Below are 287,300 nucleotides of genomic sequence, written 5' to 3' on the forward strand. Positions count from 1 at the left end.
GGGCTCACTGAACCACTAACTGAAAGTCTGGAGGCTAGAAAGCGCCCACCCCCCACCCCACCCCCGAGAAATGGCTCAGAAGAGAGGCCACCACCTTGAAACACTACCGAGCAGCTCCGCTCTGCACCCCCGAGGCCGCCCGAGTCAGAACCAGCTCATGCAACCAGCAACAACCTCTGGTCGTGCATGAGAGTCGGTTCCGGGTGGATTAAGAATTTAAAAACTCAAAAGGAAACTTTTGTTTTTAAGTATGCTGTTTTCTTTCGGCTCTTCTGATCATCAAAAACTGAAACCCAAACTCACTGCTATCAAGTTTGTACCAACTCACAGCAGCCCTACAGGACAGGAACTCGCTTTACCGGAGTAGAAAGCCCCGTCTTTCTCCCAGGATGGACAGAAATTGTCAAGTGTCAGTTTGACATTTGGACCCGATCTGGTGTGTAAACTTTCACCCAGAACACAAAATATTATTCGAAACCTTTGTTTAACAGCTCAGCCCCACACTACGTCTCTCCTGTGGAGGCACTCCCTAAGGCCAGCGTCCGTATAACTCTGCCAGCTGCCTTTTCAGGAAGCCCTGGGTGGAGGTTTGGGGAAGGTGAGGAGTAAAAGTTGGGGGAAGTTCTGCGTGGGTGCTCTAGAGCATGGGCGATGAGGGGTGCATGGCACAGTGTGATGGCCATCTGGAGTGGCCCCTAGGGGAGGCAGAGCCCCAGATCTCACAGAAAGTAGATCGTTACAGCTTAACTTTTGCCCCTTTAAAAGATATTAGGAATGGGGTCTTCACACATGTAATTAATTAAACTAGCATGAGGGCAAACCGAGTCTTCAGAGTGGCATCTGTGCTTTATAATAGTACAAAGTGATCTCTTCTGGTGACCTGGCTTATGCTGGGTTCTCGAGAAGCAAAATCAGGGAAGCTTACATATGTACAGAGAGAGGTAAATACACATCAAGAAAATGGCTCACACAATTATATACACAGGCATTCCTGGGGTCATAAACGGGATCCATTCTACTAGCTGCATCTGTAAGTCTTTAAGTGGGATTTGTAGGTGAGTTGAAACCAGCCCATATGTTTCTTGTTTAGCCTTACTTTACGACAAGGACAGGCTCACAGCCTTTTCAATGATGTAAACACTACATGTGCAGCCAGTGAAGGTGGTTTTGATGAAGACTTTGTTTCGGATACAGGTTGGTTCAATCCTTTCAAAGGCAGGGCAATGCACAATCTCTTAGAGGGCCAGTCGGCGTGTCTGTCAGTCAGCGGTCTCTGAGTTCACTGAGGAGTCGGAGACGATGCGCGTAGTTAGTTCGGCTGCTGAGAGGTTGCCTGTGCGAGTCCAGCCAGAGGCACCTCGGAAGAAAGACCTGGTGTTCTTCTTGCAAACATTCAGCCACTGAAAATTCTGTGGAGCTCAGTTCTGCTTGGATACACAGGAGCCGGCTCTGAACCATCGTCACTTGGACAACACCTGGCAGTGTTTTCCAAAGATGCAGTGTAGGATCGTACCAGGCTGCCACAACAAAGTACCGCAGACCGAATGATTTCAAGGAATAGAAATGTGCCACCACGTCAGGTCTGACTCAGGGAAACACTGCCCCGTTGGGCAGCAGCTTCACAATCATTGTTATGTTTGAGTCACTGGTGTAGCCACGGTGTCAATCCACTGACCCGTTACTTTGCCAGGTATGAGGACCTTCTCCAGGGACTGGTCTCTCCTGATAGCATGCCCACAGTGCATGAGACAAACTCTCCCCATCGTCACTTCTAAGGAGCATTCTGGTTGTACTTCTCCCGAGACAGATTTGTGGCAGGTATATGTAATACTCTTCACCAACGCCAAATTTCAAATACCGTATATACTCAAGTATAAATCGACCTGAATGTCAGCCAAGGCACCTAATTTTACCACAAAAACTGCATTTAAAATGTGCTGAAAAAACTCGGCTTATACACGAGTATGTACGTATATCCACTCTTCTTCCATCCAGCTTTTGCATGCCTAGGAAGCAACGGAAATCCTACAGCGTGGACCAGGCAACCCTAGTCTTCAAAGTGCCCTCTTTGCTTCTGAACACATTACAGAGATCTCGTCTGGCAGACTTTCCCAGTGCAGTAGGTCCTTTGATTTCCTGACTGCTCTCCTGTAGACCTGAGCGGTGGGTGGATCCAAGTGAACTGAAATCCTTGACAGTTTCTATCTTCCCTCCGTTTGTCCCGAGGTTTCCTGTTGTCCAGGGGTGAGGAAGTTTGTTCTCTTTACGTTGAGTTGTGATCCATCCTCAAGGCGATGGTCTTTGAGCTTCCTTGTCTTCTGGCACTAGATCAGACAATGTCCCGCGGCTTTTCAGGTTTCCCGTGGCTAAGTCCTCAGGAGTGGGCCGTCTCTTTCGGCTTCCTCACCTGTCTTCGCCCGGAGGCTCTGTTGAAACCTGTCCCACAGGGGTGACCCTCTTGGTCGATAAAGCACTGTGGCAGCAGCGCTTCCAGGGTCACAGCCACCATGCTGCCACAAATGAGTCTCCCAGTTAGTTCTGGGGCTAGACGTTCAAACCCAGCAAATCAGCAGGGCCCTGCTCTTGGGAGACTTAAAGGAAGTCCTTTCTGGTCCTTTCTAGTGTCTGGTTGCTCCAGGTGTTTTAAGGCTGGTAGCTGTTGCTTCACATGGTGCCTGCCCCCGAGGTGACCCCCTTGTATAAAACACTGTTCAGCAGAGATTAGGACCCACTTTATTCCAGAATGACCTCGTTAGCTGATAACAACTACCAAGCAGCCTTGGAGCAAGGTCCCACTCCCAGGTGCAGGGATTAAGATTTCAGCATATTTTGGGGGGAACAGGATTCCACTTAGAACAGGCCCACTTTCTGTTTGTTTTTGTTAACGGCCCTTTGCAGACCAAGCAAGGGTTTCATAAAAACTGATCAAATCATCTTGCTTGAAACAGAAAATTAAACATAGAGTCTTATAAAATATAAAGTCAGTATTTGAATTGCCTATATATACTCGAGTATAAGCCAGCCCGAAAATCAGCTGAGGCCCCTAATTTTAACCACAAAAACTGCATTAAAATGTGCTGGAAAAACTCGGCTTATACTCTAGTATATATGGTTTTCAATTAAGCAGACAAAAAATTAATCTATCAGATTTCTATAAAAATTCTAAAGGCTCCCTTTCGATCAGCACTTATCTCTTCCTGGCTCGGTCTCCACCACAGGAGATCAGTCTCCAACACTGGCCTTGGCTGCGAGGATTAAGTACACCCAAGTCCATCTGAACTCACTTCCACCCTGTGTACAACAGAGCAAGACGCCGCCTGGCCTACACCACCCTCACAGCCATTCCTCCGTTTGAGCCCTATAGTGGCAGCCACTGTCAGTCCATCTCGTGAAGGGCCTTCGTCTTTCTCACTGGCCCTCTGCTTTACCAGGCAGGATGTCCTTCTCCAGGAACTGATCCAGAGGAAATCTTTCTCAGACTCATCTCTGTCATATTCCAGGCTGGGAACCAAGGAGGGAGGACTGTCCCCCAGAAAGAAACTGCAGGTGGAGGACCAAGGCCATACGCATAAAGTTGGAATTGGTTTCTCCTGTTTCGCACGCCCTTCAGAAAGTCCTTGTTTTGAACTGAGCTGTGGCCCCACAAGGATACATGGACAGCATTTACGCCAGCCTTGTAGCTGTGGCCCTGTTTGTGCAAATAGGGTTTCTCTTTGCAGTGTTGTCAGTTAAGTTAATGACATCATAGCTAGGTCCTCTTCTGAAACCCTTCTGCGTGGTTTCTCATAAAAGAGGAACATAGTCACCGCAACAGAGACAGCTCATGACAACAGACCACTGGATCGTAAATAGCACAGGGACCTTGAGGATTGCAGCAACCTCTAGAACAGGGCTTCTCAACCCTCCTGAGGCCGCGACCCTTTCATACAGTTCCTCATGTTGTGGTGACCCCAACCATCACATTATTTTTGTTGCTACTTCATAGCCGTAATTTTGCTACTGTTAGGAATCATCATGTAAATATATGATACGCAGGATGTATGTTCACTGTTACAAATTGAACATAATTTAACATAACTAAAGCATAGTGATTAATCACAAAACAATATGTAATTATATACTGTGAAATATTTATGTGTTTTCCGATGGTCTTAGGTGACCCCTGTGAAAGGGTCGTTTGAGCCCCCAAAGGGGTCACGACCCACAGGTTGAGAACTGCTGCTCTGGAAGGTAACTCTAGGCACATTTCGTTATGATATTTTACTTTATCTTCTCAACCTGCTCTTGGAAATTTCCTGTTCAGCTCTTTGGCTGCCTCATTTCTCCCATGTGCCTTAGCTACTTTAGGATGAAGAGCAAATTTCAGCCTCTTCTGACATCCACTTTGATTTGGGGATCTACTTCACATATCATACCATGGAATCACTCAATTATAGTAGGAAGGTCTGGGCGATTATCACCACAACCAATTTCAGAGAGTTTTCTTCTTGTGTTCATTGTCATTGCTACCATTTCCATGCACATGCAACACACACACACACACACACACACACACACACACACCCTTCTGGCGTCCACTTGGATCTGTTCTTTCTTTCCTGTCTTGCTGATAACGTTCCGCTTTCTTCATGTATGGGGTTCTTGATGGCCTCTCACAGCTCATCAGGTCTCTGTCATGAGAGTTCCATGCATGAAATCTGTTCCTGAGATGGTCTCAACGTGCAGGGAAGTCCAGTCTGAACTTACAGAGGAACAGCTGATGGCCTGTTCCGCAGTCGGGCCCTGGCCTGGTTTTAGCTGCAGATATGGAGCTCCTCTGTGTTTTCTCCTCTCGGGTACAGGCCCTTGGAGTGCTGTGTATTCCATCTGGTGAAATACACCTGTGTCGTCTCCTTTTATACTGTTGAAAAAATGATATTTACCATGAAGAAGTCACTGTCGAGAAATCAAGTGATGTGTTTCTTTAGGCAAAGCCGCTCCACAAGATCTCTTTGAACTACGGAAAAGCAAGGATGTCACTTTGAAAACCAAGATGCACCTGACCCAGGCCAGGGATTTTCAGTCAGCTCACGTGCACGTGAAGGTTGCGCAGTGAAGGAAGAAGACGAGAGCTGAACCCACGCAGGTGAAGTCTGGGGCTGCTGAAGAATGTTGAAAGGACCGCGAGCTGACCGATGGGCAAGTAAACGTGTCTTAGAAGAAGGCAGCCAGAGTATTCCTTGGAAGTGCAGAGGATGGCGAGACCTCAGCTCACACACTTCGGACATGTGATCAAGAGAGGCCAGGCTCTGGGAAAAGGACATCATGCGGGGCAAACAAGAAGATCCTCAACAACATGAATCTGAATCGGCGCAGCGGCTGCACCAACGGCCTGGAGCAGTGAGGCTGGCTAGCGGTCAGGGCAGGGCTCTGTGCCGGTGGCACGTGGGGTCACGGTGCATCAGAACGGGCTCCATGGCACCTGACAACAACACGATTCACATGAAGGCGTGTGTTAAAAAGAAAGGGAAAACAGTCTCCATCATTTCCTAGAACTCTCTTGAGATTTTCCAGAAATGGACCGTTTCAACTTTAAGCCAATCTCATCCTTTGCGTTTTGGAGAAGGGGATGTCTCTCGGTCCTTCTGCAAAGTTAAATCCACCAGGAAATGACTAAGGTTTGCCGCACTGAGGTGAGGATTCTCAAACGGATGTGGCAAATCCACAGGAGGGGGTCCCAACTACCCTGGGCCTGAGATGCAAAAGCCAGTCACTGCCAAGCCCAGCCCATCGCTTGTTTTTACAAGACCTGCAAGCTAAGAATCGTTCTTACATTTTCAATTGGTTAGTAGAGAAAAAGAAAGGATCTCTGTGAGACATGACAGTGATATGAAGGTCAAATGTTAGTATGTGTAAATAAAGTTTTATTGGTGCATCACCATGCTGGTCCGTTGACATATGGTCTGTGCCTGCCCTCACATAAAATCAGCAGACCTGAGGAGATACAGTACTGATATGGCCATAGGGCTGCAAAGACCTGCTAACTGGCTTCACAGGAACAGGCATGGGGCTGCGTCAGAGCTGACAGCTTCATATGAAACGATCAAATCTGCTCCGTTGTTCAATGAGTCTCGCGTCGTGGTGCACACACTGGGTTGAGCACCTTCCCTAAGCAAAGTGCAGTGGTAGAGGAAGCTTGTCCCTGGTTGGCAGTTGCTTACCGCCTAGGTCAACCCTGTCAGGTGGGCTGAGATGCTCGTCTGAGCCTCAGAAGTGTAGTAATGACTTTGATGGATGTAGTCCAGTGGACACAGAGATCCACGTATGAAGCCTTCCTCACTCCTCTCAGATATCCTGGGAGGCGAGCTGTTCTGTCCTATTGTAGCCAATGCTGCTGCTGCTGTGAGCTGATCAACTGAGCACATCTGTGGGCGGATCCTGTATGCGCCCACAGCTCCCTGTGTCTCTGCCCCAACGTGTCCCCTGGACGAGGGGTACGCACAGCCTGAGCCCAGAGCAGGCCAGGAAGGACTAGGACTGGCCCTCCGTAAAGGAGCAAGTGGTGGTCGGCACCAGTTTCTCCACTTCTCCGGGAAAACAATTCTAAAATGGGCTACACTCTCCCTCTCAGAGGGTCCCCTTTGCCTTAGACCCTTGTTGTTGGTGTCCTCGGGTGTCCTCGACTCCGTTCCCACCGACAGCGACCCTACGCACAACAGAGGAAACACTGCCCGGTGGTCCTGTGCCCTCCTCACCAGTGTTCCTGTGCCTGAGTGCATTGTTGCAGCCACCGCGTCAGTTCATCTGGTCAGGGCTTCCCTCTTTTTCACCGCTCCTCTGCTTTATCAAGCACGATATCGTTCGCCAGGGGCTGGTCTTTCCTGACAACGTGTCCAAAGAGTGGAACTTTCTCACCATCCTTGCTTCTGAGGAGCGCTCTGGCCAAGAGTGACTGCTTGGTTCTTTTTTGTTGTTGTTGTTTTTTGTTTTTTTAACAATTTATTGGGGCTCATACAATTCTTATCACAGTTCATACATATACATACATCAATTGTATAAAGCACATCTGTACAGTCTTTGCCCTAATCATTTTTTCTCCTCTTTTCTTTTTTTACATTTTATTAGGGACTCATACAACTTTTATCACCATCCATACATATATATGCATCAATTGTATAAAGCACATCCATACATTCCCTGCCCCAATCATTCTCAAGGCATTTGCTCTCCACTTAAGCCCCTTGCATCAGGTCCTCTTTTTTTTTCCCCTCCCTCCCCTTTCCCCCCTCCCTCATGTGCCCTTGGTAATTTATACATCGTTATTTTGTCATATCTTGCCCTATCCGGAGTCTCCCTTCCCCCCTTCTCTGCTGTCCCTCTCCCAGGGACTGCTTGGTTCTTTGGGTAGTCCGTGGCCCTCTCCGTGTTCAGCACCAGCTCCACGATCCAAACACACTGATTCTTCTTTGTGCTTCTTTCTTCATTGTCCAACTTTCCCGTGGACATGTGGTGATTGAAAGTGCCCTGGCTGGGGTCAGGCCCACCTTGGTCTCAAAGTAATTCCCTTGTTTTTCAACACTCTAAATGCAATGTGTCTTTTGATTTCTTGACTGCTGCTTCCATGAGCATCGATTGTGGCTGTAAGGCAAAATTCTTGGAGACTCTGATCTTCTCGCCATTTATCATAATTGTCGCCTGTTGGTCCTGTTGTGCGGATGTGGGTCTTCTTTACATTGAGCTGTATCCACACGCATCTTCATCAGCAAGTGTTTCAAGTCCTTCTCACTTTCAAGCAAGGCCAATTGTGTCATCCTCATAGTCCTGGCAGGTTGTTCATAAGCCCATCAATCCTCCCGCTTCATTCTTCTCCGGGGAATCCAGCTTCCCTGGTGATTCGCTCAGCAGACAGCTTGGACAAGGATGGTGAGCTGACACGCACCTTTTCTCATTTTAAACCATGCGGTATCCTCTTGCTCTGTTTGCACACTTGTCTCTGGATTCGTGTACAAGTTGTGCCCGAGCACAAGGAAGTGTTCTGGAATTCCCATTCTTCTCAAGGCTATCCCACGCTCATTAGCTAACCCCTTACTGGCGTCCTTTCTCCCCATCTCCCCTCCCCACTCTGATCACATTTCTTGGGATACCCTCCTGAATAAATTACTCCCATCATGTCCTTGCTCAGGCTTGTTTTTGAGAGACCTCAGACTCAGTCACCGATTATATACATAAAATAACCAGGGGTCACAGAGCTTAACTCGTGACTGGTCCACAGCTAATAAGTAACACGGTCAGCTGTACTTGCCCTTTCCAGTATTCTTCTCACTGCTTCCCCATATGGGCCAAGGTCTCCGCCCCAGACGCTTACACTCAGGTAGGGTGGCGACTGCATGGGGTGAGAAAGGAAAGTGCTAGGAGGTCTGTACCTCTCTCCTTCCTTCAAGGTATATCCCTGGAGGGCTTATGGCAACGATGAGGCCTTCTTACAAAAAATCAAATCAAATCATGAATGGCCTTCATCAAATGGCTTCATGAAGGGTGTAGATGCCCAATCTGTCAGGACGACCTATGGAAGTAAACCTGAAACTCATAGATTCATGGGCACGGAAGAGTAGAGAAGGCGAGGGTAGTCCCTTAGCATTTATTAACAGAGGGCCCCCAAACTTAACTGGCTCCTTGGAGAACAGTGTGTTTGCATGCATTGCTCACAGCTCATTAGTCTGAAGCCAGTGCAAGTTCTCCTGCAAGTGAAGGAGGCGTGCTTGAAGGTTGCTTCTCCAACAGAGGTGGTTTCACTTGTGCCCTTGGCACTTGCCCGAGTCACCGGAATCATTAGTTCAATGTTGGGTTCGATCTATAATTTTCATCCAGTCTGCTCTGATAATTCACCCCCTTGTGTTTCCTGGGATTCATATATATTTATTATAGTAATTAATGCCGGAAACCTACTGCACGGAGTCAGTTCTGGCCCATAGCAACCCTCCGAGACAAGACCAGAACTGCCCTTAAGGTCTGTGAGGCTGTAGGGTTCCTGGGTGTGTAAATCAGGTTTTTTTCCCGAGGGACAGCTGGTGGGTTTGAATTGCTGACCTTGTCAGGAACAGCCTAATGAGTAGTCCATTACTCAAGGACTCCCTTCGTCAAGGACGACCGATTTTAGTACAATTTCGCTAGAAGGAAATCTCATTAAAATGAGGACCAAAATGTTACTGCAAATCCTTTTTAAAAAAAGAATGAAAGCTTAGGAAATTATCTTGAAAAGTGAAATTAAACTGAGAAACCAAGAGGTGATCTTTGGGGGCCTCTTGGAAAAGCTGCCTCTCACGAGGCTTTACATCAGAACACAGTCGCCAAGCAGTGAGAAGCCCGAGCCCCATGTCTAGGAACCTGGGCTGATGTCTCCAGCTGAGCCCCCAGCCAATGGCCCCCACCATCCATGTGAGCTCACCATCCTGGAAGCCCGGCCCAGTACAGCCTTCAAAGGCCTGTGGTCCCAGGTGACAGCTGCTGAGCTCAATCTAGCCTTGGAGTTTTGAGAAATGATAGCATACTGTTCTTTGAAGTCACACAAAAAAAGATAGTTGATATTTTGGCATAATTTCTTCTGTCAAAATTGTATACTTCCGTGACATGGGATCCTTCATTTCATGGCTGCCTTTATGAAGTAACCATCCAGAAGGGGATTTTTTTTTTTTTAATGCAGAAGGACTTCATCAGTTTTTCCAGGAACCCGCCTCCAACACCCTTCTTGTTGGAATCTCTCGCTCATCACCATCCTTGTTAATTTTGCTCGGACTCAATTGCTACCTCCTCAAGCTCTGCCCTGTGTTCCTTGGTCAGTAGTTAGGGGCAATGATTTCAGGGGTTCAGCACCTCTCTCACCAACTTCAGGGAATCAATCTTAGAGGCTGTGCGAGATCGACAGTTTAACTTTCCAGTCCGTTTGCACTGTGTCTGCACTGACTCTCAAATCTGTCCAGAGTGCCCCCCGCCCACCCCCAAGCACGCACAAATATTGAGGAGGCAGGAAAGAGAGCGCCGTGTTCTGAGCCGGGCACAGGCCATGTGGGCAATAGCTGCATAAAAACTGTCCTTGTTAACGAAGGTGTTCGGGTTGTAAAGATGGTTGTGCCGTGCTCAACCCCGTCATGTGAAAAAGTCAAACATTAAGTAAAAAGCAAAGAAGCCCCCTACACGTGGCATCGGATAGTCACAAATGTCCTCTCGGCTCTTCCTTTCTTCAGCAGGCCCCTTCTCCAGCCTCCCCCTTCCCTCTCCCCCCAGGATCAGCAACCTTAGCACCTGGGTGTCTAATTCTCCAAGAGAGAAAGCAGAAGGGAAGTTCATATATGACTTGATGTGCTCTCCCTTCCAGGAGTGATTTGTAATTTAGAACGGGTCAAGTGAGAGGACAAAACCTAACCTAAAGGAAGTGCTTTTCCCTCGGCGGGATTGGAGGCGTCCCATCAGGCCTCTGCCAGGTGCTCCTTGCCCTCCACCAGGAAGGCGTCCAGCTCCTCTGTCTCAGTGGACCAGCGGGACGAGGGAGGAGCGGAGTGACATGGAGCCGCTGGTGGCTTGCCAGTCACTCATCTCCGTATAGAAAATGTTCTCTACGGAGAACCCCCTGGTGGGCTAGCAGGCAAGTCCCGGCCAGCAATGCTGTTCACCAAGCCGCCCACATCCTGCTTCCTGAGGACGCCCCCTCCCTTGGCCTGGGCTAAAATTGATGAGACAGGAGAGAGATGGAGAATTGCTGGGAACATGTCCTTGGACAGGCCTTGAGGGGAGGGCGTTGGAGCTCAAGTGCAGGGGCTCTGCTCGGCCAGGAAAAGCGAGCTTCTCCAGAGGAAAGAGAGAGACGCAAATGTGCAGATTAATGTGCTGGCGAGAGTGGCGGGGGCCTCTTTCTGGCCGATTCTGTTCTCCTTGTGAAATAGAAAGCAGCTCAGAGAGGAAGGGAAGGCGGATGGAAGCTTGAGAAAGAGACGGTGGGAAACCCATGTCCAGGAACTCAGTTTCCAGGAAGTCACAGTCAGCAGCCATGGTGGGGAGAAAGTTCCAGAGAGAGAGAACGCGTTCGAGGAGAGAGAAGGATTAGGAAGAACTGCTCCGAGGAACGGGGAAGAAGCTTGACAGAGTGCCGTGGAACCGTCCTCAGAGACCTACTCTGGTCCTGTCTCTACACCACCCTAAACACTGAAGCCTGGTTTAAAGCCAAGACAACCAGGGCAGAAGGAAGGGGCTGAACAACAAGGGGCAAAAACAGCCTGGTGGGCCCGCAACTGGCTGAGAATAGAGACCTGACTGGAAGGAGAGAGCAGCCACAGCAGGGACCTCGTAGACTGTGGCCAGCTTGATGGCCAGGGATGACAGGCCTTCATGGTGCAGGGGCCCAGGGACAGTGGGAGCCGGACATGAATGATGTGGAGGGCACAGTCAGATCGCCGAACTGGGTCACATCCGCTTCCAGAAGTGGATCGATTTTAGGTTGCAACAAGGCCCAGAGTGCAGCCCTCTGGGCCAGACTCCAATGGAGGGGAGCTGAAGGTTTCTTGGGTTGAGGCAGAGATGAAGCTCAGGGAGATAAGAAGTTGGAATAGCCCTCGTTGGGCGACATGGAAAGATGGGACACTGGGTATAGAAAGGCCTGTGGGCCTATCTCCAAGAACCAACAGAATGCTGTGTGCCGTGACAGACAGCCAAACGATAACAGCAATAAGGAGAGGGGAGGGAGTGTGATTGAACAAGATACCTGGGCTCCAGGGACCACCTCATCAACCAGAGGACACAGCAGTGCATCATGAAGAGGGGCGGGCATACGGTGGGGGGGGGCGGGGGATAGAGACTACACAGAGTGACACTGAAAGTGTTTCTGCAGAAACTTATTAGCTTTATTAAGAATATCCATATAGATAGCTGTAGTAGCAAACACATTTTGGGTAAGCCCAGCTTACATCTACCAATATTTCTACAAGACTAAAACTCTATGCTAATTTACCTTTTAAGCCTTTTAATATACTCCAATCATAGCTATCATTATTACAAAGACAACTTAAATTACATTATTTCATCCACACTGGACACTGTTATTCTCATTGCTGCCAGTGGTTTTGTAGTTGCTGATCTTGTCAAATTTCTGGTGCTTTAATTACAATATTGTGGTAAGTAGCATTTGTGAACCTTTATCAATAATTTCTTTGAGAATTAAGGAAGGAAAAATTAAAATTATATAAAGGCTTATGCTTAGTTACTAAATACTATTACATTCAACATAGAAAGATCTTTCAAAATAATTTTGTTGTTAGTATTAATATAATCTAAGAAATATAGTAGATCAGCAATTTATAACTATATTGTAATAGGATATCACATATCACATTATTTTAATAGCAAAATTGATACTACACATCACTAAGGATTCTGGTGGGGGAAGAAGTACACAGTAGTGGGGGGGAGACCCCATGAATTACTGCATTGAGTGACACCCATCCTCATGGCACCACGGGGCTCCCCAGCTGGACTTGCTCTTCCCCGACACTGTGGCTTGGTCTTTCTCAATGCCCACCTTCTGCTGGAACCTCTTCCCTCACTCCATTAGAAAAAAACAACAAGAAAAATAACAACAATAAGAACCCTGCCATGGCGTCCATTTCTATTCACAGAGACCCAACAGAACAGGGTAGAACTTCCCCTTGGGCTGGTCGAGACTGTGAGTCTCCACGGGAGGAGCACCTTTCTCTTACGGAGCGAGCTAGGTGACCGGGCCTCCCTCCCAACTGCTGCACAGCTTTTGCACCATGGTCTGTGTACAGTTCACTGTTATCACATGGATGTTACAGACCCTTCCCCTTCATAAGGGAACAGGCATTACATCAGAAAAACCTCTTCTCGACCCCCAGGGGGTTCTCAGAAATGGTGTCCAGTAACCCTACGATGGCTTTGCCCCATTATCCAAATGACCAAATTGGTACAAGTTATCCAGTCTTCTCTGTGTGTTTACTTCAATCTTCTTGCTTTCATTGATGCTCACTTGTAGGAATGCATTTGAGGTGAATTTAGAGAGGAATTTGCCTTTACAACATTACTTAACTCTAAATCCAAGTTCTTGATAAGGCATCATTTTTTGAAAAGTTAGAAGGATTTTTATATTCCATATCACATTCTAATTCCCCACATTTTCTGCAGAAGGGCAACATTTGTTGCCCCTCCCATGAGCTTGGCATACTTTCCTCAGTGAGAATTTCTTGTATGTGATAGTCTTTAGATTCTTCTTCAAGGTCAAAAGCCCTTTCATCTTGGTCCCTTTATACTAACCTAGAGATTAGGATAGCTTTGAGCAAAACAATGGTAAACAGAAGAGAATCACTCTGGTCCCATTATTGATTCTGTTCTTTACCGGTGAGGATGCTCTGTTTTCCATCAGAAACAAGATCCTCGTAAATGTCATCACCCACACCCCATCTGGGCGAGGGAAGGCAAGCCGCCTTGGTTCTGAATCAGATGTCATCACCACTGATAGCCACTTGGCTCCCAGCTTGGCTGGCAGTGGGGTCCAGGCCTAGAGGGTAGACCTCATCCATTGCCGTAGTTGAGCTGCCCCAAGGATAAAGCCACTGGCTCATCTCTAGAAAGGAAGAGGATCGGAGAACTGACAAGTAGCCAAGTAGCAGTGAAGAACCACTTTATCACTGCTCCCCTGACCCTTTAATGAACCAAAAAAATCATAAATGAGCCAATGGGCTCATCTGTGGACTTGGACATTTCATTGTCAGTGGGGTCACAGGAGAGATTCCCATTATGATGGCTAGAGGGGCAGGAGGAAAAATAAACATGGTAACATAGTGTATAGACCAAGCTATGGTTCTTTGTCTAAGTTGTCTGAAAAAGCAAAACTAGTGAAGCTTATGCATGTGTGTACATAGAGAGAGGTTTACATGAAGGAAATAGCTCCCACAGTTGTAAAAAAAAGTAAGCAAGGTCCTAATACATGGGTCAGATATCAGCCTGGAGGTTTCTCCTGACTCATAGAGCTACAAGATTAACAGGTCAGAACATGAGCTTCTTTCTGGCTGCAGAGGTGAATGAGCCTAAGGTCGGCAGGTCAGGTGCCTAGCTTCAGAAGTGAGTGAATACAAAGTGGGAAGGTAAGACGGTTGGCTTCTGATGGCTTCCAGGACTGGCAGAGGTTATGGCGGGCCATTCACTGGCTCAAGTCCAAAGACTGGAGGCTACTGATTAGATCCAGAAGCCAGGTCTAGCAAAAAGGGGGCAAGCTTGTCCACAGTGTCCACATCAATTAGAACAGGTCACACCCTAGAGGAGATCTCATCATGAAGGAGTACTGGATTTTAACTGCCAAACCCTGAGAATCCTAGCCTAGTCAAGTTGATACAAAGCCTTAACTATTACAATCCATCCCTTGGCCACTTAGAACGTGTACACTTCTCCTGAAATCATATATAATCTCTACCTAAAGACAACCATAAAATCAGCAAATACCTCTGCTGGTCATGGTTCTTTGTTTAGTGGGAAGAACCAAACTTTCATTCCTGAAGGGTCTGGGTCATGTCAGAATTAGGTTTCTGTAGTTTACCATTAACTAGAAATAAGCACCAGGCATGGCAGTACTGAGAGATGTCCTAAGGAAACCCTTGGATTCTAGATATACTCTTCTCCATTATATAATATCAATCCAATTGTATACCATCAATCAAACTTCCTCTAGGCAATCAGATTCCATCAAATTACCCAATACAGTAATTCCTTTCTTTGCTGTTGATTCAAAGGGATGAGGTGCTGAAAGTGGTAGGGGAGTTTCTTAACCTCCCTTTGGAACTAAGACTGCCAAACCCAAAGAAGATAGGGGTCACAGGGACAAGAAGCAAAAATGTTTCAAGTGGGTCAGCAGGAGGATGAGTGAGTGGCGCCACTCCTATTTCCACCCCTTGCTTCCTGGAGCCATGGATCCTGGCTATTGGGGAAATAGCACCATATATTGAACACCAGCTTGGAGCGCATAGAGCCTTCTGGGGAACCAGAGCCTTCGTGGAATTGCCACCTAGCTGGCACCATAATTGTATCTTTAGAAGTCCATCCATTGTTCTATTAAGACAGCTACTCCAGGATGATGGGGTACATAATAAGATCAGTGAATCTCATGATCAGGGGTCCACTACATTGGGAATGCCACGAGTCCCTTGATCTGAGGCAATGCTGTGTGGGATACTTTGCCCTTGAAAAAGTCATTCAGGGATGGTAGTTTTGACCAAAACTTTGCCAACAGAGAAGGCAAATCCATAGCCAGAGTAAATGTCTATTCCAGTAGGAACAGAATGCTTCCTGTTCCATGATGGAAGTTATCCAAGGCAATCAACTTGCCACCTGGTTGCTGGTTGCTCTCCTTGAGAAATGGTCCCACTTCACAGATTCAGTGGTGGTGTCTGTAGCTAGCAGTTTGAGCAGACTGGGCACTCAGCTATGGCAGTAGTCAACTCAGTCTTGATAAGTGGCCATCCCAGTTGATAAACCCATGCGTAACCTTCATCCCTGCCACCATGGCCACTTTGTTCATGAGCCCATTGGCAGTGAGTTTGTTGTTGTTAGGTGCTGTTAAGTCGGTTGTGATGCATAGTGGCCCTCTATATAACAAAATGAACCACTGCCCAATCCTGCAACATCCTCACAATTCTTGTAATACTTGAGCCCACGGTTGCAGCCACTGTGACAACCCATCTCACCAAGGGCCTTCCTCTTTTTTGATGCCCTTCTACTTTACCAAGTATGATTTCCTTCTCCAGGGTCTGGTCTCACTGACAACATGTCCGAAGTATGTGAGACATAGTCTCAAGTGGCTGGGAAAAGAGGATTGTTGGTATGACTGCTTTCCACAGAACAATCCACTTGATTGTTAAAATCCTCCTCTGCTGAGGTAACTTTTTTGTGAGCATTCACATAAGAATCAAATATCTTCAGTTTTTTGGCCCATTCAGAGAGATCTATCCACATGCCTCTTTCCCACACCTCCTTGTCACAAATTTTCCAATCATGCTCTTTCCAAGTCGCTGAACATCCAGCCAAACCATTGGCCACAGCCCATAAATCAGTGTACAGTTGCACATCTGGCCATTTCTCCTTCCAAGTAAAATGAACAGCCAGGTGCACTGCTCGAAGTTCTGCCCATTGGGAGAATTTCCCTTCACCACTCTCCTTCAGGGAGGTCCCAGAAAGGGGCTGTAGTGCTGCTGCTATCCATTTTCGAGTGGTGCCTGTATATCAGGCAGAACCATCTGCAAGCCAAGCAAGAGTTTTCTCTTCCTCCGTCAACTGACTAGTCATAAGGAACTTCTCATGAGGCCGTAAGTGCAGAGTATGAGAAGAAAGGTCATATGAGGAGTAAATACCATGGGCATGTGGGCAAGTCCTCATGAAATTTACTTGTATCTTCAAGTCCTGCTCCAGCCTGGTCATCTATATGCCATTTCCATTTAATGATGGACTGCTGCTATGCATGTCCAACTTTATGTCTCTGTGGGTCAGACGACACCCAGTTCAAGTGTGCAGCCCAGGCTACATGGTGAGTTGGTGATCTATGGTGAGGTATTCAGTCTCTACTAAGGCTCAGTAACAAGCAAAAACTATTTTTCAAAGGGGGAGTAGTTGTCTTCAGAGATGACAGGGCTGTGTTCCAAAATCATGAGGGTCTGCACTGTGATTCACCAATAGGAGTCTGCCAAAGACTCCAAACAGAATCTCTATCTACCACTGACACTTCAAGCACCATTGGATCAGCTGAGTCATAGGGTCCAAGTGGCAGAACAGTTTGCACAGTAGCAAACTGTTCAGAGACTTTTTTTGTTCTAGGACCCACTCAAAACTAGGAGCTTTTCCAGTCACTTCAAAGATAGGCTGGAACAGCATCCTCCAAATGAGGGATGCGTTGCCTCCCAATTTCCAGAGAGGCCCACCAGGTATTGTGCCTCCTTCAAAGTTGTGGGAGGAGCCAGATGCAATAACTTATCCTTCCCTTTAGTAGGACATGCCCACACCACTGAACTGTTAGAAATTTCACTAAAGCGGTCGGCTCCTGAATTTTTGTCAGGTTGATGCCCTACCTTCTAGTACCCAGATGTTTTACCAATAAGTCTAGAGTTACTGATATTTCTTCCTTGCTAAGTCCAATCAAGGTCCCAAGTAACTAAAAGATGACATAGTGCTAGAAAGTTTATATACCTCTGAGGTAGGACGGTAAAGGTGTATTGTTGACCTTGCCAACTGAAGGCAAACTGTGTCTGATGATCCTTCAAAACCAGAATTGAGTAAAAGGCATTGGCCAGATCAATAGTTGCATAATTGGTACCAGGAGGTGTATTAATTTTCTCAAGCAAAGAAATCACATCAAGAACAGCAGCTACAATTGGAGTAATCACCTGGTTAAGTTTAAGACAATCTGCTGTTATTCTCCAGGATCCATCTGGTTTGGGTTTGTTTTGTTTTGTTTTGTTTTTGCACGGGCCACATAGGTTGAGGGAATCACCACCCCTGAGTCTTTGAAGTCCTTGAAGGTGGCACTAATCTCTGCAATCCCTTCAGTAATGTGGTATTGCTTTTGGTGGACTATTTTCCTAGATACAGTTCTAATGGCTTCCACTTGGTTTTCCCTACCATAATAGCCCTTCTTACACATTTTAGGAACCCAATATGGAGGTTCTGAAAGTTGTTGAATGTGTGTAACCCAATGATTAATTCTGGAGCTAGAGAAATCGCTACAGGTTGGGTTTGGGGACCCACTAGATCCACTATGAGCTGAGCCTGAGCTAAGACTCCATTAGTAACTTCCATACATCCCTACTCTGACTGGTGGGTCACAGTGATGTTTTGGAGTTTCCTAAAATTAGAGTCAATACAGAGGCAATGTCCAATAATCCCCCAAAGGTGATTATTTCCATGCCCCCAACATAAAGTCACTCTGGTATAATTTTTTTCTTTGGGGACACAACTGGAAATTTTGAAGATTTTGTGCAGTACTTGAACTGTGACTCTAAAACCCTCAGCTCATCTCTTTTCTTTACCTAGTAAGTCTTTCTGTACCTAGTTGGGCTTTATCTAGTAAGAACAATCAACCAGCTTCCCTAAAATTTTTATCTGGACAACATTTCAGAAATATATCCAACACACAGTTACCTAGAACCTTGCTTCTCACCAATATTTGATCTGTTGGTGGTAATATTTTGCATATTAATATTGCTAGCTTGGATTAGCAGTTCCTTTTTACTAACAGAGGCAGAGTTATCAGTTAATAGATCCAGAGTTATAAGTACCTTAAAAGTTAACGTTTAGAAAGCTTATCCTTGTGATTTTGTTTTTCTAGAACCACTCTTGAGGACCAAAAGCCATAGGCTGGGTTTCTAGAGAAGCAAAACCTTATTTGCGTGTGTGTGTGTGTGTGTGTGTGTGTGTGTGTGTGTGTGTGTGTAGAGAGAGAGAGAGAGAGAGATTTATATCAAAGCTCATATCAAGAAAATTGCTCACAGGGTTGTAGAGGTGAACAAGGTCCAAGTCCATGTAGAGATGGGAACAGTTCAGATGTCAGGCTGGAGGCTTCTGATTTTCATGGCTGTAAGGCTGATAAACTCAAGATTGGCAGGTTAGACCACAAGTTTCCAGCTGCAGAGGTGAATGAATGCAAGGATGGCAGAGCAGGCTTCTAGATTCACAGGGAAATTAATCCAAGGTCAGCAAGTAAGATGGCAGGCTGCTGGTGACTGGCAAGCAATAAGGCAGGCCACTAATTCGAGTTCAAGAACCAAAGCTGGTTAAGCCAGATACAGGATACAGACCCAGAAACCAGCAGGTAAGCTTTCCCACAATGCCCCCTTATATTGGAAGCAGGTCACACCATAGAGGAGATTTGATCTTGAAAGATTACTAGATTTTGACTGCTGAACCCAGAGAATCCTAGCCCAGTCAATTGACACAAGACACTATTATAATCCATCCCTTGTCAAGTTGACATCTGTACACATCTCCTGAAGTCATATATAATCTCTACATACAATTATAAAGCCGTACTTGTGCCTAACATGGAAAGCTTTCATGCCAAAAGCAAAAAGGAGAACTCTATGTATGCATTCACATTTAGCATTTAAGAATATCTAAGATTTATACACAATACAGGTGTAAGTTTGTGCATTATAAGACAAAAGTATGTATTTTGTTTTCCATTTAAAGGAATGGGGAGGAAGTAACATTTACTGAGCCCCGAAGAAGTGTCTAGTGCTCTATGTAGCTTATCTCCTCATTTAACCATCACAACCGCCCCGGGAGATAAGTACTATGATTATGATAATTTTCTAATGAGGCTTCCAGAGGTCAAATCACTTGCCTGAAGTTACACAGGTAGTAAATGACACAGCCAGCCTTATACCAAAACCCTTGCTTTTTCCACTATATCATTTGTGGCTTCCTCGAGTTCTGCCCCTGCTCCTGCCCCATCCCTACCAACCAACCCCCCCCCCCCGAAAAATAAAGGTTTTGGTCCTTTCCTGTACACATCTTCAAGTCTTCCTTCTAGAGTCATTTTTATAGCTCACCTAATATGCTTCCAGGATAACTGGGGAGGAATTGAGTTATCTGATAGGTGCAGAAATGACAGAAGTCTAACATGTATCTAGACATTTTTAAAATATGCAATGTAGGAATATAATCTCATCATTAATTAGATCCTCAGTTATATTATGAATATGAGTTAGATTGGAACCATGCACCATAGTGTTTTCAATAACTATTTTTGTTTGTTTGTTTAACTTGATTACCAGGCCTCTTCCCTAAGGCATCTCTGGGTGGACTTGAACCTCCAACCTTCTGGTTAGCAGTCAAGTACATTAGCTATTTTTAAGCCCCCACCCACCCCCAGGGAGTCTATTGCATATTTAGGAGAAGCTTAAGTTGTGTTCCAATTTCATAGTTAGGAGATGCTTAAATTGTATTCCAAGCATAAACTAAAGAATGTGTGCCTGGCCCTGTGCTCCGTGACGGTCCTCCAGACCCTCAGACGACAGTTTCAATGGTGGTGGCATTGCCGGCGTCATTCTGCGGCCTTGATTGTATTTCGTCCTTGAAAGCCCGTGTGAGAATCACGTTTAAGGACTCCTTGAACCGCTTCTTCTTACTGCTGCCCACAAAGAAGTAGATAAAGGGGTTGGCACTGCTATTAATGGTGGAGAAGAGAAGTGAAAATTGGTGCAGGCTCCCAAACTTTGACCAATACTCATAGTAGAGCAGGTAAAGCAGCCTCATCGGCATGGCAAAAATGAGGAATACGATGATGGTGACCAGGATGACCAGGTACAGCTTGGAGGAGTGGGAAGTCCAGGTGTTCTGTCGGATTTTAACAACCACGATGGTGCTGGACACCACCATGAGGGGAGTGAAGACCAAGAAGCTGAGGACGGCGATGAAGCTGAGCACCGCCCGGCATTTGCTTTGGCGATGGGCCTGTCCCTCACTGTCGATGCACAAGGCATATTCCATGGTGGTCACTAAGCATGACAGTGCCCACAGGAGGGCACAGACGAGTGCTGACTGGTGCTTAGGGCGCTGGCACCGATACCAGATGGGGTACAGGACTGACAGACACCTCTCCACACTAATGGCTGTCAGCAGGTAGAGGCCAGTGTTGTAGCCAAACAGAAAAGTCACTGAGAGAGTGACAATGGTGTAGTAATAGCCAGAAGAGAGTTCGTAGTCAAGAGCATAGTCTACAGACAGAATGAAAATACAAAAGAGCAATGAGATGTCTGCAATAGACAAGTGGGTGATGTACACCGTGAAGGGGTTTCTCTTCATGCGGAAGCAGAGGAACCAGAGGAGAAATCCGTTCTCCACAAACCCCAGGGGGGAAATGCTCAGGATGACCCAGTGCACCATGGGGATTTTCTGGAACAGAGGCCTCATGGAGGCGTTCCAGCCACTGGAGAGATTCAAAGACGTCTCGGCAGCAAACGAGGTCACGTTTGACGAATCCATGAGGCGCAGGTGGGGCTGGCTCTTCAGGTGATGTTCTGTAACCAAGGTGGGGAGAACACACAGAGATCATGAAAAGGGGTGACCCGGAATAAAGGGGGTGGATTTCTGTCATATATAACCTGCATGCTATAAAAATGGTTTAGGAAATTGTACAAACCTCTTTCTAACAATGGCAAGATTTGACATTTTGACAAAGTGAGAGAAATCATTTCATGACCTTGGGGGTCCCCCAAATGATCCCTGGGGTCACAGTGGGCTGCGTATTGGTCTGCTAACAGTAAAAGTCAGCAGTTCAAATCCTCTAGCTGCTTCTGTAAAGATTTACAGGCTGGGAAACCCAAGGAGCAGTTCGATTCTGCCCTTTGGGGTAGTCATGGGTCAGAATAGACTCGCTGGCGGTGGGTTTGGATTCCGTGTCTAAGGCAGTAATCTTTCTGGAAGCAGACTGCCCTATCATTCTCCCGTGACGCAGCTGATGCGTTTAAACCATCGGTCTTTTCGTTAGCACCCATCCTCTGAACCACTGCACTTCCTGAGCTGCTTGTGGTTCCTCAATAGGCTTAATTTCATAATGTTGTCTGCCCGTGACTCGGTGCCTCAAAGGGAGCGACAGGCTGAGAAGGTTCAAATTCCTGGTGTCCATTTCCAGATCTGCCCGAGCTTTCAGAATGGCTTTTTGAACAACCATTTTCATCTGCTGTGCCCCCATGTCCGTGCCAGGATGAACCGTTAACTGCATTGGAATGCAATGGGAAAGGACGTGCTGAGCAATGCTGCAGTTGTCGTTTGTTAAGACGTCAAGTGCCATATGCAATGGGTAAATGAGAAGACACGGCCAACAGAATTGTGTGGCGCTGTGCATCCCTATTTTTAAGGTGTGAACAATTAAAAGGTGGTGACTGTCCAGGGCCTCGGGATCCCCAGCGAAGCTGAGCACCTCCACAGACCCCGGGGTATGCCAGGCAAGGCAGCACTCTACTGGGAGGGGGTGGCCGTACTAGCCAGATGTACTTCCAGCGCCGCATACCAGAGAACAGGCCATCCAGGAAATCAGGATTGGCACAGATACTCAACCAGTACCAACCGGAAAGGGAGAAAAAGGCCAACTAGCTAAGCCACACATTTTGAAGCTTCGTTTTGAAGCTGAAATGTTCCCGCACTCTTTAGTCATTGCGAAACAAGTTTCTGCAGCGTCCCACCCTGCTGGCTTGACACAAAGTCCCATCACCCTCTCCCATCATGCCTGATAGGAAGAAGGGGGCCGCCAACAGACGCCAGCTATATAAGTCAAAGTGGTAATCCGTGGTTTTGTGAAGGCTGTCCCTGCAGACCACAAATAATTAACCCACAGGAAGTGGACTGAAGAGGTATACAGTTAGTTGATCTCTGCCTCCCTCTTGTAAGACGAAGCTACAATGCGGGCTCGTGTTTGCAGAGCTTGACTGTCTCTGATACGTCGATGCTTCCAGAACTGTGTCAGCAGATCGCCAGCATTCGCAGGGCCCCGAGTTTCTCTGCAGGACAGCTGTGGCTAGACTACAGAGGGTCTTCCTGGCAATGGTGGACTGGGGGGTGATCTCCCCAGTGGCGAAATCCCAGGAGTCCACACGCATCCTCCCTGGAGTCATTCTAATCCTGCTCGCGCTACAAGCGCTTTCCCCCCAAATGCCCTGGTGGGGTGCTGGAGTTGGCCTTCATTTAACCTTCAGCCAGAAGACGCAGACCACAGACACCCTCAGGCGCCCAACCCCAAGACCCCAGTTTCCAAGACAAAGATGTGGTTGTTACAGAGATCAGGCTTTCCTCCAAGCTGGTAGGTAAGACTACATGTTCCCAGGAAGGATACGCCCACAACCCAAAGTCCTACATCGAGTGCCTATTAGATTTGTGTGTATCTGCTAACCTCATGCTGCAGGCACCTGGGCTGCAGCAACGGACACAGGAGGCCAATCCCGCCCTACGGGTGCTATATTCTAGTGGGGAGGCAATCTGTCGACAATAAGAATAGCAGCAACGGCACATAAATATGCAAATAGTCCATGCCAGGGGATAAGTAAAGCACCCTGACTAGGCCGGTGGTGATCAGGTGAGACTCGGGGTGTGTGAGCAGGAATTGCGAGGCTAAGTGGGAAGCTCTTGCACTAGTCCAAAAAGTGAAATGCTGGCAGCGTGCCCCAGGGACAATGGCAGAGGGAGTCAGGTTGGGTTGGATTCTGGATGATGGTGTAAGTCGCTGACCAAGTGTTGTGTGAATGAGTAAGACACCATCTTCTGCATGGCTTTGCAAGAGGCAGACATGCGTGTGATCACCTGAATCTAACGGAAGACAAGTGGAAGACCAGAGTCCTTGATTTAAGACAGAACAAACACACAGCAAAGTGTCTCAAGAACTTGAGGAGGGTTTAGAGGACTGGGCCCTGAGTGTCGATAGAACTTTATCAGCTGAGGAAAGTTTAAAACAACAACAAAACAAAGCATTTTGAGAAAAGTGAAGAGCATGGACAAGGCCTGGGGAGGGAGAGTGCAAGGCACTCTGGGTGGAACTTGAGGAGTCTGGTCAACCTCTGGGCAGAGGTCTGAATTACAAGGAAATTAACCAGGAAAGACTAGTGCTGACTCAGCCTAAGTGCCAACCTAATTGCACCGGCTGTTGCTTATGCAACGATGGTGCTTACAAGTTACCTGGGGTTGCTCATGAAAAATGCAAATTCCAGGGCTTGCCTGTTCCAGGGCCCTCCACAATGCATGTCCAGAGTCCAGGAGATTCTGGAGTCAGTGGGCCGTGAGCGACGGTGTGAGAAAGGCGCCATCTGTAGCCAAGCCATTGGGAGTTCGCACCCAGGTTGGTGTATGGCCGGAACTGTGTTCTAGGAATGTCTCTCGGGGGCAACTTAAAGGCTGGGTGGGAGGAGACCAGGAACGGAGCAAAGCAACCAGCAGGGACTGTTGAAATCACCCTGGTGAGAAGCCATAATGAGGAGAGTGGAGAAAGGAGTGAGAGGGCACGGACGCCAGAGGCCCAGCTCAGGCCCGGGAGGCGGCCAGGTGGCCGGCTGGGAGGGGTCAGGGAGACGGGGACCTCCACCTCAAGAGGCTGCGGCATTAGGAGCAAGAGGAGCACCTGGCCTGCGGGTGGTGGTGCGGGGAGGTCGGGTGGGCGAGGGACTTAGAACAAGAGCTTCACCTGGGGTGGGGACCTTGTTTTATTGCACCACATAGACACTTCCGGGCGGGTTCGTTTTTCCCAAATTGACAGTTTATAGCAAGCCTGCCCGGAGCAAGCCCATTGGTTCCATCTTCTCAACAGTGTGCCCCATTCTGGTCATCTTCACCATCTCTCAGACACTCTCATAGTGCTGTTGCCCACTTGATAGACAACGTACAAATATAACTTTTGTGTGCACCAACCACCTGGGCTGACTCACTGGATTGTGACCGTCACGTTACTGCAGGTCTGGAACCAACTCCCAGACTTCTCCGAGCATCTGCCCGCATCTGAGAAACTCCCAGACTTCTCTGAGCATCCGCCTGCGTCTCTGAGCATCAGCCAGACCCCTTACAGGTGGGTTTGTCTTTGGAGTCCCTGCTCTCTGTGTCTGTTTGGTGTTTATGTCTTCGTTCACTTTGTCATTGTTGTTGATAAGAAGATACCAAGCAAAGCATACACCGACTTAACAGTTGCTACTTGTAAATTTCCGTGACACGGGCGGCATGCTTCGAGTTGGGTGTCCGTTCTCACCCAAGCTTCCTGAATCGTTCCTCCCTCACTAGCACAAGCCCACTGTTCCCTAAGATTCCTGTCGAATCCTTTCAGTTGACATGGTTGGTGTCGTTGTTAGGGGCCATCGAGTCAGTTCTGACTCAGATCGACCTGATACCCAACAGAAGGAAACACCTGCCAGTCCTGTGCCATCTGCACAATTGCTGTTACATTTGAGCCCATTCTTGGAGCCACTGGGAGCTTCCTCTTGTTCCCTGCCCCTCTCCGTTCCCTTTACCACCTATTCACCTCGTGGTGGCTTGCGTGTGACTGGGACGCTGGAAGCTAAGCCACTGGCATTGCAAATGCCAGCAGGGTCACTCACAGTGAACGGGTTTCAGCAGAGCTTCCAGACTAAGACAGACAACAAAGAAGGAATAGGCTGTCCACTCTAGAGGAACTAGCCGCTGAAAGCCTTGCGCAGAGCAGCAGGATATTGCCCAATGATGGTCCCAGCCAAGTGGTTCATAAAAGACCCTGATGCTCAAGACACACACACACACACACACACACACACACACACCCCACACACACACACCTCCACCCACCGCCCCGGCCAGGAGAAAGCTAGGGCAGTCTGTTTCTGTACGGATTTACCACCTTGGAAACCCTATACTCTAGGGTCCCACTCTGTGCTCTAGGGTACCCAGGAGTTAGAATCTACTCAAGGACACTGGGTTGGGCTGGGTTTCTATTGTCTGGTTTTAAAGTGATTCATAAGGATAGTTTTCGTTTTAAATATCATCTCAGGGTAATTGTTTCAGGCGTTCATCCAGCCACTTCGGCTCCAGAGAGTCTGGAGTCCATGCGAATTTGAAATTCTTTTCTGCATTTTCTCCCTTTTGATCGGGATTCTTCTAGAATATGTCTGATGAAAATGTTCAGTAGTGATAGACAAGCACCAGCTAGGCTGATCTCATGGCAAAGGAGGCAATTAGCCACACATTCCATACCCTGTCCTGTGCCGTCAAATGCTTAAGTGCTTTAATAAGCAAAACTTCACGAAACAAAGCATACTAGGGCAGCATATGTGATGTTCGTTATGGTGCATGCCTGATTGTAAGGCTCAAGTGCGGAAGTCATCTAAGACCAAACTTCTGGTCTCTCAGCCGTCTGTGGTCTGTTGTTGGAGCTCATCGAGTTGGCTCCGACTCCTGGGAACCGCACACAGCAGAATGAAATGGAATCGTTGGTATGTGAAGGCCGTTCGGTGGCAGTTGGGTTAAGCCCCCTCATGGAGGGCTGCTCTCCTTGTGACTGTCACTCTGCTTTACCAAGCACTCTACTTGTTCTAGTGCTTGCTCTTTCCTGGCGACACGTCCAAAGTGAGCCAGTCGAAGCCTTGCCACCCTCGCGCCTAAGGGCCATTCTGGCTATCCTTGCTCCAAACCCACTTTGCTCACACTGTACGCAATGCCCTTTGCCAGCACCGCAATTGGAACGCGCTGACTCTTCTTCCATCTTTCTTCGTGGTCCAGTTCTCACATGGATATGAGCCGATTGAAAAGACCGTGGCTTGGGTCAAGTGCACCTTAGTCATCGGAGTGACATCTTGGCTTTTTATTGCCTTTCCAGAGGCCTTTTACAGCCACCCAAAGCCTCTTACCTCGGTCCCCAGGTCTCTGGCCCAAACTCTCCAGATGACTCACCTGCTCTTGCTCCCCAGGCCTCGCCTGCACCCACCCATCCATCCTCCCCAGCTCCACACTCCACCATCCTTTCCTTTTCCGATAACTGCTTTCTTTCTCCCGTGCTGGTGCTCTCCATTGGTTGCCTGTGTCCCAACAGCAGCCTTCCCTTATAAAACAAAACAAAGCCTCCCTCCCATTGAGTGGATGCCCACTCACAAGACCCTCTCGGCCAGGTGGAGCCACTCCTGTGGGTTTGGTCCTGGAACTATTAACAGGAGTGAAATGGCCCCTTCTTTCTCCTGCGGAGCCACACTGGTGGTTTCAAACTGCTGACCTTGTGGATTAAAGCCCAATGCGTCTCCTCCTCGATCTTCCTCACTGAATGATGAGCTCCTGGAAGAACGGACTTTGCTTACTCACATGGGTCCCCAGCACTTGGCACCAGCAGGCACCCAACACACAGTTGCTCCGTGAAATACAACCCACAATTCAAGAGTCCTGAGACTGCAGCGACAATGGCGTCACCCAGTGCAGTCATGTCGAGTGTCACCCTCCACCCACGGACCATGCAGAATCCTTCGTAATGCTTCCTGTCCATTTTAGTCATAGGCTAATATCTGACAGACATATTCTTAATTGCTTTTATATAATATTTCTTAGTTTGTGTTCAAAAAATTATTTTGTAAAAGCTTTCTACATCGAAGGACATGATGTGCTACACTGTGATTAGTCACTGAGCTGAAGTCTCTCTTTTTATGTCTCTCCTTTTTCTTTAATACTACTTTGTTCCCCAAAGTTATCAGTCTAGGTTCACAAATACTACTTCCCACCATACTGTAGCTGACAAGCCAGAAGACCTAAGTCAGCGACTGAAAACACCAGCAGCAATGATGATAAGAGGGTGTGCTTGTGGCACATGCAGAAAAAACCACTGCCATCAAGTCAATTACAACTCAGAGTGACCCTGAAGGGCCGAGTAAAACTGTCTCCTTTGGCTTTCTGAGGCTGTAGATCTTGATAGGAACAGAAAGCCTCGTTTTCCTCCCAAGAGATGACTTGTGGGTTCGAACTGATGACGTGGGGATTAGCAACCCAAAACGTAAACCACTATGCCATCAGGGCTCCTTGAGCATCACAGTAATTGAGTGATAATGCCCTCTCTCACTGGGTGCATTAAAAGGTTCAAAAAGAAAATTAGCCCAGAATTTTAGCCTTGTTAGCTATATTAGTTTTTTGCAAGCTGTATTTATGCAAGATGTTTCTGTTGTTATTACTAACCTCAAGGATACCCTTATTTTAAAGATAAGAAATTTCTGCTGAAACACTGCATATTTTATTGACAGTGTGTCACCTCACCCTCTGACAGTGTCACCTGGTGTGGTCCGCACCCCCAGAACCTCCTTAGTGAAGCTACTTGGCCCAGGACTTGCCCATGAGAGCAAGCTGATCGCTTATGCAGTTGATGAGAACAGTGCTTCGATGGAGAGAGGAATAATTTGTGAGTTGGACACTTGGGCAGACTTCGATCATCAGGTGATTGGAATGCAAATGAAAATCCCATGAAAAATGAATCCTTGTGCGTTGTTTTGGCATGGTGGGGGGCCCTAAATGAAGTCACATTCCCCAGGCCAAACTGGATTTTGGTCTCCAGTGAACTGGCAGATGGGGAGAGGGGGTGAACGCAGCCAGCCCTTCCCTCCTCGGGGCTCCGGGGTCAGTGTGCATTACTCATCTCTGCCGGCCACCGGCCGGGGTGTTGGTGTTTGCGGGGAATAATTACAGCTAGCTGACCAAACAGTCTAGCGCAGAATAATTTCATCTTGGCTCCACACCGCTTCCCAAAGGCAAAGCAAATACCACAAGGTTGAGGTCGCGGGGAGCAGGGAGCAGAGGGTCCGCGTGCGGACAGCATGCCGGCTCTGTCCAGACACGGGAGTCCAGTTGTTACCCAACTGCGTCTGTGCACTGAGGTGTCAGGACCTGGCACAGGTGACCCTGGGTGGAAGGGAGGCTTACCCTCACAGCCTCCACCCCCAAATGAGGCCAGTGACCCAGTACTGAGGAGACAAAAGAGTACAAAAGAGTTGGGTCAGAAGCACTGCCCTACCCTCTCTGCCTCCTCCTCTTCTGGAAGTGCTGGGCCTGGGGGGGGGGGTGGCAGGATGGGGGGGGGGCTAGAAGGAGTCAAGGGCGCTGGACCCTTATCATCTGCACGGGAGGCTGACAAGGAAGGTGCCACATTCCCCATGTCATGAGATCTCACGAAGGCCTAACACCCAGGTGAGCACAAGGCCACTGCACATACCACACAGCTCAGAGGAGTCCCTCTGTCGGCTCACAGGGGACCAGGCTCCACAAGCTCCCATGGGCTGGGGCAGTGAGGCCCCTTCTTACACCAGCCTCACCCACAAAGCCAGCCAGCTCCTTCCAGCCTACCTCCCCCGGCAAATATCCGGAAACCACTGTGCTAATGGGGCCCCTTGTTTTGCAGATGAATAAACAGAACCCAAGGCCGGCTGGGAGCTCGCCGGCCTGGATTCCACATGGATTTGAGGACTTCTGGGGCTGGGGCGCAGGCACTGCCCAACATGGTCTGGGTCCTGGTGCTCTCTACAAGGCTGAGATCTGCACCCTGTTTGCCGGTGCAGCTGGGCCCCAATCCACCCTCCCTAGAGAATTCGCTGTGAGTGGGAACCAACGTGGTAGCAGTGGGTTTGGGGCTTGTGCCCTGGAGCCAGAGGGAATGTATGTCTCACTTCTGAGGGCTCTCTTCTCCCCAGCAGTAAGTTTCCAAACACAGGGTCACATTGTGATACCCTCTGCGTTTGAATCCACAATCCGCTCAGAGGTAAGCAGGCTGCGGGTACTGATTAACTATCTCCTCTGTACAAAAGGTCACATACGTTACTCTTCTCCCCCGAAACCAGGGGGATGTGCAGACCCGGAGGACGAAGTCTCGCCGTTACAGGGCTGACTGGACCCCAGTGGTTCCTGAGAAGCAAAGCCTGAAGTAGGCCCAACCACAAACCCAAACCCACCGCCGCCGAGTCGATCTGGACTCACAGCGTGCCCGAAGCTGTTCATCCTTCTTGGAGCAAATAGCCCCCCATTTCTCCCACAGGGGGGGCTAGCGGGTTAGAGCTGCAGTCCTCTGCTTATCAGCACTGCCAGGGCTCCTTGAAGGAGCATGGAGATGCTGCAAAAACAGTCGCCGATGAGCCAGTTGCAACCTAACGTGTGCCAGAGTAGGAAAATGCTCCACAGAGTTGTCATGGGTGTAGAGAGCCAGGCCTTTCTTCCAAGGCACCCACCACGAGGTTAGAAGCTGAGTGCTCAGCCCGGCTCTATTTCCAGGGAAAATGGGCCCCGACGGACCACAGACCCCATGTGTAATCAGAGCAGAGCCAGAACCCATTGCTCAGGGCCACCTCGGTGCCACTGTGATGCCTTCAGCTGACTCACTGCCCATGCTCACTCGCCCATGACCTTCTGTAACCCTTGAGCATGGCTAGTTGACCTTTAGGGACATTTTTTTATGGCCTTCATGTCACCATAAGCAACCACCACAGTCAACTGGACCTTCCATACTGGTCTTTCATAGACATCCAGAAGGCCCCGGCCCGAAGTGGAGAGGTGACCGGTTAAACACCATCTCCAAGGGCAGCCCATCGCCATGGTGGCAGCAACACCGACGTCAGACCTACTGACTCTTCTCCCAAATCACCCCCAGCTCTACAGCCTGCCTGCTGAGGGGGAGCACCCAGCCTCACCCTTCCCATAGCAGAGGGGGAAGGCAAATAGGCAAATGGTGTGCTTTCTTCAGGACAGCTAGAAGGGAGCCGGGTCCTCCTCAAGGGAACTCAGCTGCAGCCTTCCCGTTGGGCCTCTAACCGCAAGGTCTGAGCTTCAAACTCACCAGCCACCCTGCAGGGGCAAACGATGAGCCTTCTGCTCCCGCACCACTGCCTGACTCCGAAACCCACGGGCGCACTAGGGGTAGGCATCACCCTGAGGCCGTGGGTTTGGTTTTGAATGTGTCAGGAACAGGATGGTGTGCAGTATCCATCGTTCCTGGCGTGCAAATGATGGCGTGCTCGGCTACCAGCCCACAGGGTGGAGGTTCGAGGCCACCAGCGGTGCCTGCACAGAAAGGTCTGGCTACCTGCTGGCTCCTGTCTACATCTGAAATCATGTTACACTTTCTTTTCTCCATTCCCCCATCTGTCCGGCTCTTCCTTCTCCCCCCTCCTTGACCACGCCTTGGCCACTGCCCTTTGCCCTCGCCCCATCTTCCTCTTGAGACTCCCCTCATGATGGTGTCTCACCTCTGTGTCAAGCCTCTCCTGGTGCTGGTGATGACCGTCTCAGCCGCTCCAGCCCATTTTGCCCCAAGCATCTCCAGCTGGACCTCCTGCTGACAGCTCCAGCCTCCAAGGACCCAAAACCCACACCCACCCTCCCCGGCCCAGCCTTACAGCCCAGACTTCCAAGCAATGATCCCAGACCTTGCCAGAGGGCCCTCTCTCCCTCTCCATGGGTGATGTCACTTCCTGTCTCCTCACCATGACCTCTCTGTCCCCTCTGCTGTAGCATGTCCCCTCTGCTGTAGCATCTCTCCGCAGGATTGTCATAAATGCCTCCTGCCACATGCCCCTGCAACTGGTCATAGCCAACTCCCCCACAATACACCATGCTGCTGGCAGGATGACCTTTCTCAAGACCAGACTGGCTCCTGCCCTGCCCTGCCCTACACTCAGCCTCTCACCACCAGCCCCTGGCTACTCGATGCCTAGTAGATAAGGCATTCGAGGGCCCCTAGGGTCCCGGCCCACCAGTCTTTCATGGGACGGAAGCTGAGTCCCTATACCCACCCCAGCCCACCCCACATCTGCTCTGCACCCTGCTCAGTGGTACCTTTGATCACATTCCTTCCTCTGCCCCTGACCCCCCCCTCCACCCACCCCCCCGGTCTAGTTCATCTGCTAGACCCTTTTCCCTGGGGCTAAGCCCACGCCAGCCCCCCATTTCCCCCTCCCCTGACCCGGCCATGTTGCCCCTCACCCCTCCCTGAATACTCCGTGTGAGACACCATACTGGGTTACAATGCCCCAGGGCAGGGGCCACTGTGGCTCACTTCCCTAACTGACCACTGCCAGTTAGCGAGGGTGCAGCTCTTGGACAGAGCCCAAGCGCTCAGCCACTGATTCTCCCAGCACCCTCTGAGAGAGTTACTACTACTTGTTCCATGGGCTGACCTGAGATGTTGAGGTTGGGGGCACCCCCACAGTCACAGAGAGGTGACTCTGGGATCCCAGCATGTCCTTCTCAACCCAGGACTCAACACTCACTCACACCCCCAGAATAGTCCTTTCCCTCACAGTCCCTGGGTCACAGAAGATAGATGTTCACTGATTCAATGATTGAATTCGAAATCATCCCCGTTGGCTGTAACTAAAACCCAGACCCCATCCACTGGACTCTTGGATGCTTGCCCCACTTTTTCCTGCAGCTCCAGCTACACCACCACCACCACCTGGCACACAGGCTAAGCTCACCAAATTACGGAGAAGGCCGGACCCTCAGCTGCTTTCCATGGGAGGTGGGGGTCTTTGCAGAGAAAGCAGAGCTCGGTCTTCCTGGGTGTGCTTTGTACGTAACTTTTTGTTTTTCCTGACCTGCTCTCGGAGTTCTTTCCTTGTCTCTGGTTTGGGCATTTTTTACTGTGCAGCATCTTCAGGATTTTCTTTTCAGGCTGACCCTGTTCAGGTTCATCCAAGCTATTCCATGCTTACCTGTCATGGTCCGGGATGGGAGGGGCACTTCTCTGGACAAGGCCTCGGCAGTTCTCTCTTCTTTGGGTCTCTGCCTGCTCTGAAATTCCAGTTGCATGGAAGCTATTCCTCCTGATTGTGTCCCACATAATTCTTTGGGTTTCTTCAAATTTTTCTGCTCTATTTTGCTCTGATTGTTTCTCTAACAATTATTGTGAGATTTTCTTCAAGCACACTAGTTCCTCCTCCATCGAATCAGTTCCACCCCTTTGCCTTTCCCATTAAGTCTGTTTCTGAAATCTTAGTATTGTTCTTCTGGATTTCTAAATGCTGTTTTTGTATAGTTTCATTTTTTTAAAATTTATTTTGTCAAGTTGGTCTTGTAGCGTTTTCCTGAAATCTCCTGAAATGTTGCTGTTATTATTATTGGTGCTTTCCCTGATTTCATGATCATTTTTCTCAATACATTGAAGAAGCCTGAGCACCATTCTCTTGAACAACGTACCAGGTAGCGCTGATGCATTTCTTCCTAAGAAAGTGCTTCTGGCCTTGTGTTTTATGGTATTGTATTTGCATTTAGTTGATGCCCTGTCTCCTGGTGTGTATGGCAGAGCATGTGAGTGTGTGTACAGTCCCTGCTTGCTGCCCACATGGCACAGTCTAGGGTGGGTTTGGTAGGTGTTGGCTGCTACCTGTCAATGATCAGACGATGAAGGAGCAGGTAGAGGGCCTCAGCCAGTGCATGGAAATGCAGGGAATATCGGTGTGGCTGTGCTGTGTGGACACAGTTGTGCTCACCTGTTCAGTGAGACAGGAAAATGGAAGGGGAAAAACATAAAACCTAGCAAGTAATAAATAAAGGAAAAGCAAGCAGGAGAAAACAGCAAGAATAAAGAATTCGATAACTAACAAATGGAAAGGAAAATAAAAACAAGAAGAGTGAGAGAAAAGAGAAAGGAGATAGAATGAGCAAAAGCAGAGGAGGAAAAGAAAAGAGGAAAACTGGAAGGACAAAGAAAGACGGGAAGTGGGAAAGAAAAGGGAGAGAAGCAGAAAGCAGAAAAAGAAATGATTTTTTTTTTTTTTTAAGGAAAGAATCGGGAAACAAAAGCAGGAGAGAATTACGGAGGTGGGGCCCTTGGTGGAGGTGGGCACCCTCTGACAGCCAAGAGCTCACTGGAGTAGGGGGGTGGAAGGAAGGAGAAACCCGGGTCCTAGGTGGAGTTCCTTCTTGCCTAGGCACAGTCGGGGATGGGGCACCTATTCATTTGTGCCTCCTCAGATGGTGGCTGAGGTCAGGATCCTTGTTCCCAGTAGGAATTGGTTCAGGCCCAGAGGGCAGCTAGGGGGAAGAGAGGCTGGTTGTGGAAGGAGCTCCTGCCTGTTCAGGGGTGGCCAGGGACCCAGTGCTTCATGTTCTGCTGGTCTGCTAAGGGGAAGTCCATGTACTTCTAGACATGGACGCGATATCCAGTACCCAATTCCTGAGGGTCTGCCTCTAACCTCGGAGCTGTCTCCAGCTGCAGGGTGGGTGAGGCTGGAGACGGGTCACACTTCTTGTCAGCAGGATGGCATGGAGAATGAGGGGGGATCCTACCTTTCTGATCTCTGGTCGCCAGAATGTGTCCGTGACCATCAGGCTGCTGTCTTGAACGCTGCTCGCAGGAGTTCGCGCGGCAGCGCCACACCAAGCCAGCTGCCGTTCCACCATCTGTCTGCTCTCTGGCCTCGTCTGTTCACTTTTTTCACCTAATCAGCATTCAGTCCGCTTCTAATCAATATTCACTCCACTTCTTTATTTCCTGTGAAGCTCAACGTCCCAGAATCAGCCTCTCTAGCTACCACATTTGGTGTCTTATGCATTGTCATAGGGCAGCAGTTTTCAACCTGTGGTTCCTTCGACCCCTAAACGGGTCACTCGATTCATCACAGCAGCAAAATGACAGTGATGAAGTAGCAACGAAAATAATTTTATGGTTGGGGGGTCCCCAGGGTCATGGCATTAGGCAGGTTGAGAACCACTGTGTATGTAGCATGTCAGCCTAGATCAAGACCTTGCCTGAAGTCAGCTCTCTACTTAACTACTCAGGATGTCCTTCTCTAGGTCTGTCCTGGTGATGTGTGCAGTCAGTGAGCTGAAGTCTCTTAGTTCTCTCGTGTCCATCCTAAGGAATATTCTGGTTGTATTTCCTTTAAGACTAATTTGTCCATTCTTGTGGCAATCTATGACGTAGTCGGTATTCTTCACCAACACAGCAATGTGAGTGCCCCAGTGCTTGTCCTCCTTTCTCAGAGGTCTGACACGCACAAACTGCTCCAACCACACCACCTCCACTGCCATCGAGTCCGCTCTGACTCAGTGACCCTGTAGGACAGAGTCGAACTGCTCGTTTGGGTTTCTGAGAATGTAAGTCTTTACAAGATCAGAGAATCTCAGCTTTCTCCCCAAGCTGTGGGTTTGAACTGCTGGCCTTCTGGTTAGCAGCCCACCACATCCTTCCCCATAGCACCAGGGCTCCTTTGCGTGCACCGAAATGGCCATGACTTAGAAATGGCCGCCAGGACAAGGAAATTCACACAGACACAGCTCAACTCTCTTATCTTCAGACCCCATTTAAATGTGACCGGTTATTTCAGTAAAAGATGGATCGAAGATCTCATGGATCCCTTTATAGCAAAATAATTTAGTCCAGAATCATGCTTTATATCTAGTTTAGGCGCCTTTAATCTGGAACATTCCTTTGGTCGTTCGCATTTGTCTGCTACCCCCTTAAAATGGTGTTCAGAGTTAATTGCATGAGGACCTCTGCCTCATGTCCATGGAGACCCTGAAGTGTTGCTGTAGCCAGCTCCCCGCATTCCATCGGGCAGGGCATAATCTCAGTCTATCCTGTTGCTGACTGCTGGTCAGTCACACCTGATAAGGAGTGTCTGTCAGGTTCCTCCTCCCGCTGTGATTAGCAAGAATGCAGGGGGGAGATGCTTTGAGATTAGGTAGCTACCCAGCTACTCATCAGACTTTCGATTTATTCACCCGACAGCCTCCTGGTTTGCGAGTTTGTTCCCTGGACTATTTACTAGAATTATTTTCATGCCTGAAGTGTCCCAGTGTGGCCGGTGATAGCCTTTCTAAGCCATCGCCCCGTGTCTCTGTTACATTCCCAATCATTCTTTAAGCACATCCATACTTTCTAGAATAAAAACATGTCTGAGATATGTGTCCATTTTCTGATGGTCCCTAGACCCATCTATTTCTTGACACGGGTCTGGTGTGTAGAGAAAGGTGTTTGGAAGCCCAGATATGAGTACAAAGTATGCTCACTGCTAGTGGGATGTTACCCTGCCAGGGTGCCAGGGCCCTCTCAGTGGACAGAGCTAGGGGATGCAAATCTACAAACGCATACATGTATGCTCAGACATACTCATACTTATATTAACACCTTTTCTGTACGTATTCCACAAAGCCATGCTGATGTCTCCTATTCTAGTCTCACAGTGCTGAGTTCACTTGTTTTCTCCCATTCCTTGCTTATAACTTCCTCCTCCCCCCACACCTGCCCGTCCTTAAGCCCCTCTCCAACAGTGAGAAGCCTGCCCCCCACCCCCACCCCATTGTCCTCAGTATATTTACTTATTTGATCAACTCACTTGAATGTAGACCAAGCCCTGGGCCTCCCCTGCCCTACCCTGCCCCCTCTCCCCCCACTGCCCTCCTCTTCCCCCCTGCCCCCCTCCCCCCCACCGCACAGAGCACCTCCTCACTCTGCTTGAGCTCTGTCATGTCATGTCAGACCCCCCTCGCCCTGGGATAGACCCCCCTCAGGCGCTCCGGGCTCCTCCTGACCCTTTGCCTGAGTCCCCACTGATGCATCCTTGCCCTGGCAGGGCTGTGCCCCCATGTGGGTGCCTCCCCACCCTGCTCCATCATCTCCCACAAGCAACCACAAGAAAGACTGAGTGGAACCCCCCAACCACTGCCCTCCAACAAAGAGGACGGACAGGTGGGACCTGTGAAGGCGAAAGAGACGTTTCGGAAAAGGGCTTTGCGTTGGTCACCTGCCAGCTCTGTCTGTCCCTAAGGAGACTTCACCTCCGACCTCCCCTTTCACTCCAACTGGGCCCCCAAAAGCCAGCCCCAAAGCACAGTGGCTGGGCCCTCTGAACCTCCCTCCTCCATACACTTGCCCTCTCGTGTGTTTTGGGAAGGCCAGGCATCTGACTGAAAGCCTTGGCCAGTGGGAGCCTGCAGGGAAGGCCACATTGTGCTCAGGAGCCCACAGCAGGCGGGGAGTGTGGCCACTGTTGCCATCGATGTGGAAGGATGGAAGCTCGGTGCAGCCCGTGCTGGCAGATCTGCCAGGAACTAGTGAGTGCCTTCCCATCTCAATGGAAGTACAAGAACAGATGGGCAGCTGGGCTGATGGGAGAAGGGAAAAGAACCCAGCCCTAGGGGCCGAGAACTTGAAATGCTCCCCTTGGGGTGCTTCCCCAAGGGTTCCCAGCACCCAGAGCAGCGGGCATCCCTCCACCTACCCACCAATGGGCCACCTCCCCCTGGTTGCTACAGGAATCAGGAAGCGGGGAAGGAAGGAGTGGGGAGGGGGATGGGGAAAAGGGAGGGGGTGGAGGAGGAGGAAAGTTGGGAGAAGAAGGAAGGGGGAGGAGAAAAGGGAACATGGGGGAGGAAAGAAAAGGCAGGATGAAGGAAGAAAGCAAAGGAAGTGAGGTTAAAAGGAAGAGAGAAAGGAGAAGGGGGTCGGAGGGCAGGCCACTTAACATCTCTCTCGTTCCTAGGCAACCGCAAAGAGCAGCCTGGCCAAGCTGGACCTGTGGGGGCCCTGCAGCCCTGGAAGGAAAGGTGTGTGCGGGGACCTGGGTAAACAGAAGCCCCTGTGAGAAGGGATTTCCATGCAGGGAAGGGACTGGGACCAGTGGGGACACACAGGGCAGTGTACCTGGCCCGTGGCCCTCACCTGGCCCCATCTTCCTCACACCTGCTTGAGGAAGCCTGGAGCCCAGCTCCCCTTCCCAGGGGCCAGTTTCCCCTTCCCAGGGGGCAGTTTCATGCACCCCAGCACTGAACTCCCCAGGAGGGGACATTTGGCAATGCCTGCAGGGGGACAGTGCTATCTGAATCTGGTGAGTAGAAGTCAGGGGAGCGCCTAACCACTCACAGCACCTAGAACAGCTTCAACACCCCACCCCACCCCAGCCCGTCCCACCAAGAGTGCCCCTGTCCCAGGGGGCAGCAGTGCCCACACACCTTCTTACATCTGCATCCACCTCAGTGAAGGCCCACCCTAGTGGTCCAGTCACCCCCACCCACCTGCCTGGGACAATAGCTGGGACTTCACACCAAGAACCCAGCTGAGCAGGAGGAGCCCCTTCTCACAGAGGCTGGGCAAGCAACTGGAACTGACCCTCAGGCAGGTCTCACTCAGAAAGGGCACCAGAAATGTGCTCCGCTCCCCTCGCTCTCCTGGGGCCACACACAGCTGCTTCCCCCTGAGGAATCCAAGCTGGACCCACCCACCCTCCTTTCAAAGTCCCACTGCAGCCAGAATCTCCCCCACCCCCCAAGCTCACCAGCCTGCCCCAAGCACCTCCTCCCTGAGCCAGCACCAGGCTGAGGACACCCAAGTTTCCACGCAAGTTAACAGCCATGTCCGGGAAGAGTGCCGACCGCCCAGGCAAGGAGCATTTTCCACCAGGAAGCTGGAGACAGGGGTCTTTCCATCGCATGCGCACATGCGGGGACACACACACACACACACACACACACACACACGATGTCGAACCCGCTGGACAAACAGTGAACAAAAAGAGTTGCCCAGGCGCTAGCTTTCCAGGGACAGAGATTCTTACTCCGGTTGACGAGAACAGCAGAGCAGGGAACACAGGATGCAGACTCACTCGTGTCATTCCCCGAGGGACCGGCCAGGGCCAGCGGCGAGGACCCTGCCCCTCAGCGGCCTGCCGTGTCGCCCTGAGTGTCATGCCCCGCCAGCCTGCTGGGTCTGGTCCCCGAGTTGCCGCCACGGCTCAGCCTCCCTCCTCCAAGAAGCAGAGCGGTTCACCCACTGCTGACAGCGTTTTCGATGTGCCAAGCAGATGGTCCCACGCTCATCGGCAATGCTGTGCTTCAAATGGCAGCACTTGGTGACACATCCAAGGGAAGAGCTCGTCGCTGATCCAGCGTAGGGACAGGCTGGTGGCCCCAGGAGGTGGCTGACAGCCTTGGGGTCCCGCTCAGGTCAGCCAGTGTTCAGAAAGGGGGGGGAGGAACCCAGGGAAAGGTTGTAAGGTCATACGTGCCAGGGAAACACAGGACAATCGGGCTCAAATCCTCGGCTCAGCCTATAACTAGCCATCTGCCTCTGGCCAAGCTGCTAGCTAACCTTGTCAAGACTAGAACCAGTAATACCCACTTAGAGGTTCCCACCATAGTCAGTGCCACCCAGAGAGAGCCTGTCGGTGAAGGGTTCCGAGGGTGTACATCTTTACAGGGGCAGGCAGTCTCGCTGCTCTCTCGCTCAGAGCACCTGGTGGATTCGAACCTCTGACCTGGCTCAGTACTAATCCCACAGTCAATAATATTATCTTAAAAAGGTATAATGATTTAACAGGGCATCTGGACACACCTATGGGGTGAGGAGGTCCCTTCCCACCACCATCCTCAGACAGAGCAGGAGTTCCCCCCCCCAGTATGAGGGAACAGAGCCTCCCCCCCGCTGGGGTGGACGTGGAGGGGTGCCCCTGACCTTCCACAGTGCTACAGACACTTGCAGGGCAGCTGCTTCCATCAGAACCTGATCTCACCCACGCAGCAGCCAGAGACACAAGATCCAGTTACTTCCCCTTGTTCCCTGGCCGGGGCCCCCCAGTTACAAGGTTTTTTGCTTGGTGGAGGGGGTGTATTTTTGCTTTTTAAGGTCTGTTAAGATAAAACCACTTGTTGGTGTTGGCTTCCGATGCTTTATTTTGGTAAATAGATCTATAGCAAGATATGTCACCTCAGCCAATCTCGCAGGTGCCTCTGAGCGACCATCTCCACCCTCGCTCCACAAGCCATTCTTGCCCCACTCCAGAAGTCCAGGGCCCCCTAACTCAGACTGCCGCCTCCCACCTGTTGTGCTGTTTCTGGTGAATTGTCGTTTTGTTTTGTTTTCAACAGACCCAGTGTAAAGACCCCGAAGGCAATACAGGCTGTGCGGTTATGTGACCCCCAAACCCAGCTGAGACCCACACACCACCCAGCAGTGCCCCCTCATTCACAGGCCTCCCTTTGGAGCTGTCGTGGCAAGCCTCCGTGGGGAAGAAGCCGGTTTCTGGTCTGGGAAAGTGTACTCAGGGCGACTGGACTTCCCTCAGGCTGTTCCCATCAGCACCAAGCAAGCATCGGGCAGAGGCTCAGCTGCAGGAAGCCCACCCGTGACTGTCCTCCCAAGGGAGGCCAAAGGGAATGCTCTCCAAGACCCACAATTCCAACACAGCATAGGAGCCTCATGGGGCCAGCAAGCATCCCTGGTGAGCAAAGCAGCCCCGCCTCCTCCAAAAGGTGCTTCATTACCTGGCTTGGTTTCTTTCCCAAGGGATGAGATGGTCGGCTGCCCAGAGAAGTTGGTATTTCCGGAGAAGAGTCAAAACTGCAATGACAACAGGAACCGTCTGGAGCCAACGGCAAGGCAGAAAAGAACAGGGAGGAAGGGGGTCAGAGGATGCGGTGGGGACTAACAGGCCGGAGGAGAAGGACTCCCCATCACAGTGGGTAAGGGAGGGACCCCAAGAGAAATAAGGGGTGAGGGAGACTGAGAGGGCCAGGAGACCTGCCCTGCTCGCTGGCTGCTTCCGAGAGATCAGGGACCGTCCTGATGTTGTGACGTTTGACTCTGTCCCTTGGGTGCTGTGCAGCCCTCAGCTGAGTGACCAACTAGAGGCGGACCTTGACGTCATGGTTTAAGTCAATAGAGGGGAGGCCTGGCCAATGGCTGCTTCCCTGCCCGCTCCAGTGCAGGGGACAGCAAATGGACCAACCGAGCTGTACTGTCACCAGGTGTCCGGGAGCTGTGGAGTTGGGGGGCATGGAGCCCCCCAGGGGCTGGTTTGGGGCCCCTGGAAGCCATAGGGGTCCCTCTTCCCCCAGACAGAGTGGGCGCTGAGAGGTGCCACTTGTTTTTGTGACTAATGAGCACCCCCAGCAAAGCAGGAACCCTCGCAGATGGGACCGGAGTCTCGTTTGGGGTGGATAATGATTTATACTTAGAAAAAAAGAAATACAGCAACTTGCTGTAAAAATAAAACTGCTTGCATTGAAACCACAAATAGGTTGGCTATTTCTGTGCCTGCCTTGTCTTTGTGAGTAATTGTCCTTCTCTTGAGAGGTGGGAGAGTTTCAGGGGAGGGAGGTGAGAGGAGAGGGGAACAGAGAACGCTGGGGCCTTGGCTCCAGGGAGAAGTTCAAACTTTCACTTGGGGGAGGGGAGGTTTACTCTCCAAGGTCCCCTGGAGAAGCAGTACCCCCAACTCTCCAGCGAGACAAAGAAATGTAGTGGAGGGCCTGGTAGGAGCCGGAAAGGAAGACTTTTCAATCCCCTGTGAGTCCCTTCCAACTCACAGGGCCCCACAGGACGGAAGAGAACTGCCTGTGGGTTTCTGAAGCTGTAACTTTACTGGAGCAGAAAGCCTCATCTTTCTCCCTGAGAGAGGCTAATGGTTTTGAACTGCTCACCTTGGGTTAGCAGCCCAACACTGAGCCCACGGTGCCAGCACAGCACCTTCAGGAGGATTGCTTTAAAAAAAAAAGAAAGAAAACAGTGTCAACATGTCAAAATCATAGGTCTCCTCTCCTTTTCTCCGTCTCTCAACTCTCACTGTCATGGAGGTGATTCTGACTCACAGCCAGCATGTAGGACAGAACAGAACTGCCCCTGCCAGTTCCCCACATTGGAACTTTTTATGGGAGTGGAAAGCCTCATCTTTCGCACATGGGACTGCTGGTGGTTTTGAACTGCTGGCCTTGCAGCGAGAAACCCGCGGTGTAACCAGGCACCGCCTGAAGTGCTTCAGAACAACTTGGGTCACAAGTAAGCAGAACACCTTGAGATGTACTCAGTTTCCAATGACCTGATGGTACCCACAGGCTCATTTGTGCTTGCTTGCTTGCTTGCTTACTGGTCTGTAGTGAACAGTTTCGCCTGCTTGGGTTTTTCACCACATCAAAGATGTGCACCCCTGGAAAGTTGGCCTTGAGGCTCCTTGAGGAAAGGGGGTGGTGAGTGACTCTTGACCTGAGACTTGGATTGATGGCTTTAGAGGGGGGTAGCCCACCCCCACCCTCTGGGGCTGCACGTAGAAGTCAGGGCTCCATGGCAGATAAAAGACCGAGATAAACCCTGAGAACAGAGCTCTCCCGGCAGACTGGAGGCCCCAGAGCTCCGGGGGGCGTGCCTCTGGGATCCGGCCTCTGACTGCTGGCTCGCTCCCAAAGGGTGGAGGGCGAGGGTCCCAGGCAGCCCACCAGAGCAGAGCTCTTTGATGAACGCAATGGCCTCCTTGGGACCACACTGCAATCAGCCTCACTTCCAAAGATTCCAAATATGGGTGGGGGCCCTTCCCCAGGGTCTGTCTCAGAGGGCCACTTTCCTGCACCGCGCCGGCCTCCCCCCCACCCCCCAATCTAGTCGCTGCTCTTTGTAATGGACTCACTGTGAGGGGCCCAGGAGCCTGTCCCAGCCCGGGAAAAGGAACACAGGGGCGGGGGGGCGGCTGGGGGGCCGGCTCTGCCCTTATCACTAGATCTTTGAGAAATGGGCGCGCGGAAATGGGTTTATCAAGCAGACGCAGACAAACGATTGCCCCCTCGTTGGCTCCAAAGACTTCCAGAGCAAACAAATCACTGGCCGCGCGCTTGCCGCGACTCTGAGCGGCCAGGTGCTGCTTAACGTTTGCAGCGGGCGAAAGAACCAGAAACAAATTAATCAGGGCGCAGAGCAGCTGGGCGGGGGCGGGGGCCGGGGGCTCGGGGCCTCCTGCTCGCTGGCTCGCTGGGCCCGGCGCCCCAGCCCCGCACTGCAGCTGCGCTCCGTGTATACGTGTGTGTCTCCTTTCCGCCACGGCAACGCGCTCGCGAGGGCTCCAGCGCCCGCCGAAGTCCAAGATAAATTCCAGTTTCTTGCTCTTGGGAGTCACAAGAGCATTTATTACGTGTCTAATCTTTTATCCACATTTTGTTGTTGTTAGTTACCGTCAAGACAATCCCGACTCCTGGGACCCCGGGTGTGCAGGAGGTTCAGAACCACATCACCCGCCTGGCTTCTGAAACGCCCCGAGGTGGGGTGGGGGGGCTTCGAACCACCAACCATCTGGCTAGGAGTCAAGTGTTTAACCGTTTGCAACACGCAGGGATTCCTATCCCGGCTTTCCAGACAATAAAATTGACACACACACAGGGTTTAAGCAACTTGCTCAAGCTGGATCATTTACCCAATAAGCAAGGGCTTACTTGTGCCTCCCTGCTAATCTATAGTGAACAATTTCACATTGTTCCACCACATCAAAGATTGTGTTTCCAGTCTGGCTGGCATCTGTCTCCCTCCCAGGCCCACGGCATGTTCCTACTGAGTCACAGCCTCTTTTCACACTTACCATGTGAAGTTTACAATCCTCATCAGAGACAGAGTGCCCAGGAAGTAAGATAAGCGCGAGGGGGGCGGGGGGGGGGGAGTTCTCGTGCTAATCAGCGAATCTGTATTGAATTCTTTCACATGAGATATGCTGACACACATGTGAAACTGGTCACCGTAGATTCAGAAACAAGCACAAGTAAGCCCGCGCTTGCCTTGCGGATCGGGTCATCTGACCTGCCCTTGATAGAGAAAGAATGACTCTAGAGTCTGTATGTACATTATCGCTAGGTGCCTTCGAAGCAGTTCTGTGTACAGCAACCCAATGTCCAATAGAACAAAAGCCGGCCCGGGCCTGCTCCTGTTCCACTTGAGCCTCTTCTTGCAGCCAGGCCGTCAGTGCATCTCACGGAGTCTTCTTGTTTGCTGCTGCTGACCTACCAAGGATGATGTCCTCCTCCAGCTCACATGGAAAAACAATTATGAGAAAGAAAAACGAAGAAGAAGGGTCCCAGTGGGGTGGGGTGGAGGAGGGAGGAGACAAAGAGGAGCTGATGGCCAGGAGTTCCAGAAGAAAGGAAACATTTTCACACTGACTGTGGTAGCGCGTGTAAAATACCACTGGATGTGGCTGCACGGTGGAATGGCATGCTGTCTGTAAGAGCTCCCAATAAAACGTCGAGAGAGAAGCAAAATCAAGCCAATTAAAATTTAAAAGTACATGAAATGAAATCTTGCCGTCCTCACTTCTAAGGAGCCTGCTGAATGCACCTCTCCCAAAGCGGATTTGTTTGCCCTGCTGACAATCCAAGATGGATTCCACAGGCTTCGCCAGGGCCACAATTCAAGGGCAACAAAGCCCCCTCAGGCTGCCTGAGTCACTGGCCACTGAGGTCACTGGGAAGGCCATCAAATGCACTGGGCACACCTAAGTCATCAAAGTGGCATCTTTGTTTTTAATATTTCTACCTACATATCGTCTGTAAACATAGTAAGCTGCCACTTCCCACTTCCCTTTCTTTCATGAATCTTTCCTTCTAACTCCATAGTCACACAAAAGAGTGGATTTTTTTTTCTTCTTTTCTTAAACAAGTTTGGAAATCACTGTGAGGCGGAGAAGGGTCAAAAGTCGGTGTTAACATCTAGCAAAGTCGTGGCAGGGGTCTTCATGACGTTCCAGCATTAACAATTCAACGTGAGACTACATGGCAGGTAATGCCCACCTCTCGGTAGTTTATCAAATCTACGACATAGTACCTCCGCCCATCTGTTAGCCTGACCGCCTGCAAGGCACTTCACCCCACCAGCATTTCCAGTAGCAGGAGGTCACCGTAGCGGACAAAGACAGACAGAGAAGTCTGAGGACCTACTTCAGATCACCAGGCAGGGAAAAGGCCGAAGAAGCACCAACACCCTGGCTCCTGGCATGCTTCGGATACGTCGTCAGAAGAGCCGCGTCACTGCAGAGGGGCATCATATGTGGCAGAGAGGGCAAGCGAGGGAGAGGGAGCCCTCTGGTCAGATGGACTGGCCAGTAGCATCCATAATGGCCTGGACTTGAACAGGACAGTGAATATGAGGATGACACAGGGCGGGGAAACTTTTGTTCCATTTATGTAAGGTCGCCCTGCCTCGATGTCAAGTTAACAGCAACAAACAACCCCATGCCTGGAAAATAGTGTGCATGTCTGAACCCTTAGAACATCTAAAGAGGATTTCAAGAAAAATTATTGTACTCTAAGGGACACAGGTCCACAGCAGAGCTTGCTCCTGCCCCGCAGAGGGACTGAACCCGCTGGAACAGGGCAGAGACATAGCAGAAGGTGGATGGGAGCACCTGGCATTGTGGTCTGCTCTGGCCACTCTGTGAAGACGCCACCAGGCCCCCTCTCCCAGCCATCACTCAGATCCCTGGTTGTGGCTTCATGTGCATGCAAACCTCTCTCCAAAGGTGGAAAATCCCACTCGTACACCTTCATTCTTTGTGGCACCGGCATTGCATTTTTAGAAGTTGCCGAGGACGGTGCAACTTTCCTATCTGAGGGTAGATTCAATATTGGCAGGAGTGAAAGAATAAAATCATTGCATTTTTACTTAAATTCAAGATGTATTACAGTGTTACAGTAACCAAGGCTGTGTGGTCATGGCAAAGGACTGGACAAGCAGATGAATGGCACAGAAGACCAGGTCAATTAATAGACTCGTGCAAAAAACAAAATGATTTTCAAATAGAGTGACAAAGCAATTTGATGGGGAAAATGAATCTTTGCAAAACATTTGAATATTCACATAGAAAACAGAACACATAACAAGGACTTCAGCCCCCTACCTGATACCACACACAAACATTAATTTGAAATGAACCACCGGTAAATAAAGCTGGACATCACATGAGAGAATTTTGCCGAACTAACAACATCCTCACTGCAAATACCTTTTCAACAACATAACCCCCAGCTGTACACATGGACCTCACTAGACAGAAAACACAGGCATCAAATTGACGACATTTGTGGGAAGAGACAATGGAGATGCTCAATATTAGCAACCAAGATGAGGCCAGAGGTCGACTGTGGAACAGACCGTCAATTGCTATGTGTAAGTTCAGGTTCAAGGTAAAGAAAATTAAAACAAGCCCATCGGAACCAAAATACAACCTTGAGTATCTCCCACCTGAAATCGAGGGACATGTCAAAAACAGATCTGACACATTAAACCCTAATGGCAGACGACCTGACAAGCTGTGGGGTGACATCAACAACACCACATATTAAGAAAGTGAAAGGTCCCTAAAAAGACAAGAAACAATAAAAAGACCAAAGTGGATGTCAGAAGAGACTCTGAAGCTTGCTCTTGATCATAGAAAATTTCTAAGGGAAGCTTGAGAAGACAAAGTATTAGGACGAAATGTACAAAAACCTTGAGTTAGAAAGCCAAAAGGGAAGACAGGCTCAAGTATATCAAACGTGGCTGTACAGCACGCAGTGTACGAGCAATGACGCCGAGTTACACAAGTAGAAACTGGAGACTGTTCTGTTGTGCGTATTTTTGCCACAATCAGAAAAGAAAATTACATGCATAACAATGGCTATGCAGGAAGAAGAAAATGTTCCGGAATTGAAAATGAGGTCAATTGTGCAGCTCTTCTTGATGCGAATGAATTATTGAATTATATGACTATGTGGATAAAGTGCTAATCAAACTGTCAAATAAATAAATCATCTAGATAAAAAATTGTGGTAACGGCTGTACAACTCTTTTGATTTGATTGAGCTGTTGAATTATATGATGTGTGAGCTATATACCAATAAAACTGTTTTTAAAAATGTTGACAAGCAACAATGGCACTTTAAGGGTTAAGGTTCACCTGACCCAAGCCATGATGTCAATTGCCTCATCTGTAGGTTAAAGTTGGACAAATAAGGAAGATTGCAAGAAATTTGAAGTAATTTCTATTGTGGCCTTAGCCAAGAATATGGAAAATACTATGGCCCGCCAGAAGGACAAACAAATCTGTCTTGGGAGCAGTACAGCCAGAACTGTCCTTGGAAGTGAGGCTGGGCAAGCTTTCCTCTCACACACGTTGGTCAGAAGAGACAGGGCCCTGGAAAAGAACATCATCCTTGGTGTCAGAGGATCATCAAGAACAAAGAAGACCCTCAGCACCATGCATTACCCAGTGGCTACAGCAACGGGCTCAAACAGAGCGACTGGGCAGATGGTGCAGGCCCGAGCAATGTTTCACTCCACCGCGCAGGGGGCCTCGCGAGTTGGAACCAACTTGTTAGCATCTAACAATCCAGCATAAATGTTAAAGCCCAAATCGCAAAGGTCCCAGAGGATGCATTAGAGGAGATGCTCCTGACCCTAGAATAGGCTGGTGGTGCTTAGGCAGGACACAGAAAGCACTGATTATTCAAGAAAATTGCATACAACGGACTTCATCACAATTGTAAACATCTGTTTATCTAAGACACTACTTTAGAAATCTCTAGGAAGGCACAGTTGGAAAGAAAATTTTTGCAATGCGTATATCTGGCAAAGGATTTGTATTCTAGGTAAGTATTCAGATGTTTTACAACTCAATTTTTCAAAGGTAGCCCTTTTTTTTAAATGGCCAAAAGAACGGACCTTTCACCCAAGAAGATACATAAATGGCAAGTATACACATGAACAAGCTCAATCCCATTAACACCAGAGGAATAGAAACGAAAACACTAATGAGGTATTATCTCAGATCCATTAAAATGGCTAGAGATAAGATTTTCCACACCAAATGCTGATGTGGATGTCAAATCATCGCAACTCTCGCACATCCTGCTGATGAAAGTATAAACGGTGCAGCCATTTGGAAAACCATTTGGAAAGTTCTTAAGCATTAAACATTGATCTACCATATGAAGCAAAAAATCACTCCTAGTGTAAACGAAGCCAAAAGGTGCCTGCCAGGTGCACTCTGAGAGAGTAAGGAAGCATTATTACAGAGTGCTGAGCCAGGGGAACGGATAGATCTTCAGATCTGACCCCTGAATAGTTGGGGTGAGGGGTGGGAGAGTGTCTTCTTGTTTGTAGGTTATGTAAGGGGAGGCTATACATATTCACCGCATTTCATATACATATTCACAGGTTATGCACCTTGGTGGATTAAGGCACACAACAAGCAGCAGCAATCATGTGTTCCATATTCAGAATATGGTGTCCTTAGTGTGCTCTGGCAGATGGCCTCTGATGGGGCCTCTATAGGACATGACCAGGTCCTGCTGCACAGAGCCGGTGGGCGGGAACTGAGCAGAACCAGCTCAAACTGGTCCCAAGAGTCACTTACCCGCAAAACAACCTTGAAAGAAGGGAGTCAGCAAAATAACTTGAAAGGGGTGAGCCAACCTCTCCTGGGTGTGTGTGTGTGTGTGTGTGTGTGTGTGTGTGTGTGTGTGTGTTTACCTACCCAGGACAGGCTTCATTAGCTGTTTATCCATGAAAAATGAAAGCCCACATCCACAAAAAGCCTTATGCACGTTCACCATCCTCATAGTCACAGAACAAAGACCTGGAAACAGCCCGTACCTGTCAACAGGAGACGGGATGGACACAAGGAAATCGGTTTGTCCCCTGAGCTACTATTTGGCAATAAAAGAAGCGGCCTGCTGGCAGCAAGCAAGAACCTGATAAATCTCCGTGCTAAATGCTGAGGGGAAGGAACCCGCCACAGAAGACTAACCACTGGTTGTTTTTGTTTTTGTTGTTACTGCTATCAAACCAGCCCCAACTTCCCGAGGGAGACCGCCTGTGTCAGAGTCAAACACTGCCCAAACACTGTGCCTTTTTCGTCACCATTGGTTTGCCTGCATCCATTGTGTAAGTATTGGGTCAATCCATCCATCTAAAGCTCCAGACTAGAGGAAGCTGACCCATGGGAATAGGAAGCTGATCATTGCTTACGGGTGGTGATAGATGGAATGGGAAAGAACGGGAATTAACAATGTTCTATAAGTTGATGGACTTTGGGTTACATGAACCCATGGATTTGTCAAAATGGATAAAACCGAACAATGAAGATTTATGCATTCCAGGCCATGTAGATTTTGGTCTAAAAAAGTATAGCAGAGCTTAGTCATTGAAATCTTCACACATTTTCCCCTTAGTCGTTAAGGAAAGAGATTTGTTACTAAACTGCAATACACACACACACACACCCCTACACACACACACACGCAGAATCACACACATATGAGTATTATAGTATCAGAATGAAATGGCTTCTTTGCTCATTATGTAAAGAAATAAGTCTGGATTCATTTTTTTAAATGATTTATAATTATGTGCTAAAGTTACTATTTCTCAGACAACATTTTGTCTCCCCCAAGGCTCCATACCCCAAGTATCATTACAGCAATTTATGTTCCTGCCGCCCCTTGTCCACTGGTTTGTTGTGCAGTTGTAGCTCACGTGTTGCTGTGATGCTGGAAATCATACCCACAGGGTTGCCTTGGGTGAGCAAGCTTGCACGGAGTTTCCAGACTAAGAACAAAGTAGAAGGAAGGAATAGGCTGTTCGCTTCTAAGGCATTAGCCCCTGACAACCTTGTGATTAGTATTGGAATATTGTCAGATATAGTGCCAAAAGATAAACCCATCGAGTTAGAAAGAACTCAGAAATACGACTGGGGAAGAGCTAACACCTCTATGTAGAATCAGCTTTTATTTGCTCTCACTGGACGCAATATTGGAAGTGTCAAAAGAAGATGGAAGGCACACACACAGTCACCACACAAGAAAGAACCTGTTGGCATACAACCATTTCACACGGTAGCATATGAACCAGTATCCCTAGGACGGAAGAAAGAATTCCAAACTACACTGAAGGCATTAACAAGAAAACAAGGACTTGAAACAACACTGATTAAAGTGTTCCACCAGCCCTGGAAACACTCGCTCATCTATGCTGAGAAATTTTGAAGACAGCTACCTGCCCAGCAGACTAGAAGAGACCCATATTGGTACCTAAAGCAAAGGAGTAGATACCCCCCCACACACACACACACACAGGCCACCAAAACAAAACAAAAAAGCAAACAAAATTGAACAATATCATTAATAGAAACTCAAAACCAAGCTCACTGCCATCAAGTCAGGTCTAACTCATAGTGACCCTATAGGCCAGGGTAATGGCCCTTGTGGGCTTCCAAGACTCACGCTACGCAAGTAGAAAACCCCGTCTTTCTCCCATGGAACGCCTGGTGGTTTTGAACTGCGGACCTTTCAGATCGCAGTGCAATGCATAACTACTAGCCACCAGAGCTGGTTGAAGATAAAAGGTCTGTAGCACAGTGTATCCATGGTGCTAACCTCAAATGGACCATGACTGAAAGCAGCGAATACCAGAGAGATAGCTACTTGTGTTTCAATGACTACACAGACGTACTCCACTGTGTGGATGATAGCAAACAATGGACAACACTGAAAAGAATTCCAGAACACTTCCCTGTCCTCCTGTGGACCTGTACATAGACCAAGAGGCAGCAACAAATAACGCAAAGCAATACAACATGTTTTAAAATCAGAAAAGTCTAGCGTTGTATCTTTCACCATGTTTATCAAAGGCGTATTCTGAGCAAATAATCCAAGGAGCAGGACTAGGCATCAGGATTAGAGGAAGGCTTATGAACAACCGGAAATATATAGGGGACTCAACGTTGTCTGCGTAACGTGAGGAGGACTTGAAGCACGTGCTGAGAAAGATCAAGGACTCTGGCCTTCAGAATGGATTATAACTCAATGTGAAGAAAAATAAAATCCTCGGAACTAGACCAATAGACAGCACCACAGTCAAAGTCATCAGAGATTCCATTTCGCCTCGATCCACCATCCGTGCTCATGGAAGCGGCGGCCTGTAGCTCAAAGGATGCACTGCATGGAGCAGGTAAGCTGTCCAAGACCTCGTTAAAATGTCAACGAGCAAGGACGTACATCGCTTGGAAACTAAGGTGAGCCTGCCCTAAGTCGTGGTTCTTCCTGTCACCCCCATGTGCACTAAGGAATAAGGAAGACGGCTGAAAATTGAGGTCGTCGAACTAGGCTGCTGGTGGAGAATACTGAAAAGTGCCATGGGCGGCCGGAAGAACCAGCAAGTAGGTTTTGGAAGAAGTACAACCAGATGCTCCTTCGAAGCCAAGATGGAGAGACTTCAGCTCACATCCTCGGGATAAGTTATCAGGAGATTGCCCCGCCCCTGGAAAAGGGCATCCTGCTTGGGAAAGTAGATGATTGGCGACGCAGAAGAGGCCCCTTAATGAGATGGGTTTGACGCAGTGCCTGTAGCAATGGCCTCACACGGAGCAACATCTGAAGATGGTGTAGGACCAGGTTTTGTTGTAGACAGGGTTGCTGTCAGTCAGAGCCAACCACATGTGATCTGCTGCAAGTCTTTTTAGGGAAGAAGGAGCGGTTAAAATGACCCCTAAAGAGATTACATGTCAGCCGAAAGTACCAGAGCATGATGCATTTTGTTGCTGGTTGCCATCCAGCTAGCTTACATGGAACAGAAGGAAGGCCACCTGGTCCCGCACGGTCGTGGGGCTTCCCGTTTGGAGTCAGCGCTGTGACTGAGATGCGGCGCCCTCACCGGCTCATCCTCCAGCCCGATAGTGGACGACGTTATGCTTATGTGCCCCGTGCCCTTGCCAAAACTGGTCATGGATTTTGCTGTTCTGTCTATATGTCCACTGGGAGGGCTTGGGATAGGCAGGCTGCTAATGATTAATCTGCTGACTATATGAGACGCGATGCAAATTATTTAAGAAAAAGGCAAACACCACCGAGGACGCCCTCCCGCCACCACTAGGAACCCGAGCAAAGGACATGACAAACTCCAACTTCGTTATCCACCCAAGAAACGCAGGATTAAGAATATACGATAAAGAAAATGTCATACTTACCATTCTAACCCATTGGATTGGCAGACATTTGAAAATGAAAACACTCAGCACTGGTGAGGGCGTTCAGGAAATACGCATTCGCATGGGTTTCTACTACAAATATTAATTTACAGTACTTTCTGGTAAGCGATTTGGCAGAATTCCTGGGGCCTGCTCTGGACCAAAGGGTGATAGCTGTCACGTAGTCCCAAGTATTGAGCAGAGATTTTAATAAATGGATCTTATCCTTGTCCTCTTCCTGGCTAACTGTCTCAGCACGTGAATCTGCACTTAATCTTCTGCACAGACACGTTGGCCGCTAGATTCTTTACCTTGATTATAATCATGTGCTCTCTCTTGTCCAAACATCATGAACAAATCCAGTTGTGAGAAAGAATATTTTTGGAGCTCTGCCTTGGGACGTGAAGTCTGTCTGTTCCTCTAGATGTTCCAAATGCGACCCTGGGCTCAGCCTGCATCCTTGGCCAGCGCTGCTTTGGCCCTTCATAGACTGTAATTTCCAAATTATCCCCTGGAGATACTCATCAGTGAGCGTGCAGGGGCTCTCGAAGAACGAGCCATAAAAAGATCCAAATTGCGCTCATGGAAAGATTGACCAGCACCCTTTCTCACAAACCAACCTCAGGTCCTCCGGGCGGCCTCTGCAGCCTACAGGCCACCTCGCTGGTCCCAGTAGAAGACTTCACTCTGTGTCACTGAGTTGTGCTCCCCCCGCCTCTTCTTTTCCCGGGAAGAAGCCTGGAGTCACATAGTTGACCTGCCTTTTGCAAATGTACCATATGGCTACTGGCGGAAAAAAATGCTATGCTTGAAATCACACACTTGGAGGTCAAATCTGGAAACGATTAAACGTGTATTAACCGTCCCCTTCCAACCAATAACCATGGGTTTAGGCTGACGCTTGTGTGCGTGTGCAATATCCTTTGTTGTTGTTTGTTACCACTGAGACGGTCCTGACTCATGGCGACCTGAGGGACAGCAGAAGGAAACCATGCCCAGTCCTGTTCTTTGTGACCGTTGGCGTGTCGAAGTCTCACGGCTGTTGCTCTGAGAAGACTTCCAAGTGTTCATGGGACATTCCATTCTCTTCTCATCCTATGTTTCCATGAACCTCGGGAAGCCTCCTGGTAATGTGGCGATCCACCTCATTTTTGTTGGCTTTCCACTTTACCAAGCACGCCTTTCTGTTCCTAGTGATTAGTGTTCTCTGATCGGGGTCTAACCCAAGCAAGCCCAAGTCTTGCCATCCTCGCTTCCAAGGAGCGTTCATTCTATCAGGTTTCTTCTCGGCTGGATGGGTTCTCTCCCTCTCACAGGTCCACGAGTCATGTGTCATCTTGTCGTAATGTGAAGCTATACCCTGTCTTGTTTAGTACCGACTGAGTAAAAGAATAAATTTAAGAAATCATTTACACGCAGGCCTGGCAGTACACATTTTCAATCTCGGTTGTTCAGTAATTGCCTTTTGAATAAGAGCACCGTGCAAGTGATTGCTTTTACGGGGAATGGACAAATTGCTCACAGTGTAAATAAGGGCAGGGCACCTTTGTGGGGCAGGACCATGCAAATAAGGTGTATGGAATCCTAATGAAGGGATTGGTCAGTTTGACCATCACTGGGCCAATCCCAGAACAGAAAGAGAACCTCAGACCCCCCAAGGAAGAAGAAATGGGGTGGTGGAGGACATCCTTTGGACCAGAGGTCCTTGCACTGAGAACCTTCTAGACCCAGGAGACAGGCCAAGAGAGCTGTCACACTGGAGATGGCTCCGATGGAGAGAAGCCGTAGCGGAGAAATGGGGGTAGCAGATTGGATCAAGGTGGCACTGGGGTCTCCCTGGCCCACAGAGCAAGGAGGTGACAGCAGGCCTACTGACCCAGAAAGCAAGAGTGTTGAAAGCCTTCAGGCCAGAGGCTTCCTGGTGGAGTACGTGGAGCCAGGGGAGAGGCTTGCCTGCAAGCACGGCCAAACAGATATCCCGACCGAAGAACTGTCTCCCAAGCATTCCTGAATCTGAATTGTAACCTGTTACTTCCCTAGTAAGCCCCAGAAATGCGAGTCTGCTTTAATCGTCAGTTCCAGCCGATAGATTTATCCTGGTCTAGCATGCACATCAGGAGAGATTTCCCAGATCACAAAGGTGAAAGTATATCCAACCAACCTTGCCTGGAGACAACCTGGGCCATGGAAAGCGCAGGCTATCTGTGGGCTCCGCACTGCGAAGGTAACGTCCGCGCATCGTGCTGATGAGTTGGCAGGGCATCTGCAGCCCAGAAAAGGACAGCTAAGCCCGTCTGGCAACAGTAGCTTACCCGGCTACTCGATGTTTAGCTAAAAGCCAGAATTGTATTCGATTCAAACTGTGTCTGGCCCACAACAATGCAAATTAGGCAAAATAAACAAAGTCAACCTTCTTAATTTTGTCCCCACTTGACTCATTGTCATTCTGAGTAACCACAAAAAAAGGACAATCCAGCCAACACCCTGTGATTCATACTTGATGACTGAGTGAAGGCCATCCAAGCACTTGACCTGTTCTCTCTCTGTGTGCGTGAGCGCATCTTTCATTTCCCCAGGTCCGCCGCCATCCAAAGGAGCCCCCCTGGCACAACAGACTGTGTATTGAGCCGCTAAGTACAAGGCCAGTGGTTCAAACCCATCCACTGATCTGAGGACAAAAGAGGAGGCTGTCTGCTCCCATAAAGATTTCCATCCTCAGAAACCCCGGGGAGCAGCTCCGTCCCTCCTGTAGCACCACTGAGTGGCAATCAGCCACGTGGCCGTGGGGCTCTCCAGGCCAAGAGTGCCCGGATGCAGCAGACAGCTAAGGTGCTCGGCTACGAACTGAGAAGCTGGCCACTGGAGTCCCGCCTGAGGCACCTCTGAAGAATGACCTGGCAGTCTGTTTGTGGACGATCCTCCTGTGGGGAGCCTCTGGGGTGCAGCTCAACTCCAACACCACAAGACAGAATGGCTCGGAGGAAGTTGGCTTATCGCCACACAAAGGGGAATGCAACAGGGGCGGACCCCCAGCCCCACCTTCCTTTGATGAGAAAGAGGTTACAAAATGGGCCAGATTGAGCTTAGGGGAGATTTGTTTGGTTTGTTCTCCTTCCTTCCCCCCCTCCAGTCTTCTCTCCCAACAAGGAAAATGAACCGAGGACTTGGGCCTTGGGGTGGGTCACCCTCAGGTCCTGTGTTGATGTGTCCCCTGGGGCTGGGCTGGTTATAGGATGGGGTGTGAGTTGGCATATTGGGCCCCAGAGGAAGGGGGTGACTGCCCAGAAAATCACAGGGGTCCTGCATGGGACAAACACACGTGACCCAGGGACATGGAGAGAAGTCGGGGGAGAGGACACCGAGCTGTAGAGGTATGTTTAGTTCACCCCAACCAGGTTAAAAGTGAGCCAAGCATTGAGTTACTACCCCAAAGGTCGGTAGTTCAAACCCACCAGCTGCTCCATGGCAGAAAAATGAGGCTGTCTGCCTCTGTAAAGATTCCCTTGGCTTGTGGCAGCCTACCTCCAATCTTAGCCTCTGTCTTCGCATCCCTGCCTTCTCTGTGTCTTTCTCTGCCTTTCCTCGGGATGCAGTGCTTGGATTTCGGGCCCAATGTGCTCTTATCTTGGTCTCCAGAGTAACGACATCTGCAGAGGCCCTCCTCCCAACGATGGTCATACTCCATGTGCTGGGTGGACATGAACTTGGGGTATACGACTTACCTGAGATCAGCCACCGGGAGCCCAGGACAGTGGGGCTGGAGGTTGCAAGTGGCACAAGGCTGGAGAGCATCCCAGGTGGGCCTGTGATGGACAATTAACCGTGTGGCGGCCCCTCCCTCTGACTCAGACGCACGTCAACCTGCTCTCCCACGGCAAGACCCGCATTTGCTCGGGAAATATGCTCTTTGGCACCCCCGTGTTTTTCAGTGCCTTGCGGTTTAAATAGTTTCTTTAAGGTAAATAGGCAATTCAGGATTTTCCATACCCGGCCTGAGCTGCTCTCCGAGTTCTTTCCTCTCTGCTCTCCTTGCCAGAGAAGAGATGGCCGGTCAAGTTAGCTACAGGGTCTCCTGGAATTAGCGGGAGGGGTGGGGGGGTGGGTGTCTGTTAGAGTCTACTATGGGTTGACGTGTGTTCCCCAGAAAAGATGTACTCAACCCCTTAACTCCCCCAGTCTATGAATGTGACCTGGTTCAGAAACTGTGTCTTTACAGAAACCAGTTAACATGAAGTCTTCCTGGAGCAGGGTGGGTCCCCAGCCAAGCTGACCAGTGGCCTCTGGCTTCCTTGTGTTTGGACACCACCTAGTGGTAGTTTTGTTCTTAAATTTTAAAAAAAACACACTATCCAAGGAGCCCTGTGGTGTCCTCGCTCTATCCATGAGGCCAGCAGTTCAAAACCACCAGCCACGTTACAGAAGAAAGATGAGGCTTTCGACTTCCGTGAAGAGTCACAGCCTCAGAAGCCTACAAGGGCCGCCCAGGTGTGGCCTGTGGGGTCACTAAGAACCAGGGTTGACCTGACGGCAGGGAGGAGGAGTGGTTTTGTAGGGTGCTTAGAGAAAGAGTCACAAAGCCCAGGGACTCCTTGCAGGGTGGTTATGGGCCTGACTCGACTCCATGTCGGTGGGCTTGGTGTGTGGGTTTTTAGTTTGTAGTGAGTTGTTACAGCAACTCTAGGATAATAATACAATAAAATCTGCGGGCGCAGAAACCTGTCAGAGAAGGGAAACTCAGATGGATCTGTTCTGCCAACAGGGAGCAAGGAAACATGGGAAGGCCACCGCCCCTGTCTCAGGTGGGAAGCGGGAGGCCTGGAAAAACCAGGTGGGCCCATCACCAGGTGTTCCAACTCTAACAGGCTTCCCGAGCAGCATTCCACCCTGCAAGGAGTCACCGTCTCAGAATTCCCTAGGGGCAGCTCTACCCCATCCTATTGTGTCACCATGAGTCAGATTCGCCTGGGGCCAATGAGTTTGAGTTTATGCATCGGAATGGATTTGGTGGCCCTGGGTTTGGGTTGGATCTTCAAACAAGCATTCCGGTCCTGCCCTCCGGGAGAACACCAGCCTTGGGGAGTCAGCCCCGACTTGTAGTGGCCCCACGTGTGTCAGAGGGGCTTTCAGAAGTCGATGGCCAAGGCCTTTCCTTCGAGGTGCCTCGGGGGCCTTTCGCTTTGGGATCAGGAGCAGTAAAGTCACTCACGGACTTGCTCTGTCCTCCAGGCAAGACCTCCCCAGACAAAGCCAAACCCACTGCCATGGAGGCAATCCTGACTCACAGTGATCCTCTAGGATAGGCTAGACTGGCCCTGTGGGTTTCTGAGACTGTAACTCCCCCCACCCCCCAAATAAAGCCTTTTTATTTAGGTAGTCCAAGCCTCCTCTTTCTCCCTGGGACAGCTGGGGGTTTTGAACTGCTGAGCTTGTGGTTCCCACCATGCCACCAGGAAGCCCCAGGCAGGACCTAATCTACTGATGTTGAGATCCCAGCCTCCCAAGGGCCCTGGGAAACCTCTCCCTCAATAGCCTCTGCTGTTTGTGGTTCAAACTCCGTGTTAAGGCAAAGCCTGGACAACGGAAGCACCTGGCCCACCTCAGAGCCCGTTTCTCAAAGCACCGAGCCCCGGCCAGGAACAGCGATGGGAACAAGTCCTTTTTGGAGTAAAAGACAGACTATTTCCTGCCCCCACCCTGGGGAGAAGGTGGAATGTCAAATGGCCGCCCCAGGAGGCCCGGAGACGCCCTTTCTTCCACTTCCGTGGGTTTTGGCGCCATCAAGTGGTAGCTCGGTGTCTTACAGAACAGAAAGGTCGTTCTAAAGATTATTTTTATTTTTCAGACGCCCCCTTCTTTAGAAGGTTGGGTTTTTAGTTCCTTAATGGCTGTTTTAGGAACATTTCTCCCCAAAGAGCACGGGAGACATGTCCAGCGAAACGGGCCATTTTAAAACATGGGAGAAGGCCTAATAATCGGAAGCACGTCGAATGGGTGCCTGCAGGGCAGAGTAGGCTCCAGGTGGCCAGCGGCTGGAGGGAGAGGAAACATGCAGATGGTGCTGATGGGGTAGGTACCGAGTTCCTTTCCGGGGCGTGAAGTAGATGGGGGCACGAAAGGTTGTCAGGTGCCAAGTCTGTTCCATCCCATAGCGACCCCGTGCCCAACAGAAGGAAACACTGCCTGATCCAGCTCCGTCCTCAGTGGTCCCCACGTCCCAGCCCACAGGGGCAGCCCGTCTGTTGATGCCCTTGTTCTCCTTCCCTGCCCCTCTACTTGACCAAGCACGATGTCCTTCTCCAGGGACTGGTCCTCCGACAACATGGCCAACGTCCATGAGACATGGCTTGCTGTGCTGACCTCCGAGGAGCACTCTTCTTTGGCTGTACTTCTTTCCAAACAGATTTGTTTGTCCTTTTAGTAGTAAACTGAAAGAGGATTAAAACTGTGGGTTTGACAATAGATGGATAGATAGAGGATAGATAGATACAAAGATACATTGATAGATCTTACCACGCAAAGGAGGTTTTATAAGCCATTTAGAGATTCGGAGTTCTTAAGGCAGGTTTTCTAAAGAGGCTTTAAATAAAGTCCTTTCCTTTCCCACTTGAATAACATCATCAGCCATCCCACTCTCTCCCTTTGATGTTTTGCTTTGGATTGTTTCAACTATGGAGGCCTAAAAGCAGTTAGTTCACAGAGTCCTAGACATGCCCCGTTTCGGGTCCTCTGTCCTGAGGGAACTTATCTTCCTCCTCTGACCCCAAGGTGATTCACGGTGGTAACATCAGTTACAAAGGCATCCAAGTCCTACCTTCTCTCCGCAGACAGTCGACTACAGGAAAAAGGAAGTCATGGGATCCAGACACTGATTGTAAAGGCTTGCTACCATTTCTTTTTATATATTTGATCAAATTCACCAGTGAAACCTTCTTGACCTGGTGATTTGAAAGGTTATTCATTATTAATCCAATTGTTTAAATAGATAGAACCCTATTCAGATTGCCTTTTCCTCTTTGTATTTTGGTAAATTAAATCTTTCGAAGAATTACACAATTTCAGCTAAGGTTTGTGGACATAGAGTGATAATACTATTCCTCTATTATTCTTTTTAACTTTCACAGGATCAATAGTGATTTCCTTGCTTTTATTTATTTCATATATAAATTTATTTATTTCATATATAAATTTTATTTCTTCTCTCTCTTTCTCTCTGCTAGCCTGGCTAGAAGTTTACTAATTTTACTGAACCTTAAAAAAAACAACAACAGTGCTTGGTTTTGTTCCTTTGCTCTGTTGTTTTTCTGTTTTCAGTGTCGTTCGTTTCCACTCAGATTTTCACTGTTTCTTTTCTTTGAGTCTTTGGGTGTCATTTGCATTTTGTCTAGTTTCTTACATGAAGCTTTGATTACTTCTCTAATGTAAACATTCAATATTATAGATTTCCCTCCAACCACCACTTTTCTTCCATCTCATGAATTTTCACAAGTGGTATTTTCATTCACTTAGTTGAAGTTATTTTAAAATTCCTCTTGAGACATCTTGGTTGAAATATGTGTTATTTAACAGTGTGTTACCTAGAGAGGTCTGCAGGGCCAGCCCCAATCCCATCTACGTGGACACCTCACCCCTCCCCTCCCAGAATAATTCACTTCAGAGGACAGCACTGAAGCTCCAGCTCAGGGAGAGGGGCGTGTCTAATCAGAGAACACAGCGACAAATGAAGAGGGAAGGAGAGAGAATGGGGCACTCCTAGCCCACCAAGCCCCAGGACCATATTCCTGCTCAGAGCAGCCAATGCACAGAGAGGACCACAGAGTCGGCACAAGACGTCCCTTACTGACCCATATTACTACAAGGTTCAACACTGGAGACACAGTGTGGGAATTGTGCCCAATTTGATCCCAAGATACCAGGGCAAAATGTTAAGGGCATGCAACAGAGCAGCAAGGGGGGCAAAGCAATGAAGTCCCTGGGGAGTACCAAAAATAGGCTTTGGGGCCAGGCACCCCATTAGACTGGACTGGAAAACACTCCTAATGGTCAACAAATAGACCTTGAACTATTTATAGGCTTTTCTTTTTTGTGTGTCACTGATCTTTGTTGTTGGTGTTTGGTTTATGGGTTTTCTTTTGTTGTTTTGTTTTGCTCTGCCTGGTTTCTGTGCTTATTATTGTCTCTGCATGTCTGTCTATCTAGATAAGATAGGCAGGATAAATAATCTGGAGGAGAAAACAACTGGACCATGGTTCCAGTGGGACATGGGAGAGAAGGAGGCTGGGGAAGGAAGTGGGTGTTAACAAACTCAGGGACAAGGGCACAAGTGATCTAATGTTGATGGCGAGGAGGGCCTAGGATGCCTGGTAGGGCTTGGTCAAGGACAATGTAACCAACAGGAATTACTGAAACCTGAATGAAGGTCAAACATGATAGTGGGACGAGAGGAAAGGAAAAGGAAAAAGAGGAAAGAAGTAGGAGGCAAAGGCCATTTATAGAGGTCTCAACACAGGCACGTACATATATGTCTATATATAACAAGAGGGAAATAGATCTACGTACATACATTTATATGTTCAGTATCAAGGTAGCAGACGGACATTGGGCCTCGACTCAAGTCCTCCCTCAACACAAGAACACTTTGCTCCTAATAGCCCGGCTTTCTGTGATGCTCAGCTTCCCGACACGATCACTGAAGACAAAATGGATGCGTAGAAAATGTAGTAAAGAAAGGTGATGGTGTTCCGCTATCAAAAGATACAGCGTCTGGGGTCTTAAAGGCTTGAAGATAAGCAAGCAGCCATCTAGCTGAGAAGCAATGAAGTCCGCATAGGAGAAGCCCACCAGGCTGTGTGGTCATGAGGTGTCGATGGGATCAAGTATCAAGCATCAAAGACTCAGAACAAAAAGTTGTATTAACGTGAATGAGGGGAGTGCAGAGTGGAGAACCAGAGCCCGTCTGTAGACAGTTGGACATCCCCTTACAGAAGGCTCATAAGGAAGAGACAAGCAAGTCAGGGCGCGGTATAGCAATGATGAAACATACAACTTTCCTCTAGTCCATTAATACTAGCCCCCCCAACCCCAATCCCAATTCTACCTTACAAATCTGGCTAGACCACAGCATGTACATGGGTACAGATAAGAGCTGGAAACACAGGGAATCCAGAACAGATAAACCCCCCCAGGACCAATACTGAGAGTAGCCATACCAGGAGGAGCTGGGGAAGGTGGGGAGAGAAAGGAGGAACCGATCATAATGATCTGTATATAACCCCTCCCTGGGGGCTGGACAACAGAAAAGGGGGTGAAAGGAGACGTTGGTCAGTATAAGACATGGAAAATAATAGCAATGTATAAATTATCAAGGGTTCTTAAGGGAGGGAGGGTAGGGAAGGGAGGGGGAAATGAGGAGATACCAAGGGCTCAAGTAGAAAGAAAAATTTTTGAAAATGATGATGGCAACAAATGTACAAATGTGCTTGACACAATGGATAGATGTATGGATTGTGATAAGAGTTGTATGAACCCCCAATAAAATGATTTTTAAAATAATAAATAAATAAAAGTATGTTACCTAACCTCCAAGTATTTTGTGATAGTTCACATATCTTTCTATTATTCATTTTTAGTTTAATTCTCTTGTGGTCTGAAAGAATACTTCATAACGTATATGCTCATGTGTCAGCCAAGCTTTTCCGCACATTTTTAATGCCGTTTTTGTGGTAAAGTTAGGTGCCTCGGCGGATATTGGGGCGGCTTAGGCTTGCATATAGAGAGTAACACTCAGTCTCTGTGGATTAATGGTGCTGCTCTACTCAGTCCAACCGTATCGCCTCTGACGCTTTGCTCCTGGGCCTGCCCAGGACGATAGAAGGGTGCAGAAACCCCCAACTCTGCCAGTGTCCGTGCCTGTCTGCAGTCCTTCGACATTCTGCACACATTCAGGACCTAATGTCTTTTGGAGAGTTGACCCTACCGTCATGTCACCCCGTGATCATCTCTAGCAATTTTTGTTGCTGCTGTGAAGTCCGCTCAGTCAGAGGTTAATGTAAGGACTCCCGTTTTGCTTGGCACCAACGTGCTCTTTTTCCCTTTCCCGTTAATCAACCTCTGTCTTCATGGGTTTCATATAGACAACCTGTAGTTGGGTCTTGCTGGGTTGTTTTAATCCATTCTGACATTCTCTGTCTTTTAAGTAGTGTTTATGGCCATTCATGGTAAAGCAATTATTGATAACTTGTTAGGTGACACACGGCTTGAGTCAGGTGCGCCTCAGTCCAATGTTTCTAGATGCACACACCTCATACATTCCACGTTCCACTTATGCCTGGCTGCTTGCAGCCATGTCAGCTCATTTTGAGTCGTGCCACACAGCAAATGAAAGTCCTGCAAGATGTGCTCCATCCATGTCACTCAAGGTGAATCGACTTGAGGAGGCAGCTCCTTCCCAGTCGTGTAAGGTCCAGCCTTACAACTGAGGAGCAATTGTGCAATTATAGAGAAAGAATGAAGGGCGACAAAGTGTGCCCAGGCACCTCTGCCATGAAGCTGGCACGAGGGGAAAGCGGATGCATTCTTTAACAGGCTCCTATAGTCTTGGGACATGCAAGCCCATCAATCACATATGTGCCAAGGTGGGCAGTATCTTACCCTTGATGTTCCTGAGCTCATGGGGGGAGGGTGTCCCCAGTCCTGGGGGCAGGCAGGGGGAGCTGAACACTTCCTAGGCAGTGAGAACGACAGAAACATATCTGCTCCTATAGATAGGGGCCTCCGGCCGCATAGAGATCAGTCATGTGTCTGTAAGAGATATTTTGATAGTCGCATCATTACGGGGGATATTGTGGGGAATGATTTTTTTTAATTGTTTTATTGGGGGCTCATACAACTCTTATCACAATCCACACATACATCCATTGTGTCGAGCACATTTGTACATTTGTTGCCTTCATCACTCTCAAAACATTTTCTTTCTACTTGAGCCCTTGGTATCAGCATCTCATTTATCCCCTATCTCCTCGCCCCCTCCCTCATGAACCCTTGATAATTTATAAATTATTATTATTTTGTCGTGTCTTACACTGTCTGACGTCTCCCTTCACCCACTTTCCTGCTGTCCGTCCTCCAGGGAGGAGGTCACATGTAGATCCTTGTAAATCAGTTCCCCCTTTCTATCCTACCCTCCCTCCGCCTTCCCAGTATCACCACACTCACCACTGGTCCTAAAGGGATCATCCATCCTGTATTCCCTGTGTTTCCAGATCCTATCTGTACCAGTGTGCATCCTCTGGTCTAGCCAGATTTGTAAGGTAGAATTGGGATCATGATAGTGGGGGGTGGCGGGGCATTAAAGAACTAAATGAAAGGTGTATGCTTCATCGTTGCTGCACTGCCCCCTGACCGGCTGGTCTCCCATGGGGAATGGTCTTCAGTCAGGAGAATGTGACCTGGGTGAACCTCCAACTCACGGATGTGAAGGCCTCCCTCCACCTGTCCTGGCCTTCAGACGCTTTACTGTGAGCAAGGAGAATCTGGCCGCATCCACTCTCTTCCCGGTGCTGAGTTCCCCACACAGGTCGTATTTAGAGTGCTTTTCGACCCGAGGGGCTTATGTTTTGACGTCATTCATAGGCTCTCAGCGGCGAGTTTTTCCGTCGCAGACCACCTCGACCTATTTCCAGTCTGTTCTCAGTCCAGAAGCTCCTCTGAAACATATCCCGCGGCCCAGGTTCTGGCATGACAGCAACCCACACGCCACCACACTGCAACAGACTGAGATGAGGGCAGAGTTTTTAATTAAGATGCACTAATTTTCCATGGATTGTATTGCAAAAGTCGTGTGTGGTCCTCGGGCCAAAATGAAGGAAGGGGTGGGGACAGGGCCTGAGAACTCTGCGGGTCTGACAGTCTGTCCCCTGCCCTCTGTGCTGAATAAGGAAGCAAATCCATCCAGCCTGGTGCGTGTGGGGGGAGGGGGGAGGGGGGGCTGGGGCGTGAAGAACACCAGAGCCTGGGATGGGACTGGCACAAGCCCAGATGATCCCATGTCTTGGGTCTGTTGTCGGGGACAGGCCTGGGTGCTTTTCCTGTGCCCTGGGACTTGAGGAGAGCTGACTGGTGTCCTGAGTGGCTCTTGACCTTGTGCCTTTGATTGACAGTGTTTCAGAGCGGGGGCTGGCCCAGCCTCTGGCCCCTAGAGCTGCAAGGGGCATTTCAGAGCTCCCGAGCCAGATTGGAGGCCAGGCTAAAAGCCTGAGAACAGACTGCTAGCAGGCAGTTCCCGCTAAGGGCTGTGGGCTGTGGGCAATCTTCTCTGGACCCGGCTTACCTTCTGAGTTAAGGGATCGGGTGGCTCGGGAGAAACAAGCCCTCGTTGGGGAAGGATTCATGAGCACCCCGGGGTTCGCACACCCAGAAAGACTAACTGTGAGTGGGTGAGTATTTCTACTGGCTCCTTCTAGAAAAACCACTGGGTCTATGGGTGTGCAGGGAGCTCCCATCCTCCTCACTTGACACAGGGGCTTGTGTGGGGTGGGGAGTAAGAGGCCCTAAACCCCAGGGGCCGCCTGTCTGCTGTTTTTATCTCATCCAGCATGGGCTGGGGCCACAGACCCTTTCCCAGAAGCACCTGAAGGTGCCGGAGGGGCCTTTGGTGCTCTGTGTCCTGTCCCACCACCCCCAATCACAGGTGCCAGAGCAGGATGCTGGGCGGCTCACTCAGGGTGCCTGCTCAGTTTGGAGAAATTAAACATGAGTCAGATATATGGCATGACTTTCTTTCAAAGTTATCTCCCATAAAACCGGCACACGGCCAGAAACGCATTAACCACGGCTGCCTGCTGGGTTTGCATTAGGCTGCTCACCACAAGGTCAGCAGTTCAACCCCACCAGCTGCTCTGAGGGAGGAAGAAGAGGCCGTCTGCTCCTGTGAGAACATAGAGCCTCTGAAACCTTATATAAGGGCCCCCTGAGTCCGAATCAATTCCACACCAGTGGTTGTTTGGGGAGGTAGGAGCTCTCGGAGGAGCCCTGGTGAAACCCAGAATGGGTTTCATGTTGGGCTGTTGACAGCAAAGCCGTCAGTTCAATCCCACCAGCTGTTCCTCAGAGAAAGAAGAGGATTCCTGCTCCTGTATGGATTTTCCCGCCTCAGAAACCCTCAAGGGGGGGAGGGAAATGGGGGTTCTCCTGTGTTCTGTTTGGTCCCTATGAGTCAGAATCAATCAGACGGCAGTGAATTCTTGTTTTGCTTTGTTGGGCAGGGGGGATTCCTTGGATGGATGGATGGATGGATGGATGGATGGATGGATGGATGGATGGATGGATGGATGGATGGACAGACGGACGGATGGAGATGAGAGCCACAGGTGAGAGGCTGGGAAAAGCTGTTGTCAACATCCATGACTGACGTGTTTCAGACAAAGTGATCAAAAGCAGGTCTGGAGGTGGCGATGGTTGCCCAAGTCAGGGGGCATGCCAGCACCTCCATGGAGACCGTTGCCCTTGCTAGAAGCCTCTTCTCCTCCACAACCCTGCCTTTCCCACCCGACCCCCACCCCACCCCCACCCCGCCCACTGTGAGCCCCTCCACGTGCACTAAGAGCGCGTGGGTTGTGTGGAACCCTCCGGGGCAGAGCTGAGACTGGGAACCCGTGGCCTAAGGAGAGGGGGGAGCCCCACTGTAGGACCTGGAGCAAGAGCCCCGCATCAGAGGACCAGCCTGAAAGACCCTAAAGGGGCCAGCCCAGGAGCGACATAATTTTGCACTTAGCGGTTTATTTTCCTCTCAGACCTGCTTCTCCTTTTGAATCAGGCTGACTCCCACGGCCAGGAGTAAGAAGACATGAAATTCAAGCAAGGGCACCCCTGTTGACTGAAGCCCTTGACTGCAGGCAGAAAGGCTGGGTGGGGGGCGGCTGTGTCAACAGAGCGCAATTCCCTTATTTGTTCATATTCCTTGCTAATGGCAGGCATGACTAAGAGCCAGCTGCACGGCTCCAGGTCGCCCCCCCCTCCATGGGCAGTGGCCCCTCCTGTGCTCCCAGCCTTGCAAGGAAAGACACCCTGCAAACGTGCTCTCTCCCAGGCACCTGTCTGTCATCACAGCCCGGCACTAGAGAAGAGCAGGTGGCAGGAGGGGAGGAAGAAGACACGGAGGGCAAGTGAGCCCAAGACCCCCATCCACCTCCTTAGCAGGCAAGTCCTTGGGAAGCCAAACGCCTGCCCCTGCAGGGACCAGAGACAACCCTTGTGTGCAGAGAAACCCACTGTGCCCTTAGCCCTCTGTCCCAGCCTTGACGCTGGCTCAGAGACCTCCAAACCAACCCAAACTCTGCCCTCGAGCCGATGCCCCCTCAGAGCGACCCTGCAGGACAGGGTGGAGCTGCCCTGTGAGTTTCCGAGGCGGCAACTCTTTTGTCTGTTTGTTTTCCTTGTTATTTTTAGCTAATCATTTTATTGGGAGCGCTTACAGGTATCATAACGTCCCATAGTCCCATCACATCCAGCAGTAATGTACCATTGCTACCACAATCCGTTTCAAGCCATTTTCTTTCTTCTTGAACTCCTTGATATCAGCCTTTATCTCTTCCCTCCCCCCCTCACCCCCCAGGAACCCTTTTGTTTCCCCCCATCATAGGGTTGGGTTTTTTTTGCCATATCTCACACAATCCAATGCAGCCACTCACCTACAGTTCTGTTGTTGCACCCCATCGAGTGGGATTTCTCTTTACAGGAGTAGAAAGCCCCGTCTTCCTCTCGAGGAGCGGCTGGTGGTTTGGTTTCAGATAGAGCCCCAATTCATAACCACTCTGCCACGAAGGCTCCTGAGAGACCCATGGGGGGGTCAAACAGAACCTTTCTCCCATAGGGGTTTTAGGGGCTGGACTTTTGAAAGCAAGTGGCCAGGTCTTTCTTCTGAGGTGCCTCAGGGTGGACTTGAGCCAGCAGCCTGTCAGTTAACCACTGATATTATTCTCATTTGCCCCACTCAAGAATCACAACGTGAATGCCGCTTGGTGGCATGGAGTCCCGATTCTGACTCATAGCTCCCGGACCCAACAGAGTAGACTTGGCCCTAGAGAGTCTCCTGGGCTGTAAATCTTTGTAAGAGCAGATCAGCACATCTTTGGTCCCATGGAGGGGCTGGTTGGTACAAATCGCTAGCCTCTTAGCTATTAGCTGAGTGTGACAACCACTGTGCCTTCTCTCCGAGGCTCCTTCTAGCATGCACTTACGAGTCCGTGAAAACTGACTCCGTTCCTACTCCAGGTGGGTGCAGGTGTTACAAAGGAGAGCTGCTCCCCAAGTGTCTGTGGTCCTGTTTTCGGCCATCACCTTGAAGGACAAAGATCTCCAGGCATTTCTTCCTTCGTGCCACTGGTTGGGAGCGCAGGTGGCAGATTGGGCTGCTGACTACTTGAAGGTCAACAGTTTGAAACCACCAGTGGCCCCAGGGGAGAAAAACGGGGCTTTCTACTCCTGTGAAGAGCGACAGTCTCGGAAACTCACAGAGGCAGTCTACCCTGTCCTACAGGGCCGTTATGCGTCAGACAGTGAGCTGGAGAGTCACTGCTTGGGTTAGAACTGCCAACCTCTAGGTCAGTAGTCAAGTTCAAAGCATTTTCAAGAACATTAATTCCCACTCAATAAAATGGGCAGAGAACATGGAACCGTTTAAATGCTAATAGAACCCCAAACCCCACGGCCGTCAAATTGATGCCAACTCCTCAGATGCCTGTCGGACGGCACAGAATTGCTCCCTAGGGCTTCCAAGGCTACAGATCACGGGGCGGGGGTGGGCACCATATTTCTGCCAAGGCCCACTTGGATATTTATAGTGTCTTCCTCGGGCCACACTGGCCAAACATTTCATGACCTCGCTGACCACGTGCAGGCTGGAACTGCTTCTCTTTGGAGAGGGGTGTGACGCGAGCTGCTGTTGATTTTCTCAGGCTTTCTGTGGCCGTGGGCACTGCATTCTCCACCCCCGCTGGAAACCTCCCCCCCCATAATATCATTCATTTTTATTGTTTCATCAAAGTAATACATATTCTAATTTTTTTAAGTTAGTTAATATTTTAGACTTATAGTGCCCAATTTTTTATACAGATAAACAGCAAGACCAAGATTCTGAGGTCATGCAATCCTGCCGTCAGGCCTCCTACACACCGAAGCAGAATGACAGCTACTGCTTGTGGCCTGTTTCCCACCCACTTATTTGTCCGACATAAAGAACCCTTCTCTGGGACAGCATGCCCTCAGCAGGGGAGTGGAGAGGGCAGACGGAATAGTCCATGCTATGGGGCAATGCCTACAGTCACCCTAACTGGGTGGATACTCCTAGACTGAGGTTCAGTACATTCTGGAGGAGATTCATAACCAAGACACAGGGGGTGGGGGAGGTGTCTGTCCCTGGGGCCTGCTGTAAATCTTTACTGGACCAGACAGTCTCATCTTTCTCCCAGAATGCATATAAAAATATATATATTCAATGTCACTAGTCATCCAACATGTGAATTAAGTTGCAGATAGCATTTTTTTGGTCATACGAAATAGGCAATACTTGTCTTGTTTGGGGAGAATGTGAAATTCTAGCAAAGGCGAGTGACACATCTGCCCTCCTGCATGTCTTAGGATGACCAACCCGCCTTCAACGAGCCTACACAGTAGTCGGGCCCTGACAGCAAGCCCTTAAACCCAAACGGGGGGAGGTTTGGGTTTCGCAACCGCTACATCGATAACCGTTTTGATGTAAAACAGTAAATTGTACTACAGCAATGTTGAAATGGTAAATTAAATAGTATAAAGGTAAAATAATATTAAAATAGTCATTTTAAACACGATTTTACTGAGTATTTATTAAACTTATTAAACTCAGGACCCCTGGTGGTGGAGGGGTTTCCCAATGGCCTGCGATCTGCCAGGTCGGCACTCCACGGGAGAAAGACTGGGCTCTCTCCTCCCATAGGGAGTTACGATCTGGGAAACTCATGGGGCCAAGTCTACTCTGCCCTAGAGGGTCGATTGAGCTGGCATTGACTCAATGGCAGGGAGTTTGGTTTGTATATATTACACTGAGGCTTGAAGATTAACCACTTCCCCCAACCAACCCAGCTGCCATCAAATCACTTCTGGTTCATGAAAAGCCTATGTTTGTGCAGAACTGTGCCTCATACAGTTTGCAAGGCCCTGGAGACCTTTGGGTAGGTTGCCATGCCTTGCTTCCTGGTGCCTCTACAGTAGAACCCTGCTACTCGACCGCATCAGTAGTCAACATAATCAGATTCTGATGTGAAATGTTGAGAAAATTTATCATTGGAGCTTAAACAAAATACTGGAGTCCGACCTGATGCACCTGATTTTTGTTAACAAAAACAGTTCATGTTTTGGTCACTTGACGTTACTTGGCACTATTGATCCGCGTTGTTTAAACCTTTTTCAGCTGTGTTCTAAGAGTTTTGCTATAATTTTCTTAGGTTTTGTGGCTTTTTGTACTGTTTTTACATAAAAAAACATGGGTTCGAAGAAAAAGCTTTTTTTTAAAGCATCATCATGATAAGGTTAACTGTATTATTGATATTGTTGATGATAATTTAGCAAACCCTTTTAGAAAACAGTTAAGGAAACACCAACGACAGACCACATCAGACAGATTTCTTTTTTTAGAGAAAGCCGGCCAGGTCCTAGTGAAAAAAGGCAAGGGGTGGGGGTGGGGGAGCGGAACTCCTAAACTCGACTGCCTCCCATCTCGTCGCTCCTTCTAGAGCGGACTGGCATCGAGGTCCAGGGTTCTGCTGTAGTTGGGTTCGAACAACCAGCCTTCCTCTCGGGGGTCCGGTGCTTAACTATCTGCGCCACCCGGAGTCTCCCCCCTTCAAAGTCACCCATAGAGTTGAGACCACTCTACCAGTGGCCACCACGTGGACTGCGACTAGTGGCAGCCTGGTGCGTGCGAGGAGCGCGGCGCTCCCCGGGGTCTTCAGGGGCCGGTTTCTCAGGGCTGGGTCGCCTCGACTTTCTTCAGAGGTGCCTCCGGCATACTGGGGCCTCTGGACTCTCCGTGCATGGCTGTTGGCATCAGCCGTGGCATGCTCAATGCCTCCCCAAGGCTTCGTGCTTGAAGTGGTCTCCCCCAGAAAGCCATCAGAGGTCCCCGTGTAGGGAAAGCTGTGAACCCAAGCAGGTGCACCCCGCGGCTATTTACGGGGAAATGCTTCCTATCCGGAACGTTTTAAAATGAAAAATAGCCAAAAGATAAAGCAGCACATTAGCTCATTATCAGCCATCATATTTTTAAAAGAAGTTTTAATGGCAGTAAACTACTGATAGAAGGGGAAATAAAGCTTACGTTAAAAAGGCAGGAAGAAGAGCGCTTCCGTTGTAGCTGCTGGGAACTATTTCCACACAGCAGCCGCTCTCTCCTTTGGATGGTAGCCATGGGGAAGAGGCAGCAAGGAGCCGGAGACACACACAAAAACCCCATGGCCATTAAGTCGATTCTGATCCATAGCGACCCTATAAGACAGAGTAGAAGTACCCACTGTGAGTTTCTGAGACCATAAGTACTTACAGGAGTAGGAAGCCTCGTCTTTCTCCAGAGGAGTGCCTGGTGGTTTTGAACTGCTGACCTTTCAGTTAGCCACCCAAAGCATAAAGGTTAGATCGCTTTAAGCTGTTTGTGGAGTACTTTCATTGATTTCTTCTTTGTGAAGTTGTTCCGTGTTGTTGCCCAATCCCCCTGGTAGTTTCCATTTTTTCCTTCTGCATTGTCTGTGGTTTATGAAATTAATCTATATTACTTTTACAATCAAGAAATGTCATGCCCTTTGTGAAAACGACCTGGGAGCCGAAACTCCTGCCTGCTGGAGAGCGTGTGCTGTGTTGGGTGGAGAAGGAAGAGCTGCAAGCGTTAGCTAAATAGGTTCTTTCGTTGTTGACTCTGCTCTGGATTAAGCAAATACGCCCATGTCATATGTGAAGCATGGAAATTCTTAATTTTTGTTTTAGTTATTAGCTAGCACACTAAAACAAATCCTAATTCTCCATGTACTTTAGTCTCGGTGTCGTTTACCCAGTCAAAAAGGGGCTTTTATGTGATGAAGAGATTAATTTATTCTGAGAGAGGAAAAATACTTCTTCAATCTTAGACAGAGTTGATGGATCCGGTCCGCATCAATAAACTGAGAAATTAGCAGATTCAAAAAAGAGAGAGGAAGAAAGGCTGGAGCCAGTGACTGCGCGTGTGTAGACCAGACTCTCCCAGAAACTGTCGCCTTCCGATTTGCTCATGTGCCGCCATTAAACCAGACCCGGCGAACCCGTAGGAAGTGCTCAGTTTCCTGTGCCTGCGGGAGAACGCGGGAAGCCCAAGCACGCAAGCAGGCTGGTGTGGGTGAAGGGAGAGACTCACCGACCACTGTGCTTAGTTGCAGTGGGAAGGGAAAGGAGAGCGCTAACTCCCGGGTCGAGGAAGGAAAGAAAAGAAAAGAGGGGTCAGCCCAGTGGGAAGAGGCTCTGGCGGTGCAAGGAAAGACCCTGGGTGAGCCTTTCCCCGACTTTGACAGTCTCCCCAGTAGCAGTCCTTACAGAAAGGGTTCAGTTACAGACGCCAGGTATGATAAAGGTTCAGAGTTCACCCACTGCCCAAAACAACTGAGCAAATCTCTAGAAAGTAGGGGAACAAGTGACTCAAAAACAGTGCCCTTCCACCACCCGGGGACTGCCTGTCCCTTCTTATCAAGAGTTGACAAAGGACCAGCCCTCCTCATGTCACTGTAATATACCTCTTGCTCTATAAATCCTTCCCTGGCCTCTGCTTCCTCCCTATACCACAATTGAACGGGGTCAGGCCATCATCTGGGCAACACTTGAGTAATGAGAAATGGTGACAATCCAGAAGTCACAGTATCTAGTGACATCTGTGGACACAAGGCGTTGCTGACCTTGGCTACCACACACCTTCACGTCGATCCGTTCTAAGGAGCCTTTCCCTCCTGGGGCCCAGTTCCAACAGCACGTCTTTCTCTTCCCCTTCGTGCTGCTGCACAATGCTCCCGTGTATGACGGGCTTTTCCTGCTAGTTAAGTCCACGTGGACAATTCTCAATGGGTCAGAGAAGGTACCATGGCATCTCTTGGCCACATGTATTGTGTCTAATGGATGGACTTTCAGGGGGACGCTATAGACTTTACAAGCTGAGAGCCAGGGCACAGGGGAGAGAGAATGGGCCCAAGTAGGGAACGAATGGTGGCACAGAAACAATCAACCCATTTCTAAATACTCTGCAATGACGTTCTTTTACACGCTGGTGCATTTTAAAATAAGTGTCCAGTTCTAGACTCTGTTTTTGTTGTTGTTTTTATCATCCAGTTCTAGATTCTACCAGCTACCTCTGGTAAGAGCCTTTAGGAAATCTCTTTCACGCAGCTGGGGGAAAAACTGGACGCCAGTGGGTTTTCCCATCGGGCCAAGGAGTGAGTGGGATCCTGCTCTGAGACAATGACCGCTGGCTGCTCAGACAATCGGGAGACCTCCGTGGGTCCTGTCAGGGTGGAGAAACCATAGAAGGGAAGAAAGAGGAACAAAAGAGGAAGGCGAGACACAGCCCCTCGCCACTCTCTTTCTCCCTTCCGCCCCACTGTAGGGAGGGAGATAACAGGGCCCCATAGATGTGAAGCGAATGGCCCCATAAACGCTATCTACTATTTTTGACAACAGGTTCACAGAAGACCAGGCCTTTCCCAAGAATGGAGCTATTGACAATGACCTTGAGTCCTGTGGAACCCACACTCTGTACCAGAAACTCATCCTTGGATCAAGCAGCCGGGACCACAGAGCCCTCGAGAGAGACCCTTTCCGTGACCACATGCATCTACATTTCCCTGCTCATTTGTCTACTGGGAATATGTGGCAATGGACTGGTGATCATCTTTCTCACCTTCTACATCAAAAGGAAGCCTTTCACGGTCTACCTTCTGCACCTCGCGACGGCTGACTTCATGGTCCTCTTCTCTACAACTGTCTTGCTGCTGATAAACTTTTCTAGTGCAGATCTCCGGAAGTACATCATTTACATGGAAATTTTCGGCTACAACACGGGCCTCCACCTCCTCACGGCCATCAGCGTGGAACGGTGTCTTTCTGTGCTCTGCCCCATCTGGTATCAGTGCCAGCGCCCCAAGCACCAGTCCGCTGTGACCTGCACCGTGCTGTGGGCACACTCTTTCCTGGTGTCGGGCTTAGAGAATTTCTTTTGTTTCTTTGATCTGGAGTCTCAAATCTCAGAATGTCGACACGTGTACATCTTTTCATGCGCCTTGACCTTTGTCTTGGTTTCTCTCATGGTCTTCTCCAATCTGATTCTCTTTGTCAAAGTTGGCTGTAACCGGAAACCACGCCAACCAGCCAAACTCTATGTGATCGTCACCGCCACGGTGGTGCTGTTCCTGGTCTTTGCCATCCCTCTGGAGGCCCTGCTCATCATGGCTTACTCTGGCCGTGATGAGTCCGTGTGGAGCTTCTTTCCTTACTGGAATATGCTGTCTACTATCAATTGCAGCGTCAACCCCATTGTTTATTATGTGGTAGGTAGTATTAGGAGGAAAAATCACAGGAAGTCCTTAAAAGAAGTACTGCAAAGGGTCTTTGAGGAAAAACCCATGCTAACTTGAGTGGGAATTGCTCATCATCTTCTCCAATGACAATGGCCTTCAACTGTGACATCGCCTGAGAGAAGGACTGTTGTCTCAGTGGATGAGAACACCAGACAGTCGGGTATCACTGCTCTAATTGACAATCTGCTGGCTCATCTGTGATTAAAAAGGAATACCTGAGTCCCTCCTAGGAATTAATGATAGTCATGGCACCATCCATCACCAACAGGATGCACTTTACTGTCCTTGACTCCACTCTGGTCCTTGTCTGCATTCTGAGGACTTCCTGTGGTCCTGGCACCGTGTGCGCTACTTAGATTGCTTCCTTTCACCTGTTCTCACCTCTGGGGGATCATATTGTTATCCTACCTTTAAAGATGAAGCACTGAGGCTTTGAGAGGCTATGCAACTGTATAAGGTCACAGAGCACAGATGTGGGGGTGTGGGGGAAGCCAAAATGGCACTCAAGGAGTCTGGCCCCCAAACACAACCAAAAAAGAAGGATGGTCTTTCCAAGGTCACCTTTTGAACAATTTATAATGCCATCCTCAGCACCATTTCCCTGCCATCTTTCACCTCTCTCTCTCTCTCTCTCTTTCACATTTTGTATCTCCTATTAGAAATATTTTTCCTTTGAAGGAGATAGGAATTATTATTGTTTGGGACATGAGTGCACATTAATACTTTCTGGAAAGGATAAGACAGGTCTATAGAGATATCCTCAGCATCCACTGCATTGAGTTCACATCCCTGGGTGAATTGGAAAATCAATAAGATGCCCCATTGCCCTTTGGACTATAACCTATAAGAATGAAAGGGAAGCTTCAACCAGCTCGTCGCAGCTTTGCTTGGGCATGTAGATCTCCCGCTTTTGTTTTCTTGGTGGGCAGTGTGGGTGATGCATGCATGGTGTTCACTTCAGACTGCTTTCTTTTCACAATGTGGAAACCCTGACATATTCTTCCAGAGTATTTCAGCAAACAACTTAATTCAAACTCTCCAAGCCCACCATCCATCATTTTTCAATTCATTCCTAAGTAGTTAATGTTGACTGCTACCCATTCTTTTTGGAATGAGGTGTTTTCTTTTGCCACGGTCCCAAGACAGCAATGGTAGACTTCACTATCCTAAACCTAAGTCCAAGGACTAACGATGGATTCTGCTCATTGATGGATTCTGCTCATCCATCCATTGGATCATCCAGGGTCCAAGCTGATTGTCGTATGATAAATTCTTATAAAATTGAATTTTATCAAATATATTACAATCTGGTGGTGTTTTGGCAGATCTGAGAAAGAAGATGAACATGCTTGTGCCATAAACACAAATCAGAAATGCATTTTAAGTAAATATGATGCTTGAGCAATGTCTCACAGTATTAGGAGTACTCAATGAAACCAAGAAGGAAAACATTGAGAACAATGAATACATGGGTAAGGAACATGGTGAATAATTTACACATAGGATGCACAAACACATGCATCTCCAGATGTCCATGGTCCCTAAACATGCAAAATGTTCAAACTTGCCAGTAACCACAAGTACAAATTAAAATAACAGTTGCCTTCACAAAACTGCTCTTTATTATGTATTTGGCTTGGCCTCAGAAGCATTGTAATAAATGTCTATGTTAAACTTCTTACTGTGTTTGTTGACGCGAAACCGCTGAAAACATTGCCCTGACATCACACGATGTTCTTTTGCTGAAATCTCAGCAAGGGAAATAGTCCCATCTCTTGAATAGTGTTCTTTTTTTTTAATGGGTATTCTTTAGAAATCCATATGGACATGATGGATCGTATTACTAAGCATGCTCCTCTTTTGCTCTGAGTGCCAGGAACATCATGAGCGAATGCAGGAGCTACCTTCAATAATTACACAAAGACAGGAAGTAGGTGTGTGGTTGTGCTAACAGCGCCTTACTGTTCTCACTCTCGTTTCCGCCAAGTCTGCCGTCCTATCCTTTGATAGTCACTCTGTCTTGGTGAGCCAGCCACTTTAATGATGGAGGTGGCTAGAAATAAATCTTGGAGGTCCATACAGGGTTCTACTCAGAAAACCTCTGGATTTGTCCCAGCATGTAAACAAAACATAAGCAAGACCTCAAAGCTGTACAGCAGAGGGCACGCGTGAGAAGGTTTTGACCCTGAAGACTTTCAGAGCCCATTAGCAGTTGGCCACCACCACCATCATAGGAGCATCCTAACGCTGCCCCTGCCCCATGAAAAGCTATAATTTTGAGAAGGTACCGTTGAGCCGAGCCCATCAACAGGCTGCAACATGAACTTCAAGTCAACAAATGAGGTCACTTGCTGTCCGCTTACTTGCTAGGTTGTTAGGGGCCGTCAAGTTGGCTCCCATGGCCAACAGACTGGAGCACTGGCTGGTCCTGCCGCATCCTCTCAATCCTCTGAGTGTGCAGCCTACTGTTGCGGCCGCCATGTCAATCCACCTCAGTGAATGCCTTCCTCTGTTTTGCCGACCCTCTACTTTGCCGAGCACGATGTCCTTCTCCAAACTACTCCAGGCTTAAATAAATCTGGGCAAAATACTTGCCAAGATAAAATTGGGTTTATTTCCCTTAAGTAACTTTACATTAAAGTGTCCTTCCTTCCTGCAGATATAGTTAGTGTCGAATTTAACATCTTACCATTGGTTGTTCCTCTTCACCTATTTTCCACGTGTTCTAGTTTTTATCGCATGCTGTCTTTTAGAGGGAAAAGAAAAATTCTTTCTGACGGTAGTTAGATTGCAGAGTCAATGGTCTGTCAAACACACTGTTTGTTGTTGTCAGATGACACATACCACTTGTCCTCAACTCGCTGTGACCCCAAACACAGGAGCCACATGCTGCTCCGCCCCACCACCTCAGTTGCGGATGGAACTGTTGTAATGAAACGGTTGCGGATGGAACTATATTTGTCCACGGAGTTTTCATTGACTACTTTTTTTGAGCAGACATAATGTTAATGAACACAAAGGAGTCAATCCTTAGATGCTTACAAATATACCAAGTTGAAATACTCATTTCCAAACAAACATTTTATTAGAGTCCTAAAGCTTATACTGATTTCTTGTCCATTTTCATGTATCTTTCTGTTAACAGAAGATTTGGAGGTTCAAATTCATCTACCAGATTAAAAAATTAGTGCTCTGCTCCAATAAAGAACGCAGCATAGGAAGTCCTCTGGGTAGCTCCTCTCTGTCCTTCAAGACTGCAGCGAATCAGGATCTTTCAGGATGGTTTAAAAGACTCAGTCCCCCGCTTGGAGGTCCATGTGGGGATATGGAAGGTGGGAATGGCAGGGAAGAGGGAGCGGGAAAGGAGGACAGGAGGAGAGGGGACGGGGGAGCGTGACTGGGGGAGAGGGGCGAGGGCCAGAGGAAAGAGGAACGGGGGACCAGGGGAGAGAGCACTAATTTTCATCAATATATCATCAAGTCTTTCTTCCTAGTAGGTCTTAGTCTGGAAACTCCCTAGAAACCTGTTCAAGGAGCGTGTGATAGTTACATAATCTGTTGTCAATTTGAGACTATTCAGAGTGAAGGGGGGGGAGAGTGTAGCCTGTCAATCAGGTTACAGCTTGATGACCTCACTTGGAGCTCCTAAGGAGATAAATAACTCACTGGAGGCGGACACTTGCACACTCCCTGCAAGACATTCCTGTTGGGAAGACACATGGAGCTCCCTTAGAGCCCTGGACCTGGAGGAGCCATGTGGAGACCCATGCCAGTTCTGAGATATTTCCACTGCCACTGGATCCACAAGACTTTCCACCCACTGGCCTGTGATCTTCCTGCATTTGGCGTTATTGCGTGTGTTGCATGTGTCTGAAGAGGAATTTATAGATTGGTATTAGACATATGAGCTAATATCTAACTTATGGACTTGATCTGGGCTGGGCTGGGGTGTTTTCTTAATATTTAATTGCTCTTGTATATAAAGCTCTTTCTCATACACAGGTGTCTATGAATCTGTTTCTCTCGTCAACCAAGACTAACACAAAAAGAAACCTGTTCAGCCTTCAGCATCATGGGAGTGTACTCTTAGCAATGGGTTGTAGCTTTGTATGAGGTGCAAGGATTGGGCACCAAACGGGAGTCTTCCCTATGGGAGATGGGAACTCTACCACTGAATGGCACTGCCTTTCTGATAAAAACAATATGAAGAAGAGGGGATTTGGGTATTTATCCAATTTAGGTGGTCTTTTGCTTCTGTCCCAAGAGCCAAACACCTTTCTTGCCTCTTCTATCATAGAAGGTAATAAGGACTTGTGAAGGTTAGGTTTTGTGTCAATTTGGTTACACTGTAGGAAGGTATGGGTGAAGTCCAACTCTCTCCTTGGGGATGTGGCTTTTTTTAGAAGAGACACTGTGGGCAAGTGGTCCCTCTCTCACTGTTCTTCGTCCTGCTTGCTTGGATCCAGTGTCTGGCTTCTGGACCAGTGACCCATGCAGCCTGCTGATCCTGGGAGCTATTGGCTCCTTGCTACTTTCCTGCCGACCTTGGACCCACATGACTCTGTACCCACCAGCTTGTGATCTCCCAGCTTCCTGCTTTCTCAGTGTGTAGCTTTGTGAGTCTGGAGGGGCCTCTAACTAGCAGCTGCACACCATGAACTTCAATTGGAGTGGGCCAGGCCACTTTCTAGATATAAATTTATTTTGTGGAGGGAGGGTAGGGCGGAGAGGGGGAACCGATTACAAGGATCTACATGTGACCTCCTCCCTGGGGGATGGACAACAGAAAAGTGGTTGAAGGGAGACGTTGGACAGTGTAAGATATGACAAAATAATAATTTATAAATTATCAAGGGTTCATGAGGGAGGTGGGAGGGAGGATGGAGAGGGGGAAATGAGGAGTTGATGCCAGGGGCTTAAGTGGAGAGCAAATATTTTGAGAATGATGAGGGCAATGAATGTACAAGTTTGATTTACACCATTGATGTATGTATGGAATGTGATAAGTGTTATATGAGCCCCCAATAAAATGATTTTTTAAAAAGAAGAAAAGAAAAAAGGAAAATAAAGAAAGTACACTTCATTCCACTTAATAAATAAATAATTTTCTAGATATAAAGTTCTTTCATGTATGTGTGTGTGTGTGTGTGTGTGTGTGTGTATAAGTGTCATTGGTTTTGTTTCTCTAAAAAACTGAGCCTCACACAAGACCTGTATTCCCTCTCTCTGCCCTCAGCTCTTGAGAACCACAACTTGGGTGTGGAGAGAAGAGCCCCCTTCAGATATTCCCAACCAGAACTTTTATTCATCCATTTTAAAAAACACTTCCTGGATACCTGCATATGCAGGCATTATGCTGGGAACATGACACAACGGAGAACCAGATCAAGGCCCTGCAAGGAGCTTACATTCTCGTGGGAAGACACTTCATTCTAGCGCGCAAGGCACTACAAACCAGCACAAAGCAGATCAAGATGGACGGCTGCTGCTTTAGAGATGGCGGCTAAGGAAGGCCTCTCTGTAGAAGTGGCATTTGGGCAAAGACTCATGTGCAGTGAGAAAGAGCGCCATGTGACTTTAACCCTGAGTGAATAAAGCCAGGCTATTTAGAAAGTATTCGGGGCAGCTGTGGTGGCCTCAAAAGGGAAATGACACAGGAGCCAGCGTGGCGAGAGTCTCGGACCACGCAGGCATGAATAAGGATGACAGTGGTGGCCACCATGGGATGAGACTGTCAGGACCCGTGAAGGTGCCATCAGCAAATCAGGGCTGCTAAGGGAGGGGCTGGGCCTGGAAGTACGGCGTCGGTGGGTCTGAGCAACCACCGTAGTTGGAAGCACTGGTGCAGGCCGGCTTTAAGAGACGGTCCAGAAACTGTGGTTGTCTGTCCCCTGAGGTAGCAACACAGATAGGGAGCCCATGGATGGGCAGGAGGGGCCAGTGCTTCTGTGGGAACTGTGTTTGATGATTGGTTTGGGGCCATTGTTGGATGCCAGGAAGAGAACCTGATATCTGGGCCCTGAATGATCTTTGTGCCTGTTATTATCTTTGATCAGGAAACTTCTCAAAAGTAAGAGCCTTCTTCCCTTCCCTCTTCCAAATATCTCACAGGCTCCTCTTTCGCCCAACTTCAACTCAGGGAAATGGATTCTGGGAAATACGATTTCCAGACTTGAAAAGATCAGACCATTCCTCACAGTCAGCCCCTTTTTTCACCTTGCCATCCACACCCACCTATTCCAATCATGTTTAACTGGAAGCAGAAGGAATCAAGTCAAAAATCCATTCAATTAACCTCTCCGAGCCTCCTCTTTCTAGAAGAACACAGTGGCGTTTGGGGACCCTAGAAATTAGGGACCAGTGTCTGCACACATGCTCTCCCCAGAGACAATAGATGCTCTGCTTTCTCTCCCCAGAGACAATAGATGCTCTGCACACATCCTCTCCCCAGAGACAATAGATGCTCACTGGTCACATGTCACTGGCAGCAGCTCCCGCTCCCAAGTCACCACAAACCATGTCAAGGACCCCAGGCTCCTCTCACTGAAACATTTCTCTCAGGCCTGCTGCCATGCGTGCCTTCTGAGCCATCACATGAATGAGCAGGCCAGTCATCATGAATCCATTCCAATGTTCACTGTCCCTAAACCCTAGTCCCTTTCTTCGTATTACAGACGGGCTTCAAAATGTCTGGGAGCATGGAGGTCCATTATCTTTCCATCCCTTTTTCTTACAAACTTCTTGAAGGCTCCTGATATAGCACAGACGTTTGGGCCTCCTGATGCCTTTGGATTGGCTCCAGAGCTACATTGAGCACGGTGGGCTCCTGTGATCATGCGCACTCCACCCTTGCCCAGTCCCGGCAACTCAGAAACGGACTTACATCGAAGCCTGCCAATTCTCTTCCAACGTGTTTTTTCCTTCTTCAATTCTTGAGACATTTGGTGTTATGTGAGGTGGAAAATGAGTGTAGAGAAGGCACAATGGGGCAACCTTTCAAATGTTTGGCTTTCCTTTTAATTTAAAAGCCTCCATGTCTTCATTTGTCCAGATCAGTCACTGTTGACTACTTCCAAAACAATGACTGCCCTCCTGTCTCACTGCCCTTATTGGGTGGAGGGGACACAAAGTAGAGAGAGGACAAGGGAAAGAATAACTCCATGAATAAGTCACAAAATTCTGACACAAAAGAGTGGATAAGACCAGGTGGTCCCTGCTATACAACTTCACTGTCACTTGACCAAGAATTGTCATCAATTGCTATCTTTGTCAAACCAGGAACTGAAATAGAATTTGCTGAACCATAGAAGAAATAAATAAGATTGATGGTAATTTGACAATAATTAATTGGTAGCAGATGAGGAAAAAAAATCTCTCACGTCCTTCATCTGCAAAATAGCAGCATAAAGTGATGGTGGTGTGGTGGTGTGGTAGTGATGGAGGTTGTGGTGGTGGATTGGTGGTGGTGGGGTGGTAGTTAAATCATCTGTTGTCAACTTGAGACTTAAGAGTGAAGGGGTGGAGTTTAGCCTGTCAATCAGGTCACAGCTTGATTACCTCATTTGGAGCTGCTAAGGAGATAAATGGCTCTCTGGAGGCGGGACACTCACACACTCCCTGGGAGACATTCCTGTTGACAAGCCACATGGAGAGAGGTTGATGGAGCCAAAGCCCTGGAGCTAAGGAGACACCTAGAGACCCACGCCAGCACTGAGATGCTTCCACCACCACGGGACCCACAAAACTTTCCACCCACTGGTCTGTGATCTTCCTGCATTGTGTCATTAAACATGTTGCGTGCGTGTGAAGAGGAATTTATAGACTGATATCAGATATATGGGCTAATATTAGACTTAGGGACTCAGACTGGACTGGGCTGGGATGCTGTCTTGATATACAATTACTCTTTATATAAAGCTCTTTCCTACACACATATGAGTGTCTATGGATTTGTTTCTCTAGTCAATCCAGACTAACACAATTGGGGTGGTGGGGGTGCTGGTGATGGTGGTAGGGTAGGGGGGCGTGGAGGTGGTGAAGGTGGTGGTGTGGTGGTGATGATAGTGATGGTAGGGAGGTGGGGTGGTGATGGGGGTGTTAAGAGGGGATTGTGATGGGGGGATATTGGGGGGAAGGGGGAGTAGGGTGGTGATGGTGGTAGGGTGGTGGTAGTGGTGGGTGATGGTGATTCACCATCAAATTGACTCCAATTCATGAAGAGCTGACGTTTAGCAGAACAATAGAGGACACACTTCAGCATAATCTTCACAAGCATTGTTGTGTTTGAGCCCATTGTCGCAGGCACTCAGTCAATCCACGCATCGAAGGTTTCCCTCACCGTCACTGATCCTCTGCCTTACCAAGCATGATGTCCTTCTCAAGCTATGGCTCTTTCCTGATAATGGATCCAAACTGAGCAAGATGAATTACCTATCCTCACTTCTAAGATGCATCTGGCTATATTTACTCCAAGATTGATAGCCAAAAAAAGCAATAGAATACATTTTGGAGCTGTTTCAGCTCAGCTTGCCTGCTCCCTTCCACCACAGGCCCTTGAGCCATAGATTGTCCCAGGGGAAGATAGGACATAACTTCAACCAAAAGGTCAAATTCTTGGCTTCTGAGCTGAATTTGTGTAGAATTTTGGGAAAATAGAGCAGAGGAAACGCAATGAAACCAAAGTGCTTTGCTTTGCAAAGGCTGGTTCTCAGGAGAAAGCTTGTTTTGTGTCTAGTTTGCACACAGTTCTGAAGACTTGGCATGGCACATCAATGGCGGGCTTCTTGGATTCTACACAGAGGGGACTGGAGGAATCATGAGTCAAAAAAAGCACATTGGCACAGGAATGATCTTTCCATCTGAAAAGGATAAACACCCACTGACTGATATTGTAGGGAGCCGGACCTGTGAGGCAAGGGGTCTCTGGATCTCTTGATAATGCCAGTAAGAGAAGAAACCCCCAAAACAAACCCACTGCCATCCTGTTGATTCCAATTCACAGTGACCCTGTAAGACAGAGTAGAACTGATCATCAGGGTTACCAAGACTGTACTTATGGAAGCAGACAACCTCATCTTTCTCCCACTGAGCAGCTGATAGGTTTTGAACTACTGACCTTGTAGTAAGCAGCCCAGCAATTAGCCCCCAGTGCCCCCAGAGTTCCTGATGGGTGAGAAATATTACCCAAAATAAATAAATAAACCAAACCAGAATCTCAAGCAGCTACAAGGTGCCTTCCCTAGGAACACATGGGAACTTGCATGCAGCGCTTCATAGCAAATCCATGGCTCACCATGATAGAAAAGGCCTGGATAAGCCTAAGGCAGAAGCAATAGGCCCTGTCTCAGGCCTTGTCTAATTGCGAAAACAGAAGTCCCTTGAAGGAATTTGATGCAACAGGACCTTGTATGAGTTGATGGAAGAGCCCAAACTATATAGGGTGTTAGAAGTTGAAATATATGCCCCCATAAGACCTGCTATTAGGAGAGACTGGTCCCTGAAGAGGGATGCTACGCTTGGTAAAGTGGAGGAGCAGCATGAAAGAGAAAGTCCCTCAACAAGATGGACTGACACGTGGCTACAACAATGGACTCAAACATGAGAACATTTTGAGGATGGCACTGGGCGGGGCTGCGTCTTGATCTGTTTTACATACGGTCACTGTGAGTTGGAACCAACTTAACCGCAACTAACCACAACAGACAAGAATCAAGTTTAATCAATATAGGGATCAAATGGACTGCGTCTGTGGGAAAAAGTGATGATGGAGAAGTTCAACATCAGCAGCCAAAACAAGGCCAGGGGCTGACTGTGAAACAGACCATCAATTGTTCCTATGCAAGTTCAGGTTGAAGTTGAAGAAAATTAAAACAGGTTCACAAGAGCAAAAATAGAACCACGAGTACATCCCACTGAGTTTTTAGAACATCTCAAGAATACATTTGACTGAGTTAACACTAATGACAGAAGACCTAAGGGGGCTGTGGAGCAGCATCAAGAACCTAATACATGAAGACAGCCAAAGATCATTAAAAAGACAGGAGAGAAAGAAAAGATCAAAGTGGAGGTCAGAAGAGACTCTAAAGCTTGCTATTGAATGTACCAAACTAAACTCTCCCTGCCATCAAGTCTATTCCAACTTCTAATATACCTGTAGGACAGAGCAGAACTGTGGCTAGTGGCTTCAAACTTCTAACCTTGTACTTAGCAGCAGAACTCACAGTGCACTATGACACCAGGGCCCCTCTGGACACATGGTCACGGAAGCAAATGGAAGAAATGAAGTAAAAGAACTAAACGAAACATGCCGAAGGGTCTGTGTTACCCAGGGGGACTAGAGAAACAAACCCAGTGACACTCATCTAGGTGTAAGGAATAGCTTTTATCAAGAAGTAATTGTATACATTGCACACATGTCCCAGCCTAGTCCAACTCAAGTCCTTAAGTCTGATACTAGTTCATAAGTCCCTCTTCAGCCTCACACAGTCACAAGCAGTGATGCCGAGCGAAGGAATATCACCAGCCAGTAGGTGCAAGGTCTGTGGATCCACATCTCCAGAGCTCTGGCCGGTCTCAGCATGGCTCGCCAGCAGGAAGGTGAATGCAGAGAAAGGATGAGGTTCCCAGGACCATCATGAGGAGGCCATGCCCACTGGGAGGCACCATCAGACTGTGACCTGATTGACAGGTTAGACTCGCCCCCTGCATGTTTATAAATCTGCAAGTTGACGTGAAATGATATAATTACCACTGGGTAACTCTGGGAGACAAAGTAAATTACAATGAAATATATATTTTATTCTAATGATAAATTATAATGAAAATGCAAAGACCTGGAATTAGAAAGCTAAAAAAAGAAGCTTATCTCATTCTGAAAGAACCGAAGGGAAAATTTAAGCCTTGAGTTGTAATATTGAAGGATTCTATGGACAAAATATTGAACAACACAGGACGCATCAAGGTTATGGAAGGAATACATAGGTACTGTACTAAAAAGAAGTGGTCGACATTCAAACATGTCAGGAGGCAGTGTATGTGATCAAGACTCAGCGATGTGGGAGGGAGAAGTCCAAGACATACTGAAGGCAATAGTCAAGAAGAAGACTCCAGGGATTGATGGAATACCAAATGAAAGGCTTCAACAGGCTAATGGAGCCCTGGAGACACTCATCTATGCCAAGAAATTTGGAAGGCAGCTTCCTGGCCATTCTGCTGGAACATATATATACATATATGTGTGTGTGTGCTCGTTATATAGAAATGTGACCCAACGGAGTATGTAAACTATTGAACAATATCATTTATATCTCCTTCAAGTGAAATTTTGCTGAAGATCATTCAAAAACTGTTGAAGTGGTACATTGACTAGTAGCTGCCATAAATGCAAGCTTGACTCATAAGAAGACATGGACCAAAATGTACCACTGAGACAGCAGATGAATCTTAATTGTAAACAGAGGACCAGAAATATGTTGACTTGTGTTTTATTGGACTGTGCAAAGACACTGGCCTATGTGAAGCATAATGATCGAGGGTATGAAACCGCCTGCTGTGAAGGAAAATACTGGAAATATAACAATTTTTGTTAAAAACCCAAAATGTAACAGCTCCCTCTCTTGCAGTAAAAATTCCTTTTAAGTCTAACCAGTGGGGATGTCCTAACAGAGGAAGACGACTAGCAAGTAGCCAGGCAGGAAGCATCCCCTGTTCAGAGAACTCAGGGGTGATGGTCTGGTAAGACCAGGCACAGAAGCATCCCCCAATTTAGAGAAACAAGGGTGCATGATGCTTCTAGGATGATGGTGTAAGGAAGGGATGATGGAGAAATGCAGTGTAGACAATTTCCTACTGACCATGGCAAACCTGCCTTCTTAGAGTACCAGTTGTATCCTGGGACACTGTAAAAAGCAGGCAAGGCTACACACTTGCTGTGATTGTGGTAAAAAAAACCAACCTGCTCTGTCACATCGTAGAAGGTATATAACTTTCACTGGATCTTTAAGCAGGTTAGAGGCGCCAACCCCACTGTTTCTTTTAGTCTCTTACGTCCAGAAATCAATTTAGAGTTCCCCTGGAAGCCCCAAAATTGATTTGTAGGGTCCGCACATGGATTAAAGGTCTCATGAATCCCTCCGATCATCGTGGAAGATGTGACCAACCTTGTTATCAGAGAGCATGGTAAAGCCAGTTATGGGAGACAGGGGTAAACATGTAATATCTTATCATTTGATTTCCCTTTCGATTCATTTGGAAGTTGTTTCAGTTTGGGGGGGAAGTGAAAGGGAAATTCCGTGGATTAAGCCTTTGGTGAATTCCATCTGACCATAGACCGGGGTGTGAACAGCCTTGCTCCCAGAGTGCATCAGGAGATGGATTATTGCAGACGCAGCTAGGTTAAAATTCTACACCTGGCCATTTAAACTCCCCTAGGATCCATTTTAAATTTGTTGTAGTTTTTAATATTTCCTCCTTTCTTTTCTATTGAGGTTTTCATGTTTTACTTTGTTATTCTTGTTAGTTTTGTTTTTAATGTTTTCCTCTATATGAAATCCAGGATAGAAAAATCTATAGAGACAGTAACTGGATGAATGCTTCCTTGGGGGTATGGCAGTATAGATTGGAGGGAAACTGGGAACTAATAATGATTAATACAAGAATGAAGAAAATGTTCTAAAATTGATTGTGGTGATGATTGTACAACTCTTCATGATGTGACTAAACTATTGTATGCTATATGAATTATAAGCCAATAAAACTACTAAAAATAAAAATTTTTTAAATGAGTGATGGTAAACACATATATTTAGAGTTTCTCAAATTAACTTGGTCTCTGTCTTTGACTGAATCAGTGACAGGCATTTCCAGACCATTGCTTCCTGGTCTCGGTAACATTCCATGGAATACACTGAGAAGGGAATTCCAAAACACTTCATTGTGCTTGTGCAGAACCTGTACATGGAACAAGAGGTAGGACCTCAAACACTATGTGTTTTTAAGTCAGGAATTATTAAGAGTGGGTTGTATCCTTTCGCCATACTTATTTAATCTGCACGATGAGTAAATAATCGCAGAATCTATATGAAGAACATTACAACATTAGGTTTGGAGGAAGGCTTAACAACCTATAATACACAAATGGCATAATCTAACTTGCCGAAAGCCAAGAAGACGTAAAGCATTTACTGACGAAGGTCAAAGACTGCAGCCTTCAGTATCAGCTCAATATAAAGAAAAACAAAATCCTCACAACTGAGCCAACGGATAACCTCATGATAAAGGGAGAAAAGACTGGTGTTATCAAAGATTTCGTTTTGCTTGGATCCACAAGCAACCTTCGTGGCAGCAGTAATCAAGAAATCTGCAGGTGTGTTGCAGTGGTTCTCAACCTTCCTAATGCTGTGACCCTTTCATACAGTTCCTCATGTTGTGGTGCCTCCCCCACCATAAAATTATTTTCATTGCTACTTCATCAGTGTCATTTTGCTACTGTTATGAGTTGTTCACCCCCCATAAGGTGTCACGACCTACAGGTTGAGAACCACTGGTGTCTTGCAAAGAACAAACCTGTTGCCCAAGTGTTGAAGGGCAAGGATGTCCTTCTGAGGTGTGCCTGACCCAAGCCATGGTAAGTCCAACTGCCTCATACACCTGTGAACGCTGGATACGGCATCATGTGGGAAAGTACAAGGTCAGCGAAAAGAGGAAGATGCTCAGCAAGATGGATGGCACGGTGGCTGCAACAGGGGCTCAGGACCAGGCAGTGTTTGCCCGCAGGGCAGCTAGGATTCCGAACGGACTCAAGGGCACCGAGCAGCAAAAACAGCAGAAGACAGGCTATCAGTTCAACTCAACAAGGTCATAGTAGAGTGGTAGGGTCCTGACATAAATCCCTTTAATGGGATATCTTTTTCTATTCTACCAAGCACACTGTCCTTGTCTAGGGACTGGTTTCTTCTGATCTGGTAACATGTCCAATGTACCTGAGACCAAGTCGCTAAGGAGCATTCTGACTGTACTTCTTCCAAGACTGATTTGTTGGTTCTTTTGGCAGTTTGTGGAACTTTCAACATATTCTTGGCCACCACCATAATTCAAATGCATCAATTATTCTTTAGTCTTCCTTATTCAGTGTCCAACTTCTCGTGTATCCGAGGCAATTATAAATACCACGGCTTGATGGCATAGTGGGTTATGAGTTTGGTTACAAACCACAAGGTCAACGGTTCAAAACCACCACCTGCTCCTTAAGAGAAAGATGAGACTTTCTACTACCACAAAGAGTTACAGTCTCAAAAAAAAAAAAAAAGAGTTACAGTCTCTGAAACCCACAGGGGAAGTTCTAGTCTATCCTATAGGACCACTATGAGTCAGTTGTGACGAGAGAGAGCTGCCTTCTCAGAGTAAAGTTGGCTATAACGACTTGGAGAGAGTAAAGCCGGTGGGAATAAAGCCTTTGCTACAAACCTTTAATAATGAAGTGTTCTGGAATTCCCATTCTTCTCGAGATTATCCATAGTTTATTACAGCATGGAGTCTAATACCTTTGCATAGTCAATAAAAACACAAGGAAACATCTTTCTTATATTCTCTACTTTCTATGAGGGTCCATCTGTCCATGTGCTACTGAGAGAGAGGAGACAGAGAACCCAGAGGCAGAGTGAGAGAAAGTGATGGGAAACATTGAGGCAGGACTTCTCAAAGAGTGATCTCACAGCAATCTCATCTTAACTGGCAGGTGCCAGGCCCCTCGGCTGAGTCTCAACTCCAAGGGCCTCAAACCCAAGACTCTTAACTGACCTTTGCCTGTACTTCCTGTGCTTGCCCAGACCAGACCCAGGCACGGAGAGAGCATAAATGGGTTTACAGTTGGACCTGAGGAACAGGACCAGAACCAGGATCGGTCCGTTCATAACCTGAAGACGCAGGCAGGCCAATTCTCCACCCCTCATAAAACCCTCCAGACACAGTCCATTCAGCCCAGCGCACTCGAGTCCCACTTGCTGAGCCGGCTGTTCTGCTTTTCTCACCAGATAAGCTCGCTTTCTGCTGGCCGCTTTGTGGTCCGTGAGTCCATTCTTCACTTCGAGACCAAGAACCCCGGACCAAGCAGAGCAGTTGCAATTCTGCTGCAATTGTTGTTGGTCTTCATCAAAGTTTTGCCTGCATGTGATATCAATGATGTTGTTTGATAGTTCACATTTTGTTGGGTGAGCGTTCTTTGGAAGGCACAGGTGACTTGGTAATTATTTCTTAGATAGAATAAGCAGTGAGTGGATGCGCAGAGACCGGGGAGCAAAGGGAAACCTGCCTGAGTGGGCGAGGTGCTCCTGATGTCCTCTCAAGGATGCTTCCTGCTCCAGGCAGACAGGGACATTGAAGCAAGGAATTCACTTCAATTATAGAAAATAATGGGCGCCCCATTCCTGGTCGGGGTTGATCAATTGCAAAGTGAGAGGAATTATTGAGAGGTGAGTGATGGGTAAGTGGCATGAGCTGGGGAGTGCCAGTCCCCCACCACTAATCACGGGTTCAGTAAGCACAATTGTATGGTTGAGATATACAAATATTATATTAAAGTCATCGAGAGCATGAGAGATAAAAGAGATACTGAAATAATGGAGTCAGACACATTTCATAGTAGTATTCTCACCTCAGCCCTGCTTGGTGGTCCGCGTGGAGAGAGGGGGAAGGGAAGGAGGACAAGGGGAAAGGGAGCAGGGAGTGAGGACCAGAGAGGAGAGGGGGAACCAACGGGAAGCCAAGGGAGGAGCTGAGAGCAAGAGAGGCCTCTATTGCTAACCCAGGCCCATAGACCTTTGGGGCATGCAAGCCCACTAATTACAGGTAAAGACATACATCACAGGAAGGGGTTACACTATAGGTTATACAGCAATGAGAGGTGGACAATCTAGGGACATACTCACAATAGGAAGAGGAGGGATTGGGGGTATACATGTGACAAGATAGGCGGATCCTAGATTCAGGATGGCAGCTTAATTTTGACCTGTTCTCTGGATCTCCATAGGAACTTTTATCAGTAGGGTGTGAACCCCACCTACAGGAACCAAATGATGACTGCAGGCCTGTCCATTGTCCTTAACAGCAGGGAGCGGGGCCTACCTAATGTAGTCTGGTGACTAACTGCCTCCAGGAAGAATGTCTGTAAGCATCTGACCTCCCCCCACAGGTAAGTATGATAGTGGGGCAGGAGGAAAGAAAAAAGAAAAGGAAGAAAGAAGAAGAAAGGAAAAATTTAGATATAGGTATAAATATATGCATATGTGTATATGTAAATATATAATTATATAAATATAGGTGTATATGTCTATACATGTACATAAATGTAAGTACAATAAGGGCTTCTACTACAATATCACCTAAGTACAAGAACAATTTGTTCTAATAATGTAGCATTCTATCATACTCACCTTCCTCACACTATCATATATATAATATTGTCAGGCAGAAGCGGGAGTTAGCAGGGCAGGTGGACTAGGAGATAGAGCTAGTGAAAACATTCCAAGGACGCTAGGAGAGGCCAGACACCCCCCTTCTTAGCCCCCCCCTTCTCCTCCCCTTCAGTGGCCTTCAGGCCCAGGTGCAGAAGACTAATTGTTACAGATAACCTTGAATGTTGTTGCTTAGCTCCAGACCTTCAGACAACAAAGTTACAGTGGAAAATTCCCCAGCTACTCCCTGCCCCCAGACTTGAACTATAAAATTCCTCACCTCCGGCCTTGATTCAGGGGTCTGTGAATTAACTCCTCGCCTCCCGCCCTGACTTAGGGGTCTGTGAATTTCACCTGGGAGCTCTGAAATAAACCTCTGAAATTGTTTTCTCACTTTGCCTTCTTTCTTTCTTTCGGTCACCAAATAAACCTCACAAATATATGATATTTCATATGTCTATATAATAGAATAATATATAACAATAACAATAAGGGTTCCTGGGAGGGAGGGAGGGAGGGAGGGAATAAAGGGGAGTTACTATCAAAGAGATCAAGAAGAAAGAAAATATTTGAAACTGCTTGTAGTAGCAATTGTGAATTAAGCCCACCGCCCTCGATTGAGGCCCACCCAGGTGTACTGACTTCGTGGCTCCAAGGCCTGAATTCCTGCATGCCCTCTAGCCTTGATCGGCTTGTAACTTCCTGTAAAGCAGTGTTTCTCAACCTGTGGGTCTCGACCCCTTTGGGAGTCCAAAGATCCTTTCACAGGGGTCGCCCAATTCATAACAGTAGCAAAATGACAGTGATGAATTAGCAACGAAAATAATTTTATGATTGGGGAGGTCACCACAACATGAGGAACTGTTTGAAAGCCGTGGTTGTCAACCTTCCTAATGCCGCGACCCTTTAATACAGGTTGAGAGCCACTGATATCCAAGGGTCCCGGCATTAGGAAGGTTGAGAACTGCTGCAGTGAAGACAGAGGGAGGCCTTGGCATGTAGAGGGGCAACCCCTGGTTTTTGCCTCTGGCTCCCTCACAATCGACAAGCATGTTTGATCTATTTGAATTATGGAATGTTAGGACTTCTGTGAAGAGCTCCCAATAAAATAATGAATTCGTTTAAAAGAAAGGAAATGCAGCTACCCTTTAAAATCTGCAATGGAGGCCAATTGGGGGTGCAGCCCTGGCAGCACGACTTGGTGAGATTGTGCAAACATGGATTCCAATCAGTAACAGAGAACTCTGTGTTTCACTTCACGAGCCCCAGCTTCATACACTCCAATTAGCTCTTCATGTAGAACTGACTAAAAGCTTATATGAAATCAAGAGCATGTTGAATGAGTTTTCATTTAGCACACCTGAAATCTGCTTCATAAGCTACTTGAGCTATTACCTCACGCCTGCCTAGTGTAGAAGATGTCCTAACAAGTACTGAGCAAGCTGTACAATTCTAATGTGTTGGCTTTCCTTACTCCATCTTCATGATTGCTTCGTACGTTACCCCTATTCAACATAACCTCTACTGTACTGATTTGTTGAGTATTTTCCTCCGGGACATTGTAAAACAGAAGTTGAAGACCACCGTGGGAGAAAGGTATCTATTTTAAACACAAATCATTTGTAGTTTAGGGTGTGAATTAGAAAGTCCTTAAGTCTGTTTTAACTTTAACGATGAAATTTAACTTGGCAATATCTGCCCATTCTAGCGTAGTTCATTTGACTAGAATTTAAAGGCAGTTCCACAGTGTTAGATTCCGTTTCTGTGAGGAGATCAACCATAAGTAGCCAATCGAGTGAAAGGAAATTTCCCTGAGCCTATGGTCTGCTTCCTGTTGAAAAACGCACTTGATTTTTGCTGGGTCTGGATCCTAAAACCTGCCATATAGCCTCCTGATCCTGGGCATCTTCAATAGCCTGCCATCTTACCGGCTAACCTTGCGTTCATCCATTCACCTTTGCAACCAGAAGCCTGACATCTGACCTGCTGATTCGAGTGCGCCATGTACTCGATCTAAATCTCTCTAGGTCTGGTGGGCTGGTGATTACGAATTGAGCTACTAACCACAAAGTCAGCAATCTGAAACCACCAGCTGTTCCGAGGCAGAAAGGCAGAGGTTTCTACTCCTGTAATGAGTTACAGTCTTGAGGGGCAGGGGCGGGGGATCACAGGGCCAGTTCTCCCCTCTCCTGTCAAGTGGCTATGAGTTGGCACTGACTCAATGGCGGTGAGTTTGGTGTGGTTTTGTTTCCTACATATATTAGGCTTCGCTGGCTTTGCTTCTGTAGAGAACTGTTAGAATGGGACAAAAGGAAAGCGGACCCAGCGCATGAGTTTTAATTCTCGGGTTTTATTAGTTAATGACCTGCCCAGGTGTTTAGAATGGAATGAAAGTCAAGGGGGCAGGGTGAGGGGAGAGTGGAAGACAGAGTAAAGAGTCAGAAAGGGAGGGCTAGAGGGAGGAAGAAACAGAGGGATGGACGTGCAGCTACATGAGAAGGCGAAGAGTCAGAAAGAGAGAGCGAACAACAGAATCCCATGTTAATCGACTTTGGGGACAGAACGAAATTATCATGTCTGAAAGGAGCCCGCACTGCCCCACCCCACCACCACCCTGCCCCCATTGGCCGTGGCACCAGCAGAATGGTGAAGAGAGGGGGGAGAAGGCACTGGGTGGGGATGGAGAAGGGGTTAAGGATGCTGGCTATGGAGGACCGTTGGAGATCCCAGCCAAAGACAGTAAGGGAATCGAAGTGCCATTATCCTCACTGCTAAGGACCATTCTTCTAAGACGAATTTGTTCAGGCTTTTGGTAGATTTTATTTTTGTTTGGGGGTTGTTTTGTTATTTTTGACAGTGGCAGCATATACAGTATTCTTTGCCAACACCATAATTTAAATGGATCAAGTTTGCTTGTCTTCCTTTTTAACTGTCCGACTGATGTTCAGTGTTGTCATGTTGGTTCTGCCTCATAGCGACCCTATGTACAAAAATCCATCTTGTAGGGAGCCTTCCTCTTTTTCAATTCCCCTCCACTTTACCAAGCATGATACCCTTCTCCAGAGACTCTCCTCTCTTGAATACATGTCCAAAGTACAAGAGAAGAAATCTTGCCATCCTTGCCTCTAAGGAGCATTCTGGCTGTACGTCTTCCAAGACAGATTTGTTTGGTCTTTTGACAGCCCATGATATTATTTGCCAAATATTCTTCAAATGCAATGATTTTTCTTCAGTCTTTCTTATTCAATGTCCAACTCTCACATGCATAAGAAGAGGCAACTGAAAATACCATGGCTTGGGTCAAGCACATCTTAGACCTCAAATTAGCATCTTTACCCTTCAACGTTTTAACGAGGTTTTGCGCAATAGATTTACCCAAAGCAGTTCATCATTTGATCTCGTGACTGCTGCCTCCGTGAGCATTGATTGTGGTCCAAGCAAGATTAATTCCTTGACAACTTCAGTCTTTTCTCCATTTATCATGGTGTTACCTATGGGTCCAGTTGTGCTGATTTGGGTATTCTTTACATGGAGGTGTGATCCAGGTAGCTGCTGGCCATCTAGCGGTCTTCCAAATTTCCTGGTATCAACGAGTAAGTCCTTCTATGTTTCATCATCTTATTGGAAGATTTCATTGGCTATTCCATCAATTTCCAGACACTTGGTTTTAGCTAAAGCTTTAGGTGCAGCCTGAACTTCTTCCTTCAGTACCACTGGCTCTTCCCATGCCGCCTCCTGAAATAGTGGAATGTGGACTAGTGCTAGTCTTTGTGGTACAGTACTTCTGTGTATTTTTTCATTTTCTTTTTTTATTAATCATTTTATTGTTGGGGGGCTCTTACAAATCTTATAACAATCCACCATTCAATTGTATTAAGCACACTTGTACATATGTTGCCATCAACATTTCCAAAACATTTTCTTTATACTTGAACTCTTGGTATCAGGTCCTCTTTTCCCCCCTCCCTCCCCCATCCTCCTACCCTCGTGAATCTTTGATCAATTACATATTATTTCATCTTATTTTGATGCTTTCTGCCTAATTCAATATTTTGCCCATAGAATCTTTCAAGATTGCAACTTGAGGCTTGAATTTTCTTTCTTGAGTCCTTTCCATTTCAGATATGCTGAGTGTCTTCTTTTGGGGTGTAACTCTAGGTCTCTGCACATTTCATTGTAATATTTTGCTTTGTCTTCTCAAGCAGCCCTTTGAAATTTTCTGTTCAGCTCTGTTGTAGCTCATTTCTTCCATTTGCCTTAGCTGCTCTACAAGTGGGAGCAAGTTTCAGAGTCTCTTCTGAAAGCCACTTGGATCTTTTCTTTCTTTTTAAGGACGTTTTGCTTTTTATATGAATGATGTTCTTGATGTCCTCCCACAGCTCAGCAGATCTTCTGTCGTTAGTGTTCAGGGCAGTAAATCTGTTCCTGAGATATTCTATAAATTCATAGGGGATAGACTGAAGGTCATATTTTGACTCTGTGGACTTCTCAGTTTCTTCAGCTTCAACTTGAACTTACATATGAGCAATCTGTTCCACTGTCAGCCCCGGGCCTGGTTTTAATTGCAGACATTTGAGCTTCTCCGTCGTCTCTTATCGCAGGTAGTCACTTTGATTTCTGTGTATTCCCTCTGGAGACGTCACATGTATAGTCCCCTTCTTTGAAAAAGATGAACGGGTCACTGAAAAAAAGTATTTACTGTAAGCAAGTCATGGGTCTTGCAAAATTCTATCACTCAATATCCAGCTTTGATTCTATCACCAGCACCATACTTTCCAACTACTGTTCCTTCCTCTTTATTTCCAACTTTTGCATTTCAATTGCCAAAATTATCCATGTGTTTTGATTGCACATTTGATCAATTTCAGACTGAAGATGTGGGTAGAATTCTTCAATTTTTGCATCACTAGCTTTAGTGGTCGATGCAAAAAAATGGAATGTTTTGTTGATTAGATTTCCTCATATGCAGATAGACTTTATCCTATCACAGAGAACATTGTACTTTAAGATAGATCTTGAAACGTCCTTTCTGATAAGTGTACAGCCATTCCCCTTGATTATCATTCCTGGCATAGGAAACATGATTTTCTGATTCAAAATGATCGATATCAGTCCATTTCAGCTCCTAACATTTAAAATATCAATCTTTATCCATTCCATTTCATTTTTAATGACTTCCAATTTTCCTAGGTTCCAAAGTTTACATCCTAAGTTCCAATAATTAATTGGTGCTTGCAACTATTTCTTCTCGTTTTTGAGTCGTGTCCCATCAGCAAATGAAGGCTTTGCTCCTGCAGGCTTTACTCCATCCAGGTCATGACGGTAGATACTACTTTGAGAAGCAGTTCTTCCGCAGTCATATTTTCAGTGACTTCCGACCTGAGGGACTCATCTTCTGGCACCATCTCTCACAATGCTCTGTTTCTCTTCATTGGGTTTTCCATAAGTGACAATGTTTTTGAAGCTATCCCTGAGGTCAATGGTTAATTCCTCCAAAGTGGACAGCCTAGCGCTCCTTTGTCATCTGTTCTTAGTCTGGAAGCTCTGCTGAAACCTGTTCACTTTGGGTGGCCCTGCTGCCATTTGAAATTCCAGCAACATAGCTGTAGCATCACAGCAACACACAAGCCACCACCACCCCGCCCCTATGACAAATTGACAGACGCGTGAGAGAGGAAGTGTGAGAATCAGCCTGCTGTTGAGCAAAATACTAGAAATGGAAGATTAAGTTCCTTAAAAATCTAAACTGTAACAGCCCCCTCTCAGGCCGTAATCTGTAAGGATGGTCTAACTCATGAGGCAAGTCGGGCCAATGAGATAGGCAGTGGAGGGCTGACAGCCCCTGGCTACAGTTGGATAGCCAGTGATGTTCTGATCATCCCCTGGGGAAAACATAGATTGTTTCCTGTTGGCCTTGGTCAACAAACAGACTTTGAACTATTCACAGGCTCTTCTCTTTTTTGTCCTTGGTTTTTTTGTTGTTGCTGTTTTGTTTTATTTTGCTGCTTTGTTTGCTCTGTCTGGTTTTTTGTGCATATTATTATCTCTGCAGGTCTATCTAGATAAGATAGGCGGATAAACAATCTGGAGGAGAAAACAGAGACCAACGGTTGGAGGAGGAAGGGACATGGAAGAGGGGGAGGTGGGGGGAAGAAAGTGGTGCTAACAAACGTCCCAGGGACGAGGGAACAAGTAATCCAAAATCGATGGAGGTGAGGATGGTGTAGGAGGCCTGGTAGAGTTTGATCAAGGGCAATGTAACTGAGAGGAATTACTGAACTCAAAATGAAGGATGAACATGACAGTGGGACAAGAGGAAAGTAAAAGGAAATAAAGAAAGGAACTAGGAGGCAAAGGGCATTATAGAGGTCCACATATAGGCATGTACATATGTAAATATATTTATATATTACAATGGACAAATAGGTCTTTGTGCATATATTTATAGGTTTAGTATTAAGGTAGCAGATGGACAGTGGGCCTCTACTCAAGCACCCTCAATACAAGAACACTTTGTTAAAAAATGATGGGATCAGGTATCTGGCATTAAAGAACAAAAAATCATATCATTGTGAATAAGGGGGAGTGCAGAGTGGAGACCCAAAGCCCATTTGTAGACAACTGGACAGAAGGGTCACAAGAAAAAGATGAGTCAATCAGGCTGCAGTATAGCACCAATGAAGCATACAACTTTCTGCTAATTCTTTAATGTTTCCTTTCTCCCACTATCATGATCCCAATTCTACCTAACAAACCGGGCTAGACCAGAGGATGTATACTGGTACAGATCAGAGCTGGAAACACAGGGAATCAGGATGGATAGACCCTTCAGGACCAATAATGAGAGTAGAGATACCAGGAGGGGAAGGGGAAGGTTAGGAAGAAAGGGGGAACCGATCACAATGATCTAAATATAACTCCCTCCCTGGGTTTCGGACAACAGAAAAGTGGTTGAAGGGAGACATCAGATAGTGTAAGACATGAAAAAAAAAAATATATATATATATAAATTATCAAGGGTTCATGAGCAATGGAGGGTAGGGGAGGGAGGGAAAATGAGGAGCTGATATCAAGGGCTCAAGCGGAAATAAAATGTTTTGAGAATGATGATAGCAACAAATGTACAAATGCTCTTGACACAATGATCTGTGTATGGATTGTGATAAGAGTTGTATGATCCCTCAATAAAAATTATTTTTTAAAAATACACTTGAAAGGAAGCAGGCCAAGAAGAGAACTACCTCCCCCTGGAGTCAAAGCCAGTCTTCACTAGCATCTGCCGCAGGTCCAGGTGCAGTTAGTTCTGTGCCAGCATCCCAAGGCTGCTCTTATCGCTATGGAAACTCCTCAACACAGAAAGTAAGAGGATAGTCAGAGCGGTCTCCAGAATTCTTTAATCATGTACTCTTATCTCTAACAACAAAAAACCCAGGATGTGCATACTTGTTTATAAATTATGAACATATGGAGCATGTTCTAATTAATATATCACGTACATTATGAAACCTGAAAGTAGAAAGTTTAAAGAATAAGAAAGGGAAAGTTCTATTTTCTTAACAAACATCAATGTATGTCTTCGTTTTTAGCACAAGCGTGATCCATAAGTGAAGTAAATAGTCACTGACTTGGAATGCTTTTAGGGAGCACTCAGAGGGTGCTGCTTGTCCGCCACTCCCCAGCCAAATGCCAGAAATTCCATGAAAAATCATGTCAGGTACGATGAAAGGGTGAAATCATTATGGCATTGAGCCAAGGATATCAGAAAAACGCACAGCCTCCTTGTTCAATGATCCTTTCTTATAATTTTTCCATAGGCCAGACACACACACACACACACACACACAGTAGACAAAGCAGCTCAGTGCATAAGCTACTCAACTTTGGGAGATGGAGCTTTGATCCAAAGACCTGGGAGAACATGATCCTGAATGCTCCCCCCATTGCCAGAAGGCTGAGCAGCTCCTCTATGTGGTTTCAGAAACAGCCCTTCTTCCTCCAGATGGGTGTAGCCCCACACCAGAGGGGCAGGGTGTGGGAAACGCACAGCACAGGGAACAAAACATACAACTGTCCCCAGGGGGCACGGAATGGAAGCCTCAGGGGAGGGGAGGAGACAAACTCACTGCCATTGCATTGATGTCAACTCATAGGGAGACGTTACAGGGCAGGGTAGACCTGCCCTATGGGTTTCCCAGATTGAAACTCTTTATGGGAGTAGAAAGCCCTGTCTTTCTCAAGAGATTCAGCTGGTGGTTTTGAACTGGATACCTGTGGATCACAGCCCAACACGTCACCACACCACTAGTGCTCCTACCCTAGAACCAAAGCAGCCTGCCACTGACTTGATTTCTAGATCAAATGTAATGAGACATGTGATTGTTACCATCTGTGTTAAGCCAAGCTGTCTACAACAGGGGTTCACAAACTTGGGCTCTTGAGCCATATGCGGGCGGCTCTTTGGGTATGTACATGGGGCTTTGAAGTGAAAGTGAAAAAAAATTAAGGATATTATACAAATAATCCTGATTTCATCTGTTAAAAAATATGTGTATGACTTTTGAACAATTTAAAAATTGTTGAGGGACAGGATTGGCTCCTCCGTCTCAAGAGTTTGCTGGCCCCTGGTCTAGAAAAAGAGACCCATGGACCCGAGTTGGACCGGCTTCCTACTTCTCTAGCAGTCAGTCTCGGAAACCCACAGGGTCGCAATGAGCAGCATCAACTCAATGGCAATGAGTCCAATGTTTGGGTTTCATTCCATATACAGAAGAAAAATACGTGTGTGTGTGTGTGTGTGTGTACAAACACACACACATATGTACACAAAGAAATATAAAACAGAGGAAAACCTTAAGCAAAAAGAAAGTGGAAAATATTCAAAACTGAAACAAATTTTAAAAAGGGTCAAGCAGGAGAACAAATGATAATGTATTAAGTTTTCACGTAGTGACATCTACAGACTTCCACTGTCCACTGCACTCCGTCTGAGAGAAAGGCTATTTGTGTCCCTGGTCAATCGTCAGAGAGGCTTAATCCACACGGGGACCCTGCGGATGGCTTTCAGGCTTTCGCTGTCCCCCAGAGCCTTCTGCAAACCGGGTGCTCAGAATTTCAGCTCTGGAACTCCCTTGTCATCTGTAACAAGCACAATAGGGCTGATGAGGAACCACAGGAGCCCAGTTCAGAGGGAAACAAGGTCTCCCCTGGCAGGGCCTTATAGTAAGCAGGCCTGGTGCTCCTGCAAACATGAGCCAGAATGCTCAGAGGAGCTGGCTGCTCCCAGCATGATGAAAGGGGCCTTTCGACTTCACGAGCAAAAGCATCTGCTCCACTGAGGGAACTAAACTTAGAGCACTTTCCCTTGGCTCGAGGCACCCTGAGAATGCTTATTCTCATGTCTCCACTTTCTCAGGCTGAGCCGGGGGGTTGGCCGACTTGCAGTGAACGCTGGGGTGATTTCCCAAGAGAACTGGTGACTGAGGGAAACCAGGGACTTCCTTAAGTGGGCCGATGCTGTGCCACCCTCCAAGGTGGGGGCATTGGAGGGGGGAGACAGTGGGAAATCGTTATGTAACCCCACCCTGGTGGGCCACCCACAGAGCAGGTGGTCAAAGGGTGGAACGGGAATGACCCAGACCCCTGCCCCCTTGGTCTTGCCTTTGCATTCTTTCCCCCTGAAACAGGGTCACTAGCAGCCTGAACATGATGATCCCATGCTTCTCTTTAGGACAAAGGCAGGAAGGGCAGTGGCAGGAGAGTTCAAACTGGAATGGAAGGAGGAAGGGGGATCTGAGTCGGTGGGATCCCCAGTTAAGGCGAGTTACATTCAACTCAAGCTGAGCCGAGGCACACACCCTGGAAGAGCTTGAGGGTGCACTTGCCTGCAGCTGGTGCTGACATCATGGCTGAGGCATGAGCAATGGCTGTGGGGTGGTCATGTCCAGGTCCACATGCAGCCCAGACATCATCTGCCTCTGCGGCTTCGTTATATGAGGGGCAATGATAATCATACCTCATCCAGCAACCCCAGTCAAGTTGAAAAGAGAAAACAACAAATGTTGGCGAGGATGTGGGGAGGCTGGACCCCTCATACACTACAGAGGGAACTGTGAAATGGTGCAGCCACCGTGGCAAACGGTATGGCACTTCCTTTAAAAATGGAAAATAGATACATTCCTTGACCTCTATTGGTATATACCGTAGAGAGATGAGAGCCACGGCATGAATGGGTGTATGCGCACTGTGCTCCTCACAGTACTGCTCACAGTGGCGGAACGATGGGAACAGCCTAAATGGTAACTATGCTCTAATAGACACACAAACTATGATATACAACTCACAGTGGACTACTAGGCGGCATTAAAGACCAGTGATGAATCCACAACCAGCTCATCGCACAGGTGAATCTGGAGGATATTATGCTGAGTAAAATTAGTCAATCACAACAGGGGATAAAAAGTCAAGAATAGAGAGGGAGTAAAATGTGATACAAAACTCAACTTATAAAAGAAACAGTCTTACTGGTCCATGAGAAATGGGAGCTACCCACGATGCTGTGGTTCTTAGTCATCCTTTAGGTGTGAAGATGGCACAGGACCAGGTGGTATCTTGTTCTGTTGTACACAGGATCGCAATGAGCCTGAACCAATTCAACAGTGCCCAACAGCAACATAAAGGGAACAATAACCCTGGGGAGATATGCACCCCTTAAAATAACTAACCATGAGCTTAAAAGAGCAGCATTACCCAAGGACAGAACTCAGAAAGGAGGAATGGAGACAGGAAACCCAGGGAAGAAGTGGGGTAAGTGGTGTTCCATTGGGGAGATTGCAATCAGTCAGATGAAACAAAATGTGTATCATGCATTGGATGGGAAGCTGGTCTGCTCTGTAGACCTCCACCCAATTCACAATAGAACGTTAAAAAGCAATGCTCACCTGGTAGGATTGCATGGTGGCCAACATGGGAAGTACTTAAATATAAATGCAAACGGAATACTAGTAGAGCAGTGCTTAAGCCCTGAGCTACCAAAGAAACCACAGCCACTCCATGTAAAATAGACGAAGTTCTGCTCCCATAAAGGTAGACTAGAACCTCAGAAACGCTATGGGGAAGTTCTGCTCTGTTCTATAGGGCTGCTCTTGGTCAGAACTGACTCAATGGCAGAGAGCTTAGTAACTATAATTGTTCCTAGACGGTGTGGTGTACACAATAATAACCCCCCAAAGATACCCATATCCTAATGCCTGGAAGCCAAGAAGATGTTACCACCTGACAAGAGAAACTTTGCCCATGTGGATTGTGGTTGTTGAGATCAGTAATGAGCCTTGATCGACAAGGTGAGACCAATGTAACACCAAAAAAACAAACCAAACCCACTACCATAGCATCAACTCCGACGCTTCGTCAGCGACCTTGTAGGACAGAGCTGAAGGGTCCCCAGGGCTTTCCAAGGCTGTCAATCTTTACCGATTGGGTGGCCTCCTCATTCTTCTGAGAAGCAGCTGGTGTGTTCAAACTACCAGCCCTTCAGTTATCAGGCCAACTGAGAACATTTCCCAGCTATGGTCAGAAGGAAATGATTAAGGAGGAAAGACCAGCCACGATACTCAACACTCCTGGGTGTGAAGACAGTGCAGGCAAGCCCCCAAGGAATGTGGGGAGCCTCTAGAAGCACTACTAGCAGCCCCCCTCCCCACATTCTACAGATGACCCCTCCTCCCCCTCCTGGAGTTTGAGCATTACTGGTGGCCATTTCCTGGGTTCCTCAAGCCCCCTGGCAACTCCCTGTACCCACTAATCACTGGCTCCAGACCATGCCCTCCACCACAGCCACCAGAAATTTCCTGTGCCCACTGGCTGTTTCTCGGGATCCCTGCACCTACCAGCTCCTTCCTATACCTGTAGACTGCTCTTCGGAGATTTCCACACCTGCCAGCTGTTTCCCATGCCCACAGATCACTTCCCGGGCCCCTCATGTACACCGGCAGACTTCCACATCTGCAGGCCGCTTCCCTAGCTCCCCACGCCACCAGGTTACTTTCCTTGCCAATTGGCCTCTGTCCCCCCACCTCCCAAGTACACAGGCTGGCTTTCCATGACTGCTAGCCTCTTCTTGGGCTCCATGAACCCACAGACTGCATCCTGCTCCTGCAGACTGAGTTCAGGGCCCCCACACACCCACTAGCCATTCCCCATGCCTACAGGACATTTCCTGGGCACCCCAAGTCCACTGGATGCTTCCTGCATCTTCAAGATGCATCCCAAACTCCCCAGGCCTGTTGGCCACATCTTGCACCCGCTAGCTGCTTCCTGAGCCCTCTATAACCCCCAGCTGCTTCCTGCATCTGGACCACCTCCTGGCTCCCCACAACCACTGGTCACTTCCTGTGCCCATTAGCTGCTCCCTGGGCTCCCTACACCTGCTAACCCGATCTCCTAGAAAAATGATGCCAAACTCCAGCAAAATGACATGCAGACAACAACCCACATGAGCCACTATAAGAAAGCAAGAGAAACAAACCGCAGTGCTGGAGGAGGACCCGAACCTCGTGACATTCATGGAAGAAGCAGCCTTTGAAGCACCACAGAAGGAAATCTTTAGTATGCTACTCAGAGCCACACAGGATATGAGGGAATCAATACAGGAAAAGGATGAAATAATAGAGAAGATAGAGTCCACATACCAAAGGGTAATACAAGAGTTAAGAGACAATGCAGCAGAAACAAAGACAGTAAAAGATATCACCAACAAGATGGAAGAAGTGGAGAACCGTATCAATGAACTTGAAGATAACCAAGCAGAACTCAATAACATGCAAGGCAATCAAACAAGCTAAAGAAGCTGAAGAAAACCTGAGAACAGTATGAGTCCCCAATAAAATGATGTAAAAACAAAAGAAAGAAAGAAAACCTGAGAACAGTATGAGTCCCCAATAAAATGATGTAAAAACAAAAGAAAGAAAGAAAACCTGAGAACAGTATGAGTCCCCAATAAAATGATGTAAAAACAAAAGAAAGAAAGAAAACCTGAGAACAATAAAGAGAAACAATATCCAAATAACTGGGATATCAGAGTATAATGTCATAAAGAAATTAACAGCCGAGAGGGGAGGGAGGGGGGAAAAAAAGAGGACCTGATGCACAGAGCTTAAGTAGAGAGCAAATGCTTTGAGAATGATTGGGGCAGGGAATGTATGGATGTGCTTTATACAATTGATGTGTATATGTATGGATTGTGATAAGAGTTGTATAAGCCCCTAATAAAATGTAAAAAAAGAAAAGGGGAAAAAAAAGAAAATGATTAGGGCAAAGAATGTACAGATGTGCTTTATACAATTGATGTATGTATATGTATGGATTGTGATAAGAGTTGTATGGGCCCCTAATAAAATGTTTTTTTAAAAAAAAGAAATTAACAGCCAAAACAGTGAGGAAATCCTAGAGGAAAACTTCCCCAATATAATAAAAAAAGATCCAACAATCATCCAGAAAGCAGAGAGGACACCAATTAGACTGAATCCCAGAAATAAAAAACACCAAGGCATATAGTAGTCAAATTATCCAACTTCGAGAAAAAGGAGAAACTCATAAGGGCAGCTAGAGGGAAAAAATGAAGTCACCTATAAGGGTAATCAGATAAGAATATGCTCAGACTTATCTGCAGAAACCATGACGAAGAGGAGAGAATAGAGTAGCATCATCAGAGAGTTGAAGGAGAATAATTGTAGCCTGGGAATCCTCTACCCTGCCAAGCTCTCCATCAAAATAGAAGGGGGGGGGGTTAGAATTTTCACAGATAAGCAACACTTAAGAGAATATGTAAAAAGAAAACAAGCACTCCAAAGGTAACCTGTCAACTCACTTTGAACTGAAGACCAACATCCACAGAACACACACATGAGGCCACCACATAGTGCAACATTATCCAGAAGTCACGGCACTGAAAGCAGTGCCCAAGTCTCCTTTGACCCAACAGGGTAAAGAAGACAACATACACAACACACAGCTAAGGAGGGAGGCAGGACAATACTTAACACAAAAGGTATGAGATGGTGACAAAGAACCCACAGATGGATGCAATTACTGTGAATATCACTGGTCTGAACTCAGTCATTAAAAGAAAAATATTAGTAGACTGGAGTAGGAAAAAAAATCTGCTGTCTGCAAGAGACACATCTCAAGCTCACAGACAAACATGGGTTAGGGGTTAAAGGATGGCAAAATGTGTATCAAGCGAATGGAAAGCTAAAGAAAGCAGGAATTGCAATCCTAATCTGACAAAATCGATCTCAAGGCGCAGGACATAACATGAGATAAGTATGGGCACTATAAAAGCAGTAGACCAAGAGCCTGTGAAAATAATAAACATATACTTGCCCAATGAGAGACCCACGAAGTTCGTTAACCAAATCCTCCAAAAGATAAAAAAAGAAATCACAGGATGGACAATCATAGTAGGAAACCTCAATGCACCTCTCTCCAAAAAAGACAGATTAGTGGGAAAGAAGTTAAGCAAAGAGACTGCAGAACTAAATGCTACAACCAGGCAACTCAACCTGATATATTCAGACCTTTCAACCCAGATGCAAAAAAAAAAAATACACATTCTTTTCAAATGTAAATGGCGCATATTCGAAATAGACCACATGTGAGGCACAAGTCAAACTTGAGTAAAGCCATACATATATATCAAGGAGCTCAAGAAGAAAGAACCTGTATTGAAAATGATAATGGCAGCAATTGTACAACTATGCTCGATCTAATAGAACCATGGATTGTACTACTATCTGTAAGAGCTCTTAATAAAATGGTTTTTTTAAAGACTGATTATACAGTATTACAAAATACTATACTCCAATGAATTCAACAACTTGGAGGACTTGGACAAATATCCACAGCAAAAGAAGAAATAGATAAGGTCATTAAGGAACTCTCAATAAAAAGAGCCTAGCCCAGATGACCTCACAGGAGAATTCTACCAAGCATTCAGGGAAGGGCTGACATCAACTCTACACAAACTCTTCCAGAAGACAACTTCTATGAAGCTAGTATAACACTGAGACCACAGATGGGCAAGGATCCCACACGAATAGAGAATTACAGTCTGATATCGCTAATGAACACAGATGCAAAAATCCTCAACAAAATTTTAGCCAATGGAATACAAATTTTATCAAAAATTGATCCATCATGACCAACTGGGATTCAAACCAGTGATGCAGGGATGGGTCAACAGTTGCAAAAACCATCAACATTATTCATTAAATTAACCAGAAAAGGGACAAAAACTACATGATCATATCACTAGATGCATAAAAAGTGTTTGACAACATTCAACACCCATTCCTAACTAAGCTACTCAAGAAAAGATTAGAAGGAAATTAATACAGTGGTTCTCAACCTTTCTAATGCCACAACCCTTTAATACAGTTCCTCGTGTTGTGGTGACCCCCCCCAACCATATTATTTCCTTTGCTACATCATAACTGTAATTTTGCTAATGTTATGAATCAGAATGTAAATATATCTGATATGCAGGATGTATTTTCATTGTTACAAATTGAACATAATTAAAGCATGGTGATTAATCACAAGAACAATATGAATCATATATTGTGAAATATTTATTTCTAATTACAAATAAATGAAACTTTGTCTTGAAGCATGAGGTAACATGGCTAACGGTCTTAATGACAAGCATAAACTATAGTGCTAGATTTTGTGACTGTATGTGTAAAAAGCCAACGTCAGTGTGAAGGTTGAGATGGATGAGCAGTGTCTGGTTCATAAGACCATCGGAAAGATATGTTTTCCCATGGTCTTAGGTGACTCCTGTGAAAGGGTCGTTTGACCCCCAAAGGGGTTACGACCCCACAGGTTGAGAACCACTGCCTTAATATAATAAAAGCTACATATGAAAAACCAACAGCCAGCATTATAATTAATAGAGAAAGAAATTAAAATATTCCCACTGAATAAAGGGACCCAACCAGTATGCACCTTGTACCCACTTCTATTCTAAAAATATAAGGCAATGAAAGGATATCATGAGTATATGTTTGGGGAAAGAAGTGAAATTATCATTATTTTCAGATGACATGATTTTATTTATTGAGAACCCCAAAGACTCCACAATAGGATTGCTGGAAACAATAGAGGAATATGGTAGAGAGGCAGGATATAAGATTGACAATCAGAAGTTAATTGGATTGCTATATAACACTGATTAAATTATAGAAAAGGAGATCAAGAAGGTAGTACCCTTCACAATAGTCAAGCATAAATTGAACTATTGAGGGATATACCGAACCACAAATAAATAAAAGATCTCTATGAAAACTATAGAACATTATTACAAGAAACCAAGAGAGATTTTCACAACTGGAAGAATACCCCATGCTCATGAATCAGAAGACTCAATATTGTAAAGATGTAAATCCTGCCCAAGGCACTATGTACATTCAATGCAATCCCAATACAAATTCCAACATCATTTCAAAGAAATGGGAAAAATGACTATGAACTTCGTATGGAAAGGGAAGAAACCCAGTATTGGCAAAGAACTCCTCAAGAAGAACGAAGTGGGTGGCTGGCATGACCTGACTTCAAAACTAGTTCTATCGCCACAGTTGTCCTAACAGCACGGTCCAGCGACAGATACTCAGACCAACGTATAAGAACACAAGATCCAGGAATAAAAGCAGCAGCATATAGACAACTGCTCTTTGGCAAAGGCCCCAAAGAGATCAAATGGGAAGCTGATGCCCTTTCATTCAACAAATAGTGCTGGCAAAACTGGATATTAGTTTGCAGAAGGATGAAACAAGACCCTTACCTCCCTCCACGCACAAGAGCAAAATCAAGGTGGGTCACAGACCTTGAGGTAAAACAAAGCTAAGATTCTTGGCAAAGGGAACACACAATTCCCAGGCGGAGGACCTGTTATTCTGGCCAGAGTCAGACCAAACCCAAAGATTCATACATCACCAACGACAGACGCAGACAGCACCTGTGGAAAAAGGCATCTTCTCCCCAACCCTATCATGTCTTTAAGGCCCACAGAGGGGTAGAGGAAGGAAAACAAAGGCAATGGGGGCGGGGCGGGGCAGGTCAGGGCACTAACCAACCCAAGGGGAGGGTATTGTTGTGTCTCAGAGCAACGTTCCTGAGCGGAGCAGCCCCTTCCGGGGGCCAGCCTGGGCCTGGGGCACGACAGCCTCTCCTAGATGAGTGTGAGTCACAGAAGACAGCCCTGAACATGGAGTTCAACAAGAGCGACAGGTCTGACCTGCCCACATGGGAGCAGACTAGGGGGAGTGCAACCGGCCAGTGAGGGGACCAAAGACACAAAGTCCCAAGGAACTTGGAGTGTGGACTTCTGACTCAGGGGTGGGGGTGAGGGACAGCACCTGAACTGGTTGGAGGTTACTCACAAGGGGCCCACCCTGAAAGTCTAAAGTGGTGGTGGGGGGAGGGGGGCATGAGACCACTCCATCCTGGACTGCGGGAATAGCAACATGGACCTCTGGGAGACTTGCCTTTTGGACGTGAATGTGGCTCCATGTCACAATCCCCGTTAGTCTGGTGGCTGTCTGTGCTGCTGTTTGTCTTTTAGTTTTATTTTGGCTTTTGGCATTGATCTATACAAGAAATCCAAGATAAGCAATCTTACAGAGGCAGCAACCGTACTGCTGGTTTCTGGGGGACAGGGAGGGAAAAGGAGGGGGAGGTGAGCGGCAGCCAACAGTGCCGGGTACAGGGGAAAAGGAAGAGTTCTAAAACAGAACATGAGGAAGGTGTAGCTTTTCCGGATGGGCATGTTTGATCAACCGAGTTGTATCTGAGAGGGATTTCTGAGAGGTGAACGACAGGCAAACATAATAGTGGGGTAGGAGGAAAAAAGAAAAACCAATACATATGTATGTGTGCCTATATGTGCATAATTGTTTATGTATGTGTGTACATGAAAATGCAACAACTTAAGTAGATGGACTTTGGGTCTCTACTTAAATCTTACCTCTGTACAAGAATGATTTCTAATAATGGGGCACTGTATGATACCCACCGCCCTGACGCGATCACTGAAGACAAAATGGATGCATAAGCAAGGTGGTGAAGAAAGCTGGTGGTGCCCAGCTATCAAAAGCTATAGCATCTGATGTCTTAAAGGCTTGGAGTTAAACGAGTGGCCATCCATCAAGGCTGGGTGATCATGAGGTGTCGACGGTAAGGGGTATCATAAATTCAAGAAGTACTCATCCAAATTGATATGAAGGAGACTGTATGTAGTGGAGACCAAAGTCCACCAGCAAGACAATGGGACAGTCCCTCTTAGAAGGCCATCACAGAATAGAGGATAAACCCAGAGAGCGATGTGGCACTGATGAACCACATAATTATCCTCTAGTTCTTTCAAATTTCTTCCCCTTCCTATTAGGGTCCCTACATGATATACCTCATTGGTCGTGTTAGACTAGCATGTGTTCATTTGCTCCTTTAAGATGAGCAAATGACTCTGTACATGGCAGTCAGGACAGTCGGCCCCTCAGAGGCACTGACAGGAGTAAGGGGCCCCTGAGGGTACAGGAAGGGGGAGGGGAGTTGACAGCATTGATGACTGTATAGCCCCACCCAAAGGGATTGAACAACTGAACTGTATGGGAAGGGAAGGGCTATATTGGAATGAGTAAGAAAGGTCAATAAAAATATTATTCAAACGAGAGAGAAAGGGCAGTGGCAGGGGGTTGTTTTTGTCCCTGAGTTCACTCCAACTCAAAGACTGACCCCCCCACCCTCACGCCGTGTGTCAGCAGAGAACTATGCACCACAGGGTTTCCAACAAATGAGTTTTCAAGAGTAGATCACTGTGGAAAGCGGCACATTTGTGTTGTTTGAAGCCACACTGTGTGGTGATTCATTACAGCAGCAAGTGGGTGAGGCTGTGTGAAACTGAGCACTACAAAATAGCTCAGGTTCTCCCCCCCCCCCTTGCAGGAGAAGTCAAAGCAAGTTCACTCCCACTGCATCTATTCTGACCCCTAGCGACCCCATGGGACGGGGCAGAACTGCTCCTGTGGGTTTCTGAGACTGCAGCTCTTTACGGGAGTACAGAGCCTCATCTATCTTCCTTGGAGCAGCGGATGGTTTAGAACTGCCGACTTTTCAGTTAGTGGCCCAACACGTAGCCACCTACATCACCAGGGCTCTCCTTGTTGAAGGCATTAAATACACACACACACTCTCTCTCTCTCTCTCTCTCTCTCTCATAGTTAAATTAATAAAAATACACACACACACACGCAGACTGAGAAATACAGGAAAATGTGAGGAAACCTTTGAAATTTATTTTAAGCTTGTTTCATGCTTACAAAACCTTTCCTCATCTCAAGGGTAACTTTTTCATTTTCTTCTATTTACTGTCATTTTAAAAAAAATCTGTGAAATAGTTTCAATTTTATTTTAGTATGAAGGTCAAATTAAGGATTAATTCTATTTCTACTTTCCTACGTGGTCAGTTCCCCAAACATCTTCGTCTCAGATGGACTACGCCAGCTTTATCACAGCCCCGGTTCTCTATGCAGACAATTGCTGTACCTTCATCCGTGTCCGGGTCAGTCTCCCACAAGCGTCCGTTAGAGCTTTACCATGCCACGCTGTCATCCATGTAACATGCAGTTGCCAGATGCGCCGTTGTGGGCACATGACGAAAACACTGCTGTGTCGATGAAGGCACGCCATGGACTGAAAGTGGCAGCCTAATCTCAAAGACACTCAGGTGTGGAAATCAGGCACCTGAGGGCAATGCAGCGCAGGTATGACAGGTTGGCGGGATTGTTGGTTTTCTTTATCCATGTTTTCAGATGAATGAATGCCTGCTGACTTTTCCAAATGAACTTTACAGTTAGAAAGTCACCCCCCCACCCCCCACCCCCACCGCCAGCCTGAGGGTGAAGTTGGATGGCATTGGATTTCAGACAAACGAGGGATGTGACATCAAGGCTGCCGTGTGGTTGGAGAGGAGTGGGCTTTCGGCCCTGCTTTCTCCCTCGTCGGAAAGCCCTGTCGTGTTTCCCTTGCCCAAACATGAATGTGTAGCAGGTGACAGACAGACCGAGGAGAGCAATCTGGGCAACGGCCTCTCCTTCAGAGAAAAGGATCCACAGAGAAAGGTCAACTAATTTTAAGATGATTATTTTTAAGACTGTTATTTCGAGTCACGATCTTTCTCACGCAAGTCTCATGGAAATAGTTTAAACCGTGAAGTGTAGAATTTCTATGGAAAGGACCCCAAGGAGGAGGTGGGGAGGCTCCCCAGGGGAGACACAAGATCTCCATCCAGCCCCGTGCAGCCCGCCGGGCCCGCCCAGGACAGCCAGGTTTATCCACCAGAGCGCACCACCTGAAACCACTGAGAACCCCCCCCAACCCTCCCCCCTCCACCGACTGCCCGGGCCTGCCCAACCCAGAGGCCCACGTAGGGCCATGTCAGCGTGCAGTGACCAGCACTCCTGAGAATAAGACCACCTGGCCATGGCCAACCCCTATTTGGGGGTGCCCCAGCACCTGGACCAGGCTGGACACCACTGGCCCTCAGAGAATGCCAGGGGCCGGGGGAGGGGTGGGAGACCAGGAGGGTGCACATTCAAGGACCATGAGGTCAGCGAACTGAGCTGAGGAGCGGAGTGGGGGCAGGATGGGGGCGAGCATGAGTGAGGGGACTCCACAGCTAGATGTACGATGACAACCAACAGGGCAGAGGTGACAGGACCACCCCGATAGGGGGGGGGGGCTGGGCCCTCGACCTGTAGACTCTATTGTGTTGGAGAAAATAAAACACACCCTGAGGCCGGGAGGGGGGCTTCCAACGCAGTCCTCTATGGCAGAAGGCCACTGCCACGTCTTTCTCTGGTGCCACAGGCGCCGTTCAGTTAGCAGCAGTGCTTAAATACAGATGTTGTTACCAAGCAGTCGCTTCTGACCCATAGCGACGCTGGGCACAGCAAAGCACAGCACTGCCTGGTCCTGCACCATCCTCACAACTGCCCCCAGCCCAAGCCCGCACTGCAGCCACGGTGTCAACCCGTCTCCTTGAGGACATCACAGTGTGGTATAATGCAGTCTGACAGGGGGACCCAGGGACGGAGAGGAGGCAGAAGCTGCCAAGCCAGCAGAGGACAGTCAGGAACGTGGACAGGCCTCACTGGGCCATCCGGACTGGACACGGCCCCCCTTCAGGATGGGTCGGGAGACGTGTGCGTGGACCTGCTAGGAGGCCTGAGTGCCACGCCACACAAATGGGGGCCGTGTGTGCAGGAAAGCGTCCCACTGCCCAGGTGGCATGTGGTTTGGTGGGGACAAGGGGCGCTTTAAGCAACCTCAGCTCCAGAACAAGCCTGAGCAAGAGAAGGAGTCTGCGAGCAGAGGACTGCTGGCCGGGCACGTGGGGACGAGAAGGTGGTGTGGCTGCAGAGGGGCTCCAGGAATCAGCCTGAGGACAAGCACCGCAGATGGGGGTCTCAGAGGGGGGTAGGCTGCAGAGGTGGAGGGGTGGATGGATGGTGAGAAGACTTAGGGGCCTGGGGAGGGAGCCCATGGTGGTGAAGATGTAGAGGTGTGGGCGGTGATGGAGGCCCCAGGTGAGGCAGAGATGAGCACACCTGCTCACAGCCCAGGCTGGGGGTGGGGGTAGGCAGGACTGCGGGACCTCATGGGGAGGTGTTCAGGTGAGGAGGGGAGTAGTAGAGCCCCCGGGCTACCTGCTTTGGGTTCAATGGTGGGAGACGCCAGCATGTGGTCAGCCCTGGGGGGAGAGATGTGAAGAGCTGGAGGTGCAGAAGGCCCAGAAAGCTCTCACAGACAGAGGGGCGGCCTCCCTCCAGCTGGCTTGTCTTCCACGGGGCCAGGGTGGGCTGGTAAGGATGCAGGGGTGGGCCCTGGACTCCTACGCATTTCTGAATGCTCCTCTAAGGGGTGGATTTAAGCAAAACCAAACCTGCGGTGCTGGGCTCCCAGCTGTGCGCACCCCGGCTGGCCATCAGGGGGCAGTGCAGGCTGCGGGATCCGACAGCTGCCCGGGTTGAGTTGGTGCTGTGTGCCAGGCTGAGGGTGCACGCAGCAGGTACGCCATCCTGCACTGTGGTGCGAGTTAATCTGGGTCCGGCCTAAACGACCAGAGTCTGCGAAAGTTCCTAAAAAGCCCAAACCCAACGCCACAGGCTCCCAAGGACGTCACCTTTAACGAGGGCCACATTGCTCCCGGAGTGGTGGTGGATTCAAGCAGCCACGCTCTGGCACCACAGCAGAGCACTTGACCGCTGGGCCCCCTGGGCTTACTCTCCAATGTTCTAGAACGGGGCTCGGCACGCTTTTGAGGCAGAGAGCCAGTCCTGTCCCTCACAATTTAAAACTTAGATGCAAGAGTCCTAACTATATTTCTGCAAACAAAGGGAATCCCTCACTATTATCTGAGTCTCCTTGAAAAGACTCCAGAGCCACACGGAGGTGCTGAAATAGCCACTTTGTAGAAACGTGCCGGAACTACCTCGGCCAGACACACTGCTCAGTCGTGTTCCTGTCTGCTTAGTGTAAGACAAGGGGACCCCAAAAGGCCACAGAGTCGGGGAGATTCCAGACCAACAATTCAAATCCCCTCCCGACGCCCCCAAGGTTTGCCTCAGTATCACTCACTAGACAGTCACTCGACAGCCCTGAGCCTGCGCACGGCAGCCCGTGGGTCCTTGGACACACTCACGACCGAGCCAAGGCTCCAAGTTCTGGAAAATAACTCTGAAACTCCACCTGGGCAGCTGCCTCCACTGACAAACCCTTCCGCCCCGTGCCCCCCCCCCACCAACCTGGGCTGAACTTAAGAGTCTGACTGCACGTGTCAATCAAGTTCAAGGTTGATCGAACTGCCCGAGAACAAATACAGACAAAGCCAAGTGAAAAGTGGGACGTTGCACAAGAAGCAAAAATAAGTGTGCTGCACTCTGGTATAATTTCCCCCCCAAAATAAACAGCTTTGTTTCACAAAACATGCAGTCTCCAGGTGACAGAAGAGGTCTATTCCCAGCTCTCTTGGGCAGGGGTCGGCAGAGCAGGTGCAGAAGAGGCTCGGCGGCGGCTTCACGGCGGCGCGGGCAGCCAGTGGCAGTGGCTGCCGTGGGGAATTGGTGGAGTGGCAGCAGAGGTGGCCTCAAGCCCTTCAAAGTGAGGGCAAGTTGCCCAACCTTGGCAAGAGGGCTGCCCTGCTCAAAGATGGTGCCCCACGGCACAGCTTTGAGTGTGTGGCTCCCCGAGTCCTGCCAAGAATCCCGTCTAAGCCCTCAGGCTCCTGAACAGGTTCTTGGCGCCTCTTCTGAGTCTCCCATTTCAAAGCTCCCCCCAACCAACCCCTCATGACTTCTCCCATCCTTTTCAGTTACCCTGATACATCGCCCAAACATGAACACCCTGAGCTGCTCGGCTTTGCTTCCCGGATCCTGCCGGCACCGGCTGGCTGCCCTGCCACAGGGCAGAGGCGCTGTGAGCCAGACTTTGCGCCCTAGGGGTTGTTGCCTGTACCCCTCAAAACATGACCCATGCACAGGATGGGGACTCTCCCAAACTTCACTTTTTTTCCTTTACTAAACCTAAGGCTCTGTCTCGGGAATTCCCCTTGGCCTCTTGGCCCTGTTTTCTCTCCTCGAAGTCATTTGCCTTGTTCGGAGGCAGGGGCTTCACCCGAGTCACTCAGAGGAAGAAGACTGCTGCTGGCCGGGTCACCGGTGCCACGTCAGGCTCCCCAGGCCTTCTTTACGTTGAGACTATGTACAGAGTTGCGAGTTCGGAGCAGGAAGCCCGTACAGCGCCGTCTGTGGATGGATCAGAAAGACACAAACCGGCAGCGGCGGGGACCGTGCTGTCATCAGGCTCTGGGTCTGCCGAGCAGAAAGGCCACCACGGCCCACGTGGTGATGATGCCACAGATCCTGCAAGGCAAGGACACAGGTCAGAGAGCCCTGGCGGCTGTAAGAGCTGGCACTGTGCCCACTTCATTGCCCCGGATGTGGTTTCCTCCCGGTGCCGATACCCAACAGCCCCTCCGAGCCGCTCTGTGATGCAGACAGTCCTGCTGTGTCCCCAGGGGCTGACAGATGCCGCCCACACAGGCACAGGCAGTGAGTGGCTGGGGCCACCTCCCGTTCCACCAGCAGCATTTTCACTCAGTGATGGCTCTCAGCAGCCAGCCCAAACCCTCCTCGTGCTTAATCAATGGCGCCGCCATCTTCCTCTGCTGGGCCGAAAAACAAACAAAAAGACAGAATTCACGCCTGACCCTGGATCCGATCCGTCCCTGGCCCTACTTCTCACCACACCCACTGTGCCCGCTGTCCTGAGCCAGCTCTGTCCAGCTGTCGAAATGCGCATCAGATCCCGTGTCTCTTTCAAACCTTCCCAGATTGCCCACAGGAGCCCTGGTGGCTTTGTGGCTTACACATCAGGCTGCTGTTCAAAGGCACCAGCCTTGAACCCCGAGGGAGAAAGACGGGGCTTCCTCCTCTTTTGTATCAAGAGGTACAACCTCGGAAACCCACAGGCTTTCTACGCTGTCCTACAGGGTCGCTAGGAGTTGGCATTCACTTGCTGGCAGCGAGTTTGGCTCAATAATGCCAGGTTTCTCCTGGGGGATGGGGGGAAGGGAGCAGCCTGTCACCCTTACACAGCCTGGCCCTGGTTGTGGGCTGCTGCCCTGCCCTCTTCTCCTCACGGTTCCAGGCACAGATCCTCCTGCATTCCCCACGGCACCCACTGGCCTTTGCCTGGAAGCGTGCTTGTCCCCCCAGATGTCCCTGGGTAATTTCCATCCTCACCACCTTCAAATCTTTGCTCAAGTCTCCCCGCTTTAATGAGGGCCACCAATTGTCCCCTCCACATTGTGACTCCCCAGTCCTCCCCCGCCCCACTCTGCAGGCCTGCTCTAGCACTTAACTAGTCACTTAGGACACCAGCTCCCACCGAGTGGGCGCCACCTCTCAGCATGTGTGTGTGTGTGTGTGTGTGTGTTGGGGCAGCAATGCTCCGGGGGGAGGGTGTGTGTGTGTGTGTGTGTTGGAGCAGCATTAGCGCACCATTGGCGCCACCTCTCAGCATGTGTGTGTGTGTGTGTGTGTGTGAAAGGCTGAGGCTTTTTGAAAGTGGACCACTCGACCTTTCTTCTGAGGTTCAAACTGCCAACCGGAGATGCCAAGCACTTACTGCCCACCTGTGCCCCCAGGAACACCTGCCACCCCACATACAGCCACCCACGAGCAGGCGGCCTCCTCCCATGGGCACGGGCACGGGCACACCTGGCTTCCCAGCACCTCACAGGGAGCAGCTCACATTGCCTTTTCAGCAAGTTGGAGACGTGTGGTGTGTGGGAACCCAGCTCAGCCACGTCTGTCCGCACCGTTTGTCCCGACTCTGTGTCTGTGTCACCCCTTAAACATTCTCGTGGTACCCCGCGCTTTCACCTCACTCCTGCACAACCAACAGCCTACGGCACAGCGCCGCCTGCACAACTCTGTGGCCTGGGAAACACGGTATGTTCCCATCAACCCACCATACCTCCAGGGTCTGCCTCTCAGTTCCCCAGTGGCCCGGAGGCATAACGGGCTGTGTGTTGGGTGGTGAACCACAAACAAGATCAGCAGTTCAAAATCACGAGCCGCTGCTCAGGAGAAAGGGGAGGCTCTCCGTTGGAGAATTAGCATCTCAGAACCCCACAGGGGCAGTTCAACCCTATTCTGTAGGGTTGCCGAGTCAGAACAGACTGCAAGGCCCTGAGAAATGGCTGTAAGTCCCCAGCATGGTGCCAACTGTGGCCAAGGCTCGGCGGAAGCTGGAGAATGAACGCTGCTGGACACAGCTACCTGGCCTTGCCAGTAGCTTTGCGCATCCCCCCCCCCCCCAGTCCCCCCAAGGCAGCCAGCGGGACTCGACTGAGACACAATGGAAATGCGGAGCCACAGGAAAGGCGCTGCTCCCCTCCCGCGCGGACACCTACTGTAGTAAGCAGTTGACGTTTGGTGAGTGCCTCCAGTGTCTATACAGGGACACCTGGAGGTCGGGATGGTGTCGGTATTCCTTCAAGATGCTCCGAGCACTGCCAACAGAGGTGTTCTTGGGTTAGTCAGTACAGTGTGACTCAACCTACTGCCCCCCTGAGGCTCCACGTGGAAAAAGGCTCGGGAGTGGGGGATGGGGGGTGGGGATGGCAGTGAAGAGAGGTGGGCTGAACACGGAAGCACCCACTCCTTAAACTTGTTGGTCAGGAGCAGGAACTTGTTCCGCGTGAAGCGCCGCACGTCAAACTTGCACAGGGTCTGGAACTCCCAGTAGATCTGCTGCTCGCTGACCCCCGGCCACCTCTTGACACAGAGCATGAGGATGGGCGGTCGGATACTGGGATGGTCCGGACCAGAAAAATTCTGGAAAATACAGAGAACTGGAGGGATTCCCTGTGATTCCCACCAACATCTTGTCCGATCCGAAGGGCCTGACAGTTCTGGGAAAGGGTCTCCGTGAGGAGACGGGGTCCCAGGAGAAAGACACAGAAGAGACACAAGAACGGGCCTGCAGAGGCCCCCATGTACACCTCAGAGAAAGGCCACCAGCCCTCCCTGCCTCCTGTCCCCCAAGCACCCAAACAGAGTCCAGAAGAAATAGACTCTCTACTCACGATTTTAGGGACCCCAGCTCGGATAAGATTCACTTGGTTGACGTAAGGGGTCAGCACTTCCAGGTACAGGGGGAAGGAGGGCACAGGGGTGGAATCGCTACAACGGGCACAGAGAAAGCAAGCGCCCAGCTCTCAGATGCTCGGGTCTGCTCACCGACGCGGGTCAGAGAACAGAACCAGGGTGGCATGCCCACTCCCACATTGCTGCCTGGCTCCAACCCCAAGCTACATCAGTGTGATTCTCCCAGCTTCAAGATCCTGCCCAATAGCCCAAGCAAGAGCAGAGCTTTACAGGGCATCAGAGCCTGCTGGTGACAGCTTGCTGGAGGTCCCTCTAGGGACCAACAGGAGCGAGCAGCAGGCCCTGTGCATGCTCAGTGAGGTGCCATTTGTCACCCTGCGATGTCATGCCAGCACCTCCCCACCCCTTCCTGACCCTGGCCTCACGATGAAGACATGCCCTCATGCTCCACACCCCACTTCCTGGGGCAGCCCCGGCCTGCAGGGCTTACAACCAAGGGCCCACGGGGTGAACGGAAACAAGCGCTTACCCACAGGCTCTCTGGAGGAGTAAATGAGCCACTTTCAAAAGCACTAGAAAAGAAAGTTCGAGATGGAACCAAACACGCACCCTCATGGCTTATTTCCAGGCCACCTGGAGAAACACGCACCCGGGGCGCTGGTCACAGACCCAAAGAGAGTCTTCTCCATGGCCCGCGATGCTGAGCATCAGAACCGAGCAAACGTTCCAAACGGGCGGTGGGGATGACACCAGAACCCTTCGTGATGGGACCCCACTCCTGAATTGTATACGTGCACCACAGGCCAATGCAACCACTGGAGAAAAAAGATACTAATGGGACTTCTTGGCACAAAGACAGCAGCCCTTACCTGACCCACAGAGGAAGGCGTCGTAGGCTGCTTCGTGGGGATACTTGGTCTCAACTGAAACATCCAGAAAGAGGAGAGAAAATATTGAGCCGTGATAAGGACACAGCCTGAGGGGGGGGGGGGAGTGTCTACTGAAGGCACCGCCCACTGTCCCTCCACACCCTGGGCACCCAAGTCCTGAGACATCTTGACCTGGGTGCTCTCCCAGGGCTGTGAGAGGGACTGGACCCCCGTCCGTGGAGGGGGAAAAGCTCAGTTTCTCGGTCTCTCCACGTGAGGTGGGTTGTGTGGCGCACGGTTAAGGGCCCAGCTCCTCACCGGAAGGCTAACAGTCCACCCAGGGCTCCCGCAGGACAACTCACAACGCTCATGGCCATCGAGCTGACCTGGACCCAGGGCTACCCCGCGGTGACTTAGAAACGTTTGTGGAAAATGGAATCCAAAGACAGTGGGATTTGTCCACAACATGTTTGAAGCTCCCCCATGTGACAGCCAAGAGAGCTCTATTGGGTGGCTCTGCTGTGCCAAGTGGGTCGATATGAATCAGAACCAGCTCGATGGTCCGTCAAGTCGAGGCTGGAGCGCAAGCCCCTACAGGCCTCCCTCCACTTGCTGCTCAGTGAGAGCCAGGCTCAGGACAGCTCACGGCTGCAGCCCCGGCATGGCATGCCCACCAAGAGAGGCGCTGGTTCTAGTGGGCACGTACCGTACTTTGTACAATTCCTCGAGTGGACAATCACGGGGCCAGAATTCCTCGTGGGATTCCAGTCGCTGGTGGGAGAGAGAAAACAGGGTAAAGAACAACTCTCTAGCGACAGGGCTCGCTAGGGCCTCATCCCTTAAGTCACTATCAATGAAGAGGTCTGCAGTCCTGGGTGACTTTGAGAACAGACGCAGACTAGTGGGCAGGGGCAGAACCAGGCTTCTTTCCACCTGTCCTCTTGACCCCTGAGCATGTGACCTTGCCACTCGTGTTGGTCGGTCGGCAGAGGGACCTCCAGCAAGCTGTCACCAGCAGGCCCTGATCCCCGGTAAAGCTCTGCTCTTGCTCTTTGGGCACGATCTTGAAGCTGTGAGTTGGGGTACCCTAGTTCAAGAGGCTCTGAAGAAAGCAGCTGGGATGCTTGTCAAGCACTGAGTGCCATGATCAGCTGCCCACCGCCCCTTCCCTCGGGCACCTAGTGTCCTCCGTGTAACTACCACGACTGCTTCTTTAAGCACAGTGCACGCGGGGACGCTTCAGTCTTCAGGATGCACAGAAGATGCTTCCTACAGCGGCTTGTACTTGGGGGGGTTCCAGAGCTGGGCCTGACATGAGAGCTGGGGAAGAGTCAGGGATTTCAAGCGGAGAAGAGAGGACCGAGGCTCCCAAGAAGGGAAAGCGCAGCCAAAGCACTAGGCAGAAGACAGGCCCAGGCGGGCAAGGGCCAAGAGGACGTGTGGTAGTTTCAGGAGCCACGGACAGAGCTGAAGCAGAAAACAAGAGCAAAATCACACTGGGCATGATTGCTGGTGGCAGTTGAGACAAGCAGCACTGGAGGAGAAAATAACAGGCGGCCTCAGCTGAGCGGACCACCCCGGGACCCCGAGGGAGGGCAGGGCCTACGGTTCACCTCCCGTCTGCTGGCCATGTTGTCTGCGGAGCCAAGCCCTGGAGGGCATCATGCTTGGTAAAGGAGAGGGGCGGCGACAAAGAGGAAGGCCCTCAGCAAGATGGACAGACACAATGGCTGTAGCGAGGAGGAGGAGGAGGAGGAGGAGGAGGAGGAGGAGGAGGAGGAGGAGGAGGAGTGTGTGTGAGTGTGTGTGTGTGTGTGTGTGTGTGTGTGTCACAGCAGCTAACAGCAAGGGGACCTTCATGCATTTGCTGCCAAACCTGTTAGTGTCTCTACTGTGCTCAACCTCTCAGCCTGAATTGTGGTCATTGCATCATTTCATGTCAACTTGAAGCTATAAAAGTGTCGGGGTGGAGTCTAGTCTAGTCTGTCTGTCAGTCCGGTCACAGTCTCATGACCCTTCCTTGTGGGCCTGACCTTCTCATACAGAGGGTCCTGGGAATGAATCAATCAATCGCAATCTCTGCCCTCTGCCCCTGCCCTCTGCCTTCACCCTTGTGCCAGCCAGCCACTCAGACTTTCCCGAGCCCTTGCCGAGTCCTGTGATGGGACCACCATCATTGGATCCACCCAACTCTGCACCCACTGGCCTGGGGTCCTCCTGCACTCTGCGTCCGTGCATGTGACTGCGTGAGTCTGAAGAGGGACTTACAGACTAGTATCAGACTGATGGACTTGAGTTGGGCAGGGCTGGGCTGCTTTATGGATGCACGATTACTTCTTGATATGAAGCTCTTTCCTAGACATAGATGAGTGTCTCTGGACCTGTTTCTCCGGTCAGCCCAGACTAACACGTCTGCAAGCCAGGCCCGGTCAGTGTACCCACGTGTTGGGAGCCAATAGCCATTAAGACCTTGGCCTCAGACACGTAGCAGAAACTTGGCCGCTTTCTAACAGCAAGGTTTTGTTTCCTGCCCAACTTCGCCCCCACATTCCAAGCTACGTGCTCAGTAGCATGGGCAGTTGCGATAACTAACCTTGTTGCCATTAGTCAAAGTACTGAGCACCCATTGAACTGCAGATATACCATATTAGGAACATAGTGATAAGTTCACCCGGTAAGCCTTAATTTGCATGCGGACGTCACCACAGACGTCTTTGAGTACTGCTGCGCACCCTTTGTACCTTATTAGGAACATGTGGCTGATTGGTTGTTATACAGTATGCTTCATTGAAACGTGTAGCCAATTGGTTGTTACACAGTGTGCTTCATTGGAATATGTGCCTCCCACTTCCTTCTCTGTTGTAAATATATACCCCGAGTTTTGGCAAAATAAACGGGCTTGATCAGCACTTGTCTTGCCCCACGTCTCTGTGTCTTTTTTCCATCCAGGTTCGTTGCCCCTCCGGGTCACCGCGTGAGGGTCTCGCTGGACGAGACCCCAACACCCACGTCATGAGGGTGCTGTTTGGCACTGTTGTCATTGACACGGCACCACCGGCTGACGCCGCACGCGCTACCAAAGGGAAGGCACCCTTCGGGTATCTGTGCATGTCCAGGCACACAGCAGAGAGGGTACACCAGTTTGCTTTCAACCCATCACGATGAAGAGAAGGCGGCAATGCACTGAGCCGCGCGATTTGGTGATACCTGGTGGGGATTATAAGTTAGGTTTACAGTAAGCTGGTTCATTAAGGGTGCAAGAGAATTGTGAAAAAGTTTGAAAGCGTGAGCATTTCCACCATGTAACGCAGATATAAAGTGACTATATAATATTGGGAAAATGCACAGATAGAGCTATTTGGCTGCAATGTAGTTAATTACTTAACATAGTTCCTGTAGCCACAATCTTACTTAGCCTTTGTTACTCCCTCAAAACGACATTCATTGTCCTGATGGTTCTGGGTGAGGGTGGAGGTTGTGGGGGGTGGGGGGTGGAAATACTAATTTTATGATTCAGCTGTGAGTGACGGTTACCATGGTTACTTGTAACTGCCACCCTACTGGGTACCATCTCAGAAGTGGGTGGGTGGGTGAGGGTAGTGAGAGCCTCACTACCCGTGAGAAGAGGCAGGAGTAAAGCACGTCCTTTGGACCCTGAGATCCCTGTGCTCTGACTGACAGCTGAAGTGTGGCAGGGGCGAAGCAGCAGTCTGAGACAGAGCCGTGGGCTTCCCAGCACACAGAGCAGGCAAAGCTGAGTGCTGTGGGGCTGGGGGCTGGCTGAGCTGAGTTGGGTACTTCTAGGAGCTGGGCTCACTGACTCATGGAGCCTACTCACGGAGGTTTACGGAGGAGTGGCATGCCCTTTGGGCATTTATTGGCAGCCCCAAAAGACCTTTTAACATTGCCCGAGCAGAGCAGAGGCCAGATCAAGAAGCTGAGGGCCAGATTGAGGCCTGCCTGCAGGCACGGTAGAAAAGAAACTGTCCCAAGTGAACAACTGTATCTTCAGCACTTCTCACCCCACATGCAACCTGCTAAGCGTCCCCAGTCAGTCGAGAATCTGTTCTGTGCGACCACCACAGGGAGTTTGTGGAGCCAGTTCAAAAGCAGAGTGTGTTGTGGAAACAGAGCAAGACATGCGGAGCGTGCTCCAGGAGGCGGGGCAGGGGGCAGGGGGCCTCACCTGCGAGGCACACGAAAGCAAAGCGCAAACAGGGTATGTCTGTATTAACCCGTTTAAGGCCCGCAGCAACCTGGTGAGTCACGTACCGCTATTTTCTCCCATGACTCACTTTGAGGCAGACAGATTATGCAATTTGCCCCAAGTTATTTCTATGGCTAAACTAACAAAAACCAAAAAACCCAAACTGCCGTCCAGTTAGTTCCGACTTAATGCAGCCTACCCAGGATGCCCAGGACTGTTGCTCTTTACGGAGCAGGTGCCGTCTGTCCCCCAGCAGCTGGCGGGTGTGAAGTGCCCAACGCCCAGCCCACAGCCCCACCGGGCACCCTCCATAAGCCTATGAATGGCAAAGCGGGGTTTCTGCCCACAGCCCGTGCATTTCTCCTGTCCGTCCCTCCATCTGTCTGTCTCTGTGTCACACACACACACGCAGAGTGTCTCTTTCACCCTCTCCCGTTCACTGGCACACAGCCCCCCTCTCTCGTACCACCCCCCCCCCCCCGAGTGTACAGTCTTTCACAATCTCTTAAACACACTGCCCTCCTGGTTTCCCTCTCTGTCTCTATCTCACTGTCTGAGTCTCTTTCCCCCACAATCTCCCTCTCCTAGTAGTCTCCCCCTCATATGCGGGCTCTCAATCTCACACACGCACACACACACTGAAAACACAGGTGCACACAGCCTCTTTTGCAATCTCCCTTCTCACATATACCTCTCTCCTCCCTCAGACACACGCACACCATGCCTCTCTCTCTCTCCTCCCTCAGACACACGCACACCATGCCTCTCTCTCTCCTCCCAGAGTGTGTCTGTCTGTCTGCCTGCCTCTCTCTCTCTCTCTCTCTCTCTCTCTCTCACACACACACACACACACACACACTTTCTCTCAGTCCCTGAATTGGTCTCACAGTCTCATCTATCAGCCATACACACACACTCCCTCTTACATTCAGTCTACACCCCATAACACACACACACACACACACACACACACACACACACACACACACACACCTCTCACCACACCATCTCACGAGCCTCTCAACATGCAGTCTGTCTCTCACAAAGCTTCTCTAACCCACACCCACACCACCACACCCGCTCCGCAGTGTCTGGCACTGTAAGAACTTGGTCTGGAGCACAGCGCTGCGTTTGAGGACAGAGGAAGGAGCCTGTGGGGCTAGTGGGGCAGGGACACTCGGTGGCCTAGAGGTCCCGGGCTGGCTGGTTTGAACGAGGTCGCACCTGGCGGCTCGGGGAGGAAGGTCAGGCAGAAAGAGGCGCAGCGGGAGTGGAGAAGAGCAGAGGACTGGCCTGCAGGGGGAGGACACTGCTGGGCCCAGAGAGAAACACAGCCCGGCAAGGACGACAGGCCTCTAGCCCTGCCTTGGCCAGGGTCATCTCTGGGAAGGGGCATCACGGCTGACCAAGTAAAAGGATCAGTGAGAGGTGGGGAGGGAGCACAGGGGGCGCCCAGGCAGTACTGGGTCGCCATCTGTGGCGAACAATTTCATGTTTTTGTCACCACGTCCAAGATCCTGCTCGTAGGTCTGCCTCTCTCCCAACCCCACAGCCCTTCCCTGTGCGGTGGCCAAAGGCTCTTCACAAGTTCACCAGCCTTGACAGATGGAGCACGCAGTGAGCATGGGCTTACTGGTGCCGACTTGGGCGTCTGCCATGAGCCATGCGTGTGAAATTGCTCCCTGCAGAGCGGTGCGTCAGCACAAGGGAAGCCTGTGTTGAGCTTGTGTGTTGTGTAATCCACCCCTGCCTCCATGAGCCGGGCGGACAACAGTCTCAGAAGCGTAGCTCAAACCAGCCAGCCGTCATGAGGATGGAGCAGGGCTGGGCCCGAGGCTGCTTTACCAGGACCCCTGCCCTCTCCAACGGAATCTATCAACCTCCATACCACCGCCCTCTGACCCAGCAGCAATACCACCTCCATACCCCCGCCCTCTGACCCACGGCCTTGGGGACAAGCACAGACACCTCGGGCACTGGCCTGAGGGAGAAGCCACGCGTTAGCAGCAGCTCCCAAACCAGGCTTTCCTCACCTGTTCAGGACTTCATAAACTTCTGAAAGATTCGAGACCCTTGGGAAATTCAGTTCCTACAGTTACCGGAACGCAATCAGGAAGAATAAAAACATTTGCATTATTACCCAATTCAAGTGTCATCCAATGTTCACTGGAATCACCTGGAAAACGTCGATCTTCATTCCCTAATTATGCTCTCGGGATTCCCAATATCCCTGGGTTTCCCATAAGGGAGAAATGTAACGGGGGGGGGGGGTGTGAGGGGGGAGGGGGGAGGGGAGGGGGCGGGGACAATAACACACTATGACACACACATGCGCGCACACGCACACACACACACACCCATTCACGACCTCTTCAAAGCAGGTATTGAAGGGATTTATACACAAGGTCTCGACTCGGGTCAACAATGTATGTTGAGACTAGTGGGCAGTGTGAAAACTATGGAACAATATGATCTATGCATTAAATCCCAACTAATACTACTACTACTAATAATAAAGAACTTCGGAGCAATGCCAGGTTATCAACCCTCCAAGTTCAGCACCATCTCACTGAAAAGCAGCACAGGTCAGTTCCGACAGACTAGGCCCAAATCTCTCCCAGTGCATCCAGGGATGTCTGGAGACTGGCAGCATCCCGGGAGCCATCCTCACTGAACCCACACCACGTCCAAACAGCAGACGCCTCTGTGGGTGGGAATGTGCCGGTGCCGCCCCAGCTCGGCGGCTCCCTTCCGGAATGGTGGACCGACCGTCTGGCTCCCCTTCCAGGGATTTGCGAGTATTTACGAGGTGTGTGTGCATCAAGCTCCAGGACGCTGATCAGGGGGAGCACCAGGGGGAGGGCAGCCAAGGATGGAGGGGCTTCAAAAGGGGGTGGGTGGGCGTTGGTAGGGCAATGGAACTGAGAAAGGAATTTCTTCAGGAACATTTTGAAGCCCCCTCATATATACGTTCCCATGATGCCTCTGGGGTAACGGACACCACTTAATAAACTGTTCAAAGAACTGGGCAGGACGGGGGGGGGGGGCAATAATACTGCACAAGAAGGAGAACACTGAGAAAGTGCTTTACGGGACGCACGGCTTCCCTGACCTCACCTTCCAGAGATCCTTGGTGACATTCTTGGTGTCAATGAGAAGAGGGAACAGGTGGTGGATGTTCTGCTTAAACTGATCGTAGCTTTCTGAGGAGGAAGACACGGTCGGAGGGGAGATTACTTGCTGAAACAGTCTCCGTAAAACAAACAAGAACAAAATCGAAATTGAAAATGACCTTAATCTTACGGTTAAGGATCCCAAGTCTCAGACCAACTCCCCCCAGGAGAGAATCTGAGGATAAGAGACCAAGGCGTCCCCTCACAGAGGGCATGGGTTCCGGCCAGTGAAGGGGAGGTGGGCAGAGGCAGGGGTGAAACCAATCCTCTGCAAATGACTATCTGGAGGAAACAAACTGGGATTCACTGGAGGGAGGAGCGGCCGGGGAAGAAAAGTTGAACTAGTCGTGGGCAGCGCCTGTGGCCACGCAACGTTGGCACGGATGTGTTGGGAAACCTCTGCCCTCGCATATCCCTCTGTAGTGTGCTTGGGCGGGCAGTGGGTCAATCGGTGTGTCTAAGACACTGAGCTATTGACTTCCAGGCAGGCACGGTACTCGTGCAGGGTTCCACTGTGGTTCTGCCAGCACGCACCCTCCCCGCTTCCCCTAAACCCCTCCTCCCTAGGGGCCTTCACCTCCTCTCTCACCACCTCCACCACCACCACCACCACCACCACCACCACCACCACCACCACCACCACCACCACGGCACGTCAGCCACTACAGACCCATTGCCCTCGCGTCCATACTGTCGCATGGTGAGCCTGTGGTCCCCAGACCGCTCTCTCTGGAGGACCCGGCCGGTGGCAGCCCAACGTGTCACCACCGCGTCTGTCCATCCGTCCCCAGGCTCCTTGCAGTGGCGCAGCCTGTGCCAGTCTGCAATAGTTGTCCCCCTCTTGGCAGAGTCCCTTCTCCCGGGGGGGGGGGGGGGTTTACTGCATGGCTGTTGCCATTTTCTTCATTTTCAACAAGGGTTGAGTCATTTTACCCATCTTCTGTCGATACACGCAAACCCAGACATGCTGTCAGTTCAGCTCTGGGGAGACCCTCTCCTGGAGCCTCCCCACCCTTTGTGATCCTCCTGGCGCTTACTGTGATGCCCCCCCACCCCCCCAGCGCTGTGCTGCGGGCACCGTGCTTCTGGTGTGCCTACCTTCGAGGCCAGGCCCGCTCGCAGCCGCCTTTGGGAAGCCAACTGCCGAGTCTTGCTCCGACGGAGCATCCAGTGGCTTCAAACCTCTGGCCTTCGGGCCAATAGTCGTGTGCTTCACCTATTGTGCCAACTAGGGCGCCTCTTGTGTATGATGGTCACTCCCCTTTTAAAGCTAAGGAAACCGCCAACAGGCACGCTCCAGGGGAGGTATGCAGCAAGGATGGGGTTGGGCGGGGGAAGAAAGGGGCATCCGGCAGGGCTTCGAGACCAAGCTTTAGCTGCTGTGTCTCTGCCATTGGCCAGAGACACAGGCACGGGGAATGGCATGCAGTAGCCTGCTAACCACAAGGTCAGAAGTTCAAAACCACCAGTCACTGCTCAGGAAGAAGATGAGGCTTCTAGTCTCGGAAGCCCACAGGGGCAGTTCCACCCTTGTCCTACAGGGTCCCTGTGAGTCAGAACTGACTCCATGGCAGTGAGTCTTTTTGGAAGTCACGATCGAGGAGCCTTGGTGGGCACAGTGGTTAATGAGTTAGGCCACTAACGGCAAGGTCAGCTGTTCAAACCCAGCAATGGCTCCGAGGGAGAAAGATGAGGCCTCCCACTCCCATAGGGTTTGTTTCAGTCTCAGAAACCCAAAGGGACAAGTCTCCCCTGTCCTGTGGGGTGGCTCTGAGTCTGAATCGAGGCGATGGCAGGGAGTCGGCCTCACATGCCATTACAAAGGATGCTGGCGAGGACTTTGACGACACTGATGACCGTATTTAACTGTAATGCTTCGGGGAGTGGCAAACAACCCAGACATATGATAGTCCAGTACAAACCCTCACGTTAGAGCAGTGGTGCTCAGCCTTCCTCACGCCGCGACCCCCACGTGGTAGTCACCCCCCAACCAGAAAATGATTTTCGTTGTTACTTCATCACTGTCATTTTGCTACTGTTATGAATCGGGCGAGCCCTGTGAAAGGGTCGTTCGACCCCCAAAGGGGTCGTGACCCACAGGTTGAGAACTGCTGCCTTAGAGGCAGAAGTTAGGAGCGAAAACTAGCGCTGAGATGAATGGTGACCCCTCTGCTCTCTACACTGCTGGTCTCATCAAGTGCACTGTCGGGGAGGGCAGCCCGGTGACGGGAGAGCTGGGGAAGAGGTCTCTTCTCCCTTATAGGGGTCTCCTGTCTCCCACCACAGGAAAACGGGGTCCTGGCCCTCCTCTGCGGGAACCAGACACCTGGAGCAGTGTGCGTGCCGGGGAGCTGCCTTCAGAGCGCAGCCGGGCACCACTCCCCTCGCCAGGTGGCCCAGGGGGCTACAAGGGAAGGGGCACGGGGGGGGGGGGGGGGCGGGGCTGCCCTACCTGGGAGAGGCCTGAAGAACTTCTCGTGGAGATGCAGCAGATCCATCATCATGTTGTGTCCCACTAAAGGCTGCTCGGAGCAAGTCAGCGGGTCAGAGAGGTGGGGTTTAAAGACACGCCACCAAAACAAGCGGGCCCCCTAAGCTAAGAGGCATTTCGTGCCAAGGATTCGGATTCAGAACCCACTGCAAGCCTGGTCCCAGGATCACCCTCGTCACCTTCACGCCACCTTGAGAAGCCATCCAATTGGTTAAGTGTCCCCACCCCACCCCCATGCCCCGAAGAACAGAAATAGAGCAATGAGGCCTTGAGGCAGGGTCTGGGGAGGGGGCGGGTCTAGACTGTCAGGAAGACACCTGCAGCCCCCCACCCCCCTACCCCCTGTAGCTTGAGGCCAATCAGAAGTGCAGTCCTCCTGTGCCTGTTAAGAACAAAGAAATGGCAGCGTTTCCCGTGGGCCAGGTTCTCCCCAAATTAATAGACCATGGCCTGGTCTAGCTTAATCCAGGAGGCTGCCGTTGACCAGGGCTGGTCCCTTTTCTTATGGAAACCTGCTTGTACTGGCAACGGATCTGTTCTGTCTCGGGCATCTAAGAAGCACTGTCAAAGGCCACCAGCGGGCGGGCTGCCGCGTCCCTTACCTTCCGGGCCTTCACCAGCATCTGGAAAAAGACGGTAAAGCCCCGTGCAGAGAGGAGCAGCTTTTCCTTCCAGCAGTCCCCTTGCTCACATGGGGTGTTCTCCAGGTACCAGCGCTGCTGCGTATTCACTTTCTTCACCGTCACCTGGCAGGGGAAGTGGAGACGAGGTCCCTGAAGATCAGGCTACTGGGAAGGAAGCCCAGAGACATCCTCCACCGCAAGACGGAGGATGAAAGAAGGAACCACCTTTCGGAGGGCAAGTGGAAGGGTGGGTGGATGGGGGGAGGGTGAAATGGAAAGACGTGAGCACTCACTTCTTGGTCCCTGAACACCGTCCAGATGTTAGGGAGCGCTTGATGCAGCACCAACTGGACTTCAAAGGCCTGGAACCCTACAGCAAGGAGACACCGGCTCTCACAGAACCACGCACGGCCCGGGCAGCATTCCACTTCTCCAGGAGGAAAGAACCACCAGGTGGACGGAGCCGTCAGAAAACGGTGGCTGCCCGAGAACAGCCAGTTCTCACGACAGCCCTGCTCAGTGGCGCCCTCGTGAGGAGAGGCCTGCAGACGGGGTGCTGTAACAGAGTGCAACGTACAAGTCCAATGGCGCCCAGCTCTAAGACGAGCGTCGGGGGTCTTAAATACTTGTCTTCCAACAAGCAGCCGTCTAAGCGAGGAGTCCACTACGTCCACGTGGAAGAAGCACACCAGCCTGTGTGATCCCAGGATTGTAAACAATATAATCCAAATCCAAAGACGGGAAGGGTGCCGGAGCTTAAATTGTGAACACGTGGGTCACAGAGCTCATTCCCTGGGTCCGCATGCCGATGAAGCCTCCAGCGAGTTCCCTCGGACCACAGCCAGGGATGGGAACAGCCTTGCTCAGGGCGCGCTGCAATCGATGATGGTGCGTTGAACAAAGAGGTCAAGATGTGCTTCCTTATCGTTTGCTCCTCCTCTGGACCCATTTTAAACATTTCCATTTTCAATGTGTTTGCTTTGGAATTGAGGCCTTTCTGTTTTGTCCAGTCATCGTGGTGGGCCATATTTGTTTGCCTGTTTCCTGTTTGTGTTTCACACGCCTGTCTGTCTGGATATGAAACTGGACTGATCATTGCTCATGGGCCTGGCACTTGAGGGGTGTGGGGGGGGGGTGGCTAATGAGCACAAAGGGAAAATGTTCTGAAATTGTTTCTTTTTTACCCCCGGGACCAGTGGGGCGTCAGGAAGGTCAGGGGGCAGACCTGGAGTTACATATGCTGTTTGGGGGTTTTCTGGCAGTTTTTTTCTCTTTGTATTCAATCTTCTGTTTTGTCTCTGTAATGGTTGTTTGTCTACCTATACAAGACAGGCATGGGAAGCAAGCCCGAGGAGAAAGCAATGGGATCAATGGTTCCAGAGGGACCCTGGGGAAGGAGGAGACGGGGGAAGGGAGCAGTGAGCAAACAATGCTATAAGCAGGGGAACTAGGGAATTAAAAGCAACAACGAACCAAGGGCTTAGGTGGAGAGCAAATGTTCTGAGAACGATGAGGGCAACGAATGTACAAATGTGCTTTATGCAATTGATGTATGTATGGATTGTGATAAGAGTTGTATGAGCCCCCAATAAAATGATTAAAAAAACATTTTTAAAGCAACAATGAGGACCATGTAGAGTTCCTGGGGGTGTTGTAGCAACAGCAATCTAGCTGAAAGTACTAGGAGGCAGAAGGGAAGTGTGATGGTGTGGCAGGAGGAAGGGAAAAGGAAACAGGAAAGATCTAGGAAGCAAAGGTATGGATGGAGGTATAAACATACTCATTCATTGAAGTAGAGAATGGGCCTAGGTACATCTACTTAGATGGCAATACCCTGAGGAAGGGGAAGGACTTTGGGCCTCTGCTCAAGCCCTCCCTCAACGCAAGAACACTTCGTTCTCACTACCTGAAATTGACTGTGGTGATGACTGCGCAAACCTGAGCACCATCAAATGATTCAACTGTATGATATGTGACATATATGCCAATGAAACTACATGAAGGGGAAACACAAAGCACCTCTCAGGTTTGCCTGAGGCTCCTGAGCTCACGCGATCACATCATGAGGTAGGGCGGCTTCTCAACATTTTTGGTCTCAGGGCCTCCACTCCTGGCTGAGCACCCCATGGAGTGTGCGTGTGAGCGAGCCGTACACGCTGTGCTCAATCCTGACACACCGTGGTCTGACAGGGCAGAGCGGCGCCCATCGGACTGCCAAGACTGGACGTCTCTAGACAAGCAGGGTGCCGTGCCTTTCTCCCGCAGGGCAGCCAGCGGGGTTGAGCGGCCATACCCTTTCGCTTAACAGCCCAGCTTGAAACTCAAAATAAACCAGCAGTTTGAAATGTTCTTTTAAAATAACAAGCCCCACTATACATTAGTCTAAGTGATATTTTTACAGAAAAATAACTTTTTCTCACTCAACAAAAAAAAACATAGTGAGGGGATTTCCATTTGTGCAAATCTCGTAAGGTCTGGCTGGAATCTTTCACTGTTTCTGTACTTGTTGGGATATGCTCTCCTCACAGAAGCACACGTTGACCCTCCAGTCTCACAGAGATGTGCAACCAGAAAACAAGAATTACTTTTCAATTACTCTCAATGCTTCTCAAATCATTCTGGATAATAACAACAACACACCAAAAGATGTTCTTTCGCAAAAGATTAGTCTGAAGATGAGAAGCCCTGGGGTGCCTGGGCTCAGCACTGGGCTACCTGCAAAGTCACGGTTCAAACCCACCGGCCGCTCCACTGGACAAAGATGAGGCTGTCTGCTCTGGTACAGACTGACACAAGGTGCTGTGAGTCAGGGTCCAATCGATGGGTCTGCCATCAGTTCTCACAGGTCGTTCCCATGGACTCTGTAACACCGTGGCTCCTCCTTTGGAACATGGTTCCGCTAAAGGCACATGGACCTTCCGAGTCAGCACCGTTCCCTCTGCGATGCCCCGGAGAGGCGCTAAGGACTCCCCTCTCCGCTAGCGGGGGAGGTGCAAGTTTTCAAAATCCCGTTTTGATAGCAAGTTGGGGATTTTTTCCCCAACGAATGCTGCCAGTGAGCGTCCTTGGGTGGCAGGTTTGTTTTCATTTAAGAAAACCGCAAATACCCACGGCGGCTACGTGACCACAATTAGCTCTTTTCAGTGGAGGTGATGCTCCAGGGAAAAGTTGGGGGGCCGGCTCCAAATGCTCACCTATACAGGTGCTCCCAAGGCGATCTCTGCAGGGGGGCAGCTAGGTGGGTGCACAGCAGGACTGTTTTACGCACACCCCGTGTGATAGACACCCTCTACGTTAAAAAGCCAGATAACCAGAGGCGGAGGTGTCATCCATCCCATTAGTCGTTACTATTTCATTACCAAGCAGGCCCTGAAGTCAAACTGGATGCTGTTTTCCTGTTGTTGTTGTTTACAATAGCATTCACCGGGAAGCTGCCACGTCCTCTAGAACTGTCCTTCTGGGACACTTTCCTTGGGTATCGTGTGAGGCACTTAGGTCGGCATCAAAAAGATGGTCAGAATGGGACCGTACTTCCTCGTCCTCAATACTGACAGCTAACCAAGAAGCCTCCAGCCTTTGGCATGGGGCTAGAGCCTTGTTCAAGCACAGGGCTGCGCGTCTACTCCACCCACACTGGCACCAGACACTGCGGCTGGGTCCCTGGGGAGAGAAGACCAACAATACCACCCCCTTGGCTGGCCCGTGACAGGGACCTGCCCTTGCACCCCCAGCTCCCCCAGACGTACCAGTGATGCCAGAGAGAGTCATAGAGTCCCCCTCCTCAGCCAGGTCCAGCCACTGTGTCACTCTGTCAATCACCAACTTGATTTGGTCTTTATCCAAAGAACTGAAAACAGAGGCAGGAAGTACAAATGTTGGAGATACCACGCTAGAACCAGAAGACAAGGCAACATACTTCCGAGGCCTCTGCTGGCACCGCGGGGAGCTGGTGAGGAAAACAGACCCAGGGACCATTTAGCTCCTGGTCTTATTACACAAGCAACCGGGGGGTGGGGGGGTGGGGGTGGGGGTTCGTGTTGGACTGTTAACCACAAGATGAACCCTTAGAAGCCACCAGCGGCTCCACAGGAGGGAGCGAGGCTGTCGGCCCAGGAAAGAGTCACGGCCTCTGAAACCGCAGGACAGTTGGACCCTGCCCTCTAGAGCGGCTACGAGCCACAGCATCAACTGGAGGGCCGTGAGCTTAGAGAATTACTCCCTTCCCCACCGGGGGCCATGGTTCCTGCATCCTGCTTCCCCAGGGTTGGGAGGAGAAGGCCCTGGGATGGGTCAGCCCGCAGCACTCTGTCAGCCTGGGCGTGTCTGCGTGAGTTTCAGTGGTCCTTCTCTACAGCGCCTGGTGAAATTCAGGAAAGATGGGTTCCTGGGGCCACATCTTCGCCTGCGTTCAAAGCAGAAGCACGGACTGCTATTTGGAGATCGGGGGAGACCTCTCGCCGACATGAAAACTCAAAACCCAAACTCACTGCCATCGATTCACTTTTGACTGGAATCGGCCCTTCAGGACGGGGCCGAACTGCACGGTGAGTTGCTGAGACTTTCCCAACTCAGGAGCCAGCAGCCCCGCTGCCCTCCCTCGCGGCGGGCGTGAGGTTCAAACCGCTGACCTTGCGGTTACAGCCCCAAGAGTCGCCTGCTGCTCCACCACGGCTCCTCTCCAAATCACAGAAGGCTCAAAAATGGAAACTGCTTTCTCACCACGAAGAGTTGTTTGAATGTGAAACCTACCCACCAGGACTTTTAAACAGCAGCAGCACTGAACCTCCAACGTGGCGTACCAGCACCACCAAGACCAGATCATCAAAACCTCTGAGTTCAGAGCTGCCCGATGTAACCCACTTCGTGTTAAAGCCGGGGCATCTAGGGCCCAGAGGGCGGCAGCGGCTGTTTCCAATCACACATACCCCCCACTCCCCTACCCCCTCACCCTATTTCAGGCATGCCAGGGGCCCCACGCCATCCTGCAGCCCACCCTGCTCCCAGCCTCAGTCCTGGTTGTCCACAGCCAGGCTCAGGGACCAGGGACAGGAGGGACACAGAAAAGCAGGACAGCGAAGCGGATCCATCTTCACTGAGCCCTGAATGGCAAGGCCCCTGGGCGCTCCCTGCTGAGCAGTCCTGGGTGTCCTCGGGCTCACCCACCTCTCCACATCCCAGGCTCTGTGTCAGCTCTCTTCCGCCCTCCACAGTTCAGACCCTGGCTGAGCAGCCAGCCTCCCCTACCCCCACCACACAGAGGGCCAGCGGGTGCCGGGGGGCCAGCTCCAACTCCCCGCATTTCAGACCACTGGCCCCTGCTCCTTCGGGCCCAACCGTTCATTGTTGCAACTCATGTACCTGCCAGAGCAGCCTGGGTCTCACAGAAGAGGCAGAAATGAAGGCCCATTGGGAGAGGTCGGAGGGACCCAGCACTTAACATCTCTGTCCCCAGGAGGGCACTTAGTCTCCCGAGACAGAAGCTCCCCTTACCAGCGTCCAGGCCTTCACCCAGTTCATCAGCAGTGCCAGCTGGGCCTCCTTGCCAGACAGACACTCACCAAACTCAGGTGGCGGCCACTATGTGCGCAGCCCTGGAAGGCAAATCCTCCCAACCCGGGCCCCAACCTGGCTCATTCGGATTCCACCTGATGCTGACGGTGTTCCTCCCCCATTCCCCCCCAGACACACCGAGTCAGCACCCACATTTTCACGAGACACCCAGGGGAGAATGGCGATTTGGAGTCTGTATCAGAGGGCCACGGGGAAATTCTCATGAGTAAAACCTGCATGAATGGGTGCCCCAAACCACAGGGCCTGGGACCAGGGGCAGAATTCAGTGCCTGGCCCCTCAGAAGGTCCAAAGGCAGGCTGGCCAAACAGCTCACAGCAAGTAAGGACCCAGGTTTCCCCACAGGCTCCGGAATGGCACTTGGGTGCATCTGAGCTACACAATACAAAAAACCCCAACTCGCTGCCATCGAGTTGGCGCCGGCCGACTCATGGGCACCCTGCAGGACAGGGTGGAAGTGCCCCGTGGGCTTCTGGGGCTGTGACTCTTGGTGGGAGCAGCCAGCCTTGTCTTTCTCCAGAGCAGGTCAAACGGCTGACCTCGAGGTAAGCAGTCCAACGCTTTACCACTAAGGCGCCAGGGCTGTGGGCCCCACAGTAAGAGTCGCATTCCCTGTCCCTAAAGTCCACTCGGTGCCATGGACGGTTTACCTGGGAGCTGACGCTGACAGAGGACGCTGCTGAAGGCCAGTCTCCCCTCCAGGGTGGGGGTGGGGGCAGGAAGCACCCGCCCCAGAGGGGGTTCTCTGGGCCGGACAGTGAAATGAGCACTACCCACAGTCACCTCTCTCTTGGTCACCGTCGGATGCAGAAAAACAGAGCCCACACTACACCTGGCGAACGAAATCCGCTCTACCTTCGGACTCTCCAGCTCCCACTCAGGATACTGTGTTTCATTTTCCTCTCTTGTTCCTCGTTCATATACGGGATGCCATTCTTGAGAAACTAAAGAGCAAAGCGAGGAGACGGGTGTGAGTGTCTTTCGAGCCTGGAGGGAGGAGGGTGCTTTCAGGCTGACTAAGAGGGGAAAGAAACACATGACTCAGGGACCGATGGACGGACCGCTGCCGCGTCCACCCCTCCCACGCCGTACCTTGTTGTAGTCGAAGCCGTACTGATTCAAAAACTGAACACTGGACGCCTGGAAAGAGAATTCTGAATCCAAAATCCCAAATGTTGTCGGGAAGAGGAAGAAGTTACATGAATGGGAGACATACCTATTTCAAGGAAAGAGAAGCACAGGAGAAACAGCACCGAGACCGCTGTTCCGTCGGCGCTGGCATGTGCTCCCTCTTCCACTTACGCCTTAAGGTGTATCGGAAAGTCGACTAGGTTTTAAGGCCAGGGCCTGGTGGCAAAGTGGGTGAAGTGTTGGGCTGCTAACTGCAAAGTCAGCAGTTCAAACCCACCAGTTGCTCCTTGGAAGAGAGATGAGGCTGGCTGCTCACCTTTTGGAGCCTGAAACTGAAACTCACTGCCATCAAGTCTATCCTGATTCCACAGGGCAGAGAAGACCCTGAAGATTTCGGAGACTGCAAATCTTCGTGAAAGCAGAAAGCCTCGTCTTTCTCCCAAGGAGCGGCTAGCTGTTTTCAACTGCTGACTTTGTGGTTAGCAGCGCAATGCGTAACCTGCTCAACCACTAGGGCTCCTTCTGATTTACAGCCTAGGAAGCCCCAAGGAGCAATTCTACTCTGAACTGGAGAGTCGCCGAGTCAGAATCAACTGACAGTGGTTTTGCCTTTCAAGTCTTATGGCTGCTATTGGGGGGCTAGAGAGACGGGTCCCCACGTGGGCTTGTTCTCGGGTCAGAATGTACCGCCCAGAAGCTGCCTGGTGTCAAGTGGGGTCCACCCTGACAGATGGAGCCTGCCTTTGGGTGGGTGGGGTGAGGAGCAGTCTTTTACACCGTGGTGATGGCCGTGATGAAGGTGCAAGAGAAAGAAACAGGGTCTCAGGAACGGCCCGACTTCTGGAGTTGGGAAGGGCATGCTGGGCTTCACAGAGCAGGGAACCGGGGGCACACGGGGCGTGGGGGCTCCACCGCCTGAGGATGGAGAAGGCAAGTGGGCGGGCGCCCCAGATTCATACGTACTTGTTGTACTCGCCTTTGACCCTGGAGAACACGGACAGCCCTAGAGGGTGAGAGCAGACAGCAATGAGCACTTAGCGACACAAGGTGCCAGAGCAGACAGACCACTCCCAAAGTGCCTGGCCTCCCGGCACCCCAGCCTGGACTTGAGAACGGTTGAATACCTTTAGCTTCCAAAGGGATCGATCCAACCAGACACGTGGGTGAGGGGGAAGGAGTATTCCACAAGGGGCAGAAAAGAAACCCAGTGGGGAGGGGGCTGAGCTACTGGGGAAACTGGGTAAGTAGCTGAAATGATTGAACTCAGGACTGACGGCCTGACATGTAAACCGCCACCTCATTCACCACAGAGAAGCTGTGGGTTTTGTTCAGATAAGAGAGCTGCAGACATAGACGCACACAGAGGGTGAAGGGCAGGGGAGCACGTTCTACGGCAAACAAAGCAAAAGGTTAGCAACAGGTGAATTTGGGGAAAGAGCAGATCTGTATTTTGTGACTTAACTTAAAAGCTGCCCATTCTTAAAGTGGATTGGAGGAAATAGGAGAGTGACATAGTCTCGTTTCAGGAAGCGGTGAAACGGCTCTCATCAGCTCACAGGAAAAGCAGAAGACAAGGGAGGTGCCATGACATGTAAGTGTGAGACCAGGCTCCAGCTGGTTTCTGGTCTCAGTCAGTCAGAATAGCTACCAAGACCCTAACTTAAAAGCATCATGTCCAGCCGGAATCCTGCCAAGACCCATCAACATTTTTAGCCCCTCAGGTTGCTGGGCTAGGTGTGGTAGGTGCTGCCCCCTGGTGGGGATCTGCTTAACTGCAATCCTACCCGCTGGGGTCTGAGACAGACCAAGGTGTCCCATAGAATTGTATCAAGAGCCATATGACCTCAACAAGACTTTCCCCCTTGGTTTCAGCATGCCTTCCATTGCTGAAAATGTGGTACCAAGAAGAAAAATTCAAAACAGAAACGAACCGGGTCATGAAAAGGTTAAAAAAATATATGAAACAGAAAAGCAAAAATGGACAAGTACAGAAAGCCTAGCCCTTCTCCCCCAAAACAAACACTACTGTGTTTAGGCAATAAGAATATTAAGGAACAGCAGATTGGAAGCATGTGAACTACCAAATTGTAATTCACGCTGACAGTATTGAAACAGAATTGTGAAAAAAAAAAAAAGAAACAGAATTGTGAATGGCTCTTCAAACACAGAACATTGAAACCCAAACAGAGCCAGACCGACTGCCAATGCGTCCATGCTGATTCAGAGGGCCCCTGGGAGAGAACAGAAGTGCCCCCAGAGGGCTCCGAGGCGGAAGTCTTTTCAGAAGCACACGGCCACAACTTCCTGCCACAGAGGTTGGACCACCAGCCTTCTGGGTAGCAGCCCAACAAGTGGCTCATCGGGCCACCAGCGCTCGCTCAGCCCAGAAGTAAACATTCAACTGACAGCTTTACTATTTCACAACGTGCCAGAGAAAAGATCAGAGGCCATGGGGCAAGAGATTCACAGCTGCACTGCTGGGCACGGCTGTGCCCCTGCTGCTACGGAGATGCTACATCAAGTGAGACTTCAAAATGGGGTGGGCAAGGGAAGCGTGTCACCAAGACAACCCCAGGGACCAGGGAACAACAAGGGATCTAAAACCAATGGCAAGGAGGGCGTAGGAGGCCTGGTGGAGCTTGATCAAGGGCAATGTCACCCAGAGGAATGACTGAAACCCAGATGACAGCCAGACAAGATAGTGAGACAAGAGGAAAGAACTAGGAGGCAAAGGGCATTTATAGAGGTCTAAATACAGGCATGTACATATGTAAATATAGTTACATGATAATGGGAAATAGATCTATGTGCATATATTTATAGGCTTAGTATTGCGATAAAAGACAGACATTAGGCCTCTACTCAAGTACTCCCTCAATGCAAGAACACTTGGTTCTAATAACCTGCCATTCCATGATGCTCACCTTCCCAACACAATCACTGAAGACAAAGTGGGTGCATAGTAAATGTGGTGAAGAAAGCTGGTGGTACCCAGCTACCAAAAGATATAGTGTCTGGGGTCTTAAAGGCTTGAAGATAAACAAGCGACCATCTAGCTGGGAAGCAACAAAGCCCACATGGAAGAACACACCAGTCTGTGTGATCATGAGGTGTCGATGGATTCAGGTATCAGGCATCAAAAACCCAGCACAAAAAAATCACATCATTGTGAATGAGCGGGAATGCGGAGTGGAAACCCAAAGCCCATCTGCAGACAACTGAACAGCCCCTTACAAAAGGGCTACAAGGAAGTCAGGCTGCAATATAGCACCATTGAAACATACAACTTTCCTCTGGTTCTTTAATGCTTTCTCCCCACTACTATCATGACCCCAATTCCACCTTACAAATCCGGCTAAACCAGAGCATGTGCACTGGTACAGATAAAAGCTGGAAACACAGGAAATCAAGGACAGATAAACCCCTCAGGACTGATATTGAGAGTGGTGATACCAGGAGGGAAGGGGAAGGTGGGGGGAGAAAAGGGGAACTGATCATAAGGATCTATATATAACCCCTCCCAGGAGGATGGACAGCAGAAAAGTGGGTGAAGGGGGACATGGGTCAGTGTAAGACATGAACAAATAATGATTTATAAATTATCAAGGGTTTATGAGAGAGGGAGGGGGAGGGGAGATGAGCTGCTTCGTGGGCTCGGGTGCAAAGAGAATGTTTTGAAAATGATGCTAGTGGCAGATGTGCAAATGTGCTCGACACGATGGGTGGACGTATGGATGGTGATGAAAAGCTGCATATAATGATTTTTAAACAGAGCTGCACCCTGTACTTTTCAGAGGTCCTACAGTAGGAAAAACAACAGAGAAAATAGCAACGGTCAAAATGATTCAGAGGAAATGCACACACAGCTCTTCGCTGCCTCGCAATATCAAGAGGCGTCAGCAGAACCCTGCCCAAGGGTTGCTTGCATTTTAAGGTTTTACCGGAGAAAACACGTATGATCCGTAGCTGGTTTCTCCCTACAACCAGCAGCTCTTTTAAAATTATTATTATAAATCATTCTATTGGGGACTCTTACAACTCATCACAATCCATCCACCCATTGTGTCAAGCACATTTGTACATTTGTTGCTATCATTTTCAAAGAATTTTCTTTCAATTTGAGCCCTTGGTATCAGCTCATTTTCCTCCTCTCACCCTCCCTCCCTCATGAGCCCTTGATAATTTATAAATTATTGTTTCTTCACATCTCGCACTGACTGATGTCACCCTTTGCCCCCTTGTCTATTGCCCATCCCCCTTGGAGGGGGTTCTACGTAGGTCATTGGGATCGGTTCCCCCTTTCTCCCCACACCTTCCCCTTCCCCTCCTGCTATGGCTACTCTCAATATTGGTCTCAAGGAGTTTATCTGTCCTTAGTCCCTGTGTTTCCAGATCTTATCTCTATCTGTGTACATGCTCTGGTCTAACCAGATTTGTAAGGTAGAATTGGGATTATGATATTGGGGCGGGGGAGGAAGCATTAAAAAAGCAGAAGAAAGCTGTATGTTTTATCGGTACTACACTGCACCCCAATTGGCCCGTCTTCTCCCCAAGACCCTTGAGTGAGGGGATTTCCAATTGTCTACAAATGGGCTTTGGGTCTCCACTCCGCACTCCCCCTCACTCACAACCAGTAGCTCTTAACAGTCTCTAAAGAGCCCTGGAGTGAGGTTGGTTTAAGCCATGGGCGGCTCACCAAAAGGTTGGTGGTTGGAGCCCCACAGACGCCCAATAGGAGAGAAAGGAGGCTGTCTGCTTCCATCAAGAATGACAGCCCAACAAACCCCATGGGGAGGGTCTCCTTGTCACAACTGACAAGAAGTCAAGGAGTTTGGTTGTGGTTAACACAATTTGCACAGTGTTAAGAGGTATGGCTGCTAACTGAAAACTTGGAGGTTCGAATCCACTCAGTGGCATCTCTGAAGAGACCCAGCAATGTGCTCCTGAAACCTCAGCCCTTAAATGTCCTCTGGGGCATGGTTCTTCTCTGGCGTGAGGGGAAAGGGAGTTAGAACGGGCTCGGCAGCATCAACAGGGTTTTGTTGTTTTGTGTTTTAAAGCCAAGACAGTCTGGCCAACAAAATCTAAACATACTTTCTACGCAGCCCTTTGTGTGAAGGGAAGCATTTGCTGACGAAGATCAAGGAGTGCAGCCTTCTGTATGGATCACCATTCAATGTAAAGAAAGCAAAACCCCCCACAACTGGGCCCGTAGGTAACATCATGACAAACAGAGAAAAGACTGACGCGGCCAAGGAGTTGTCTTACTGGATCCACAATCGCTGCTCATGGAAGTAGCAGTCAAGAGATGAAACTATGCTTTGCAGTGGGTAAAGCTAGTATGCAAGACCGCTTTTCGAGTGTTGACCAGCAAGCGTGGTATTCTGAGGACCAAGGTGGGCCTGACCCAAGCCATGACATTTCACTTGCCTCATACGCATGTGCAAGGTGGACACAGAGCAAGGGAGACCAAAGAACAGATGGATTGGAATTGTGGTGCTGGAGTGTCTGAAAAGCGTCATGGCCAGCTAGAGGACAACCCTGTCTGCGCGGGAAGGGATGTGGCCAGAGCGCTCCTCAGTGCCAGGACGATAGGACTCGGTCTTACATATTTCGGACCCGTTGTCAGGAGAGCCCGGTCACTGGAGCAGGACAGCGAGTTTGGTAAAGCAGCAGGGCAGCGAAAGACGGACGGACATAGTAGCTGCAGCGATGGACTCAGGGAGGGCCAGGTGAGCACCGAAGCAGGCGGCCGTTCACAGAACCACTCGAAGGCACCTGACAGCAACAGGCAGCCCTTTACCGAGACACGCTGCAAACGCCTGCTTTAAAACGCCGTGAAAATAGCAATTCTCTGTGTGTCAGCTGTACCGCTGCTGCCGCAGAGCACTTCACAGTCAGTCAGCTGCCAGCAACCCCGTGTCCCACGGAGCAAACATCACCTGGGCGTGCACTCCCTTCACGGTCCTCCCGGCATCCGAGCCCACCGAGGGAGTTCAGTCCATCTGCTGGGTCTTCCGTTTGTGTGCTGACCTCCCACTCTACCAAGCACGATGTTCTGCCCCCGGGACTGGTCCCTACATCTCCAGAGTCCCCGAGATAAAGCCCTGTCGTCCCGTCCCTTCCCCAGCACCTCAATTCAAAGGCATCAATCTTCCCCCGTCTTCTTTATTCCCTGCCCACCTTCCGCATACAGATCAGAAGGATTAAAAATGTACCGGCTTGCGTCCCAGTGACATACTAGCTTTACATCTTAAAATGTAAAGATGGGGCCCGGGAGCACGTCGGCTAACTTCTTGCTGGCTCCTGCCGTCGATGCCGATTGTGGAGCCAGTACAATGAGCTCCCTGACACCTCACTCTCTTCTCCCTTTAGCATGATGTCGCTTACGAGTCCAGGCGCGAGGCCTGTCACTTTATGTTAAGTCGTCATCCACACGGAGGCTGTGGTTGAGCTTCCCGGTGTGTCAAGGCTTCCTCGCTTTCAGGAGGCAAATTTGCGCCCTATGTATCGCCGGTTGCTAGTCAGTCGTCTTCCAGTCCTGATGTCACATTCTTCTCAGATGGGCTCAGCATACAGACTAAGTACGGTGAAAGGACACAGCCCTCACGCACAGCGGGCTGGATTTTAAACCATGCAGCATCCCCGCGTTCGGTTCCAAGGACTACCTCTTGGTCTACTTGCCTGTTCCGCAGAAGCGCAGTGAATGTTCAGGAATGCCGGTTCTTCTCAGCGCCATCCACGGGTCATTCTGATGCCTTTACAGTGTCAATAAAACATGAGTGGGCATCTTTCTGGCACTCCCTGCTTTCAGCCACGACCCATCTGGCATCAGTAATGATGCCCTATCAATGAACCGCTCCAACCCTTTTTAATTACCTTTTTAATTACCTTCGGCATAGTGTCACTTGCATATTATTTAATGCAGTTTGTTAATTTCCACATTCTGTTGGCTCATCTTTCTCCGGAATGGGCACAACTATGAACCTGCTCCAGCAGGTGCTTCATCAGCTTCCTGAAACACTTCAACTGGTCTTCCACCAATTCCTGGACATTTGTTTTTGGTTAATGCCTTCAGCACCATTGATTCTTGATCACATTACCTCCTGAGAAGGTTGACAGCCAACCACTTCTTTTTGGCACAGTGATTCTGTGCATGCCTTCCATCTATTTTTTTTCTAAATAGTTTGACTGATATACGAGGCAGTAACCCCCCGCCACCTCCCACACCCCACCCAAACCGGATTGCGTTGGGTTAGAGCAGAGCTTTCATAGGCGAGCATTGAACAACTCACTCTGAGTTAGCGCACCCAGTGGGGTCGCCTGGGAAGGTTCTCTCTGGTCACAGTGAATTACTTCATAAAAGCAGTTTCACATGAACCTTGTTTATTGTGACGATCGATTCAAGAAAACAGTGTGCCTCTGTGAAAATTTATTTTCTGCTCGAGAAAGATGCTGAGAAACTCTTGTGATGTTGAACACAGCTTACAAGGACAGCGCTACAGGAAAAACTCAAATGTACGAGTTGTTTTCGCGTTTCAAAAAGGAGCAATGTCAACTGATGACAAACCTCGTCTGGACATGGACGAAAATGTCAACTGGGAGTTCGTTCCCCTAGGTCAGACTGTTAATCTGTTTAGAGGTTCTGAAAAGATTCTGTAACAGTGTGAGACAACAGGGTCTGGTTTGTGGTAGACCGGAGACTGGCATTGCCACCACAACAATGCACCTGCTCACACAGCCATCTCAGGGCGCCAGTTTGGGGCAAAGACCAGCATGTTCTCTGGCCCCACGTACCTGACTCACCTGACCTCGCTCCATGGAGCTTCTTTTTGTTCCCATGAATGCAGAGGAACATGAAAGGTCAGCGATATGATGACATAGAAGAAGTGAAGAGAAAAACGAAGGAGGTGCTGTCAGCCATCCAAACAGATGGGATTGAAAAATATTTCCAAGAATGGAATAGCAGATTTGACAAGTGTGTAATGGAGATTACTTTGAAGGTGATAAGGTTGTTTTGTAAAAAAAAAATTAAAGAATGTAAAGACAGCTTTAAAAAAATTCTGGGTTTTTTGGGGGGTGCCCCCTCATATAATTTACATAACATAAACTTCAATCACATTAACAAGAGTTGCACAATCATCACTACAATCAGTTCTAGAACATTTTCCTCCTTCTTGTACTCCCTTTTATTAGCTCCCCATTTCCCCTTTGACACCGCCCCAGTAAGCCATTAACCAGCTACTGTCTCTATAGATTCACCTGTTGTGGATTTCACCTACAGATAAACCAGCATGTGTGAGCACACATACGCACACTGTCAACAACAAAATAATCCAGAGAAAAACCTCAACAGAAAAGCAGGAGATATTAAAGACTAGAACACATTTAAAATGGGCCCAGAGGGAGATTAGATGATAAAGTGTTAGATTTTAACCTAACTGCTTCGGCAACAATCCACTTCCCATTGCGCTCTGCATGAGAGCAAGGCTATCCACAGGCCTGCTCTGTGGTCAGAGGGCACTCACCAGGGGCTCAATCCACAGTATTTCCCCTTCACTTCTTTTTTTTTTCTTGACAGGAAATAACTTTATTTTTGTTAATTCAAATAATTATATCACAACAGCTCGATTAAGGGGGCCACACAAACCCAGCCCCAAATGTGACATCATCTCAATACAGAACAATGCCTTTTTCCAAGGTGATTCTGAAAGTAAGGAAGTGATTAATGATGGAAAAGAGGTTTAACTTGTACACGTTACATAGCTACTATCAGTTATCGATTTATACTAAATTAACTTGGTCATGAGAGATGTAGATCCCAGTTCCTCGGTCTGAATGTGATTAGGCCAATCCGTTTGCAAATTTGTACTGCTTCAGCACCTCACTGAAACCCTCGCAGAGCTTGAGGTCGCCCTGGTGCTGGGCACATTCCAAAAACTGCTTCATCTCACAGTGGCAAGGACCAAGCTGCTGCTGCTGCTGGTACACCGGCTGGGCTCCCTGAGGCTCCTGGTAAGTGATGTCAGGCCTGGCGGGCTCAGTGCCACTCCCCCCACCGAAGCCTCCAGTGATGGCATGGCCCAGTGTGTGCCCAACAGCAGAGCCCACAGCCACACCGGCTGCCGTGGTCGCCATCTGTGCCATCAGACCGGGTTGTCGGGGTGCAGCAGAAGGTGAGCCGACCGCAGTTGGTGGGCTGCAGCTGGTGGGTGGGCAGCTGGGGCTGGCCTGGGGGCAGCTCTCATCTGTCCCCTTCACTTCTTAAAACAATGGAACAACTTTAAAATGGGTCAAAAGGAAGGTCAAATGATAAGGCAGGAGATTTTAACCCAACTCCGCCTGCCATACTCGCTTACCACGCTCTCAGTCTGTGACCACTAACAATGCTCCTCGCAGACACGACTGCCGTCGTCGGGACCCATCGCCTCGGTCTTCTTTGGGGCTTCCCACATCCTTCAATGTTTTTCCCAAAGCATCATTCCACACTGCAACTCGAGGCTTACATCGTCGCTTTTCTTTGCCTTGCAACATGCCCCCCGGGGTTCTCCCATTTTGGTTTTCAAGCTCCGGGTCTTTGCACATTTCATTATTTCACTTTGTCTTCTAGAGTCGCCTTTTGAAATGTCCTGCTTCGTTCTTTCACTCTATCACGTCTTCCCCATCACTTTAGCTAATTTACATTCAAGAGGAAGTTTCAGGGTCTCTTCTGACATCTACTTGGTCTTTTCTTTCTTTGCCATCTTTTTTTCCATCGTGATGTCTTTGTCACCCCACAACTCGTATGGTCTTCAGTCATTACTGTCCAATGCTTCAAATCAATCCTGGCGATGGTCTCTACATTCAGGTGGAATATACTCCAGGTTCTATTTTGGCTCTTAGGGTCTTGTTTTCATTTCCTCAGCTTCAGCTTGAACTTGAATCCCTCTACTCAAAAAACAAACAAACAAACAAACAAAACTCGCTGCCACTGAATCTATTCCAACTCACAGCGACCGTGTAGACCAGGGTATGAGTTCCTGAGACTCTGATTCTTTGTGGGAGTAGAAAGCCCCATCTTTCTCCCAAGGAGTTGATCGTGGTTTTGAACTGCTAACCTTGCAGCTGGCAGCCCAATGCGTAACCACTTCCACCACCGGAAATGCAATGACTGGAGAAGGAAGCAGATGTGTTCACTAGTGCTGTCGGGGTAAGTCCCTGTAAGCTTTGTGGGCGGGTGGCAGGAAGAGTTGGACAAAGTCTATCATCAGTTTAAAGCGCCTGCTCTTTACCTCTGCATGTCCACTGCTACAGCAGAGCAGACGCATAGGTGCCTTATAAAGGTGCAATAACACACAAATATCAAGATTTACTAGACATAAATGGTAACAGAAACATGCGTGATTAGGATAAGCAATTGGCAGACACAGTCAACATTAGAACACGGCACCACCGCTGAGAACGAACGCACGGCCTGTGTGTGAGGATATGGGAGATTCCCCAGCCCCACTGACTGAACAGGGAAGGTACAGAGCAAAGCGCCGACAGGATCAACTTGTTTGGGTGCGTTTTCTTCAAAACCAAAAGTAAAACCATACATGCTTTTCCCTGAAAGATGGACAAGAACAAATCACACCAAGGCCCTTAAAACTGATTTATTTCGGCATTTGTCATCGTGTTGCATCTCAAAAACCTGTGTTGTAGATCCAAACCTCTAAGCCTCTGGTTATAATCTCATGTGGGGATGGGTTGTCTTTGTTATGTTAATGAAAAGGATTCAGGTGAGTCCAGGAAAACTCACCGCAGCTGGGTCACGGTAGACCTGCCCCTGGTGGGTTCCCAAGACTCTAGCTCCTTATGGGAGTAAGAAGCCTCATCTTTCTCCCTAGGAGTAGTTGGTGGTTTTGAACTCCTGACCTTGCAGGCCCAACCTATTACCACTAAGCTACCAGGGCTCCCTTATTGAGCCAAGACTTTACATAATATAAAGGAGCCAATTAAGAAAGCAGAGGTGGTGTATTTACCCAAAAAGATCAGATGTATGTATAGATTGTGATAAGAGTTGCATGAGCCCCTAATAAAATGATTTTTTTAAAAAGAATGAAATGTAACCATTAAAAAATATATACAGAGAAAAAAAAAGTCAAGCCACCTGAGGAGTACCAAAGAACCAAGGACTAAGGACCTTTCCCCAGGGCCGCCAGGAAGAAAGCCTTCCCCTAAGGGCGCACACGCTTAATTCTAACGAATAGTCCCTTAAATGGAGAGAAAATAAATTCGTGTTAGTTGAGCCACCTGCTGGCGGCATTTGTTACAGCAACGCCAGGTTGGGGCCGCAGTACTGCTAGTGCAAGCTTCTGCTTGGTTACAAAGTGTTAGGACTCACAGGTGGAGAAGGACAGGGCTTTCTGCCGCCACAGAGTTGCAGTCTCAGAAACCCAAGGGGAAGTTCTGCCCTGTCCTATAGGGTCGTTATGAGCCGGCATCAACGGATAGCCGTGGAGTCTGCTTTAGGGAGGTCTCAGCCTGACCTGCCCCAAACTAGACCAAGCACGCAAACCGATACCAGCATGTCTGCCAAGGGGCAGGGCTGTTTGCACCAGTCGACATGCGGCCTCTTGGCCAGCTTCACACACAGCTGAAAGTTGAACTCACCAATCTGGCAGATTGTGAATTGCTGGACACTCAGCCTGGTCTTTAGGTACCACTCGGAGGGCAGGTCAAACAGGCTGTGGGCAACAGGCGCGTCACCCCACAGCCACCGGGATGCCTTCTCTACCCCCCACCCCCCACCTCCCTCCCCACGGCCTGGTGCTGGGCGAACACCGGCTAACTCCACTGTACCTGATCTGCTGGGGTCCCGGCAAGTTGGAGCGCAGGCCCGTGAACTCTATGTCCAGAGCTGCGGGAGGGGGCGGGAGACAAGAGGTCCCACGAAGACCCTGACACCCCAAGGTGGATGCTTCGGGTGGCACATGTTCTCGGTGCCCGCAAAGTCAGGTGCGGTCAGGCGGGAACATGCAGGATGGAGGGGGCCGAAGCCAGAGGGGGCTGGCAACCTTGTGGGTCCACCCAGCCTCGCAGCGTGGGGCCAGCCTGGCTCTCTAACCCCTACCCTCCCCTCACCCCCATCGCCACCTCTACAGGGCTTGGAAGCCTCAGGCCAGGCTGGGTCTAATTGGAGTGGGGCTTCCCCACCCCCAAAGGGCCAGCCGGCGGCTGGGCCCAACGCCCTTCCCCGGTGCTGTCCCGGCTGCCCAGTCTCGCTAGCGGCCCCCAGCCCCTGCCCTTGGCGCGCACCCCCAGCCCTGCCCCCAGGGCTCCAGGCACCTTACCCACGAAGTCAGCCCCAAGAACCAGCTCCTGCAGCACCGGCAAGATCTGCTCGAACTCCTCGGCGCTCACGTCCATGGCCGCACAGTCCCAGCGGAGGCCACGTGGCACCGCGTGCTGCTCACTTCCGCCGGCGCCACCGCAACGGCCCACGGGACGCGCGCCCGGAAGGCAGGGACCAGGGGCCGCGGGACCTGCACTGGTAGCGGTGTCCACTCGGACCCTCCCCCAGTCGGGGGCCCCACCAGCCCCCGCCTCCCGCCCCCACCAGCACCGCCTCCAGCACCGCCGCTACCTCCGCACAGGTGAACCGTGCACCGCGTGCTCACAAAGGGCTCTCACCGAGCGTCTGGTCCCGTGCTAACCCAGTGAACTCGCTGGATTGCTCATCAGTCTAACCAGAGGCGCCTTGGAAGAGAGTCCTGGAGCTTCACTTCCCTACCTGGCCGACAACGCCAGGGCCCCAGCTGTGCTCTGACAATCAATCGGCAGGGAGTTTCCTTGGGGTTGTGGCCTGCAGTCAATTGATGAGGGGCTTTAAAAGGTATGCGGGCCAATGGGGTTTAAAGATGGTGCAATTTTCCCCAAACTGGGTTTTCCCCGCATTTTACCTTGATATTTATTTCTGTTCTTTTTATTTTATTTTAAAAAATAATTTTATTGGGGGCTGGTACAATTCTTATCACAAGCCATGTATCCATCGATTGTGTCAAGCACATTTGTACATTTGTTGCCAACATCGTCAAAACATTTTCTTTCTACTTGAGCCCTTGGTGTCAGCTCCTTGTTTTTCCCCTCCCTCCCTCATGAACCCATGATAATTTATTTTAAAATTGTTCATGTCTTATACTAACCAATGTCTCCCTTCACCCATTTTTCCCTGGGAGGGGGTTATATGTAGATCATTGTGATCGGTTCCCTCTTTCTCCCGCCCACCTTCCCCTTCCCCTCCTGGTATCTCTACTCTCAATATCGGTCCCGAGGGGTTTATCTGTCCTGGAGTCCCTGTTTCCAGCTCTAATCTGTACCAGTATACAATCTCTGATCTAGCCGGATTTATAAGGTAGAACTGGGATCATGATAGTGGGCAGGGGACCATTAAAGAACTAGAGGAAAGTTGTATGTTTCATTGTTGCTATACTGCACCCTGACTGGCTGGTCTCCTGTAAGGGGATGTTCAGTTGCCTACAGATGGTCTTTGGGTTTCAACTCCACACTCTCCCTCATTCACAATGATATGATTTTTTTGTTCTCTGATGCCTGATAGGTGATCACAGAGGCTGGTGTGCTTCTTCCATGTGGGCTTTGTTGCTTCTCAGCTAGATGGCCACTTGTTTATCTTCAAGTCTTTAATACCTCAGATGCTATCTTTTGATAGCCAGGCACCATCAGCTTTCTTCACCACGTTTGTTTATGCACCTGATTTGTCTTCAGTGATAGTGTCGGGAAGGTGAACATCATAGAGTGTCGGATTATTAGAACAAAGTGTTCTTGCATTGAGGGAATACTTGAGTCGAGGCCTAATGTCCATCTGCTACCTTAATACTAAGCCTATAAATATATGCACATAGATCTATTTCCCATCATATATATATATATGTTTACATATGTACATGCCTGTATTTAGACGTCTATAAATGCCCTTTGCCTCCCAGTTCCTTCCTCTATTCCCTTTTACTTTCCTCTTGTCCCACGACCATGTTTGGCCTTCATGTGGGTTTCAGTAATTCCTCTCGGTTACATTGCCCTTGATCAAGCCCCACTAGGCCTCCTACACCCTCCTCACCATCAATTTTGGATCACTTGTTGATCCCTGATCTTTGGGACTGTTAAAACCCACTTCCTTGCCCCACCTCCCCCTCTCCCATGTCCCCACTCCCCCCGAACTGTCAGTCGGTTGATTTCTTCTCCAGATTATTTATCCCGCCTATCTTATCTGGATAGACCTGCAGAGATAATGATATGCACAAATAACAAGACAGAGCAAAGCAAAACAACAAAAAAAACTATCAACAACCCTAAAAAAAGCCTGTAAACAGTTCAAGGTCTGTTTGTTCACCTTTAGGAGTATTTTCTTGTTGAGTCTGATGGGGTGCCATGCCCTGGCCCCACAGTCTATTTTTGGTATTCCCTGGGGACTTCGTTGCTCTGTTCCCCTTGCTGTTCTGTTGCACGCCCTTAGTGTTTCGCCTCAGTGTGGTGGGGTCAGATCGGGCACAATTCCCGCACTGTCCCCCTTAGCGCTATGGGTCAGTGAGGGGCGTCATGTCTCCTGGTGGGGCCAGCCCTATAGTCCTCTTATTCCTGTTCTTTCAATACTTAAAATCAAGAGCACAGGGCATTCATCCCAGAAGTGTGGGCCTTAGACATCTCTGACATGGGTCTCTCCCATGGTAGGACTGGCTTCCCTCATACTCTCCCCTGTTCTGTGTAGGTTAAAAATGTCCTGGACTTTTCCTTACAGAAAGCTGAAGGGACAGAATGCTCCAAGGCCAGGAAACTAGTGCCCAGAGATCCTGAACTTCGAAGCTTGTGACTCCTGACTTGTTAAATTGTGACGTGCCAAGAATTAACCTAAATGTTTTTATAGTTTTCGGTTATGTGGATTTCTCAAATAAGTTGAGAAAGTGGTAACATTACTTACACAACTTTCAACTCAGGAACGTCGTATTATATTTAAACATCTTACGGTATATTAACTAAAGTTCTTTTAGAATCAAGGTTTTTTAAAACCTTACTTGACCTCAGCAATTAAACCTTAGACCATACATTATCCTTAAATAATTATAAAGTCATACCTCTGCCTAATGATAGAATTAACATACATACAAAAACATGCATAGTCCTTTGATATCTTATATTTTATGAGTAATGGGGTCAGGAAGGGAATAAAAATATTTACACACACACACACACACATACCCCAAAACAAGGAGTACCCCTAACAATGACAGTCCTCATGTCCACAAATGGTCACGTGAATATATCTATATTAGAACCATTGTCTTCTGCCATCAGCATGTATCTCTTTCCCTGTTTGGGTCACCTGTTAGTTGTCATGTTTGTATTGGGGTACTAGAGTGTCCTATTTACTTTAATCACAGGACATAGTAATACTAAAGTGTGTTCTAGTGATCTCCTACATATAGCAGCTTAAAAAAATTGTGGGAAATGGAATTAAAAGATAATGAAGTTTTTCCACCCACTTTTTGAAGCTCCTTCACATTCAGTACATATTCTTCATTACCTCCATTATGTAACATCAATTGGATTTCCCCTGGGTAACCAGAATCAATCACACCACCCAGGAGGGTAATTCCCTTTGCCTACTGACCCACAGGCAGGAGGAGCCCAAAGTGGCTGGGGGGCATTCTTAACTTCCAGTTCAATGAAGCCAATGTCGTGTCCTGGTTGGGAGCATTATTCCCTTTGGAAGAGACCTCTAGATTCAAAGGGCATGGGATAGCCTGAACAGGAAGCAAAAAGTGTTGCCGGTGGGCTACCAGAAGTGACCGTGCGTGGTGCCACTGCCACCTCCATCCCGCTTCTGGACCGTGAGTCCTGGTGAGTGGGGAAATAGCACTGTGGCTGACACGGACTTAGAGCATAGACCGCCTCTTAGAGGGCATTGCCCAAACCTGCCGGTGTCGCCACCAGCTGTGAGGTCACAGTAAGGCTTGTGGAGCTGTTGGCACCCCATGTGTTTTGTTTGCCTTTGTAGTTTAGCTCAGGATGAGTTAATCTGGCTTGGCTATCTTCCTTCAGTAGTTAGGTTACTGAAAAAGAGGAACTGATGCCAAGGGCTCAAGCAGAAAAAAAAAAGTTTTGAAAAGGATGATGGCAATATATGTACAAATGTGTTTGAAATAATGGATCTATGGATTGTGACAAGAGCTGTGAGTCCCCAATAAAATGATTTATTAATTAAAAAAATGTTCAATTGCAGTTAAAAAAAAGATTACTGTAATTCTTATGGAAATAATTTAAGTCAAATCCAAACCAACAACCAAATTCACTGCCATGGTGTCGATGCTGACTCATTGACCCTGTAGGACAGGGTAGAACTGCCCCTGTGGGTTTCTGAGACTCACTCATCTTTCTCCCGAGGAGTGGCTGGTGGTGTCAAACTGCTGACCTGTTAGCAGCCCAACAAGTAACCACTGCATCCCCAGGGCTCCCTTTTGGGGACAACTACAGGATTATAAGTGATCTTTTCCCAACCTCTCCTCTTTCCGTGCATAAAAATCCCTTCCTTGGTTTGAGGAGGCAGAGAAACGAAATCGCACTTCCTTTGCTACACTGATCTAGTATGTTGGCTCGACTTTGGCAGCAGACAGAGACGTGGCTTTATGGTAAAAAGCTGGCACTGTAATTGTGCTGAAAAGGTCATTCTATTTTACTCTCAAGCAGCTGCTTCAGAACAACAGGGAACACGCTAAGTCCAATGAATTCCCTGAGCATGGGCCTAATGCCTCACTTCATTGGCTGCGAAGTGAGCCCCTTGGTCCATGGAGAGGCTGGGAAGGACACTGTGGTGGTCAATAAAACAGAAGCATTGTATGTGGAAAAGGCAAATCCGCGTGCAGTGTCCTATGCATGTAAGAAAGCGATGCCCTTTCCATGATGGAAGTGGTCCTGTGTAATCAGCCAGTAACCGGGTGGCAGGTTGCTTAGAGGGGACCACTTCCATCAGAGAGGAATGGTGCAGCTTGAGGAATATCACAGACCCAGTGTTGGTCTCTGGCTGGCAGACTGGGTACTCCGCAGTGGCTAAAGCCAAGACAGCCTCAGTGAGTGTGAGTTGGACTCAATTAATTTGCCCCTTGCAGCCATGGTACCTTATTTATTCGTAAGGGTCAAGTGGCTGTGCCCATGTAGGAAGGCATTACCTGCTCACAATAGGAACGGGCGAGACTGCAGGCTGACTTTAGTAGAACGTGTGAATTGGGCCACACTCGGTTTAATGTCCTTGAACTTACTGAGTTCTGTGGGATTTGCAAAATCAAGAGACATGAGGGAATATATTCAAGGGAGGAGTTGGGGTGGAGAAGGGAACAGATAATCAACTCAAGAGTGGGACTTTTCCAATCTCCAACTTCATTGGACGAATATGGTAAAAGTTCTTAGAAATGCTTTTACCAGAGTGAAGTCTGTACTGCCGAGTCCAGGCATAACCTTTGTGCCACCACAGCTCTTTGTTCACGAGCCCATCAGGCAACCGCTGTGGTCCCTGGGGAAAGGATTAGACAAACACAGGCTCCAGGAAGCACAAAACTGGCATCATCCCCAAGGAAGCTGCCCTTCCAACTGCCGGCTGAGCATAAATGCATACATGTCTGCTAAACCACTGAGATTCATGGCCTAACCCAGACCTGCAGTCTGACCAGGGAGAACCCCATTTATGGAGATCGCTCCCTATGAGGTTTGTGAGGTGGTTATGCACTGGACTGTGATCCACAGGTCAGCAGTTCAAAACTACCAGCTGCTCTGAAGGAGAAAGATGGGATTTCCTACTCCCCAAAATTCACAGGGGGCAGTTCTATCCTATCCTATAGGGTTGCTGAGAGTCAGCATATAAACCCCATGGCAGAGTTTCACTATGAGCCAGACCCTAACAGACTTTACACCTCCTATGTGTTCTACACTACTTAACATTTCATATTGATACCTTGCTTGTTGAACTCAAGTTTCTGTTCGAATACTGAAAAGTTTGAGAACTGAGCCTATTTTCCCCACAAGAAATAATGGAAAATCAAATAGTTGGTTCTGAGCCCTGAAAGTTACACTTAAAAATTTATTTTTCCAGGACTTCCCATCATTGTGGAGGCTTTCAGCCTTTTCACATCTACTGTCTCGGGTAGGCTGTCGCCATCCAATCGTTTCTGATTTATCTACAGCAGGGGTCCCCAAACTTTTTAAACGGGCCAGTGCACTGTCCCTCAGGCCGTTGGAGGGCTGGGCTAGTTTTAAAAAAACCTTGAACAAATTCCTATGCACACTGCACATTATCTGATTTTCAAGTAAAAAACAGGGCAAAAACACCCGGCGGGCCGGATAAATGTCCTCGGCAGGCCGCAATTTGAGGACGCCTGCTGTACATGAACAGCGACTTCAGCCTCCTCGATGGTCTGTTTCATGGTTAATGATTTCACACCTTTTGCTACTTTAGCTAATTGAATCGGTTATTTTTAAAATGTTGATAATGTTGACTTAGCCATGTATTCAGAGGCCAAATCAGACAAGCAGCGACCTGATTCTTTCCTTGGAGCCATGGTTACAACCATTTCACACACCAAAAGTGCAACGATGACTGTCTGAGCACTGACACAAGCACTACATGTGTCCCGGGGAGACGCCATGCGCGACTCACTCGCAGCTCGTACGGGTTTCTTCAAGTCGGATTTTTGGTTCAACTATCGAGCAAAGTTAGGAACACCGAGCAGATTTCCCCAAACTTGCTTGTTGAAGTGGGAAGTTCCAGCTTGTAGCCGTTTGAGAGCTGAGGTATCACTGTAACCAAACATAAGAAGTAAAACAATACCTCTACATTCTTTAACTTTAAAAGTTTTAATCCTGTAAAAGTTAAGTAAAATTGGGAACTGCTTTTCTGTCATGTCCAAGAGGGAGGAAAAATGCAGTCTTTCATTTAAAAAATAAAGCAAAACACAAAGGGCTGGGGTGAGGGGAGGGGAGCTTTATTATGAACAATATCCCAGTGTCACATTGACTTTATGTTAGGAAACTTCCAAGCGGGTGGTGGTCTCGATGCGCTCTTCTGATGGGCGCAAGCACTGCTTTCTCACACGTTCACAGCAGGGAAGGCTTCTTTTCTACTGAAAGATTCTTCGAGGTTCCTCTAGCATCACACCACCTTCTGTCATAGCATTTTGCAGTCGCTGGATCTGGTTTGAAGGTTTAAAGAAGCAAAAAGAATTAGGTTAGCATTTTGAGTAAGGCTCAATAACAGTAGCTCATTTAACAAGGGAGAGAAAGATAACACCAAGATTTGCTCCTTCCAAACTTTACAGCCAACATTGTTTAGAAACTGATCTTCATGATGAAATAGGTAAGAAAACAGGAACTGCAGAGATATGAAGAACAGATTGCATTTTAAAGTATCAGATGGAAAAGATGTTAACATATGAATGAGCAAGTACAATGGTTGACACTGTGGACTACAAAATCAACGACCCTGGGTAAGAAATGTAGTCTGTCAACATGAGCATGTTTATTTATGTATACATGGTAATAACCCACCCTGCCTTTATGGGTAAGGAGACCAGCTAGTGCAGTGGGTAAGCACTCAACGACTAGCCCAGAGACTGACGGAGTCAAGCCAGCAGCCACCAGTGGCTCTGAGGAAGGAAAGGCGTAGGGATCGCAGCCTCGGAGACCCGACTGGGCCCTTCCTTCTACGCTGGCCGCTTCTGGCCGGCTCACCACCACACTTCTTTTCTGGAACGCGGTGAGACCAAAGGAGGTAATGTGTATCAGAGCATCTACCCAAGGGCCTGCCCTTTTGTTGTTGTTTTTAGTTACTTGACAATATTTTTTATGAAAGTCCTTGAAATTCTGTGTGTATTTCACTTATTTTTATGTTCGCAGCATTTTATTAAGAGCTAATCCAGACATCATACCATTCCGTGGTTCAATCACATCGAGCGTGTGTACAGTTGCTACCACAATCAGTTACAAAATATTTTCTTCCTTCTTGTCCTCCTTGATGTCAGCTCCCCATTATCCACCCACCTCCTGGCCTTATTTCCTACAAACCCTTATTCGAGTTATTGTCTCTACAGGTTCATCCATCTGGATTTCATACACCGAAAAACAAAGAAATACATGAGAGTCAAGAAGGCTACCAACAGTAAAACAAATACAACCGAGGTCAAGCCCAGTATGAAAAAAGAAAACCAAATAGAAAAAAATTAAAAAGCAGGTAAGTACAAAGTATCTAAAGGGAGATCAGATGACAAGGTTTTAACCCTTTAAATCCAATTATATTTTATTCTGCCACAGTTGTCTCTACAAATCTGTCTGATTAACAAGTTATTCCCATCCCTCAATTACGGTTAGAGGGAAATCACTGGAGGCTTACTTCCTGTGTAGATTCTGCAAATGGATTTTGGGCTTCTAATTCATGCATAGCCTTCTGCACATCAGAATCTCACAACTTCAGCTCTCAGTACTATCCCTTCTTCTGATTTGGATTATATAATTTATAATCCTTGGGTCACAGGTGTTCTGTGTGGGCTTAGTCAGCGTCTCACTTAGATAGCTGCTTGTCTGACACAAGTCTTTAAGGGCCTACACATGATTCTTTCTGATAGCCAGGCCCCATCTAGTCTCTTCACCACACTCTGCTATGGCACTTATATCTTCCGTGTTCCCTTCATGAAGGTGACTATCGAGCAGGGCCACGTTGTGAGAACTAATTGCTGTTAGATTGGAGGATTAAATATGAGACCAAAATTCACTCCCAAATCTATGTTTTCTATCCGCCTTAGAGATCTTAGTTCATTGTATGGTAGGGGATCTTCTAGATCATCTCCTTGGACCATAGTGACCTTCTATTTATAGTGGTATTGCTTTAGCCCATGGTGATCATTTTAAAACACTATTAAGAAAAGGAGATTGAACAAGTGTAGGCTAACTTCAAATCACAATACATGAATTATTGACTTGCAGAGAATAAATCCTACGTGACTGGACACTATTTACTCAACCAATGGGAATTGGTGGTCAGGCAGAACGTAGGATCATATGCACTGACAATGTCAGACACAGTCTGCCAGAATATTACATGCTTTAATACGGCAAACAGAGCATTGAAGTAATACGTAAATGCTACCCTGCCCGTGCTATTAGTGTTATTATGTAAGTAAAACAAACTTACCGAGTCTGAGGCTGCCTCCCAAGGGGTGGGCTGGTAGACCATGAAATTGATTCCTGCCCGCAAGCACCGCTCTGCTAGTATTTTCCCTATACTCTCACAGGCCACCACATTGGTGGTCCGATACAGGTGCTTTTTAATAGCCCATTCACGAGTGGACGCCGAAACCACAATCTTGCCATTTCGATGCTCAACAAATGCTTCGACATGATGCTGAGTCCTTATAACTTGCAATCTAAACAAAGAGAATAAGATAATCTACTCTAAATTAATAATTACAAGTAAATAATGCTTATATATTGCAAGAATGCAATGTCTAGATTTACTTCAAAATACACAACCTGGTTCTTACTTTTTCTGCCTCTTAGAGGATGTGCCCCCAAACAGTAAGCCAACCATTTCTACTCTAACCTAAAATATCAAGGAGAAATTTGCTATTTCTGAAAAACTGGGTTTAATTTTTTTTTTAATGAAGAGATTCGAGGATCTCCCAGAGGCTTAATCTGACTACATCCTCTGCAGTTGGAGTCTGGGCTCCCGCTGCTTTCCGTAGCCTTGTACAAATTGGGTGGTCTCAATTTAAGCTCTAATACTTTTCCCTTTCCACATTTGGGTTGTGTTGTCATCTTTCGTCACACAGGCTGGCGTGCTGCTTGCTTTTGGACTTGACTCCTGGCTGTCTGAATACAAGCCTTGAAGACCCGAGACACGGTTCCCAATGGATATGCCAGCAACGACACAGTTAAAGAGGAATGGCGTGGCATTTGTTGTCAAAAAGTTTATTTCAGGATCTAGCTCGAAGTCCAGTGCTGTATGTAATAGGAGAATATCTACTGGTCTTCAAGGAGATTCAATTAATACAACTACTAGTCAAATGTATGCACTAGCCACAAAAGCTGGTGTTGGAAGAAATTGAAGAATTCTGTCATCTTCAGTCTGAAATCGATCAAGCATGCAATCAAGATGCACTGGTAATTATTGGTGACTGGCATGCGAAAGCTGGAAACAAAGAGAAAGGACCCAAACAAACCAAGCACAGCCATCTAGCCCAGGCGGACTCACAGCAGTCAATGCCGTCTCACAGCGCCCACAGGGGTTCCTCGTTGGGCTGTGAGCCACAAATCTGTAGTTCTAAACCACCAGCCATTCTGAGGGAGAGACAGGGCTTTCTATTCCCATAAACAGTTAAGAGCCTCGGAAACTCACAGGAGCAGTTCTATTCTGTCCTATAGAGTTGCCATGAGAAAGGAAGGGTAGTTGGACAATATGGTCTTGGTGACAGAAATGAAGTTTGAGATCACGATAGAATTTTGCAAGAACAACGACTTGTTGATCTTGCAAATGCCTTTTTTCAGCAATATAAAAGGTGACTAAACACATGGACTTCTTCAGAAATGGAATACACAGAAATCAATCTGACCACATCTAAGGGAAGAAATGACAGAGAAGCTCAGTATCAGAACTAGAACCAGGCCAGGGACTGAGTGTGGAACAGACCATCAATTGCTTATATGTAAATTCAGGTTAAAGTTGAAGAAAATTAAAACAAGTCCACAAGAGCCAAAATACAACTTTGAGATATCCCACCTGGATTTTGAGAATATCTCATGAACAGGTTTTTAAAAAACAAAATCATTTCATTGGAGGCTCTTACATCTCCATATACCACTTATATCAAACGCATTTGTATATATGTTGGCATCATTTCAAAACATTTTCTTTCTGCTTGAGCCCTTGGTATCAGCTCTTCTTTTTACCTTCCTCCCTCACCCTCCCACCATTGTGAACCCCTGATAAATTATAAATTAATATTTTCATATCTAACCTTATCCGCTGTCTCCCTTCCCCCATGTATTTCTGTTGTTCATCCCCCTAGGGGGGAGGGAAGCATACTTGATACACAGAACACTAATGACTGAGACTTGATGAGCTGTGACAGGACATCAAAAACATTCATGAAGCAAGCAAAGGGTCATTAAAAAGATAGAGAAGAGACCAAAGTGGCTATCGGAAGAAACTTTTAAACTTGCTTTTAATTGTAGAGTAGCTAAGGCATATGGAAGAAAGGATGAAGCAAAAAAGCTGAACAGAACATTTCAAAGGGCAGCTTGAGAAGACAAAGCAAAATAGTATAATGAAATGTGCAGAGACCCAGAGTTAGAAAACCAAAAAGGAAGCGCACGCTCAACGTATCTTAAACAGAAAAACACTCAAGGAAAAATTCAAGCCTGGAGTTGCAATATTGAAAGATTCCATGGGCCAAATATTGCCTACTAAAGAAGATAGACTACACAGAGTAACTGAACCAAAAGAAGTGGTCAACATCTAACCATTTCAAGATCAAGAACCAGTGGTACTGAAGCAAGAAGTCCAAGTTGCACCGACGACATTAACCAAAAACCAGACTCCAGGGATTGATGAAATACCAATTGAAATATTTCAACAAGCTGATGAAGCCCTGGAAACACTTCCTCTTCTATGCCAGGAAATGTGGAAGACAGCTTCTTAGCCAACTGACTGGAGGGTACTATTTTTATACCCATTCCAAAGAAAGGCGACTAGACAGAAAGCTGAAATTATTGAACAATATCATTAATATTACACACTAGTAAAATTTTGCTGAAGATTATCCAACAATGCTTGCAGCAGTACATTGACAGGGAGCTGCCAGATGTTCATGCCAGATTCAGAAGAGTATGTGGAACAAAGGAAATCATTGCTGACGTCAGATGGATCTTGGCTTAAAGTAGAGAATACCAGAAAGGGGGTTACTTGTGTTTTTAAAGCCTATGCCAAGGCATTTGTGTGGATCAACACAAACTATGGATAACCTTAAGAATGGGAATTCCAGAACACTTGATTGTGTTTATGCGGAACCCACAAATGGATGAACAGGAAATATTGCATGGTTTAAAATCAGGAAAGGAAAAAAAATCAGGAAAGGTGTGTGTCAGGACTGCATCTCATCATACTTATTTATTCACCTGTATGGTGAATAAATTATAAGAGGCAAGATTATATGAAGAAGCACGCATAATCAGGATTGGAGAAAGGCTTATTAACAAGGCTCGATATGCAGATGACAAAACCTTGTTTGCTCAAAGTGAGGACTTGAAGCACCTGCTGATGATAATCAAGGATTGCAGCCTGCAGTATGGAGTACGACTCAATGTAAAGAAGACCAGACTCCTCACAACTGGACCAATAGGTAACATTGTGGGAAGTGGAGAAAAGGCTGAAGTTGTCTTGCTTGTATCCACAACCAATGCTTGTGAAAGTAGCAGCGAAGGGATCAAACAGCATGTTGCATTGGGTGAATTTGCTGCACAAACCCTCTTCAGGGATGGGTGGTCTATGAGTTCCTAATAAAATGATTTAAAAAAAAAAGATAAAGTAGGGGGAAAAAAAGAAATTTAAGTAAATATGGATGGATTGTGATAAGAATTGTATGAGCCCCACTAAAATGTTTTTTAAAAAAGTAGGGGTTTTAAGGACTAAGGTGTGCCTTACCTTTGCCATAGTATTTTCAGCAGTCCCATATGCACGTGACAGCTGGACACTGACCAAGGAAGACCAAAGAAGAATCCATGCGTTTGAACTGTGGTGCTGGTGACGATATGGGCAGTACCATGGACCGCCAAAAGGACAGCCAAGTGTATCTTGGAAAACGGACAGCCAGAGTGCTCCGTAGAGGCAAAGATGGAGAGACTTTGTACTTTGGAAACGATGTCAGGAGCGAACAGTCCTTCTTGGAACAGTAGAGGAGCAGCAAAAAAGAGGAGTCTCAAATCGAGATGGAGGGACACAGTGGCTACAAGGATGGCCTCAAGCAAAGAACAAATGTGAGGACGGCACAGGATGGGGCAGTGCTTTGTTCTGTGGTGCACAGGGTCTCTATGGATTGGAACAGACTCGGTGGCACCTAAAAACAACTACAACATATATTAATATTTGTAATATGCCAGGCACTGTCCTAATTTTAAGTACAAATCATGTTTCAAATCTGTTATCTTCTTTTAGATGTAAAAACCGGCATAGAAAGGTTAAATAAGAATTTGAACAAGGTTAAAATTATTAAATAACAGACCCATGATTTAGGTCCTAGGGTCTGATTTTAGGCCTAATTCTCCTAAGCACCATGAGTGACTTGCAAGAGGTTATTTTAATTGAAAACAAGGTAATGGAGGATGTAGAACAGTGTGCAGTGTCTCTATTTTCCTAAGCACAAACTTCTGAACTCTCTCAAAGGAGACACAAGAAATGTTTGGGTTTTATACCATGTGTAATGGCAAACATGAAAAACAAAAGCAGGAAGACCCATTATCTCTAAGATAATTTCCTCCTATAATATTGCACAATTGCACATGGATAGTATTCTGATAGGGCACACAGAGGGAAGAAAATTGAGAAAAAGGTCTCTAGTTAGTTCAATGATTCAACAGGTTGGATATTTTAAAGAACTTTTAGATTGGAGATGTCCATGAGTTCCAATGTGAACTTCCCTAGACTCTTTAACTCCTCCCTGTGTAATCTATGTATCCACACAACTGTGACACTTGATTACCATCATACCATCTTCCACTGTTGGGGACAGGGATGACATCTTTGTTATCTCCTGGTGACATAGATCTCCACCATGAATTGAATGAATACATGACATAAATATGTGTAACTTGTTCTTATAGCTTTACACAGGTATCCCCCACTTTCAAAGGTTTACACCACTTCACGCAAGTACTTGTTTTCACTAACCTAATCTGAAGAGAATTTTCATTTTTAGGAAAAAAGGCAAAGTTAGGAGTCCAAGTTTGTGTTGAAGCAAGTTATTAATGATTGGGCAGTGTGCACCCCCACAGCAAGAGTGGTATCACCAACCTCTATCCCCAGAATCCACACTCAGCACATCACCTTCAAGCCAAGTTCAACCTTTGAACTGTGTCTGTGCACACTGTTAGTGGTTTATTTGTTTGTTTTTGGTTGTTTAGGTTTTATATGTTATTTAGTATGATCTGGCTGGGCCTGGCAATGCTAAAAATTATTTTTTTATATATAAAGGTATAGTAATTGCTTCTTTACACCATTCTGGCTTCTATAAGGTTTTGTGTGCACACTGTACTTTTGGATAGCAGAAGAAACCTGTGTAGACATGAAGGGAAATTCTATCTGTAATGAATGAATCCTTCCCAAGCAGATGGGCAGTTGATAAAGCACCTACGGGTGGCTGCTAAGTGGTGATCATTTAGTGCCCTGGTTCTGAGGTCAGACAGACAAGTTTAGATCTCAGTTCATTTTCAGGCAGTTACTTTAGCCTTCCTAAGATTCCATCCCCCTGCCCATATAAAATGGAAAAAGTAATTGTACTGCCTCATAAAGCAGTTTTAAGGATGAGAAAGTGCTTACGAAGAAACGTGTACAGTTGCTGGCAGTTAGAAAATGTTCAATGAAGAACCATCCTTATAACAAAACAGCTCAGGCCTGGACAAGGAGATTCCAGACTGGTTTTCCTGGTTGTACAACGGGTGACACTTGGTTACTAACCAGAAGGTTGGCACTCCTTGGGAGAAAGATGTGGCCGTGTACTTCTGCATAGTTACAGCCTTGGAAACCCTGAGGAACCACTGTTCTGCTCTGTCCTCTCGAGTTGCTAGGAGTGGGCATCATTTGGGCTGGGGTGTGACACTATGCCCTGTAACAATAACAGGCAGCTCACCCTCCCGCCCGGTCAGGAATGGGTGCCCTGTAACAGTAACAGGCAGGTCACCCCCCAGTCAGAAATGGAAAATTTTTAAATTGCAGCCTGAAACGGGGGCAGCCCAGCCCAGGATGTTTACACTCCAAGAAGTAGCCTAGCCTACCTACAGTATCGTTTGGCAGACCACTGGGGACAAACTGACCTTAAATGTAGAACTTACTTTGTTAGACTTAAAAACTGTGTTGTTTCACTTTTCTGAGAATGCTCTGACAGTTTCACACAAGAACTTGCCTTCTCCCTCCCCTTGCTTGGCAAGACGCCCCACAAGGATGCATAATAACTTCCCTTTGAAGCTGTTCGGGGCTCTCGCCTTACAGACTGAGCCTGCCTCAGTTGCTGGTGAGGGCCCAGATTCGAATCTGTCTGAATAAAGCTTTACTGTTTCCATCTCTGTTTCAGTGAGTGGTCTGGGTGAGGGTCTCACTCGTGAACATGGGGCTTCTGCTCTGTTTGGAAAACTAGTCTTTTTGCTTCTACTCTTGCCCCCTGAAAGTTGTATTATTCCCTAACAGCCTGGACGATCTTTAGAAATCACATCTTTTAGACTCATAACTCAAAACCTTCGATGGCTTCCCAGGGTCGAGAAAACTGTGACGTCCTCACCTTGATTTACAAAGCTACATCTGTCCTCTACCTACCCCACCATTCTCATCACCCCACTCAGCCCTTTGCCCACTCAGCACCAGGTGCATAAGCCCTCAGCTATCTCCTCTGCTAGGAATGAGCTTACTGGCATTTTCTGTAGGGTTTAGTTCCTTCAGTCTTTCAGGTCTGTTTTTAAGGTGTCGCCCCCTCAGAGCAGACTCAGTAGACACCCAGCCCCTCCCCTCTACGCTGACATCCTCTCGGTGAGAAGCATTTACTGTTTCCCCCCATGTCACCCAGCCTCCTGCCCTCCGTCTTCCTAGCACCGGTAATAGCTAGCACGGTCAGGGTTTGTTGAGTGAATGGATGACAGTTTGGAGGCTACCACGCCTAAGTCCACCTCATTACCTGTGCCAGAATTCCCGAGAGGGCCACACTGTTCCCCAACCTCGTTCCTTCCTCGCAACTGCCAAGAGCTCCAGGTTCCGGGGATTCCGGTTTGTGAACTCGGGGGCAACAGCTTCGTTATCCACAGGGTCCACTTCAGGATTCCTCGCTGGCTGGGAACTGGCTGAGAGGGCCGCACACCCAGGCTCTAGGAGACGGAAACCATCACACTTATCTAAAAGATGACTACCACAGAGTAGATTGATGATCCGACCTGTGTCATGTTCCCACATTCCTCCAGACCAGCAAGAACCACGAAGTGTATGTTTGAGCAAATGGTCCCTAATTGTTTAACCCCCTACAATGACTTTCCGCGGGTAGATGTTGAGTAAAATATGCAACTTGCACATTTACATTTATCGGGGAGGTTCTGGGTAAGGCATCTGAGAAAGAGCGGAATTAGTTACCGGGGTTCCTGCAAACAGACAACAACGCCCAGAACCGCGGCCGGAGCGCCATCGTTGAAGCGTCGGAAAAGCGGCTTCCTTTGCGCCTCCCGGGGGGTCCCAGCGGCCCGCCGGCGCCGCTACAGCGATCCTAGGAGAGGCTGAGCGCCGCGGAGGTCACGCCGTTCCCACCTCCAGTCACTTTCACCGGAACTAATAGTCCTGCAGCCGAATGGCCGAGCGAGCCATCCATCAGACCCGTTCCTCCAATCACTCCTTACGTTTAGACGCACGCAGGCCTGGAACGGACCAATTATGTTGCAGCAACGCTATACGGGGGTGGAACTTTACCTGAGGGGTTGAGTCCGCCGCTAACCTTTCAGCTTCGTGGGCGGCTTGAAGTGCTTGCTTGTCTGGGGCGGCTACTCTTAGAGGTGCCCTATCTTCAAGGTCTCCGTTCAAGACCCTCTAGTCACAAAGCCTTGGGCTACTCTTGGTGGGGGTCCGCACACATCCTGATGATTCAGTTTATAAAACTGATTTTAAATCCTCAGGCTCAAGGGCTGAGGATGCCAGGTTCTTACATGTTATTTGGTGCCATCGCGTCGGCTCCGAGCCATAGCACAACAGAAAAATCACTGCCTGGCCCTGCGCCATCTTCATAATTATTGCTATGCGTGAACCCACTGTTGCAGCCACGTTGTCAATCACTTATAAAACCCTCGAATAAAAGTCCAAAGAAGTCAGCCTTGGGGAATAAAACAGCCATCTGGAGCTGGCTGGCGGCTCCTCTTGTGGGCGAAATAAAAAGCAGTGGCAGTTGGCACGTTTGTTAGATAAAACGAGCTGTCAAAGGAGCTTTCGTACGTCCTCTCAAGTAAAACACCTCTGACCTCACAAATGGACCGTGCCTGCCATTACAAGATACAGAAACTTTATATGGCCATTTAGGAAGGGCAGAACGCCTAGTTTCCTGCATATATATATGCATTATATATAATGATTAAACTCTTCCTCTTCATTCGGTGTGGGGAATTGATTTTTTGCGTTGCACCTAGCATGACCCCCACATTCGGTTAAGGATCCCCAAAAGGCACTGGAAGGAAATCGGGCATGGCAAGATAAATCTTTCAGAATGAGTGGCTGTCTTCCTCGAAATAGTGTCTCCCACAGAGCCCAGAAAAGCATCGGTGGGGACCCGGCCCATACGCGAGCGCTCCAGCCGATTACCAGGCGCTCCCTGAGCATCTTCGCGATTGGACAAAGACGCGGAAATGGTTTAAAGCTAAAACGTGTGGTATGCTCAGATCCAGGGCTTCCTAGTTCCATAAAGTAGAATCCCATACCGGCAGCTCCACCCTGTCCTCTGGGGTCGCTGTGCGTAGGAACGACCCCAGGGCAGTGAGTTTTGTTGGAGTTTTGGCTGAGAATCCCAGGCAGGTTTAAAGGAGGACCTGCGCGTCACCACACCCCTCACCAGCCTCAAACCGCGCCCCAGACCCCGCCCCGCGGACCCCTTTTTCTAGAAGTCACTAGAATGTCTCAACTCGCATGCGCATCGTGTCCGGAAAGGAGGGGGGCGATCGCTCGCCCACGCAGCTCCTGTTTCCAGGAGCCCTTGCCTCTGACTTCCGCTCTCCGCGCCCTTCTCATCCGCACTCTAATTGGGCAAATGTACTGGCACGCCTCTGAGCCCACCCTCGTCCGGTTCGTCACTTCCGGCGTCTTCAGGCTGCTCTTCTCCCACCCTGCCCCGCGGTCGTCGGGCTCGGGGAGGGGTCAGCGAGGCCGGCGGTGTTACCCAGCAGCCCCCGCGACTCCGCTCGGCCCGCTCCACGCCGTCGCCGCCTTTGCCGCCTTTGCCGTCGCCGCGGCCTTGTGTAGGGAGGGTCGCCCGCGGTGTGAGCGGGGTTTATCGTGTCGCTCGCCGCGAAGATGGAGGGGCCTTTGTCTGTGTTCGGGGACCGCAGCACCGGGGAGGCGATCCGCTCCCAGAACGGTAAGGGCGGAGAGGCCTGGTCCGACCCAGCCCCAGCGTCACCCTCTTGGCATCCCTTCACCACAAAGAGCCCCCGGAGCCCCGCCGGCCGTTTTCCGCTTCTGGGCGGCGGCGGCAGCGCCCATCCCCGGCGTGAAGGGTCTGAGCGCAGCACGTGAGCGCCGCGCCGCATGGGCGTGGAGCCGGGCCGCGCCGCGCCGCCGTCTGGCCGTGCGCATTAGGTGGTGGCGCGGTGGCTCTTGTCCCCTCGGGGGCGCCGGCCCCGAGCTCTGGAGCCCGTTCTGCCCTGTCCTGACAGCTCACCCGTGCTAACACGGGCCGGGGACGTCGCAGTAAAATGATTAGTACGTTCTTCTCAAGTTAGGAGGGAACGCGATTCGCAACAAGCGTGGGTGCTGTTATTGGGCTTGGCTTTGAAAGCCTCTTGTAGATTTTCTAACACTTGGGCGAATTTGGACACAAAGGCAGCGCATCTTGTCATTCTGTTCCTGCATTGTTCAGTTCCTGGTAAAGAGACAGCTACTGTAACGGTTTTTATTTTTCGTTAATTGTTTTAAATAAAATGTACGTTGCACAGGCACACCCATAAAACAGGCTTTTGACTTACTTAGGGGAGATTTGTGCAATTGAAATCCTACGCTTGCTGCTCATTTTAGCTGCCCTGGTGCAGTAGGGAGTTACTGACTTGGCTAACCACATGTCAGCAGTTGAAACCACCCGTTTCTGTCTCGGAGGAAGGTGACGCTTGCTGTCCCCTAAAGAGTTAGTCTCAGAAGCCCGCAGTAGTCGGCAGGGATTCAATGGCAGTGTATTTGCCCCAAGTTTGGGTGTCATCTTGTCATACAGATTTCGTGGGTTGAAATTATTTCCCTTAGAGTGGTAGATTTTTCTAATTTATTTTTCCCCACCTATTGATTATTTACAGTTATGGCTGCTGCTTCAATTGCCAATATTGTAAAAAGTTCTCTTGGTCCAGTTGGCTTGGATAAAATGCTGGTGGATGATATTGGCGTAAGTACGCTCAGCTGTTGTGTATATGTTAACATAAAGGAATAGGATTAAACCATAGCTATTTAAATTGTATTGCCAGAACCTTGGTATTTGAAGACTAAGCTGACGATGGTGTGCCTGATGGGGTTCTGTTGATTTCAGGATGTGTTTCTGAAAGAGTTCTGTCGTCTCCCTCACAATTCTCTTAGGATGTAACCATCACTAATGACGGTGCGACCATTCTGAAGTTACTGGAGGTTGAACACCCTGCCGCAAAGGTGCTATGTGAGCTGGCAGATCTCCAGGACAAAGAGGTTGGAGATGGAACCACTTCAGTGGTAGGTACTCTTTGCAGATTTTGACAATTCATTTTGTTTTCCCATTTGACTACTGCTTCACATCTTAATAATAGATTAAAGTGGTTATGCTTGTGGGATAGATTAACATTGCCATGATCTGAAGAGGGAGGATTCTTTTAATGTCCTCCTTCTATATGAAATGGCTGTACATTTACATAAGCCTTCCCTTTACAATTGTGTGGGGGGGCATTATTTGGAGTGCTTTTTTGTTGAACATATTTTAGAAGTTGACAATCAAGAATTCAGAATAGAAATGTGAGAAATTGATTTGCCTTGTGACAGTAATGAGGGGGGAAATCGGTGAATAACCTGAGGTAATTTAAACTCAAACGTCCAGCACAGTGAAGTAGAAACACTTGTATGCTGAGTACAGCGATGATTCAAGCCAAAAAGGTGGTGGAGGTGGTGGGCGGCATATTTATGGATTATCATTCAGCCTTGAAGGAATAGATACACCTAGATTAATGAAACTGGCCTTTTGTCTTAGTTATTGGCTTTATGACCTGTCGAGCAAATAGTAGTTTCCCAAAATTAAATTCAAGTTTCATTTGCATTTTTAAGCTTCATAAACTAGTAAACCCAATTAGCATCAAGTTGATTCACAGTCGCGGTGACCCGGTGGAGTATTTAAATATATATACATATATTTAATCTTTTGGGAAGTATATCTTGAGGGTATTTAGGTATGGCTGAAGTACTAGTCTTTTGATTTGAATGAGTTAACCATTTGTGCCACCCACAGATATTTAGTATTCTGAAGGAAGAAGTGAACTGAGTTCAAAACCAAATCCTAGAATTGGGTAGAGAATTTGAGTAAACTCTGGATTTAACTTTTGGTGGGTATTTAATTTCTATAATGGGTATATAGTCCTAGTATTGTTCCTGCTGAACTAATTTCTTAGCCAGAACCATATTTTGGCCCCTAATTTTTGGCGTTGTGGAGTATGAAACAGTGTAGTGTGGTTAATGTGTGCTTGCTGTGGTGGTGGTTTTTACGTACACCATAGTCCAGTCCATACTGAACATTGTCAGATTTGAGAGCTTTAACTCCGCATTCAATGTTTTCTCTACAGGTTATTATTGCAGCAGAACTTCTAAAAAATGCAGATGAACTAGTCAAACAGAAAATCCATCCCACATCAGTTATTAGTGGCTATCGACTTGCTTGCAAGTAAGATTGTTATTTGATGTAATCATAAGTACATTGTTTTTAAATTTGATGGGAAAGAGCTGAGGTTTTGGTGTTCAGGCCAGTGTCTTTCCCGTTTGACCACCTCTTCAACCCTTAGTAACACATGGTAGTCGCTGTGCTTGTGGGATGAAGTGGTTTTGGCCATGATCTGAAGAGGGAGGTTTCGTGTGTCCTCTATGAAGTGACTGGACAGAAAAGGGAAACTCGTTGTTTTGACACTGTGTGACAATTTTGAAGTGTTGAGCAGTGGGTCTGTTTTCTCACCCGTGCCTTTAACAGGGAAGCTGTGCGTTATATCAGTGAAAACCTCATTATCAACACAGATGAACTTGGAAGAGATTGCCTAATTAATGCTGCTAAGACATCCATGTCCTCCAAAATCATTGGAATGTATCCTTGTGGGTAGTACAATAAAGTTTAGCCTTTTTCAAAAAGTAAGCGCTTAGGTTTCTGTCCTTCGATGATGATTGTTGCTATTGCATTACAGATGATATTGTATTGAAATTCTGGGGTGAGGGGTTTGGGGAGCATTACAGTGTTAAAATTTAATATGTTGATATAACTGCAGTAGTTTGATAACCTAAGTGCTGGTGTTCGGTTTGTTTTCTCTTTGATGACTGGAATTGCTAAAAAGGGCATCCTTTTGAATTACTCATTCATTTTTATGCATAATTTGTCTATTCCACATGTTAACGTGTTAATCATCCTTAAATGCTGCCTTAGAAATGGTGATTTCTTTGCTAATATGGTGGTGGATGCTGTACTCGCTGTTAAATACACAGATGGAAGAGGCCAGTCTCGATACCCAATCAATTCTGTTAATGTTTTGAAAGCCCATGGAAGAAGTCAGATGGAGAGTCTGCTGATCAGTGGCTATGCTCTGAACTGTGTGGTGGGATCCCAAGGTAAGAGTTAGGCTTGGGTCATGTGATGGGGATGGGGGACCATAGGTTAAATTGAACTTTTTGTGGACTGTCTACTGTATCTTTAAAGATGAATTACCCAAGACGTGTGAATGAATGGCTCTTAAATGAAACGGCAGGGGTGTGCATTAATCACTTAGTTTCTAGTAATTTAAGCATGCAACTTATAATAAATTACTTTTAATGGCATCTTCCATCCTATGGCTCATGTTGCACAATTAAAGGCTTAATCTGTTTGTGTATTATGTATGTATCAGTACTTCTCATTGTTTTGCTGCTAGGTGCGTTTTATATGAAATGTAACGTTGGACTTGGCAGTGAGAGAACCTAATGCTCTGTTCAATTTCAGGCATGCCCAAGAGAATTGTTAATGCAAAAATTGCTTGCCTTGACTTCAGCTTGCAGAAAACTAAAATGAAGCTGGGTGTACAGGTGGTTATTACAGACCCTGAAAAACTGGACCAAATCAGACAAAGGTGGGTTTAGAGATTCTTTGTAGCCTTTAAAGGGATTGCTTATAAGTTACACTTGTATGTGAAAAGGACTAATCATGACATTAAAACAGAGATTTCCAAATTGAGTAGACCTAGTGCCCCTTTTCAGAAAGAAAATATACTACAATCCTAGATAAAAGTACAGCCCCTCTGGGACCTTCCAGTGCTAATGTGGTCCATGTTGGGAAACACTTTAGTTAACTGAAAAGATTGCTTGCTTTGTTGAATAGGCAGTGGATCCAGATAAGAAAGAACTCTTATGAAGTTGGTGGTGATGTTTATATCACAGGACTTTTAAGTGAATCTTGGAAAGTTTTCAGAGCTGTATTTTTTTAAAGATTGGGGTTTCTGTGCCATCCATGAAAATGGGTTTGGGGGTCAAAATTTGGGGTTATGTGTCTGTTGATTGTGAAGGCCAGGAGTTTGTATCTAAGTACAGTTCTTAGTTTGAGCCAGGGAGGGCTGATGTAACCTATCTTTGTTTTATAGAGAATCTGATATCACAAAGGAGAGAATTCAGAAGATCCTGGCGACCGGGGCCAATGTTATTTTAAGTACTGGTGGCATTGACGATATGTGTCTTAAATACTTTGTGGAGGCTGGTGCAATGGCAGTTAGAAGAGTTTTGAAACGGGACCTTAAGCGCATCGCTAAAGCTTCGGGGGGTATGTCTTCTGCCAGTGGCGTTTGTAGTAACCCATTGTGCTGAAACACTTTATTAGCTGGGTGAAGGGTCTTTTTACGTTAGGACATTGATTGACATGAAGCAGCGTCATAAAAAGTTTTCATTTTCTAGTGACGTGCTCCATTTTTATTGGGAAAGGCTAACACGGTATTGGAAAATTTCATGGAATCTGTTCACTTAAATTGTCAAGATTCCATTTTATACGGGCAGCTGTGTACCTGAATATCTTTGTCTTCAGTACCACTTTTGACATAAATAGTGAAGTCTTCGTAAGGAAGTTGTGTGAAGGAACAAGGTTTAAACCGTTTTTGTAATTATCTTTGCAGCTACTGTGCTGTCAACCCTGGCCAATCTGGAAGGTGAAGAGACGTTCGAAGCTGCTATGCTGGGACAAGCTGAAGAGGTGGTACAGGAGAGAATTTGTGATGATGAACTGATTTTAATAAAAAAGTAAGACTCGCGTTCTAAATTTATTAAAAATTTAGGTTTATCTGTCTCTACAAGTACATGTCAATTTGATTTTAATGTAAATTCATACTGACTCAAGCAAGCCTTAAAATACATTCAAACCAGTATATCAAATATTGTGAAATATTTGTATCAGTTTATAAGTTAATAGTATGTGATTGTTTCAAAATAAGTTTTTTAAAGGGGGGGATGTTTCGTTCACGTTAATTTAACGTATCCATAGAGGTGGGCATATTAAAAATGTCCATAAACCTAACGTTAAAGATTATGAGTTGTATAGTCTAAGTTCTATTCTGCCCTATAGGACCCTGAGTTGGAATTATTTGATGGCACTGAGGTGTTTTACATGGCTTCTGACATTGCCATTTTCCCATTGATTTGCTGGTATTGTCCCTCAGTGATGTGAGCAGTTATATGCATGGGATAGAATAGATGAGAACCTTGCAAATTGAGATGAAATCATTTTCTCTCTTCTGCGTGGTCTGGACATTGGCTTTGGTATGTAGTATGTCTAACCATATAGAGAGGATTTAAAAATATTCCTGGGAATTCGTATATATCTCATTCTATTTCAGTCACATCAAGTAAATTGTAAAACTGCTACCACAGTAAGTTTAAATTGTTCACTTTAAATGGTTTATGTGACATGAACCTCGAGTTTGTTGGGTTTTTAAAAAATCATTTAGGGGCTCTTTCAGCAATCCATACATCAGTTGTTTCGAGCACATTTGTACATATGTTGCCATCATTTTGTAAACATGGTTTGAGCAGGATTTTTAAAAGGACATGTGCATTTAGAGCCAAGTGCTAATTGTACACTTGCTTATTTCTCTACAGCACTAAGGCACGTACCTCTGCATCCATTATCTTACGTGGGGCAAATGATTTCATGTGTGACGAGATGGAGCGCTCTTTACATGATGCTCTCTGTGTCGTGAAGAGAGTTCTGGAGTCGAAGTCTGTGGTTCCAGGTGGGGGTGCTGTAGAAGCGGCTCTTTCCATATACCTTGAAAACTATGCAACTAGCATGGTAAGCGCCGCACTCTGAAGCAGCTTTGGCATTTTCTTAAACCTTTACTGAGACCTTAATTGCTGCTGTGGGTTGGTTCATTTTTTTCTCCCTTTTCTCATCAAATTGTCTTTTTTCATGTAGGGGTCTCGGGAACAGCTCGCAATTGCAGAGTTTGCGAGATCTCTTCTTGTTATTCCTAACACCCTTGCTGTTAATGCTGCGCAGGACTCTACAGACTTGGTTGCAAAGTTAAGAGCTTTTCATAACGAGGCTCAAGTTAACCCAGAACGTAAAAACCTAAAATGGTAAGCATGCTATTTCCAAGTTATTTTCATCAACTGTGTATTGTATGTGTTGAGGTTCATAATAGGTATTTAGCCCTTCCTGCAATTTTTGTAGACATATCAAACACTTTAAAGTATGCACACCTTTTTGTTTCTTCGTAACTAATACAACAACTGACTACCTCTTCAGCTATTGGTGGGTCTTAACCCAACTCCCCGTTCTGGTGATCCAAGACCTGGTGTGATTGTTTCCAAAATGGAAATTTGCAGTCCCCAGAATTATGTTCCATGTATACATGTGTGTGCGAGTTTTACATGAGCTTAATTTTAAAAGACTGTTTTGGTTTTAACTGCAGGATTGGCCTTGACTTGGTCAATGGGAAACCTCGGGACAACAAGCAGGCAGGCGTGTTTGAGCCGACCATCGTCAAAGTCAAGAGTCTGAAATTTGCAACCGAGGCAGCAATCACCATTCTTCGGATCGACGATCTCATTAAATTACACCCGGAGAGTAAAGACAACAAGCACGGAGGGTATGAAGATGCTGTTCACTCCGGAGCCCTTGATGACTGATGTGCTTTATTTATAACTTTGTTAGGTGCACTGGTAGAGCATTAGGTTCACATTAAAATGATAATGCTGTCATTCCTTGGGTGGTTGTTGGTTCTGTTTACACATTATAACTCAGCACTCCCTGAAGGTGGGTGAGGTTCATAAAAACAAGTTTCATCCTCTCTGGACACACATTGCTATACCCATCCCCCCACCAATGCACAGGGCAGCAACTCCACGCCGCCCACCGGTTCTCTCCAGGGTGTGTAACAGTGTCACAAGAATCCGACAACCAGATGCCCCAAGTGGGTGACCCAAGGCTATGGCCCCACCTTGGGTGTTGATCTGCAGGGAAAGAGAGAACTTATTGGTTAGTAGTCCTAAATTATTTCCTTCTACCTCTTAAGAGAAAATAAACTGGGCATTTTAGATTAATTTAGTCTGCCATCCATTCCTGATTCTGCTTTCCTCAGAAACTTAATACCTTGTAAATTGAGGAAGTGAACTAACACTAAGGTTGACCACACCCCCCAAGTTATAGAAACATCAGTATTTAACTGATACTGCTATCTATAGTGTTAACTATAATGTGAAAGTTATAAATAGCTCCCGTTCCATTTACCTTTTCTGGGCTTAATCCCAGCTCTTTAGCTATTGCTACTGAGAGAACTGCAAAGGCTTCATTGATTTCAAAGGTATCAACGTCCTCCAGTGACCAGCCAGCTTTCGAGACCTAAAGTAGATGGATACACAGTTAAGTGTGAAAAAGAACAGTAAACACAAAAGCCTGATTCTCATAAGATCTATGTAAACTGACGCTTTAGGTTGCGCAAGCAGTCTGGTAATAATGCATTGTGCCTTGGTGACATCAATTTTGAACGAAAGTTTAAATGCTAAAAAATGTTTTGAACCAGTAGAATGCATCTGAGCCACATATTTGGCTGTCTCGAGTAAAATTACTAAAGGCTAATGGGGTGAGGTAGAAGGAAGACAGAGACAAGCACGCCCATGCATTTTGCAGTGGCAAGATCAGAGTAAAGGATCAAAGGTAAGGGAAACGATAGTGTGGTTCCAAAGCAGTTAGGTTATTACAGTAAGAACACAGGTGTGCACTCACCGCTTGCCGTATTGCTGGAATTGGTCCTGTTCCCATAACAGAAGGGTCCACACCTACTTGTGACCAAGAAACTATCTCTGCTAAAGGTGCCAGTCCACGGTTGACAGCTGTGGACTTCCTCATAAGGACCACAGCAGCGGCACCGTCATTTATTCCTGCAATAGAAATGTGTTTAGCTCTACAGTAATGCACATCAATCTCACATATCGATGCCTGGTTTCCTACCCTGTGACGATACTTCAACATGACAATTTAGACTGAGCCGAAAGCTAATGATCTACAATGTAAATCCCCACCTAAGTTACAACGAAAAACACCTGGAAGAAGTATTTTCTATAATTCAACAGACAAGAGTGTGGCAACATAAGTAGCCATAAAACTAGACTCAAGATCAAGGGAGTTGGGGAGGGGAGGATTATGTGAAGGCAAAACGAAAGGGGACGAACTGCAGCTTATTACAATAGAAAGCTAAAGCCATTCTTTGTGACAATATGACACTAAAATGCAAATCACCTGAGAAATCTACAACATTTTTCCTAAAGCTGTATCAAGTTTTCAGAATAATTTTGCGTATAAATAGGAAATTAAAATTTCAGAAAGGATTGAACTTGGTAGCAGACTTGAGAAGGCTTTATGGTCCCAGCTGCATGACCAACACTCACCTGAAGCATTAGCTGCGGTAACAGTGCCTGTTCCATCTGTGATAAAGTAGGGCTTGAGCTTGGATACTGCCTCCAGGTTGCTCCCCGGTCGAGGAAATTCATCTACTTTAACTTCAGTAAGACCTGGAACAAATGGAAAGCCAGCTAGCCAAGATGAGATGCTACTGTGTACACCGCAGACACCTGACATTGCTCAGACAGGATCCGGGGCTCGGAAGAAAGGCTCACTTTCACTAACAAAGGTGATGGTGCCTCACCATCTCAAAGGGAACTTGAGAAGGGGCTTCTAATGAGTTTGTTTTTTTTTCTCATTAAACTTTGTTTTAATGGGTCTCAAAATCCTGTGACAAATTTTTGGTCAAGTTGTTTTCCTTTTAAAAAGTACTGATTTTAAAAACTAATAACTGAAAACTGCCGCACAAAAAAGAAACCAATGTCCACAAGCATTCTTTTCCTTCGGAAAGCTTTACGATGCACTGTTACCATCAACCAGTCTTTACTATGAAACTTCAATGGCCATTGAGACAAACAGTGCTGAGACCGTCCTTCCACCCCTGATTAAGACTGGAGTGGCAGGTGTGATGGGTAATATTCATTTAGCCTTCTGAGCCTTCTGGGCAGATTTGGTGACCTTGCCAGCTCCAGCAGCCTTTTTGTCCACTGCCTTGATGACACCCACAGCAACTGTTTGTCTCATGTCGGACAGCAAAACGACCCAGAGGAGGATAGTCAGAGAAGCTTTCCACACACATGGGCTTGCCAGGCACCATATCAAAAATGGCAGCATCACCAGACTTCAAGAACTTGGGGCCATCTTCCAACTTCTTGCCAGAACGGCGATCGATCTCTTTGAGCTCAGCAAACTTGCAAGTGATGTGTGCAGTGTGACAATCCAGCACAGGTGCGTATCCAGCACTGATCTGGCCTGGATGGTTCAGGATGATCACCTGAGCAGTGAAGCCAGCTGCTTCCATTGGTGGGTCATTTTTGCTGTCACCAGCCACATTGCCACGGCGAACATCTTTGACAGAGACGTTCTTGACATTGAAGCCTACATTGTCCCCAGGCAGAGCTTCACTCAAAGCAGTGGTAACATTGACTGGAGCAAAGGTGACCACCATTCCAGGTTTCAGAACCCCAGTTTCCACTCTGCCCACGGACAGTCCCGATACCACCAATCTTGTAGACGTCCTGGAGAGGCAGGCGCAGGGGCTTGTCAGTTGGGCGGGTGGGTGGCAGGATGCAATCCAGAGCTTCAAGTAGTGTGGTCCCACTGGCATTGCCATCCTTGCGGGTAACCTTCCACCCCTTGAACCAAGGCATATTAGCACTTGGTTCCAGCATGTTGTCACCATTCCAACCACAAATTGGCACAAATGCTACTGTGTCAGGGTTATAGCCAATTTGCTTACTGTAGGTGCTGACTTCCTTAGCAATTTCCTCAGATCTCTTCTGGCTGTAGGGTGGCTCAGCGGAATCCATTTTGTTAACACCAACAATTAACTGTTTCACACCCAGTGTGTAAGCCAGAAGGGCATGCTCACGGGTCTGCCCATTCCTGGAGATACCAGCTTCAAATTCACCCACACCAGCAGCAACGATGAGGACAGCACAGTCAGCCCGTGATGTTCCTGTAATCATGTTTTTAATGAAGTCTCTGTGTCTGGGGGCATTGATGATGGTCACATAGTACTTGCTGGTCTCAAATTTCCACAGGGAAATATCAATGGTGATGCCACGTTCCCGTTCGGCTTTCAGCTTATCCAAGACCCAGGCATACTTGAAGGAGCCCTTCCCCATCTCAGCAGCTTCCTTCTCGAATTTTTCGATGGTTCTCTTGTTGATCCCACATTTGTAGAGCAGGTGACCAGTTGTGGTGGACTTGCCAGAATCGACGTGTCCAAGGACGACGATGTTGATATGGGTCTTTTCCTTTCCCATTTTGGCTTAGGCTTTTGCGATGGTTTTCACCGACACCTATATTCTGGCGGCAAACCCGTTGCGAAAAAGCTCTAATGAGTATTTTGAGAGGCTTAAAAAGGTTCTAGAAATGATAAGCGGCCATCTAACTCAAGCAACAAAGCCCACATGGAAGATTTACACCAGCCTGTGATCATAAGGTGTCAATGGGATCAGGTATCCAAGACCCATAATAAAACCATACCCAAGGTGAATGGGCAGTGGTGGGTTGGGGGGGGGGCATGGAGTGGAGACCCAATGCCCACCAGTAGGTGTTTCCTTCCCCCCACTATCATGACCAATTCTACATTACCAATCGGATTAGACCAGAGCATGCACACTGCTACAGATAAGAGCCCACAGCACAGGGAATCCAGGATAGATAAACCTCAGGGCCAACAAGGAGTAGAGAAACCAGGAGGATAAGGGTAAGGTGGAGGGAGAAAGGGGACATTGACCACAAGGATCACGCTAGAACCCCCTCCCAGGGGGATGAATAATGGAAAAGCAGGTGAAGGGCAACAAAGGATGATGTAAGATATAGAAAAAATTATAACAAGGGTTCATAAGGGAGGGCAGGCAGGTGAGGGAGGGGGAAGAAATGTGGAGCTGATATCATGGGCTCAAGTAGGAAGAATGCTTTGAAAATGATGGTGGCATATGTGCAAATGTCCTTGACACATTGGAGGAATGAATGGATTGTGATGAGATGTCAGAGCCCCCAAAGTATTAAAAAAAAAAGTTCTAGAAACAGCTAATTGATGTTGGTCGCTCAGCACTAAGAATGTAATTAAAACCACCGGATCATAGTAAAGTTTATGTTAGGCATCTTTCTCAACAAGAACCACAACAAAAAACGCACTGCCATCAAGTCGATTCCAACTCACAGCAACTCCACAGGATAGAGGAGAACTGCCCCCTTGGCTTCTAAGACTAACTCTTTAAAGGAGTAGAAAGCCTCATCTTTCTCCCACGGAGTGTCGGGCAGTTTTGAACTGCTGACTTTGTGCTTAGCAGTCCAATATGTAACCACTATGCCACCAAGGCTTCTATTTTCACATTAAAACAATGTTTTATTTTTGAGGAACTCAAGTTTGAAATTGAAATACAAAGTAAATCAAGGTACTTTTTGAAAACCCCTATCACACCAGACAGCAGTTTCTTGGGAATCTGTACTCTATCTCGGGGGTCCACATTTCTGGCTATCAGGTATCACTCGTGTGTCCTCAGCATGTGTGCTCCAACCTAAGGCCATCTCCCACGAAGCCAGAGAGAGTTTGATAGGATGCACCCATCCACTTCCACTGGACAAGCAGAACACCCATTCCCTTCGTGGTTTCCAAGTCAGAGCGATCTTCCTGGTTGGAGTGGCCATCTGTTTCTGAGAGGACAACTCTTTCCTTAAGAACCCTCCCAGATCTTGCCCTTGTGTCCCTTCTTTTGTATCCTCCTGGGCTTTAAGAAATCCTTAGATGGGAGAATGGAAAGACTTCATCTCAAGAACTTGGTGCATGTCTTCAGGAGGGTCCAGGCCCTGGAGGACATCCAGCTTGTTAAACAGAAGGTCAATGCGAAAGAGGTAGACTCTCAAGAAAGTGGATTAACATAGCGGCTGCAACAGGAGCAGACAAGGAAAGTTTCCTTCGGTTGTATACAGGGTCACTACTGAGTCAGAAGTGACTCAACAGCACCTTACAGGAGTGTCAAGTAACCTAGAGGGCTCAGAAGTACCAACAGGTCTTTGAGGTGGTTCTAAGAACTCCATGCTTATAGCTGACACAGACGGAAACCAATCCCAAATCTGAAGCCAGCAGGGGAGAAGGTTGGGTATCTGTGGATTTCCCCAACTTTACAGCTGCATTGACTTAACTTTTACTCTGTCACTTAATTTGTGAGCTCTAACCCAGCTCTGGGTAGCTAGCATGGGAGTGTCACAAAGGTACTTGGCAAGAAGGAAGGAGAAGTGGAAAGGTGAGGTCTGGGCACATCACCATCTTTTGGGGGATCTGATCCGTGTTGATCCTTACCATGATGTTGGCAAAGACGAGGGAATTTACCAGTTTGACATAAATAAGAGCCACCATATTTTTTGAAAAATGAACTAGTTAAAACTTAGAATGCAAAAATAAGTAATGATTTCCACTAAGCTGAAAATGTATTATGGAGCCCTAGTGGTTTAATGGGTAACAACCTGCTAATCAAAAGATCAGCAGTTCACAAAAAATATCATTCTGAATGGGGAGTGCAGAGTGGGGACCCAAAGCCCATCTGTGCGCCATTGGACGCGCCCTTACGGAAAGGTTGCGGGGAGCAGACAAGCCAGTTGGTGCAGTGTAGCAACGATGAAACATAAAACTTTTCTCTGGTTCATAAATGCTACCCCCACCCCCACTATCATGACCCCAATTCTCCCTTACAAATCTGGCTGGACCAGAGGCTGTACACTGGTAGATAGGAACTGGATACACAGAATCCAGGATAGATGATCCCTACAGGACCAGTGCTGACAGTGGTGAAACTGGGAGGGTTGAGAGAGGGTTGGGTAGAAAGGGAGAACCGATTGCAGGGATCTATATGTGACCTCCTTGGGGGACAGACAACAGAAAAGTGGGTGAAGGGAGATGTAAGGACAAAATAATTTATAATTATCAAGGGTTCATGAAGGAGGGGGAAAATGAGGAGCTGATGCCAGAGGCTTATGTGGAGCAAATGTTTTGAGGATGATGAGGGTAATGAATGTACAAATGTGCTTTATACAATTGATGTATGTATGGATGATTGTGTTAAGAGTTGTATGAGACCCAAATAAAATGATTTAAAAAAATCAACAATTTGAAACCACCAGATGCTCCTTGGTAAGAAAATGAGGCATTCTGTCCCAATATTGATTTACAGTCCCAGAAACAGTTATCTGACCCACAGGGCTGTGATGAGTCGAATCCAATGGCAGTGAGTTTGGCTGTGGTTTTTGGTGGTGCTGTCTATCAAAGCACTGGACTGCTAGCTGAAAAGTCAGGAGTTCCAAACCACCGCCATTCTAATCCTAACTCTAGGCTATTGGAAGGAAGATGAAGCTCTCTGCTTCTGGAATGTTTTACAGCCTGGGAAACACTATAAGCAGTGGTTCTCAACCTGTGGGTCGTGACCCTTTTGGGGGTTGAATGACCCTTTCACAGGGGTCACCCGACTCATAACAATAGCAAAATTACAGTTATCAAGTAGCAACGAACATAATTTTGTTTGGGGGGGATCACCACAACACGAGGAACTGTATTAAAGAGTCGTGGCATTAGGAAGGTTGAGAACCCCTGCTATATAGAGACACTATGAGTTGGAAATGACTCAATGGCAGTGGGTGGGTATAAGGTAGTGGAACACAAATGCTGATCACATAATTCAATGCAGTCTATTTTGGCTTTCCTGTACAAACTATTTTCTATTAATGTGTTGCTTAAATATTCTTCCAAAAATCCATTTCCACATCACTCTGAGCTAGATCGCAGGAAACAGATTCATCAGTGCCCTAGAAGTTCCGCATGTACCTGCTAGTATGTGAAACAGGCCCTGCAGAAGAAAGCCTTTGAAAGAAGCGCTTTGTACAAAAAGTTGCTGTGAACCGAGTCACAGGACTTCGCTAGCTACAAAACACTTGATACTCAGGTAGTTTCAAGGCCAATCTGGACATGAGAGCAGTCATCAATCAGGGAACTGTATCAGAGCTAGCTCTCCACACCAAACAATGGCCAAGTGACCTAAAAGGAATCACTGTGGAGGAATCTAAATGTAAGGTGCACACGGAAGGAACAGGAAGTCCGGGGAGTTCACTTCGGAAGAGATTTGGCCCTACAGGAACAGCAGCAGGCCAGTTTGAACTTCATAATAATCAAGAACCAATGCTCCAGTTGCCCACGAGGCCAGCTGTATGAACACATCAGTTTTGGACACTGGAAATAACTACTGATAGTTGGGTTTTTCACTCAGTAAACTTTTATAACAACCCCACCTTCACATTCATATACATTCAGATATATCCAGATATATCTTTTTTGGGAAAGAGAAAACAAAGATCCCTATTCTGGCCTCACAAAAGGTGCTTCTACAAACTCACCTTTTCTAGAAGAGACAAACACTGGTACAATCTCTTTGTTAAAATGGCCAGCCTTCTGTGCATTCTCTGTCCTGTTTTGGGACAGAACTGCCATCTTGTCTTGATCTTCTCTACTCACTTGCCATTTTTTGGCTACATTTTCAGCTGAAAGAGAAAAGGAGGGAAAAAACAACAGACATTTTTATGAACTGGCTCCTGGGAGCGTAAGCTTTCCAGATTTAAATAGGCACGGGCTGAGCACGCAGTAAGTGCTCCGTGGCCATCTTGCCACCACCGGCAAGGAACACAGAAATGTTCGGGTGACTCTTGAAAAGCCATTTTCTTTTCGAAACTAGTAGGCTTAAAACCACAGAAATTGGTTGTCTCTCACAGCTCTGGAGGTGGCTCAGAGTCAAACTGAGGATGGCGGCAGGGCCATGCCCTTTGAAGGTTCTCTTCCAGCTTCTGGCGGCTTCCTGCAATCCTGAGTTTGTAGATGCATCGATCAGTCTTCACCTAATACCTACCTGCTCTCTGTCTCTGGGTCTCTCTCTCTCTCTCTCGTCTTCTTTACCAAGAGCCCTGCTGCAATAAAGGCCAACCCTCCTAAAGCATGACCTCATTTAAATGAAAACACCTTGAGACTCTCTTCCTAAACAAAGTCACAATCACAATTACTACGAATAAAGACTTTAACGTATCTTAATACACTGTAACATAATTTTTCTCTGCCATTTCTGTATAATTTTAAGCTTATAGAGATTTCTTCACCAATTTTTTATATTTTGTCCCACCTGCCTGTCATCCTCTTTGTTAGAACTATCTGAAAGTTGGAGGTGCCAAGCCCTTATAAACTTCAGTTTCTTTTTTTGGGGGTTTTTGAACCTTTAATGAGAAAAATAGATATACTCTATCAAGCTCAAGGACACTCTTGTGTTGCGCATGTCACTGGGTCGTGGATGCAAACGACAGGCAGGCAGCGAACCTACAAGGGACACGACCAGAGTCGCTAGGTCACAGAATGGAGTCGGTGCCTGGCCCGCTTAAGTCCGTCCCCTCATCGCTCAACAGCAGGCTGGGGATTCGGCGGCTGAAGGGCAAGAGCCTTCCGGACTCCGGGCACTGCAGGGCGCCTCTCACCGGCCTCCTCCAGCAGCACGAGGTGCATCTTCCTCAGAACTTCTTCATCCCGCTCCTCTCTCGGCATGCTGGGGACCTCGGTCGGAAGCGCGGCCACCCCACCTGGGGGATCATCTGCGCCCCGAAGTCGGGATTGAACTCCACGGGGTTGACGCGGCCCTCGGAAGCCTGCCGGCGCCCGTGGGAACTCAGCAGGTTGTGGGTGAGCAGCTTCACGTTGCTAGTGTGCGCGCCAGCGGACCGGACCCGGAAGGAGCGGGCTCCGGCGCTGGCGTCACTTCCGGGAGGCCTCAGTTTCTGAACTCCGGCATATCTGTTTTCCCTAAACACCGTCGCTCAGTGGTCAGATACATTCGTTGCCCAAGTCCCATAAAGCAGATTAAGACTGTCAGATGCTTACAACGGCTCCTACGCTAGAAATGCCTTTGGAACATGCATCAAAACATGCTGAAGATGGTTTGACGTATCTGCAAGTGTTTAATATTTGTATGCATAAAAAGGTATAACCACACCGTACTCTTCTGATTTACATACAAATTCAACATAGGAATGGACTTTGTAATCTGGTTCTGCCCATATATAATATAGTGTCCACAAAATATCCAAATCACAGACCAGTGGTGAGTGGCAATACCAGGAGGGTGGCATGGAAAGGGGGAACCGATTACAAGGATCTACATGTGACCTCCTCCCTGGGGGGCAGACAACAGTAAAAGGGGTGAAGAGAGACGTCAGGCAGTGCAAGATATGACAAAATAATAATTTATAAATTATCAAGGGTTTATGAGGGAGGGGGGAAGAGGAAGGGAGGGGGCAAAATGAGGAGCTGATGCCAGGGGCTTAAGTGGAGAGCAAATGTTTTGAGAATGATGAGGGCAATGAATGTACAAATGTGCTTTACACAACTGATATATGTATATATATATATATATATATATATATATATATATATATATATATATATATATATATATATATATATATATATATATGGCTTGTGATAAGAGATGTATGAGCCCCTAATAAAACAATTAAAAAATATATATCCAATCACATAATGTCCTATTTCACATAATATATCGTGACCTTTCTGTTTCTTGAATGTTTTCTAGAAATACAAGTTAGTGACTTAAAAATAACAAACAAAACAAATTAATTTTCCCACAATTTATGCAGGTAAAACTCCAAATTCAGAATGACAGTTGAAGGGAGAGTCTTTCTGTTGACTTTGGGGGGAGGCTCGAGTCTCTTTTTGTTTCTTAGTGCCCTTCGTGGGGCATAGAATTTACCTTCTCTTATTCCTGCTTCTGAGCCCATCTCTTTAAAAAATCATTTTATTGGGGACTCAAATAACTCATCACAATCATTATGTCCATCCGTTGTGCGAAGCACATTTCTACATTTGTTGCTCTATCATTTTCAAAACATTTGCTTTCTACTTGAGCCCTTGGTATCAGTTCATTTTTCCCCTCCTTATAAATTATTATTTTGTCTTATCTTACACTGTCTGACATCTCCCTTCAACCATTCTTCTGTTGTCCATCCCCCAGGGAAGGATCCTTGTAATCAGTTCCCCCTTCCACCCCACCTTCCCTCCACCCTCCCAGTGTTGCCACTCTCACCACTGGTCCTGAAGGATTAATCTGTCCTGCATTCCGTGTGTTCCAGTTCCTATCTGTACTAGTGTACATACTCTGGTCTAGCCGGATTTGTAGTGTAGAATTGGGATCATGAGAGTGGGGGGACCCATCTCCTTTTATATCTCAAGAATGACTGGCTTTAACTAATACTGGCGGGAAGTTCCCTAGCTGTTCACCCCCCTAGTCAACATGTACAGTTGTGACTGGATGGGAAAAGTCATCCCACTCGCCCGTGATTTGTTGCTTTATAAACTGGAGTTTGAGGATTGGTTTGGGTCCAAGAGACTTTTTTGAGCAACAGTTGACTCCTGATCCCCAGCTTTTAATAAAGCTTCTCATTTGAAAAAAAAAAAAAAAAAAGAATGACTGGCTCAAAATTCCTTCTACATTGATAGGACTTCATTAATGTAACAAACAACATCGATTCAGAGATCGGAGTACATTCACATGTATAGAGGTTAGCTTTCCAGAACATATCTTGGGGGGACACAGTTAATCCATAATACTGATCTTGTTGTGTTTTAAACCATGGGCCTGTTCTTTTGTGGGATGGTCCCTAATGTGGGTGTGTCTAGTATTCCCTCACTAGGTTAAGACTGCGTGAAAAGGCGGGCAGGGAGACGATAACTAAATGCATTTATTGGACACATATGATGCCAGTTGATCTCAGGTGACATAACTCTGATCACGTAACAACGCATCCATTCACCTGGACTCCCTTTATAAAATTAGTATTCTCCATTACTAAGTAATTTATGAGATTTAGACAATTATTAATTTGATGTCGTCAAATTCTCACGCCACTAATCGAGCACTCATTTAGGAACTTCTAACTCCAGTGTTTTCTAGATGGATCGGCGTTCTCACATAGAGAAGACCTTTCCCTTTTTTCTCTACTTACTCTGTCTTGACATCAATAAGGAGTCGTCGTGTTTTCATCTTACTTAAGGAGGTAGAATCCAGGACTATCATGATTTACTCTTTATAACAGATGTTAGTGTTTTGGAGCAGTCTTAGGTTCAAACAAAACATACGCAGAGTCCCTGATTATGACCCCTTTCCGAACGCTCCAGTGGCGCAATCCCTTGGCGCGCGGTACTGATGAGGCCCCGTCTCCCTTTGAAGTTAGTAACAGCTTGCATTTCTCTGGCACAGTAACTACAACTGATGAACTGAGCTTCCTATGTCACTCAGTCCAGAGTTTACATTAGGGTTCACTCTGTGCTGTATATGCTCCATGGGTTTTGAAAAACAAACATCACGTGTGTCCAAAGTGACATCATGGCTTCACTGCTCTGGAGCGGTCGTGTGCTCCACTTCTATGCTTCCCTTCCCTCCTTGTGCCCGCTCCCATCATTCATTTTTTTGATCCTTCAATTGTCCACCATTAGAGCAGTGGGAATTCCCACTGTGTCCTTTTGGAACGGCTCTAGGATAAGCACTTCCGTGTTTGGCAGTTTGTCGCAGTGCTGGACTAAGGCATTTCTTGACTAGTTCCTCTTAGTGGAGAGTGAGAGTTAGAAACAAAGAGCTGGACGTGAGGATTGCTTGCTGAAATCGGGGTGCCATTGTTTCGAAACCTCTGTAGACACAGATACTGTTTGTGCCACATAGTATTTCTTTAATCTATAGTAGGTTACCATACTTTCAGCCGTCTGCCTTACCTGTAACACCCATGTGATAGTTGTGAAATGCATCTGTAAGACCATCACAGAGTATACTGTCAACCAGAGGCGTCTCACCTATCCTGACTCCTGTTCTCAAGTGAACCAGATGAGGAGCCTAGAAACAAGAAATACAAAAGGATTTGGGCTTGGTTATAATTCGCCCTCTCTTTAGGATCCCAATAGGGACCTGCTAACTGCAAGGTCAGCAGTTTCAAACCACCAGCCGCTCCTAGGAAGAAAGAGGAGACTTTCTGCTTCTGTAGCAAGTTAATCTCAGGAAACCCCGTCCCTTAGGGTCCCACTGTGTCAGAATCGCCTAGAAGGCAGAGAGCTGACTTTAGGATCCCACTGAAAACTATCTTAAATATTGCCTTGGTCTTCTCTCCTCTTCTGACCCATTCTACCTTTCTGTCAGGGCCAGGGCTTGCGGTCACAGTAGTTAGATGACTACTCCACCTTTACTCTACCTGCTCATTCACATTCCTGCAGCAAAATCTACCCACTCGGCGTCCCAGCTAAGAAACCAAAATCCATGGCGGTTGAATCAATTCTGAGGACAGCTACTTCAAAGTGTTTCCTAACCTCTATTGGAACAGACAGCCAGATATTTTTCTCTTGGAGCAACTAATGGGTTCAAACCACAGATCTTTTGGTTAGCAGAGAACTACTTTACCATGACATCAACAGGAAGTGCCCAATGCAAGAGATCATTTGATTTCTAGACTGCTGCTTCCATGAGCATTGTGGACACAAGCAAGGTAAGATTTCTGAGCGCTTCTATCCTTTCTCCACTCATTATGTCTGATTGTGAGAACTTGGTTTCTTTACAATGAGTACAATGCGCATCAGAGGGAACACTGCAGTTCTCAATCTTCATGAGCAACTGCTTCCAGGCCTTGCGTTCAGCAAGCAAGGACGTGTCCTCTGCCTATCACACATGGTTAATAAGCCTTTCTCCAGTCTGAATGTGTGGTCTTCTTCATAAGAGGGCAGCTTGTCAGATCACTTAGCACACAGGCTAAATGAACAAGGTGAACAGTGAATCCCTGACACACGAACAAGGTGAAAAGTGAATCCCTGACACATGAATAAGGTGAATCCCTGACACACAAATAAGGTGAAAAGTGAATCCCTGACACACGAACAGGGTGAAAAGTGAATCCCTGACACATGAACAAGGTGAAAAGTGAATCCCTGACACATGAATAAAGTGAATCCCTGACACATGAACAAGGTGAATCCCTGACACATGAACAAGGTGAATCCCTGACACATGAACAAGGTGAATCCCTGACACATGAACAAGGTGCATCCCTGACACATGAACAAGGTGAATCCCTGACACATGAACAAGGTGAATCCCTGACACACGAACAAGGTGAATCCCTGACACATGAATAAGGTGAATCCCTGACACACGAACAAGGTGAAAAGTGAATCCCTGACACATGAATAAAGTGAATCCCTGACACATGAACAAGGTGAATCCCTGACACATGAACAAGGTGAATCCCTGACACATGAACAAGGTGAATCCCTGACACATGAACAAGGTGCATCCCTGACACATGAACAAGGTGAATCCCTGACACACGAACAAGGTGAATCCCTGACACACGAACAAGGTGAATCCCTGACACATGAATAAGGTGAATCCCTGACACACGAACAAGGTGAAAAGTGAATCCCTGACACATGAATAAAGTGAATCCCTGACACATGAATAAGGTGAATCCCTGACACATGAACAAGGTGAATCCCTGACACATGAACAAGGTGAATCCCTGACACATGAACAAGGTGAATCCCTGACACATGAACAAGGTGAATCCCTGACACACGAACAAGGTGAATCCCTGACACACGAACAAGGTGAATCCCTGACACATGAATAAAGTGAATCCCTGACACATGAATAAGGTGAATCCCTGACACATGAATAAGGTGAATCCCTGACACATGAATAAGGTGAATCCCTGACACATGAACGAGGTGAATCCCTGACACATGAACAAGGTGCATCCCTGACACATGAACAAGGTGCATCCCTGACACATGAACAAGGTGAATCCCTGACACATGAACAAGGTGAATCCCTGACACATGAACAAGGTGAATCCCTGACACATGAACAAGGTGCATCCCTGACACACATCTTTCCGAATTTAAAAGCGTGCAGCACTCCCTCGTTTGAGCCCGACAGCTGCCTCGTGGTCCATGTCCAAGTTCTGCATGAGCACAATGAAGCATTTTAGGACTCCTATTCTCATAAATGCTGTCCATAACGCACTGTGGATCAACAGTGACGTGTCTTTGTGAAGTCAATCAAAGCCAAGCAAACATGCTGTTGATACTCTCTGGCTGCAGCCAAGGTCCCTCTTGCCACATCCTCTTCTGAATCTGGCTCGGTTTTCTGGCAGCTCTCTGTTTAGGTACTGCTATAACTGTTGTTGAATGATCTTTGTTAAAATCTTGTTTCCATGTGATATTAATGATACTGCTTGACATTCTCTTCATCCCTTTGGGTCACCTTTCTTTCAAATGAGGACAAATATGAATCACTTCCAATCAGTTTGCCAGGTAGCTGTCATCCAGATTTCTTGGATCTAAACAAGTATGTGCCTAGCACACTAAATGGAGACGAGTACAATCACAGGTAGTTCTTCCAACGTCAATAAGGATTGGACCTGCTAACCCTTAGCAAGATATGTGGTGTGGAAGCTACACAATCTCTTCTCAACCTGCAAAGGAGTAGAGTGTAGCCCGTCAGTCAGGTCGCAGCTTGATGACCTCATTTGGAGGCACGATGGAGATAAGTAGCTCACTGGAGACCAGACATACTCTCTCTGCTGTCTCCTTGTGAGACATTCCTGTTGACAAGTCACATGGAGTTTTGCTGATGGCAGTCAGAGCCTTGGAGCTGGAGGAGCCATGTGGAGACCCCTGCCAGCGCTAAGATGCCTCCACTGGATCCACACGACTTCCAACCACTGGCCTGTGATCTTCCTGAAATCAGCATCATTGCACGTGTTGCTTGAGTCTGAGGACGAATTTACAGACTGGTATCGGACATATGGGCTAATATTGGACTTAAGGACTTGATGTGGACTGGGCTGGGATGTTTTCTTAATATATAATATCTCTTTGATATAAAGTTCTCTCTTATATACATGAGTGTCTATGAATTTGCTTCTCTAGTCAATCCAGATTAACACAAGTGGCAACATCTGTTTGACTTTTCCTCAAAAAAACTTTCATATGACTAATATGATGGGTTGACTTCAAAAATGACTTTAAATCTCTTTTATTTGCTTGCTTGTTCACTGCTTGGTTAAGCCTTGCTATCCAAAAGTTTATCCCACTACACCACTGGTTGTCAACCTTCCTAACGCTGCGACCCTTTAATACAGTTCCTCATGCTGTGGTGACCCCCCAAACCATAACATTATTTTCAATGCTGTTTCAGAACTGCAACTTTGCTACTGTTATTAATGAGGCGACCCCTGTGAAAGGGTCGTTCGACCCCCACAGGGGTGGTGACCCACAGTTGAGAACCGCTGCTCTACAACATGGTGGTGAATTTCTGAGTGAGAGGACACCGAGAGCCATCTCCTCTGATGCCTTACCTTGCTCATACTTTCCATGCCTCCTGCAACCACGATGCTGGAGTCTCCTGTCCCGATTGACTGGGCTGCAAGGCTCACGGCTTTCAGGCCGGACCCACAGATCATCTGGCAACTCCATGCCGGAACAACATACGGGATTCCTGCTCCCACACTGGCTTGTCGAACAGGATTTTGCCCACAACCTGGAAGATGCAGCACAGATGCTTTTTAGAAGCAAAGGAAAATGCCAGAAGGCCCCCGCCTCCTGCCAGTTCCGAAAGGCCATGTCAGCTAAGGTTCCTCCAGAGGTGGATAAGCCTGCGAGCCCTCTCCAGTTGTCACAGCCCTTGAAGTACGTATGGAATTGTACTGTCCTCTAGTCTGTGGGTGGCACAAACGGCAACAAAGCTTTCGACTTTTAACTGACACATTAGTGGTTCAAACCCACTTCAGAGTAACTACAGCAGAAAGGGCTGGTGATCTGCTTCCAAAAAGTTAGTCTTGAAAACAGGACAAAGTTCTCTACACACGAGGGGTCATCGTGAGCTGGAATTAGCTTGACAAAAACTGGATTTTTTTATTTTTGTAATTCTGCTATTTTCATTATATGCATGCTGCCCTGCCTCCCTAAGGATGCAGATAATAAGATAATACAGAAGGAGCTAATCGGCTCTAAAAGACTAATTAGGACTGAATGAGGTAATACAAGGAACACACACGCAAAGGCATATCCCTCAATCAACACAGCCTTTCTCTTACTGATTGTGTGATTCTTTAGCAGTAAGAGACAGCTACAAAAGCGTTTAACACTTGCCTCAGCAAGGCAAAGACTAGTCCTCTGGGGTGAAGGGCTAGAGAGGGGCTTGCCTGTGGGCAAGGAATCCAGGACAGATAAACCTCTCAGGACCAATAATGAGAGTAGCAATACCAGGAGGGTAGGGGGAAGGTGGGGTGAGAAAGGGGGAATTGATCACTATGAACAACATTAACCCCCCTCCCCCTAGGGAGACAAAAAACAGAAAAGTGGGTGAAGGGAGATAGCAGACAATGTAAGATATGAAAATAATAATTTATAATTTATCAAGGGTTCACGAGGGAGAAAAATGACCTGATATCAAGGCCTCAAGTAGAAAGAAAATGTTTAGAAAATTATGGCAATGTATGTACAAAGGTGCTTGACACAGTGGAAGGATCCATGGATTGTGAGATGTAAGAGTCCCAATAAAATGATTTTTAAAAAAAGAAGGAATCAGCCATGGTTGCAGTTACTGATGGTCCTCGATCTCCTTCCACTTCACCAAGTGAAAAAAAGTGAGATGCCTGGCCAAGACCTGACCTTAGACCTTGGTAGAGGTGTAAACCAAGTCCCGCCCTTTGTTTCCTTGGAGGCATCTTTAGACTCCTTTATTACAGGATGTGACTTAAGACACCTTCCTTTGTTTTCCTTGGGGGTATGGTTGACAAAAAGACAAACCACACCACATCAAAGCCATTCATGGCATGAGTCATCTGGAACACAAAGAAATAGCAGGACTGGTAGGAAAGACACATTGGAAAAGTAGGCCAGACTGGGGAACAGGCACTGTGGCATGGAGACTCCGAGAGGCAGCTCCCGGACTACAGGGTGCCTTTGCTTTGTTTGGCCCAAGTCTAAGGAACTGTGGCAGAGAGTAGCAGGAGGGATGGCTTCTGGGTCCAGCTGGGCAAAGGCCATAGAGTCACGTGGCTGATGATTTGAGAAACCTGGCTGTTTGCTGAGGAGCCGTGTTGCTGTAAATCCTTACTGTTTGCTGTCCTGCCTTGTGAGAACCCATCAACTTCTATAAACCCTCTTCATCGTGAGGATTTTCTCGGTGTTATGTGTGGCAATTGCAACGAGCTATGGAAGCCAGCATCACTGTGGGTGGGGGAGAGCGGTTGGTGTTAGCGAATGTAAAGAGGGTGGAACAGAGGCAGGTCTGACCCTTGTTTCATGGCAAGCGGAAAGCCAGCCGAGGTCTCAGAGGTCCGCTGCCACCACAGCACAGGGGCTACTGGTCCTACTCAGTCAGAGGGGTAAGACCATCTATCTTCCTATGGACAGAGCCGAGACTAGAGTTTGGAGGAGATGAAAGTGGACTGGTTTCAAAGGGTGATGAAACCGCAAACGCAGCGGCCTTGAGCCGGTTCTGTCTTATATTAACCCTCCAGGAAGGGGAGAACTGCCCCTTTGGGTTTCTGAAGCTGTGCATCCTTGAGACAAGGTCTCATCTTACTCCAGTGGACTGCTGACCTTGTGGTTCGGAGGGCGGTCTGTTCAGAGGACAAGCGTGAGGAAATGGACTAATGTACTACACAAGGATGGCCCCTGAGACCAGAACTAGATGGTGTCCAGCTACCACTACCAAATGTTCCGGAAGAGATCACATTAGAAAGCCCTGAATAGAGTGGTAAAAATAATGTGAAACAAAACTCACACAAGAAAGACCAGGGTTGCTCTTTGATACAGTCTGGGGGAAGCCCTGAGACTGCGGCCCTTAGCTGCCTGTCAGACCAGGACGTGGTTCACTTTCGGCCCAACCCTAAGTTGATCTGTACTCCTGTACAAGAGCTACAGAGTCAGAAACAGAAACACACAGAGCCGTGGTTCTCAACCTTTCTCATGCCGCGGCGCTTCAATACAGCTCCTCATGTGGTGGTGACCCCCAACCATCACATTATTTTCATTACTACTTCATAATTAACTTTGCTACTGTCATGAATCTTCATGTAAATATATCTGATATGCAGGATGTATTTTCACTGTTACAAACTGAACACAATTAATGCAGAGTGATGAATCACAAAAACAATATGCAATTATATATTGTGAAATATTTCTAATTACAAATAAATGAAATTTTGTCCTTTTGTTTTTCAGATTAAACAGGCAAGTTTTTTGTTTTGTTAGTTCAAGGATCGTTTGTTGGCCTTTAGGAGTGTTTTCCCGTCCAGTCTGTTGGGGTACCCCGCCCTGGCCCCAAAGTCCACTTTCAGCATTCCCGGGGACCTTGCTGCTCCATTCCCTTGCTGTTCCGCTGCACTCCCCCAGTGCTTTGCCTCGGTGTGGTGGGATCAGGTCAGGCGCAATTCCCACACTGTGTCTCCGGTGCTAACCAGGCAAGTTTTATTATCAAATGTAACAATTCTACAAAAATTCAGTAGGATTGTAGGAAGTATCACTGCCTAGCATACTTCAGGCAGATGGCACTTAAAGGCATCACGTACAAGGAATTTCATTCATCTTAAGTGCCATTTTTACACAAAATGGTTTTGCTTTTGCTCGTTGTCTTCCCTACTGAAGTTGAAGGAAGGGCCACTGCAAGTCAGCTGAAAAGGGAAACGTTTGGCTCTCCACTCAAGGGGCTCCCCAAAATTAATGCTAACTAAGTGGAAACAGCCAGAGACCTGCACGGCATTGCAGCCAAGCAAAGAACAATGGAGTAACTTAATAAGAAAAAGTGCTCTTAATCAAATCCCATTTTCCTCTTTGGAATTACGAGGCAATAGTACTAACTAGGTAGTATCTAATGAAATTTTATCTTGAAGCATGGGTAACACCAGGCACTCATATGTGGGCCTATGTGCATGTGGGTGGACCCGCCTGGAGACAGATAGAGGAGCGGAAATATGTGTTTTCCGATGGTCTTAGGAGACCTCTGTGAAAGGGTCGTTCAACTCCCAAAGGGGTTGCGAGCCACAGGTTGAGAACCGCTGACATTGAGGCAGTTCTACCTGTCCTGACCCTTCTTTCTTGGTGGTGGAGACACCCTACTCAACCTCTTTACACCTGGTGGGATGGCAAAACGGTCCCAATTCCCTCATGAGGAGAGCATACCTTTTTATCTGCGTGGACCACCTGCACAAAGGTCATGTCAACAAGGTATCCAACCCCTGGGTAGGACAGAGGCATGTGTTTTGCATAGCCCACCCACTCGTTTGATAGGCATTGGGAGGAGTATAGCTAGAAGGACCACATTGTGTAATTAACCACAAAGCACAATGACACCCATTGACATAGCTCAGACACTGGGGATAAAAGAGGCAAAGAAAGGGCTGGTTGTTCTCAAGTGTAGGGAGTTGTGTGGGTAATTGACTCATTGGGTGGTGCCATTTGGCGTTATCACATGAGGCTAGGGCTGAGAGAGAAAGGGCTGGCGGATTTAAACTGTAGGGCGCTGTGCGCACTACTGAGCCCATAGTATCCACTGACCTAGCCTACAGAGGCTAGAGATGAGCTGACTAGATGTCTGACTGTGAGTTTATCTAAATTGTCACATTTCGCAGGCTTGCTGTGGACTAGATTTTGCTTTGGATACATAAATTCAATCTCGCAATTGGAACAAAAGATTCTACGGACTAAGGCACATATTGGTCTCCTCTAAGTACTTCCTTGACAGTAGTAGTAATTTAAACACCAGCTATTTAAAAAAGGTAAAGGCATGAAGTGGGTGTGGCTTACCCACTGTTGAGGATATACTTAGTCTCAAAATGAGGGGGACAAGGAGGATAACCATTGAATGGTTCCTCTTTTTCCTTATAGGTCTCAGTATAAGAGGGTGTGTAAAATGCTGATACAACCATGTTTCAGCTGTGAGAATAATTATTAACAGGGTTAATTGTGATTGTAAAACTTATTGTAGAAGCTGTAACTATATAAGGATTTACAAAACCAGGGGGACTTAGAGACTGCAGTACTGTAGCTGCATCTAAATCCTGTCAAGGTTTTTCGATGCAATGTTCCTGTAAAGCTTAGAACAAGGACACAATCTCTCAGTTTAATTTTATCAGATGCCAGAAAAAAAATGATTAGGGCAAAGACTACAGATGTGCTTTATACAATTGATGTATGTATATATATGAACTGTGAAAAGAATTGTATGAGCCCCAATAAATTGTTAAAATTAAAAAAATTAATTAATAAATTAAAAAAAATACCAAAAAAAAAAAAATTTTATCAGATGCCAGAAAGGGTCTTTTGGAAAATGGGCCTAATCAGATGACTATCACAGTAGAGTTGAATGGCTGGTACCAGTCCCCTCACCCAAAGAATCTTTTCCCTAAGACAAAACTAATTCATAGTGATTGTTTTGGACTGGCAAAATGACTGAAAGGAGGAAATTAATCATTCAATATGAAATGGCTGGAAAAGCCAGGGAGTGGTACAATGTGGTGAATGGCTCCTAGCCAGTCTTTCTAACTTCAGGTCACAGCCTGATGGTTGCTTGCATGTGGGCATGACCTTCTCATGAGGAAGACCCAAGGAACTCCCGGTCTCCCTCCAACCTGCCTTGACTTTCCTGCTTGCCATGTTTCCACCGACCTCGGATCCACAGGACTTTACATGCACTAGCCCGAGAGCTTCCTGCACTCTGCATCACTGCATGTGGCCACGTGAGTCTGAAGAGGCACATATGAACTTTTATTGGACTTATAGATGAGCTGGACTAGGCTAGGATGTTTTCTTGATATAGAATTACCTGTAGATATGAAACTCTTTCTTCCACATATATGAGTATCACTGGATTTGTTTATCTTGTCAACGGGCCTAACAAAATGATGATGATTTTTTCCCCATATGGAGATTTGAAACTTTGATATTAAAAAAAATAAAATAAATTGAAGATTGTTTTTCACTTGTATAAGGTATACCAATGGATCATATTATAGATGATCATTATTATAGGTTATCTGTATTTAGAGATTTTCATCTGGAGTAATCTGAGGTGAATTATAAGATTTTTAATAAGTTATGTCTTAAGGTTTAACTTCCATTAACTAATTCTTAGCTGTCAAATAAACCAACATTGAATTACTCAACAAAGATAGTACAGTAACTTGAATCAACCAACTGAAGCATTCCAATTCACTGAATGAGAAAGATGTTTAGTATGCAGAGACACTGTGTGAATAGAATCTCAGAGGTTGGTCAGTTACCGTGGCACACATACTGGTTACTCTGCACAACATAGATAACGCTTGCCCAAACAAGGCAGCTGCCAGATCAAGGGTCAGAGAGAGATCTATCTGCAAGTATAGCCGAGAAGAGCCTGTCCTAATTCAAGAATTGTATCCTAGGCATTCCTGAATTATAAACTTTTACTTCTTTAATAAACCTCATAAATGTGCTTATGAGCTGTAAGTTCTGCATGGCCACTGGAAAGAATGATCAATTCTGGTAGATAAGTAGAGTGGCAGGAGCGCAACAGTCGAGAGGAGGAATGTCTGATCTGTGGTGCACATGCAGCAACCGTGGACTGGTGATCTTGAGCCTCTCCCCATCATGAAATTTAAGGGCAGGTCAGTAACTCCCCACCCACTCCTCACCAAGCCATTGTTACACAAAGTAAATGTAGACTCCTAATAGCTTCGGGCTGTAATGAGGTGAGAACCAGAGTCACAATCTGGTCATTCTTCTCCATCTTCTCATGAATACCCCTAGTTTGCACCAGGGAAAAGAAATGCCAATAGTATCAGTGTTGTGGAGGTAACTATACCTGAGATTTGTCTTTTAAAAAAATCAGTTCAGGGTTAGGATAATGCTTAATATCAATAAGTGACTCCTTAGTGGAACACTTTCATGTATCAATATCTCACTGCCCAAAATAATAATAATTTATAAATCATCTAGGGTTCATGGGCGAGAGAGGAGCAGGGAGGGAGGAGAAAAATGAGGAGCTGATACCAAGGGCTCAAGTAGAAAGCAAATGTTTTGAGAATGATGAGGGAAACAAATGTACAAAAGTGTTTGAGACAATGGATGTATGGATGGATTGTGTTAAGTTGTACAACCCCCCCCTCCAAAAAATACTTTAGAAACAAACAAACAAACAAACCTCACTGCCATCAGGTCGATTCCAACTCAGAGACCCTATAGGGAAGGGCAGAACTGCCCCTGTGGATTTCTGAGACTGTAATTCGTCACAGGGGTGGAAAGCCTCATCTCTCTCCCGCAGACCAGCGCGTGTTTTTAAACTGAAAACTTTGACATTAGCAGCCCAACACATAACCACTGCACCCCCAAGGCTCAATGTCCCAATTAACAGTGATCTCAAAAGTTAACATTTATCTGCTCTTACATGCAATATTTCACTTAAAACAAAATTTTATTCAGCACATGCGGTGAAGAGAAATGACTGACCATAGCACCATGAAAGCTATGTCTGACTGAATCCCTAGGCATACAATTATTTTTATCTCTAATTTATACCCAAGAAAATGAAGTCCAGTGGCCTTAGCCAATTACACAGAATTACCCAGAAATAAATGATAGAACTGGGATTTGAACCTATGTCGTCTAGCCCAAAAGCTCTTCACTCAGTCCCTTTCATTCTTCATGACGACCCCTTTCACCAACCGAGCGTGCCTCTGCATGGGCTGGGTCTGCCAATATTCCAATTAGTGGTGCGGACACACTTGCACTACCCACGGACCCTCTCCTTGTCACTTCTCACCCAGCTCCTTCTTTACTTTCCTCTTTAGCTAGCTCAAAAGTGAGCTCGAAGGGGCTAAGATCTATCTGGGTAGTTGGAGCCAGATCCCCAGCACCTAGCATGTTATGGGTACATCTTACTGAACGAGCGACAATTCACGGAGCATAGAGGGCCAAGTATACTCTCCTGCAGGGAATGAGAAAATGATATATGATTGCAGTCTAGGTTCATTCTGGAAAGGTTTATTAAAGAAGCTATTGACAGAGATTGGCAGATGGGGATCGAATGTGTTGTAAAAGTAGAAAATCCACGAGCAAATATATGGACGTGAGAATGCAGGTTTGTAAGAGTGCAGTGTTTCTCACAAACCTGACCACTGCCTGGGTGCAATATTGAGTTACCTGCTGTTAAAACATGTCCAAATATGACCTCAGACACCTCAGCTGGAGCCACGCCAGCTCTCTTCAGAACTTCTTTGATGACAACGGCACCCAAGTCATGGGCAGGTACAGTAGATAAGGAGCCATTGAAGGAGCCTAAAACATAATGGGGGGTACAGATATAAAGTAATGCTGAAACCTAACAGTTCTGAAGGAAGTTCACTTACGTCCCGGGCCTGAGGCCCCTCACATGCAAACACGGAGTTGAGCCTATGAAGAAAGCCACCAAAAGAAGGTGGGCCCTTTTCCCTACACATGGCTCTCCAAACTAGCAAGGTGGAGGACACTTGTCACAACTTGTTACAGTTGCAAATGGGAGTTGTGAAACTTAGAATGGATGACAGTAGCTTCTGGCCAGGGAAAAACATTGCCACGTATTTACATAAAATTGAGAGGATGAATACCTCCCCAGGAATCCCAAACAAAAGAAGTCAAGAGATCCTGGTCAAAGGGCTTTGAAAACTAAAGAACTAACGACAAAAGTCAACCGTCATTGAAGGAGCACAGCTCCACCCCCACACCCAGCGCCTCCCTGGCTGGCACCCCCACAGCTTATACCCACCACCATCTGGCCTGATTTCCCTTGGTACCCTCCGCCTCCAGTCCATTTTTACCACCTTCATTCCACCCCAACAGAGCTAACTCCTCATGCCCTCCTCCTGTCCTCCCCCCAAGCTCTTTCTCACCTGCTCAGCGTCCACCTCCCCCTAGCTCAGTCCCCTTGGTTTTCCCCTTAGTTCAGTCCTCCTCTTCTCTCCCCTCCAGCCATGCCCTCCTCCCTAGCCGACCCTTCATCTGGCTATTTCACTCCCTACCCGCCCCCACTAACTTGTACCCTCAACTCAGCCCACCATCCCTGGCCAGCCTCCCTCCACTCCCACCCCATGCCCAGCCATCCCCATCGCCACCACAGGTGTGACCGATGGCTCGTCCTGACGCTGGCCAATCAGAGGCCTCAGGAGAAGGCGCGTCCCTCCGCCAGCCAATGGTAACGCCGGTCCGAACGTGGCTCTACTTCAGGGAGCCAATCAAAGCCCGCGGAAGGGCGGCCTCTCTGGCAAAGTACGGCGTGGTTGGGGGAGGCGTCCCAGGCGGGGCGAAGCTAGGATTGATGGACACAGTGCCCACTGCCTACCTTCCCTCCTCCTTCCAAAAGGTCTACTCGCCCCTTGTCGCCTCCTCAGCCGCGGCATCTCCCGAGGAGTCTCTCAGCCCGCTTCCCAGCACTCCCTCTTCGCCCGGGCACCCCACCATCCTCCGCTGCGGAGTCTCCTCGCTGCGTGTCCCCTACTCCGCGTGGCGGGCGTAGACAACTGGACAGCTCGCACGCCCGCCCGCCCTCCGACGCCCACTCACCGATGGCGGTCCGCGCCGCCGAGACGATGACCACGGGGTCTGGGCTTGCGTTCATCCTGCCGCCGCCGCCGCCGCTGCTCCAATGTGAGGCCGGCCCCGCTGACCACCAGTTCAACCCCGCCGCCCAGGCGTCGCCCAAGGTGGGGGGCGGAGACAACCACGCCACGCCCCCACAGCTCCGCGCTGCCGCCAGTGCGCAGGCCCGGGGAGAGGGCGGGGCGCCGGCGGGCTCTACGCCCCCACACCTCCCCTAAACCCTCTCCTCCCTACACCCCCTGCATCCACACACCCTAGACCTTTACACTCCAGACCTCACACCCCACATGCCTGGCCCTCTGACCTCCACCACATCCCAGTACAGCTGGAGCTTCGGACCCTTTCACCCCCGACTGGGGACCTCCAAACAGAGCTTTCACTGTCAGTAAGCAGGGTTCTGATAGGACTCCCACATTCCACCTCTTCTATGGACACCCCCGACTCATCTATCGAGTTTAGCTGCTCCCCTCTCTGCTTTTCGCTCTCATCCTGACTGAGGGTTTTTGAAGCCAGTGAAGTTGGGTGACAGGACACGGTGTCCAGGCAGCCCAGGGACAGAGTTCCTGGTTGGGAATGAAGAATTTGAGCCCTGCCAACTGCAGGCCTGGGCACGTTCTGAAGCTGATTGTCCTCAACGCCTACAAAGTTCCCAGGACATAGTAACTGGGCTCTCTCCATGAAAATCCATGGGAGAACCTGTGCCACTAGCCTCTTCCTATTCCAGATCAGCTCCAGGAGAGGCCCTGTGTGGGAGGCAGGACTGCCTCTGGTGGATGTCTGGAGTCTGAAAAGGGAGGAGCATAGAGGAGCCCTTAAGAACTTTCTGACCCCTACTAGGCCAAGTTCAAAATCTGGCCCCAACCAATTCTCGCCTCAGCTCTGGCTACCTCCTCCATTCTCTCCTCACACCTGTCCCAGCCTACCCGGACTGGGCTCCCGCTGGCCTGAAAGAGTTCAAATCCTTGCCTCTATAGAATACTTGCCGTTCATACAGCTTACTCTTGCGCCACCTAGATAAGTCACCTACGTCCAAAGTGAAATCTTCCCAAGTCCTTTGTGAAAACTTCCTCTAGCTTTTCCTTCACCCCTTCACACAGTGTTCTGTGTACGACTTTTTATGGTGAAACCAATTCACATTTGTAACTGCCACCTCCATCCCAGTCCTTCCTCATTCCCATCCCTCTCCCAGAACACACAGCAATTCAAGGTTCTCATTCCCCGAGAGAGGTCTTGTTGTGAGGTCTGTCCGTATAAACAGAAGATAACTGCTCTTCAAGGTTTCAAAGCTATAAATCTTTACAGAAGCAGACTGCCTCATCGTTCTCCCTCAAAGTGGCTGGGGGCTTGAACCAATGACTTCGTAGGTAGCAGTCTAGTGCCCAGTGCTTAATCCACAGCGCCACCGGAATTCTGAAACAAAACAAAAAACCCCCACTGCCTTTGAGTCAATTTCAACGCCCAGGTTTCTGAGGCTAAAAAATGATAGTTCATAGCCTCAGTTTTCTCCCATGGAGTGGTTAGTGGGTTTGAACCTCTGATCTCGTGATTAGCAGTTCAACACATACCATCAGGGTTATTTATTCAGTGAATTTTTAATTATGAATTAGGTGGGGGGTTAATTTCAAACCAACTGCATCCAACTGTTCAAGCTATTCATCATTTGGTCCCCCCACCAGGACTCCTTTAAATGCTTCATAGACACATCAAATTGAACAAATGTCTTCCCATTTTTACTAACCAAAGTGCCAGAGAATGGTATGAATATTTTGTTAACCAAGCCAGAAATCGCTCCATGGCACACCACTCAAATGTCACTTCAGGAATTCTTGTCACCTGCAGTTGGCGTGCCCTCACTTTCGCTTTGAACTCACATGTTCTAATTCCTAGTTTGACCCATCTCCTCTACTAAACTATAAATTTGCAAGGTTATCTTATGAAACAGCTTCATGCAGTGTCTAGTATGAGATTGAGACTGAGTACAAACATTCTTTACTGCACAGGGCCTGCCTATATGGTTCAGTGCCAGTCTGTTCCAACTTGGCGATCCCAGGTACAGTACAATACTCCCCAGTCCTGTGCCTTCTTCACAAGTGTTGAGTCCACTCTTGTGGCCACTGTCAATGCATCTCATTGGGAGTCTTCCTCTTTTTCACTGCCTCTCTACCATACCATGCAAAATGTCCCTTTCCAGGGACTAGCCTCTCCCAATGCAGTCTGTGAGACAAAGTCTCACCATTCTCTCTTCGAAGGAGCATTGTAGCTGTACTTCTGCCAAGACAGATTTGTTCATTCTGCTGGCAGTCCACAATACTTTCAATATTCTTTGCCAGCACCATAATCCATAATTCACAATGCATCATTTTTTCTGTGGTGTGCCCTTATTCATTGTCCAACCTTTAGTGTCTAGCACAGGAGTATGCAAAGGCTGTTCTTGATATAAGGAATTTATTCCATGGCTTCCTATCAGCCCTATCGAGAAACTTAGAGCAAATCTTTGTTTATCTACTACTTACACACAGAACCTGTTCTCCGGGGCCCATCATCACAACTGCTCATTGATTAGTATACTTCAATGTTATCTCATGAGCCAGATGCGGCTGAGTGAAGGGGGGGTGGTGGTGAAGAGGAAAAGGATCATTTAAAAAATTACCTCTAGACCTGGGCCCACATGCTACCTAGAGTGGTGAACCGGAGTGAACCAGGAGCTCCCATGAGCTTCACCTGTCTCCAATAGGCTAGTTAGAGCAGTGCTGGCCAGTTACTCCCAAGGGGTCTTGCCCACCACCACTCGTGGTTCAGTTCCACAAACAGCTGTAGGTGTGTAGGCAGGGTTTGGCCAGAGGCAGGATTCACCAAATGGGAGAGTAGCAAGTCACAGCAGGAATCAGACAAGTATGGCAGGTGGGCAGCACACTCCTTCTAGGGCACCCCAACACTTCCATGATGGGTCAGGATCAAAGCTAACACCATTATCCACCATCGAAGAGCCATATGCAATGACCGAGACGACCAACCACAATTTAGGAGCAACAGGGAACGTGGAGGAAGAAAACTGTCAGAAGTGTCTCGGAACCCAGAGTGCTCAGTTACATCACTGAGGGCATCACAAAGGGCAAGAGAAGGAAACATAGTGAATTCTATGTAGCAAGTACTCCAAAATCTTCCCAGTCATAAAATTCCAACCCTTATCTGGAGAAGGCAAACCACTCCATCTCAAAGAAAATCTGTCTCTTCTCCCTCCCACTCCCCACCCTATTTGATATCCATCCTTTCCAGCCAAACAAATCACTTCTGAGACACTCTGCTGAACCAAACCTTCTTAGCCAGCCGATTGCACTGGTCACCCATATTCTTAAAATCGTGGAGATTTCTATTTATTGCATTCCCATTTCGTGTCATTGTTCCCATCTCTAAGTATTTGTCACAGCAAGCAGCAATCATTAAGTCTCTAAGCGCTCGGACACTGCTCTTCTTCCTAGTGGAGGCAGAAGCGGAAGCAGGACGGCTAAGAGCACAACTAATGGTCCTTCGAATCAGGCTTGGCTCAGGACCACCTTTAAGGGGACATTAGCCAGGAGCTTAATGACAGCGTGAGAGAACCAGGTAGAAGATTCCAAACCCTTGGTAGTTCCTTAACCCTCTAGAGCCCACTGCCCCTTCTCAAAGTGGGGATAACATAAAAGTCTGCCTCACATGATAATGAAAATAACACACGTAAAAAACTCCAGCCCTTGGCCTGGAAGCATACAACATTAAAACAAACAAACTTGCAGGGGCTTTTAAAAGATCTTGAAAAATATCACTTTATCTTAATTCAAATTTTCCATGAACTTTTAGCAGCCCCTTCCCCACCCCCAATGTTAGTACAACTCTAGTTCTGATCATCGATGTTTTTTTCCTAATCCTGAACTTTAGTCAAGCTGTTCATTCTTAATATTTTTCTTGGGCAAAAAGCTCATCCAGTTCTTGTTTTTGCCAAATGCTACATTTCTCCGCTTCCAGGAGTTACCCAGTCTGCTCAGGCACTCTCCCTTGTCCCCTTCAGGGAGAAGTAATGCACTTGTAAGGCCCAAATGGCACCAACAATTTGTGTTACTAACCAAATGGTTGGTGGTTGGAACTTGACAGGCCTGCTTCTGTAGAGCAAGAAAGCAGAGGCAGTTCTACTTGCTACCACATGGGGTCACTATTAGCTGGAATTTACTTGGCACCAGAGGGAATCCACTCAGGTGGCGTTTCATTTTGATTTTCAAAGATGTCAAGTTCAAAAACAACCTCATTGCCATCTAGTAGTTTCAGGCTCACAGCGACCCTCCAGGACAGGGTAGCACTGCTCCTGTGGGGATCCGGGACTGCAGCTCTTTAGAGGAGTAGAAAGCCTAGTCTATGTCCCATCAGAGACGTCACAGTCCGGTTCACTAAAGTGACGAGCTGTTCTCCCTTGGCAGAAATGGTCAGATTAACATTTATATTTGGACAAAATTTGCATTTGACAAAGGGCTTCACTCTGCGATCCTGTGACAGCTACATCTGCTGTGCAGTTTTGAGCCTGGCATTGAGGCCGGCTTAGCAACTCAACAAGCATTGGTGGATATGGTGCTCTTTGATGGAGAAAACCGGAGGCACAGAAGTGAACTTGCCCAAGTCATGTGGTAAAGCCTTTGGTCCAGAAGGCTCCTCAGCCTCCCTATGATCTACTGCTCCTCCTATTCATTATCAGTTATACCAGTTAAGAGAGCGACTCCATGCCAGAAATTAAGTGTTGATTACACACAAACAAAAGGGCTCTTTTATGTCGAATTTGTATATTCCTGAAGACTCAACAGGAACTTGAGTTAGTAATGTCCTTAATAGGTCTGTCAAATTTTGTAAATTGATTATTTATACCAACAGGGAAGAATTGCATTTTTGTTTAAATTCAAGGAGTTGAGGTAAAACTACACACTCAAGAGCTCCAACTAAACCACTGTCAACGAGTTGATTCCAGCACCTAGCAACCACAGGGCAGAGCACAACCAGGGTTTCCTTGGCTTGTTGGCCCAAACCACCTCATGGTTCTGCGAGTATTTGGTGGCTCTGGGTTGAGGTCTTTGAGTTAGCAGCCCCACAACTTCCCAACAGGCACGCCAAGGCTCCCTTTCAAAGACCACCCAACCAAACCAAGCCCACTCCCATGAGCGGGTTCCACTCATAGCAATCCAAGTAAAACGGTCCCTTTGCACTTTTGAGACAGAATCTTTAGTGCAGAAAGCCTCTCCTTCTCCAGAGTGGCGGCTGGTGGGGTCAAACCTCGGATCTTGAGGTTAGCAGCCCCACTCATAACCCCACCCTGCCACCAGGGCTCCTTTGCAAGGGCCATGTAGTTAATACATCAGGGGAATATTTAGTATTACAGCCTAAACCAAAATGTTAAATTGTCATAAGCAATTCAATTTTGCGTACCACTAATTATTCACCTAAGCCGATGGCACAAAGAAATCAAGAAACAAGTCATTACACCACAAGACCAGCTAACAAAGCAAACACACAGCAGGTAATTTTAAATAAGATGCTCCACATGTTCAAGTTTAAAAAGCACTTCTGAGATTCTTTGATTATAACACATGCCTACTCCAACAATTTTGCTTCTAGCAAAAATGACAATCCATTTCAATTGTGCAAGGGGGTTCCAACATTTGTGGGAAAAATCCATTCTTTCATTTATTCACTATTTTTATATTCTAAGGCCATCCAACACCACAGACCTTGGTATTTAAAATTTAGATGAGAAAATGATGCTCTCTCTGACAGATTTACATCTTGGAAACATTTTCTCCTTCAGTCTACAAATTTTACTTCCCAGCCCATAGGTTTACTAATGTCTTAGCAGAGATTGTCTTAGTAATAGCACCAGGCAGTGTTTTAAACAAACAGTACCGACTACATAGAAAGAAAACAGTTCACAAAACCAAACTGTTTTCTCATCAAAACCGAACGCATTAGGAAGGTTGTTTTCCTTCATACTTTCAAATGTTTTATTGGAGCTATCATCACAAATCAAGAACAAAATTAAAAGGGTTTGAAAGCAAGTTTGCAGCAAACTCCAAGTTCATTTTGCAAAGCAAGGCGTAGCCTTCACAAAAAAACCGCACAACTGACATTGAAAACTGGACTGTGGTCTCCCCTTTGGAGAATGTTGAAGGACAAGTCTATGAAAATGAAAGACAAATTGTACACACCACCACAATGATGACGAAGGAGGAAGTTACAATAAAAATCTTTATTTAGGTTTGGTCAGTACAGGTAAGATATATTGGAGTCACAGAGCAATATGCATTAACAGGATACAACAGTTTATAAAAACTGAGCAACTATGCACACAATTTCTTAAACATTCAGTCACTGAAAGAGCAAATGCACAGATGTATGGTGGAGAAAACTGTATCTAACACTGAAAACTACTCTAGGACTCCATCAACAAGTCCAGCTTTTAGTGATAAAACTACAGTCCTGGGCAAATTGGCAGTCCTCACCCACATCTACTATAACAAGTCTGACTTTTGTGTAAGTAGAACGGCATGAGTCAGAATGCCCTTACACAGCACAGGTTCTAGATATACACAGATTTGTACAGACGTCATTGTGTTATACTTTAAGAAAGATTTCCATTTACAACTTCACATTAACTCATATAAAAATAACGACCCTACACAAATGTTCTTTTAACAACATTTAAAGTAATTAACTGTTACAATTTCCAAAGTGGCAGAGGTATCGAAGCAAAAAAAAAAAAAAACAGGAAAAAAACAGAAACCCAAAACAAACCAAAAAAAAAAAAAGAAAGAAAAACCACCAAAAAGGCAAATTGTGACAAAAGTATGCATTAATTTTCTGGACAGTATCCTTCCTCAAATTAAATGACACTGTATAAAAATTTGCTGGAAAAAATATTACAAAACCGAACCCTGTACACTCACACTTGAGTCCAAGCCATTCTGGACGTGGCGGGAGCCCGCAGTTCGGTTACCTTTCCCGCTCACTGCTTTCTCCTCTTGAGGGTCGGGGTTGGAGTCTGTGTCATTTGAGTGGTGTGTGAGAGAGTTTTCACTGCCCGTGGGAGAGTCTACACTTTCATACCCCGCACTGAGTTGGTTTATGTAACTACTACCTCCTCTGCCAGTTCTCTCGTCAGAGCTGTTGGAGACCTTACTCCCATTCCCTGGAGAAGGAGGAAAGCCGTCTTCAGCTGCGCTCCCCTCCCTATGAAATCCAGACCCAGACGTCCTCTGGTGGGAGGAGCTGCCATTACTTGGTCCGTTAGCCAGGCGACTGCAGTCTTTACTGGTGGCCTCAGCCTGCTCCACGGGCTCAGAAGATGTAGTCCTGCTGGTACTTGGGGCAGAGGCTTGAGACTGCTGCTGATACTGAGCCAGTTGCTGGCGAGTCTCCTTCAGTTGCTGCTGAAGAACTAGAATGGTACTCTGCATTCCCTCAACTTCTTCGTCAAGTTGAATGATGAAGTCATTCAGTTCTGTGCAAAGGAGAGCCAAACCTACTTTAATCTCGCTTAGCACATATATGCGACTATTTTAGTGGCTCCCACAAAGCCAGGCAGCCAGTAAACATTTATCAAGCGAACAAACAAGTCTCAAAGTACAACGGTATGTTTTAAAAGTGTGCTTAGAATTCTAACGTAATGATGCAAGGATGCATTTAGTGGGGACAGAGAGTGCTTAACATCAAGCATTTACATTGACCTAAACTTCGAACCACGTATAAGGGGTTCCAGAAAATTTCTGGGAACATGAAATAAAAGATAATGGAATCTTTCCATCACCTTTTGGAATTCCCCCCCTTAAAAGTGGCTAAAGCCCGAAAACGCATACCCAGGTTTACTGCTGGACCAAAACGGCCAGGCCCTTTGCTCACCAGCAGGCTTGGCATTCAAGGAAATAGTATGGTCGGTCCCCTGACACTCCAGAGAGGCCCCCGTGGTTACTTGCCTTACTGGAACTGGAACCACAGGCTGCTATAGGTCACATAAATAATTGCTGAAAATTGTCTTAAAATTCTTAAAAAAATAAAAAAACTTCACTGCCATATAAAATCAACATAAAGTTTACAAATAATGAGTTAATAAGTATCTACTTGGAAAAGTACTTTTAAAGACATTTGACCAAAACTCTTTGCAAGTAAGCTATCAGATACACAAATTCTCACGTGAATGTTCCAAGACGGTCTTTTCCTTACTAAACTATTCTTCCTCACAAAAAGGAAAACCACAGAAGCAGCCCGCTTACAGAGGGGCGGGGGGAGGGGGGTTGGGAGGAGAAACTAGGGTTGTCTTAGCAAACCTAAGAAAAATAAATAAATTTCTTATTCATGACCAGGATGTCACAAATACAACCAATTATCTATTTCAGACTACCGGGAACAACCAGCCATTCCTAAGATTGGCTTGTAGAAATGTCTCAAAGAAGCTATTCTTCTGAGTAAAGAAATATAAACTCACCCATCTAGTTAACACTTTAGGAATCTAAAGGTCTAAGTGCCTCCCCACCACCCAGAGTAAACTCTTAGTTTGCACAACAAACAACGAAGAGGGTGGGAAAAATACTACCTCCAATAACAAAACCAACACTAACACACACTAGAATGAAATAATTTTGTATCTTTACTTTTCTTCTCAATTAGAAATGTTCCACTTCCAATTTTCAATGAATAACTATTAAAGGTTAGCAATGTATGGACTCGGTAACCTACGATAGTCATGCCTGGCAGTTTTTAAAAGCCAGTGCAAAGGTAAGCAAACTTTTCAAAAAATCCCTTACCATCCTGACTGCTTTTAAGCTCCTCACTATATTTCTTCTGCAAAGCCAACTCTGCTTCAAGCTGTGCAATCCGTCCCTGGGACAGCTGCCTTCCAAGCTCTTGATTCTCCTGGATAAGCATCCGACACTTCGCCATTAACTTTTTGCCTGTTTGACTGCAAAGGAAAGAGTTATTCATCACAAAATGAAGATAAAACTCTCAGCATGCTTCTTTGTTTAGTTATTATGGCGACCAATGTGCATGTACAGAACTGTCACAGTAAGATGTCCTACGATTACCATCTTCTTCACTGGAACACAGCCATCTTCTGCAGCTCAGGATTGTGTCAAAGCAGCAGCAAAGAGAAACCTTATGCAAAAAGCGCCCACATGGCCATTATTGCCTCTATTATATTAAATCATTGACCTGAAACCAATCTCACTTTAAATTGTAATTCGAAATATAAACAGGTCAAGTGTGTATCAACATTAATGACTATAAGGTCTTTACTGGCTTTTCTGAGCAGGAAAGTTCTTGAAGTTACATGCAACATATATTACAAATGTATATTTCTTTAAAATCAATACCTACAATCTGGCTTGATAGTCAGTGGATACTCCCCCCCCCCCCCCCCCCCGCCTAAACTCAACCTGAATTTGTTCAAGGTGTAAAGGGTCTCTTGCTTGTTCCATGACAAAAATTTCTTCCCTGGCTTTAAAAATATTGATTGTGGTCCTTTCTTTCTTACTCACTGTTTGTATTATCTTTAGAGTACTACTGTTTTATCCTTTCTACTTTATTTCATTTTTGTTCTTTATTATGTCTGTTGGGTTTATTAGTTTGTGAAACACACAAGGAATGGATGCACAGAGATAACTGATACAAGGATTTGTAGTGTGTGTGTGTGTGAGTGAGTGTGTGAGAGTGTGTGTGTGTGAGAGTGTGTGTGTGTGTGTGTGAGTGTGTGGAGAGTAGAAGAACTTCAGGGGTAAACCACTAAGGCAGGAGTGGGAGGGAGCACTAGAATTGAATGTGACTACACAACTCATTTTAAAGGCAATTTAACCATGAAGTGGGGAGGGAAGGGAGAGGATAGTCTAAAATGGATTGTGGTAATGATTGTACAAGTCTTAATATTATTCAAGGACTGAATTGTACAACATGTGGATGATGTGCCAATAAAACTGTAAAAGAAAAAAATCAATACCTACAAATAAGAATGGAGTTAAGTATTCTTGCTGGAAATGCATGTCGAGGGCTTCATACAAGGCAGTGTAGTGTACTCGGCGACACCGCTCTCGCACACTTGCCAGAATAGATCTACTGCATGGAATGAGGTGTGTTCATTAACCAGTTTTTTTTATAGTCACCAATCCCTTAACTAATTATTTTTTGGTTGTTGTGCTGTCTTAAATTGGGACACAACCGCAACAGGTTTCTATCAAAGTTGACACATAATTGAGACTTTAGTCACGTTATAAAATAATATCCTTAGACACAAATCTAAGATAGGAGTTGCTTATAAGTACTATTTACTACCTCCTTGACTAAAACAGGAGTGTCATCCTGTCAACACAGACTCCCAACTGCTAGTGTCACATCACATGCTGTTGTGTGCCTCGGAGTTGACGCCAACTCAGAGCCCCTACAAGACAGGGCAGAACTGGTGTTTCCAAGACCACTCTTTACGGGGTGCACTGTCACATCTTTCTCCCATGCACTCAGCCAATGCACCACCAGGGTTCCTTGCAACATGTTACTTCAGGACTCTATATCACAAAACTGTTACCAAACACTCATACATTTTTCAAAAGTTTTTAAACCTAAGCAATAACAAGGGATTGTTGGTTGACGTTTCAAAGGGCTGATATAGATGTGTGATATTTGAAACTTAAATAGGAAGTTTAAGAATCTTGTAATTGAGTTAAATATAGAATGAGCCTCCTGGTTATTAGTGCCCCCCGCCCCTCCCCAATGAAAAAATAGGTATGATGAATTTTGGTCCTTCTTTCTTTTGGTAGTGTTTTCAGTTGCCTAATATGTTCCTTCAGACCATACTGAGCCTGTCCTCCTGTCATAGAAATTCTAAAAATGGGAATATTCTTTGAAGCAGTATTGCAAGGGTCTTTAGATCTAGCATGTGTAACCAAACTTAATTCAGATAAAGTCTGTGATTTAAACTGCTTTACAATGGTGTGTGGTGCAGGGAAACCTGGCTCACTACGGTTCAAAGGAGCCCGCAGAGAAAGCCAAGAATCAGAAGGTGGCAAGGGCGTGATGCTTTCATCAGGCAGCTTTCGGAGCTCCTCCAGCTCACTGCTCCTGCAGCTCCTTTCCCACATAAGCCCTAGAATTCACAGGGGCTTAAATGCCCCAGGAACCACAGGAGGGGGAAAGCCAAAGTATGCAACCATCCTCTAAGACATCGGAGCCCCCCATTTACTGCTGGGGCTCCACAAACCATTTTCTAGCATCTGTGTTTTCCAACCAACTTGGCACTTCTTCCTTTGTACGTGCATTTAATGACGATTGGGACAGAAGGCACCTGTAAAACTAAAACATTAATTTGTAGCTTAATTTAAAACCCCACAGGAAACATCACAAATCCTAAGACAAAAAAGTATCTCATTGATAAAATTTCATACCTTTTCTTTCATAAATTCCTGCTCTCAGATAATCCCTGTCTTGTAAAATTCAATAGCTAAGACAAATATTAAAATAAAAACTGTTTTTAAACATGCTGTAATTTTGTCATTTTATTAGCGATGTCATGAAATAGTCATATCATGCGTTATCACATCACAAAAAGGAAAGACGAGAATTCAATGAAAAGTGAACCGTTTTGGAACAACTTGTTAAAATGAGAAAAAAAATCCAATCCAGTAATAAAAGAATCCACACAGTGATTGGAAAAACCTTCAGAGGAAACACTGAGAAAACCAAATGGACACCATGTATCTGCTGGCTCTGTGGCTCTGAAAGGGGCAAGCTGGGTCCTTTGGGAAGAGATGTTCACCCAGTGACTGAAATGTTGAAATGCAAACTGAAAGTGGCCACCATACTGAAACCCCCCACATCTTAAGGGTCTGCACTGTCCGGAGAACGAAATATCTGACTGACTGAGGTAGAAAGGAGAACTACTTCCGGGAATTTTCTCTCTAAAAAGTAAAGCCAAGATTAGGTGGGTGAATGACCATTCTATTTAAATTACTCCCCACACTGTTTGAATGACTGGTTCGTTCCACGTAATATTCCATATATATATTCTGATTTAAAGCTTATTTTAATTCACCTGTAGGTGATCAAAATAAAAAATTATGTAACTATAAAAATAATTTAGATGTATTAAAACATGGGAAGACATTCAAGTTATTAAATGAGAAACACAAAGAGGAAAATAAAGCTGTAAAACACCTGTATAAATGGGATAATCACATTTGTGTCAAACAAACATACATAAAATGATCTGTGTACATGTAAATGAGCCTGATGATAACCCAAGCAATTAACAATGGTTTCTGCTAGTCCGGAGACTAGCCTGGGTAAGGTCAGGATCATTCCCAGAAGTGACCCTCATTTTTCATCACTACCTGTTCCCCACTGTTTCAATTTTATACACAACCACATATTTCCTATTAATTAAAAAAAAAAAGACCTCAAGGTGACCACTACCTAAGTGTCAAAGGAAGGTGCTCGTTATTTTGAATCCATGCTAATAACACAATTTTGAGTTACTTGGATTTCTAATACTTTAGGCATTTCCACTGTGACCTACCCTGGAGCCTTAATGCTGCACAATAAGCTCATTTTGAACAGATTATTACTTACCCTCTAACCCCCACAAATGGTGAGAATTTTAGAAGCGAATTTCTTGCTGAAAAGTCCCAAACAACTTCTTAAACCCACCCTGTTGCCCCACAACCAGTTCCCTAAAGCACAAACATACAAGATACTTACAATTGATTTGAACGATTAAGAGGGAACTTAAGTCTCCCTGTTAAAACTGAGCATAAACGCTGGGACAAGCTGGAACCTTTATCTTCCACTCATCTTAGACTCCATGATCACCAAGGGACAATTCGAATTGGTGACTTAAGAGAATGAGCTGACGAAAACATTCACCTCCAGGATTGGATGGAAGCATGAAGAAAATAATTCCTCATTTATCTAAATGAGCAAACAAATTTGCTAAAATGATGACTAAAAACCTTTTCAATTCAGTGTCTCACTTAGGCCAGCCCACAGTTCAGCACAGTACTGCCTCAATCTTCTGGAAGGCACCCTGTGAAGCTGTCCCACATTAATTGCGGATAACTGCATATCCCGGGATAGTGTCAAAAAGTACCCAATGTCAAATGTCCTTGTTTACGGTGGCAGCTGGAAAGACTGAGACAGAGGGAGCCTTTTCCTTCACTCTGAAGAGCACAGCAACAGTTTTTTTTTCCCCACGAGCAACCTGCTCTCCACAGGCCCCCAAATTAAAAGGTTAAAGTACAACAAAGTCATCATAATATACCTCAAACTTAAAAAAAAAAAACCCCAACTATTTCAAGGCACATTTAATATCATGAGTGCAATACAAAATGCCCCAATACAATGAAGGAACACATCCCCCACTACCACCACCACAATGCACTTTCAACAGGGGCCTGTTAAATGGAAGAGGGAGTCAATCGATTTCATTATTGGGGGTGGGGGGTCGACGTCTCATCACAGCCAATATCCTTATACAATCTAGTTATGAAATGAATGTTTATAATTCTTTGAACAGTTCGAACCTGATTTGACAACCACACCTCCATGTTTGTACAGTCCTTGGGAAGATTGTCTACAGCATTAGAGATCATTCAGAGAACACACCATTGATTTAGAGCACGGATTTAAGGCTTGATCGAGTAACAGAGCCCCTAACAAAATGGTTCATGTAGGACTACTTGTACTGACATCTATCAGTTGACTCTCTCGACTATTGAAAGATGGTTTTTAGCAAATAAACCCTTTCAAGGCAAATGACCTCATTGCAGTTGACCAGAAGTCCAACGACAAATCATAGAGTCACTGTGCTCAAGGTTAACAGTGATGCATATCCGTTTTTCTATGTTACTGGAATTGTACATGTTCAATTCATGATTTAATATCTCTAGGTTTTCATTCCTCCAAACTGTCTGAAGACACCGTGTGCCACAGACTTAAGACTTCTGCGTCTCCCTCTATTTTCTTCAAACAGAAACATTCCTCTCAAGTGTCTAAAATTCCTAGAAGGGGAATTTTTCGGAGGCAGCCACTTCTTCGGAATAGTCCGATGACATCAGGCCTCTGAAGCAAGGGGAAGGGAAGAGAGAAAAACTGAAATACAAGGTTCATCTGGTAAGTTTTACATTAACCATTACAAGCTGGACAATATAAGAATGTGGCTTTTTGGCTCAAAAAGTCTGAGTCTTGGTGTGGAAACGAGTACTTGGCTGTCCCACCACAGCTTTCTCGCAGTGGGACTGTCAGGGAAGTCTTGACTGGGGAGTATGATTTGTTTACCTATCAGGCGTAAACTTCCAGGCACTCAGTTCATTTTGGGCTTGTTCCAGTTTGTCTTTAGTCTGTTCCAGTTCACCTTTCATTTTTAGGAAAAACAAGTTGATTGCTGGGTCCACCATGGTTGATCTCAGTTGGGCAACGCTAGGCTGCTGAACTTGCTTGAGGTACTGGATTTGGGTCTGTGCAAAACAAAAGAAAGAATTACTACCAAATCAAAGGAAACACAGCCTCTGCCCCTTTGACCTGAAAAATTCTCTATTAATTTGAAGTTCTTCCTAATGAAATTAAGGTCACTTGATTAGATTATTGTCATAATTGGAGCTCGTAAGTTAAGAGACTTTATCTTTTCCGGCCAACCCAAACTATAGCCTCCACCCCGAAACAAATACAAACACAAACACACACACACACCTATATACATATAGAAACACTGGTGGTACATTGGTCCAAGCATTCCGCTGCCCACCGAAATGTCATCTGAGCCTACCAGCTTCTCTGAGAGACAATGATGTAGCAGCCTGAGTCTGTAGAGATTTACAGCCTTGGATAACATTTAGAATCGACTCATTGGCAATGGGCTTGGGTTTTTGGTATATACATGGGGGCTTGAAAATGTCCCTGGGAAAATGGAATTCAAAGATAATAGTATTGCCCCAGCATAGCACCGAAGAAACACACCAACTTTCCTCTAGTTCTTTGGTGCTTCCTCACCCCACTATCATGACCTCAATTCTACCTTACAAATCAGATTAGACCAGAACATGCACACTGCTACAGATAAGAGCCTGAAACACAGGGAATCCAGAATAGATAAATCCCTCAGGGCCAACAAGGAGAGTAGAGATACCCGGATGATTAGGGGAAGGTGAAGAGAGAAATGAGGAATTGATCACAAGGATAAATCTATGACCCTCTCCCAGGGGGATGAATAATGGAAAAGTGGGTGAGGGGGGGACAGAGGACGATGTAAGATATGGAAATAATAATCTATAACTTATCAAGGGTTCGTGACGGAGGGCGGGCGGGGAAGGGAGGGGGAAGAAATAGGGAGCTGATATTAGGGGCTCAAGTGGGAAGAGAATGCTTTGAAAACGATGATGGCAGCTATGTGCAAAGGTGCTTGACACACTGGATGAATGTATGGATTGTGATAAGAGCCCCCAATAAAAGTATTTAAAAAATTGCTCCATGACGTTTTGGAAGCCCTTTTTGTATATGTGTATATAAAATACTGACATCCACTGTAAAAAAAAAAGTTTAATTATAAAGATAAAGTTTAATACTCCATTTATTGTAAACTGGCTAACATAGACTTATAATGTTACTGTTAAGTTACGTTGTAATTAAAGAATGTTCCCAATTAAAAAAAAAGTATGTTGCATGTTAAAATGGGGTAAGATTTTCATCATCTTTCATTATGTAGTAAATATCATTTATGTGAAAGTTTTAGTTTACTACTGGTTTGTTCTATTTGTGCTTATGGAAATTATTCTACATAATTTTGAAAAAATATATTAGGTATATGATTAAAATGAGATACATGTGCACCCCAACATTAAAAAATATATAGTTCCCACATTTACATGGAAAAGGAACTCTAGTAGTTCAAAGGACTACGTATTGCATTGCTAATCCAAGGGGCCGTGGATCAAGACCACCAACAAACAGCTCTGAGGGAGAATGAGGAGGCAGCCTGCTCTGTAATGAGTTATAGTCTTGGAAATCCTACAGAGAAGTTCTATTGTCCCATAGGGTCATTATGAGTTGGAATTGACTCACAGCAGCAGGCTGATGTTTACATTTCAGTTGAATAAAAGCAACCCTGTATAGCACTTTATGCCAAAGTAAAGAATTCATTTTTCATCTTTTGAGACTTCAATTACATTAACTGTAAAGTTGGAGAACTAATCTAGTTTGTTGTTTTTGTTTGTTCGTTTTTGAGAGACTAAATAAGCCAGCTGTACAGTACAAAATTAGACTAGAATTCTAGTCCTCAGGTCTCCTGACTCCCAGCCCAGTCCTTTCCACCATCCGGAACCCTCTACTTACACAGTAAGCCTCCAATTTCGCCCTCAGTTGTATACTACTTATTAGCATTCTAAAAATGCACCTCTAAAATATAAAATAGTTTTAGTCAGTATTAATGTCATGACTTTCTTCACACACAAAACAAATCTGGTGCAAAACACCATGTTCCATGCTAAGTCTTAAACAGGAGTAAAGTTAAAAGTTCAACAATCGTTGATGTCTAGCATCCATTTATTAAAAGACACAAGACCAGGAATATATTCAATACTGTTTTACTGAGCAAACAGAAATAATCCTTCATTTATAGAGACTTCAAAAAAGTGTAACTTGGGAAAACAACGTAGTGTCAACCAGGCTGCACACACTATGGACTCATACTCCTTACTAAGAAGGTACTGGCTCTGGAACACTGTTATTGTTCAGGGGCACAAAGTGCCAAGTGGAGGGATGTTTAGTTATTTACCGTGAAATAGGTCTGAAGCTTAGTGTCTGATAACGATCAAGGCCAGATTTATCATCACTATGGGGAAGAGCAAACTAAAAGGGGCTTCAAAAGCTCATGGAAAATTGTAATTTAAAAAATCATGGAATTTTCCTATGAACCTCTGAACACCCTCATTTAATAAACTGCTCCTTCTCCTAGCTAAGAACTAAAGTAATACTTGAGGATGTAAAAGTCCAAGGGCCTGCACTTAGTGAGATATAGCTCAAGAGCTTAATCAGTCTGGTTTCTTGGCAGTACATTTCCAAAAATATTCTCAATTGTAGAAAAGTCAAACACTTTTCTCCATTCATTAACAATATGAGATACAGTACTTAATAGTACCTGATAAAATAGAAACATTCCTTTATGTTCTCTAGCCATAAGCTAGTATATATTATTTATTGACATCTTCACTGTCACTGGGGTAGGAGAAAAAAAATTTTAAGAACATGATCATATCTATTCGTAGGGCAGGGCTTATCAAAAGATCATGTAACATTTCTCAGGGGTTTACCAGCAGAGGAAGCTATCTGAAAGAGAGAAACAATGGAGGAGCTGACAGAATCTGAACAGATCTGACAAAGGATGATGGAAGGTTTAACAGAGAGGGGGTTATTAATCACAAAAAGGAAACAGGTCTCACTAGAACAAATTCCATGAGCTAGGGAAGAGAAAAGTAAAGGAATGCTTTAAAAATTAGTTTTATTCCGCCAGCCATTTGGGTTGACAGGCAAAAAGACTTGTAAAAAATGAGGAATACCACCAAGGAGAGCAGAAATGATTAAGATTTTCATTATAAATAAACAGTAAAATATTTAAGAGAATCAAGAAAAGAAAATAGTTCCCTTGGTAAACTTAAGACACTTAAAACCAGCTAGATAAATAGACTGGTGGGCATGACAGAGATTGTATGTAGACAAGAAAGAGTATAGTGAAAAGTTCAGACATGAGCTCATATGCCAGAACACACAGAAGACAGTCCAGAACACACAACTCTGTAGAGCTATCTGAAGGGGTACCAACAGTCAAATGCTTCATGGCTAAGCAAACAACAAGTGACAGGATGCCAATGCAGAGGCACCGAGAGCGAAAGGAGCACGCTGAACACACGTGGCTGCCCTGAGGGGGGATGGATTTGGTGGCAACAGATTATGCATACCTGGATCCCAGAAACTGAAGGCATAGTTAGCAAATCATTTTAAATGACAAGTATCTAATACCATCAAGATGGCAAGGTGTCCCTCCTTCCTGCTTAAGGACAATCTCACCAGCTGCTTGTTTAAAACAACTTCCTCCAGCCACCTCCTCTATCAGAAGCCCTGGTGACCCAGTGTGGGCTGCTAACCAAAAGTTAGGGGGTTCAGTCCCAACAGCTACTCCTCAAGGTTTCCGAGACTGTTGTCTTCGTGGGAGTCAGCCTACTCTGTCCTATAGAAATGCTTGGGAAAAAAAAAAAAATCCCATCCTTGCCAACACTTGCGCCCTCTATCTCCCCCATTTGAATGACAAGCCCACCGTTGTTCACAGTTGTCAACAAGTCCACTCCATTTCCAGGCTACCTTACCCCTTTCCATATACAGAAAGAAGTGGGCCATTCACAGGTGGTGGTATTTTTAAGACCCCGTTCACAGCTTTGGTGTCCAACCAGCTCATAAGAGGGCTGCCCTTGTTTCTTTGGGCCACAAATTTCCAAAGTGTTTCAACTTTTAACAGTTCTCTCATTACTCAAATAAATCACTGCAGTCTTGCTTCTGACTCCACTGTCCGAAAGGATGATAACCTCTTAAATCGCTCAATTCAATACGCAACCTATAACTCATATTTTACTGAAGCTTACTTTTTGCAACTAACGCTATTCTCCATTCTTTGCTATTTTGTAGAAATCGTTTTATTTTCTCAGTTCCCTGAACTAGATTTTGTTGTTCCCTTCTCATTTAGCCTTCCAGGCAGGATCTTAGAAGCCCTGGTAACACAATGGGTTTCAAAGCTGAAATGAATGGTCCAGACTCACCAGTGTCTTCCTGGGAGAAAATACTTGGTGATCAGCTTCCAACAATCATGGCCTAAGAAACCCTATGAGGCAGTTCAACTCTGTCTTGCAGGGTTGTTTGCAAAGAGCAGGCATTAACTTGATGGCACACAACAACACATTCTGTCCCTCATCCTGTCACCCAAAATAGACCCTGGCAGCCATCTGCGATTCTTCCTAAATGTCCTCATTTCTTCTCCCACAAACATCCCACTTCCATCAGTCCTGTAGATTATACCTCCAAAAAAACTGTGAAATATCCCCTCTTACGGCCACTTCACTCAGATCTCATCTGAGTTATTCAAGAGCCTTCCAAATGGTTTTCTTGCCTAGTTTTGTTCCTCTCAAATACATCATCAGTACTCAAGGCAGAGTGAAGTACCTGAGATACACACCTCATCAGCCACACCCATTTGTGGCCTGAAATGTTTTTGCCAGCTCCCCTTTCAGAACAGAACACGTAAAGCCCTCTCTCCACCTAAAGTTTCACATTCTATGGAAACAGAACTACTCTCTCCTGTCCCATGTAATTGTGTCCTTTTGTGTTTCTGCTCCCACTGCCCTTTGTCTGCCAAACATCACTCCCCTGTAACTGAAGGAAAAGAGAAAAACCAAACAGTGAGTTGTTTCACAGCTAGTCCTAGGAGGAGAGTTGTAAAAGTTAAGGCTGTAAAGGACAATGTTAAAGGTGACTTGATCATAAAAGACAAGGGTGATGAGGCTTTACCAAAAAGACTTTGAGTAGACATCTGAATAAAGTAAGCCTTATGGGCAAGGGACAGATATAGGAGACCTAGAAATGAGTCAACAGAGACCAGACTAAATGATATCCTCAAGGTACACTGAAGCCCTGGCATGTTCCTGCGGCTGGGTTTAGAAATAGGATTTTAGATATTGACCAAAGTAGAAGGGGTCTTGATTCTTCTGAGTGGAGTTTCATAAAAAGGAGTCCCACAAAGGCTCACTGCCTCACTTGCCAGGATGGCACCTGGCTACCAGTACGGAACAAAGTCATCAAAGATTCCAAAGGAGACTTCTGATCAGAAGGTGAAAATGCAGAACAGAGTTTCAAAGTGTTACAGGGTCGTGACTTTCTGGAGCCATCGATGGTGGATGAGCCCTTGAAAGTACTCCCCTGAGACAATCTTTAATTTGTAATAACAACAGCAACAAAACTCTGACACCTTCAAACTGAATAATAGCTATCCATATGGGGTAAAAATCTCACAACTACCTTGAAAGATGTTTGAGAGTGAAACCTTAAGAGGGGGTGAGCTTATGCTAACGAGGACGCCACAGGAACACAGGAGGGTGAGAAAGGCTGCACTCCTTGAAGAAGATCATCAGTGCCATGGCATACCTAAGACCCTGGTGAATGAGTCTACTTTGCTGTGTGATGCTCAACTACAACAAAATAGAGCTTAAAGAAAAAAGAAATCATTATTAAGACGCAGAACTTACATCTTTCAGAAAAGTTAACTCAAAATGGATCACAGATCAAAATTTAAAGCACAAAACTATTCTACAAAACACCACAGAAAAATCTAGGTAACTATGGCTTACCTAGATTTTAGATCCACTATCAAAAGGAGATTCCAGACAGAAAAAATTGGGAAGTTGGGTTCATAGCATTAAAAAAAAACAACTGGTGAAAGACACTATGTTAAAAGAATAAAATGCCCTTATCAACAGATTGGGAAAAATATATTGGCAAAAAGAAAAAAGTATTATCTGTCAAGTAAAGGACTTATACTCAAGGTACACAAAGATCCACAAGACACAGCAATGGGAAAGCAACCCAATTATAAGACAAAAGACTGAACTGAAACCTTATCTTAAGAAGATATGCAGAGCCCCTCATAGAGGGGCTTAGGAGAGGAGATGGGTTAATTAGGGTGTGAGGTAGTATCGATGAAGAACACAGCTTTCCCCCAGATCCTGGATGCTTCCTCCCCCCAACTACCATGATCCGAATTCTACCTTGCAGGGCTGGATAGGACAGAGGCTGTACACTGGTACATATGAGGGTTGGAGATACAGGGGATCCAGGGTGGATGATACCTCCAGGACCAAGGGCGTGAGGGACGATGCTGGGAGAGTGGAGGGTGAGTGGGTTGGAAAGGGGGAACTGATTACAAGGAGCCACATGTGACCTCTTCCCTGGGAGAGGGACAGCAGAGAAGGGGGGAAGGGAGACCCCGAATAGGGCAAGATATGACAAAATAACGAGGTATAAATTACCAAGGGCATATGAGGGAGGGGGGAAAAGGGAGGGAGGGGGGGAAAAAAAAGAGGACCTGATGCAAGGGGCTTAAGTGGAGAGCAAATGCCTTGAGAATGATTGGGACAGGGAATGTATGGGTGTGCTTTATACAATTGATGTATGTATATGTATGGATTGTGGTAAGAGTTGTTGGAGTCCCTAATAAAATGTAAAAGAAGAAAAGAGAAAAAAATGATTAGGGCAAAGACTGTACAGATGTGCTTTATACAATTGATGTATGTATATGTATGAACTGTGAAAAGAATTGTATCAGCCCCAATAAATTGTTAAAAACAAACAAACAAAAAAGAAGATATGCAGATAAAAGCAAACATAGTGGAGAATGTTCAACATCATATGTCATTAAAGAATTGCAAATCAAACACACCTATTAAGATGGGTTCAATCTCAAACAATAGTCAAATTGTAATGTGGGCAAGGATGTGGAACAACAGGAATTCATTGCTGGTGGGAATGTTAAAGAGTATAGTCACTTTGGAAGATAGTCTGTTAGTTTCTTATAAAGTTAAACATCACTCTCCACCATCATGGGTTTTGGGGGCTGTAAATGTTTACAGGAGCAGGAAGTCTCATCTTTCTCCCACAGAGTGTAGATGGGATTGAATAACTAATCTTGTGGTTAGCAGCCCAACGTGTAAACTCCCTACTGCCACCAGGTCTAAATATAGTTATGATCCAGTAATTACAATCCTAGGTATTCACTCAATAAAATAAAAGCACAACCGAAACGCGAGCGGGTGAACACAGGACCCTGCAGTTGCCTTCCAGTCTCCGGAGATCCCGTCTGCCAACACCCAGCGAATGGCCTCCCAAAACCGCGACCCAGCCGCAGCCAGTGTCGTAGCCGCCCAGAAAGGAGCCGAGCCCAGCGGGGGCGCAGCCCTGGGTTCCATGGGCAAGAGGCTACAACAGGAGCTGATGACCCTCATGATGTCTGGCGACAAAGGAATCTCTGCCTTCCCGGAATCAGACAACCTTTTCAAGTGGATAGGGACCATCCACGGAGCAGCTGGTACAGTCTATGAAGACCTGAGGTATAAGCTCTCCCTGGAGTTCCCCAGTGGCTACCCTTACAATGCACCCACAGTGAAGTTCCTCACCCCCTGCTACCACCTCAACGTGGACACTCAGGGTAACATCTGCCTGGGCATCCTGAAGGACAAGTGGTCTGCCCTGTATGACGTCAGGACGATTCTCCTCTCCATCCAGAGCCTGCTGGGAGAGCCCAACATCGACAGCCCTTTGAACACACATGCTGCGGAACTCTGGAAAAACCCCACAGCCTTTAAGAAATACCTGCAGGAAACCTACTCAAAGCAAGTCTCCAGCCAAGAGCCCTGACCTTCCCTGTCCTTGCGTTCTCTTCTCTTCTGTAGCTGTCTGTCCTCCCTCCACCCCGCTCCTTGATGTCTGTGTAGAACTCTTATCTCAAGCTGTGGTGTCATTTCTGTTGTGTTTGTTTTTTAAATTAAGTCTCCATTTGCACCCTGTGATGATTGTATTAAATAAATAACATTTGGGGTTGGTTCGGGGGGAAAAAAAAAAAAAAGCACAACCACATGAAAATCTGCAAAAGAATGTTCATAGACACTTTATTCTTCACTTCCCAAACCTGATAGTAATCAAGATATTCTTCAACAAGCAAGTGGATAAACTGTTGCCCATCAACACAATGTAGTACTATTTAGCAATAAAAAGCAATGAGCCATTAAGCCATAAAAAGGAGAAAACTTAAAGACATGCTACTAAGTAAAAGCAGCCTGCCTGAGAAAATGACATACTCTGATCCCAACTACATAAATATTATGTCTTGAAAAGGTGTAACTACAAAGACAAAAGAAAACTGGTTTAGCTAGGGATGGGGAGGAAGCGGGGGTGGCGGGAAAAGTGAATGTGTGCAGCACAGGGCATTTCTAAGGCAGCAGACGGACTCCTCACATATGGATCTGGCATCATGATTCTGTCGAAACTCAAGAGGACTGCCCAACACAGACTAAACCTTAACATAAACTAGGGACATTAGTTGATGTTAATAAGCTTATCAATATTGGTGCATCAACTGTAGCAAATCCTCACATACCACACAACAAGGTAGGGACAATAGAAACTGTGTAGAGGGAGAAAGCACACGGGAAATTGGGCATACGGGAACTTGCTGTACTTTCTATGCAGCTTTTCTAGGAACCTGTATCTGCACTGAAAAACGAAGCTTATTTAAAAACAAAGCTGATTCATACACAAGCACCACTGTACCAGCAGAGGCAGAAGCACTGATGAGCAGCAAGAGCACATAGCAAAGACTGACAGTAGCCACCAGACATAAGGAAAGAGTCTGAACCAGCTACTCTCTCAAAGCTTTTAAAAGGAAAAGAGCATGCTCAATATGCTAAACTCAGAACTGAGTTCTGTAAAGGCCCTGATATTGTGGTGCTGTGTGATGGCAGCCTTAGGAAACTACGGTGTTCCCTATGGTGAAGGCCAGTGATAGTCCTTGTGATATAGAAGCTGCACATTGGGCTAACCTCAAGGTCAGCAGTTTAAAACCACTAGTTGCTCTGAGGGAGAAAGACAGGGCTTTCTGCTTCTATCAAGAGTGACAGTCTCGGAAATCCACAGGGGCAATTTTGCCACATTCTCCAGGGTCACTGTTAGTCAGAGTAACTCAATGGCAGTGAGAAAAAAAGAATAGCCAGGAAACCACCAGGAAGAATGAATCCAAGAGATCGATTCTGAGGTCATCAGATCAATGGCGCCCATCCACTGAGCAAGTGTTTAACATCATGAAGGTAAACCCCAATAAGGTTATTCTTTGCATGAAGGAGCACCTAGCACAGTCATACAGGGAGGCCCATACCTTTGGAATGAATCAATGGTAGGACCTAGGATCTGGAGCATCAGCGCAAGGAGGAAGGGATGAAAAGGTTATGAGCCTAGATGTATGAAAAGTAGCACCCATTCCATTAGACATAGAAATTAGAGAGGGAAAAAATGAGGGAGGGACATAAAAAAGAAGAAATATGTCATTTGTGCAAGAGCTAGGGACTGAGTATCTAGGCCTCCTCAATGGTGGGATGGCTGGTGGCCAAATCGAGTTGTCTCATATACTGTAACTATCTTTAGTGACCAGAATAAAGCCTTACATACTAAAGGATTTTCATCCATTTTGAATGGAGACTAGATGGCTTAAGAGTTAAAGACGTTTTCAGATTTAAAGATTAGATAGAACAGCATAGAGTGGCCTCTGACTTGGGGAAGTATAATTGTCATACACATACTAAATAATGAATGGCTAAGAATGCCAAAGACAGCAGAGTTTAAGTTCAACCACAACCAGATGATCAAGCATGTATGCTACCAGCACTCAGTTTGGAAACATGGCAGACATTACAAATGGAAGCCATAACAAAACAACACAGAAGTGCCGGCTTTTAGGAAATACCGTATTATGCACAGAGGGTCAAGGATTAGCAAAAGAGAAATTAATAAGATGGCTTGACCAGACAGAAGGAAAATGGTAGTAGGGTGCAAGTGACAAATGAAGCAACAAATTAATATAAGAATTCTCAGCAAAACCAAGGACATTTAACAGACTAATTTAAAATTTTAACATCCAAATGATGAGATGTTGTTTATCAAAATGCCACGTTTAGTATACTTGCAGCTCAAAATACCTTAACAAAATGTGGACTTACATTTTGTATAAGCAAATAAAAACCAAATGAAGAACATGTAGTAATGTGGTTTGAAAGCCATTTTCTTCAACCAAAGATTTATGAAGTGTGAAATACTTACAGTACACTCTTGCATCTCTTGTTCCTTGGTTGCTAGTCTCATTACAAGGATGTTCTCCCTTCGGGCAGACTCTTGCTGTTGCTGCTTCAGTTTTTCTTCAGATTCCCTTAAGCCAGTTACATCATTAGCTGATATAAAGAAGGAAAAAAAGTCACAATATTATAAAATTAATTTCTAGATCAAGTTCTCACTGCCTCTGTTAAGGATAATAAAAAACCCTATCACCAAGTCTTCAGTTTCTATCGCAACAAATTTTATCCTTTGGAAAGATGTTCCTAATCATAACAACTCCTTTAGGAGGCAAGAGTATTACACTGCTCCACAATGTCCCAATGCGAGGCTTAATTAGGTTTTTGCAGTTTGTAGAACCTGATCTACATGTTTATGCTATAAATCCTCCACAAAGTTTCATTTAGTATATATACTTTAATCTACACAATATAAAAATGCTGATAACTGTGTGGCCAATTCCTCTGAGCCTTCCTAAGTCTTTATTACTTACATAGATTATAATACAATTTCACATCTACTGATACTCTGGGAGTGTGAAGAACTGTGATGTGCAGTAGTTCTGTGTTGGGCTGAGAGGTGCATGGTCTGCAATTCAAAACAACTAGCAGCCCCTCAAGAGAGACTGTGCTTTCAACACCCATAAACACTTGTCTCGGAAACCCACAGGGGGTTTCAATGTGGTTCAGCATCGATTCCAGGGCAGTGAGTACACTTTTAGGACATGGAAAATGTTACTAGTTTCTATCCTAACAAACAGCATGGTATCTAGTTTAGCAAAATGTGACAGACAGATTTGAAATGATAAACTCTGTAGGTATTTTAGCATACCTAGAAAACTGGTAAAAATATACCATACAGTTATTACGGTTTCTTTCTACTTATCTCCCTTGTAGACTCAGTTCAGATTTCTCTATAGAGGGCTTAGAGATAGGCCAATTTTTTAGATCAATGTTCTCAGCACCCTGTACGCAACTCCACCAAAGCAGATAACTACTTTGCATCAATTCCTTATTACATGTCACTCCACCCCCACCCTCTCCAATAACTCCTCTAGAAAGCGAGTCTCATTTAAATAGCTGTTTCTCAGTGCCACAGAGTGTCTGGTCATAATTTCCAAATAAAATGCTTAAATAAAAACTACATTTACTCAAAGTATTAATAGTCTAAATAAAAGCTCATTCACAATCCTTAGGAAACTAAATCGCAGATAAACTTACAGTTCAGATCTGTGTACTTGCCCTCCAAAGCTTGCACATATGCTTCATACTGCTTCCATCTAGCACAAAAAGGAATGCATTTATTGTTAGTTAAAATTCCTTCTATTAACTATAGTAGAAAACCACACACCTAGGCACTTCATACCGAGAATTCCATGCGTTGATTTTTATGGCCTCTCTTTTTTATGGTCTCTTTTGACTCTAAGATAATTATTTATAAATCTGTTGAACCAATAAAAATCAGTTGCTTCGTGACGCCTTCTCCACTGAGAGGGAAGGCACTGCATGTGCCCCTCTCCGTGGGCCATTTATGGATCATTGAGTACAACTCAGACAGAAATAGAATCAAACTGACTGCTTAAAAGCCAACCAAACAAAAACCACTGTAAGATATGCTGGCCACTTAAAGCAAAAAATCTTGATTCTCATAAACCAATGATCACCTGACAAGGAGTCCTGGTAATGCTGTGGTTTAAGTAGGACGCTGCCAACCAGAAGTTCAAACCCACTAGCCTCTCTGTGGGACAGAGGTGAGGCAATCTGTAAAGATTTACGGCCGCTGAAATCCTGCAGGGTAAGTCTGCCGTGTCCTAGCATGGCAGTGGCTGGGCGACCACGAGGCTTTAGAAACAGCAGAGTAGTTATCACTGCGGTGTCTCCCCAGTTTACAAGAAACAAAAAACTCTCCTCCATTTTCAGCTGGTTGAACTTGTCTATTAACTCTTCAAATAAAAATCCCTTGCAGTTTGTAGAAAGTTCAATGATCTCACAAAGGCTGCCTGAAACTTACTCACTTTATTTAAATCTAAAAGTTATATACAAAATACCATTCTTTATAAAACTTTAATATTTTTAATGGGAATACTTTACCTTAGAATCAATTCATCCCGTGCCATAACCTTGAAATCTGTTTCACTCAGTCGAACCTATATAAAGAGGAAAATTAAAACATGGAATGCTCTTCTTAAAAAATGTCAAATACTAATATTTAAATACTAATTGAATATAAATACTCCATGAATACTAATATTTAAATAATTTAATATAGATACTTCATGAAGACCAGATGATTGCTTCCCCCTTTTATTTTACTGTAGTGAAAATACATATGCTCTAATGTCTGCCAACATAACCGTCACAAGCAAATTCATTTTGCCTGTCCCTTCACCTGTTGTTGCATATCTGGTTGCTACTACCTCATGGAAGCAGATAGCAACAGGTTTGTTTGAGCTCCTCTCATCAAATCTACAAGGTAGAAATCCAGGTTTGGGGTTGATGGATCCTATGGTAATTCTATGTTCAACTTTTGAGGCACCACTACCACCACAGGGGCTGCGCCATTTCACATTCCCACAAGACTGGGTGAAGTTCTGGTTTCCCAGCAACCCTGGTAGTTTGCAGGATCACTACTTTTAATACCTCGCTACCAGTTGTTGTTATCCCAAGAGGAGTTCAGTACTTGAAACACTGGAACCATCGAGTCTGAGAATTAACATGTTCATGATTCACTATGTGATGTAATCTTATAAAATGTTTAATTACAAAGTTTTAGAAATGAAAAAATTTTAGAGACCCATACACCAATGCTTATAGTGATTTTACTAATAGCCCCAAAGTGGAGGCTATTCAAATGCGCTTAACAGGTGAATGCAAGCAATGGTTGATCCACACACTAAAGACACAGATTTCTTCCACCGTTGCTTATGTAGAGCATGCCTATGACACCTCTAGAAGCCAAAGGGTGATTCTTATGAAATAGGAAAGGCCTGGAACATTAGACTGCAAACCCCCCCCCCAAATAATATCCTTCAAACCATTATCTGAAACCTAATAGAACGCGAGCAAGTAGCATTCAGAGACAAAGCTCAAAGCCCTGTCAGCTTGAGACCGAGCATAGTCCCCAGAGGAGGAGCCTGGCAACACCCCAAAGAGTTTGAGCCCTGCTCTTATTTAAGTGACTATTAAGTTACTACACAACACACATGTGCTTTGGGTCTCTTTGGGAAAGTGAAAATCCTCTTCAGATTCCATTCAGTTAGCAACAAGAAACACAAACATAGGTCTTTTGTAAAAACAAAGTGGCATAAAGTGAACTTTTTTGGGGGGGGGTGTGGGACGAGGACACCTTGTAGATTATGAATATATGCAACACTTGAATAAACTTCAAGGAAATTATGTTCAATGAAATATGCCTTCTTTTTCAAAAGGATACACCTTCTACGATTTCATGTATGCAATGTTCACAACATAACCATCACAGAGCTAATGATAAAGGAGGTTGCCAAGGGTTAGGGGCAGGGCAGGGCAGGATGGCTTTGAAGAAGTAACACAAAGGAGGCTTGTGATGATAGCTCAGCCAGGCATCCTGATTGTGATGGTCACAGCGCTCTCTGGGAGAAATCTGGTTGTTGGGCTGCAGTGTGCCTGATCCCGCCCATTTTCAAGGTTGTGACCTTCCAGAAGCACAGCACCAGGCTTGTCTTCTCAGACACTGCTGGGTGGGTAAACAACAACAAACCTTGATGTTCATTACCCATCAGGGCTACCTGGGCTCCTGGTATTTTAATTTGAATTCTGGATTGTACCAATTTCCATTTCCTGGTTTAGACACTGTGACTCAGATGTGTGATAATTGTTAACATTGGTACATTTCTTCCTAACTGCCAGTGAATCTTCATTTCAAAGTGAAGTCTTAAAAAATGGTTGCAGTATTCAAAGTAGCAGAAACTGCTTTGAAATTTGAGGGAGCTTTAAAGAGTTTGTGAAAAACAAAATAACAGATAATGGAAATTTTCCATGAACTTTGTGAATCCCCCTCATATTAAATATTTTTCCCTAAACCAAGTGAAGTGTATAAAGATAAGAGAATTTTTTTTAACTTTAGAATGAAATTAAAGCTTTATTAGATTCTCTGGAAGGAAATTTAAATTTTTGCCTTTATAATATTTCAAACTGTAACAGTACATCGATTAAGTGTTATTATAAAGTAGGAGAAATTATTTTACAGAATATATTAAAAGACTAGCAGAAGTACACACCCATCCTCAGAATACTAAAGTATAATTCTTTATTCATTGCATCGAAATTCTGATTCTAATAAAAATTTCCACAGCACTCCTCTAAATGGTTCTTATCTAAGCATTCACTGTTTTGTGTGCCTGGTTTTGGTTCATACATCTGCTCGCAAAGACACAGACACTAGTGACTAAATCAAATTTACGTAGGGATGAAGATGGGGGGGGTCAGGTAAGGGGTCAGATTAGAAAACAAAACAGCACAAAAGATAGACCTATGGACCCCAACTGTGCAGTCCTTTCATGTATGGGTCACCAGGGGCTGGGGGTGAGCTAAGTCAGCCCCATCTTCTCTTGAAAACAAGTGGTTTTAAATTACAAGCAGAGAGATTTAAATTGGGGGTGGGAAATTAATTTGTAGGAACCAATGCAGTACTCTCATTGACTAGCATATTTCATAGATATGTAGGTTGGGCTATTTGCATAATGAAGGCTAAGAGTACACCATGAGCATATCTTTATAACAGAAATCTTCCAAAAGCTGAGAATATTCTACAAATACACAGCACACAAGATACAATATGTAGTACACTGTAAACTTAAAATGCTATTACTGTGCAAAAGGCAAGATTTGAATAATAAACAATGAAGATAGTCCCATTATCTAGAACAACATTTCAAAAAACAAAAAGCAAGTTTATTAACTGTTGGGGAAAAAAGTATACCTTTTTGGGAAGAGGTTCTTCGTTGGTCATCTTGAAACTTTAAAAAAAAAGTAGAGAAGAGGGTTAATCCTTTCAGTTAAAACAGAACAAAAATAGTGGGTTTTTTTCTTCAAGCAATTTCATTAAGGAACTAAGTTATGATTAAGTCACTGGAGTCTTTTATTCGTTTAAACAAATTTTTAATTTTAGAATCACTTTCGACTTTGCCAGAAAATTGTCAAGCTAGTATTAAGAATCCCCATGTGTCCCAGTTCAATTTCCCTCTAGTTACCAGCTGCCATCACGATAGTCCTTAGGCCTTCTGATGCTGTCATATTTTTACCCATTAATGTTAGTTTTGAGGATAACAGGATAAGAAAAATATAATTTTTCAACATAGTCTTACCACTACCTCATGAAAGACAAATCTTGAAGCAGAGGGACCTCAATCTGTTCTATCGTCTAGCCAGGGACGACAGTGAGGAGCTGAAAAGGTGACAGAAGGGCAGCCCCAGGGGCTTAGTCTGTCCTTTCCCAGGATCATGACAATTCCGAACTGCCCAGTGGCCGATTACAGCTGAATGACAAGGCCCTCCAATACAGAATCCCGGACCACAGAATAGTGTGATCCCATACGTTTTTCACAGGCACTCTGGTGGCCCAGTGTTGAAGGGCTCGGCTGTTGGGAATCCACCAGCTGCCCCATGGCCACCCTCAGAAGCCCTGTGAGATCTACTGGCTTGCAGGGGCCAGATGGACCAGAATTCCACTAAATTGTGATGAGTTCTGCTTTGGTTATGCAGTCTTCAAGAGATTTATTTTTTAAAATTACTTAACTCTATTGGAAAGACATATTAATGAATTCTAGTAGAGATTCCATTTTATTAGGGATACATACTATCTTACATAATGAATGCTGATAGTGATTACAAAAACTTTAAGCTACAAATTTATAAACAAAAAGTTTTAAAAGGTGAAAGTGCTGTAAATAAACATTTCTTGCAAACTATTTAATGTACTAGTTGTTTTTAAGTATGCAATAGAAGATACAGCTAACCTGACAAGATTCAGAGATTCTATGAATACTAAAACCATGAGATCATAATTTTGGGTACTAGCACTTTTTTAGAAAACATAGAAACTGCACTCTAAAAAAGTTTTTCAAATTAAGAAATTAGTTCAGATATTTGTGCTACTTCCCAATATTCAAATTTAAGATGGTGATTAAAACTTAACAGTTCAAAAAAATTAATTAACAGTTCATTTAGAGCAGTGGTTCTCAACCTTCCTAATGCCATGTCCCTTTAATACCATTCATTTGGTGGTGACCCCCCCAACCATTAAATTGTTTTTGTTGCTACTTCATAACTGTTATGAATCAGGTGACCCCTGTAAATCATTCAACACCCCTAAAGGGGTCGTGACCCACAGGTTGAGAACCTCTAATTTATAGGCAGTGAAAAAGCCCACTGGCGGCTACAATGAACTCAAGCACAGGAATGACTGAGGATGGTGCATGACCAGGCCAGTGTTGCCTGCTGTTGTGCTCTGCATCAGCACTGACTTAATAGTCCCTAACAACCGTTTTTAAAAAATTATTGCTAGACATTATTTCTAATAGCAAATTTGTACATGCTACCTTATTCTTTTCCAGTTTATATTACTTTCTCATGATTTTACAAAGTTAAAACTATAAAAATCTGACAAGACTTTTCAGTATGAAAATGAAATTTTAAAGTGATTTTTTTTTATCATTTTATTGGGGTGCTCATACAACTCATCATAATCCATACATCCATCGTGTCAAGCACATTTGTACATTTGTTGCCCTCATCATTCTCAAAACATTTGCTTTCTACTTGAGCCCTTGGTATCAGCTCATTTTCCCCTTCCTGCCTGCTACTTCCTCCCTCATGAACCTTTGATAATTTGAAATGCCTCAGAAGAGGCCCTTCAATGAAGATTTCCTCCCCTTACTATTCTAATCCATGCATATACCTACCTCATTGGTCATGTTAGACTTGTATATTTTCTTTTGTACATCTAAGATCGCTCAGTAAAAATTATTTTTTAATAATAAAAATGATCCGTCAGTACATGGTACATGATGAACCTCAGACACACTGACAGTAGTAAGAGCTCCCTGAGGGTCCAGGAAGTGTACAGGTAGGGTAGGGTAAGAGGGGGAGGGGAGTGCGGGAGAGCTGATAGCACTGAATTGTATAGCCCCACCTAATGAGAATGAACAACAGAACTGTATGAGAAGGGAAGGGATATATTGGAATGAGTATGACACGTCAATAAAAATATTATTCAACTCCCCCACAGAAGGGCAAACAGAAACACGAGTGAAAGGAGACAGCTAATGGCGTAAGCCATGAAAATAATAATAATTTATAATTTATCAGGAGGTTCACAAGGGTGGGAGGGCGAATGAGGGAGGCAAAAAAAAAAGAGCTGATACCAAGGGTGCAAACAAATGTTTAAAAATGATGATGGAAACATTATGTACAAATGTGCTTGATACAATTGATGTATGGATTATTACAGTTGTAAGAGCCCCCAATAAAATGACTCAAAAATTTTTTTAATTATTAAAAAAAAAAAGAGGCCCCTCAATCCCTTCATACCATATACAAAGCCATCTCTACTTCACAAAACAGGTATTCTTGTCATAGACTGTCATTAAATTCTGGTGTTCACTTTACTGGAGAATTCATAATCTTTAAACCAAAAAAAAAAAAGAAATAGATCCCACCTTTCTGGCTTAATTCTTCTCTGTAATAATTTTATTATTGGCTACAGCAAGCAAATCTGATTATATCAGCAGTTTCTGAGCTGATCCCACTGAAATTCTTCAACATCTATGAAAATCATAAGGCTATGATTTCAAAGCTGTGTACTTTTCTATATTTCTCCCTTTGAATTGGTCTCTGCTACTTATCTCCCTTGTTGCCCAATTTATAAACTCTGTTGGAGTTGTGCTATCTTCAAAAACAAAGCCAACCCAGTCTGAGTTAATTCTGACAGGCCATCTATGTTTCAGAGCCGCACTGTGCTCTACAAGATTCTCAATGGCTGAGATTTGGGGCAAGCAGATCGCCAGCCCTTTCTTCTGAGGAGCCTTAAAATGGTTTCAAACTGCCAACTTTCTGGTCAGGAGAGAGCATTTAACCATTATGCCAAGCAAGGAGTCCTTGCTTATCTTCACATTTCTATGGTCTAGTCACAGCATGACACTCTAAACTTGTGAAATAATGACGCACAAATAAATCTGTTACTAGAAAATTCATAGTGAGTTAATAATCAATCTACCAGCTTTTTCCCAGTACCAATTAAAGATTATCATAGTTATATATTATTTTCACAATAGGGAATTGAACAGGTGCAATAGCATAGTTCTATGACTGACAGCTTGAAAACATAATTGCCAAAGCTATGTGTTCTATTATCTAGTCAGTGTGCTCTCTAGTTATACAGTACACAGATTCAACAGATTAAATTCCGATACACAATCTTTAGTACATGTGCCCCAAATCAGATACTTTCCTCCAGGGTTGCTTATTCATTCTTTTCCTCAAAGGAGGAAACCAGATTCTTACTCTGCTCAAATAAAAATAACTGCAATGTTAGTAGCAATAAATAAGATGCCAATCTGTTGTTAATGGCCAATGAAGGGAATTCCAAGTGCCCTGGTGTTCTAGAAGAGTGGCAAACCTTGAAAACAGGTGGCAGAATCTCAAAGGCCCTGCTTCCCCATCTCCAAAAGGCCCACCACCACCACCGTACAAATTTATTGGGCTATTGTAGAAGGTAAACATTTTTAGTCTACAGCAAGGTGACTGGCACAAAAGTTTCCTTTCCACCAAACACTGTTACTACTTCTTCAAAAACCATAGAGGATGGTCACAGAACGACAGTAACAATCATATAGTTCTGCCCATCTTTCTAAGGCCCCCCGCTGTAGAATTCTGGGGGATCTCCAATTTTCAGATTCTAAATAACAAATGATTTAAATGTCTAACAAAGGCGAACGGGCTCTCTTTCACTTTCACTTTTTTAATGTTGGATAGATTTTCATGACTGGCCTGAGAGGATGTCCATTATTTTCCCCCCGATGCCAATCGTGAATGGCATTATTTTCTTAGTAATAATTTCTAACTGTGGCATGGAAATCAGGAGTAGAGGGTTTTTTCCCTTACAGGTCAGCCAGTGCTCAGTCATTCCACATGCTATAAGACTATAATTGAGGCTTCAAAAAACTCATGGGAAAACTCCATAATCTTTTAATCCCACTTTCTCACAAACTTTGTGAAGTCCTCTGGTATGATTTGGGACACTGAGCATTATCATGCCAATAATATCGGAATAAATATCTGAATGTTTAGCTGATGGAAAGGTAATCTTTAAGGCTCCATGGTGCTATAATAGTTAAAATGCAACCTGGCAAAGGCAAATGAGAACAGGCAGGGATTTTAAAAGTACCTACAATATTCAACTATTTATCCTAAATAGACCCTAATTCTTAATTTTTACTTTTAAGCTACATGAATGTGGTAAGACACTTATTATTCCTCAAAGGATGTTTTGATTTTTTAAATTTTAGCATAACTAATCAAGAATAATAAACAAAGACAACGTGTATTCCAGGTGCAGTTAGGCTTCCCCTTGTTAACAAAGTATTCTCATATCAGAAGAACAGAATAACTAAAATGAATTGAGTGTAAAATGTTCTTTGAGTTGAACTCCAAATCTCAAAGGGAATGAAGTATATATAATTAAGTTTCACAATATTTCAAAATCAATAGTAACCTCCATTTTTTATTAAAAATGATAGTCGGTAAGTCATCAGCTCAGGTTAAAACAGCTATTACAATTAACAGATTAGGGGGATGCTTAATGGGGACAGTTCAACACTACAGGGAGCATGTGTCACTGCACAGAACATGTCAAGACTGCTGAATTGGCAAATGCTTTGTTACTTATATACAAGACTTCGAATTCAAAAAATAGTAGTAAAATAATGATGAAGATAACCTTCCCACTCCACTTATTCCCAATGATTTAATTTTAGCTAGCTAACGTAGAAAATGCAAAAGAATACAACAAATTTCAAACCAGCTAGTCTACCTGTAAGCAGGCTATAAAGATATTTTAAAATTATATATGAATTTAGTTATTTAATATATGTCACCTTTGGAATGTCCAAACCACCACCTATCACTCTCTTATTATTAAAATATCACTTTACTGGGGGCTTTTACAACTCTTATTGCAATCCATGCATCAATTGTGTCAGGCATATTTGTACATACGTTGCCATCATCATTCTTTCTAGATATTTAATTTCTATCTCACTGCCGCCCCCCCACCTACTCTTGATGCCTTCTGAGAAACAGTAGATGATGGGGAGAGTCCAGCTTTGTGTGGCCAGGTGCCGAGCATCACAGGACGAAAGACCTCTCTGGTTCCTAGCATATCCAGAGTTAAGGTACCTGAGCTGGCTCTGAACAGAAAGGCAGGCCCTTTCCCAGGCAACTTCAGTCAAGGAGGATGTAACTGGCTGAAGCAAAACACATGAGAATAGAAGAAACCCACCCATGCTCTGCACTAGCCTTAGCACCATAATAGAAAATGCACTAGTTCAGAAGACCATCCTTTCCTAGAGCTTCATGTGATCTTGAGTGAGTCATTTATCTAGATGGGATCCTTTCCAAATCAGTAAAGAATCGGATACAGGCTTTTTGTGCCACAGAGTGCTATAAATTTCAAACGCTTCCAATGCCTTAACAATGCTATTTAAATATGGGAGTTAACGCGATGAACTAAAATAAACATACAGAAATGCTAAATAGTGACTGAGGTACAATAGGTTTTGCTTTGCTAAAGAATCTTCCTACAAATTTTAAGGTGTTCCTACAGATGTATAAAAAATATCTAAGCAGTATTTAAGAGAATTCTATACCAGCGGTTCTCAACCTGTGGGCCATAACCCATTTAGGAGGGTGGGGGGGTTCTGAAAATGACTTTCACAAGAGTCGCCCAATTCATAACAGTAGCAAAATTAAAGTTATGAAGTAGCAGCAAAAATAATTTTATGGTTGGGGGGGGGTCACCACAACATAAGGAACTGTATTAAAGGGTCATGGCATTAGGAAGGTTGACAACCGCTGATCTATACAAATCAGTAAAGAGAAAGTTTTCCCAGCTGTAATCATGCACTACAGAAGCACAAGTGTTACAACTGTCATCCCCATTATCAAGAAGCTACCGTAGGTTTTCTACATATATGCCAACTCATTTTTGATCAATAAAACACCAATATATTTTGCACCTGACAGATCATTGGAAAAGCTAAAGACAGACAAGATTCTATAAACTAGAAGAGGAAAGCAGAAATCAGCAGTGCCTGGGGCACTAGAGCCAGCGCCAACGATGTGGACTCACAGCGGCCCAATAAAGGGTTTCCAGAGGCTGTAAATCTTTCCGGGAGCAGCCAGCCTCGTCTTTCTCCCGGCGATGGCAGGTGGGTTCACACAGCCGCCGTCCTAGCCGCAGGCCGCCCAAAGCTTAGCAGCTACGGCTCGGACGCTATTGCTACTTCCATCTTTTAGGGCTTATCCCCTTCCTCCTCCGGCGAAAAGTCGGCGCAAGTACCGGTCTGCTTCAGATAAGGCAAGATTTAGATGCTCTCGACAAACACTTCACCCAAACCAATCTCACTTGCCATCGAGTCGATTCCAACGGCTAGCGACCCTAAAAAAAACCGGGCTTTGATCAACTTTGTCGGCAAGCCACTTCCCCCAACTTGACTAATCGGGTGCCGTGACCACAGGGCGGCATAAATGCAATTTTCGCACCGAGTGTTGTCCTGGGACGACAGACCAGTGACTTCCACAGCGATTGCAATACTACATTCGGAATGATGAAAACCTGCAGGTAACAGGCGTAACCACCTCCCAGAAGCTCGTGGAAGTAGCTCCCGTCCTCGGGCGCAAGAACCGGGGTTTGGCTTCTCGTTTGTAATCACAGTTGACTCAATTGTTTAACCTAGTTCCCCCCGGGATCAAGCATGCCGCCGACTTCCTTCTTCATCAAAACAAGAACTTGGGCTTTCCTGCGACGTATCCCCCGGAGCCTTCGGGGAAATGGTCCGAACGAACATTTAGCAAGAGTCTTGCAGGAATCCCAGGTGAGCCTTCAAACCTCCACAGGGTGCCATCAACAACTGCTACCATGCGCAGAGGCAAGCCCCTCCTTCACAGGCGGAGGCCCGCGGGAGAGGGACCTGCAGTCTCACCCCACCGCGCCAGGCCCCGGCCAACAAACGGAAGCTGCCCGCCTCCCCAGCGGAGAGGGTCGCAGCCGAGGGAGGCCCGGAGGGCGACTCCGGGTCTCAGCCGCCTGGGGCCCCGCCCGCCGGCCAGGCCGCGCTAACGGAGGCCGGCGCGCCCCGGCCCGGCCCCACCGATCGGGCCTGCAGCGCTCCCGGGCCGGCGGGGCTCGGAGCCCCGCAGCGTCCGGCCCACCTACCTCCGCAGACGGCCTGCTAACCAGTCGCACAGGCCGAGGCCGCGCTCGCACCGCGGCGGCCGGGCCCCGCCGCTGCTCGCCGCCGCAGCCCGCGCGCCCCTTTATTTGCGGGTCTCGCTGCCACAAAATGGCGCTGAGGGAGGAAGCGCGGCCGGCCCCCGCCCCCGCCGCGCGCCCCGCCCCGCCCCGTCAGCCGCGCGCCGCCATGTTCGCACGCGCCGCTCACCCGGCTCGCCGCCCCGCCGCCCGCGGAGGAAAAGCGCGCGGCCCCGACCCCCGCGGGGTCTGGGCCTCGAAGCGCCGGCCGTGGAGTGGTCCTCGCGGCCCACCCGGCCTCCCGAGAGTTCACGGGGAGGGAAGGGAGGCTGCGCGGCGGGGCCGGGGTCAGCCGCGGAGCATCACGGGAAGGGCAGCGAGGGTCGCGGCGGCGGCGGCGGACGCGCTCACCGCTGCCACCTGCGGCTGCGGCGCGGCCCCGCGGAGGGATCTGGAGGCCGCGGCGCGGTGATTGGCCGTTGGCGCAGCTGGACCGCCCGGGGATGCTTCCGCGCGCGGGCGGCCAGGTGTGAGCGCTGCGGGACGGCTGCGGGCCTCCTGAGGCGTTGGCACCGCTCGGCCTCTGGCGTCTTAAGTGAGAACTTAAAACGGTGCCCCTTCTTCTGTCGTGTGGTGACGCCGCGTGGTCTCTCGGTTGGTCCCCGACTGGACGTCTCCGGGGGCGAAGCCAGGGAGCTATTGTTCTGTAGCAGATGGAGGTTGTGCCGATGTCAGCAGCTTTGGGGGCACCTTGCTCGAAACGAGGGCCAGGCGAACCCGGTGAGGCTTTAATGAACCCGAGGACATCAGTTTTGTAACGTGGACATAATCTTTAAGCTGCTGGCCTGTTTAATCAGAGCGGTGGTGTTACCTGGTAGGTATGAAACAGCCTTACACTGACAGGAGAGGGCAGGCACTTCCTTAGACTGGTGTGCCCGTGGTCCCCAAAGGGAAGGTGTCCTGGAATAAAGTGGTTTATAGGCTAAAAGGGCACCCCCGAGAGTCGAAAGAAAGCACTAGAGCACATGGCTATTTCCCCAGCGAGTCGGATCCGTCTAGAAAGTATTTGCAAACTATATTATAGGAATGCTTCTGAATGGAAAGGAGACTAAAATCTGCCATGGAAGATGGACCAGGACAGGAGCAGACACCCCCCAGGGAAAGAAGAGGAATGGCTCTTCATGCAAAGCCGCGCAGACCCCATTCACAGAGACACTCGAAGCCACATGTCTTGGCGGTGCAGCGAGCAGGAGAGTCATGCCCTCGGGAGTACCAAATGACATACTCCTTTATCCCTGTGCCCAGCCACTCCTGTTCTCCACATCATGGTCAATTGCCCCTAACGGAGCTCTGGTCCGTGGCGCCCCCGGCATTTCAGAGTCGAATTGCGCTTCACACGTTTTCAGTGGCTTGACTTTCTGAAGGAGACTGTCCTGCCAGTCTCTGAGCTGCCGCTGGGTGGACTCCAACCTTTCTCGTACCTGCAGAGCAAATTAGCGCAGGGACTGCTGAAGATAAACCTTCACAAATAAAACACCAACTGTGCTGGCCCAATAACCTAAAGGTTAGTGCTTCAAACCCACCCCAAGGGCACTGCTGAAGAAAGGCCCAGGGATCTGCATTCATTAGGATGGCAACCCTGAGGGGCAGTTCTATTCAATCACACAAGGCCACTGGGAAGGTTTGGTTTGATTCATTGTAGTGCTTTTTGCCACAGCTAAAGTTTAGGGGATAGCCTGAATGACCATTAATAGGGGCCTCCCTGGTATTTGTACAAGCACACACGTTTTTATTTGTAGTGAAGAAATAACACAGAATAGGTATCTTAGAGACGAATGCAAAATAATTGTAGCGCAGTGGTCCTCATTTCAGCCTTCCTCATGCTGGGACCCTTTATAGAGTTCCTCATTTTATGGTGACCCCCAACCATAAATTACTCTTTTTTTTCCCATAAATTACTCTTGTTGCTACTTCATAACTAATTTTGCTACTGTTATGAATTGTAATGTAAATATCTGATATGCAGGATGTATTAGGTGACCCCTGTGAAAGGGTCGTTCAACCCCCAAAGGGGTCGCAACCCACAGGTTGAGAACCACTACTGTAGAGGGTGGTGGAACCCAAGTGGGGCAGTGGGTTACGTGTTGGACTGCTCATGGAGAGGCTGACTGTTCTAACCCGTTAGCCGCTCTGCAGGAGAAAGATAAAGCAATCTGCTTGCATAAAAATTATAGTCTTGGAAACCCAATGGAGTAGTTCTGCTCTGCCCTGTATAGTTGCTGAAAGTGATTCATTTGAAGGCAGTGGATATAGAGGCTGGCAGGTAGGGATTAGAGAGAACAGAGATGGAAGCAAGACCTCTCTTGATTGAATTGCTAAAGTTTGGGGTAGTCCAAAAGAGAACAGAGTAAACCCCAAGTTGAAACAAATGAAACTCTACTTCAAATTGGTAACAACTGTGACAGAGAAAATAAGCACCCTCCCTCCATCCTCCCCCCCCTACCCCCCCCTCAGGACTTCTGACCTTGGTACTGTGATAATATTTCTTTGTGTGATGTGGTCTAAGGATGGGAAAGAACAGCGGATAAGTCTTCAATTAGTGGGTTATTATTAATAGTAATTTTGTTACTGCGGCTCTGAAACGGTGTGCATGTGCGATAACAAAAGTGTGCTAGCATTGTTTCATTGAAAAACCTTGCTCTAAGCGAAAGAAAAAACAAGGACAAAGTACAAAAATCAAAATTCAGAAAAGCCCTGTTAAGTTTAAATGGGAAATATCCATCTGGGCACATGATTTAAAAAAATAAGTCTTCTGGGCCTGTGCACCTAAAGGACCTAGAAACCCTGAGCTGGCCAGCTTGTCCCTATTTGCTCAGGGCTCAGCCACCAGCCACTCTGCTGGAGGAAGATGAAGCTTTCTACTCCCATAAAGTTACACAGTCTTGGAAAACCCCGAGGGCAGTTCTGTGGAGTTGCTATGAGTTGGAATTGACTGGATGGCAGTTTGGATTTGTTTTGCCTTTTGGTAAAGGAGCCCTAGTGGCCTGGTCAGGTGGCTCTTACCCTACAGAAACACTGTGTGCCCCTAGCACCCAGATCTTGGTTTCTGAATTCCATTACCCACTAAAATTATTCCGAGTTCCTTGGAGAATTGGCTGGTTCCAAGACCAGAACAGAGAAAGTACAAGCTGTTGTACCAGAATGCAAAGAAAGTTTTTGAGCTAAAAGGGGGCTTTGAACAAGACAGAAAAACGCTCAAAACTCAAAACAACCAGATCTGTGGTAGCTTGGAGGGGCAACTGGGAAAACTGACTAGAAAGGGGCATCCGAGAACTTTTGTGGGTGATGAAAATATCCATATTAATGTGGCAGTTAGTCTAGTGAATATGTTTTATCAAAACTCATCAGCTTGTATAACTAAAATACAGTGTGTGTAAATGATACTGCAATAATGTGAATTTTTAAAAGATGTTCTGGAGCCAGCTTGACTGGTAGCCCACATTTAATTTAGGACAATGGTAACACCACAAAGATATAACTGTAATTGACTGTAAACACTGAGTAATTACAAATCTATGGCTCTATAGTTATACTGGGGGAAAGGATACAGCAGAGGAAACTTTTTCCATCATTGGAAATGACTATTGCACCAAGCTCTTACTGTGAAAATTGATGTTTTAAGGGAAAATCCCATTGACCCCCATCTTTTTAAAAAAGATAAGTCTGTGGATTCTGCTTCCATAAAGAATGAAAGTCTCAGAAATCCACAGGAGCACTTCGCCCCTGTCCTTTTGGGTCACTGATAGTGAGTTAAGTTGGTTTGGTATTTCATCCAGGAGAGCTGGTGGACTAGTGATTACCTGTTAGTTACGCTACTAACTTCAAGGCCAGTAGTTCAAAACTACAAGCCACTCCACCGGAGAAAGATGAGACTTCCTGCTCCAGTAACACCTGTCAGTCTCAGAAACGCAGCGAGGAAGTTCTACCCTGTCTTATAGGGCTGCTTTGCATTGGAATTGACGCAGTGGCACTGGTTTGGAGTTTCTGGTGGCTCATCCCCAGTGACTGAGAAAAAAAACTATAAAGAGATGCCAACTGATACATTAAAACTAATGATCTAGTGGAGTGACAACCACATAGAATGGCAGCCACCGCAGGCTCAGCAGTAAAGGTCCCTTGCCAATTTCCGACTGTTGGAAGAACTCAAAGATGGCACAATTAGCTGGGGTCTAGAAGATGATGAAGACATGACAATTACAAGATGGACAGGGATGATAATTGGACCTCCAAGAGTAAGCTGCTAAGCTATGGCTATCCCATGTTAATGTCTTAACATTCACTGTGCCTTCTCTAAATATATGTATACATATGTATATGTATGTATATATATATATATATTAGCTTTATCACAGAAAAGTTCACCAATGGTATATTTTCTGAAAAGTGGCTATTCTTTTTTGACCAGTTTCAGTTTATATATTTGAATCTCCTCTGATGCTATTTAATCTCTCTCTAAATGACAATTTATGACAACCTGATACATAGCCTTAAAATAGAATGTGGACCTAAATACCCAGAAGCACCCCTTTGTATGATTTGTAACAAAAATTCCTATGAATGTGGTTAATAGTTCTAATGGAGTAGTAGACCCAAGAGCCATATCGGTGCTAGCAAAATGGAAGAATTCCTACAGCAGCAAAGTTGCTCTGCAAGAGCTCAGTGCCTAATAATGTCTAAAGAAAACCTGAAATTCCCTCAGCCGCCCAAGGACAGTGTTACAGCAATTAATCACCAAGAAAAACCACAGGCTTTTAAATTTAAGTAATCTTCTGATTTGGTGTAAGCAGTCATCATTTTCCACAGTAGGATATTTTTTAGATACATTTTGTAGACCTTAAAGTACTGGACAGAAAGTTCCCATTCAAGGGCAAGTAATCTTACAACACTACATGATATTAATGTTTTTCCCATTTGAAATATATAAGTTGTGGTATAACAACAACAAAATTAATGATGTAGTTAGAAAATTACTGTTAGGCAGCCTTCATGAAATAATTGATTTAGGCAAGGCTTGTCAGTGGACGGTAGTTTAGGTGAAAGGTGGCTGGGAACTAGAACATCCAAGAGACCCCCATGGTCCACCCCCCAGGCTACTTTCTGTGTTTAACTGTAAAGAGGAAAGCACACCTTTATACTGGAGTCATCTAGAGACTACCTTCTGAACCAAAGGTCTACACAGCTGAATCAGTAAAGAGGAGCCCTGGATGACCCAACAAGCAAGGTAAACATTAGCTTACTTGTATACTGATCTGTAGTGAACAATGTCACCTCACCACTTTTCCCCACGTCAGAAATGCTCCAGGTATGGTGGGCATCTGTGTCTTTGCAAACTCAACACCTTGCAGAAGCAAAACCTCTTTTCAGATTGACAATCCCTAATAGGCATGGAGTATCTCGTAAACCAAGATTTTAGCAATCCACTCCTCTGTTGGGCAGTCATTAAACACTCGGCTCCTAACGGAAAGGTCAGCAGTTCAAACCCACCAGTTGCTCAGAGGGAGAAGAGACTCAAAAAAAATTTTTTCTTTTTAAACATTTTATTACGGGCTCATACAACTCTTATCACAATCCATACATATACATATATCAATAGTATAAAGCACATCTGTACATTCTTTGCCCTAATCATTTTCTTTTTTACATTTTAGTAGGGGCTCATACAACTCTTATCACAATCCATATATATACATACATCAATTGTATAAAGCACATCTGTACACTCTTTGCCCTAATCATTTTCAAAGCATTTGAAAGCATTTAAGCCCTTTGCATCAGGTCCTCTCTTTTTTTTCCCCTCCCTCCCCGCTTCCCCCTCCCTCACGAGCCCATGATAATTTATAGATTGTTGTTTTGTCATATCTTGCCCTATCCGGAGCCTCCCTTCCCTCCTTTCTCTGCCGTCCATCTCCCAGGGAGGAAGTCACATGTGGATCCTTGTAATCAGTTCCCCTTTTCCAACCCACTCACCCTCCACTCTCCCAGCATCGCCCCTCACACCCCTAGTCCTGAAGGTATCATCCACCCTGGATTCCCTGTGCCTCCAGCCCCCATATGCACCAGTGTACAACCTCTGCCCTATCTAGTTCTGCAAGGTAGAATTCGGATCATGGTAGTTGGGGAGAGGAAGCATCCAGGATCTGGGGGAAAGCTGTGTTCTTCATCAGTACTACATTGCACCCTGACTGACCCATCTCCTCTCCTAAACCCCTCTATGAGGGGATCTCCAGTGGCCGACAAATGGGCCTTGGGTCTCCACTCTGCACTTCCCCCTTCATTCACTATGGAATATATATATATTTATATTCTTTTTTTTTGCATGATGCCTTATACCTGGTCCCTTTGGCACCTCGTGATCGCACAGGCTGGTGTGCTTCTTCCATGTGGGCTTTATTGCTTCTGAAGACTCAAAATTTACTCCCATAAAGAAATTACAGTCATACACCCACTGAACTCTAGCCCCAATCCAAGAACAGTTAGTTCTGATAATGCCCTGTTTGATACTGCCCTTCATGAAAAAAATCACAGAAGATAAGGGTGCTACAGCAAAATGTGGTGAAGAAAGTAGATGGTGCCCAGCTATCAATCAGAATTGTGTCTGGGATCTTAAAGGCTTATATTCAAACAAGCAGTCATCTAAGCAAGGAATCAACTAAGTCCACATGGAAGAAGCACACCGGCTTGTGTGATCCAAAGATGACAATTACAGAACTTGAATATGGTGAGGAGCAAAGCATCAGAGCAAGAATTATGAACACCCAATTATGGAGGGCTATGGGGGGCGGTGAGAGCCAAACACCCATCTACAGAGTCTCTACCCTGATTAAGCCACTGGCAGAGTCCCTACGAGATTCTTCTAGGTGCAAGTATTTCTTCACTGGCTTCTAACTATTCATAGTGGTCTTTGCTTTCTTACCCCCTATTTGTATTTTTAGCTCTGTATTATTATTTTATCCTTTCCACTTTGTTATTTTTTCTGTTTCTGTTGGGTTTTCCACGTTGCGAAGCACAAAAGGAGTAGAGGCATAGAGATAAGAATGATGCAAGAGTTTGTAGGGGAAGTAGGGGTGGGGGTGAGGGAGCACTCTCTAGAACTGATGATTACACAACTTAGTTTAAAAGGGATTTAACCATGGGCGCGAGCAGAATGTTCTAAAATTGATTGTGGTAATGATTGTACACTTGTTGCCATGATTGAACTATTGAATCGTGCGATATGGGGATTCAATGCCAATAAAGTTGTTAAATAGAGAGAGATACTTATTGATATAGGGAGTTCTCCAATATAACTCTGAACAGGTAAAATAAAACAGCAATGTGAGAGAAAAAAAGAATTACAGTCTTAGAAACCCTACGTGGCAGCTGATTCAAATGGACTCTCCAGCTTCCCTAAAGATTCACAAAACAACCACGTGCTGTCAAGTCAAGTCTGACTCATAACAACCCTGTAGAACTGCCCCCTAGAGGGTTTCCAAGGCTGTCCGTCTTTATGGAAGCCAGCAGCCACATCGTCCTCCTGTGGGGCAGCTGGCAGGTTTTCGCCGCTGTCCTGTTAGCAGGTGAGCACTCAGCCACTTTACCACCTCTGAGTTCCTTTGTAAAGATGACAGCCTTGGGAGCCTTACAGAGCAGCCTCTGTCCTATAGTGGCATTGTCCTTGAAATTGACCTGATAGTTTATGGGTTTAGTTGTAGGACAGGTGTCCCAGGTGTGTACATGGTTAATCCATGTGGCTGCCAACTTTTGGAAGTTCAAGTCTACCCAGAGGTGCCTTGAAGAAAGATTTGGTGATATACTTTCCCACAAAATCAGCCACTGAAACCATGATTGTGGGGTGGGAGAGCAAAAGGGAGCCAATATCAAGTAGTCCAGGAAGGAAAAATATGTTTGTGTTAACTCCCAATTTCTTGAATTGCTTTGTTTCTTAATATAATTTATTATTGAGGGAGAAACAGTATAATAAAGTGCAATAAAAAGAATAGAAAACATGATGGAGCACAATTCTACTCTGACCTGAGTCCGAGGTGATTGGGAAGAACTGGGTTGAGCCTGAGCTCTGGTAGCACTGCAGGCAAGTGTTGGACTGCCAGCCGCAAGATAGCCAGTTGGAAATCACCAGTCACTCTGCAGGGGAAAGATGAGGCTTTCTGCTCTCAGAGAGACTGACGGTGTCCGAAATCAACAGGGGCAGCTCTCCTCTGTTCTGTAGGGTTTCTATGAGTTGGAATCAGCTCAATAGCAGGGTGAGGTGGAGGCGCTCATTGTTTGCTTACAAAATAGAGGGGGAAGGACGAATAATAGTGTCACTCTGATGTGTTGTTAGTGGCTGTTGAGGTGCCCAATGCAGGACCCATACATAATCCTAATAACATTTTTAAAAAAGTGTTATTGGCATATAATCCACAAATTGTATAATTCAATAGTTTAATCATATTAAGAATTGCAGAATCACTACCACAATCAATATTAAAACAATCAATATTCAAAAAAGAGGACCTGATGCAAAGGGCTTAAGTGGAGAGCAAATGCTTTGAAAATGATTAGGGCTGGGGCAGGGAATGTATGGATGTGCTTTATACAATTGATGTATGTATATGTATGGATGGTGATAAGAGTTGTATGAGTCCCTAATAAAATGTAAAAAAAGAAAAGAGAAAAAAATGATTAGGGCAAAGACTGTACAGATGTGCTTTATACAATTGATGTATGTATATGTATGAACTGTGATAAGAATTGTATGAGCCCCAATAAATTGTTAAAAAAAAAACACCAAAAAATTTTTTCTTCTTTCTTATACTCCTTGTTCATAGCTCCCCACCCCCACCCCAGCCTCTCCTCTCTGGTTTATGATGTATTCAAGTTACATCAAACTCTCTCTCTCTGTGTCTCAGTACACTTCATTATTAGTGATATGCACTACATCCAATGTTGCAGTAAGAACACTGAGTTGAGAAGGTGATGTCATCCATCAGGAACAGCTCACAGAGCACGAAGAAGAGGAAATGACAGCTCAGTTTGCAGTACATTTTGAAAAGTAAAACACTGAAGAAGAAAGAAAAAAATGAGAAAGAGGGAAGAAGTTGTCAGCATTTTCTACATTCTTTCTAAAAAAAGGTTTCCATGGCATGAAAACATGACCCTAAATGCTCATTTCTCTGCTAAAATCAATAGGCAGCTATCAGAAAGGAGTAGGGCATTACTATGAAATGTATTTTTAAAAGAAACGAGCCATGCACATGATTCCCACTAATTTTCTGACTAGACACAGTTGTCCCCAGGGAGAATTAAGATGGTCCAGAACTTTCCACAAGAACTGTTTTTATTAAAAACGGATAAGATGCCAATGTTGTCCAACTCGTTTACATATCCAGAGCTAATTTTTATGGCTTGTGAGGCACCTAATTTTACCACAAAACTGCATTAAAATATGCTGTGAAACAGCTTATACACATGGCTTATATGTCAGAATCAACTTTCAACAGAGTTGTCAGAACAGAACCCTGCCCTGTCCTAAAGCAAGCAAGAAAGAACAGTTATTGAGCACCTGAGTTAAGCCTCAACATCTATCTTTAAGCAGCTTCAAGTTACCGTTTCAGATAAGGTTGATGAAAGTTACTTATCTTTACGAGAACTCCAGAAAGTTTGTGGGGAAACTCTTATCTTTCAGTGTTAGTTCCCCACACACTTCCTGAAGCTCCCTCATGTTACTGTATCACATAGTGCATATGACTGAGTTAGACTGATGTTATATAAATTTGCCACTTCTTTCCCATAAACCCGTAGCCCATAATTTCACCTATAACCTGTATTCCTTTGGTTTAACAATCACTTAATAAAATGTTGAGAAGCAAGCCAGAAAAGGAATAAAAAAAAGGCATTTGGTGTGAGTCAGACCCTAATCATGTGGCACCTGCAAAGTCCAGGGTACTTGACGGTGGCCAGAATTGTTGGCTGAAGAGCATAGAGGTTCAGTGACATGCTCATGATTCTGATCCTGCACACACCATGCTGGCTCATGGACCAGTACTTGGCTCAGCCCAGTCTTTCTGGCTGGGATGCTCTCCCACTCGGCCGCGCCAAGTTAACTCCTGCTCATCTCCCGCAGCTAGGTGAAGAGACATTGTTTCCTGTGTTTACTCTCAATCTCCGCTGAAATGTGTGACCTCACTGACATGGGTGCTAACCAAACTTTCCAGACTAATTTTCTAATGTGATGACTTAATGTGCACCCATTGATGCTCCAGTCCAGTGCTCCATCCAGGTCTCTCTTTTACTTTCAAATTGTCTTTCGCTAACATTGCAGCCCACTGTGTCCAATCATTCCAATGTAACTAGCATTTAGATTTCTCTAAAACCATAATTAGAAGGAATTATGTTTGCTCTTCATTTTCTTTGCAGACTACAGAAGAATTTCAATGGAACCTGTCTTGGTGTACGAAGAAGATCCCAAATCTCAAGTGTAATTTGAGGAGATCATTTAAGTCTTAAAGGGACCATGACAGATCACACAAAAGGGAAATCATTGGCACAAGGCCATAGGATTCACAGAAAACCAACCCCTTGAATAAGACATCGGAGTGCAAGGGAAACTGTCCCAACATCATGACTGATGGCAGATCAATGCCTCACAGTTGCAGGTGGGACTACAGAAGTGGGACTGGGACCATGTATAGGGCACATCCTTTCTGCTAAAAAAAGCTTAAACAAGATTGGTTCATGGTCCTCTTGACAAGGCAGTCAGGGTATGACTCATGGACTCGGTGACCCTAATAGCCCAATTTCCTTCCAGAACAGACCTAGGCAAGCCCTTGAGGGGGCACTTCCCTGCCTGTGCTGGCTAGGGGAATGGTAGTAATTCACTTTCAAACACCTAGCCTCTGCTGGATGGTAATGCTTTTCACATTGCTGGTCAACGATCCAAAAGAATTCCATGGAAGTTGAAACCATGTGGAGACACAAAATGGATTTAGGACTTCCCTGTAAACAGTAGCCTTCTACAAACCTAGTGCTCAGGATTTAAACTCTGACACAGCTGTTACCAGTCATAAGGGATTATGCCACATATTAATAATTTCAAAGAGTACCAGACTACTCCTAAGAGGTTGGAGATTAAAGATGTCCCAAATGTTCAGGATGTTATTCTCCCATTTCCTCCCAACTTCTCCTTTGAGTATATTTCTCCATGTCCTTGGGTTCTCTGATTCGCTGCAATGTCCCACAGAAGCCCCTGAAACTTTAAAGAAGTGTCTCACATGGTTGTTGGTGCTCTGCTTATCCCCAGACATGAAGGTCAGGCAGAGGTGAACCAAATGCAGGGTCCAGAGCCTGAAGCTAAAAGTGCCCCGAAGTCACAGCAAATCTACCACAGCTCAGTCAGAAAGCAGAAGTACAGCTTTTCAAGTGATGTGGAACAGAACTGGATCCCCCAGCATTTATACTCCATCCAAGGAATACAAAGGTTGGTGTCTTGAGCCCACCCAAAGAAACAAAGGGAGAGACTTGAGTGGAGAAGAGGAGCTACAGTTAGTGGGGAGGAGGGGCCTGGGCCGGGGGAAGGGGTGCCGAAGTTGGAAGGTTAGGGATGATGGAATTGGTCACTAGGTCTTTTATAGCAGCAGGGCCGGGCGATATGCTGGAGTTGAGGGCGGGGACCCTGGTGGGCTTGACTTGGGCCAGCTTCAGGAACTCTTGCAGTGCGTTCTGCTCTACAGCCTCCATGATGCGTTTCAGTGATGGTGCTGGGGAAAAACATTGAATGTACCATGAACTACCAGAAGAATGAACAAATCTGTTGTGGTAGTTACATAATCTGTTGTCAATTTGAGACTTAGAGTGAAGGGGAAGGGTCCCCAGGGGTTCTCAAACTACGGCCTGCAGGCCACATGCGGCCTGCCAAGGACATTTATCTGGCCCATTGGGTGTTTTTGCCCCATTTGTTTTTTTACTTCAAAAATAAGATATGTGCAGTGTGCATAGGAATTTGTTCAGAGTTGGGTTTTTTTTTTTAAACTATAGTCCGGCCCTCCAACGCGTCTGAGAGACAGTGAACTGGCCCCCTGTTTAAAAAGTTTGAGGGCCCCTGGATCAGGTCGCATCTTGATGATCTCATTTGGAGGTGCCACAGAGATAGCTTGCTGGAGGTGGGACACAGGCACACTCCCTGGGAGACATTCCAGCTGACAAGACACATGGAGCTATGCTAGTACCCTGGCCGGAGGAGTGGTTGCAACAACAGGCTCAATGTCGAGACCCCTGCCAGTGCTGAGATGCTTCCACCGCCACTGGATCCACAAGACTTTCCACCAATGGCCTGTGATCTTCCTGCATTCGGTGTCACTGCATGTGTTTCGTGAGTCTGAAGAGGACTTTATAGATTGCTATCGGACATATGGGCTAATATCAGACTTATGGACTTGATCTGTACTGGGCTTGGATGTTTTCTCAATATACAATTGCTCTTTTATATATAACACTTTTTTTAACATTTTATTAGGGGTTCATACAACTCTTATCACAAGCCATACATATACATATACATATACATATACATATACATATACATATACATATACATATACATATACATATACATATACATACATCACTTGTATAAAGCACATCTGTACATTCTTTGCCCTAATCATTTTCAAAGCATTTGTTCTCTACTTAAGCCCTTTGCATCAGGTCCTTTTTTTTTTTAACCTCCCTCCCCGCTCCCCCCTCCCTCATGAGCCCTTGATAATTTATAGATTGTTGTTTTGTCATATCTTGCCCCATCCGGAGTCTCCCTTCCCCCCCTTCTCTGCTGTCCGTCTCCCAGGGAGGAGGTCACATGTGGATCCTTGTAATCGGTTCCCCCTTTCCAACCCACTCACCCTCTACTCTCACAGTATCGCCACTCACACCCCTGGTTCTGAAGGTATCATCCACCCTGGATTCCCTGTGCCTCCAGCTCCCATATGCACCAGTGTACAACCTCTGCTCTATCCAGACTTGCAAGGTAGAAATTTCTTATATACAATATGAGTGTCTATGAATTTCAGTTCTCTAGTCAACCCTAACTAATACATCTGTGTTGGAAGAAATGCAGCCAGAATGCTCCTGAGAAGGGAGGAAGGCTAGACTTTGCCTTAGGTACTTTAGACATATTCTTAGAAGGGACCAATTCCCTGAGAAAGACATCATGCCTGGTAAAGTGAAAAGGAGGAAGACCCTCAATGACTTGAAATGACACTGTGGTTGCAACAGGCTCAACATAACAATTGCACAATGGTGAGGGTGGGCAGAGGAAGGACATGGGCAGTGCTTTGTTTGGTTACACACAGGCTCGCTATGAGTTGGCACTGAGTTCACAGCCCATGACGACTGAAAGTGCCTGTATTGATTTGTTTTCAGAAGCTGTTCTAGCAGAGTACATCAAGCCCTTTCTCACTACACACCTGGGAGACTTTCTCTTCTAGGAAAAGAAGAGTTCACATACTTTTCTAGTCTTCTCACAGAAACAACCACAACCGCAGGACAGTACCCACATGTGTAGAACAAGTATGAGAAGGCTGAGAGAAGAGCCCCAAAGGGGGACTTTCCACCGGCGATCCAACATGACGGGGCTGCAGCATTGAGAGCTTCTAGCAAGGTGGTGGGTTCTCTGGCTTTGCTTTGGCCTCAACAATCTTAGAAACCTCAAGGAGTCAACTAAGTCCACATGGAAGAAGCACACCAGGTTGTGTGATCCAAAGACGACAATAACAAAATTCAAATAAGACAATGGGGAAAGTATCAGGGTCAAAATCGGGAACACCCAATTTGCAGAAGGCGTTGAAGGACAGCGGGAGCTCGAAACCCATCTGCAGAGTATCTAGCCTGATGAATCGCTGGCAGATCCCCACAAGATTTTTCTAGGTGCGAGTATTTCTTGTTTGTTCCATGACAAAAGTTTCTTTCCTGGCCTTCTAAATATTCACAGTGGTCTTTTCTTTCTTATCCGCTCTTTGTATTTTTACCTCTCTATTATTATTCTTATTTATTTGTTTAACCTGTTTCTGTTGGGTTTTCCAAGCACAGGAGTAAAGGTTTGTAGGGGAGATAGGGTGAGGAGGGGGAGGGGGAGGGGGAGGGGCTGAGGGAGTCAACAGCGTGTGTGGGAGAGGGGAAGGAGCACTCTCTAGAACTGTGGTGATCGCACAACTCATTTAAATAGCGATAGAACCATGATGCAGGGCAAGTAGAGGGGCAGGGGGTGAGAAAAGGTCCTTAAATTGATTGTGGTAGTGATTGTACATGGTAAAACAACTGAATCGTGTGATATGTAGATTACATGCTAATGAAACCGATGAAAGAAATCCCAGAAACCACCACAGCAGGAGCAGACCAAAGGACAAAACAAAACCCAAACCACCAACTCCCACCATGGCCTGCGCCTTTTAGTCAAAGCTTCCAGAAAGAACAGCCTAGCCTGGCTGAAACCTTGCTCACACTATATGCCTGCCAAACACCCCAGAAACCTCGGAGGCCTTCCCCTTGCGTGTGAGCAAAGTCTTCTGAGGAAAGTACCAGTTCGCCGGTGGTGCTGCTCAAGGGGGTCACCAGGGCGAGGTTACTTCACCACCACCACCACCCGTGCCTGAGTCATTTGGCCCACATTTTCAACAAACCACAAACAGGAAGTGCCCTGTAGGACCCAGGGAACGAGCACCCCCTGGTGATAAAACAGAAGCAAAAGACCAAAGTGCGCCCTTCTGGGCCCTCAGAAGCCAAGCATGCTCGAACACTGCCTCCCACTCCTGGTCTGCTGAGAGACATCCCGGCAGGGAGGGGACCATCAGCAGAAGGGATTGGTGAGGCTCAAGTGGAATATGCTGTCTGTTCTTCATGAAAGAAAAGGGGGCAATCACGTGACATGCACTGCCTAGAAATTCATGTATTTTCTCTCCTTTACTGGTGTTGACAGGCTCCTGTGCTCCCCAAGGCTGGAGGGAAGCCCCTTTCTGGTGTCTTCTAGGTCCTGGTAACTCAGGTGCTCCTTGGCTGGCAGCTGCAACTTCGCGCAGTTTTCTTCTTTGTGCCTGTGAATCCTGTGGTCCCTCTCTGTCACAGGACCCCAGTCAGGTTGGATCAGGACCCACCCTACTCTGGATGATCCCATGTTAAACTCATGGATAACATCTTCAAAGACCCTGTTTCCAGACTGAATCATATTTACATGGCCATTTGGCTTGAGTTAGGACTTTAACGCATTCATCTGGGGAGGGGGAAATACTCTTATCTTTCTAATAGTCCTTGGGGTAGGACTTGGGCACAGCTGAGAACTCCTCACTAAGGTTGTCATCATTGATAAATGCCTTCCAGTCAGTTTCCACTCACAGCGACCCTGTGCACAACAAAACAAATACTGCCAGTCCTGCGCCATCCTCAAAACTGCTTGAACCCATCGTCCTATGTCGCCTCTCACACACTTTTTCGTTATTCGTCCCCCTGGGAGGGGGTTATATGTTGATCCTTGGGATTGGTTTCCCTTTCTCCCCTTCCCCTCCCCTAATACTCCTGGTATCTCTATTCTGCTGTTGGCCCTGAGGGTTGATCTATCCTGGATTCCCTGTCTTATGGGCTCTTATCTGTAGCAGTGTGCATGCTCTGGTCTAATCTGATATGTAAGGTAGAATTGAGGTCATGATAGTGGGGGGAAGGAAGCACCAAAGAACTAGAGGAAAGTTGTGTGTTTCATTGGTGCTATAGTGCACCCTGACTGGCTCATTTCTTCCCTGTGACCCCTCTGTGAGGGGATATCCACTTGTCTACAGATGGGCTTTGGGTCTCCACTTCATGTCCTCCCTCATTCACATTGATTATGGTTTTATTCTGGGTCTTAGATGCCTAATACCTGATACCATTGACACCTCATGGTCACACAGGCTAGTGTGCTTCTTCCATGTGAGTTTTGTTGCTTCTAAGCTAGATGGCCGCTTGTTTATCTTCAAGCCTTTAATACCCCAGACACTATATCTTTTAATAGGTGGGCACCATCAGCTTTCTTCCCCACATTTGCTTATGTACCCATTTTGTCTTCAGCAATTGTGTTGGGAAGATGAGCAGTACAGAATGCCGGATTGTTAGAACAAAGTGTTCTTGTGTTGAGGGAGTACTTGAGTTGATGCCCAATGTCCATCAGCAACCTTAATTCTTTTTTTTTTTAAAAACAATTTATTAGGGGCTCATACAACTCTTATTACAGTCCATACATATACATACTTCAATTGTATAAAGCACATCTGAACATTCTTTGCCCTAATCATTGTTTTCTCTCCTCTTTTCTTTTTTTACATTTTATTAGGGACTCATACAACTCTTATCACAATCGATACATATACATACATCAATTGTATAAAGCACATTCGCACATTCCCTGCCCCAATCATTCTCAAAGCATTTGCTCTCCACTTAAGTCCTTTGCATCAGGTCCTCTTTTTTTTCCCCCTCCCTCCCCGCTCCCCCCTCCCTCATGTGCCCTTGGTAATTTATACCTCGTTATTTTGTCATATCTTGCCCTATCCGGAGTCTCCCTTCCCCTCCTTCTCTGCTGTCCCTCTCCCAGGGAGGAGGTCACATGTGGATCCTTCTAATCAGTTCCCCCTTTCCAACGCACTCACCCTCCACTCTCCCAGCATCGCCCCTCACACCCTTGGTCCTGAAGGTATCATCCACCCTGGATTCCCTGTGCCTCCAGCCCTCATATGTACCAGTGTACAACCTCTGCCCTATCCAGCCCTGCAAGGTAGAATTCGGATCATGGTAGTTGGGGTGAGGAAGCATCCAGGATCTGGGGGAAAGCTGTGTTCTTCATCGGTACTACCTCGCACCCTAATTAACCCATCTCCTCTCCTAAACCCCTCTATAAGGGGATCTCCATTGGCCAACACTTGGGCCTTGGGTCTCCACTCTGCACTTCCCCCTTCATTCAATATGGTATATATATATATATATACACACACACATATATATGCACACATACATATATATACACATACACATACATATATTTTTTGCATGATGCCTTATACCTGGTCCCTTTGGCACCTCGTGATCGTACTGGCCAGTGTGCTTCTTCCATGTGGGCTTTTGTGCTTCTGAGCTAGATGGCCGCTTGTTCACCTTCAAGCCTTTAAGACCCCAGACACTATCTCTTTTGATAGCCGGGCACCATCAGCTTTCTTCACCACATTTGCTTATGTACCCATTTTTCTTCAGCGATCCTATCATCGAGGTGTGCAGTCAATGATATGATTTTTTGTTCTTTGATGCCTGATAACTGATCCCTTCGGGACCACTCAATCACACAGGCTGGTGTGTTCTTCCATGTGGACTTTGTTGCTTCTGAGCTAGATGGCCGCTTGTTTATCTTCAAGCCTTTAAGACCCCAGTCACTATCTCTTTTGATAGCCGGGCACCATCAGTTTTCTTCACCACATTTACTTGTTCATCCACTTTGGCTCCAGCAGTTGTGTCGGGAGAGTGAGCATCATAGAGTTACAATTTAATAAAAGAAAGTATTCATGCATTGAGGGAGTGTTTGAGTAGAGGCCCAAGGTCCTTCCGCCACCTTAATACTTAACCTATTCTTAACATATAGATATTAGTACATAGTTCTGTTCCCCTCTCATTATCTATATGTTTACATATGTACATATCTATATTTAGGCCTCAATAAATGTCCTTTGCCTCCTGGTTCTTTCCTCTATTTCCTTTTTACTTCCCTCTTGTCCCACCATCATGTTCAGCCTTCATTCAGGTTTAGTAATTCCTCACTGCTACATTACTCTCCCTGCTGTTCTGCTGCATGCCCTCAGTGCCTCAGCCCAGCGTGATGGGGTCAGACCATGCACTATTCCTGCACTGTGTCTCCAGTGCTGTTCCACACAGTGCTATGGTTCAGTGAGGGATGCTGTGTCCCATGGTGGGGCCAGCCCTACAGCCCTCCCAGTGCATTGTCATTGTCTAGGGGCTTGGTGGGCCAGGAGGCCAGATGTCCTATCTTCCCTCTCCATCCCTTTGTGTTTCTCCCATGTGCTCTAATCCAACATGCCCCTCTCCCCAAGCTATAGCCCCAGTGCTGTCCTCTGAAGTGCATTCTTCTGATGGGGGTGGTGGTGGTGTGGTGGTGGTGTGGTGTTGGTGTGTGTGTATGTGTGTGTTCACATAATTGGGATTGGGGCCGGCCCCATAAACCTCTCTATTGGTTCCCTGGTACATGCCAGTATGTTGTATTCATGTCTTGGTGCATCGGGTTGAAGCCTGGTCTCTCTCTCCTCCTGTGGAGATATAAACAATACCCTACTCTTGGGTGGATTAGTGCCCTGCTCTCCCCCTTACCCATGTCTTTTCCTCTTTGTTTTCTCCTTCTTTCCCCCTTTGATTTAGTTGGCTGCCATATATATCCCTGGATTGGATTTGGTCCCTGCCATAGTTGCTGGACCTCACCCCAGGGATGTATGTATAAAGTATAGTAGCTTTTCCCCTATGCCCTGTTGTTTTTTTTAAGCTTACCTCAGTGGACTCATGTTGTACTTGTTCTAAGGATGTCATTCTTTATTTTATTAGTTACATATTTCCTTTTCTCACATTAAAAAAAATTAAAATCACTTTATTGGGGGCTCGTACAACTCTTATCACAATCCATATATTCATCTATTGTGTCACACATTTGTACATTTGTTGCCCTCATCATTCGCAAATCATTTGCTTTCCACTTGAGCCCTTGGTATCAGCTCATTTTTTGCCCTCCCTCCCCATCCTCCCTCCCTCACAAACCCTTGATAATTTATAAATTATTATTTTGTCATATCTTACACTGTCCGATGTCTCCCTTCACCCACTTTTCTGTTGTCCATCACCCAGGGAGGTTATACGTAGATCCTTTTAATTTGTTCCCTCTTTCTACCCCATCTCCCCTCCACCTCCTGGTATCACTACTCTCACCACTGGTCCTGAGGGGTTCATCTGTCCTGGATTCCCTGTGTTTCCAGTTCCTGTCTGCACCAATGTACATCCTCTGGTCTAGCCAGGTTTGTAAGGTAGAATTGAGATCATGATAGTGAGGGGGTGGAAGCATTTAAGAACTAGAGGAAAGTTGTGTGTTTCATCAATGCTACGCTGCACCTTGACTGACTCGTCTCCTCCCTGTGACCCTTCAGGTTTCAGACATCAGAGAACAAAAAATCACCATTGTGTGCTTACCTTCCCCATATGAACACTGAAGAGAAATGTGTGTATAAGCAAGTGGGTTGAAGAAGGCTGATGGTGCCCAGCCATCGAGAGATATAGCATCTGGGGTCTTAAAGGCTTGAAAATAAACAAGCGGCCATCTAGCCCAGAAGCAACAAAATCCACATGGAAGAAGCACACCTGCCTGTGTGATCACGAGGTGTCAAAGGGATCAGGTATCAACCACCAAAGAATAAAACATATCATTGTGAATGAGGGGGAGTGTGGGGTGGGAACCCAATGCCCTTCTATAGGCAACTGGACGTCATTATTTAGGGAAACAGATGACCACATCTTTTTTCCAAGGAGTAGCAACTGGGTTCAAGCCACCAACCTTCTCATTAGCAGCCAAGTGCATTAATGGAACTCCTTATATACAAAGACCAGACACTTGAACACAACTTTCAAAGTGCTCTCATGGGGGTATTTGTGCTATGTTTAACACTCACACAGCAAACCTTCTGTGCGATCAAAAAAAAGTGGAAGTGGGAGTCATGAGAGGAGCTCTGGTGGCATAGGGGCTATGTGTTTGCCTGTGACCTGCAAGGTCAGCAGTTCAAAACCAGCAGATGATATGAGGAAGAAAGATGGGACTTTCTACTCTCTGAGTCTCAGAAACTCACAGGGACAGTCTACCCTGTTCTTGTAGGGTCCCTACCTGCCAACATTGACTCAATGGCAATGAGCTTTGCTTTTTTATTAGTTTTGGTGTCATGATAAAACAGCATAGATCTTAAATAATTTTTACTTAAACCTTAAAAATGTAGGCTCATTTGGCAAGCATGTTTATTGCTACAAAATCATAAAAAGCTATATCAAACTATCAGAAGGTGAAGCTATTGTTTCTCAACATCTCCTCCATCTAAACCTACATATGAGGGGGCACCCCTCACCCCAAACTGGAAAAAGCTCTGGGTGGAGCTTTAGTAGTACATGTTTTTACTCCTAGGTGAGCATTGAGCAACTCACTCTGAGTTAGTGCACCCAGCAGCATCACCTGGGAAGGTTCTCTCTGGTCAGCGAATTTTTTTTCATCAAAGCAGTTTTGCTCCAACCTCGTTTTTTGGGATGCCAGATTTAAGAGAACAGTGTGTGGCTGTGAACTTTTGTTTCCTTCTCTGGAAAATTTGTCGCAGAAGCTGTTGTGATGTTGAACACAGCTTACAAGGACAGCACTACGGGAAAAACTCAAGTGTATGAATGGTTTTCTCATTTCAAAAAGGGTGAAATGTTGATTGATGAGAAACCTCATCCTGGATGTCCATCAACTTCCAGAATGGATGAAAAAGTTGACAAAATTCGTGCACTTGTGCTGGAGACTGGTGACAGACCATTGAAGAGATGGGGAAGTTATCTGGGCTGTCTTGGGACCTCAGCTCAGCAAACCTTAACAGGAGATTTGGGAACGAGAGGGGTTGCTGTGCCATTTGAGCCTCGGTTTCTACCTGACCAAGAGAAGAGCGTCCACTGGAAACACGCTGTGCTTAGTAAGAGCAGCTCCGCCTGGACAGGGCAGAGGCTGTACACTGGTGCATAGGGGAGCTGGAGGCACAGGGAATCCAGGGTGGATGATACCTTCAGGACCAGGGGTGTGAGGGGCGACGCTGGGAGAGTGGAGGGTGAGTGGATTGGAAAGGGGGAAATGATTACAAGGATCCACATGAGACCTCCTCCCTGGGAGATGGACGGCAGAGAAGGGGGGGCGGGAGGGAGACTCCGGATAGGGCAAGATATGACAAAATAACAATGTATAAATTACCAAGGGCTCATGAGGGAGGGGGGAGCGGGGAGGGAGGGGAAAAAAAGAGGACCTGATGCAAAGGGCTTAAGTGGAGAGCAAATGCTATGAGAATGATTGGGGCAGGGAATGTGCGAATGTGCTTTATACAATTGATGTATGTATAGGTATGGATTGTGGTAAGAGTTGTATGAGTCCCTAATAAAATGTAAAAAAAGAAAATGATTAGGGCAAAGAATGTACAGATGTGCTTTATACAATTGATGTATGTATATGTGTGGATTTTGGTAAGAGTTGTATGAGCCCCTAATAAAATGTTAAAAAAAAAAAAAAAGAACAGCTCCGCAGAGACTCAGACTTTTTGCTAAGGTCATTACTGATAACAAGATGTGCTATTCTTCCAACCCTGAAAGCAAACATCAGTTAAGCTAGTGGAAGACGCCACCGTTGTCACCTGGTCCGAAAAAAGCTTGTCAAGTGAAATCAAGGATCAAGACGATGCTCATTTGAATTTTTGATGTGAGGGGGATAGTGCATTTAGAGTTCGTTCCACCAGGGCAGACTGTTAATCAAGCTGTTTATTTAGAGATTCTGAAAAGATTGCAACAAAAGAGTGTGCAACAAACAAAAATAAGAGTGTGCAACAAAAAGGCCTGATTTGTAGCACACAGGGGACTGGTTTTGCCACCATGACAACGCACCTGTTCATGCAGCCATCTCATTGCACCAGTTTTTGGCCAAACACAACATGCCTCTCTTGCCCCATGCACCTTACTTGCCTGACTGTGCGATTTCTTTTTGTTTCTGAGAATGCAGAGGGACGTGAAAGGACAGTGGCTTGACATAGAAGAAGGAAAGAAAAAAAATGAGGGAGGTACTGTCAGCCATCCCCACAGGTGGTTGTGTAATTGAGGAGTAAATTAAAGAGACATCAGATGAGATAAAGCATGCAAGGGCTCACCTCCTCGGTCATGACATCAGGAGCCAGGTCCAAGCAGAGAGAGAGAGAGATTGCAATGTAATCTCATGATCTTATATAATCTTGGGCACACAGGTCACGGCAAGCATATATGTAACAGGAAAGGGTTGTACAAGAGGTATTGACGTAACAGGAGGGGGACGAGCTAGGGGTGTACATGCAATAGGATGGGGAGGCACCATAGGCATACATAGGACAGGAAGGCCCAAAGGTAGCACCATGGGCAGGATCTAGAGTCAAGATTGCATCTAGCCTTTGTCGGCTGAGTTGGCTTGACTTTAGGTGCCTTTGAGTTCTCCTTCAGGGGAATCCATGATCCTTATAAAAAGCATGTGGGGACTGAGGGGTCTTGTAAAAAAATAAAAAGTGTGTAGTTCCTATTTAGGGTGGGACAGACAATAGGGTCTGATTGCCTTAGAGGGCTGACAATCTTTAAGCAGTTGACCTTCAAGAATATATAGTAGCAGCCATGTGCTTGCAGGCAGCATTGTAAAATTGTCATTATTATCGGGGGGGGCATCATGGGGAGTAAATTTTTTACTTAGGAGAATGTGAGTGGGACGCATCTCCAACCCACAAATGTGAAGGTTACTTCCATGGGAGCCTTGGCCTCCCACACTCCTTAAGAATGAATATCGAGAGTTTACCTGCATACACTGTCTTCCAAGTTCTGTTTCCCACAACAGGTGAGTTTGAAAAATGTTTCCAAGAATGGAATTGTTCGAGCTCTCGGGGGAGAGCTATACTTCCATCCTTGACTCCACGTGAGAAAGAATTCACACTGAAGCCTAGTTTGTAATCCAAGTGAGTTTATAGAAAATAGTAGCAGTTTCAGGTTCTACAGTAAATGGAACACGAGCCAGAGTCTGCAGCACAGTTGCGGGACTGCAGCCTGGCCGCTCTGGACATAGCCTGGTTGTGCTACATTGTGGAGCAGCCACTGGGAAAGAGAGCCCAGAGCAAAACCTCTGGCTTTTCAGGGGCTCTGTTGGGAGGCATGGTCGACAATACTGGTAGACTCTATTGGCTAAATCAAATTCACCTGGCTTAGATGGGCCAATCCAGGTGTAATGCCCACCTAGGTGTACCACCCCTTCAAGGCCAGAAGCTCAAACCTCTGAGCATGCGTACTGGACGGCCCAGTCCCTATGCTAGCTACCTAACAGAATCACAAATGTGACAAATAAATTAAATATAATGGGTATACTTTGAAGGTGATAAAGTTGTTTTGTAAAAAAAAAATTAACTAAAAACTTTGGGGGAAAAATTCTGTTTGGGGGCAGAGTACCCCCATGTACATTTTGAAGGACTTCTCAAACCCTTTCCATTTCTCTAAACTTCCCCCAAGGAAAGCTGCACTTTCTGATTTATACCACGCTCCCAAGCAGTTTTTCCATTCTCAGGGGCCTCTAATTGGATTCCTTTTCAAGGTTCTTTCCACCACCACGAGTCAGAGGGGTGAACTCAGGGCTGTCGGCTGGATCAGGGCACTTCTCGCATGACAGTCCTTGCCCCTTGAAGAATAAACAGGTGCACTGTCACGATGAAGAAAACTATCCTTACGTGCAACTTTCCTGGCCTTTTCCTCACCAATGCTGTTGTTAATTTTCTTACTACTTCCTGATGAGCTTTCACGATTGTTCTGTATTCTTTGGAAACATTTTTCAAGATTACCCTTTGGGATCCCCCAAAACAGTCTCTGTTACCTTCTGGGCTGACTTCACGGTCTTGAATTGAACTGGCCCTGCTTATTCCCGGGTGTAGTGGTTACATGTTGGCCTGCAATCCACACAGGCGGCCGTTGGAAACCACTAGTCGTCGTGCAGGAGAAAGACTGGTTTTCTGCTCTGGTGAACAGTGACCGTCTTGGAAACCCGAGGCGGTCGCATGAGTCATCACTGACTCCATGGCAGTGAGTTTGGTTTTGGGTTTGGCCGATCCCCTCATAGGCCCCATTTCGATGGAATCTTGCTCTCTGAATCCTCTTGATAAATCCAAGAGTGATCCCCAGTTACGATTGGTTCCATAAAATTGTCTTCATTAACTCAGATCTTGCTTGAAAAATTGACGGGATGGTTACTACGTCTTTAGAGTTAGCTAAGCTTTGCACAATGCTTTTGGCACCCATCAGCCAAAAGCTTGCTGTGGCCAAGAAGTACGTTCAAAAGTTTAAATGTCAAATGTCCCAACATCAGTAGCTCTTGCACCAAGGGTAATTCAGTGATCTCATTTAACCAGTGTTTGGATTTTAGCTACAGTTTCTTCAATAGCCAAAGTTAATGATTTTCCCTTCTCTTATCTCATCTTTGAGGTGATCCTGATCTTCATTAAAATGAATAAGTCATCTAAAAATAGTCTAATGTGGGCCAGCACTCCCATTAACTCCAATGACTTGGGAAGCTGTCCACTTGAGTTTTGTTAAAAAAAAATTTTTGTTATTTTTTTCTTTTTTTGTTAGAGTTTTGTTAAAATTTTAATATTAGCCCTGGTCCCAAGATTTTGTTTTTGAAATATTCTAGGGGACAAGAGACCTCAAATCTCAAAATATAATTTATAGAGAACATATATTAAGTCTTAACCAGAACAAAGACAAGATAAAGAAAGTTCATCCCGATGAAGGACATCATTAAGGAATATCATATACAAGTAAAATTTTGCCAAAAATGATTTTTTTCCAAAATTGATTCTTTTTTAAAAAATTTATTTATTTATTTTAACAATTTATTGGGGCTCATACAATTCTTTTCACAGTTCATACATATACATACATCAATTGTATAAAACACATCTGTACAGTCTTTGCCCTAATCATTTTTTTCTCTTTTCTTCTTTTACATTTTATTAGGGACTCATACAACTCTTACCACAATCCATACATATACATACATCAATTGTATAAAGCACATCCATACATTCCCTGCCCCAATCATTCTCAAGGCATTTGCTCTCCACTTAAGCCCCTTGCATCAGGTCCTCTTTTTTTCCCCCCTCCCTCCCCATTCCCCCCTCCCTCATATGCCTTTGGTAATTTATACATCGTTATTTTGTCATATCTTGCCCTATACGGAGTCCCTCTCCCAGGGAAGAGGTCACATGTGGATCCTTGTAATCAGTTCCCCCTTTCCAACCCACTCACCCTCCACTCTCCCAGCATCGTCCCTCACACCCTTGGTCCTGAAGGTATCATCCACCCTGGATTCCCTGTACCTCCAACCCTCATATGCACCAGTGCCAAAATTGATTCTTAACATGTTTGCAGAGTACATTGTTGGAGAGCAACCAGAGTTCAAGCCAGTTTCAGAAGAGGATGTAGAATGATGGGGCATTATTGCTGACTGTCAGATGGATCTTGGCTGAAAGTAGAGCATCCCAGAAAGATGTTTGTGTTTTATTGACTATGCCAAGGCATTCTACTATGTGGATCATAGCAAACTATGGGTCATATTGAGAAGAATGGGAATTCCCGAACACTTCATTGTGTTAATGTAGAACATGGACCAAGAAGAAGTTGTGCAAACAGAACAAGGGAATACTGTGTGGCTTAGAATCAGGAAAGGTGGGTATCAGTGTTGTACCCTTTCACCATACTTATTCAATCTGTATGATGAGCAAATAATCTGAGAAGGTGGATGCGAAGAAGAATGTGGCATCTGGATTTGAGGAAGGTTTATTAACAACCGGTCATACACAGATGACAAAAGACTCCTTGCTGAGAAAGATCAAGGACCACAGCCTTTAGAATGGATTACAACTGAATGTAAAGAAAACAGATTCTCGCAATGGGACCAATAAGCAACAATGTGATAAATGAAAAAAAGATAGAAGCTTTCAAGAATTTCACCTTGCTTGGACCCACAATCAATGCTCATAGAGGTAGCAGTGACGATATCAAGTGATAAACTGCATTGGGCAAATCTGCTGCATGAGACCTCTTAAAAGTGTTGAAGAGCTAAGATGTCACACTGAGGGCTGAGGGACGGACACCTGACCCAAACATGATCTTCTCCATGGCCTCAGACGCATGTGAAAGTAGGACAGGGAATAAGAAAGACTGCAGAAGAATTGATGCCTTTGAATTACAGCACTAAAGAACGTCGAAAGTCCCACGGGTGCCCAAAAGAACAAAGAAATCTGTCTCAGAAGAAGTGCAGCCAGCATGCTCATTAGAAGTAAAGATGGTGATACTTCAAGCCCCATGCTTCGGACATGTTAGTAGGAAACTTCCCATGAGATGGATTGACACAATGGCTGCAACAATGGGCTCAAATTTAACTGAGAGTTGAGGCTGGCTCAGGACTGGGCAGTGCTCAGCATTTCCTTCTGTTGTGTAGAGGGTTGCTATGAGTTGGAAATCACTGGAAGGCACCTAACAACAACAACAAGCTTCATTGATTTTGCTTCTCAAGAAAACCCAACCAAAGACCCTGGTTTGACATTTTTGTAGAAGTTTGACATTATGACAGTGATTTTCAGCGAGTGGTGGTTTGGTCCCCTGTGGACATTTGACAATGTCTGGAGATGCTTGTTTGTCTGAATAAACGTTTATTCTATGTTTCCTTTGACAATTCCCACACAAATTGGTCCATGACAGTGTTCCCATTCGGACAGCCATTCTGGTTTTCCCCTTTTCAGTACTCTGGTGTCCTTCCCTATTGCCTACTCCTCTTTGCTTTGAACTCAGTGTTTACTCTTTGGATTCAGATGATGCTTTAGGAGAGCAGCAATATAATGGATAATGCCCTTGATTTTGTGTCTCTGTGCTTCCTGTTTAATGTTAGACAGGGTTCTCTAGAGAAACAAAACCAGGACACTAATAATTATATATATATTTATATAGCTAGGTAGATAAAATAAGAAATAAACAGTTAATTAATTCATAAAGTAGTACAAATGGCTTAGTGCAACTCACTCCCGTGAGACAGCTGTGAGACACTGGCAGTCCTTCAAGCCTTGAGGGCCGCCGGGTAGTCCTCAGTAGAGCAATTCAGGCTATCCGGTCACAGGCAGCAAACAGCAAGGCAGGTCACCACCAGTCAGCCAGAAGACAGGGTCCAACAGTCCCCAGCTCAAGAGATGTAAATTCCAATCATGTGGCGAAGCAGATCTTGGAGGAACCTCAAATTACAGCGACACAGTCCACGGGTTAGCTGTCCCACAGGTAGTGTAGCTTGTTAATGGAGATACAGAACAAGCTAAGGCAGTCACACCCTGGTCTGATCATCAAAGAGCAAGAGTCAAGAAAGGCGAGTTTCACCGAGCCATTTATCTGTCTGCCCTTCAATTAATCCCACATGTGTTCCTTGGCCATGTTGGCACAATAAACCTAACTATCTCAAAGGTGATCTCAGGGAATAGTTTTGCATCTCAAGGTTTGAAGAGTGTCTTAGGGCAATCTTTTCAGAGAGACCTCTGATCTCTGGTGGTCCAGCTAGTCGGGTCATGTTTAGGAATTTGAATTTTATTCTATATTTTTCTTTTTCTGACTAGGACCACTTCTGACTTGTGCCCCAATCAGATTGGTTAATAGCTATAGCAGCGCTCCATGTAGTTCTTCTGGGATCAGGGCAGTTGAGGTCTTTGGTCCTGTAGGCTACCAAGCCTTGTCTGCTTATTTCTTCCCTGTGATTTTGCTTACCTTCATACTTTTTTGCTACTGATGAATAGATACACCAACAAGTGTATCTTAGATGGCTACTTGTGAACTTTTGTTGTTCTTTTGATTTGGTTTCAGCTCATAGTGACTGTGAACAACAGAATAAAACACTGCCTGATCCTGTGCCATCTTCACGATCATTGCTATGTCTTGGGTACATCATTGTAGCCTCTACCGATCCATCTTGTTGACAGTGTTCTTCTTCTTTGCTGACCCCTTATTTTGCCAAGCATGATGCCCTTCTCCAATCCTAATAACATGTCCAAAGAATGTGAGATAAAGTCTTGCCATGCTTGCTTCTAAGGAGCATTCAGGTTGTACTTCTTCCAACACAGGTTTGTTTTTTCTTCTGGCCGTCTGTGTATAGTTAATATTCTTTGCAGACACCATCATTCAAAGGCATCACTTCATCCCTGGCCTCCTTTAGCCTAGCTTTTCCATGCATATGAGGCGATTGAAAATACCAAGGCTTGGATCAGGTGCACCCTAATTTTCAAAGTGGCATCTGACTTGTTCACACTTTAAAGGGATCCATTTTTGCAAGACTAACAACTTTTTATTGCAAATGCATGTTTTTCAACAACAAACAGCAATTATATGAACAAGCCCCTCCCACCCACCCCAATCCCCATGGAGCAGGGAGGCTGTGGGGTGCTGACGGTGGAACAGACTGTCACTTGTACATATGCAGGCTAAACAACTTAGGTGATAGGCTCTCCAGGATTGTAACCAGGCTCATGAGGCTGACTCTGACACCTACTCTTAGCAGTCCTAACAGTGCTTAGCACCTAGAGGACAATCAAATGCACAGTTATTTTGAGATTGACAATATAACGGGAAGGCTGGGGTATACAACTGAAATCTGTCCTCTTTTGTCTCCTGATCCTACCTAATGGAGTCAGCTGTGGCTAAAGTCGTAGTGACAAAATTCCCCAAAGTCTGCTTCCAAGGCAGGCTTGCTTGGCTTGAAAGCCTTTTCTCCAAGGGACTGTAGGAAGGGGGTTGGGTATGAAATAAGAGATGTTTTAGGCTTTAAAAGAATGTTGGGTTGGATTGGTTCTCATGTTTGGCCCTGTCCCAGGCCCTTGGAGGACAGGGGTCATGGAACTGACATGACCTGAACACTGGGGTGGAATTGGCTTTTGTTAGGTCATCTCTGAAGGTGCGGGTACCAGTTGGTCTTCGAGGGAGCCTGGTGTGGGCGCTTAAGAAGGAAAGCCTTGGGATGGGTGCTTTCATTCCAGCTGTCCCTTCGTATAATGAACCATGTTGTCTGTCTGCTTGCTCCCGGTCGGTCAGCAGTTGTTTCCTGTGGTTATGCTCAAACCTGAGTTAATGTAAAAATATCTGTATGTGACCACCCAAAGGGTCAATTCCGAAACCAAATGTATCTATTCTGTGTGTATTTCGATTTCAAACAGGACACCACAAAGACAGTCGGTTTTATACTGCTGTAGTCTCCTCGCTGGCTTACACCTCTGAATAAAACTTCTATCTCTCCCTCGGCCAGGGAGTGAGTAAAACTGGCTGCACTGCATCATGGTAAAACACCTGCATTTCACAGAATGTATCGGAGAGTGGATTGTTGCAGATATAGTTAGGTTAAAATTTAACACCCTATCATTTGATCTCCCCTATGATCCATTTACATTTGTTCTAGTTTTTTTTAAAGGTGCATAGTATATTGTCAGATGTAAATTGAGGGGAACTGATTTCTAGGCAGTATTCTTGTGAAACAATACAAAACTTCTTGATATCTTTCTGTAACGCTAGGCAGTAGAATATATATACATATCTATATATATATTTACCACTCTAAAGTATATACTGGGTTTCTTATTTTATTTTAATTAAATACTTTTAAAAATCAAGTTGCTCCTAATTAAATACTTTTATTAGGGGCTCTTACATCACTTATCACAATTCACACAATTATCTATTGTATCAAGCACATTTGCACACCTGCGGCCATCATCATTTTCAAAGCATTTTCTACCTGATATCAGCTCCTCATTTTCCCCTTCCCTCATGAACCCTTGATAAGTTATAGATTATTATTTTCATATCTTACATCATCCTCTGTTGCCCTTCACCTACTTTCTGTTGTTCATTCCCATGGAGGGGATTGATCCTTGTGATTGATTCCCCTTTGGTCCCCCCACCTTCCCTTCATCCTCCTGGTATCTCTATCCTCATTGTTGGCCCTGAGGGGTTTATCTCTCCTGGATTTCCCTGTGTTGCAGGCTCTTATCTGTAGCAGTGTGCATGCTCTGATCTAATCCGATTTGTAAAGGAGAATTGAGGTCATGATAGTGGGGGGAAGGAAGCATTAAGGAGCTAGAGGAAAGCTGTGTGTTTTATCGGTGCTATACTGCACCCTGACTGGCTCATCTCTTCCTTGTAACCCTTCTGTGAGAGGATGTCCAACTGTCTACAGATGGGCTTTGGGTCTCCACTCCACACCCCCCCACCCCCTACACATTGGGTGTGATTTTGTTCTGGGTCTTAAATGCCTGACACCTGATCCCTTCGACACCTGTGATCACACAGGCTGGTGTGCTTCTTCCATGTGGGCTTTGTTGCTCCTCAGCTAGATGGACATTTGTTCTAGTTTTTAGTATTTTTGGCTTTCTTTTGATTGATGCTTTTCTCTGTAGTCTACTTTTATTTTTTAAAGTGTTTTTCTGCATATGAAAGTCAGGATCGGTAAATCGAGAGAGACAAGTAACTGGATGGATCCTTCCTAGGGGGGTAGGGAAGGGGAGGTTGGGGGAATGGGGAGCTAATCGTGATGTGTAAAAGAATGATGAAAATGTTCTAAAATTGGTTGTACAACTCTTCTTGGTATGATTTGTATGATATGTGGATTATGTGCCAATAAAACTGTTGACTAAAACAAAACCAACAGCATTTCGCGGACTCGCTAACACTGGCTCTTCTTACCTCAGGCTGGGTACGTATAACAGCTTCCAGAGGAGCCAGCATTCATGGTGTCAACAGCAGACCACCTGGCCAGGAAACTACTTTCAGTGTGCCTCTCCTCGCCCAAAATATCTTTAACCTCCTGTTACCAAGTGGCTCAAAGCCTTGCCTTGTCTGAGTTTTTCATTTTTCAAATTTGTGTTCTGGGTGAAAGACAATCCACAGAGCTTTGGTTCTCTGTGGGACAATTCATCCCCATTTGGTTTTGTGACATAGGTTGTAACTCCTGCAATATAACCTTTCCTCCCAGCGCCTAGTTTCCTTTGTCTTTTTTCCTGTCCTGGTTGATTGCCCCAATGACTAAGCATCTTCCTGGTGTCACTGTTCACCATGTAGGTCTGATGAAAGTGGAACTGCCAGGCTAAGGTCAGTGGCTGAACTGTACATCTGTGAAGGGTACCCTAACTGACTCCTAACCTCGTTCCCACCGGAATGAGCTCCTTCTTCCCATTAGACACGTAGTTCAGTCTCCTGCCTGCAAACGGGCCGCAGCTCTCCCTGCCCTGAAGCAAGGGTTCCTCTTCGCATTCTACTTTCTCGAAGCTTAGTCATCCTTGCTAGGGTTCTTGAGGGGAAGGGAGAAAGCAACGAAAACCTTGTTGGGCACCTACGGTATGCTTCCTTTTATATTACACTATGTAATAAAGGCCCAACTCACATCAAAAGCCTTCCAGCTTTCTGCATCCTGGGAAGATTAACACAATTCCGGACTTTGTGACTGCTGAGAAAGTATTTGACACCTGCAGCTTCTTAGACTCGAAGACACTGTCCTTTTACTTTCTCTCCAACAGTTGGCTCAGAGACTCAGACGAGCTCACTGTCATCGGGCCAATGCCAACTCATAGGTGGCTCATCGATATCAAACAAACACAAAACTTGACTGCTAAAGTTCAGTGGTCTGGAAGTAAGACCTTTGGATTCTAATTGTGACTTATAAGCAGCGTAACCAGGGAAAGTTGACCCATCTCAGTGAGGCGCTTTCGTTAACCAGTTAATAAACCAACCCGGGGGATAAAAGAAGAGGATGCCTGTGCATCCTCCAGGACCGTTGCAGGGCGTGACCAAGCCCACTGCCATCAAGTTGATTGTGCCTCACATAAAAACAAGCAAACAAAAAAAACCCCAAACTAAGAATTAAGACTTTAACCAACCAAACTCACTGCCATGGAGTTGATGCTCTCACAGTGACCCAATAAGACAGGGTCTAACTGCTCCTGTGAGTTTCTTAGACTGTAACTTTTTACGGGAGTAGAAATCGAATTCTTTCTCTTGTGGAGTGGCTGGTGGTTAGGGTTAGCAGCTCACTATGTAACCACTCCACCACCAGGGCTTATGACTTGGGAAAGACAATGAACTATGTTATACTAAAAGACCCCTGGTGGTGCAGGATTTATGCGTTGGGCTGCTAACTCCAAGGTCAGTAACTCGAAACCCCAAGGTAGTAGCAGCTTCCCAGGAGAAATGTGGGATTCAGCCCCACAGTGGAACAGGTCCTTAGGAGCGATTTGTGTGGGTAAGGAAAAATAAATAAGATGGAAAAGATAAGGTACAGGGGCTCATCATGCCAATGTTAGATATCTCGAGTGGGAAATACCTCAATTCTTACTATACACCCACACGTGGTAGCCCGAGACCAGGGAGGTCATGGCACGGCCGCACGGGGCGCAGGACATGAGTGGAAGGGCTAAGAACCTGGGCCTACTTTGGGCTGCCCAGGTGTACTACCCACCTGGCAGGGGGGTGGAGGTGGGGCTAAATTTGGCGCAAGCCCAGTAGTTTTTATGGCTGGCTCAGGCTCGCCTGATTCTCCTCCAACTTCCCGTAGGGAGCCTTCAGGCCTGGAGAGGGACAACTCCCGTCACTGTTTCTTGCTACCTAACATTTACAGCAAGGAGACATGCAAACCTCCATCAGTCACTTATATAATAGATTGGGCAAAGTGTGAATCTGAGGTCCTGATTTATTTGGGGAGAACATCTCAAAGGAAGTATCTGGCAGTCTTGTAAACAATAGTGCGAAATGGTGACAATCATTCTAAGAACTGCAAACAACAGCGATGTTTTTAGAGATATGCATCCTCTTAACAGTGTGTGTAAAACCCCAGGCTGTATATAGGCGGTACTTATCTTATTATAGAGGGCATATCTGAAGAACCTGCTTCCTCTTAATTCACAGGTAAAGGGAGAATACTGTAAGTACCAGGCAACTAAGAGATAAAGGATAAGCTGACTCAAAACACCAGGTGTCTGCAAAAGGCAGCTGTACATGAGCATCTTAAACGAGGGCAGTTGTAGAGAGAACTCTATCTGGAGAATGTATATTAGGGTTTATCCCTATCTCGGGACTGTGACAGTCTCCTCTCACTGGAACCGTTCTTCCAAGCCCTGTGGTTACAAGCGTAGAGATTAGGCCAGTAACACTTTCATCCGGGTTCTCAGTTTCCTACAGAGAAAGATAAGGCTTTCTGCTCCCATAAAGAGAGAAACCCACAGGGGCAATTCTACTCTGTCCATAGGGTGACTGTGAATCAGAATTGGCTTGAAGGCAGTGAGCCTGGTATAATAATAATTTCCACTGCCATCAAGTTGATTCCAACTCATCTCCACCCTATATAGAATTTATGCGACTGCAAATCTTTTCCAGCACAGCCTCATTCTCATACCCTGGGGTGGCTGGTGGGTTTGAACCATTCACCTTGTAGTTAGACATCTAATGCTTACCCAACAGCAATTAGCCAGGCGGTTAGTTACTGAGGATAAAGTTGGACTTGGTTCTGGCCTGGAGAAAGTCCCAAGGTCAGTTAGGTCAGTTACTTTGGCAAAGCAACGTCCCTGGGGAGTGGTGTGGAAAGAGCCCAGAACTGGCTGAAGGGGAACTAGCGTCCACTAGTTAGTGTCCAGCAGCTAGGTCGGGTCTTCATAAGAGCCTGTCCTGTAGGACAGCTGAGAGGGGTCCTTTCCTTTCTGAGAGGCTGCCCAAGCACCACAGGGCGGAGGGGGGGATGGGCATGTCTACAAATTCATGACTCAGGGCAGCAGAGGGTCAAGGTGGGCGGGCGCAGAGCGGCACCAACTTGCAAATATGACGGCGGGGGTCGCGGGGCTTCCTTTTGGAGATATATACTCTCGAAGTGCAGCAAACACGCCGTTCCTAGCGGGCGCTGGGACGTCGCCAGCCCTCTCGGGTGTTGACAGGGCGGCTGCGGGAAGTCAGCGCCTGCGGTGCCTTCCAGAGAAGGGCACGAGGGGCGAGAGCCTTCCGGGAGGAGGGGCGGGGCTCTACAGAAGAAGGGCGGGCCCTCCAGGAGAAGGGGCGGGGACTTCCGGGAGAAGGGCCGGGTCTACCGGAAGGGGCGGGTCTACCGGAAGGGGCGGTGGCGGTGCCCTTGTCCCGAGACTGGGACGCCGCGTTTATTCCTGGCGCTTCGCGGGGACGCCTGCGCGTCGTGAGAGCGCCCCGGGCGGCATCGCAGCACCATGTTGTGCCGGGCGGCGAGCAGGTGAGGCGGCGGCGGGGTCGGTGCGGAGGGCCGCGGGGCTGCGGAGGGCATGCGGGTCGGGGCGCCAAGGACACTAAGGGCAGGACGGCGAGCGGGATGGGGGTGGCGGCAGCGATGGCCCAGGAGCTGCGGGCCCTCCTGGCACTCCTGGTCCGCCGCGCCCCCCCCCCCCCACTGGCCCTGCCGGGGTCCCCGCAGGCCGCCAGGGAGGGGCGAGCACCGGGCTTCGCGGACGTTGGGGTCTGGGGAGGAGAGCTGCGGGCGGGGGGTGGGGGTGGGGGTGGGGGGAGGTGAACGTGCACCTTCCAGCTGCTTGTGGCGGCCTGGCATCGGTGTTAGCGCACAGCGCCAGGCGGGTCACTCGGGCTCGGCCAGGACTGTGAGTTAATGGCACACAGGTGTATTGCTTCCCAAAAAAGTCGGGGCCGCGAGAGAAAGTGCGGGCGTCAGGGGCACGTGGAGCGCGAGGGGCAGTCTCCGTTGTGTCTTTTTTCCAGCTCGAGCTGGAGGCTGGCCCCGGCCGTGGGGGCGTTGGGCTCCCGGCAGAAGCACAGCCTGCCCGACCTGCCGTACGATTACGGCGCCCTGGAGCCGCACATTAACGCCCAGATCATGCAGCTGCACCACAGCAAACACCACGCCGCGTACGTGAACAACCTGAACGTCACCGAGGAGAAGTATAACGAGGCTCTGGCAAAGGGTAGGTGCGACCTTTGCTCACAGGCGAAGGAACACGGGTTGGGTGAGGTGACCTCGCCGTAGGCCACCTAAGTGAAAGTCTTAGGGAAAAGGCCGCCTGGGGTCTGCCTGAACGTGTGCCCAGCAGAGTCCACGCCACATGGTTACTGCTTTGGGCTTCACGCAGGAACCGTTCACCTTAAAAAAAATAAAGAATACAGGAGTCTTGGAAAACTAAGTGGGAAAGTTCTATTCTCTTTCATCCCATTTTATCCTGAGCTTTCCAAACTATTTCCTCCTTGAAAATAGCTCATTGCAGATGCAGTGTTTTGATGAGTTTGTAAGAGCGTCTTGTATTGCCTCAGGAAACTCAGTATCCCATGTGCATGTTAAAGTTTATGAATTTTACTATTATTATTCTCAAGGAAGACCTTCAGCGAGATGCATGGGCACAGTGGCTGGTTTGGTGGGCACAAACCTAAGAACCATTGTCAGGGGGGCACAGGCCCGGGTTTCCTTCTCTTGTGTACAGGCTCCCTGTGAGTTGGAACAACTTGATGGCACCTAACAACAATAACAAAGAACAGCTGAATTAAGTTTAAAAGCCTTATTTTTGTTGCACAGGTGGTTTCCTTCAAAAACCCACTACTGTCCAGCTGATTCCAACTCATAATGACCTTAGAGAGCAGTGGTTCTCAACCTGTGGGTCTCGACCCCTTTGGGAGTCGAATGACCCTTTCACAGGGGTAGCCTGATTCATAACAGTAGCAAAATGACAGCGATGAAGTAGCAGTGAAAATGATTTTATGGTTGGCGGGGGGGTCACCACAGCATGAAGGACTATGAAAGGGTCGTGGCATTAGGAACGTTGAGAACCACTGCTGGAGGGTTTCTAAGACTAAGTCTGTACAAGAGTAGACAGTCTCATTTTTCTCTGGGGGGTGGCTTTGAACTGCAACCTGGCAGTTAACAGCCCAATGCCTCAACCACAGTGCCACCAGCCTAGCATGGGCGACTTTAGAGCTTTAAGGTAAACTTACATGGAACTCCTTTTTTAAAAACTGGATTGCAGTACTCAGATTGTTGACTTGTACTGATATTTCAAACAATGGGGGTTGATGACAGGGCAAAAACTTTCAATGATACTTAGGCACAATGGCAGAGTCACACCTACAAGATTAATGCATGTCCTCATGAAGCCGGGGGACATTACAAGAGTGAGTAAGTGGTAGTGACGGGCCACCATTCGTGGTCACTCTTGAAGCAAGAGATTGAAACCAAAGCCCAGTGTTGGCCAGTTCTATGCCCTTGGGATAGCAGCCCTCTGGGACTCCTTTCTGCATCTTGTCCCCGGTGTGTAGTGGTTTGTGCTTGATGACTAGCCTCCGGGGGTTGGCTGTTTGAGCCCCTCAGCAGCACCACGAAGGAAAGGCCTGGGGATCTGTCTCTACAGATTACAGGCAAGAACCACTGGGAGTGGAATCCCTGTAGAGCAGGGGGTTGTGCACTTGCTTGCTTGCTTGCAGATTAGCAATTACAGCCTGCCCGAGTGATATAGTGTGCTTCTGGGGAATGTCTGGTCTCTGGGGTCTCCATTGTTCTTTCCAGATACAGGATAGGACGGGGGTGGAGGGTGGGGCGCACAGTGCCCTTGGGTGTCAGCCTAATACTATTGGCCTCTCAAGTCCAGTTCCTTGCATCCATCTGCTGGACATGGGAATGGGACTGCTGTGTGAATGCATTTCCTCTTCCCAAACTACACTGCCTGGACAGTGGGTGGCGGCACCGTGACACAGGGCTGTCTGCTATGGAGCGCTGACAGCATTGACCGCCTGCCTGCCTACCTGCCTGCCATGTGAGTGGAGCTGTGATCACTTGTTCTCCTTTTGGGGACGGAGGGATGGGGATCCAGCTCGGGATTTGGAGGGTCCAGAGCCCATGCACGGGCACTCCATGGAGCCTGTGCCACCCCATCCTGTGAAACTCCGAGGAGCCTTGCTTGCCTTCTGTGGGAGAGGAGAAGGCAGGAGTGTGCTTGATGAGGCTCCCCACCAATGAGCTGCTACCTAGCTGAGAAAGAGTGCAGGCCCTTTCGACTTGATGCTCCACTGGGAATTGCTCCCAGGAGTCACCATTCCCAAGAAAAATTCCCTTGTGTGGGGTGTCTATTCATCGATCTATGCAGTCCAATTAGCATATAGTATGGAGTTGTTTACTATTGTTTTACAGTGCTCAATTGAAGAAGCCAGTAATGCGTGGATGTTTTTGAGATTGTGTAGTTAGTGTGTATGGAAATACTACGTTTGAAAAATATAAAACCGTTCTTCATTGATTTTCAGTGGCTTACAGAAGGAAAATAATGATCACAGTCTTGTTTCCAAAGTGTGTGTCGGCCTTATTAAGGCACAGTTAGGCATATCCTCCAAAAGGTTTTTATGGAATCCTAGGCTATGAAATTGGAGTGGTTTTTAGACAATGTCCTCTGAGTAGTGTCACCTAGTGGGAAAATGTAGTATTTCAACCTGTAGAGGAAGTTACCACATTTTGGGAGATTTTCTTGAGACAATCAGGAACCTTGAGTACGGGAAAAGTTCTCTGATTTCGGAAATAGCAGATGCAAGAAGGAAGTGGTAAAGGCGGGGTGGTGGGGACTGAGCTGGGGGAGTATCCCAGTTGTGTAAGTATTTCCTGGATGGCGACACCAGCCAGGAGCCTCTTTTGTTTTCAAAACAGATGATTTTACTTTGAAATCAAAGCTTTTCTTGTTAGTGAAAGCAGCTGCAGGCAGGCTTCGTTAGTATCGAATTATACGGCCTGGAAGTTTATTGGTAGCTACAGGATTTTCTATAAAAGTATACTGAAAATTACTGTGAAATAAAATTTTTAGATTTGACCACTTGAGAAAAAAGTAATCTTAATTATAAACAAGACCTCAGAATTTCTTTTAAAACTTTAAAAGTGATTTTGTAAACTTTTTATTTAATATGTGACAGTTCAATTATCAGTAAGCATTTCTTTCTAAGGAACATTTAGTGACTGCCGGTTTATTAAAACGGAAAATCTACATTGACTTTTAGGACGACTCCTAGGAAAATGAATGGGGAGACGCTGAGTTGAGAAAATTGGGGGGGGGCAGGAAAAAGAAAGCTGATAGAAAACCACACAAAATCAGATCAAAACAAATTTCTAAGAGATTATTAGTACACCTTGTTCTCTTTTCCTTACGGAACTGCTGGCCAGCACCTTCCCTCTGTTGAAATGCGCGCCGGAGGGATAGACCTCTCCGGCCACTGGGTGACTGCCGTGTGGTGTCTTTCTTGAGCTCGTGGTTCCCGTGGCCTGCACGTCATCTTGTCTGTTCAGACCAGAAGTCTCTTTGGTTTCCATTTTGTTCTCCCAGCATTTGGGGATTGTTTTGGGAGGGAGGGGAGCAAGTTGAAGAAGTCCATGGAAAAAAGGAATGGAAAGATAACAGAATTTTCCCATAAATGTTTTGAAGCCCTTTTTGCATTCAGATACTTTAAACATTAAACAAACAAACAAAAATCAACTATAATTATCAGAGAATTGGTATTTTTTTTCCTCATAGAAACTATATTAAAAAAAAACACTGCAGTTTATTCAATCATCTAACCAGCACATAATCTCTTGGCTGCTGACGAGGCAGTGTTTGAGGCACTGAGGATGCAGCAGCGACCCAAAGCGCGTGTCCTCTCTGGGGCTGTTTTCTCCCAGGGGAGACGGGGCCCCAAGGGGAGAGAGGAAGCAGGGTGGAGTAGTTAGTAGGGCATATCAATCTCCCAGTGTAAAGTCAGGAGCCATATGCCTCAGACAGGGAAAGCCTCGGGTTGGGTGACTTCAGCAGAGACTTCAGGGGAAAATTAGGGGATCAGCCATAGGTTCGCTTGGGGGAAGAGTTCTGGGCAAAGACAGCCAAAGTGTGAGCCCTAAGCTGGGGCACACTTAGTTTTCCATGTAAGTGCAGGGGGGTGGGTGAGGGAGGGCAGAAGGAGGCAGCGATGCAGTCAGAGGTGGAGTAGGTGAGATGAGGGATTCAGGTTGAGGAGCACCATGACTGGCCTGGTGTCTCCGGTTCCTTCTGGCTGTTGGGTTGAGAAGAGCTGATGGGGCGCACTGTGGAGCAGAAGACCACACCAATGTAGGTGCAGGTGCTCTGGTCTGGACCAGAGGGGTGGCAGCTCCGGCAGGCAGGTGTGATTGGGTCCTGGACATATTTTTACAGTAGAGCTGGTGTTACTGATGGGGAGTGAGGAAAGGGATGGCATTTACAGGGAGTGGGGAAGGCAGAGGAGGATGGCAGAAGTTCAATTTTGAGTTTGAATATGTTGAATGTCTTGTTAATGTAACAATATTTCTCAGTGAAAGACTTGAAAATGAGAGCTGAGGAAATTCTGTAGCAGCTTCTATTGAGCTGGACATTGAATATTCCATTATGTTCTCCCTTTATTCTCTTAATTACTTCATGTTCTGAAACATCTGGCTGAGAAAATCCTGAGCTACTTGGGGGTCTGGGGTGAGTTTTCTACCACCGTTTCCTGGGCTTCTCATTGCCTGGTCAGCGTTGTCGTCATTGAACCAGAAACCTCTTGGGACAAATACTTGTAGGAGGGCTTTTTTTTTAAATAGCGGCCTCAAATTGTGGTATTTCTAGGATCAAGTTGCCTGACATTTTACAAAGAGAAAACCCCCCCAAAAAACAAAAAACGACTGTGTAGAATGTTTGAAAAGTAAAGATTTAAAAAATGTGCTTGCATTTGAACATTGCAGGTGATGTTACAACTCAGGTAGCTCTCCAGCCTGCACTGAAGTTCAATGGTGGAGGTCATATCAACCATACCATTTTCTGGACCAACCTGAGCCCCAACGGTGGTGGAGAACCCAAAGGTTGGTGTATTCGGTGCACTCTTACCTGCACTTTGTGCACACTAGAAATGACTGTTGGCTTTTCTTGTTAGCTTACTTCTCTGTGCTCTATTACTAATAGCCTGTTTTTCATCACGAGGAGCATAATAAAGTTGTAATTTTGGAAGGGGCAGAAGTAGAAATTGGTAAAGTATCCCAGTAGCTATATCACCAGACTTTAAACACATATACACACACATAAAAGGTGTCAAGCACAGTATTCAAATATGGTTTATGTGTGTCTCATTTATAGTGGGAAAGACCAATACTGAAAAAAAAATTTTTTTTAACCAAGATGCACTTTAAAAACAAGGACCTGGAATAAGATACTTAACCATTATATACTTTAATGTTCTTCCTCTTTGTGGTACAGAACTATTTTGAGAATTATACAAAGTTCTGAAGATAGCTCCTCTTGCTAATTTTTACTGTTTATGATTATAAAGTCAGTTGTCTTAGGAAATTGGGTTTTCTAGATGTGTTTTTAAAAGAAGTGCAGGTGAGTGGCTGGGGACTTAAAAGGTTGTGAGCAGTCGGCCAAGGTTCAGCTACTGGTCTCTGTCTCTCCTGAGGAAATGAGAGTGGAGAAGATCAAAGATGTGTGGACTGATGGACCTTTTGGACTGTGTGCTCCACGAGCCTGAGACCCGAGGAGCTAGAGCCATCCTAGCTCCTGGCTACCATGGCCAAGTGCTCTGAAAAGGGTTCCATTAGAACAGGCCTGGGCATGACAACCGCCCCACCCACCCACACACACACAAACTATCAGCTAGATAAATAGACCAGCGGTTCTCAACCTGTGGATCTCGACCACTTTGGAGGTCGGACGACCCTATCACAGGGGTCGCCTAATACATCCTGCATATCATATTTACATTATGATTCACGACAGTAGCAAAATTACAGTGATGAAGTAGCAACGAAAATAATGTTATGGTTGGGGTTCATCACAACACGAGGAACTGTATTAGAGGGTCGCGGCCTCAGGAAGGTTTAGAACCGCTGTAATAGTCTGTAAGGAGGACGATTACACTAGGGCAGGATGCATGCCTTGGAATCACGCACTTTATTTAGATCAGAAGCCGCATGGATGCCGCTCAGAAGGGTGACAGTGGAACAAGTGATGCTGTACTGTGGGGTCACAAACAACGAGTGTGGATTGGAAAACTGATCTGTTCCAGAAACTGTCACCCAGTTTACAGTGAAAAGTTAAAAAACACAAAAACAAAACTGCAGGTAGGAGGAGCCCAGAGGTGCTTGGACTTGGTTCCTACCCTGTCAGCTTTCCCCACAGTGTGTGCAGGTCCGGCTCAGGGAGCACTCCCCCTCCCCCGGGAAAGCACAGGTCACACACCTGGCCCTCCTCCCTGTTTCTTTTAAGTACCTTTGGCTTCTGTGTGTTTTCCTTTTGACCAGGGCTGCAGACGCAGTCTGCTGGAGGCATCTGAGAGAGGCAATTTCAGACCGAGGTCTTGGTGAACAAATAGCGCAGGGAGGGAGTGTGCGAACACATCTGGTGGAAGAAGAACCACCGTGCTCCTTAGAAGTGACCATCTCAAACCCCAGGGGCAGTTCTGCCCTGGCCTATGGGATCGCTGTGGGTTTGAATGGACTTGATGGCAGTGAAGATCTTTCTTGAGCTCTACCTCTGGTTCAGTAAGAGTTCCTTTTTCTAAGACAGTATAGTCCCTAAGCTAGAAAGATCGAGCCTGTTTTGGAGAAGAATCACATGGAATCTATGGCCTTTACTTCCGAGTGGCAGCGTGGAGCAGATCGGGCAGAAGTCAAAGTAGAATTTCTGTTGGCAGGGAAAGTGGACTGGGAGTGGCTGTTGCTCCCTGGTGAACAGCGTCGTGAGTGGAGCATCCCTGCCGCACTTCAGCAGGAAGCGTATTAGTTAGCGCCGCGCAGCCTGGGGGCACTGGTGTGGGGAGAGAGAAACACTGGCTGGCTCCCTGGGTGAGGCGGTGTCCTCTCTGACGTTTACTTGCAGTGCTTCAGTGTGTGTAGCAGTGCTTTCTTATAACGCACAGTCTGCTCACAGGGCTTTTGGACCCGTGTTTTCTTTAACAGGGCAGTTGCTGGAGGCGATCAAGCACGACTTTGGGTCCTTCGACAAGTTTAAGGAGAAGCTGACGGCCGTATCTGTTGGTGTTCAGGGTTCCGGCTGGGGTTGGCTTGGTTTCAATAAAGAGTGGGGACGCTTACAGATTGCTGCTTGTGCTAACCAGGACCCCCTGCAAGGAACAACAGGTGAGAGATGGGAATTGTCAGACATCTTTAGGGGACAGAGCGTTTCCGACAAGGACTTCCACCAGAGACAAGGCAAATGAGCAGTGTTGAGACCCCGCCTTGGCCGTGTCATAGTCCGAGCAAGTCTTCACAGATGGCGGTCTGACGTTTGTAAACGAGGCGTGTGTAATTAAAAAAAAAACATTTTTTTTGGGGGGGGTTATACAACTCTTACCACAATCCATACATACATCAATTGTTTAAAGCACATTTGTACATTCGTTGCTCTCATCTTTCTCAAAAGGGTGTGTAATTTTATACACACCTTAACACATGTGTTTTACACACAAACCCTGCTTCGTCCTCCCAAGGATTGGTGTCAGCTAACCACATTAAGTACACAGAAATAAAAACAACTTAGGTAAATGGCAAGAACCAGGAACAGAAATCCAATATAGTCAGGCCCCAGAGCTTGTGCTCCCATCCCCCGGCTGAACACTGCCTGTCAGACGTGGTTCTGTAATAACACAGGGGCCAGAAACCTGGGAAATGCGGAGTTCCTAGATTCCTGCCTTGTGAGGGGTCTCTGGTATACTTATAGTTTTCTCAGGAGCTCCTGGCTGGACCCACCAAATCCTTTTTTTTGTTTTAAATGTTGAGCCAAATGGAATTAGGAGCCCTTTTTAAAAGGTCACTGAAGAGCATGGGAAAGAATCATAAGCCAGCTAGCAATGAGCTGGAGCGTTGATCCTTGGTGTGAAGACTCTGCAGTGACCCTGCAAGTGAGAGCAGGAGTCGCCCGCTCTCCCTGCGCCAGTGTCCACGAGGAGACTGCTCGCCTGCCGTCCTGCCCTGAGTGTGCTCACTCAGCCTTTGCCAGAATCTAAACAACTCCTTTGGGAAAACGAACTGCCCTCAAAGTCACAAGACTCATTGCTATTGAGTCAGTTCTAACCTTGAGACCCCGTGGACAGACTGGAATCAACCCTTTCTTCCACAGAGTTGCTGGTGACAGACTACACCTTCAGGGGTCAATCCACCACAAGCATTTATAAAAGCTGCCAAAATGTGTGAGCCCTTGTTGCTGTAAGCAGGGGTGGAGAACCTCTTGTGCCAAGGGCCATTTGGAGCGAGAGATATCCCGGTTGGGCCATACAGAATCGTCAATTTACAATGAGCCTGCGAGAGTTGGTCACACAGTTAATGAACTCACCCCTCGTGTTGGCTGTAACGGCTTCTCTCTGGCGAGGCACGTTAGCCGGTGTGGATGACTGGGCCTTGTATAGCCTGTGGGCCTGACATTCTCCAACTCTGGTATAAAGGGTAGACCTGGCTGGGGAGGCTGTGATGTAAGCGTAAACTTCAGCCCCACTCCCACCGCTCCCCTTAAGAAAGCCCACTAGAATAAAAATGACAATGTTGGCACTTTATTCCTGGGGAGAAGAATGGTATCATCTGCCACTTTAAGTAGCGCCGTGCCCACAGCTGGTCTGACCCTGGCTAAGCGCTGTTTTCCTGGCAGAGAGCAGTCAAGAGTTTGTTTAAGGCGAGTGTTGCATCCACAGATCTGAGTTCGCCATCTAGAGTGTGTACGTTCAGGGTAGAGTTCATCTTGTTTCTTTGTATTCCTGAGTTTTAAATGAGTCAAAAGGGAGATCAGATGATAAGATACTACCTTCCAGCCTAAGGGCCACAGTGGACTGTAGAGTGTTCTCTGTCTAGCCTGTGGCTAGAGTGACGCACCCGAGACTTCATCCACGTGTGGACACTGCAACTGAATTTTGGGCCTTCACTGTCGCCCGTAACCTGCAAACTAGGTGTTCGCAATTTAAACTCTGGTACCGTTTCCTCCTTCAGACTGGATTTTAATATTTATGATCTTTGGATCACAGGCTGGTGTGCTCCTTCCATGTGGACTTAATGGTGGATGCCTTGCAGAGTAGAGTTGTCAGTAGGATTAAAAAGCCTCAAACTCAATGCCATTGAGTAGCTTTTGGTTCAAAGCTGTTACTTCTGCAGAGCACCTGGTGGTTTTAAACTGCTGACATTGCATTTAGGATTCTAGGATAAATAGAATTTAAATCAAGATGCAGCCTTTTAGGTTGAAATTCAGTGTTTGCTTTCTTTCCCCCTTCTTTCCCTGTAGGTCTTATTCCACTGCTGGGAATTGATGTGTGGGAGCATGCGTACTACCTGCAGTATAAAAACGTCAGACCTGATTATCTAAAAGCAATTTGGAATGTAATCAACTGGGAGAATGTAACTGAAAGATACATGGCTTGCAAAAAATAAGACCTTTCTCTGATACTGAGCCGATTAAGCTCTATGTGGCAATTTTGTACTATAGAGAACTGCACTTACGTTAAAGCTGCTGCTTTATTGTAGCATTTCGTAAATGTTGCATAGCCAAGTATTTGATAAGTAGAATTTAATGCTATGAACATTTTATTTTTTTTTTGAAATTTTGTTTTGGGAAATTGTGAAAGCATGGGATGCTTTGTTTGATGTCATCTTTCGATTGCACACACTTCAGAGAGCTACAGTGGCCCGGGCAGGACAAGTGTCAGCATGAAAGGCGTCCTGTCCCCTCTCCCTGGATAGAGTGGACCAGGGGGGGATCTTGTTCTGCTGAAGCTACACCCGAGCAGTCAGGCCCACCCAAGGGGAATCACTCAGTTTTCTGTGAATAGTTGCCTTTTCTGTAAACAGTCATCTGTCTGCTGTGACTTCCGGTGGCTCTCACCCCGTGGTCTTTCTGATGGATGGCCACGTGCCGGCACTTAAAGAAGAAATAAGAAACAAGATAGCTGATGGCAGATTGAGAACTGCCGTAGTCTAAGAAGTGGGTTGTGCTTTTGAGGTTTTCAAATATAAAGCTCTGTCCTCGGCGTCGACATAGTGTATAAACGTGCCCCAGGTGGACAAATTCAGGCCTGTTGATAAAATCTGTGAGCGGTGTAAGCACAGATGTTCTGGCCTGGCATTCGCGCCCCCCCCCGGCCCCCCCCCCACCTCAGTGCCCTCGGGAAGGAGTCTTTTTGAGGACTTGCTGTCGTGTTTCTGTTCCTTGTGGTTGCTTAAAAACCGTAAGATCACGACAGGAACTTGATGTTGTGCTCTTTTCCGGGAAAGGAGAAACGTACCCATGGGTCACGGGCTCTGCAGACAGAGCTGCAGCCTGTGGGGGTGTAGTAAGGTTTCTTTTGGGTCTGGTCCCTGTCTTGCACTCCTCCATGCTGCCCACCATCGTCCACGCAAACATGACTTGTGTATGAAGTCAGCCTGCCTATCACAGAAGAATGAAGTCCGGTTCCATCTCACTTCTCCTTTGATCACTCAGGCCAGTGTTCAGGTGTGTTGGCCAAACAATTTGGAGGGTTTTTAAGGCGGTGATCCTTCCTCTTCTTTTACCAAAAAAGCCCTATTCATTTTTATTCAACACTTGTAGAGAAACGGCCTACATTTAGTTGCATCCAAACAGTGAGAGGATCCCGCTTTTAAAACCCGGTGTTTGCGGTTCTTTTATTGTTTTAAATGGTGTTCATTGATGTTTAGCTCCCCGCCCCCCATTAGACATGAATTTATTTTAATCGGTACCTATTACTGGCTGTATCATTTGTTTCCATTTGTTACCAAAGAATGCTATTGGAATGTTTTCTTCAAGCTATGTAATAACAGGATGACTTCTCCGTTTTATTTCTGTTTTCAGTCCCCCTTGCCCCAAAGTAATTTACTATTTCTTCCTCCCATGGAGAAAGGAGCAACGTGGAAGTTTCAATATTGAAGTTTAAAAAATATATTTTAAGTTTAAGATACTTTTTCATTAGAATTCAGTTAGAAAAGTATTTAGGTGTCCAGCATTGTCAGCTGTGTGTATGTGTGTGTGTGTGCGTGCGCGCGCGTGTGCGTGTCTGTTTTGAACAAACGGGAGGCTATGATTGCCGTCCTCGATATACCACAGCTACATGACTTTCATGGAGCTTAAATGAGAGTCATGCAATTACTGCTTGTCTGTATTAAACAGACCATCTAGACAACTCGGGCCCTTTAGAAAATGGGCCTTTGAATACAAGTAGTAATCTGCTAGACTGGCTTGCATGGAACTAACATGCTGAGTCTTCTGACTTCCATAAAGCTCTCTGGGTCCGACGAAGCTTAAGCTTACAATAATATTCAATATTGAAATTTCTCAAGTGCACTCTATGCCTGCTTTGACTTGATGGTGAGAACAGTGGAAAGAAAGGGAAGGGGTGTGGCTTCAGCAGGGCATTGTCCCTTCCCACCAGTCATACCCAGATGATCCCAACAAGCTACGATCACTTACTAATTGTCCAGTGGAAAAATGAGATTGGAAAGATTCTGTCTATACCTGGTGTTCATAAAAGAAAAAGTATGAAATGGCAATTTCTTCCAGAAGAACAAAGAATGCTGCCGGGGGATTTTTGTGACCAGCGCAGCACACCCACTTCCTATGGGCCAGAGAGCCTTACTGTGAGGCGTGCTGGGAGGAAGAGGGCTCCCAGCACATCCCCCTGTGAGAGAGCCATGTGGCCGGAACTACTGTGCAGTCATGACGCGCTCATGGTGAAAAAGTACCCACTTCATTGCACACTCATGATCTTAAAGATGAGGTTTGGATTTCTATTGTGCACCTTTTAAAAACTAAGGAGCCATAAAATGTAGATAGAGGTATATTGTGAGTCATCAAACACTCGACATAAGTAGCTTTATTTTCCGATTTAATTTCAGGGAACTTGGTGACTATGAGGAATTAGTGAATATTGATAGATAACTTTTCCCCATCGTACCTTAAAGATATCCCAGCAAACTAATGTTCTGGTTTCTAAGGTGTGCTTCACACCAAAGGCACACCCCCCTTAACTAAGGTTCTGAGTCATTTCCAGTTACTTGTTCAGGGAAGGAACATTTATTTTCCTACTGAAGTGTGAAGTGTATTGACTGCTAATAAAAGAATCTATCAGTCCTCAAAAGTGGTCTGTGTTATTTATGCGTGTGTATGTCAGATCATAATCTTGTAACGATCATTTTAACGTTTGCCTGGGGGAAAGGAATAATAGTGATGTGATGTTACTCTTAAAGTTCAGAAGGAATAGGAACTCCTTCCAAGCATGTCTGACAGACATCTCAACTATCAAAGTGTGGCATTTGATAGACTAAGTTGAAACGAGAGGAATACTGACTGTACTAGGGACCGCTGGAAGAATAAATGACCGGTGGGAGAAGTAGAAAGAACCACGGTGCTCCTTAGAAGTGAGTGTGGCGAGGCCTCTCACCTCCTGTGGCCACGTTAGCAGCAGAGACTGGACCTGGAGAATGAAGTCCTGCTTGGCAAAGTAGCTGGTCAGCCCCAGCAAGAAAGATCAGCCATGGGCACGTTGGCTGCAACAGTGAGTTCAAATGGGATGTAGTGAGGACGGTGCAGGACTGGGCGGGGTTTTGCTCTGTTGTACGTAAGGTTGATGCCCAACAGCAAATTAGTATTATACATCTTAGAACGTTAACCACACTTTAAACAGTTTTTTTTAATGGTTCTGGGCTGCTGGCATTTTATTCACACAGACCCAGAAAGAGCTTAATTAAAAGAGCTCTCCTTGAATTACTGAGGTTGGCATGACTTGTGCTGGGTAAAGTCATGCCTCTCCTATTAATTCCATGAGCACTTGGAAGAGTGCGCCTGCCCTGAGAATGCTTCCAGAACATGTATAAAACAACTGCATCTTGTATAAAGGGGATGAACGAGAATCTAGTGAGGTCCTGCCGCAGACTAGCGATGTGTGCCATTGCACCCAGTACCTCACTGGGCGTGTAACACCGTGACAGCTCTGCTGTCGGCAGCCCCCAAACTTCCTGAAGGGCTAGGTCAGGCTCTCGCTTCTAAGTGTCTTGGGTACCTTATATTCTGGGCCGTCTTCATACATCTGAAGATGCCATTGGATGTGTTTGTTCTAATGCTGAAAGGGGAATGCTGTAGAAGTTTTCCTGGTTCCATCAAAAAGTAGCTGAGGCTCTGAAGGAGATGTAAGAGTCCCCAATAAAAGTAATGAAACAGAAACAAAAATATATAAATTGTAGAATTACAATTTATATAGACCGCAATTCTACATGTAAAACAAGTTTATATGTAAAACTATGATCTCTATAAACATTCACCTAAGTCATAATAAAACCTTTCAAACAAACGTGATGGATGCTTCAAGCCTCAGTCTTAGCCACTGTGCACCCACCGTGCTGCCAGAGCTCTTGCTATTGTGACAAGGTGCTAGGTTTGGTTCCCCGACCTACTGCTTGCCTCTGCAGACCAGTGGTTCTCAACCTGTGGGTCGTGACCCCTTTGGGGGTGGAGGGGTCGAACGACCCTTTCCTGAAAGTCGCCCGATTCCTAACAGCAAAGACAGTGATGAAGTAGCAACGGAAATAATTTTATGGTTTTGGGTGGGGGTCACCATAACGTGAACTGTATTAAAGGGTCGCGGCATTAGGAAGGTTGAGGACCACAGGTGTAGACTACACTAGAGCAACGAGTGGGTGGCCTGGGTCTGTGTTAACACTGGTTAACGTCTGTTTTGAGCCCTGCTTTTTGTGTAAAAAGGATTTGGCTGAGGGGCTAAGGTGCCAGCTCTGTTCTGTGTATTTATCTGAGTATTGACTAAGGTCATAGTGGGTAAAAATCCAGACAAAACTCACTGCCATCGCGTTGATGCTGACTCAGCGACCCGATAGGGCAGGGTAGATAGACCCGCCCCTGTGAGATTCTGAGATTAAGTTTATGGGAGTAGCAAGGCCACTCTTTCTCCTGTGGAGCAGCTGGTGGTTTTGAACTGCTGAACTTGCGGATTGCCTTCAAAACCACCCGCGCTCCTTTAGTGGCTAAGTGGACACTGATAGTATGACATGAATATGTCGTCTACAAAAGGCATGCTGTTGTCAGCGCCATCAGTCAACTCGGAGGCATAGTGACCCTATGCGCAATGGAAGGAAGGAAGCACTGCCCACCCCGCCATCCTCCCACTTGTATTTGAGCCCATTGGTGCAGCCACCGTGTCCATCTCTCTCATCAAGAGACTTCTGTTAGATTTCTCTGGGGTCAATCTCTCTGTCAAGAGACTTCTGGTAGATTTCTCGGGAGTCAATCCTTCTCTCAAGGAACTTTTGTTAGATTTCTCGGGTTGGAAATAACCTCGATTCTTGGCTTCGCAGGAGAGAGAATTCACACCTAAGCCTGGTTTGTGATCTAAGTGAGTCTATTAAGGACAAGAAGTTTCAGGCGGTACTGTAAACTGAACATAGGCACCCTCAGGGCACTGCACACCCACGGGCGGGCCGGCGGCTTGGGAGAGGGAGAGGGAGAGGGAGAGAAAGAGAGACGGGGAGAGAGAAAAGCAACTGGAAAAAAGGGCGCTGGTCTCCAGGTTCTGGCTTTTTAGGGCTTGGTCGACGGTACTGGTTGACCCCGTTGGCTAAATTAAGCCCACCTGGCCCACCCAGGTGTACTGGCTCAGGGTCCTGAATTGACGCATGCCCTTTAGCCTGCTTTGGCTTCCAACCCCCAGTAGGGGGCCCCTCGGCATGGAGAGGAACAGCCCCCTGTCCGGCTACGGCCCACTTCCTCTCTTGCTGCTCCTCTTTACCAAGCGTGATGTCCCTTCTCAGGGGACTGTCCTCTCCCCTGAACAAGTCCACAGGGCGTGAAACAAAGTGTTGTGTCCTTGCTTCTAAGCATTCTGGCTGTACTTTCCAGCCACATGTGCACGTTCTTTCTGCCGTCTGTGGTACTTTGAATATTCTTTGCCGGCACCGTAATTCAGATGCGTCTGATTTTTCACATTCCTACTTCTACATGCATAGGAGGCCGTTGAACAAGTCCGGGGCTTGGAGCAGGCGCACCTGAGCACAGACTGCTTGCTATGGCCTCAGCACCCAGGTAGAAAATAGGTGAAATCAATCATTCAATTTTATTCTAGTTGCAGAACAGTAAAGGGCCCCTTTCTTGTAACACTTGACGTGCTGGAAAGAGGTGGGTGATTCTCATCTCCCAATCCAATCCCCAGGCTTGCCTCAGCACGCCAGCTTTGCTCTCTCTGGGATCAGCCAATCTAGGCCAATCTCCACCAAAGCCCCTTTCTCTCCCTGCGCTGTAGGAGCCCAGGACTGTTCTCTCCCCCACCCCCACTGCATGATTTAAAGATGTTAGCTCCACGACCAGCAGGTGGCAGTATTACCACGCTTTCCTTTCTTCCATGCTGGAAACAGGAAGTAAGTAAAAAGGAAAAAGAGGGGAAAAAAGAATTGGTTGAGGGAGCTGGGACCGAATTAAAGAGGAACCGCCCAAGATGCACATTCCCCCAACCTTTCAAAGATATTTTTGGAGGATAGATCATCTTTTACCCCCTCACCCCTCACCCCTTTTCAGGTTTGAATTATCTTTTTCAAGTTTACACAAACAAAGCCAGTAGTGTGCAATAACTGAATGTTTTCCCGAATCACTTGAGAGAAAGTGATCAGTGCTGTCTCCCATCCCCAGAGAATGCTTAATACTTTAATACGTATTCCCGACACACCAGGCTGTGCTCCCCACAGCCACGATGCAGTCAGCAAAACCAGGAAGGTGACATCTTATTTTAAAATTTTGTATTTTTAGGAAGTTGACATTGGCCCTTGACTAGCCTGTGCCCCTCAGAACCGCCCCCGCCCCCACATGCGTCCTGTACAGCAGAACAGTCCGACTTAGAGGCATCTGCTGGAGTCTGCTATCGTGTCTTCTTAATCCCACTGGAAACCTTCCCAGTCTTTCCTTGGCTTTTATGACCTTCACGTTTTTTGAGACTAAAGGCCAGTGTTTGTTTTTAAAGATTCCATAATTTTATTTTCTAGGCCTACATCTGAATGTCAGCCATGGAACATGTGGATTACCACAGGCCATTGTCTGACTTGATTGGTTTGGACAGGCCACCAGGAGGGAGCAGTCATCAGAGGGGTGTGAGGGAGAGGCGCTGCAGGGACATGGACTGGCCCAGAGCCAGAACAATGAATGGACCAATGCCGGGACCATGAGGATGACCTTGGACTGGACCGGATTTCTGTCTCTTGTAATGAGGGCTCCATGACTCAGAGTTGACACAAGGACTCAAGTTACCCGTCTCCCTGTTTTCTACATGCTCCTCCACTTGGGACGGTCTGTTTTCTTGCATGAGATTCAAGTTATGCATCTTTGGCAAGAACATCGAAGAGGTGATACCTGTTCTTCACATGGCCTCATCTTGGGGATCATAGGATTTCAATGTCTCATTGCTGGTGAAGTTCACGTTTGCCACTGGATTCCAAGGGTGCTGCCAGCCTTCTCCCTGTACACTTATTAGTTTCTCCTTAGTAATTAGAAAGCATGTCGGGAGGGGTGGCTGTGAAACCATGTACCTATCAAGTGCCCTATGAAATTCAGAAATTGCTCATTCACCTATTTAGATTGGTGTGGACTCGTGAACTACTAGATTCCTTGGGCTGTCATTACTCACTTAAACAGGTTGATTGGCACATCATTCCCATATCATATGATTCCATAGTTCCATCAAGAAGACTTAGGCCATCATCCCCACGGTCAATTTGAGAACCTTTTCTTCTTTCTTGTACTCAGTGTTATTAGCTTAATACGCCACATCATTCTGGAGTTGGTGAATGTGGGCCACTTCAAGCTGTCTCCCTTGTCCTTTTTAAAAAACTTTTTATTGTGAATTAGGTGCAGCCTTACAGAGCAGATGAACAGTTTCAGATTCAACAATCCATACACGCTTTGTTTCCCTCCCCAATCGCAGTCCCCTCAAGGCGACATCACAGTCCACTTCCTCCCGTGTTTCCTCTCTCCCCTTCTTTCCTCACCCTCTAAACTTGGCTCTGGGCTAAATGCTGCCCTTGGGATTTTTAAAGGGAACTTTCATTCATTAGAAACTGGAAAAGGACAAGACAAAGACCTCTGAATGATCCAGACGAAGGAGATCACTGGCAGGAAGTCAGGAGCTTCCTTAGCATGGCTTGCGGATCCAAGTAGAAAGCAATCCTGACAACTTCCACCTTCCCTCCATCAGTCACTAGGCTGCTTGCTGGCTCAGCTGTCAGGGCTTCTGCTTTAAGTTCAGGTGGAGTTGCTACCGAAGGCTGTGGTCTTCGATCATCACCAGTAAGTGCTTCAAGTTGTCTTCTTTCTTTAGCACGCACATTGTGTCATCTGCAGGTTGTTAACGCATCTTCCTCCCATCTGATGCTGTCTGCCTCAGAATTCAGCTTCTTGGGGTACTTGCTCAGCACACCGATTGAATGAGTATGGTGAAAGGGTAGAATCCGGGCACACACCTTTTTTGATTTTCTTATTTTATAAAAAACAAACGTTTTTATTGAGATATAGGCGAAGGTTTGCTGAGCCACGTGACTCTCACATTCAATAATTCGTACACATTTCGTTGCCACTCACCCATTTTCATTCTTCCGCGAGTCATCCGGGACCCCGCTCTCCCGCTGTGGGTGCGGTTTCCATTCCTTCATTCCTGCCCATTCCTGGGGTAGATGCTGCCCCCGTGTTGCTCTAACCTGAGGGAGAGTTCAGTTCCAGACCCAGAAGGTCACTAAGGGCTATGCCTCGGGCTCCCACCCGCTTCTCTCTGGGCGACCTGCCTGATCTCTTAAGATTTCGAGCTCTGGTCCATATTTTTCTCCAATTCTACCCAGGACCTTTCAAAGTAATTCTTTTCTGAGCAGTTGGTAGTAGTGTTCAGGCATCACCGAGTCTCAGAGTTGTGGGGGCTCAGGGTTCCCACAGCCCCTTAGTCTTTGGGACCATTTCCATGTGTCCTTCGAGTTCCATCATCCTTCCTTTCCCCAAGTGTCTATGTGCAGGTTCTCCATGAGCACAATTGGGAATTCTGGGAATCCCATTCTTTGGCATTCCTATTCTTCACAATGCTTTCCATAAATTATGATGTCCCATACAAAGTTGAATTCCTTTACATAGTTAATAAAAGCCAGGTAAAGATCTTTCTGGTCATCCCTGCTTTCAGCCAAGATCTGTCGGGTATTTGCAATTATATTTCTCATTCCACATCCAGCTTGAATTTCACTTTTCTATCATGTACTGCTGCAATTGTTTTTGAACTGTTTCTAGCAGATTTCATTTGCATGTGATATTAATGATCAAAACTCAAACCCAAACCACTGCCATCAAGTCTGTTTTGAATCACAGTGACTCTATAAGGCTCCAGAGGCTATAAATCTTTATGAGAACA

At 46.8% G+C, this 287,300-nt stretch overlaps 8 protein-coding genes, 1 long non-coding RNA gene, 2 other non-coding genes and 4 pseudogenes across 15 annotated transcripts; 9 read left to right on the top strand and 6 right to left on the bottom strand.

Moving 5' to 3' along the window:
* Positions 1–20,025: 20,025 nt before the first annotated feature.
* MAS1 (MAS1 proto-oncogene, G protein-coupled receptor) lies at positions 20,026–21,003 on the bottom strand. Its single transcript, XM_075553869.1, has one exon. The coding sequence runs from the start codon at positions 21,001–21,003 to the stop codon at positions 20,026–20,028; it is 978 nt and encodes a 325-aa protein (XP_075409984.1).
* A 3,452-nt stretch (positions 21,004–24,455) lies between these two features.
* LOC142452625 (uncharacterized) lies at positions 24,456–40,464 on the top strand. Its single transcript, XR_012785341.1, has 5 exons — positions 24,456–24,565; positions 27,761–27,927; positions 28,886–29,077; positions 36,960–37,023; positions 39,340–40,464. It is a non-coding gene; the product is annotated as an uncharacterized LOC142452625 (long non-coding RNA).
* A 31,501-nt stretch (positions 40,465–71,965) lies between these two features.
* LOC142453136 (mas-related G-protein coupled receptor member H-like) lies at positions 71,966–72,889 on the top strand. The gene has a single exon (XM_075554214.1). It carries the CDS (start codon positions 71,966–71,968, stop codon positions 72,887–72,889), a length of 924 nt encoding a protein of 307 aa, XP_075410329.1.
* Positions 72,890–113,188: 40,299 nt separating this feature from the next.
* PNLDC1 (PARN like ribonuclease domain containing exonuclease 1) lies at positions 113,189–146,459 on the bottom strand. The gene is made up of 19 exons (XM_075553870.1): positions 146,384–146,459; positions 145,893–145,950; positions 145,704–145,777; positions 135,033–135,072; positions 134,031–134,154; positions 133,794–133,882; positions 131,116–131,216; positions 127,663–127,739; positions 127,349–127,492; positions 126,708–126,777; positions 124,200–124,285; positions 123,116–123,171; positions 117,582–117,646; positions 116,876–116,929; positions 116,536–116,578; positions 115,985–116,081; positions 115,558–115,733; positions 115,310–115,408; positions 113,189–113,252 (listed from the first exon to the last, which is right to left on the bottom strand). The coding sequence occupies exons 1-19, from the start codon at positions 146,457–146,459 to the stop codon at positions 113,189–113,191; spliced, it is 1,593 nt and encodes a 530-aa protein (XP_075409985.1).
* Positions 146,460–153,055: 6,596 nt separating this feature from the next.
* Positions 153,056–162,670, bottom strand: MRPL18 (mitochondrial ribosomal protein L18). Of its 2 annotated transcripts, none has more exons than XM_075554301.1 (4): positions 162,466–162,670; positions 162,020–162,206; positions 155,427–155,509; positions 153,056–153,283 (listed from the first exon to the last, which is right to left on the bottom strand). In XM_075554301.1, exons 1-4 carry the CDS (start codon positions 162,515–162,517, stop codon positions 153,189–153,191), a joined length of 417 nt encoding a protein of 138 aa, XP_075410416.1. In that variant the 5' UTR covers positions 162,518–162,670; the 3' UTR covers positions 153,056–153,188. The 2 variants fall into 2 exon arrangements, with proteins under 2 accessions (XP_075410416.1, XP_075410415.1); XM_075554300.1 differs by having other exon boundaries at positions 155,278–155,509; positions 162,466–162,659.
* Positions 162,671–164,198: 1,528 nt separating this feature from the next.
* Positions 164,199–171,495, top strand: TCP1 (t-complex 1). Its single transcript, XM_075554298.1, has 12 exons — positions 164,199–164,443; positions 165,369–165,454; positions 165,643–165,771; positions 166,866–166,963; positions 167,264–167,374; positions 167,708–167,889; positions 168,257–168,383; positions 168,891–169,066; positions 169,413–169,536; positions 170,392–170,584; positions 170,708–170,871; positions 171,207–171,495. Exons 1-12 carry the CDS (start codon positions 164,380–164,382, stop codon positions 171,421–171,423), a joined length of 1,671 nt encoding a protein of 556 aa, XP_075410413.1. The 5' UTR covers positions 164,199–164,379; the 3' UTR covers positions 171,424–171,495.
* LOC142454105 (small nucleolar RNA SNORA29) lies at positions 165,809–165,949 on the top strand. Its single transcript, XR_012785631.1, has one exon. It is a non-coding gene; the product is annotated as a small nucleolar RNA SNORA29 (small nucleolar RNA).
* On the top strand, positions 167,051–167,183 carry LOC142454107 (small nucleolar RNA SNORA29; annotated as a pseudogene).
* Positions 169,921–170,046, top strand: LOC142454045 (small nucleolar RNA SNORA20). The gene has a single exon (XR_012785577.1). It is a non-coding gene; the product is annotated as a small nucleolar RNA SNORA20 (small nucleolar RNA).
* Positions 171,411–196,682, bottom strand: ACAT2 (acetyl-CoA acetyltransferase 2). Its single transcript, XM_075554299.1, has 9 exons — positions 196,527–196,682; positions 195,132–195,266; positions 187,301–187,482; positions 183,672–183,789; positions 179,249–179,392; positions 173,182–173,304; positions 172,520–172,674; positions 172,025–172,135; positions 171,411–171,747 (listed from the first exon to the last, which is right to left on the bottom strand). The coding sequence occupies exons 1-9, from the start codon at positions 196,579–196,581 to the stop codon at positions 171,577–171,579; spliced, it is 1,194 nt and encodes a 397-aa protein (XP_075410414.1). The 5' UTR covers positions 196,582–196,682; the 3' UTR covers positions 171,411–171,576.
* Positions 173,701–175,210, bottom strand: LOC142453208 (elongation factor 1-alpha 1 pseudogene; annotated as a pseudogene).
* Positions 196,683–202,802: 6,120 nt separating the features above from the next.
* WTAP (WT1 associated protein) lies at positions 202,803–234,376 on the bottom strand. 4 transcript variants are annotated; one of them, XM_075554303.1, is made up of 8 exons: positions 234,208–234,376; positions 226,470–226,506; positions 223,601–223,656; positions 222,731–222,789; positions 221,502–221,629; positions 210,885–211,063; positions 205,373–205,527; positions 202,803–204,072 (listed from the first exon to the last, which is right to left on the bottom strand). In XM_075554303.1, the coding sequence occupies exons 2-8, from the start codon at positions 226,497–226,499 to the stop codon at positions 203,492–203,494; spliced, it is 1,188 nt and encodes a 395-aa protein (XP_075410418.1). In that variant the 5' UTR covers positions 226,500–226,506; positions 234,208–234,376; the 3' UTR covers positions 202,803–203,491. The 4 variants fall into 4 exon arrangements, with proteins under 4 accessions (XP_075410418.1, XP_075410417.1, XP_075410419.1 ...); XM_075554302.1 differs by lacking the exon at positions 234,208–234,376 and adding an exon at positions 233,982–234,133; XM_075554304.1 differs by lacking the exon at positions 234,208–234,376 and adding an exon at positions 232,896–233,643.
* Positions 218,441–219,221, top strand: LOC142452627 (ubiquitin-conjugating enzyme E2 C pseudogene; annotated as a pseudogene).
* A 3,782-nt stretch (positions 234,377–238,158) lies between the features above and the next one.
* LOC142452628 (ubiquitin-conjugating enzyme E2 variant 1-like) lies at positions 238,159–238,805 on the top strand (annotated as a pseudogene).
* A 29,215-nt stretch (positions 238,806–268,020) lies between these two features.
* SOD2 (superoxide dismutase 2) lies at positions 268,021–281,003 on the top strand. The gene is made up of 5 exons (XM_075554306.1): positions 268,021–268,179; positions 268,677–268,879; positions 273,646–273,762; positions 275,854–276,033; positions 278,159–281,003. The coding sequence occupies exons 1-5, from the start codon at positions 268,157–268,159 to the stop codon at positions 278,302–278,304; spliced, it is 669 nt and encodes a 222-aa protein (XP_075410421.1). The 5' UTR covers positions 268,021–268,156; the 3' UTR covers positions 278,305–281,003.
* Positions 281,004–287,300: the final 6,297 nt, after the last annotated feature.

This window comes from Tenrec ecaudatus, chromosome 7, assembly GCF_050624435.1.
Source record: "Tenrec ecaudatus isolate mTenEca1 chromosome 7, mTenEca1.hap1, whole genome shotgun sequence".
NCBI classification, from domain to species: Eukaryota; Metazoa; Chordata; class Mammalia; order Afrosoricida; family Tenrecidae; genus Tenrec; species Tenrec ecaudatus.

Bases quoted from the DNA above. Each gene is read 5' to 3' on its own strand.
- MAS1 (XM_075553869.1), bottom strand. From the start codon at position 21,003: ATGGATTCGTCAAACGTGACCTCGTTTGCTGCCGAGACGTCTTTGAAT.
- LOC142453136 (XM_075554214.1), top strand. From the start codon at position 71,966: ATGGAGCTATTGACAATGACCTTGAGTCCTGTGGAACCCACACTCTGT.
- PNLDC1 (XM_075553870.1), bottom strand. From the start codon at position 146,459: ATGGACGTGAGCGCCGAGGAGTTCGAGCAGATCTTGCCGGTGCTGCAG. The intron at 117,647-123,115 runs GTGAGGAAAGCC...CTCTCCCACCAG, and splicing joins GTTTATGAAGTCCTGAACAG to CGACTGGAATCCCACGAGGA. The intron at 115,409-115,557 runs GTGGGTGCTTCC...CTCTGTTGGCAG, and splicing joins CTGACCAACAAGTTTAAGGA to TGCTCGGAGCATCTTGAAGG.
- MRPL18 (XM_075554300.1), bottom strand. From the start codon at position 162,517: ATGGCGCTCCGGCCGCGGTTCTGGGCGTTGTTGTCTGTTTGCAGGAAC. The intron at 155,510-162,019 runs GTAATGAGGTGG...CTCTTTGTTTAG, and splicing joins TCTCGGGAATTCTGGCACAG to ATTGCAAGTTATAAGGACTC. The intron at 153,284-155,277 runs GTAAGTTTGTTT...CCTTCAAACCAG, and splicing joins GGGAGGCAGCCTCAGACTCG to ATCCAGCGACTGCAAAATGC.
- TCP1 (XM_075554298.1), top strand. From the start codon at position 164,380: ATGGAGGGGCCTTTGTCTGTGTTCGGGGACCGCAGCACCGGGGAGGCG. The intron at 167,890-168,256 runs GTAAGAGTTAGG...GTTCAATTTCAG, and splicing joins CTGTGTGGTGGGATCCCAAG to GCATGCCCAAGAGAATTGTT. The intron at 170,585-170,707 runs GTAAGCGCCGCA...TTTTTCATGTAG, and splicing joins AAAACTATGCAACTAGCATG to GGGTCTCGGGAACAGCTCGC.
- ACAT2 (XM_075554299.1), bottom strand. From the start codon at position 196,581: ATGAACGCAAGCCCAGACCCCGTGGTCATCGTCTCGGCGGCGCGGACC. The intron at 195,267-196,526 runs GTGAGTGGGCGT...ATTATGTTTTAG, and splicing joins GGCGGCGCGGACCGCCATCG to GCTCCTTCAATGGCTCCTTA. The intron at 171,748-172,024 runs GTAAATGGAACG...CTTTCCCTGCAG, and splicing joins TGGGATTAAGCCCAGAAAAG to ATCAACACCCAAGGTGGGGC.
- WTAP (XM_075554303.1), bottom strand. From the start codon at position 226,499: ATGACCAACGAAGAACCTCTTCCCAAAAAG. The intron at 211,064-221,501 runs GTAAGTATTTCA...TGTTTTGCACAG, and splicing joins AAGAGATGCAAGAGTGTACT to ACCCAAATCCAGTACCTCAA. The intron at 205,528-210,884 runs GTAAACAAATCA...TTTCCTTTGCAG, and splicing joins TGGAAGTTTACGCCTGATAG to TCAAACAGGCAAAAAGTTAA.
- SOD2 (XM_075554306.1), top strand. From the start codon at position 268,157: ATGTTGTGCCGGGCGGCGAGCAG. The intron at 268,880-273,645 runs GTAGGTGCGACC...TGAACATTGCAG, and splicing joins TAACGAGGCTCTGGCAAAGG to GTGATGTTACAACTCAGGTA. The intron at 273,763-275,853 runs GTTGGTGTATTC...TTTCTTTAACAG, and splicing joins CGGTGGTGGAGAACCCAAAG to GGCAGTTGCTGGAGGCGATC.